The sequence below is a fragment of the Vipera ursinii genome, assembly GCF_947247035.1.
Source record: "Vipera ursinii genome assembly, chromosome: 1".
Lineage (NCBI taxonomy): Eukaryota > Metazoa > Chordata > Lepidosauria > Squamata > Viperidae > Vipera > Vipera ursinii.
The window spans coordinates 309,420,142-309,708,499 of record NC_139512.1 but is presented as its reverse complement, the minus strand read 5'-3'; the positions used below and the strand labels follow the sequence as shown (position 1 = coordinate 309,708,499).

The window sequence follows — 288,358 nt, the reverse complement described above, 5'->3', positions numbered from 1 at the left end:
ATCTTTTTTTATATACCCTCTTTAAAAGATTTCAGTATTAATTTCTCTTTTGGCTCAGGTACCATACACATCTATCCTGGCTGAGATTATACATACACTATCATTTCTTTATTCATGCCTAAGATAAGTTCTATAGGTGAGTATGGACAAAAAGTGGTAAAACACTAGCAAAATCCTACTTCATAAATAATTAAAAGTTCCAGTTCAAATTTTTAATCAAATCAAATGCAAGTTAATCTGGCAAAAAGTCTTTTGTGTTGTAATTGCAAATCATAATTATTATGCTGCTACTGAATGTTTTTATGAATTATGAAGTCCTTAACTTCAAACAATACTATATTAGTGCTTATTTCCATTGAGTATAATATTGAGTGTAAATAGACATGTTCCATCATTTTTTATTCTTTCTTTATATGATCATTTATAGTAGACCGAGAGGTATTTAATACAGTTTCTTTTTCTGCATTGAGTTAATGTGACAGATTAATTGAAAAGGAAGTAGTTGTAGGATTATTGGTCCAGCTGCCCAATATGTATATTTCCACCTTTCCCAAAGTCATGTCATTCAGAAAGGTTGGGATTACAATAATAATTTGTAGAATAGCCTGTAGTTTGTCAGACCAACCTGTTCTGCTGGAAATTCTAAGTTATATTGTTATCTGGTCTGGAGGCCACCAATCAGGGCTGGGTTATTTCAACTGGAAATAGCTCATCCAAAACCCAAAGAGGCATTTGTTATTCTTGATACTACAGATTTACAAATGGTTGAAAAATAAAGTATTTTTGACATGCAAAACATGATTATTGAGTAATAGACTGCTGCTAAAAGAATGACACTAATACTTCATATTAATCATGAGGCCATTTCCTAGTCCCAATTTGTAAAGTCTTGGAAATGAGGAATTTCAACTTGTGTACACCTCCTAATCTTTACAAAGTAACTTCAGAAATGCTGAAGATTTTCTTCTTTGGTTGAGAGTCAAAGTAGATCATAGGTAAAGTAGCCTGTGAACTTGCAGCTATATGTGGACCAAAAGTCTTTTCATGGCCCCTGGAACACATGTGGATGAACAATGAAAAAGAAGAGGCGGCTTGCTAGTGCTCTTAGATAAAAAGCTAGCAATGTTTATGTAAATCCTAAAAAGTAAAGACCTCCTTCTCATGAGGACAATATGGAAAACCTCATGAGTGCACCATGACCTGACTCCCTGTGTGTCATTGCCCCACTCTCTCCATTCCATATCATTATACAGTCTGCTGTGATCTTGAGGCACCCATGGGTGGTAGGCAAATGGTATGTCTGACTGCTGGATTGATTTTTACCTGTGTTGCAAGTGCCATCTTAACTTCAAGTTATCCCCTCCCTGCAGGTACAATGGTGATCTAGACTACCTCCCAATATTAAGTAGTACCAAAAGACATTTAGTCCCTGGCTAGCTGAACTTTGATATCCCAATTACATAATGATATGACATTATCTTTTGAACATGGATTTTAATCTATCAATCTATGTCTCTCTGTCTATCTATCTCTATATTATCTATATATCCATCTATATTATCTATATATCCATCTATATATCCATCTATATTATCTATCATCATCTATCTATCTAACCTTTATGTCACTCTTGATTCACAGCAACTGTCTGAAAAAGCCACTCACTTTCCTGTCAAGATTATGGTAGTGGTTTCCTATTGCCTGCTTCCTAGGGCTGAGAGAAACAGAGATTGGCCCAAAATCACCCAACTAGCTTTGTACCTAAGATGGAATTAGAATGAATGGTCTCCCACTTTCTAGCCTGTTGCATTAACCACTATACCAAACTGGCTTTCATGCCCCAAATTACAGGATTGTCTTTCAAGAAAAACACAAATACAAAAAAGTAAAATAGGTGCCACTCTCTCCTATAGACAGGCTCTGTTAGATACTGAATTCGTTGCTTCAGTGACGAGACTAGGCGAGTGAGTTTAGCAAAGATCATTGTTTATTGCTTGCAGGATCTGAACTGAGAAACAGGGCTGCGAATGTAGCAATTTATACCCTGGCCTCTAGGCGGTGGCCAATAGGTTTAAAGCAACCAATTGCCGCCCTAGAGGCAGCCAATGGCGGCGCTAGAGACGGGTTGTCTGAGGAGCTGGCAGCAATTAGCCAGCTTCCCTGCTTAAGCAACCTTCCAGAGATTAACCCACGTGGCATTCCCTTAACAAAACAAAGCCCAATACATTACAAGCTCCATTATAAGTTCACTAAGTGAAAGTGAACAGTTGAGATGCCATTTTTGAAGTTTCTATTTCAAAAACAGAAGACAAAGATGCAAATAGAAATAGAAAGACCTCCCAAGCAAAGAGATGTATCCCTCCCTTTTACATCAGAGAGAGGGCCATAATATTCAACACTGGCAGCCCAGTGGGTCAAGGTGACAGAAAAGGGCAGCAGTGGTCTCCATGTCCATGTCCTGGAGGGGAGAGAAGATTTCTAGCATTCCCTGCCAGATTCCCACAAGGAAACTAAATGGGAAAGCCGGCAGGAAGTTAGAAAGCCAGGTATCTCCCAAGTAATGCCTCTGCAGTCAATTTTTCTTCTTCCTAATCAGAGAACTCTGCATTTATCTGTATTAGATTTCAGTTTGTAATTTTCACTCTTATTTTATACATCAGAATTTTTTGTGTATTTAGTGTGTAGGTTTTTCTAATAAATATGTCATCTGCATTTCTGAGGAGCATTTTCCTCTAAAGTTACAAATATTTATCTCTTCATCCCATACCCCATATCTTATTTATAAATAAAGCCATAAAATATCATATTTTCAGTCCTAACGTCAGCAGAAAGTCTGTAAAGTGTAGCCAGGGGTAACAAAGTATCTTGTAATCTTGACCAAATAAACCAAGTTTACATTTCTTCTTTTTATTTTTAATAATTGTTTATTCTTTACATATTCAAATATTGTCACAGGATTTCTCTTCATTTCTTCTTTGTCTCATCACAAAGAGTATTTCAAGACTTTTCTAAAAAGCCTGTTTTATAAATGCAATAGAAAAAAAATAATCCAGGTCACTTTCTTGGTTTTTCATTTTATTTCACCTTTGATATCATTTTGGATAAAATTTGTTCTACATCTAACATTTCTTCAGTAACATCTTTTGGACATAATCTATAGAAACAGAAATCATTACTGACCTTATTTATATAGTGGCTATTTTAAGATTCCATTCTTCAATGTTTTGACGATCCCTTTCAATATTTTCATTCTTATAATGTTTTGCAACATTATGCAGGCCTGTAAATCTTTCTTTTACCTAAAAACTTTAGTCTCCTCTAGAATCCAGTTTTGAAGTCATGAAATTGCTTATTTTTGTTTTGTCTTGTAAAAAAAACACAGAATCTATTTCCCACAACAAGATGTTTTCTCTTTATAATTAATTCCAAAATTTTATTGCAAAAGTATTGATATTCCAATTTTATCTGGATACTTAGTCCATTTATAATTTCCTAAGATCAAAATCTTATTTAGCTTTTTTGCTTTTTATTTTATATTCTTTAAACTATTAATCTTGTGGTTAAAATTTTATTTAATTCAGGCTTGAAGCAGTCTTACGCAGCAAGTTCAAATTTATTATTCTGAAGGACTCCAATAACTTGGAAGTAGTTAATGAGCATTTTCAGAAATGATTAGAAAGTGAGGCTTGGAAACTTAATGTTGTTTAAAAATCTCCACCACAGTTGAAAACAAGATATTCAATCCCAACATCTCCCAGTGTTCAACCTGTGGCAACTGCTTATAGTCTCCTCACAAGAAAGCACAGGTGAATAATTTTCTGTCCTCTCCTTATCCAGTTCCAAAGAACTGGTTTGCTCATGGTTCCCTGGTCTTCACCCAGTCATCAGTTCTGCCATTGCAGAGCCATCTTCAGTTCACCATACCTCCCCAAAAAGCTGATAGTTCACTTCAGTTTGATAAAGAACTGTTGATGAGCTATCTATGAGTATTGTTGCATACACATAATAGATTCACCAAATTATTCCTGCATAACAAATTGGCTATTCCACATGTCCAGGAATACATTCTGAAATCCAGAAAGATTATACTGAAGATGTCCTAAAGATGTTACCCATTAAAAAAAAGTGGGGGAGAAGAAAAATGTTTCCTATGAACGTATTTACATAAGAAGAATATTTAATGGCAGAATTGCACACGTTCTTATTCAGTGTGTTACCAAGAAAATCCATTCATGGACAATTCTTACACCCACTTTGATGAGATAGGCTAAACTGAAGATAGTTTCACATAGTCCCCAAGTTCTTAGAATAGTTCCTGTACTCTGCTATAAATGTCCTCGGTGCCACCAATATTTTTCATGAACCAACCAGTATTTCCTCACCTAACAAGTACCAGGGTGCAATGTTTCAAATTTCCTTCCAGAAAGATGCTTCGGGAGCAAGGAGTTGAACTGAAGTAGAAATGCTTCTTAACTGGAAAGTTATCCATGTATCTAACCTGGAAAAGTTTCCCGCATTCATTTCTTCAGCTGAAACTTCATCTTCAGCTCAGTTGCAAAAGGACAAAAGAAAAAGAATGATTAGTGTCACAGGTTGGCCCCTGAGACAAATTTCACTAGTGTACTTTATAACATTAACTTGTCTAGATTTTGTCCAAACCTCAACTCACTAACTTATACTGGTTAATTTAAAGGTGTATTATTTTATACTTAAGGTACTGATATCCAAACAAAACAGATACTTTCTGAAACCTTGGTATTTTCAAGGCTATACTGTACCTTTCTCTGAGAAAAATTATCACTTTCCCTTTTGAATATAGACTTGAATGCTTCTTCCATACACGGAAGCAGTGTAAAACAGCTTCTGATTTAGCACTTTTCTTATGCACTCAACATTCACAAAGTTCAAAATTTTGTCTCTTCTTGTACTTTGCATCATTTTCAAATGACTTTTTCTACAGCTTCTTGACAGCCCTACATCCCCTGATTCCTGGTGTGCTTCCATAGATAGTGGCAGCTCCCTTTCACTCAGTCTCAGATGCCACATACGTGTTTGAATTTAGCAGTGGTATGCTTATGAAGTCAGAGGACAGTATTCTTTTATTAACTTCTGATAATATTTCCTTTGTCTCCCATGCTCTTTTCTTCAGTAAAATAAAAAAAAACACCTGGGATAAGATAACAGCAATTAGAATTCATTTTCTTTTCATTTAACTTGATACCCTATATAATGTTTACCCCTCCCTGTTTAGTCTTTCTAAGTAGCTTGAGATTAGAAGGGCTACAGTGACCTATGACACATCTACAGAATACCCAGGAGAAATTCTTGGTGTTAACCTTCAATAACGGATGGATTATATTACAAATAATAAGATGGCTAAATATAGGCACAGCCTATGAATTAAACATGGCCCCAACTTTGCATGATGCTAATTTATTCTGGCACATTTTGATCATTGTGATGCAGCTGTGTCCTTCCCACTATTTTTTTTAATTGTCCAGTAGCCATCCTTTATAATCTAGTTGTTGCTTTCCACACATTCTACTCCTTTGCAACATGTATGAGCCATTCATTTCATAGGGTTATCCATCCATTTCAACCACTAAAAATAATAAGGAAGGTTAGAAACTGTTCACAATTATGGTAGTTGATTATGGTGGTCATCCAAGATGAGACAAGGCTGCACTCTTAACAGTCCAGTTGGTGGACTATATCTAAACAGCAAGAACATAGAGAATTCCTCTCTGATTGACTACAGAAGTGACACAAAACTCCAGCCCTGGAGTCTGCTGTGAGTTGTAACATAAAATATGATAAATATTTCATCAGCTCATGGTCCATCTGATTCTGGTGGACTTGGAGTCTGTTGAAGCTATTCAGATTCAGAGTGGCTCTCCAGAAGTCAGGAATGGATGAGAAAAGCCATTCCTAGTCTTTTTACTGCAAACCATTTTAACTGGGAAAGTCAAGAAGTGATGCTGGAAGTCTCACACCTTACCCTAAGCTATGGTCACTTCCCATAAATTGTACATATTTATTGATAGAACAGGTGAATTGCTTTAAAAAATACAATAAAGGAAACATGGCAACAAACCCATCAGCTTCACTATTGCCAGTGTTTCATTTGTATCAAAAGACCATCAGTGTGTTAGATTTTCCGTAGTTTTTTTTTAAACTAACTAAAATAGTTGAAGATAGTATAAAGCACTATCCCATGACAGTTATTTTATGAGACATCTTTTCAAGATTCCAAATTTATCCAAAGCCCTCAAAACTATCGATTCAGGATAGAAATCTAATATTCAATTAAACTAACCAAGCAAAACAAAGTTGTATTAAATGACATTCTCCTCTGGGCATGGCAGCTAATTTGCTTTTTTATTGTGTGTCAACTTTTGCTCTGTTTTGTTGCTGTTGAAGATATTGGTCTACTGGGTTACATAAGACAAACATCTATTCTAGGATTATAGAATAGTATTGCTAACATACTGCCTCAACCATAATATCCTGCTGATCCAGATTACATCCCAAATCAACAAACCTCAAGGCTTTACTTGATTTCACACATTCGTAACACTGGTGAATAGTGATATTTGACATGGAGGAGTGCATTATCACAGTTCTCAGGCAAAATGTTTATCAATTTAATTTGTTTTAAATTAATTTCATTTAAATTAAATTAATTTATCTTTTACATGCTGCTCCAATCAAAAAGTCTGGCAATTGACACTTAGAAAAACCCAACCAAGTCCATTAAAATCATAGTAAAATTAAGCTCTGAAATAACTGGCAGAGAAAAAGCAGCTCCAACATTGTCCTTGTTTTCCAGATGCTTGGTGAAAGCATTGTCTTACTGAATACACAAATAATTAAAACATTGGGAAAGGAAAGGCTTTCCATAGGCTTGGAGCAGGGATAGGCAACCTTGGCTCTTTTATGACTCATGAACTTCAACTCCCAGAATTCCTGAGCCAGCTATGCTTCAGAAAAACTCAGCTATGCTGGCTCAGGAATTCTGGGAGTTGAAGTCCATGAGTCATAAAAAGCCAAGGTTGCCTACTCCTGGCTTGGAGCAACCACTGACGAGACTTTTTTACAAAAACTAGTCTCCTTCTCAGCACATGACGAGAGTCTTCAGTATAGGATGGGCAGATTCTATATGGGGGAGATGATTCCATAGATAACTGGGACTAAGCTGCCGGTATAAAGAACTTCATACCTAATAACCAGCATCTTGAATTACAGCTCAATGAAGCTCCTACAATAGTTGTTATTCTGCTGTAATGGGTCTTATCTCTCTACTTTTAGCAGGCAACTGTGTTTTCCATTAGCTGTAATTTCACAGCTGTCTTGAAGGGAAGCCCCTTAACATGATAAAGCCATGAATTACAGATACCAGAGTCTTCTGTTCCAGAAAAATAAATAGCAAGTGCTGTACCAGCAAAAGCTGGGGAAATGTCTATGCTTTCTACCCACTGATCTAGCAGGATCCAGGAGAACCTTCAGAGTATGCAACTGTTCAGACTAAGCAACCTACAGAGAAATGCAAGTTCGTCTAGAGCCTGAGTTGAACTAACATGGAAACAAAAGGCTTTTGAATAAACAACAATTCTCTCTTGGTGAAATTCAACGTGTGTTTGTTTCTTCCCGTGCAGTCTAACACACAACTAGTCATGACCAGGATTTATATGCATTTCCCGCTCAGTCCAGAGTAGAAACATACAATTGGGTATCATCAGCAAATAGATGATATTGTGCTCTGAACCAATTCATAACTTCTCACAGCAATTTCACATAGAATTTTTTGGATAAATGTGGGATTTTTCTGAGTACTTGGGCACCCCACAATAAAGTGGGCTCAATCTCTCCTTTCCATCACCACCTGCTTGAAACCACTACAGAACAGTGACCCTGACCTCTAATATCATAGGCAAGTTAGAAGGATATTATGGTCAATAGTATTGTGGGAAGTCAGCCCCCCAGAGAAGGAAATATTAAAAAGGCAGAATATTATATTTCCTCAAAAGATCTTAAAAAGTTTTTCGTAATAGCCCCATGTCTCCCTCCCCCAAACAAAAAACAGCTCTATAGAAATGCAGATATCATAATCCTTTCAGAAAGACTGGCACCAGAAAGCTTAGAGCTGATGGGATTAGAAAGACAAAGATCCCTAGAACTAACAACCCCTCACTCAAAAAAAAATCCAACACAGGACATAGCCGTCAGCCACAGCCACAGTCACAGCCACAGCCCCGGGGAAGCAGGATATGACCTTTAGGACATAATAGGATTAACCCAACACCATCAGAATACCAGAAAGGCACACTGAACTTCAGATCAAAGTTTATGCCACAGGAACAACTCCAAACACAAAAGCCCAAGAAGGTATTAAAACCCACCACTCCCTGCTCCATGTGTTCAATTTTCCCAGAGCCACTCTTCTGTCTGGTTTTACTCTTCAATATACAGCCTTCTTTCTAAAGCAGTCTCCATTTTGTTTATTCCCAGCTTGGACTGCACCCTAATGAAGATTTTACTTTCAACAGTATCAATGTCACTGAGAAATCCAGCAGAATCAAAGCAACCATACTCCTTGCATCCAGGTTTTGTCTCAGATCATCCAAAATATGATCAAAACAATTTCTCTCTCATGCCTCAGTATGAACTTAGAATGGAAGGGATTAAATAATCCATCTCCTCCAAGTTCCTTTGTAGTTATTTCCCTACTAGGTACTGTACAAGAGAGATTGGGTTAGATGTAATCCAAAATAGCTAGGTTGAGGTATAGACTATGGAGGTTTCTTTTAGTGAGGGTAGCATCACCCTCTTTCTCAAAGAGGTATTCATCCCTTCTTAAGTCCCCAGAAATTTCCCCAGCTTGTACCTGGACTAAATTTCCATCAAACTATAAAATAGAACATCTGGTCACCATTGAGCTTTCCAGGAGTATTTCCACCAGCTCCCTTTCCTAGTCTTGTAGTCACAGCTGCTGGACACTAAAATCTGGTTGAACCCTCCCTCCTTCAGCTAAATCTCAGAATTATATGCAGTTGTTTTGATTTTCCATAATTAAATCATGAGGAGAAAAGTCTTAGTACATGTTATGTACTGGGCTTTTGGTACCTCACCACGTGCGTTGCTGGAGAACTAACGGTTCTCCAGCAACCCAGACAGGACGTTTCCAGTCCTGCAATTGGTCAACTTTGGGCGACAAACATGGGTTCAATCCGATTGGTTGCTACCAGAGGGTCTGGCTATATATTGTGGCAGGGTGCCCCCAAGTCCTCAGTACAGTTCCAGCTTTAATAAAAGAATGAGTTTCTCTGTACTCAGCTGTGTGTCTTCATTCCTGCTCATCAGAGCCCACAACGTAACAGTACACATGGATCTGACATTGATAAAAGCAGCCTGAAGCCAATGCTCTGAAGAATCTAGAATTTAGGATCACGGGAAAAGACCACCCTCTCATGCCAAGAGGAGATCTTTTTCTCTTTCCAAAGAACTACCAGAGTCCTATTGGCAGGAAAGCTATCAGAAGGCACCATAGAGCTACTAATCTTTAGAGAATTAGAAGTCTTAGTCCAAACCTAGACAGATACAGTTTAAGGTACTTAAAAGCTAATTGTTGAGTGGTCAAGTGACCATACATGGTTGAAATGTTAGCTCCTTCCCCACCCCCATCTGCTAAGATTTCTTTTTTACAAGAGAAGTTTGCCATTTAAAAAAAAAGGAGAAATGTTAACCTGCTGCCTAATGGGAGCACTACATTGTTCTTTTAAAATCTACAGTCAAGCTGCATCCATTTTATATTTATTTAGTCAAACTGATGATTTTCTACCAACTTTCCCATTTTATTAAAAATAAAACAGGGAAACCTAAAATTTATGAAAGCATGACTGCCATCAATTTATATTTTTAGTGGATAGAGGAAATAATCAGAGATTACTTGTTCAAGTCATTAATTGTGTATTTAATGGTTAAGGAAAATTACAGAGACTACTTTTCTAAGTAGCTCCAATGTCCTTAAAAAAATCTTTAACTCGAGAAAACTTTTCTGACCTCTGGAGGGAATGCTTGCTTCTAGCTAAATGTAGAAAGAGATTTCCTTCTTTCTCTGTTGTGTTAAGAATCTTTTCTTCCTATAAAGGAGGCACCACCAGTGGTTTGTAACTGTCATGAAAGCCTGAGAACTGTTTGAGGTTAAGCTACTCAGCAATTCAACTTTTACTACAGAAACTTTGAAATTCAAAAAAATGGAAAAAAATAATGTAAGTTTTTGAAGGACATGTGTTGCTGTAGGTGATCCTCTTAATTAAAAGTGATTGCCTGCTAGGAAATCATGCTTTTAAAAGTGTCATGAATTTATTAGAACCCTGAAGGTATCTTTGTATGCACAGGACATTACATGCCGTTTATGCAATTTTTTGTTTCAGATCTGTTTAAAGCCTCACCAACACTCCCTGAATAGGAACGGCACTGCTGGCATTTGTATGTATTTTCCCTAATTGAATTATGTGAAAATACATACTAATGAAGCTTTAACCAGTGATATTTTCAGAGAAGAATGTACAACTAATTTCTTTTAAATTAGATGAACATTTCTCCTGCCCCTTACCTCTTTAGTAGGGAATTAACATGTTTGATAGACAGATTTCTGCTGAATATAGGTATAATGAATTAAAATGCACAAACACACATGCAAACACTCATACTAATGTGTGTGTCTATTTAGAAAACAAACCATATTCTACTAGGCAATAGGGACCATGTGTGTTTATTTAGATCTAAGGACCATATAAATAAATGGAATTTACTTTTAAATAAGTATAGGGGGGATTATATAATATTATGCACATTTAATAAAAAATGATGCTGAGGCCCTAGAAAGAGTGCAGAGAAGAGCAAGAAAAATGATAAGGGATCTGGAGGCTAAATCCTATGAAGGACAGATAAAGGAACTAGTTATGCTTAGCTTTATGAAGAGAAGACTGGTCTGAGACATGATAGTCATCTTCCAATACTTGAAGGAATGCCACAAAGAAGAGAGCATTGATTTATTCAGCATAGACCTGAGAGTAGGACAAAAAGTAATGGGTGGAAGCTGATCAGAGGGAGATTAACCTCGATATTAGGAGGAATTTCCTGACAGTGAGAACTATTTGGAACAACTTGCCTCCCAATGTTGTGGGTGTTCAATTTCTGGAAGTTTTCAAGAAAAGATTGGGCAAACATTTGACCAAAATGATATGAGAACCCCCTGAGGCAAGAGGATGGACTAGAAAAACAAGGTTGCTTCCAGGCTATGGTCCCCTATTTAAATAAATGGACTAGATGGCTGCATGTATTATGTGTTTATGTAGTTGCTGTGGTTGAAAATATATTGTCCCTTTAAGGAAACTGTTGGGATGGGTGGAAAAAAAATGCCACAACCCTACAGATACTTTGATTCAAACATGATGCAAACAGATTTACACAGATTCAGTGTCTTTAGAATAATGATTGAGTTCAATCATTATTGTAAAGATAATGAATCTGTGTAAATCTGGTTGTAGATTTTTATGGTTATTGTTTTAAAATACGAAGTAAAATAGAGCTGTTCTTAACTTTGTATCAAATTCAAATAACCCAGTAAATGTGAATTATCTGATACTGGAAGAATGTTGGGACCTATTGGGTCTAGAGGGGGAAATGCCCCTTCGAGCCCCCAGCTGATTGGATTAGGAGCAGGCTGGGTTGAAGCCAGTTGGATAGGAATTAAATGAAATTGTTGAGATCTGTAACATTTCTTGAACTCAGGACCAGCCATTGTGAAAAAAAATAGGGCTACCAAAAAGAGTTACTAATAATATTTTGGTTCTATGTATTGTGCAAATCCAGAAAATGGCTTAGTGAACTAACTAATTAACCCAGGTTAAGCATGTTTCCAGGTCACAATTAGGATAGTCAAAGCACAATTGGCAATCTAATTCACTGTAAGGCAACACTCTTGAGCTGTTTAGAATTGCATGTAACAGCATGGATGTAATTTCCTGATTTTTCTGAGTAAAAAGTTGAAAAGCAAATTTCATGCAGATTCTTGGAAGAGAAACTGAAGAACTACCCATTAAATTAAGCCCTATTTCTTTTTGCATGTAATTAAAAAGTAGAAATATAAAACTACACCATGCAGATATTTCACCATGAGATTATACTTGACTGGGAATTTGAAAAAGAACATAAATTTCTTTAGAAGAGGAGGAGAAAGAAAAACAGCAGAAGCTTGGACTCAAACATGCTGAAATAAAGACACATTAAGGTCTTCATGCTGGGAACATACTGAATTCGAAATCCTTCTAGGCCAAAAATCCACTTGTTATACATTAGCACAACAAGATTAGCCTCTAAATTCAGATATAAAGATAAATAGATGGGTTCGCCTTTTAAAATTCCAGCTGATGGATACAGGATAAACCTTTCTGCTTTTCTATTTTAATGCTTGGTGCTTATGTTGTAAGAGCAGTCTGATATATGAAGGAGATGACCAAAGAGTAGTTTCTTGCCCTATAAACATTATCCACGGAAATACAGAATCAGTTTGTACAGACCTAAAAGATAGCTTGAGTCAACAGTGCTTTTGCTATTGATTTAATTTGACTTTTGGCCAAATCCATATCCAAACAGCCGTTTCAGGATTAGATGGCAGTAGGAAAATACAGACATGGACAATGCTATAGCAAAACTGATAGTGCAAGAATGTTGACATACCTGTGATCTCACAATCAACCACAAGTGGTTCAGACGTGGAAACTGTCAGATATGTGAAAATGGGGCTTAAAGGCAGTAAAATTATTCTGGTAGGTTTCTAACTATTCTATGATCCTATCTTTGAGCCATCAGAATCCACTAGGCTTGTCCTTAAGCCACCAGGTAGTGGACCTTATTCATGATGACAAGGTTACCGCAAGGAGGTTGAGGGGTTGGTGAACTGGTGTAAGGAAAACAGCCTAGTTTTAAATACCGGAAAAGACAAAGAGATCATTGTCGATTTCAGAAAAGGCAGGCACAGCCACACTTCTCTGTTCATTAATGATTCACCTGTGGAGATGGTTACCTGCATCAAATTCCTGGGTGTGCAGCTAATGAGTAGGCTGGCTTGGTCGCTCCACGTGAGAAACTGGTGAAGCGGGCACAGCAGCGCCTGCATTTTCTGTGTCGCATGAGAAAAGCACATCTTCCTTCCCCTGTCCTGACCACTTTCTACAGGGGAACGATCGAGAGCATCCTGTCATACAGCATCACAGTCTGGTTTGGAAGCATCACTGCTTCACACAGGAAGGAGGTGCAGAGGTGGTGAGGATGGCCAAAAAGATCATTGGCAGTTCCCTTCCTCCCCTCCAGGACATAGCACACAAGTGATGCTTGAGCAGGGTCCGTAAGATTATCTGGTCAACTACTCATCCTCTTCACAACCTGTTTTCCTTGTTACCTTCTGGGAGGTGGCTTCATGGTATCCATAGCAGCACATCCAGATTCAGCCATAGTTTCATTCCATACAGCATTAACCTTATGAACTCTCAAGCTTCCTCCTTCCATTATATATTCAAGATGCACAGTATTTAATATTTATTTGTTATGTATATGTAAGAGTGTGGGTCTATACATATGTGTATATAGTATGGTTTAGGTGAGTGTCATGTATGTGTTCCACTTTGAGAGTGGGCAACTAAATTTCATTTTTGATGTGTGCCATTGTGCCCACAGTGAAAAAATGGCAATAAAGGTTATCTTATCTATGGTCCTATCTTTGAGCCATCAGAATCCACTAGGCTTCTCCTTAAGCCACCAGGTTTCTAGCTCTGATCCCCATAGTTCTCTGAGCCTTGGTTGACTCCACATCTCTTGGTTTCAGTCTGCCATGTCTCTTGTCCTGGTCCAGCTTTAGGACATGCGCATTCCCCAACAGACATAATTCATCAAAGCTGTAACAAGACTCTCCCTGTCTTATTTCATTGGTCCTTCCACCATCATTTTCAATTCCATAGTGTCCTAAGGAATGCTACACTGGTGGTTTGAGACATTGTGAAGATTTTAAAATGGGCAATAGTTTCCATAGCCTGTTATCCACAGCCTGGGATATATGACAGTTCATGGTAATGTGGGAAAGACTTTGGGAGATTGAACAAAGAGAGGCTGCCTAGGGAATGGTCAGATAAAAGATAGCATAGCCCATGGCCTGATAGTGGATGATGTAAAACACACACACACACACACACACACACACACCATAATGTGATACCAAATGTTATGTCATTCAGTTATTATCATGGTTAAGAAGGGATGCCTATAATCAATATGAAAATGATGGTTAATTTAATGTGTGTGAAATCACAGGAGTTGTAAAAAAGACATTTAGCAGTTGTCTATTAATTATAACACAATAACCACAACCACTGGAAAGCAGGAGGTAGAAGTTCTCTAAAAATTGCACACATGTATACGTTTTCAAACACACACACACACACACACACACACACAGAGCCAAAAATCTGTACTCAGGTCTCTTATATCCAAGTCCAGCTGACAAGAGTTCTCAAGGTACATTTGAAAAATGAGGACTTTTCTTTTCAGTACTTTTGTGTTGCTTTTCTCCTGGGGGCATGTTTTTGAGGCCAAGTAGGGGGAGAAATGACCACAGTTTTATTGTACAGTTTTTCCTGTCATTTGGGCTAGAAGGGAAAACCTGACAAATCTCTTTTCAATTTTACCCGTTAAAAAAAAAACAGAAATAGCAAATAATTGCCCTTCCACAACTGAAACTGTTAAACAAAACACAAACAAGGAAGGTCCAGTCATTCATGGAAGGCAGTCCAACAGCTCTATGCAAAATGGCTATCAAAGGCAGAGACCAATTGGAACAAAACCATTCATATAGGATGGGATGAAGCCTAGCAGATGGAAGAGCTGACCGCCCTATTTTTCCCCTAAAGCACTAATTTTCATCTGGATCCAGAAAACCTGGGTGGAGATCACTGAAGATGATGTCATCCCTTCCAATTCTCCTGAAACATAGGCAGGCTTTCCTTGTCCTAGAGCAGTGACGGCAAACCTTTTAGAGACTGAGTGCCCAAACTGCAACCCCAAACCCACTTATGTATCGTCGGGTGCCGGGTGGGTGTGGCCAATTGGGTGGGCATGGCCCATTGGGTGGGTGTGGCTGCGGTGGTAATGGCAGAGTGTGTGGGACTAAAAAGTTCAATCAATCAATTCCAACTTTGCGAGATCTTTTTTTTTCCAGCGAAAAGTTGAAATTGATTGATTGATTAACCTTTTTTTTCCCCACATGGCAGCGAGGCCTAAAGCGGAAAGGTTTTTATAAAACCCAGCTTAATGGCTAGGACTGGGGCGAGGGCTCATGTGCTCACAGAGAGGGTTCTGCATGCCACCTGTGGCACGCGTGCCATAGGTTCGCCACCACGGTCCTAGAGCAAGCAGGAAATGCAAATCAGCCTGAAGTGCTGGAATTATTAAGGTTCCCCGCACGCACATGAGTGCTAGTCATTCCGACTCTAGGGGGCGGTGCTCATCTCCGTTTCAAAGCCGAAGAGCCAGCGCTTGTCCGAGGACGTCTCCATGGTCATGTGGCCGGCATGACTAGATGCCAAAGGCACACGGAACGCTGTTACCTTCCCACCGTAGTGGTCCCTATTTTTCTACTTGCATTTTTACGTGCTTTCGAACTGCTAGGTTGGCAGAAGCTGGGACGAGTAACAGGCGCTCACTCTGCTACGTGGCACTCGGGATTCGACCCGCCAAACTGCTGACCTTCCGATCGACAAGTTCAGCGTCCTAACCCACTGAGCCACCGCGTCCCTTCTGGAATTATTAAGCAAGTATCAATTCTCAACAAAGCTAGAAGAGCCCAAAGGATAATAAGTACCCAGCACAAACACAACATTAAAGCAAACCTTGAAATCAAAACAAAGATTCACGTCCAGCTAAAAGGAAGTTAATTGAGATTATTTAACCTCTTTATGTTTCAGTTCGTTTCCTTTGTTGTAGTGTTTGCACCTCAACTCGCTACTATCTTGAAGCTTTCAAGGAGAGTTAAAGCCACCTGAACAATAGGATTCCTGGCACTATTACTTGCTCAGATGTTCTCAAGTGTTTTGTCTGGTCTACAGTATCAAAAGCCATGACCATCTTTTGAGAAGCAGGCAATGTCTCCTAGCTTGTATTATGAGGTGACGGTAATTTTATTTTGTTTTTCAGTATCAGTATTGAAAAGTGGTAAGAAAAAAAAGATGGAAAGGAAGAAAGTGTAGCATACACATTACATATTAAAGGCTGACAGGTTTATTCATGAAGTATTTTAAAAAATTGCAGGAACTTATTTGTGGAAAGCACAAAATAAATTGTGGAATTTATCCTGACCTTGACAGTTTGATAGGGCTTTTTATTATTTTGGTGGAAAACAGAAACAGTAATTAGTTACCAGAGAGCCAGTGTAGTGGTTAAGTCATCAGGTTAGAAACTAAAAAAGTTGTGTTAAGATTTTTATTTTATTTATTTATTTTAATTCCATTTATATCCCGCCCTTCTCCGAAGACTCAGGGTGGCTTACAAGCTTAGCAGTAGTCTTCATTCTATGTATATGCCTGCTTATTAGGGCTTTCACACACACCCCAAGCGGCATTATTACAAAGTCAGCTTAATTGCCCCCAACAATCTGGGTCCTCATTTTACCTACCTCGGAAGGATGGAAGGCTGAGTCAACCTTGAGCCTGGTGGGATGCGAACCTGCACTAATTGCAGTCAGCTGGTGTTACTTAAGGAGGCATTAGCCCACTGCTCCACCAAGGCTCTGATTTCAAGCCTTGCCTTGGGCACAAAGCCAACTAGGTGACCATGGGCCAGTCAATTTCTCCCAGCCCTAGGAAGGAAGCAATGGCAAACCAGTTCCAAAGATGATGCCAAGGAAACTACAGTTCAGGCAGTTGCAGGAGTCCACACTGATGTGAAGGCACACAATTAAAAATAATAATAATTAGTATTTCATCTTTCACGCAATAAGTGAATTAAGCAGCAGTTCCTCCTATTTTCCACCACTACAAATCTGGGAGATAGATTATGCTGAAAGAGTCATACATGAAATCCCATAACTGAATTACCTTGATCTCCCCAGTCCTAGTCCAATATCTTAATCATTGCACCATTCTGGTATAAAATTATTTGTGTATATGGACAGCCTACAATATATATTTAATTGTCCATGTGGAATTGGTTCAGAAAAAAAAGTTTATGGTCTTCATGACCACCTTCTGAGGAATTATTAACCCTAAACTTAACTCTAACCTTAAATCTATCCTAACCCAGATTTAGTCCATTGTACTAAAAGAATTTAACTGAAATTTCTGGATAAAATATGTGACTTCTTATTTTCTGCATCTCTCTTAAGCTAGATTTAAAATGCTGAGTGAGATTCTCTTTGGAGATGGTCCCATTTAAGAATTTTTCCTATGTTTGTGTCAGAAATGATCACTAACTGGAATGCTTATATGATATAAACGCACACATTCCTCTTCCGTCCTCACTACCACCATTACCACTCTCACAATCTCATTAGCATTTCTATTGTATTTCTTGTATGCATTAGTAGTTTTGTTCTACAGTTCAAAGGATCCTTTGTCCCAAAGGTGCTTTTCAACAGGTAACAGGAGACTCTTGGTTTTTTTCTTTGAAAATGTTTGCCTTCCCATCCAAGAAGGTTCTTCAGTTCTGACTGAATGATGAAAAGTAGAAGGATTTCTATTCCTCACCATTCAGTCAGAACTGAAGAAGCTTTCTGGATGAGAAATGAAATGTTTTCAAAGAAAACCCCAAGAAAGTCCAGTTGCCTTTTGAAAAGCACCTTCGGGACAACCATGAACCTGGATGATTGAGAATCTCCATAGACACAGAATCCTTTCTTTTCTTTCCTGAAACAAAGTTGGGGAGGGTGAAAGGAGGAGCATCAAGTGCAACCCAAATCATTCAAGTTTGGAGAAGACAAAAATGTTATTAGTAACATTTATCTTAATGGGAGCAATAGTGGACCTTACCCCTTTGCTGTTTCTCTGTCTCTTGCAAGCACTGCTAATAAAAGCAGAAAATTCCCTTTTTTCCAAATTAATATTTAGAGAACGAAGAGACTTCATAGCAGAAATGTATTCCAAAGGGTTAATTAATTGGGTTAAATTAAAAAAAATAGTCCAACATTTGAAAACATTTGTTCATTCATTTATTTATGCAGTGCTTTAAAAATGTCAGCAAAGGTCTAGTGGCCAACGCTCAGACCTCTGTGCACTATGTCCGGAAGAGCCATAATGGAAACCATGAGTATGTATCTAATTGCAAATAAGACTCTGCTGATCTTAATGAAAGCTGGCACAGAGCTAAACATGATTGTGGCCTCAGTGCTGCTATCACTAAAATGGCAGCTGAGTTTCTCTTCTTCTCCCATGCAGCATGCAGTTACATAAATGCATAGCCTGCTGTTGTTGTGCTGAGCACTTCTCTGCCATTTCACAACCAACAGCTAAAAGTGTGCAGTACTGAAGGAACAGAAATAAATCTCTGTCTTATTGATGTCGGATAATTTGCTTCAGTACTATAACAAGGTGCCAAAAATAGTTAAAATAGTTCCCATGTTTTTAAGGTAAGCTTTTCCCCCTTAGAGTCCAGTTAGGCTTTTCAAGTAAAAGTAACAAAAAAATACCAAGTATGTTGACTGTTATGTACTGAGCTTTTGGGGGTGTGCTGCTGGAGAACTAACGATTCTCCAGCAACCCAGACAGGACGTCTCCAGTCCTGGCAGCAGTTAACTTGGCGGAAATAATGGGTTCAATCTGATTGGTTGTTAATAGTATGTTGGGCTATATATATTGTGCAACATTACCCCAAAGCCCCAGTACAGGTTCAGTTACAATAAAGCTATGATTCTTCTGTACTCATCTGCCTGGCGTCTTTCCTGCTCTTCAGAACCCCCAACGCAACAGTGGTGACAAAGGTGGGATCCTGCTTCACCTTAAAGAACTGAACTCACGAGGGGCCGGCTTTACGTGCTGGTGGAAAGAGGCATCTTTCCCCCCCCCCTCTTCCTCGGCTGGCTAGCAAACTACGCTAGTGGCCATTTGCTCAGAATTACCCATCTGAGCTTAAGGAGCAGGATCAGAAATGCAGGAAATTAGTCAAGATGCCAAAGATTGGCAAATTAAGGGAGTTTGACATTTGCCACCCAGAAGAATCGCGTCGTACCTTTCTCAAGTCGAGAATTACTTAAGGGCAAATCAGATCGCTGAAGATGGGCTCAAAGCTGCGACGCTGCTATGCGTCTGTGGGCCAGCAACGTTTGACCTCGCAGAAAACCTGTTTCCCCCACGCCAATTGAAGCAGTATCATTTGCCGACCTCAAACAAAAACTTAATGGACATTTTAAGCCAAAAATGTCAGAAATGGCGTGGAGATTCAAGTTTGACTAGATGGTGCAATGTCCAGGAGAATCGGTGTCAGAATAACCCTCCAACAGAGACTATTCGCCAGACCCAATTTAACATTCTTGGAGGCACAAGATGAAATAATGGCCGACGAAGCAGCCGGAGGAGCCGTGCAAGTAGTGCAAACCTCCAAACCTCTCAAGGTCGAAGAAACCGTTCACCACGAGGTCACTATTTGGCAGCGAACCAGCAGTGGAAGAAGAGACAGAGATAGACAAGCTACAGAAACAGCCGGGCACACAAGAACGCGGAAATCAACAAAAAGAGAACACTTACAAGGCAGTTCTCTTCCCTAGATGTATGGGGTGCGGAGGCAACCATTCCCACGCAAACTGCAGATTCTGTATGGCCACGTGCAGGGCCTGTGGTAGGACCAGACACATCGCGGTTAAATGCCGAGCTCGCCAGAGAGATGGACAACCCAAGCATCAGTCAGGGAAACCGACAAGGAGAGGTACAGGGGCCCAGGGTCCAACCAGTGTGGGTTTTTTCAAAAGCCAGAGAAGTATTTGCCACACAGGGGCTCGTCGTCCCCTTAAATCTAAACTTAAGCTCTCAATTGAACTGCAAGGCATTCCATGCAAAATGGAATTGGACTCCGGTTCAGCAGTCTCACTCATTTCACATGAGACATTCAAATATGTCTGCAAACGCAGCAATCACTGGGTTAAATTGAAGCCCTCAAGCATTATCTTAACCGACTTTCAGAATGCCCAAGTTAAAATTAAGGGGGAGGCCACCCTATCAGTAAAATTTAAAGGGTTTTCGGGGCACCTGGATGTCGTAGTAGTAGAGGGTCAAAGAACAAGTCTTATAGGACTTGATTGGTTTGAGGCTTTAGGAATTCAGATAACAGGCATCAACGGAATGCAGAGTACTGACCTCAGAGCTGTCTGTGAAGAATACGCAGATGTGTTCGATTCTAAATTAGGAACTTATACCGGCCCACCTATTTCGTTTAAATTAATGTAATACCGATCAGAGTCAAACCGCGCAGAGTTCCTTTTGCATTAAAACATAAAATTGATTCAGAAATTAATAAATTAGTAGAACAAGGGGTATTACAGCCTGTTGAAGGGGGAGAGTGGGAGACCCCTATTGTCACCCCACTTAAACCAAACGGAGAGGTTCGCATTTGCACGGACTACAAATATACCCTAAACAAAGCTTTAAACCAGCATGCCTACCCAGTTCCGATAGTCAGCCATATTCTAGCCTCTTTGCAAGGGGGCACCATTTTTGCCAAGCTCGATTTAGCGCAGGCGTATCAACAACTGCCAGTAGACGAGGCCACAGCAGTGGCTCAAACAATAGTGACACATAGAGGAGCTTTCAAAGTCAAACAGTTGCAGTTTGGTGTAAGCGTAGCACCAGGGATATTCCAAGGGATCATGGAACGCACCCTCAAGGGCATTCAAGGTGTTTGCCCATATTTTGATGATGTTCTCATTGCTGGAGAATCTGCAGAAGTATTAGCAAATAGGCTCAGGGCTGTCTTACAAAGACTTCATGATGCGGGCCTTAAACTGAAAAAAAAATGTAGTATTGGGGTCTCATCAATGGAGTTTTTGGGGTTTCGTATCAATGCCAGTGGAATCCACCCCGCAGAATCAAAAGTAAAGGCCATCAAAATGGCTCCTAGTCCCAAAAGCAAAGCAGAATTACAAGCATTTTTGGGTTTACTGAACTTTTATCACACATTTCTACCTAATAAGGCAACTATAACAGAGCCCCTCCACAGGCTACTCGATAAGAAAGCTGTATGGGAATGGACTAGTGTACATGAAAAGAGTTTTCAAGACCTTAAGGCCCTCTTATCAGAAAAATCCACAGTCACTCATTACATAGAGTCTAAACCTGTATGTCTTGCATGTGATGCATCTCCTTATGGGGTGGGGGCAGTTTTAAGCCACATAGAAAAGAATGGGGAACAAGTTCCCATAGCATTCTATTCCAGAACTTTATCTGCTACTGAATGCAATTATGCACAAATTGATAAAGAAGCCTTAGCCATAGTGGCTGGGGTCAAATAATTTCATGATTATTTATATGGAAGAAATTTCACTGTGTACACTGATCACAAACCCCTTTTAGGATTATTCACAACAGATAAACAAACCCCCCACATATTATCCCCAAGGATGCTCAGGTAGTCTATATTTCTGTCTGCTTATACATTCAAGTTAATTCACAAACCTGGAAAGGAAATGGGCTGTGCAAGTTAATTCACAAACCTGGAAAGGAAATGGGCTGTGCAGATGGCCTCAGTAGACTAGCACTGCCATTTATAGATCCTGATCCAGTTCCTGCTGCAAGAATATTATCCATACAAGATTTGCCTGAATTCCCCCTCCATGCTGGGGACATTGCTGCTGAAATGGCCACAGATGGAATTCTAAGCAGAGTATTGTCATGGGTATTCACAGGATGGTTAGAGAAAACTCCAGGCCCTGAATTCCAAAGTTACTTTGTTAGAAGGCATGAATTTTCTGCACATAAAGGATGTTTGCTTTGGGGAACAGAGTCATTATTCCCTCAATATTAAGAGATAGAGTATTACAGTCCTTGCATGAGGGACACCCAGGCATAGTATGCATGAAAGCATTAGCTAGAAGCTACCTTTGGTGTCCAGGCTTAGATAAGGCTGTTGAGGAGCAAGTACACGGGTGCTATATCTGCCAAAGTCAAGGCCCGAAATGCCCCAGGCACCTGTCCATAGATGGGAGGAGACTCATACTCCCTGGTCCAGGGTTCATATTGACTATGCTGGGCTTTTTCAAGGACAGCTCTTCTTGGTAGTAGTGGATAGCCACTCAAAATGGCTGGAAGTAATTCCGGTTCCCAATATGATGACTGCTAGGACCATCCAGGTGTTGAGAAAACTCTTTGCTACACATGGGCTACCTGATGTCGTGGTTTCAGATAATGGGGCTCAATTTACTGCTGCTGAGTTTCAGGCTTTCCTCAAAGCGAATCTAATCAGGCATGCCACATCTGCTCCCTTCCACCCATCATTGAACGGGCAAGCTGAACGAATGGTGAGGACAACCAAGGATGCACTCAAGCGCATCATCACAGGTGACTGATATCATAGACTGGCAGACTTTTTACTCTGCCAACACTCTACACCCTGCACAGCCACAGGTAACAGTCCGGCCTCTCCATTCTTCCTCCAGACTCTGGGTCCTTGGTTTCCAAATGAGATGCAAAAGTAGCTCTCATCAGAAAAGAGGACTTTGGACCACTGAGCAACAGACTAGGTCTGTTTTTCTTTAGCCCAGGTAAGATGCTTCTGACGTTTGTTGTTCAGGAGTGGCTTGACAAGAGGAATACGACATTTGAAGCCCATGCCCAGGATCTGTCTGTGTGTGGTGGCTCTTGATGCACTGACTCCAGCCTCAGTCCACTCCTTGTGAAAGTCCCCAACACTTTTGAATGGCCTTTTCCTGACAATCCTCTCCAGGTTGCGGTCATCCCTGCTGCTTGTGCACCTTTTTCTTCCACACTTTTCCCTTCCACATAACTTTCTATTAATGTGCTTTGATACAGCACTTTGGGAACATCCAACTTCTTTTGCAATTACCTTTTGAGGCTTTCCCTCCTTATGGAGGGTGTCAATGATGGTTTTCTGCACAACTGTCAGGTCAGCAGTCTTCCCCATGATTGTGATTCCTATTGAACCAGACTGAGAGATCTTTTAAAGGCTCAGGAACCCTTTGCAGGTGTTATGGCTTAATTAGCTGATTAGAGTGGGTCACTTTGAGCCTAGAATATTGCACCTTTTCACAATATTCTAATTTTCTGAGATTGTGGATTTAGGGTTTTCATGAGCTGTACGCCATAATCATCACAATTATGACAAATCATGGCTTGAACTATCTTGCTTTGCATGTAATGAGTCTATCTCATATATTACTTTCCCCTTTTAAGTTGCATTACTGAAATAAATGAACTTTTGCACGATATTCTAATTTTTTGAGTTTCACCTGTAAATTAGACTTCCTCAATATGGAGGTGGAAGTTGAAGTCTCAGAACATCTATAAGTATCACTGTTGGACATATGATGGAAATCAGAAAACTGCACTACCTTTCGTTAGAATTATTATAAGTAGAGAAGATGATTGTACAGCACACCACATTCAATTGTTGGAAGATTCAATATTGCCCCACATCACCTCCGTTTCAAGACTATGTCAGACTGTAAATTGGTGGAGTTGCCAAGCTTCTGAAGAATTAATTGCTTTTAAAAAAAATGTCTTCAGCAATTTCTTTTAAGGGGGGATGGCATGCCTCTACAATCCACATGGTGAGAACATTGTGATAATCAAAGTTGTTCTAAATCAGGGGTGTCAAACTCAATTTCATTGAGGGCCGCATCAGCATTGCGGTTGCCCTCAGGGGGCCAGGTGGTCATGGCCAGGGTGGGCGTGGCCTACTGGGTGGGCGTGGCTAGAGTGCATATGGCCTACTGGGTGGGCGTGGCCAGCTCTACATCGTTCGCATCAAGGGTGCCTATGGGGGCCTGGGCAGAAGTGGGACAGATCTGAGGGTCTCTGGCAGAAGGAGGGTCTCTGGGCCAGGGCCAAGGCAGTGGGGGCCATTCCCCCACTGTTTCCAGGATGGCTTCGCGGGCCACATGAAACCACTTCACGGGCCGGATCCGGCCCCCGGGCCTTGTGTTTGACATGTCTGTTCTAAATGAACCCTGATTTTTTTTATACCCTGTATAACATTCAGTAGAAAATGTGTGCCCAACTTCAGAAAATCTAAAGTGAAGAAGGATTGCAGCTTCACAACTGTTGCTGAAAACACAAGCAACCTGAATGTATATAAAATTCACTTGGACGTGGCCTGGGATTCTTAAAATCAAGCTTTTGGAACACCTATTAAAGGCTACTCTAATAATGCAGTAAGTAGCCAGTAGATGTCAGTACGTGATAATGAAAAACATAATACATGAAACTTAGCCAAAATAAGTTTCATATTCAGTTGTGCCCAGCTGTTACCCATAATATTTTGTCATGTTTGCTCAGAGAGTCCTCAAAATGCTCCTTTCCTATATGGAATCAATGTTAAAATTTCATCCACGGGAAAAGCACATGCTGACAAAAGCACAAGATTAGCTGGTAAACTCACTGGGTTTTCAGAAAAAAATTGCCAGAAGTATGAATGACTTCATCCTGTCCTTCCTGGTTTCTCACACATACAAAAATTGGTTCTAATTAAAAACTGTTTTTAAGAAAGACATTGCAGTTGAAGTACCTGAATATATTGTGTTCCAGAGGCATCCTGGAATGCCCCTTTCTGAAACATGACTTCAAAAGTGGTTCAGCAGGTATAATGTCTGTGACAGAATAGGTAATGCAAATACGGGATTTCAGGTCTTTCTAAACTGCAGGTCCTGTTAATAATCCTGGTTTGGGTTGTTGCTGTTGTTGCACATACTCTGCCCTGTTTTAAGAATTAAATATCCTGTCTGATACTTTATTAAGTCTGACTTAATAAAGTACCATTCCATCTCCCACTGTCTTACCCAGTTTCTTTTCTCATTTTCCTACTTCCTACCAAAATCCCTGATTCTTTAATGGCTCCTTCCCTAAGTTAGACACACTTATTATCTGAATTTAATTGTTGGATTCCTTCCTGATGCACATCATCACTGGAGGATAGGAAATGTTATTCTAGATCAGGACCCATTGAAAATGCAATGTAAGATCATCTGTCCTTCCTACCTGCTAATAGCAAAAATTGAGTGCAGGCCCTTACACAGGAAGTTAGTATCAACACTCAGGGAAATTTAATAGTTTCAAAAATATCGAACAACTTTAGGGGTTAAAAACAGCTAAGCAAATAGAAATACCATTTGATTTAACAAAGACTGAACACACTGTAGATTTAACAGTTACAAGATTTTAACCAATGCCAGAATCTGCAATTTTTTCACTGGTTCAAATCCTAACATTCTATAAAATAGGTTTACTAAAACCTGCATTGTTTGTATATGTGTTAGGCTACAACAACTGTCATTCCTGAACACTAGGGCAATGTGCTAGAATGATGAGGGTAATAACTTAACACATCTGAAGAGAATCAGATTTGAGAAGAGATGAATAGGAGAGAAAAAGTCATTTCTATAATCTGAGTAACATATGAGGAACCTATCCATTAAAAAAAACTAGTTTATTTTCACTTTGAGCATCTTGATAAACTAATGAAAGGAGCATGCATGAAATGAGACTGCAATAAAAGACACTGTATTCAACTAGAGTAGTCAGTTTAAAAATATCAGCAAATCTGACCTTTACTGGACTTCTCAGATCTTTTACAATATATTGTCAAATGAATTATAGAATAAAATAACCCTGAGTTCCCAGTCAAAACACAAGTGGCTAGGCTCAAATTATACTTTTGACATATTATGTGAAGAACAGCTTCCTTGAAAAGTCAATTATTCTGAGAAAACTAAAAGGAAAAACAAGAGGATGACCAGCAGCAAGAGGGGTAGATTTAATTAGAGTAGTATTGGAGGCACCTATTGGATAATTGAAGGACCAGATTAAGGTCAGACTATTCTGGAGGAAAATTATCTACAGTGTGTGGTTCCTAAGAGTCAACAACGACTATGGCACAAAATCAATCAATCAATTAATCAATCAATCTTAATAATTCCCCTGTTCTGACTTGTATGTTCCCCCAAATTCCATTTTGGAAACTGAACTCGTGATAAACATGTGGAAAAGAGTCTTGACTTATACTAGCAGTCCTGAATGAAATATTGACAGCAAAGCTTTGAGCCATCTGCGTCTGCCGTTATATTGTCCTCGGTGAGCTTTCAGCTAAGCAGAGCACATTTTGTGGCAGGGAGCCCATAGCTGAACTTTCAAAGCAACCTCTGTACAGAAGCATCCTGGAGGAAAGCAGGTCAATGAGCACAAAAGAACAAGCATCTGTGTCATTTCAGTCCACTGGAAAGATGTTGACATTATTCACTTGGACCCAGAGGAAATACTGTAATTGTGACCGATTTCCAATACAGAAGATGAACTAAGTGTTGCATTATGGATTCAAACTACTGTGAATGAGAAAGTGCAGGGAGGGAGAGGAGAGATTGATTAAAAGAGAAGAAGAAGAAATTGGGAGATAGCAAATATATTTCTGGAAGGGGGGGAGAATAATGCAATTGGAGTGTGCATGTGGGGGGCAATGCAGCCAATCACTAAAATCATAGGTGACGCCCAGTGACCTCTTTTGAACATTGAATTTATAGAGACAAATAATATTTTCCAAATAATAGTTTCTCTTTAGTTTGGAAAGGGACGCAGTGGCTCAGTGGGTTAGGACGCTGAGCTTGTCGATCAGAAGGTCGGCAGTTTGGCGGGTCGAATCTCGAGTGCCGCGTAACAGAGTGAGCGCCTGTTACTCATCCCAGCTTCTGCCAACCTAGCAGTTCGAAAGCACATAAAAATGCAAGTAGAAAAATAGGGACCACAACGGTGGGAAGGTAACAGTGTTCCGTGCACCTTTGGCGTGTAGTCATGCTGGCCACATGACTACGGAGACGTCCTTGGACAAGCGCTGGCTCTTCGGCTTTGAAACGGAGATGAGCACCGGCCCCTAGAGTCGGAAACAACTAGCATGCATGTGCAGGGGAAACTTTACCTTTACCTTTTTTAGTTTGGAAATATTGAAAAGAATTACACAGGAAAAGTGCTGAATAATATGAGGGAAATAAAGGAGAGTGAAACCACAAAGGAAGCAGTGAAAAGGTTTCCTCAACTGGGTATCCTCCGGAGATGCTGGAACTGCAGCTCCTAGAATCCCATCCATGGTCTTTCCAGAGCAGTTGAAGGGCATCAGACTGAGATGCCTAATAGCAAGTAAACAACAATGAGTAAACAAGAGCCTTGGTGGAGCAGTGGGCTAATGCCTCCTTAAGTAACACCAGCTGCCTGCAATTAGTGCAGGTTCGCATCCCACCAGGCTCAAGGTTGACTCAACCTTCCATCCTTCCGAGGTAGGTAGAATGAGGACCCAGATTGTTGGGGGCAATTAAGCTGACTTTGTAATAATGCCACTTGGGGTGTGTGTGAAAGCCCTAATAAGAAGGCATATACATAGAAGGAAGGCTACTGCTAAGCTTGTAAGCCGCCCTGAGTCTTCGGAGAAGGGCGGGATATAAATGGAATTAAAATTTAAAAAAATAAACATTCAAAATTGGATGGAAATCATTCCTGAGAGGCCTCTTTTCATTTACCCTTCTTGGCCTACCTCCACAATGTAAACTTTTCCAACAGCCTACAGACATATACCAGCAGATTAGGTTTTAAAAGGTTTATTTTATAATCCTTTGGGTTTGATTTAAATGTACATTCCCTGAAGCTTTTTTTTTAATTGAAACGCTAATTTCTATTTTAATATTCTGAATCATTTATTTTTATAAGCCTTTCATGGAAAGATAGGAAGCATATGTTAAAAGTTCAGTGGGGTTTAGTTACTTTAATGCTGTCCCACTACATCAACATCTAGCTGCTTCTTTGTACCGTGGTTTTTAGCCCACTTCACAACTATCTGGAAGATGCTAAGTTAGGGAAAGCTGTGCTAGAAATCTGCGTTTGTCTACCTTGTTGCTCCACTACATTAGTTTTGTGCATAATGTTTACAGTTTGAAAGGTTCTGAGTTCAAAAATCCATTTTTTTATATTCTAAAGTCAGAACAAAATACCTGTCTCAAGCTCAGAATTATACGTTATGTACTTGTCACAACTTTAGAAATAAAAAATAAAGACATTCTCTCCATACTGTTTTGAGTGTTCCAATATGCAATGATTGGTTTGTTGTTGTTGTTTCTAGGTTAGGTCCAAGCCAAGGAAATACATTATTCAGTATAACAAAAAACACAGTTATCCGATGGGATGAAAAAGTGTTAGTTTAAAATATATTAAGAGATGTGAACCATTTCAGACAAAGCAAACAATGACTTCCTACCTGGCAGATCCAGGCAGTTCTCAAAGTATGATCACAATTGAGCCCAAAATTTATGCTGTTAAGTGAGAAATTTGTTAAGAGAGTTTTGCCCCATTTTATGACTTTTCTCACCACATTTGTTAACCAAATCATTGCCGTTCTTAACTTAGTGACAAGATTGTTAAGTGAATCTGGCTTCCCCATTGACTTTGCTTGCCAGAAGGTCACAAAAGGGGATCACATGATTCCAGGACAGCACAACCGTCATAAATGTGAGTCAGTTGTCGAGTTTCCAAATGTAAATCACGTGACCATGGGGATGCTGCAACGGTCATAAGTGTGAAAAATAAGTCACCGTTTTCAATGCTGTTGTAACCTTGAATGGTCACTAAGTGAACAGTTGTAACTTGGGAACTACCTGTACTGTATTTAAATGTTTTGCCACTCAGGCATTGGAATTCAAGGGTTGCATTACAGCACAATGTGGTTGTTTTGTGAGTTCTTTTATTGAGCTTGGTTTGTATGTGTGTCAGGCAGAATGCCAAATGTAAAACAATGCATTGAGCAATGTCTGGCATTGCAGATATCTGTATTCCAAAATGTTAGGTATTGTTGTGCAGAGGTCTCCTTGTGCTACCAAGGAGTTGCACAGACAAGGAAGGGTATTGAGAGCAGTAAAAAATCACAGTAACCACAAGTTGTGAAAATAGAAAGTAGCTTACTTTAAGGTGGTGTAAGAACAAAAATGTACAGTCAAAAATAATCAGTCCAGGTCATACACAATGGCAACAGTCCAAGGAGTAATACAAAATACAAAGTCTTCTTACCAGTCCAGAGGTCAAAAACACAGTTATGCAGATACAGAGCAAAAAAGCAATAATAGAGCGATCAGCAAATTCAGATATTCAGAGAGATCTAGTGAGAGAGAGAATCTACGTTTCTAGCTCCCTCTTATGGCCATGAGCAACCTCACACGCCCATGGATCAATTACCTTCTTAAAGTTACAACATCATCATGGCTTATATATTTCCAACCCAATATGTAGGCTATAATCATATGCCTAACACAAAAAATTACTATTGAATTTTCAAACTGCAAATGCAAAACTTAAGTTGTGTTGTTTTCTGACCTAAGCCACCAGAGAAGTGTCTTTGTTGTTACTATGTCCATTTGGTTTAAATGAATCAATTGCTGTGACTTGCTTCTTTGCTGGACTTCTGTAGCTGTTAGGGCAAATTAGGTTACTTTTGTTTGCTATGAGAATGTTTCAAAAAATAATTAAAACTCTTCGCTCACTTCATCTGATGGCTGGGTTTAGATATAATTCTGGATGGGCTACGATCCTACCTACTTTTGCAGCACTGACATGAATCCGAAGGAACTAAGGGTTTTGTATTAATTTCCCCTGTGCCATTTAAGAAAAGTTCAGATAGTTTTATGGATGTTTTATTCTGAGTTCAGAGCAAAACATGACGATGACACGTACACAGCGGCATCATTGCACCAAGGCCCTGACTGATGTACTTACACCAGACATTGTCACACAAATACATCAGCAAGGCCTTTGAGTGATTACATTATCACACACATCATAATTTGGCTTCTTCTCATTTTCTCTGTAGACTCCTCCATTCTAGGGTACCCTATTGGTTGTTAATACTGTATGTTTGTGAACTGGTTATGACAATACCTTACACAGTCCAGCTGAATTTGGTTTTGCTAACCCTAGGATAAATCTGAAGAAAATATTTTCTTCTAATAGTTATTTTCCAGATGACCCAACTGTCTATTTTCCCACCACGTTTAATAAACATCTCCAGCGGCTCTTACCAGCACATCCCTATGTCACATGCCTTCTTCTTCTCAAAGCAGGAAATGACCTCTGTTCCTCAGCAGGAATCTGTTCACACCATTCTGCTTCCCTTTCCACGGGGAGACCCAGCAGAGTTATAAGAATTCCATTTAAGTGAAGAAAGCGGCTCTTTTTTAATTCCTGTCCCCCCCCCCCTTCATCACAGATAGATGTGACTTTTTCTTGTTCTAGTTAGAGGCTATATAGTAATTTTAAGATTTTTTTTCTTAAGGTAGTCAAAATATCTTTGAAAGTATCTTGCTCCTCAGATAGTTATCACCTCCTCTGAAAAGAGACAATTTGCACTGTCAGGTCTATTAGAAAGCATACTAGAAATCTTTTAATATACTCAATCCAAACAGATCTTGAAATGTGGGAAAGGGGAAAAAAGAGACTGTCTAGATCGGGGTAGGCAACCTCGGCTCTTTTATGACTCATGGACTTCAACGCCCAGAATTCCTGAGTCAGCTGGCTCAGGAATTCTGGGAGTTGAAGTCCATGAGTCATAAAAGAGCCGAGGTTGCCTACCCCTGGTCTAGATCTTCTCTTTTACTGTTTAGGATATAAGAACATAAAAATCTAAGGTATGCAGCTAACTTTGCAGAGATTCATTTCCCTTAAGGAATGGCTCCTGGGGTGGGAGGTATCAAAAGACTGTCAGGACTATCAAATCCCTAGAATTCAGGAGATTTGACCTATAATCTTTGCAAGAAAAGGCGCTCATGCTTTCTGTTTTCCATCATTGCCACCAGCTAGATGACCAAGCAGTTCTGCAGCATATTGAGAAGGAATAGGAAAGACATTTAGTGTGCTAGACTCCAAAATGCCACGTGCAGCCTATTTATGAGTTCCAAGTAAGAGGAAGTCCTGGGCAAAATAGGCTAAAGTTGCATCCCCTTCATTTACATTTGTTTATTTCTTTGTATTGGGGCAGTTATTGCAAGATAACTGCAATCTGATGCAGTTTCTCATTATTATTATCATTGCTCATTTATCTGGACAGGCTCAGTTGGACAAGCAGAGGTATGGAAATAGACCACATCCAGTGAGTACTGGGTCCCTGATGGACCTTGCTTAATGGTGTCAATTTCTGATAACACATTGTAACAGCTGGAATGACTTTTCTTCCTATTGATGAAAGCTAGGGTCCATCAATATAATGTATGGTTTGAGTGTAAATAATGCAGGGGTTCAAAAGTAATACTTTTACAATGGTTCTCGTTTTTACTTCTATAATATCTAGAAGTTCAAAAGATATCCATCATGATTTATTATTTGTTTTAAAAAATCAAGGCACTTGCATCTCTCCTTTGTGATGCAAAAATGTTACTCAGGGTTTCCTCCTTTCTCCAGGATCAATTCCAGTCATATCCTATCCTACTTTGCTGTGTTGGCTGCTGCAGAGGTCATTACTCTCTTCTCTCCTATTTAACAACTACATGAATTCTCTGGGGTGCACATTCATTGCCATAGGGTGAGATATTATCAATATGCTGATGATACCCAACTGTACATCTCAGCTCCTGCAAATTCAGCAATGCTGTCGACATCCTATCCCAGTGTCTGGAGGCTGTGGGGATCTGGATGGGCTTCAGCTGGCAAAACTGAGTGAGTTTGGGATTTGGAGGGGGGTGGGTTTCCTCTGGCTCTAGGACTATACTATCTCTGGTGCTAGAGGGGTTTGCACTGCCCCAGATAAACCCCATATGCAATCTGGGAATCCTCATGAACTCACAACTCCTGCTTTAAAAGCAGGTGACATTTGTGGTTAGAAGGATCTTTACCCAACTTCATAATATTTGCCAGTTGCACCTGCTCCTAGATCAAGGGGCCCTCCTCATGGTCACTCATGCGCTGGTCACCTCCTGTTTGGACTATGTAAGTAAAATGTTTTACATGAGGCTGCCTTTAAAGTGTAACTCAAAATTTCAGCTGGTTCAAAATGGAGTAATCCAAGCAGTTAATGTGTGTTAACTGATACAGCTCTGCTGCAAGAGCTGCACTGTTACGAGTTATTTCAGAGTCTAATTGAAGGAGCCTACATGGCATGGGGTGGGTTTATTTGAAGGACCACCTCTCCCCAATTTCATCTGCCTCACTGGATCTAAAAGAATGGGGATGTTATGGGTTTCATCATCTAGGAAGTTACATCTGGAGGATCCCAAGTGGCAGACCATCTCTGCTGGGGCACCGATGTCTGGGGAATCTTCCCTGCCCCCCCAGATGTGGTTGGCTTCATAATTTCTGAAGATCCCTGAAGACCTGGTAATTCCAGAAGGTTTAGGGATTCGAGGTAATGGGTGAAGAGTGTAGTGATTCTCTTAATATTAATATTCCTTCATCTATCATTCTTATTTTAGGTATGTGTATAAAAGTTTATAAATGTTTTTAATTATTGTTAACTATAATGGTTTTATATATTTATTGTTTTAATTTTGGTGCATGCCACCCAGAGCCACTTGCTTATGAGTTGGGCAGCTATATAAATTAGATAAATAAATAGTTAAAACAAAACAATAAATGCCTGCTAAAAGATGATTTGCAATGAGGTAAAAGGGGTCAGCTGCACTTTGTAGGATGTAGCATTCCATAATCTAGGTATTGCCACTCTCTCCCTGATCCCAATTAAATGTGCTTCCACCCAGATTTCATGCAACGTTTAAATCAAAATAAGGTAACTATTAGAAGACAAGAGACAGCTCTCTAGTGCACAGCAACAAATTCTGGAAAAGCAAAGGAAATATATGATGGGGTAGAAAATGACATATGCCAAAGCTGGATATGGATAGGCTAGCCAGCTGGAGTTCATGGGTTCTAAACAAGAGATCAACAGTATGACTCCAACGGACAAAATGATCTCTCTTGCATAACAGGGAAGTTCATCCTCTTCCTGTCCTTAAAGGAGTTTATTTTTCTTCTGAAGTTTGAGTTTCCATGTGAAAAGTGTGTTTGCTTAATTCATTTGGCTGGATAAAGAATGAAGAATCATTATCTCATGATCAAGAGGAAGAGAAACACTCTTGCCGTACTGATATTATCTGAAAGTGTTATTGTTTCTGCCTCAAATAATGGGATTCTGGTAGGACAGCTATAAATCTTCAATGCTTACCATTGCCTTATATTATGATAAAGGTCCTTATTGCTGCCGGTGTCATGCATTTTTCATTTGCCTGGCCAACCAACATACTTCAAGTGAAACAGGCAGAACTCCAGTTGATCTTCTCCCTTCCTTTAACAGAATTTAGGCTTTGAGCTGTGAGATTACTCATACCATAGGAAATACTGTTGATTGAAAGCCATAGTCATTATTTGGTTCAAGAATCATTTCCCTTTTCAGCAAAGGGAAAGGTGTTGAGTGCACTCTAGCTGGAAGGCTAGCTCACACAAAGAAGTCTCTTGTGCTGTTGAAATAAGCAGAAAAAAATATCGCAGTAAAATTGGAATTAAGTTCTTATTTATTTGCTTCACCCAATATTGAATTTTTGTGTTCTTTTGAAGACCTCCTAAACTGCTTTAAAAAGACTATTGTCCTCAACAGCATCATGCCACCTCACAGTGAAAGTTGTAAATTAATTTTCACCTACTGTGCTGGATTCATTCTTCGCCTTACCTCCTTCAAGCAATGTTCTTTATTGCTGTTTTTTTATTTGTTTGTTTGTTTGTTTGTTTGGATTTTTTTTATTTGCAATGGGAGTTTCTCCTCCAAGGCACCTCAGTGCATTTTGTTTCAACAAGGGAGACAAACTTCATTAGTTCCCTGACTATGAAAGATTCTTCCCACAGAGATTTGACAGCTGTCTACATTATCATTTTTTTTCAGCATCTGTTCAACATCTTTTTATTTAATCAGGCACTTCATGATTATACACGACTGCGATAGTTTGATATTTCTGTTGTTTCAGAATGTGAAGCTTTGGTTCCATTGTTGCTTTTTAAAAATTGTGATAAATAATGCTGTATGCTAACATCAAGACCCTTGTATATATTTTTTGTCCTATTAAATCTCTAAAAACAGCTCCAACCTCTCAGTGATTTTGGTTGCAAAGAATCTTAAGTAGTTTCCAGGTTATCTGCCCCCCTCCCCCCACAAAAAGCCACTTTTAAATTATTATTTATATTTCGTTGCCACCACTGGAAACATTCTTTGAAATGCAGATCCTAGCTTTGGAAAGTTAATTTTCCAAAGGCTTCCCCATGGAGAGTAACAGGGTGGAGTAGAGAACAGGATGATATTAATTGCATCCTGTATCCTTTTAAGTCAATATCTTTTCCCCTGCCAAATATTTTTATCACATCACATGGCACTTTCCAGTTTCCCTTAATTTATAACCGTGCTGTATACAATTGCATCTTGGTATTTAGGAAATCTTTTTAAACCATCTCAAATGTTTGAGAGGCTTTTTTTTATTTCACAAAAGTTGGGATCTCAAACTGTCAGAAGGTTGATGGTTGCACAAAAAGATGTCTCTATTGCCAAAAGTCATTGACTAGAACAGGCAGTAGTCAAGTTCTGCAGCAGACAAGCAAGGACTACTTGGCACAGTGATAGCTACTGTGATTTATAAAGCCTGATGATTTATCTGTAGACTGAAACAAACTCACAGATTACTTGTTCAAACTGAGAAATCAATCTTGGAACAGTTCCTCCATAAATCCAGTTAGGGGCCTGTTGATTCCTAAGCTAAATAAGTCTGCTCATGTTCCTGTTTCCTTACCATTCCAGACCCCATATACTGTATCTCTCTCCGTGTGCAATCAAATTCTTTTTTCTATGTCATCTCCTAACAACCACCACTCACAAAAACAACATAAGCAATTTTCTCTCACTATTTCACCCATAAGCCCACAGCTGCATTCCCCCCCCTTTTCTTCTTATGATCCATCACATGCTTAAAAATCAGACTCCAGACAAGCAACTAGGCCAGAATTCCACCCTTAGAAACTCCTTAGAGCTTCAAGCTATAAGGCCCAGCCTGGCAGCAGACAATATGAGGAGCCTGCTCCAATTGAGACCTACTCATTGCTGCTAATACCTTTTTCAGCTTCTGGCTGAATTCAGATGCTACTTATTGAAATTCTTCTCCTCCCATCTTAGTGAAATCCAGTTCAGCTGCTGTCAAATCTGCCAACAGTTGCAGCAATACTACTGTGATAAAATAGGTCCAATTCTCCTCCAATCTTACATTCCTGGGGAAGGACAGAACTCATTAAATAATTATCAACTGTGACAAGAAAGTAGCCAGCCAAACACTTGCTGCTAATCTAGCCATGACAGCAGGACTATACCTTTCAAAACGGTAATTAGCTAGATGAACGACAACATAAGTAGCAGACAATGACATGGAAAGGACTGTCCCTAAAGAACAGATTCATTATACATAGGGTTTAGGGTTTGCATGACTTATGAATGGCTTTTTGCATTAAACAATGGCACTCCATCTTTTTCTTTTGTTGTTCTCCCTGCTGTAAGGCAAAGGAAAAGAGGAAGGGTATGTATTATGTACCTAAAGGTGAGGCTGAACATCAGAAGAAGTAATTCTGCTTTGGCACAGGTATGATGAGAGAAGGAGCCATTATCTATCATTGGAGCCTGTGCCCCATCATTCAAAGCACTTGATTATTAACCTCCCCCCTCCCCATGAATGATTACAGCAACTAAAGGGGCAAATCAAATATTACATCAATACTTATGTGAACAATACGTACCAACAAATACCTATGTTAACTGGCAAAGAAACTGCTGAAATCCCAGCTGAAATATCACCTTAATGACTCACATGGTGTTTTGCTTTCATCTTGCAGGAAATTAATATCAATATAATAGGATTCATTCTGCCCAACCGAGATGTCTTCAAGGACATGGTTAAAAAAAAAAGGTCGGGAAGGCAGCTGTTACAGAGCACTCAACCAATAGAAATGAGATGGGTCTCTACAAGGGCAAAAGCTTTTTCTGCACTAGCATCCACTTTGTGAGAGTCAGTTTGCAGCAGTGGTTAAAACATCAGGATAGAAAGTGAGTGACAGTGAGTTCTAGTCCTGCCTTAGGATGAAGCCGGCTGGGTGAGCTTGAGCCCAATATTCTCTCCCAGTTTTAGGAAGAAGGCAATGGCAAAATACTTCCAAAAATGTCGCCAAAAAACCCCTGCAGGGACTAATCCGGGAAGCTACCAGGAACCATAATTTTGAAGGTACAAAAAATAAATCTTCAGAGGTTCCATTGGAATCCACGTCAGTATCATTTCAACATCAGGTGAAGACTATTTTCCCAGGTTTTTTAATTGGCTTTTCACTATATTTTAACTTACATTGTTTTAGGTTTTGAATGAACACCATAGGTTTGACACATGACACCCTAGTGTAGTGTCAGCTTCCAGAATTCTCCTGCCAGCAATCCACACATCATAAAGTGGCCAAGTTTGAAAAATGCTGCCCTAGTGTGCATGATTTTATTTGATTTCATTGTAAATGTTTTCACTCAGATTATATTTTGTACATGTGTATTTTATTGTAAAGTGTTCATGGTGGTTTGTCTACTGAATGGTATAAATAAATAGATATAAAGTAAATCAACGCACCTGAAAAGGGGCAATGCTTCAGCCATGCAGTTGAGGCCATCAGCCTGATTTTGCCCCCTTCCCCTGAGCAAAGTCTTACTCTCCAGACATGTTTTCATGACTTCAAATGGGAATCTGACAAATTGTAAAACCTGACATGTAGTGTTACTCTATATATCATAACAGAATTTCTCCTGGGATGGTCTCCAGAAAACATCTTTATTAAAGAAATAAATTAATTAAAGAAAGTAAACATAAAAAAGAAGGAAATGTAAAATCAGAAGAAAATTCGATTTCCATAGGGAAATTGTTGGCCTGGAGGATGAGCTCCCTCCCCACCCCTTTTTATTATGTTGTTAGAAATTCTGATACTGTACTTCAGTACAGTGTTATTTATATAATATTAATCAAAGATTATTTACATCCTATTATTTAAATAATTTAGAGCAGCAGCCCCCGACCTTTTGGGCACCAGGGATCAATTCTGTGGAGAGAGGTTTTTCCACAGACAGAGGGGGTGTAGTTTTGTGTCCTGCCTGCAGCCCGCAGATGGGATTTCACTTGTTTGCATGGCCCAATTTCTGGCATAGTGTGAACCGGTGCCGGTCCATGAACCAAGCATTGGGGATCCCTGATTTAGAGTGTCAAAAATAGCAAAAGTATTCTATCAATAGAGGATTTAATGTACGGTATTCCTTTTTACTTATTCTTGATCAACACATGCTCACATGTTGAAGCCCTATGCTCTCTCTTGGTAAGCTTTTAGTTCCAAAATGGTGTTAATCCACCTTAAATTGTCCAATTTTTGTATTTTATGAAGTATTGTATTCCTGAGCTGTTATTTAGCAACACCAGCACCTAGTGACAACATGATCTGGGATGAGAATAGGAAAGATGTACATTTTCATGAGTGCTTTGAATCTCTATTATGAAAGTCTAAATAATCTGTGATTCAAAAAAAACACCCCACCAACCCTTCATCTGTGAAAAAGAAGCCAACTTCATTATTTATTTGTAAACATAAGGTATATATGTCACCTGTTCCCACAATTTTAAGTGCTTACAATATACCCAATAAAACATCTATAAATACTCATAAAACTACCCAGACTTTTCTTTCTTATCAAAAATTGTTAAGTCAGATTGTTGTGTGGCAGGGCCTGTCTGTTTGGATTCCTACATCTCAGAAAAGTTTAACTTGTTCATTTTCTGTTACTTTGTGGTCCCTTTATTTCTTGCTTGCAGGCAAATGGAATTTCTTGCAGAAATGATTATGTTTTGTCACATAGTCATCCAAATTGGATATGGCATTTTTATTCACCTATCAAGTCCTTCCCAAGGACCTGGGAAAGGCAGATGTTTGTATTTGATGGTGTTAAAGATATGGTTACAGGATGTAAGCTGTTCCTAGTAGGCTGCCTTTTGCAATTGATGTTAATTTTGTCAATGGCAATGATGTTCGTGTGGAGTGTTTTGGTGCCTACTACTATTGGTGCTACTTTTGCTTTCTTTTGCCCCATAGTTCTATTTCTATTTGCAATTCTTTCTACTTTTGTGATTTTCTCAGTGCTTTTTCTTCTATTCTGCTGTCTCCACTGCCATATTTACTGTACAGACTTTTTTGTCTTACTTATTAACAATTGTTAAGCCTGGGGTATTATGTGGCAGGTGCTTGTCTGTTTGAATTTTTGTTTACAATACCATCAGAGTCCCTTTATTGGGGGGGAAGGATGGTTTTAAAATTTGATAGATATACAGTTAGAAAATTGCTTCATAATTCCCACAGTTTGAATAACGAAATATGGACATTTAAATGCTCCAAGGAAGGCCTCTTCCCCACCCCCACTTCAACCTGTTCATGAAATAAAAATTAAATGGTGAATTTAAATATTTGTCTAACTGGAAGCAGATGTAGAATTAATGTGAAGTGTTTTAGCACATCCAAAACCAGATGAATTAGCTAGTAAGAATGCCAAAAGTTTATACCCAGTTTTTCACATGTTCTAGTTATTTATTACATGATTATTGCAAATTAATATTTGGTAAAGGGATACAGATCTCCAAATGCATGCATAAAGAACATGTATTACAAAACAGCCAGCATTCCTGTTGGCACATGGGTCATGCCATCCTTGCAAATTGTGGGTTTGTGGCTGCACTGCTCTGTTTCCAAAATTGCTTCTTAGTTGCCAGACTGCTGAAGTGCCTCCGGCTTCAGCCACATCCTTTGTTTACTTGCCCATTTAAATTCTTACACTACCACCACCACCACCACCCCATGGCAGATGATTCCATTATTTCTGCCTTATATTGGTCTAGCCTCCCTCCCACCACACTTTTCATTAACCTAAGCAGCAAAAGCCAGGAGTAAACTGAAGCAGCTGGTTGCAGATGCCCACTGTCGGACTGTGCAACAGCTGTTTTGCAGAAGGGCCACACTGAAAACTGCCTACTGCAGATCTCCTATTATTCTAAGTGTCAACCCAACAGAGAAGAGGAGTCTGGAGCAAATCATTCATTTTTACCTATGCAATCATTGGGTTAGGTAGGTAAGAGGAAAGGGATAGAGAAGGAAAAATAATTCAAATTGTATCTAATCTGTCTTCTTGGATGTTATGCCTGTACCAAATCAGGCTTTGCAGGTACATTTTTGGCACTGGATCACATTATTATCTATTTGTGCACCAGCATTCATTGGCTCTCTTTTACTGTTCTGTCTGAAAATGATTTCTGGATTTTCAGTAGAAATTAATATCCACTGGTTAGTTATTTTTGGCAACACATTGTTTGACAGTGTTTAATAGAAATGGCAAACAAGGGAACCAGATTCCAGTCTGTGAATATTTACACTCAAATAACTTCATTTAGATGAGGGTAATTTGAGAGTAAAAGCCACCAGGCTCAGAGCATCATTGTCATTTTTTTACACGCTTTTGTAAAGCTCTCTTTTTTCATCCCTGAAGAATTTCATTCATGATACTGACATCTCATTATGTTTCAAATTATCTAATAAACTATTAAACAAAACTTAAAAGTCATGAATAGCCAATGAAGCCTAATCTTAAAACAATAAATAAATTCAGTGGATTGCATCCAGATTTACCTGTGTTTCCCAAAAACTCATTGAGGCTTATATTCCTGACTAACCTGTCCCATTTATTACAGTGGTCTAAGCAAGACTAAAGGTAAAGGGACGCGGTGGCTCAGTGGGTTAGGACGCTGAGCTTGTTGATCAAAAGGTCAGCAGTTTGGCGGGTCGAATCCCGAGTGCCGTGTAACAGAGTGAGCGCCTGTTACTCGTCCCAGCTTCTGCCAATCTAGCAGTTCGAAAGCACGTAAAAATGCAAGTAGAAAAATAGGGACCACTACGGTGGGAAGGTAACAGCATTCCATGTGCCTTTGGCATCTAGTCATGCCGGCCACATGACCACGGAGACGTCCTCGGACAAGCGCTTGCTCTTCGGCTTTGAAATGGAGATGAGCACCGGCCCCTAGAGTTGGAAAACGACTAGCACGCATGTGCAGGGGAACCTTTACCTTTACCTTTAAGCAAGACTACATTTGCATTTAACACGGCATGTTTTAGAAAGACCACATTAATGCAAAGGCCTTTTTCTATGCAGTCATTTCCAATCAGCAATTAAATCTTCACAGATTTTCTTCAAAGTTAGCTTTCCTGTAATCTGTATGGGGAGAATACTCAATACAGAAAGTTAAAATAAAAGGATGTTTGCTTCAGTATTTCTTTCCATCACTTACATTTCAGGCCACGTAGTGTGGAGATTCCATTAAAATGATGAAGTCGTGGCCTTTTTCTCTGGACTCATTCAGTGACTAAGGAACTGTTTAGTCTTCTTTGAATCCTCAAGGGCTCAAACAGGCTATTATCACCTACAAATGAACAAGATAGCTCACTAATTTTAAATCCAAAATACTTTCATAGGAGGTTCTCTGCGGTATAATTGAAAATTAGACAATGGGCCTATAATATTATGAAGAGTCAAGGATAAAAATGCTAGCACAGTTGTGGATTATCAACCAGCAAATAATCCAAGACATTGAATTAAATAGCAGGGATGTTAAGAGGGATAAGATACTTTCCTATTTTTTGCTCATATTATTGTACAAATTTTATACTCTAAACATCACAGCTAGACACATATCCTAACCTAATCCAATTTCAGTTCGCCGTTCAACAGTGATTACTGTTATCGCAACTCCACCTAAGCCAGGGGAGAACTGTCTGCAACTAGAGGCCAAGTTAACATACCTTGGGGCACCAAAAGTCATAAAAATGGGGCAAAATAATACATACAGTAAGGCTGAGAATTTTCCATTTTTTTATAAGAATCTCCTTCCTTCCTTCCTTCCTTCCTTCCTTCCTTCCTTCCTTCCTTCCTTCCTTCCTTCCTTCCTTCCTTCTTTCCTTCTTCTCTGAATAACGAAGTAAGAATAAAACAACTATCAAATTTAAAATACTAGGAATTCAGTATAACTACACAGAACTAACAAGAACGTCATGTTTGTGTTAACTACATCATCTTGATGGATGCAGGAGACAAATCTTCTCTCTTGCATCCTCTGCTCTGTGGCTCCATCAGGGATCTCCTTTCTCTTTTTATAAGGCTCTCAAAACTGGCTGTTCTCTCAGGTATTGAGGCTGTGAATTTTGATGATTGGCTGGTTGGTTTATTACTGTTTTTATGATAACATGAGTCTTTTTTTAACCCTGAACTTTTGATAGGTGGCTTATGGGTTGCTCAATGTTATTGCTGTTTAGTTTTAACTTCTTGTACAACATCCAGAGTCATTACCGTGAGATGGGCAGCCACAGAAATTTTATCTGTGTATACTGTATAGGTACACGTGCGTGTGTGCATGTATAAATAAATATCTTTTGCAGACTATGCTGGATTAATCCCTTAAATTTCCAAAAGAAGCAGGAGGAGGAGGAAACAACTGAGTAGAAATACTATGTTGGGCTGAGGGCTTAGTCTAACACGAGGCAATCAAAGATATTGCCAGAATACTCTTTAATTGTGTGGCAACCCCAGCTTGTTTAAAACAACGGAATGGTTATCCCAGCCTTGCTTTGAGCAGGGTTCATTTGGATAGGCAGAACTACAGACCCCGTAATCCCAAGATGACTCAACCAAGAGTCTCAGCTGCACTGATGGGCACTTTTCTGTTGAAATAATACTTTGGGGGGAAAAATAAGATTCTATAGTGGCACATAAACATATCTAAGCCCATATGGAGCATCCTACAACCGGGGAAGCCTGGGGCCCTTGCCCCAGTTTGCCATTAGTCATCTTCAAGGCAGGGAAATTTGGAAACTAAACTACTGTAAGGCTGCTGAGCTTTGCTCAGGATGACACTGATAAAGATTCAAGCCAATGTCTTTCAAATGTTATTGTGATTCACCTTCCCCTCCTTCCTTCCCCTGCTTCAGTCATCTTGCTGGCTCTGAGTTTTTTTTACTTTGTCTCGAACCTCAGCTGTCTTCAGTTAATCGCAGATGACTGCTATTGTCTTTCTCTTTTATCCGCTTCGCTGTGTCTCATTTTCCTAAAGTACCTGGCACCCATTTTTCCATAACATTGTTCCTTTGTTTCAGGAAAAGCATAATTTCAGGAGACAGCAGAAACATAGTTCAGAAGGCCAGGAGGTGACATCCTCTCTCACCTGATCTTTATTCATATCTGGTTTTAATTGCATTCTTTTTTATTTTCCATTTCTCAAGCACCTTGCAACTCCCTTCCTCCCTGACAGGAAGATGCATTTTGTTTCTCATAAAATTGCTTTCCTATGGCATTTCTATTCTTCAGAAATGTAAGGCCCTCTTGGCCTCTGGTGGCTCTGTCCTGCGCATTGAACTGTTGGCCTTCGTGTAGCTTATTCCTGTTACAACTTGATGTTATTCTCTTTCCTCAGCTGCACTCCCTTGCACCATAAGGGACTTTTAAAATGTTCTGTGGCCATTGAGTTCAGAATGAATGTTCATAGGTATAGGTTTAACACCACCGCTATGTTTTTCCATCTTTTCTCACAGCTAAACTGATGCCTCTTTAGCCAAGCAAATTTTCTCCAGTTCACTCAAAATGCAAATTGGCACTGTTGAACATTATACATTCTCCAACATTCCAGATATTATATTATTATAATATACTATAATATAATTACAATCCTATCCTATCCAATCCTATCCTATCCTATCCTACACTACACTATTACTGCACTATACATCAATCACATATCTGTATCGTCCATCTCCCTCAAAGAGGCACCTTTCTATAAAAGGTTTTTAAAAAAGTTAAAAAATTAAGAGGAGCCAAGAGATTAAAATTACTTAAAAGGTGAAGGAAGAGCTTGCAGGGGACTAACCAGCCCAATGGTTGCATGTGTCCCTGGGCTCCCCATGAGAGGCTACAGTGCCATGTTTTGACTCCTTTTAAGAAGGCCAGAAGAGTGTGTGTGTGTGGGGGGGGGGTGTTGTCTGACCTCCAAGAGAAGAATATTCCATAGGGCGGAGGCAATAACAGATGAGGGCCTCTTTCTAGACCTTGCCAGTCATAATTCTTAGCTGATAGGGTCTGCAATATACTTTTCCTGCCTGATTGGGTGGGACAGACCAATGTAATGAGATAAGGATGGCTCTGTAGGTAGCCTGACCCCATGACATGTAGGGCTTCCCCATTGACTTTGCTTGTCAGAAAGTCTCAGAAGAGGATCACATGATCCTGGGACACTGCAACCATATAAATATGAATCAGTTGACAAGCATCCAAATTTTGATCAGGGGATCATGAGGATGTTGCAATGGTTGTGTGAAAAATGGTCATAAGTCCCTTTTTTCAATGCTGTTGTAACTTCGAATGGTCACCAAGTGAACTGTAAGTCAAGAGCTACCTCTAATCTAAACAGGAGATACCAAGGGCATGAGTGACTGAGCAAAGAGCCTCCCAATTCAGGAAAGGGCATAACTGGCAGACACAAAGCAAAGCTGAGAAAAGGCCTTCTTACCCATGCCTGCCACCTGCTCTTCAAGCAGGAGCCGTGAGTACAGGAGGACTCTCAGGTTGCACCCTGGGTCTGTCTGGGGTAATGCAACTCCATCCAAGACCAAAAATGATGAACACATGGATACAGAGAGGCCCATCCACAGCCACTCCATCTTACCAGGATCTCATCCAGGCTCCCACAGCCTCCATTCCAGGCACTATGAGAGAATGTCCACTGCTTCACTCACTTCATCTGGGACAGAGATGTATAACTGGGTATCATCACTGTATTTTTAATAGTGACAGTATATATAATTGGGACTCTAAGGAAAAAGATGATGTGCACTCCATGTCCAGTGGGAGGTGCTGGGATTCTAAGGACACTACCATGTGAGACTTGATACCGTGTTTACCCAAAAATAAGACTCGGTGTTATATTTATTTATTTATTTGCCTCCAAAAGAGGCACCCGGTCTTATTTTCAGGGGATATATTTCCCATGGTCTCACCTTGGGGGGGCAGCACTGACAGCCCCACCCAGCTGGCCCACTTTTTCTGCAGCTGTTTGCTGCTAACACTTGCACACACGCATCACCCCTGGCCTCCATTTCACCATCAGAGGCCTTCAGGAAAGGCAGCTGAGAACCGAGCTCTGGATTGACATGCACGGCACCCTCCGAGGGTGCTGCAAGTGGCAGTGAGCAGCCATGAAGAAGTAGGCTGGCAAGGCAGGTGTCGGGGCATGGGAGGCCTGGCTGCAACATTAAGTGGGTGTGCGGCACGTGGGGTAGCTCCGCCCACCCCACCCCCACCCTAGCTTGATTTGTAGGAGTGCAGCTCGCCCCAAAACTATGTTATTTTGGGGTTAGGGCTTATATTAGGCCCTCCCCCCAAAATCAAGCTAGGGCTTATTTTGGGGGTAGGTCTTATTTTCAGGGAAACACAGTAGTATAGTACTGGAAGCCAGTTGGGTGCAGTGGTTAAGGCAACAAGAATCCATACTGCCTTAGGCACAAAATCAACTGGATAATTTATTTATTTATTTATTTGTTTGTTTGTTTGTTTTTATAAACCGCCCTTCTCCCGAGGGACTCGGGGCGGTGTACAGAGTAGGTAGGCAAACATAATGAAACAGTACTGAAAAACAATAATCAAAACAAACTGGGACCCCAATTAGAGCTATCAGGCCAGGCCGGACTGCTGGAATAGGTAAGTCTTTAAGTCGCGCCGGAAGGTGCGGAGGTCGTGGGCCATCCGGATTTTTAATCTTTGAGCAGTCTCTTTCTCTCATCCTTGGGATGAAGAGAATGGCATCCCACTTCTGAAAAACCTTGCCAAGAAAAAGATTGAACAGTAGGGGGGGAAAGGTATTAGTACTACCTACCGCTGAGCCTGTGGAACTCCATGTGTTCCTCAGTGTTGCTTTTCATGAATATAATAAGAACACATTTCTTAAGCTTCAGATACTCCTGTTAATTTCTGCACTGAGAAAGCAATAGGAAGTTCAAACTTTCGTCCAGCATTAATTTTCTAGCTATCCTTTACTAATCTTTGCCTCTCACACATCATCCCATATGTATTATGGAGAAAATTCTGTGGACTATCTTATTTTACTGTTAAATATAAGGGTTTTATATAATAGATGTAAAATTCTATTAATACACTGAAGTGCTTTTTTGTTTGTTTTTGTGCCTTCAAGTCAGGTTTTTGACCCTTGGTGATGCTTGGAATTCTAATCCCATCTTAGGTATGAAAGCAGACCAGGTGAGTCATTCTCTCTCAGTTCAAGTCACTTCACACAGTTGTTGTTGTTGTTGTTGGGAAAATAGGAAAATGAAGGGCATTAGATATATTCACTGCCTTGAGATATATTCCTATAGATATATTCCTATAGATATATAGATATATTCATAGATATATAGAGATATATTCACTGCCTAAACATAATAAAATGGGATAAAAAAATCTAACAGAAAATAAATATTTGGTCTTTAATGGAGTTCCACAGTAACTAAAATGGCAGAGGAAGTTATGGGAAAACCTGATGAATTTCAAGTGGAGTTGAGTGTGGTTGGAATTATCTTTAAATTCCATGAATACATAGGGCAATAGTGCAATAAAAACTGGAAACACTCACAAATTACCCCTCTCTATAAAAAAATTGTCATCTTCTCCGCCTTCCTTGTCCCAAATATAGCATTATGGATAGGGAATTTATGAGTTCTATTTAAAGTTAAATTGTTGAGAGACTGAGCAAGAGAATCAGTGAATGTTATACACATGTATGAGAGCCAGAACAAATTTTCTAGAAGAAAGTAACAAATTAACTTTGGCATTCTCTCAGATATCTCCTCTAATGCCAGTGTCTACATTGTATCCTCCATTTTATATGTCTTTATTTTAGCTAAGAACATATGGAGGACAGCGGCATCAGCTTTCTATTATGTGAAATTCGATGGAAAAGATGGAAGAATTTGTGAGGTCAAGAAGAGAAGTCTTTTTAACCACCAATTCTTTAGACAAAGGAAACTAAGCTTTTATGGTTTTTATTTATGTAGTATACAGAGCCACAATGTTGCTGAAGTCAAATAACTCAAAAGATGAACAAAACAAATGGTGACTTAACAGCTGCCCCCTTTGGAAGACAACCCCGTAAAGTGCTGAATACCTCTGGTGTGGTTGTTTTCAATAATCAACAGCTTATTTTTCTAATGGGGCTGTCCTTGACAGAGACAAAGAGCTGTGTGTAAGGAATGACATATTAACCGTGACCTACTCATTAGTATCCATTCAAATCTTTTCTAACAACTGTATGTACAGCTAAGCAAATCTCCTTGGAGTATTGCACAATTCAATTCTATATTCAACTCTTTTCTTTTTTCTTTTTAAATGAAGATATCCTTTCACTATATAGAAATGTATAATACAGGTATAATGAGCGCACCTTTCTTCCTTCCATGACATGCATGGCATTCTACTTCAAAACATTCTATTGCAATAACTCTTAGATTTTATTGTGCAGAGCTTAGAATCAAGAAAGAATACTTTCCTTTTAGCACACAACCAAAGAACATGATGCAGTCTACCAAACAAATATTGTTATTGATTTCCTATGCCAAGGATACGATCCAAAGCAAAGCAAGCACTATGAGACTTCACTGATTGCAGTGTACAGTTAAGATGGCATTTAAGTCAATGATTGTAATTTAGAATACTGGTGGGTTCAACCTAGAGATCCAGCTAGCAACATAATACTTCCAATTATTTAAAGAAATTAAGTAATTATTCAGTAGTTAATAGCTCCTCAATTATTAATTCCTTAAAGCTAAAAACCAAAAATATTGGATCAAAGGTAAGCAAGCATGCAAGGGGTCATAGAAAAATGGCTTTAATTCAGAAATCCTTTTGCCTAGTTGGGGTTATTTTCCTTAAATCGTTTTTGTCTATGAGATAAATGTGCCCTAATATACACATGGAACATTCAAATCTATTCAGTTGTAAGATGAACCCTGAGAGTCTACAATACTAGACTTCTGAAATTCATCTGGACATATGTATTAGGTCGAATCTTATGTCACAGCTGAGTTGCCAGTTGAGTTGTAAAGATGTGGAGATTTATTCCATATGCTTTTATTTACTTAATCTCAGATAGGGCTGGTAGGGCAAAATGGATTTAATACAGCACGACAATTGAGAGGCTGCTGTTTCTTATAAAAGGCTATTATGAACTTCTAGCCATCTATGTGCTGAATGTCATTTTCACACTTAACATCTTCCCCTGCCTTTTCTTATCATTGTTTTCCTAATCTGTTATTGAAGCCACATCTGGGTTGCTGTCATTCCTTGTCTATGCAGATTTCCTGGAAGACTGATAGATTTAAAATGTATTCAGAAGTGCCGACACACTAAAAAAGATCTTGCAAGCTTTATTTACAGCTTACTTATGGCACTAAATTATATATCTGTGTTTCTATCTCATATCTGTGTTTCTATGTCTCAGATACACAAATGTATTTATTTCAAAAACCAAACAATTACTGCATATGAACTTACACATTACTGTAAAAACCAGGATCAGGGCTGAGGCCAACCAACATGTTGCTTTTTAGAAACACATTTAGCAGTCTGACAAGCAGCACTGTTTTTACAATTCTGTATGAAAAAGTTATTTAATCATTTAAATTGTTTTGCTGCTCAATTGTTTACAATGATACTAACCTTGAATCAAGTTTTGATGTAAAATGACTGTCAGAATCCATTTATATCACATTCATAAATGTATGTTTAAAACATTATTCCCCCCACCATGGATTCTGCCATGTCCTGAGGAAGGAGGAGCACATGTGGATTCAGCCTGCCTTAGGTTATTTCAAAGACCAAGGGAAACCTTTTGAACTGGGGGAACAAAGGGGAGGGTTAGGGAAGAAGACATCTGGCCTGTGTCTCCATTTGAATCTGTAAAGGAAGAAGGCAATAACCATAAAGATTCAAAGTTCCCTTTTTCCCACGAAAGGGATGACACGAAGTAAAATGATGGGGGGCTGACCAAATGGGGTTGAAGGAAGTGGGGTTGAACCAGGAACTCTTTATAAAGTTTCAATCTGTAAAACAATACCAAGTCTTGTCTTGTATTTCCACAACCAAGCATGTCCTAGTAAAAATTCCTTTTGGACTAGAACTGACTCCAAGAGTTTTTGTTTTCCTAAGACGTGGATTGGGGTGGGTCCTGACAATGAGCCTATGTGCACATCCATCCTGTGCACTAGTCGGCACTTAGTGGACTGAGAGGCTCTGCTCACAGTCACTCTGCCTTTGGAGATTCTCAGTCATCCCGGTCCTGATTGGATGGCATTTAGCTATGCACTTTGGGATGAACACCCTTCGAATAGTGAGGGAGTATGAATGGATTTCCAGAAAACATTGCAGACTGCAGGAACCATTTGTGCTTCAGTTTGAGATGCAGACAACACAGACTCATCCCCAACAGCCTGCCCCTGTCTTCAACAGTGAAGAGAAAACAGGGCAGAAAACATTCTTCAGCCAAGAAGGCTCCACACACATTTTCACTACTCAGGTGACCCTGAGAAAACAGGTAAACTTCCAAATGGTCTCAATGACTCTCTAAAAGAATGCAAATGACCAGTTGCCTGCAAGGGATGTAAATCAGACTTCTTCAAACTCGGCCCTTTTATGACTCATGGACTTCAATTCCCAGAATTTCTCAGCCAGGCACACATGATGCAAATCCTTCCATTCCCCACCATTCAGTCAGAGCTGAAGAAGCTTCTTGGATAAGAAGTGAAACATCTTCAAAGAAAATCAAGAAAGTCCAGTTGCCTCCTGAAAAAGCACTTTTGGGACTCAGTCTCTCTTGACTTAGTCACCACTTGATTAGACTATTGTAATGTGTTCTATTTGAAACTGCCCTTGAAGAGCATCCAGAACCTGCAACTGGTCCAGAATGCAGTAGTGCATGAAGTTCTGGATACATGCTTATGTAATACCAGTTTTGTGAGGTGCACCAGCTCCCATTAGGCTTCCAAGTGCAATTCAAAATGCTGATTGTCATCTCTAAAGCCCTACATAGAACAGGTGCAGATTACTTACAAGACTGATGTCTGTAATGATGTTCATTAAATAATATTCAGAAAGGTGGGCGTACTTTCATTAAACATTATCAGTTGTTGGACCCAAGAGGTATAATTCTGCAGTAATGCCCTATGGAACAGCCACCCGCCAAATGATTCAGATGGTCCCAACCCTATTAGCCTTCCATAAGATTTGGAAAACCTGGCAATTTCCCCAGATATTGGGGGTCAGGATTTCAATCCAGTCCAGTATGTATGCTTTACAATGTATTATGGACAAGGTTTGCTTGGAGCCTCAATCAGATTGTGTTGTGTTGAGGTCATTTTATTCTACTCCATTTTATGATTTTCATGTATGTATTTTTTATTTTATTGTGATACTTTTATCAATTTATGTTGTAAGAAATTTTGGAATGGCACTGCTGGATAGCAAGATGGTTACACATTAAATGATCACATAAACAGAATGTAAAACAATTAAAAGGAATATAATTGTTGAGGTTTTTTGTTATATTCATAGCAAAGCAACTCTGTTCATCTGTTGCATTCCCCATTTTTTAAAATCAATTTCTGCCTGTTAATTGTAGCCATGGCTAACTCATCAAACTAATGCCTTGGGAAATCTGACACGAGTAATATCATTAGTAGTATTTAAGTTGATTTAATAACATTAATGAAAATGGTAAACATTACCAGAAAAGTAAATGATCCACTATATTCTGGTGTGAATGAAGTGTTAGATTATTCTACTGTTCTACTAATGCAGCTTGACAAATCTAATTGGCTTCAGAGAAGCATTACTGAGTGAGATGACAAGGAAGGAGGGAGAATGTTATAGTATTCCATAGTCGAGAGATCTATGCTAGGCAGGAAGTTGCATTTATTCAGTAAAATGATGGCTAGTCCTAGTTTAAGCAGGGATCAGCTATTTCCTGCATTCACACATAATTTTCAAAAATATTTTTGAACACAATATAGGTTGGATCCATATATTTATATCCATATTATTGTGTTTTCAACTATGATTAAGCCACAAATATTCATTCATTCATTTTAGCCTGCCACAATTACTCTACTGAGAATGTGGTTACAATCAGTTATTTGTAATAAAACATTTACAGTATTAACAATATCAGTCAATAAAATGATCTCAGGTTATAATCACAAAATTGCATCAAAAATGTAAGTTCAAACAAGAACAGAGAAAACAAGAAAATAATTAAATTATTGCACTTAAGTACCAAATTCTGATATGAAAACTGAAGAAATATACACATGCAAATATAATCATGCTGAAGATCCACTGGAGTCTTATGTTGATTACTCTTCATCAATGCCACTGATTTTAATTCTCCTAAAACTGATTTCTGTGTTCTTGGGAACAAACGTGTATGAGCAATCTCATTTATGTCTGAGATTACATTAAACTACAATTTGCTATTATCATGGTTTCTTGACTAAATCAAATGTCAAATTAAATGCTTGATACAAGGTGTTAACTAGTCTCAAATTATTTACTTCTATTCCAGTACTTCATTTAAGAAGTACAATGCCTTCTTAAATGAACAGTGCAAAGAAATAGAAGAAAACAATAGAATAGGGAGGACTAGATTAGATTAGATTAGATTTATTAGATTTATATACCGCCCTTTCCCGAAGGACTCAGGGTGGTTTACAGGGCATTTTAAAATTACACCAATACAAATACAAAAGTTAAAAGACAATTAAAAAAGATTAAATTATCCCTAAGAATAAAACCCCAGTTAAAATTCTCAGCCTGGGCCAGAGAGCTCAAAGAGCCAAGTCTTCAGGTCCCGGCGGAATGAACGCAGGTCAGGGGCAGTCCTGAGCTCCACGGGTAGCTGGTTCCAGAGGGCAGGCACACCCACAGAGAAGGCCCTCCCCCTGGGTGTTATCTGTCGGCAATCTTTTACCGGCGGCACCCTGAGAAGACCCTCCCTGTGCGAGCGCACTGGACGAAGGGAACTTGATGCTGGCAGCAGGTGTTCTCTCAAATATCCCGGACCCAAGCCATTTAGGGCTTTATAGGTAATCACCAGCACCTTGAATCTCACCTAGAGGGCAACCGGAAGCCAATGCAGCTTACGGAGTAGAAGTGTTACATGGGAGTATCGGGAAACCCCCATCACAACTCGTGCGGCCACATTCTGCACCAGTTGAAGCCTCCGAGTGGTCCTCAAGGGCAGCCCCATGTAGAGAGCGTTGCAGGAGTCTAAACGGGAGGTCACGAGCGCATGAGTGACTGTGCATAGGGCATCTCGGTCCAAGTAGGGTCGCAACTGGCGCACCAGGAGAACCTGGGCAAAAGCCCCCCTGGTCACGGCTCCTATATGATCTTCAAAATTGAACCATGAGTCCAGGAGGACACCCAAGTTGCGAGCCCTATCAATGGGGGGTAACACCTCACCCCCCCATCGTTAAAGGTGGAATAGTTTGGTTAGCCCGAGATGCCGATATGCACAGCCACTCAGTCTTGGCAGGGTTGAGACGAAGCCTGTTTCTCCCCATCCAGACCTGGACTGCCTCCAGGCAATGGGACATCACGGCAAGGGCATCGCTGGGTTGGTTCAGGGTGGAGAAAAAAAGTTGGGTATCATCAGCGTACTGATGATACCCCACCCCGAAACCACGAATGACCTCGCCCAGCAGCTTCAAATAGATGTTGAACAGGAGGGGCGAGAGAACCGACCCCTGAGGAACTCCACAAACGAGAGGCCTCGGGGTGGATCTCTGCCCTCCCGTCAACACCGACTGCGAGCAGCCCAGGAGATAGGAGGAGAACCACCGTAAAACGGTGCCTCCCACTCCCATCCCCCTGAGACGCCACAGTAGGATACCATGGTCGATGGTATCGAAAGCTGCTGAGAGATCTAATAGGACTAGGACAGAGGAGCAACCTCTGTCCCGAGCCCACCAGAGATCATTCACCAGCACGACCAATGCTGTCTCCGTGCTGTGCCCGGGCCTGAAACTAGAGATCTCTTCAAGAAAATTGGAGAGATGAAGGGAACGTTTCATGCAAAAATGGGCATGATAAAGGACCAAAATAGCAGGGACCTAATAGAGGCAGAAGAGATTAAGAAGAGGTGGCAAAATTACACTATACAAGAATGAGCTTAACATCCCTGATAATCACAATGAGGTGGTCACTGACCTCGAGCCAGACATCCTAGAATGTGAAGTGAAGTGGGCCTTAGAAAAGCTGAGCAACAACAAAGATAGTGGAGGTGACAGTATTCCAGCTGAGCTATTCAAAATCTTAAAAGATGATGCAGTAAAAGTGCTACACTCAATTTGCCAGCAAATTTGGAAAACTCAACAGTGGCCACAGGATTGGAAAAGATCAGTTTACATTCCAATTCCAAAGAAAGGCAGTGCCAAAGAATGTTCAAACTATCACACTATTGCACTCATTTCTCATGTTAGTAAAGTTATGCTTAAAATCCTACAAGCTAGACTCCAGCAGTATGTGGATCGAGAACTACCAGAAGTACAGGTAGGATTTCAAAGAGGCAGAGGAAATAGAGATCAAATTGCCAACATACACTGGATCATGGAGAAAGCTAGGGAGTTCCAGAAAAACATCTACTTCTGCTTCATTGATTATGCTAAAGCCTTTGATTGTGTGGTTCACAACAAACTGTGGCAAGTTCTTAAAGAGATGGGAGTACCAGACCATCTTATTTGTCTCTTGAGAAACCTATATGCGTGTCAAGAAGCAACAGTGAGAACTGGACATGGAACCCACTGATTGGTTCAAAATTGGGAAAGGAGTCCGGCAAGGCTCTATACTGTTACCCTCCCCTTTTAACTTATATGCAGAGCACATCATGAGAAAGGCAGGGCTAGATGAATCAAAAGTTGGAATTAAGATTGCCGGGAGAAATATCAACAACCTAAGATATGCAGATGATACCACTCTAATGGCAGAAAGTGAAGAGGAACTAAAGAGCCTCTTGTTGCAAGTGAAGAAGGAGAGTGCAAAATTGGGTTGAAACTAAACATTAAGAAAACCAAGATCATGGCATCCGGCCCTCTCAATTCCTGGCAAATAGATGGGGAAGAAATGGAGGTAGTGACAGATTTTATTTTCTTGGACTCCAAGATCACCGCAGACGGGGACTGCAGCCAAGAAATTAAAAGACGCTTGCTCCTGGGGAGGAAAGCCATGGCAAACCTAGACAGCACACTAAATAGCAGAGACATCACCCTGCCAACAAAAGTGCGTATAATCAAGGCTATGGTCTTCCCAGTTGCAATGTATGGCAGTGAAAGCTGGACCATAAGAAATGCTGAGCGCCAAAGAATTAAAGCCTTTGAACTATGGTGCTGGAGAAGACTCCTGCGAGTCCCTTGGACTGCAAGGCGATCAAACCAGTCAGTCCTAGAGGAGATCAATCCTGACTGCTCTTTAGAAGGCCAGATCCTGAAGCTAAAACTCAAATACTTTGGCCACCTAATGAGAAGGAAGGACTCACTGGAGAAGAGCCTAATGCTGGGAAAGATTGAGGGCAATAGAAGAAGGGGATGACAGAGAATGAGGTGGCTGGATGGAGTCACTGAAGCAGTAGGCCTGAGCCTATGGACTCCAGAAGATAGTAGAGGACAGGAGGATCATTGTCCATGGGGTCGCAATGGGTCGGACACAACTTTGCAACTAACAACAACAATTCCAGTACTATGCATACCTACTTAAAAGTAAGCCATACAATGTTCATTGAGTTTATTCCCAGTTTAGTCTGTATAGATTACAGCTTCAATTTAATAAGTATGTGATTTGGTGGGGGTGAGTTTTATCACTGAAACAGTATCTTTTTTCCTGCTTTTATGAATGGGTAATAATAAAAATAATAATGAATCATGCCCTTCATCCACGCAGTGACACTGACAGACTCTATCTACCAAGGCAAATAGGTGGATGTGGAATGCTGCAAGTACATCAGATGGTTGAAGAAGAAAAAATGGCTTTGGAAGAATATCTGAAGGACAATGATGAAAATGCACTGAAATTAGTATATCAGGAAGGCTTACTAACTACTAGAGAGACCAAACTGGCCTACAAGAAAGACCAAATGAAGAACAGAATAGAGGCATGGGAAGACAAAGCACTACATGGCCAGTACATTAAAAAAAAATAGCTGGGAAAGCAGATAATAACCTGGCAATGGCTAAGAGCAGGAAAGTTGAAGAAAGAGACCGAGGGACTAATTCTGGCTGCACAAGACCAAGCCTTAAGGACAAATGCATACAAAGTCAAAATTGAGAAGACAGCAACAGACAGTTAGTGCCGCCTATGCAAAGAAGCTGAAGAAACAGTGGACCACCTGGTAAGCTGCTGCAAGAAGATCACAGACTGACTACAAGCAGCGGCATGACAAATAGCAACAATGGTGCATTGGAAGATCTGCAAGAAATATCATTTGACTGTAAGCAAGAACTGGTGGGATCATAAAATAAAGTCATAGAAAATGATAAAGTTAAACTGCTCTGGGACTTTAGAATTCAAACAGACAAGCACCTGCAACATAACACCCCGGACTTAACAACTGTCGATAAGAAAGACAAAAAAGTCTGGATAGTGGACATGGCAGTGCCTGGAGACAGCAGAATAGACGAGAAAGAACTGGAGAAGATAACAAAATACAAAGACCTACAAATAGAAATAGAAAGACTTTGGCAAAGGCAAGCAAGGGTAGTACCAATAGTAATAGTACCACTGGCATTGACAATTCACCATTAGTCAATTGCAAAAGGTGGCCTTACTAGGAACTGCTTCCATCCTGCGACGATATCTATAATACCATCAAACATCCACATCTGCCTATCCCAAGTCCTTGGTAAGGACTCAATAGGTAGACAAAAATGCCAAAACCAGTCTGAACATCTGGGTGACTGTGTGATGATGATTAATAATAATACTAATAATGCTAATAATACTAATACTAATAATACTAATACTAATAATACTAATCAGGGCTTTTTTTCTCATAGAACGCTCCGAACGGAGTTCCGGCACCTTTTTTGGATGGAACCTTGTAGGGTAGGCAAGCTGGGTTGTATGACATGTGTGAGTTCTGGCACCTTTTTTCTTTTACAAAAAAAAGCACTGATACTAATAATAATAGATCATCACACTTCCAGTGTTGGAGCATTCACATTCACAGCTCAGCTATTGTGCATGATTTAATAAATCGCCGGAAAGCAAAGAAGGCGCTCGGGAGACGGCAGCAACCCCGTCTGGGGCTCCTGCAATTGCGCCGCTTAAACTTTGCTTCCAAGGGGGGGGGGGGTTGGCTATGCCCGATTTCAGCGGCACCCATTGCCTCTAGGACCCAGCGGTCTCCGGCGCACTTTTTTCAGGGAGCCGGCGAGCCGCCGCCGTTCATGCCCATGTATGTGCCGCGGTGGCTGACTCGCTGGAGCCGGGCGCTGAGGGCGCGGGCGCTCCATTAAAATAGCCCCGCGACGCGCCATCATCCCGGAGCCGCGTTGCTTGAAGGCAGCAGCGGCGCCGCTGGAGTCACGCGCGCCGCAGCCCCTTCCCAGATGGAGGGGCTGGAGAAGTTCCAGAGCCCCGGGAAGGGCCGGGGCCTGCGGGCGCTCCGCCGCTTCGTCATTGGGGAGCTGCTCTTCTCTTGCCCGGCCTTCACTTGCGTGCTGACCGTCAACGAGAGGGGCAACCATTGCGAATGCTGCTTTGCCAGGTACCAGGCAGAGGGAGTCGGGCTGCCGGCCGCCCTGAGAGTTAGGACAGCGTTTCCCAACCTTAGGAACTTGAAGATGCGTGGACTTCAACTCCCAGAATTCCCCAGCCAGCTACGCTGGCTGGGGAATTCTGGGAGTTGAAGTCCACGCATCTTCAAGTTCCTAAGGTTGGGAAACGCTGAGTTAGGAGACGAGGTCGAGCGAGTGCTTCGGCCGCCCCCCTGGGTCCCACCATGATGCGAGGGTCCCTCGCTTCCGGGTGGCTCCCGAGAGATGTGAGCCGGAGGGGAGCTCGAAAGGCCTTCGTGGAACTTGCGCCTCTCGTGCTTTAATAGATATATATATATATATATATTATATATCTCCTCCTCCTCCTCCTCCCTAAACCCGGATGTTGGCTGTGGGCTGTGGCTAAGTGCAGCCGCTTCCTCCTTCTTCACCTTGTGTGCTTAATGCAGTTGTCAGATAGACAGCAGCTCAACAAGTGCCGGCCCTGCTTTGAGGGCAATCGCGTAGGGTGTGTTTGTGTGTGTGTGTGTGTGTGTGTGTGTGTGTGTGTGTGTGTTTCCTGGTCTGCGAGGGAGGCACAGGTGTTCTGAACAGATTCAGTCTCACCTTGTGCTGTTGTTTCTATTGTCCTGCAGCTGAATTGTGGCCCTAAAATGGGACCTGGGATGTAATTTCATTCACTGCCTGTTTATTGCATTCTTCCTTCAGCCCATGCCATGAAAAGCACTCCGCATTGTCAAATGAAACACCTACGCGGGTTTGGAATAGTTTGAGTTGATTTTGGTGCCTGAAGTTGGTGTCAATTTTTAGAAACTGCATAAATAGACCTTCTCTAGGATGATCTATCCCCAGCTGGGTCCTTTGGGAATTTTTCTGCTTTATCATCAACACTGTTAATGTGGTCCAAGCACTTTGCTGTCAGTCTTTTTTTTTAAAAAAAAAAACAACTTTCCCCATATTATAACACATTGCATAATATGTCCAAAATATAAATTAAGTCTGGTCATTTAGGCCGTGGGTTCAGAACTCTGCACTGCATTCATTCTGTTTCATTTGTTTGAGGACTGACCACAAAGGGTCTCGGCAATCTTCTCCTACACCAAAGTTCAGAAGCTTCAATATTATTAATGTCCTTCAAAGTTCATGCAGTGTTATAGGGGAAAAAATGTTGCGTGCATGTTTCTGATCTTTGTATAAACATGTTACAATATCAGTATATCTTTTCCAGGCCTTCAAAGCTACTTACTTACTGCTAGGCTTGGTGCATTTCTTTCTGCTTCCTTTACTATTAATCTGATAGACAGAATCTGTCTACCACTTCTATATCTTCATTGTCAACTCTAAGATTTATAAGTCCCATTTTTTTCATTGTGTTCCTTGACATTCATTAGCTGAGCTTGTAGACCAGGGGTGTCAAACTCACAACGTCACGTGACATGTTGTGACTTTTTTGCCATTGCCGGCAATGGGGTGGGCGCGGTTTTGCTATGATGCATACGGCCTGCGGGCCGGCAGTTTGACACCCCTGTTGCAGATCATTTCCATTTTTAGATAATAAAATAATATTTTAAATTGGCTCATCGGCATCTACAATCTCTTTTGTGTTTACTTCAGTCCCTGACAATGTCCAATTATAGAAAATAGTATATTTCCATTTATAAAGCCTGCATGTATTTGATAAGTTGGACACAATATTTGAGGACACAATGACTCTTCATAATTCATAGATGGTAACTAAATCTTATTTCAGTGTAATTAAAATGAAACTGGCCTACGCTGTATTTTAGAAGAGCAGACAACAGTGTCATTTGCTTATGATGGCATGATGGGTGGGAGTTGCAAGGAACAATCTCTATGTGGAGATATTTTCAGTAAGATAAACTATTGGGGGCTTGATCTGAAGATGTCTAATTCCATTGACTGGGTTCCCAAGCAAGTCCTATTCTTTTTCATGTTTAATTCTCCTTTGAATGGCCTTGCTTGGATTTCACCAATCCTTTGGATCCACCAAGACCCCTACAGAACTTTTTAAATCAGAACAATTTCTAATGCAATCCTGGATGTGTAATTACTGAGAAGCAAGTCTCATCCTGATAGGAGGCCTACAAACTTGCGAGTATGTATTTATGTATTGCGGTATATGTGCTGATTTGTTTGTGGAAGAAATGGAAAAATTAAAATGAACATAAATAAAATAAAAAGATGGGATATCTTTTATATTTTCCTGTCATCTTATTTTCCCAATTATTTGCATAGCCTCACTATTAATAAAAGTGGGGATGCATCATCTCTACATGATGGATTATATATATTAGGGCCTAATATAAAGTTAATAATATAATTAACTGAAAATAATATAAACTATTTTAAAAGTTTAAGAGTACAGAGAAGAGCAACAAAGATGATTAGGGGACTGGAGGCTAAAACTTATAAGGAACGGTTGCTGGAATTGGGTATGTCTAGTTTAATGAAGAGAAGGGCGAGGGGGGGGACATGATAACAGAGTTCTAATATCTCAGAGGCTGCCACAAGCTATTCTCCAAAGCACTTGAAGGCAGGACAAGAAGCAACGGATGGAAACTAATCAAGGAGAGAAGCAACCTAGAACTAAGGAGAAACTTCCTGACAGTTAGAACAATTAACCAGTGGAACAACCTGCCTCCAGAAGCAGTGAATGCTCCAACACTGAAAGTTTTTATGAAGAGACTGGACAGCAATTTGTCTGAAATGGTACAGGCTTTCCTGCCTGAGCAGGGGGTTGGACTAGATGACCTCCAAGGTCCCTTCCAACTTTTTATTTTTATTATTATTATTATTATTATTATTATTATTATTATTATTATTATTATTATTATTATTATTGAATTAACCAATAAAAATAGAAAGCAATAAAATAAAATTATATAATTTTCTCTAGTTGCCTCTGCCTGCCCAGAATGGGTCCAACTCTGAATTTTATCAATTTAAAAATGACACCTTGAGAGATCCAGGAAATGTACTTGGTTGAAATTCCTAACCCCTTAAATGATCTCCCTTCAGAGATTTGTGTGTTCTTTGCCTTATTTTATTCAAGAAATTATTGAAGACCTGGTTGTTGTCCTAGGCCTTGGAGACAGGGTGACTATGAGCCCTTTTTTGTTTATATTTTGCTTTGCTTTATTTTGTTTAGGGTCAGTTTTTCTATTTTGCCGGTCTAGTCTGTTGTATTCTTTTTACATAATGGTTTTTTTAGTTGTAAGCCAGAATCAATTGGAAGTCAATTGGCCGAGAAATAAATAAAAAAATCAAATAAAATAGTGATTAAAATGAGCTAACATGTAAAATAAAAAAAAATGATCCACACAATATTAAAATATGATTATCCTTTAATATATACTGTTTTTAGTTCAGATTGTTTTAGGGAACTTAAACTTTCAATAAACCTTTATATTCATTTGAGCAGCCTGAACTACTAACCATCAGAGCAACGTGGCGGTAGATAAGAATCAATGGAATTCAAGGTGGTCTGGACTTAGATCTCTTGTGGGAGTGAAGGGACTCAAGACTGATGACATGTTTGACCCCCTCCCTCCGGCTCAGCCTGATTAATTCCTACAGAACTATTGAGCAATGCATTATTCTGTACTATGGTTAAATAAATAAGTTGTTATACTTAATGGGGTAGGAAGTTTTATTGTGATAAAAAGCTTGTAACATTTGTAGCTTAATAGATGGACTAAACAGGAACATAAAGCCAAAATGAAGAAGCCTTGTGTGAAAAACTAAGTACACCCTTACTGCTTCCATACTTATAAAGAGGCTAGGTAGCAGCCAGGTACTGCTAATCAAGGGTCCTGGATCAATTGGTCAACAGCAAGCGTGACCATAAAAGCCGAACTTTTAGGAGTTTGCTGGTCTCTAGCATTGAGGTGTGTGTTAATACAACGCCAAAGATTAAAGACATCAAGGATGGTAGAGAAGCATTTGTTGCTGCCCATCAATCTGGGGAAAGTTATAAGACTATTTCCAAGCAATTTAAACTCCATCATTCTACAGTGAAGAATATTATACACAAGTGGAAAACATTCAAAACAATAGCCAATTTTCCCAGGAGTGGACATCTCAGAAAATTCACCCCAAGGCCAGACTGTGCAATGATCAGAGAAATTGCAAAAAAATCCAAGAGTTACATCTTAGACTGTACATACCTTAAATGCTAAAGTTCATGACAGTACAATTATAAAAAGACTGAACAAGTATGGTTTGTTTGGAAGGGCTGCCCAGAGAAAGCCTCTTCTCTCTAAAAAGAACATGGTAGAACAGCTTAGGATTTGCAAAGTTGCTTTGACTTTGCTGGATCTCATGGCTTCCCATATTTCCTGTGCATCATTTAAGTCCAAAGAATCACCATGGGAACAGAGCTAACAGCACCTGATATCATAGAGGAAAAACATAATATTTGGCAATGTTATGCTTAGGTGATAAAGCAATTTTCAAAAAGTAACTAGAAGAGCAGAGGTAGATACAATTTGGGGGCTGGTGACCTGCTTAAAAATTCAAAAGCCCATGGGGGCTTTTACAAAATGGATCTAACAAAAATGTCAAGTAGGAGTGAATGTAATAACATCAAGAGACATATCCACAGGCAGAGTGGTGCCCATGGGCCGAAAACTGCCCACCCTGGTCTAGAGAATAAAGCTCATATTGGCAACTTTTGATAATAATGATAATTGTTATACGTAACCATGAGGCTGCCCTTGTCCTTATAGGGGTTACTCGTTTTTTTGCATGCTGCAATACTAAAGGCTATTATTGTAAAGAAAGCATGACCATTTTATACTTACCTCTATTTAGGAAAGAAGGATTGTCCCGGTGTGGAAAATGCAAGCAGGCTTTTTACTGCAATGTAGAATGCCAGGTGAGTATCCCAATAAATCTGGATTTTTTTTCCTTAATGCTGTGTTTCTGAATGTCTCTATTTCAGTTAATAATTGCCATATACTGTAGTTTGGAGAGGGAAACAGGGATTGAAGAGTTCAGTGTAGCACTAAGAAAGGCTGCAAAGAAATTCCCCCTTGCTGACTGGGGGATTCTGGGAGTTGAAGTCCACCCAAGTTAAAAGTTGCCAAGGTTGAGAAACACTGCCATAACGAGTCACTGAGGATCAGCTGTGCTGGATCATAGGACTGCTGAGCCATTAGATTAGTTGACTGCTACATGGCCCTAATTGCTTCAAAAGCTTCTGCCTACTTTTAGGGAACCAGATGGTTTAACATTATTTCACTAAGCCGATGAGGAAGCTTGTGCCTATCTGAGCAATCGGAAATAAAGACTAGATTTAGCTTGGGGAGGGGGGTGAGTGGGTGGGGAGAATCTGTTTGCAAATGTACTTCATTGCTGCTAATAATAATAGCGTGTGTTTACAAACCAACTGTGCCTGGTAGTAGTTATATACTAGTACTATTCCATAGACAAAGAAGTACTATTAGGCTAATTTTGAATATTTATTACCACTTTGAAAACTTTTGTGCACAAAAGAGAGGGGTTTTTTTAAGCTTAAGTTAGAAGTGTTTTTCAGTTTAGAGCATTCCTATATAATTGTTGTATGTGGATTTCCACTGCCACATTGAAGATTTCTGTTTGTATTCTAGATTTAAACTACCGGTAGTCAGTATGGAATTAATTTACATTGCTAAGAGGTTATATATCAGGAAAGTGAAGTCTAAGAAATAATATGAAAATAGAATTGAATCAAGCAAAATTAAATTATGATGGATGGTTTACCCTAGAAAGATTGCTATATAGATTGATATTTTTGTAAAATCTTCGTTATTGATATGCTGCTTCATTGCTACTTTTTATAAATGAATTGGAATCCATGTATCTTTTCTCTTCTTAGGCTAGCAAAGAATGAGAAACAGAAGCAAACTTCACTTTTCTTCGTTTTGAGCTAGAATAGTTTGGTGTACAGAAGCAAAAGTGACAGTAGATAGAAAGTAAAGGATAGAAGGATAGAAAGTAAAATGATAAACATAATAAATTATTAGCCTATAGAGAAATTAAACCAGTGGGGAAGCTAAAATATATTAAAATTTAAAGATACTGGGGACAGGTGTGATTGTGATTGAATATATAATTTGTTTATTGTCTGAAATTAGACCTTATGGAGTTTAGGAGACAGTATCATGACAAAAGTTGTTGTTGTTGTTAGTTGTGAAGTCATGTCTGACCCATCGCGACCCTATGGACAATGTTCCTCCAGGCCTTCCTGTCCTCTACCATCTTCTGAGCCCATTTAAGCTCATGCCTACCTCATTCTCTGTCGTCCCCTTCTTCTCTTGCCCTCAATCTTTCCCAGCATTAGGCTCTTCTCCAGTGAGTCCTTCCTTCTCATTAGGTGGCCAAAGTATTTGAGTTTTAGCTTCAGGATCTGGCCTTCTAAAGAGCAGTCAGGGTTGATCTCCTCTAGGACTGACCGGTTTGATCACCTTGCAGTCCAAGGAACTCGCAGGAGTCTTCTCCAGCACCATAGTTCAAAGGCTTCAATTCTTTCATGACAAAAGACTCACCATCAAAATAGCCTTACCTATGGTTATCCCATTCCCAGACAACAATTTCAGTCATCTTTTACCACTTTCTTTTTCTACCACTTTCTTTTTCTACCTTCCATTTTTTCCACCACCTAATGAAGACCAATACCATTCTTTCTTCTCAATAGATGGTTTGCAAAAGGCTTTTAAAATTAGGCCAAGGCCATCCCTTTCTCTCCTTTTTCTGATAGATTCTTTCTGAGTCTATCTAGAACTGACTCTAAACTGAACTATTCAGAACTGACAAAAACTGAGAAGAATTTCTTGTCCTTATTAGAATTGCTGTTTGCACTCTGAATTTTTTTGTTGCTGTTGTTTAAACACCAAAATTGAGGTAATGCTTTTGGAATACGTTCTGTTTTTCAGTAGTCCAGATAAGCTGACTTACTTTTGTATATCTGTATGCTTCTTATTTATTTTATTGTCTGGAAGGTTTCTGTGTATTAGTTTACTGAAACTGTCATATACTGCAAATGCCAAGCAGTGCAGCTGTAAAAATACCTCAGAAAAAGTAATTCTGCGCTCATTGATGAATGTGCAACAGATTTGTACGGACTGAAGTATATTTAGGAATTGGGAGGATTAAATCTGTTTTGACTATCCATATTTTTCCTGTGCTTAGGAGTAGCAATATGATTTTATCATGAATTGCACGAAGGGCCACGAAAGAGTCACAGGCATATTTTTTCTTGCTAGCTTCATAATAAGGGGAGATGAATATAGTTTTACAATGGCTTACTTGGATTTGTGTAACAGCAGTGTTTGGAAATGAAATAAAATTTTAGATTTGAAATCCTCTGAAATAACAGTTAATTCAAGTTCTTTCTTAAATTTGAGATTTCCTTCTTTCAATTGGACTTACAGTAAAAGTAATTTAAGTCCAATCCACTTCATAAACCCTGAAGGGCCATGCCTTCTGGTTTGTTTGAACACCACAGATTAATTCCACTCCCAGCTTTAATGCTTTGTACAGAACACTCTCTGACAGCATCCCCACCATGTGGTGTTATTGCGGCCTGATCCTTTTTAGTGCTACTGCCAGCTCACCAAGATCAAAGGCAGAAGTAAATTAAGTAGTTCTGGGGAATCTGCTGTTCTGGTGAAATTCCTTTTTCCTGAAGGAAAACCCATCTGAAGCCACCACTATCCTGGTCAAACTAAGACTCTTTATAAGTGTGATAATTTCTTTAAAACAAACAAACAAAAAATCACACATTTTTTGAGGTTGAGCATGCAGAAAATACTTCTTTTCCCTATTTTGGGCGGTGTCTCTTTCTGTTGTTTGTATAAATACATGGCTTTATTCCTAATTTCATTTTGAGGTTGGTGGTGTTCAGATGCTTCAATGTATGTAGAGTTCTTGTTCTGAATAGTCATACATTGTGGTTCCTTTTGAGCGACTGTTGGTTTGTTTATCTTCCCATCCATGTTTTACGGGTGTGTGGGAGGAGATGGGGGAAAGGGAAAAAGTATGTATCTTCTGTTCCCCCTATAACTTCTCAATAGATTGCTTTTTGTATATGTATTATTACTTGGATTTCTCATAATTACTCAGCTTGTAATTATTCTGAATAAATTAAGTACCTCTGAGGAATCTGGCTGAATCTTCAATAGTAATGTGGATGATTAATTACCTTGCTTCTGGTGTAGCACTCTGGCTGTCACCACAAAGCAAGCCGGTAAACCATCTTCCAAGATTCTTCCACCAGGATTTTTGGACACTTAAAAGTGAAGCAGATTAACATTTATATGACTCTTTAAGGTGCAATCATATAATAATTTCATAATGGCCTTCCTCCAGATATAATGGACGTTGCATGGCTTTATTTACTGTATCTTGATTGTCTATATTCTGAGCTCAGAATATAGATAAAGGTACAATATGAATAAGAGCTATATATGGTTTTAAGAAAGATTAGTTTATAAGGTTATGGCTTGGAGTTAGTTAATTTATGTTTAATGGTTATGAGCACAGTGAATAATTATGAAGCAAAACATTGTGCTTTCCTTGTATCTGAGTCTTGGTGGAAACAGAGCTGACATCTATTAAAAAAGCACCATGCGTATTTTTTCCCCTATTTTTAGGATTAGCATCCTTTTTATCTCCCAGTTATAGAAATAGATGAAATTGAGCCTGGGAGTTCGATCTTGTCAAACCTTGTGATGATATGATGTCACTAGTCTTGTCCCTTGCAATTCAGAGGAAAGGGCCCGCAGATTAAATCTGTTTGCAACTGCATTTCTAATTTATACAGCTATCTTAAAGTCATATTTTCATCTTGTTCAGAGGATGCTGTTGATTGGTCTTCACTTGTGTGTCGAGAGGATAATTCTAGGTCATTGCAAGACCTTCTTGCTCCACGGATGGTAACTAACACCTCAGGCTGTATGCATGGCTTTTAAGCTACGGACTACATTGCATCACTAGAAGATAAAAAAATATGTTTAAAAGTGTCTCTTTCACCATTATTTTAATTTGAAGCTATCAATTAAATTTAACATTAACTATGATGTGCATAGTTCTTGGATTGTCTTTTCTTTTTGAATCTTGCTAGCAGACTTGAGTACTTGTTCAAGTAAAAAAGAAATGTTACCTTTTGGCATGGCAATTTTTATGGCTTAGCTGGTTTCACAATGATGTTGATTGTAATTCTGGGGAATCTGCTGTTCTGCTGAAATTCCTTTTTCCTGAAGGAAAAGCCACCTGACTGTATATAATTTAAGATAGCTAGTCTTTCCAAAATAGCCAGTATCCCAATCAAGTCCAGATGATTTGCCAAATCTTGTAAGTTATATACTTATAACCTTATAAGTAATATGTTTCAAGTCAAAGAATTTTAGATCTACCGTACTTCTCCCTGTTACGTTTCCACTTCAGAAACTGATTAACAGTACTGAAAATAATTCTTGTTTTTGTTCCATTAGTCAGGCAAGGAAGGTATGTTGCAGACCCTGTCAGTTAAAGAACCCTGACTGGGGTCCAGAAAGAGAGTCTACTCTGCCACTGTCCCCACCCTTTGGAATCTTCTCCCCCAGAGGTGAGGCAGGCCTCCACTCTGCTGGCCTTCTGAAAAGGAGTCATAACATGGCTCTGCAGTCTTGCATGGAGAGCCCAAGGGAAGCTGGCTAGTCAGTGCACTGAAAGCCCTCCCTTCACCTTTTAATTAAATTGAACAGTGTTTAATCATTCTTGCCTCCATCTAAATCTTTTAACTTTTATATACTTTTATGTTTCAGCATTTTATTGTACACTGCCCAGAGTCCCTCTCTGAGGGAGAGGGGTGGTTCAAAAAAGTGAAAAATAAATAAACTCTAAAGTGCATTTCGGCTATGTGCATTGTTATTTCTCCCATGTTCACTCTATTTGACCTCAATGAGTAAAGAGCAACCATCTCTCTTGGGTTCAACTTTAGCCTGGCTCTCTCCATCCAGGCCCTTGCTGCCTTCACTCACCGCTTCCAACGTTGACTGTATCACCAATGTGACCTAGACTGGTGATGTTCACAATGAGAGGTTTTTTAAAATATCTCCCCTACTTCTTATACATTATTTATTTTAGCTTTTGGTGACTTTTCTTTTGGTCTTGATGCCTCTGAGTAATCTAAAATGCATAGGAGACTTTGAACGGAGATATCAACATAGCCACATTTTAGTTTTGGAGAACTTGATTTTGTGTTTGTGTGTGTGTGTGTGTGTGTGTGTGTGTGTGAGAGAGAGAGAGAGAGAGAGAGAGAGAGAGAGAGAATAACATCCCATAAAGTTCTGTTCAGTACATCCTTAGCAGATGGGAGTTATTCTGAAATTCAGGTCTCCCCTTCCATTTTTAAAAGGCAGATGTCCTTTCCAGAAGTTTTCTGATTGTAATCCTTAAATCAGAGAGAAATATTGGCTGCCCTATTTTTGCCCCCCCCTCTTGAATCTGGAGTATCATTACAGCATTAGAGAGTTGGCTAGAACAATGCTGTCTGCTATCAATCAAATGGCTTAGAGGAATGGTGGAAAAGAATGTTAAATGTGATCCTGCTGTGATCACTAAAAAGATCTCTGTCAGAATGCTTCCGTGCCAGATATTATGCAGACACTGCTCCCATATTCCTGCAATGTTCTTGCCTTTTATCTTGTTTTGCACAATTCATCTGTATCTTGTCCCTTTAACCACCTTACTAGTTCATATAACTCAGTTGGATTCAGCCTGAGGAAAAAATTTAATTAACTATGCTTAAAGAATAAAGGGGTCAGAAAGGGATGTTGGAAGGACATATTGGCATTGTCAATTTTGCATCTGTCTTAACTGTGCATTTTCTACGCCTAGGTGTGCTAGTAAAATGAGGCTCCTGATTAATTGTGTGAATATTATTTTCTACCTCATAAAAATCAGCAACTCCTCAACAGTGTCTTCTCTCACATGTATAAGCACACATACACACATATTCAGCAGATTCGAATAGGGTTTTTTAGCTTTAATCTCTGATGATTACTTCTTTGGCAAAGATAAGTGGAGATCACTGGGAAATAGTTTCTGGAGAATAGGATTTTAAGAGATCATCCAAGATTTGCTTTAGTTCTTTGTTGTGTAATTTGTAGCTAACACATGCATTTCATAGAACCAGCAATGGTGATCATAACTCGGTTTCTATTCGTGGTAATGGAACAAGTAGGTTAATTTGGTCAATGATATTACCCACTAACTTAGATCTGTTCTTTCAATTATCTTACTGAACACAGACTCTATGTTCTTTTAATTATTACAAATCTTATCAATACATATGAATTTTATGTCAGAAAAGAGGATATCTTTACCTTTAAGTTTCATTTTTTCCCCCAGTGCTCTTTTCATTGTGAGGAAAACAAATTTCATGCATTTTCAAATTGTGTGTTTAATTCTCTAGAAACAGGATTGGCCATTGCACAAATTGGAGTGTTCTGCCATGTGCGTATTTGGACAGAATTGGAATCCCTCTGAGACAGTCAGACTCACAGCAAGGATTCTTGCCAAACAGGTGAGCTAGTCTGAAATATTTGTTTTGCCTTGCTTTGTCTAAATGGATAGGAAAGAAGAAAATAACTCTGTCAGTAACAGATCTCTGCAAAATTTATTTCCTAAGTTCTTGCTTATAACTGTTGATAGTTCTTTGCTGAACCTCTGAATAATACATTACTTAAGAATATTTTAAAATGTTGCATCTTGAAACAGTCTCTGTCTTTCCTATCTGCCAAGTTGCCTCCTATTGCCCTCCCTCTTACAGGATTCCATAAAACATCAGTCTGGGTTTGAGAGTACTTGCTTTAGTCATGAAGTTGAAATTTTGAGCCTGCTGTGGTTTCTCTACAAAAGTAGTTGCTTGGGATCTGGGCTGTTTTTTGCATCACTTAAAAGACATAAGTTATTGAGGAACATGTTCCCCAAGGTAAAGATAACTGTTTTCACTAGGAAAATAGAGGTCTTTGAAATGACCTTTGTGACAACCTGACGTTGCCAGCTGAGACATCATAGCTTGGTTTTAAAACAGAACATAGAGAAGATTTGAGAAAATAGAATAAAAGGTAGATGTGAAGCACAGTCTGATTAGATCACTAAAAATAATGGTCTTGCAAGTGAAAGGGTTTAAATTCTAGAAGAACTGCTTTATACTTGGAAAGAGAAGCAAAAGGAGAGGAAAAAAAACCAGAAACCTTTATACTATTTGCTAGATGATTTTCACTGCTACATTGGTCATATTTTATATAACTTGAAGATTTTCCTTTTCTTTACAGTTCAGACATATAGAAAAACCTGCTGAGTACTATACTTCCATTAATGGGTCACATCCTATATCAGAGTGGCTTAACAAAGATGAAACCATTGGAATATTCTGTATCTAGAGTAGACCCAATGACACAACGGGGTCTAAATTAGCTAATGCATTCTTAATTTGTTTTAGGATTAATGGATGTGTTCCCATGGGGTGACCCAGTTTGGCTTTAACCCACTGAAATTTGCTCAAAAGTGAACAGTTCAGAAAAGCTCAATTCCGTGTAAAAAAAAGTATTATATTAAAATATGCCTTCTTCCTTGGTTTTCGAGATAACTGCATGAATGGGCATATCTTAGTCTATTTTACCAAGCAAGGATAGCAGCTTAGTAGAAGAGAGGTAAAAGGGAGCCCAGAGAATAGGAATACCCCATCGGCATCAAAATACTTGGACAGTCCTTCCTATATACCGGTAAGTCTTGGATTGCTGAGAAGCATGACTCAGCATTTGTTCACAGAGAAAATTGGCTGGCTTGCACATTTCTAAGGGACTATATTGTATGCTACTGCACTTCTCCAGTGTGCCCATCTTTGCCATTGAAAGAAAAATTAAACTCTGTAGACCATGGCCTTTGAAGAAAATCTATATATCTGACAATTGCTTATCTCACAAGAAAAATCCAGGTACAGTATAGAGAAAAAATGCTGAAGGCCTGCAGGCAGGGTTGTCTGACTGATTCTCTTCTCCTCTGCTCCTTTCTTTTCTCTTTCTCCTTTCCCCTTTTTCAAATTAAAGCACAATCTACTGGTGATCCACAAGCAAAATTAGATGTTTAATGATGAAAAGTCATTGGAATAAATCTGGGCTTTTATAGCTTGCAGGGAATGGGAGGGGGCCCTACACGGAATATGAAAACTAAATATGCAAACTAAAGTCTCCAAATCTCAGCTGTTGGGCCACCTGCAAACTCACATTTAATGGCCAAGATTACAAAAGAGTGGCCTTAGGCCAATGTTGGAGTGTTGCTTTTGAACTCTGTCAACATCGAGATTATTCACTTTCCTCAAAGCAAAGTCTGCCTTCTGACTGCTTGCTACACACACACACACACACACACACACACACACACACACAGAGCCGCAAATTTGCAACTAAAACAAGGGAGAGTTTTTGAATCTACTCCTTCTATATATGTGTGTGCAAATTCCAGCATGAGCTTTGTGTCTCTTATTGGCTTATATCCTGTAGGAGGTCATGGCAAGTAAACCTGTTCATCCCCTCCTCTGCAGTCTTTACTGGGCAAGATGATTGTTACAAGTGACAATTGCAAATAGACAAAGAAATATTTTGAACTTTTTTCTCAACAAGTCATTTTCTCTCCCTCCTTTTTTGCACCATTACCAGAAAACACACCTGGAAAGGACTGAATCAGAGAAACTCCTTTCTATAAAAGAATTTGAATCCCGTAAGTAGAAATAAAGGAAACAGTATGTTGATTTTCAAAAGGCTTTTCAGAAAAAAAGACCACTATATATATATATATATATATATTGCCTGGAAAGGGGTATTATGAGAAAATTGTGAGACATTTGAAGTATTGGCAGAAGTATCTTCTGAATATGCAGCAGATGAATATGAATTGCTGCCTATTTTTATATCATTCCCCCCCCTTTCCACTTGGTGGGATCCACAACAAACTCTAAAAATCCAAAATGTACACATGAAAGATGGCAGAAGTTTTAGCTTTTGTGTGACTGGGTCCCCTATTGTCCCCTTTGAGGATGGCTGTGCACTCAGCCTCCCCTTCCACTTAGCAAGATCTCCTGATCCTCGGAGCATATGAAAGCATCTCTGTGGGCTGATGGGAGGATGTAAAAAAGGAAAGTCATTTTCTCCTGACCCTCATCTACAGTTGGATATCTGGATCTGGTCCAATAGTTGAAGTAATCAACAGTCAGAACTATATTGTTGATCTCTTTGATTTTGGCATAGCATTAAATATAAAAACATCCATTTTGCATTGTTAACCATGATTTAGAGTGAGGCCAAACTCTTTAAACAAACTGTACTTAAAAGTATGACTTGCTGGGATGGTTTGAACAGAGCCTATGAAGAGCAGAGTGGCAGAGTAAACCCCTACCCTGTCCCTCTCAGATGATTCTACCAGATGTTATAACTTTGGGAAAGATAATTAAAATTCCAGCTTATCAATTATGTCATTTCTACTTGTCAAAGAAAATTCCTGGCTGAGGGTAACTTTTGTGGACATTACTGTTGTGAAATTTTAAAACAGCTAGTTTTGTTATCACAAGGCATAGAATTGCATATGGTACAGTGTTTTGATAGTGTCTCTGAGGCTAATTGTAAGGTCCACTGGTATTTGTTGTGTATTATTGCCATTCAGATCCGACATGTGTTTTGTGATTTTCACTTTCTGAATGTCCCTAAAGAAAACTAAGGAAATAACTGCAATGAACTCTTTTTCTGTATGTTTGGCGGTAGTGTTGTTGGAGAAAAATCAGTAAAGGAATTTCTGATTGTATTTTTCCTACAGCATTTACGGCTTTTATTTTCCTCTGTCTTCTCACTTGGCCTTGCAAAGACAAGATGAGGTTTGTTTTCCAGATGTTTTTCAGATGTCACACAATTTATTATAGGCTTGTAAAGCCAGGTCAAATATGCATGGACCTGTTCAGTAACATACCATTGCCAAGATCATGAAACAAAGAAAATAGGGTACATTTATTGTCAAGCAACAAGAACCTAGAACTTAACACACTGTGCTGTAATTGTCAAATACAAACTCCCCCAGCTTTCCACTAGTTCTAATATTCTGACCAATTTCTTCTTGAACCCTTATGAGTGTGATTCAAGGTGCTGGTGACGACCTGCAAAGTCCTTTATGGCACAGGACTGGGTTATTTGAGGAGTAACCCCCCAATTACATCTACCCATCCCATTAGGTCCAACAGAAGGGGAACGCTTTGTGGTCTGTCATCTGAGACCCCAGAAAGAGTAGAACAGATCAGGTAGAACAAATCAAATGGAGAGATGTGTCTGTGCCACCAGGCTTGGGGATTTGGCTGTGCAGCAGTGCCTGTACAGTGGTTGTGTTGAGTATAGATTAATTTTTTTAGACCTTGGTTACGGATTCTGTTACTAAGTCTTTTAGATGGTTTTGTGGGCTTTTTATATGTTTTAAGATTACACTTCATTCTATTGTAGTTTTTAATTGTAAGCCACCCAAAGTCAAGGATTTAAAATGGGTAGCTACATAAGTTGAAATAATAAATAAGAAAGCACTAACACAGAGTTGAAACTATAACATACTTACTAATTAATGGCTGCTATAAAAACTCTGGCAATGCTCAGAAGCCTGTGTTAAAGCACTTACTAGTATTCAGATTGCATCTTCCATGGTATGTATGTATGTATATCTGAGAGAGAGAGAAAACACCCCCCTCCACATTGCCCTATGGCAGAGATAGAAATAAAGAAAGCTGGAAGAGTTGGCTCAGGATTTGGGTAGAGCAGGGCTTCTCAACCTTTTCACCCCTTGTACCACTTTTAGGATATGGCAACATCTGAGTACCAGCAGTCACCTAGCAAGCTGTCAAAAACTTGATGACCAAAAAAAGAAAAGGAAAAAAGTGATGAAGTACAGGTAGTCCTCGACTTACAACAGTTCGCTTAGTGACTGTTCAAAGTTACAATGGCACTGAAAAAAGTGCCCCCCAAGCCACAGCTGAGCAAGACACCTGCCTGCCCGCCCGGCGGTACTCTTCCTCCTTTCTGAGGTTTTCATTGTTGTGAGCATTTCTGTTGAGGATTGGCAGTGGGGGTGGGGTGGGGGGTGTTTGGTTTTGATTCCCCCCCCTCTGCTGGGTGGTTGCAGCAGGTTTGGGTCACTTCACATGACCCTGGGACACTGTGACCATCATAAATATGAATCAGTTGCCAAGCATCTGAATGTAAATCACAAGACCCTGGAGATGCTGCAACATTCCAGCTGATTGGTGCTTCTTCTGGGCTCAGCAAAAGCACCAGGATCGGCACTGAGCTCCAGCTGTATCCTGGCGCTGATCCTGGTGCTTCCGCTGAGCCCTGACAGCCCTGCAGCTCCAGCCGTCTCTCGCTCAGGCTTGTGCGGTGCTGCCACCAGTTCAGCTCATTCCCCTCCCCTGCTACCACTTTTCTAGGATGGTTGCGTACCACCTGCCAGGTGCCAATGTACCACAAGTGGTACCCATACCACTGGTTGAAAAGCCCTGGGGTAGAGGAATCAGTTGATAAACTATTGCCCGATCTGCAGAATTAAAAGTCCCACTCAGGGGTTCAAGGGAAGAAGCTCCTTGAAGAGTGAGAGTTATGAATTCAGCTCAGATACGTTTGAGGGACAGTTAGACCTTAGTTGAAGCACTTTCACTTTCAATTTGTGTTAAATAAAAGTATCCCTGTGGAAAAAAGGGCACAATGCAAATACTTTAAATGTTTCTCAAGCATATTATAACATAAGCTTGGCTTAACAAAGAATTGTTCAAAATGTAATATTTTTACTTCTAGCTTTACTCATTTAGACATTTAGAACTACTTTAATAGATGTATTCTCAGATGGCACCTTTCAAGATGCTTTCTTCTATAATTTCATTTTGAAAAAAACAGCAACAGGTTATTAGGCATATAATTGAAGACATTTTTGGCATGTGTCTTTCAATCACATTCAAGTCTAGAATTTTAAAATCTGAGCAATGTTAAAATCTGTTTTCCTTTTGAATTCTCTTGCCTTTGGTGAAACGTGATTATTCACATCACTGGTATCAATTTAAAACAAAGAGAATTAATTTTATTACAGGATTAGCACATTTTTGGTTGTTATTTTTTTCCATTATTGAAGGTTGAGGAACAGTTTGGTTAAGTCACCAGGTTAGAGATTGTGAGTTCTAGTTCCATCTTAGGGGCAAAGCAAGTTGGGTGACTTTAGGCCAATCACTCTCTCTCAGCCCAAGGAATAAATGCAGTGCTTAAACCATTTATGAAATCTTGCTAAGAAAACTTGTCTAGGCATTCACTAGAACAGACATGTCAAACACAAGGCCCGGGGGCCGGATCCGGCCCGTGAAGTGGTTTCATGTGGCCTGCGAAGCCACCCTGGAAACAGTGAGGGAATGGCCCCCACTGCCTTGGCCCTGGCCCAGAGACCATCCTTCTGCCAGAGACCCTCAGATCTGTCCCACTCCTGCCCAGGCCCCCATAGGCACCCTTGATGCCAATGATGTAGAGCTGGCCATGCCCACCCAGTAGGCCATACGCACTCTAGCCATGCCCACCCAGTAGGCCACGCCCACCCTGGCCACACCCACCTGGCCCCCTGAGGGCAACCGCAATGCTGATGCGGCCCTCAATGAAATTGAGTTTGACACCCCTGCACTAGAAGTTAAGACTGATTCAAGGGTACGCAAGCGCACGCACGCATGCGCGCGCGCGCGCACACACACACACACACACACACACAGAGAGAGAACATCCTGGTTATTACACTTTTGCTGATACTTCTCATGTTCACAAATCCGGGACAAGGGAAAGATTGGAGTAACATTGTCTATTGCAGTAAAAGAACAGTACATGTTCTTTCCATAGAAACACAATATCCTGAGCTTGAGTTTACTGTTGAGAACAAGTGATCATTATGGTGTAAAAAATGTCCTTTCCTTCATAGATCTTGATAAGCTTGACAATGAAAAGAAGGAGCTGATTCAAAACGATATCTCTGCTCTTCACCACTTTTATTCAAAGCACATAGAATACCCTGACAATGAAGCTCTGGTGGTACTTTTTGGACAGGTAAGGTGGTTAAAGATAAAAGCAGGTTATGGACATCCTGTGACTTATGGTGCAGGAAATATAATTGCATAGGTACAAAACTGTGTTGACATTTCTGCAATTGTTTCTTGGCTCTCCTTCGGCGTGGACTGTGACTGCACTAATTTTTCAACACTGCAAAGATACTTTTTTTACTTCCTCATGTATTACATATATAAAAAAACATTTGGGTATATTAAATTTCAAATTCCTTCTTTTGGAAACATATCAAAACCATATCAGATTCACATATCATGTTTCAAGGAATTCTGCTAGGGAATTTTGGGATAAAATACAACATGCTTAAATGACATCAAGTGAGGTGTTGCTTTAAAACTGAATTTCTTTCCCCAAACACATAAAATATACTTTTTTATTTGTTAAGCATTTTAAACTTTCATGTTTTTCTGGACTGTTATCATTCCAGGTTCTTTTTTTTATATTTAAATGTTATGAATGAATGAATCAGATTTTTTAAAAAAAATTCTTCCCACCTTCCATCTTTTATGGTATTTGTGTGGTTTGGTCTGGCCCAGCTAGGCTATGCAGTTCTAATTTTTCAGACAAAATTAGATTAGAAACAAACTTTGCATAAGCTCCCTTATGTAATCCTGGTAGTTCAACAGCAAGGCTTAATTAAGAATAAGCAGTGTTATAATCAGATTAATCAGCATGGTACAGATGAATGCGATCAACTATCATGCAAAGCTAAGTAAGCCAGTGGATTTTTTATTTCTAAGATCTGAGTGTTTCTGTCTTCCCCTTCTCTCAGGTTAACTGCAATGGCTTCACAATTGAAGATGAAGAACTTTCACACTTGGGATCAGCAATATTTCCCGAGTAAGCTTTTGAGAAATAATACTGTATTCTTTTTTCCAATTTATTAATGCCATTTTCAATAATGAATGTTGAAAAAAAAATCTCTAGTTTACAGAGTTGAGCCACTAGTTCATATTTCAACTTGTACTTCAGAAACCATTTTCTTCTTTTATTCGTTTATAATATAAAATACAAAAATACAAAAGAAAATAGTGGGAAAATAAGGGAGGAAGAAGGGAATGGAAAAGTGTAGGGAAAAGGGAAAAAAGAAAGAAAAGGCTTTGGCTTCCGACTCTCTTTGGTGCAGTAGAATAAGATAATAGCATCAAACCTCAACTTTTTAGTTTTACATAGTAGTGTAAACTGGTCGTTTCTATAACATCAAACCTATCTAACAAACCCAAAATCAAAGCTTCATTTTTTCCACCTCAAGCACAAAGTCCAAAAGTGGTTTCCAAGTAGAAACAAAAGTAATTGTTTTTTTTAATCAAAGCAGTCAATTTAGCCATCTCTGTTAACTCCCATCAACTTTTGCATCCATTGTGGGAATCAAAGTGTCCTTCCATTTTTTTACCATTCTCAACCACTCCATGTTCAACCCAAGCAGCTGATTTTCCAAGTAGCATCTCTGCTTCTGGATTAGGAATAGCTGCTGAACAGAAGACCTTGCATTAGGTTAGGTTAGACAAAATAAAGTAACTTATTTATCTAACTTAGTATTGTCTACTTCCACTGGCAATAACTCCTCCAGAGACCTTCACTTGAGAGAGATGCAGATTGCACCCCCACATCAGGCTGGAAAATTAGCACATTTGAAATACTGGACAGAATTCTCCAAATACTTTGGATCAAATGGTTTGGGTGACACTCATCAGTTGGGAATGAGAGGGACTCAGAGAGACTCTGAGCTCCAAAAACTTGATATAAACCATAATAGATTCAATGGTCTCATAATGGTATATTACAGACTTTTATGGTAGTAGTCTACCTACCTAGACAGAAAGCTGTGATGTAAAGACATAATGTTTGATTTCTTTGGACCTCTGAGAACCTAGCTTTTAAACTTGCGAATAGATGCAAAAGAAGCATCAAACACTTTAAAGGCAAAACATAAATTTTGCATGCACAGGTCAAGGTCTCTAGCCTCTAGTTAAAATCCTCACCATTATTAAGGCTTTTAGATGTTAGATTCATGAGACCCGTTGTAAATTAAGATGGGTGATTTTGCCTTACGCTATGACTGTTGAAAGCTTTTTAATATTTATATGGTTGGGAGATAATTGAGTTGATACATAGGGAATGTGTATATGAATCCCATAGAAAATCAAGATGCTGAAATGTCAAAAAGAAACAGAGAAATAAAAGTTCCAGTTGGCCAACTGACCCATGGAGAAAATGGAATGAGCTTCCTCTTTTATTTGCTTAGCTTTTATAGTGGTGATCAAGGCACCCAGATGACTGATCCTGGTCCTTGACATTTTTGCAGTAGCCATTAAGTGAATCATGCAGTTGTTAAGCGAATGGCACAGTCATTAAGTGAACCCATTATTCTGAATGGGTGTTTTTTGCCGAAAACCAGCCAAATCAATAAAAACCATAGCAAATCATGGTTGTCTGACCACAGGATTCTGTAAGCCGGTTGCCAAGTGCCCAAATGTGGTCATATGACTGCTTGTTTCTCAATTTTTAGCAATTTGGAGCAGGACATAGACCACGAGGGAGACTACAAATTAATGACTTGGCAAAAGGAATCTTGAAGGAGATCATGTACACCAATGTGGCGTTGATGTTCATGTCTTGAAATATTAAAATCAACATTATCCTTTGGGAGTTGGAATATGGAACATGTGGTTCAACTATGATTGATTCTGTTATGGCTTATACTGATATTTAGCTACAGAACGTGTTGCCATAAAATAATAATTTCTGTAATATATTATCTGGGTATGGCTTATGACCACAATTGAGCCCAGAATTTCTGTTGTTAAGTGGAACATTTGTTAAGTGGGTTTTGCCCCATTTTACAACCTTTCTTGCCACAATTAAGTGAATCACTGCGGTTGTTAAGTTAGTAACACGGTTGTTAAGTGAAATTGGCTTCCCCATTGACTTTGCTTGTCAGAAGGTCGCAAAAGGGGATCGCATGACCCCGGGACACAGCAACGGTCATAAGTATGAACCAGTTGCCAAGCACCTGAATTTTGATCGCATGACCATGGGGGATGCTTCAAAGGTCGTAACTGAAAAATGGTCATAAGTCGCTTTTTTCAGTGTCGTATTTTGAATGGTCACTCCTTGTATAGAAAAGTTTCCAAATTTGCCACCCAACCAAAACCAGGCATAGTGAAATTACTTTAGTATAGTGGCTTCAGTGAGAAAGTTAACACACACTGAACTCTGTTTCTTTAAAGTAACTTGTGATTTTTAATTCATTTAACTTTATTGTATATAAACTTCATTTTCTAAAATAATCACTGGTGGCAACATATTCTAACAATTAAGCAAATTGTTACCTCCGCTTTACATTGTGCTAACCTTTTCCAGGGTTAGAAATATATCTCACATCTTTCCATAAATTGGAGTATTGCTTGTTTCTTTAAAAAAAATAATCTGTTTTTTTCAGTGTGGCACTTATGAACCACAGTTGTTGCCCCAATGTGATTGTCACCTATAAAGGGACCGTGGCTGAAGTCAGAGCAGTTCAAGAGATTGAAGCAGGAGATGAGGTGACTGAATATATGTAATATTTATGTGCTTATATGAAATGTAACAGCGTTCCGTGCGCCTTTGGTGTCTAGTCATGCCAGCCACATGACCACGGAGACGTCCTCGGACAAGCGCTGGCTCTTCGGCTTTGAAACGGAGATGAGCACCGGCCCCTAGAGTCGGAAACAACTGGCACGCACGTGTGGGGGAACCTTTACTTTTATCTATGGAATGTATAACAAATACATTGCACAGGGAAAGACCAAATGTTTTGTTTAGCTGAAATAAGTTGTATCAAGTTTATGGTATCTCATTCGCTTAATCTGGTTTTTAGTTTTAAAATACAGCTGGAATGTATTGACTCTAAATTTTGAAAAGCAGAATACAGAAAAGAGAATAACAGCTGGAAGGGACTTTGGAGGTCTTCTAATCCAATCCCTTGCTTAAGCAGGAGACCCTATACCATTTCAGACAAGTGGTTGTCCAATCTTGATAAGGTAGAAAAATGTGGGTTAGATAGCATCACCACCAGATGGATTCGTAGCTGGCTGACAGGCCGTACTCAGTGTGTGGTCCTCAATGGAACCGCATCTACATGGAAGGAAGTGTGTAGTGGGGTGCCCCAGGGCTCTGTTCTGGGCCCAGTGCTCTTCAACATCTTCATCAACGATTTGGATGAGGGGATAGATGGGGAACTCATCAAATTTGCAGACGACACCAAGCTGGCAGGAATAGCCAATACTCCAGAAGATAGGCTTAAGATACAGAAGGATCTGGACAGACTCGAACACTGGGCACTATCTAACAAAATGAAATTCAATGGTGAAAAAAGTAAGGTTCTACATTTAGGCAGGAAAAATCAAATGCACAGGTATAGTATAGGTGGTACCTTGCTCAATAGTAGTAACTGTGAGAGGGATCTCGGAGTCCTAGTAGACAATCACTTCAATATGAGCCAGCAGTGTGCTGCAGCTGCCAAAAAAGCCAGCACAGTGCTGGGCTGCATTAACAGAGGGACAGAATCAAGATCAAGTGAAGTACTAATATCACTTTACAATGCTTTGGTAAGGCCACACCTGGAATACTGCATCCAGTTTTGGTCACCATGATGTAAAAAAGATGTCGAGACTCTAGAAAGGGTACAGAGAAGAGCAACAAAGATGATTAGGGGGCTGGAGGCTAAAACATATAGGGAACGGTTGCTGGAATTGGGTATGTGTAGTTTAACGAAGAGAAGAGTGAGGGGTGACATGATAGCAGTGTTCCAATATCTCAGGGGCTGCCACAAAGAAGAGGGAGTCAAGCTATTCTCCAAAGCACCTGAAAGCAGGACAAGAAGCAACGGATGGAAACTAGTCAAGGAGAGAAGCAACCTAGAACTAAGGAGAAACTTCCTGACAGTTAGAACAATTAACCAGTGGAACAACCTGCCTCCAGAGGTGGTGAATGCTCCAACACTGGAGGTTTTTAAGAAGAGACTGGACAGCCATTTGCCTGAAATGGTATAAGGTTTCCTGCCTGAGCAGGGGGTTGGACTAGATGACCTCCAAGGTCCCTTCCAACTACTACTACTTCTTCTTCTTCTTCTTCTTCTTCTTCTTCTTCTTCTTCTTCTTCTTCTTCTTCTTCTTCTTCTTCTTCTTCTTCTTCTTCTTCTTCTTCTTCTTCTAATTCTTCTTCTTCTTCTTCTTCTTCTTATTATTATTATTATTATTATTATTATTATTATTATTATTATTATCTCTTCTTTTTTCTTTTTGTAATATATTTTACTGATTTTTTTAAAAAAACATAAATCACTTAATAATTGGTGAACAGTGTGTTGTCTAGGTTACATTTGTAAAACAATCATTAACAATTGATTTCTATAATCCATTATCCATAATCCTCTTTTGCAAACATTGAGTTAATACAATTCTTATTGTTTTGATAGATAAAAGTTAAATATATATTTTTCCCAATATTCCTAAAATAATAATCACATCAATATAATATTTCTTTTCCATCTAATCATTGTGGTTGCCTTATCATAGATCCTGTTACAGTCCTTATTTTAGTTTGTTTCTCCCACCAAATTTAGATATTCTTACTAGTTAAGATTTTGTCAAAAATTAATTACATTAAAAAATTTAACTCTATTTTTCCATGTGAACCATCTCACACTTTTACATTTCTTAAGGAATAGATAAAACAATGAAAAAAATAAAAGAGAGCAAGAGTAAAGAAACATAAAAAATAACATACTACTTAAAATATATATCCCTCCTAAGCTAATATATATTTATTTCCTAAATTTCTTATTCTTTTTAACCATAATTAAAAATATGTTTAATCTTTAAACATTCCATTTAATACATCTAGTCATCTAGTCTTTTAACTCTTATTCAAAACATTTTTTGTATCCATTATAATTTTCTTAAATTATAATTTTCTTAAATTCAATCACATTTAAGTATCTAAAACATTTCCTTTATTTCAACTTTTTTATATTATATCAAGAAAGAGAACAAAAAAGGGAAAAAAGGATATTATATTATTTAGGGAATTCATCCCTCTTAGAATGACATATATATTTCAAAACTTTTCTATTTCTTTAATCATATTCAAACAAATGTTTCTTTTTTAAGTATTCTCTCTGGTAAGTCCCATCGTCTATTTTCTTGGTTTCCACTTTAGTCTTTTTCCTTTGCCCAGTACCTTTCTTAATCAATGTATTTTGCTGAATCAAAAAGTTTTTTTGTACCGTATTTTCCGGCGTATAAGACGAGTGGGCATATAAGACGACCCCCTACATTTCCTGTTACATTATAGGGTTTGGGCTATACTCGCCGTATAAGACTACCCCTCTTCCAACGCACACCAAATAAAAATTAAAAAACATCAGATTTGATTTTAATATGGTAATTTTAATTCAAATGCTTATGACATACAGGTGCTTAGTAGGAAAACTGTCACTTATAAACATAAGGCTGTTTGTCATCAAACATGTAAACATAAAACAGTGCAAGTGGATTAAACAATAACAACAACAATAATAATAATAATAATAATAATAATAATAATAATAATAAGAAGAAGAAGAAGAAGAAGAAGAAGAAGAAGAAGAAGAAGTAGTAGTTGGAGGGGACCTTGGAGGTCATCTAGTCCAACCCCCTGCTAAGGCAGGAAACCCTATACCATTTTAGACAAATGGCTGTCCAGTCTCTTCTTAAAAACTTCCAGTGTTGGAGCATTCACCACTTCTGGAGGCAGGTTGTTCCACTGGTTAATTGTTCTAACTGTCAGGAAGTTTCTCCTTAGTTCTAGGTTGCTTCTCTCCTTGATTAGTTTCCATCCATTACTTCTTGTCCTGCTTTCAGGTGCTTTGGAGAATAGCTTGACTCCCTCTTCTTTGTGGCAGCCCCTGATTCCAGCAACCATTCCCTATTTTCCTAATTCACTTTTTCACTTTTCCTGATTCACTCTAAAGCTTTCCCTGCGCAGAGCCTTAAGTAACACAAGCTGCCTGCAATTAGTGCAGGTTCGCATCCCACCAGGCTCAAGGTTAACTCAGCTTTCCATCCTTCCAAGGTAGGTAAAATGAGGACCCAGATTGTTGGGGGCAATAAGCTGACTTTGTAATAATGCTGTTTGGGGGGGGGGTGAAAGCCCTAATAAACAGGCATATACACAGAATGAAGGCTATTGCTAAGCACATTGATTTGTGCTTTAAATTGTAAGCCACCCTGAGTCTTCGGAGAAGGGCAGGATATGTTGTTGTTGTTAGTTGCAAAGTCATGTCCGACCCATCGCGACCCTATGGACAATGTTCCTCCAGGCTTTCCTGTCCTCTACCATCTTCTGGAGTCCATTTAAGCTCACGCCTACTGCTTCAGTAGGTAACTTCAGTAACTCCATCCAGCCACCTCATTCTCTGTCGTCCCCTTCTTCTATTGCCCTCAATCTTTCCCAGCATTAGACTCTTCTCCAGTGAGTCCTTCCTCCTCATTAGGTGGCCAAAGTATTTGAGTTTTAGCTTCAGGATCTGGCCTTCTAAAGATCCACTCCAGGTTTTCCAGCCAGCCCGCCCAGTTCCTGAGTCAAATGTGTCCTTAGAGCTAAGCCGCTGCTCTGGCTGCTGCCTTCCCCACCTGCCTTTCAACTTGGGATATACTACAGCTGCTCTTCAACTTTAGAAGAAAAGACACCCAGACCCCAGCCTGTAAAAAATCACAGACTGCAGCTTCTTCTCCAATTGGTCCCGCTTTCCCTGCACAGACTAAATGGGAGATCCGCTCCAGGTTTTCCAGCCAGCCCTGTCCCTAAATTTTCAGCACCCGGCATATAAGACGACCCCTGACTTTTGAAAAGATTTTCATGGGTTAAAAAGTAGTCTTATACGCCGGAAACTACGGTATGTTCGTAAATGTTGCTGTAGATATAAAAAGTAAATCAGGTGAAGTGTCTTTGTATGGGTCTTCTGCCTTTCCATGTTTGTCGAAAATCTTTTTCTTTTTCTTTCTCTCTCTCCGCTTCTCTTATTATTTCCTTTCTCCCTGATATTCCCGTCATCTCTACAGTCCATTTTATCTGATCTGTTTTCTTGTCCTCAGATTTATTTGTAGTCTTAAGGGATAAGTTGTTTTGTCCAATTCTTGTGAATTTTTTTCCACTAGGATTAAATCATATTTCCTTGTTAAAGTTCCATCTTTAAGTCTCGATTCTCAATTCTATATCCATTTATCTGTTTTATCTGCTCCTTCTCTGTGTTGTTTTCTGGGAATTTTTTTGTTGTACAGTTAATTTAGAAATAGATTGATTTATATTTTCAAAGTTATTTTGGATTTCTTTGTGGTTTAAAGTCATTGTTGTTTGAATTAGTGGCAGTATACTATATATCTCCTCCTGTGAAATATTTATGTTTTATTGTTATGTTCTTTCTACATGATGATGGCCAAGAATTTGAGTTTTTCTCTTCCTTTCTTTTCTCTGTAAATAGCTTTAGAGTCCCAATTAAATAGATATTTGTAATCCAAATATTTCAAAAAAGATTTTTTTCTAAAATTTATAATTCTCTCTTTGTATACAGCCCAGATTATTGTCTTTTTTTGTCACAGCTGTTCTTTGTTGTTAAAACTTTGAAGGTCACAAACAGATTAGCTTTTCCCAGGTTTTGCCAAGTCTTATATTAAAGTCATAGCTGTCATAGTCTTCATCCACCACTAGGTGTCAGCAACTATTTGTTTTTCAATTTCCAAAATAAACAATTATCTTTAAAGTGAGAGTCTTAAGCACTCAAACAATTTTAGATTTATCCAGATTTAAGTTTTAAATTTCAGGTTTTATATTTATTTCATTTCCATATATTTTGATCCTCCATAAAAAGATTAATTCGCCGCTTCTGTTAGTATAAGGGTGGGGCAAAAATCCCCTTCCTTCCCTTTTGGAGGTATTTTGCTTCTTGGGGATCTTTCCCAGGAATTTAAATGGAGAATAGAAAAGAGAAGATTGAATTCCTCACCCAGTTTCAAGCATGCTGTTCACAGTTGTGCTGGTTAGTGCTTTTGGACCAGTTGCTACTAGCTTGGGCTGGTCAATGCAATATGGCTAGCCTTTCTCCTGTCAGGTTAGAAGGCTTTCCCCAAGTCGAACAAAACAGCCGCCACCATTACACTGCAGCACCCTTCTTTCTTCATCGTCTCTCCGGGGCGACTTAGACCCATTTAGGGTCCACAGGCAGAGCAAAATTAGCCGTGGGGGGTGCGGAAAATCCACAAACCCGTGACCGGTCGCTACTGCACAAAACCAGAAGTCCCCCAATCTCTTCTTAAAAATCTCCAGTGATGGAGCATCCACAACTTCTGGAGGCAGGTTGTTCCACTGATTAATTTTTCTCATTGACAGGAAATATCTCTTTGGTTCTAGGTTGGATCTTTCCTTAATAAGTTTGCTTTGGAGAATAGATTAAACCTCCTCCTCTGTGACCACCCTTCAAATATTAGAAGACTGCTATCATGCCATTTCTAGTCCTTCTCATTTTTAGACTAGTCATACCCAGTTCCTACAACCAGCCTCAAGCTTCTGAATCATCTTTGTTGCTCTACTCTGCACTCTTTCTAGAGTCTCACATCTTTTTTGTATCGTGACCAAAACTGGACACAATATTCCAAGTATGATCCTAGCAGTGCAGTATATTGTGGTATTAATAGTTCACATGATCTTGATTCTATCCCTCTGTTGTTGCAACCTAGAACTGCAATGGCTTTTCTGGAAGCTACAGCAGACTGCTGGCTCATACTTAGGTGGCTAGGACTCCTAGATCCTTTCAAAGTTACTACTGTTGAGCCAGGTACCACCTATTCTACATCTGTGCATTTGGTTTTTCTTGCCTAAGTGTAAAATGGTACTTTTCTTGCCACTGAATTACATTTTGTTGGATATGGCCCAGTGTTCTGGATCTTGAGCCTATCTTCTAAAGCAGGGGTGTCAAACTCAATTTCATTGAGGGCCGCATCAGCATTGCGGGTTGCCCTTGGGGGGCCAGGTGGGTGTGGTCTGGGTGGGCATGGCCTACTGGGTGGGTGTGGCTAAAGTGCATATGGCCAGGTGGGTATAGCCAGGGTGGGCGCGGCGTACTGGGTGGGCATGGCTGGAGTGTATGGCCTACTGGGTGGGCACGGCCAGCTCTACATCATTCACGACAAGGGCGCCTATGGGGGCCTTGGCAGGAGTGGGACAGATCTGAGGGTCTCTGGCAGAAGGAGATGGGACCGGGGCAAGTGTCAAGGCATGGTCCACTGGAGGAGCCTCACTGTTCCTCTCAGGCCATGCAGGGAGAGGGGGCTGGATGGTGGCATGGAGGTCAAATGCCCAGCCCAGCCCTCAAGGCTGCTGCTGTGCTTGTTCTCCTTAGCCAGGTTGCTCATGATGGGTACAAGAGCAAAGTTAAGAGGGAGGCCCACTCCCTCTCCATGTGAGGAGACCCGGCTTTGTATCCAAAGCTTCCTTAGCAATAGGATGGGAGACCCCCCCCCCAGGATATGCCAGGAGGAGGGGGCAAGAGGATGGTAAAAGGGCAGCAGGGAAGGACTAAGGCAGGACTTCCCTCAGACCCTCCCTCTCCTTCCTTCCTCCTTTCCTTCCTTCCTCCCTCCCTACCTTCCTTCTTTCCTTAGAGTGGTAGGAAAATATTTGAGATGAGGGAGGGAGAAAAACAGGCAAGAAACGCAGCTGGGGAAGTGTCATCCTTTGTGAGGAATGAAGAAATGCACCATCGCCTGGAAGTGGCCAGCACATGGCCCTCGCCTACTTCACATATCCGGCTTGTGGGCTCTGCAGGAGGGGATGCCATGAGCAGCATGAGAGTCGATGTTACCTGCACAATGCTGCCGAGCCCCCAGCCTGCCTGGTTTTGGCAGGCAATGGGGCGCTCTCCTCACGGTGCTGAGAGGCTGAGCCAGGTGGCATGAATCTGAAGAGAAGCGCAATGCTGCCCAGCCCCTGGCCTGCCCGAAGTAGGCATGGCCATGTGCTGGCCACTTCCAGGCAATGGTCCATTTCTTCAATCCTTACAAAGGGTGATACCTCCCCAGCGCATGCTCAGGGGGTGGGGCCGACACGGCAGGGGTTGGTCCCTCACTGTTTCCAGACAGCCTTGTGGAGTTAAGACTGAATGCATTTCAGCATAGATGGCCACCACGAAATTGTACATTGGCTCCCTCCGGCCTGGGCTGGGGCCAAGGCAGCGGGGGCTTTTCCCTCACTGTTTCCAGGATGGCTTCGTGGCCCACATGAAACCACTTTGAGGGCCCAATCTGGCCCCCGGCCCTTGTGTTTGACATGTCTGTTCTAAAGTGTTGTCTATTCCCCCCAGCTTGGTGTCATCTGTAAATTTGATGAGTTCCTCTTTTATCCCCTTATCTAAATTGTTTATGCTGGAGAGTACTGGGCCTAAGACAGAACCCTGGGGTACCCTACTGCTTGCTTCCCTCCATGTAGATGTAGTTCCATCTTTATCTTTAGGGGATTTGATTGACTGTGGTTCTTTTCAGTGTGCTGCCTGGTAATGCTAGTTCTTTTCTCCCACTTCTCTCCCTGAATCTTAAAAAAAACAACCCGTCATGTACTTTTTCTCCCCAATCTTCAATATGACTGGATAGCAACTGCTAAGATTGGGACATTTTGGCCAAGTGTGATTTAACCAAAAGAAGACATTGTGGGGTTGCTGGATTCATTAGCAAAGAATATGTGATTAAGTGCGCATACAGTTGATTTCCAGCACTCTAAGATGCTTGCAGAATTTTATTGCTGCAAAACGTGTACTGTGTGCTAATTCAAGCACCCATGTGTATATAATGAGAAAAATAACAGGGTAAATAGACAAATAGGCACTTTCTCATAGTGAAGAACAAGTACTTTAGGAATGCAACTTCTCACTTCCTGCATATTCATCCTCATCTGAGTTTGCCATGGCAATGGTGCTCGAACCTCTTTACTGCATTCCCAACAACTATGGGTTATTCAGGAAAACCCTGATCTCTTTGGATGCCTGCCTTATATCTGTTTTGGAGACAAATGGGCTGTTGAGGAAAAGTTTTAACCGGTCAAATGGAGAAAATGTTAATTGAACTTCTGGAAATGATTCTTAAGTAGAGTTAAACTCTAACTCATTAATCTTTGGTGGTATGGCCTATGCCTCCATCTTCTGGTTCAATGTGACTATTGCATGAGAACCATGTCAAAAATAATCCCCACTGTGTGTGGGGAAGGGGAGTGGGTATGTTTAAATTGGCTTTCATATTTTGTGCCTGGAAAAAACAATTGAGATGCACTCGCTGTAGAATAAAAACAAGCAACTGTTAACTAGCACCACTGCCTTAGGCATACTGTGAGAAAGTGAAGGACACAAAGAAGAGAAGGCAGAACAAACAATTTGCATCTGTGGTGGAGCAGTTAGATACTTGGCTTTCCTTCTTGGTTTTATCACATTTTATTTTAAGTGAGAGATTCATAATGGGACTAAGACCATTTTAATTTTGTTTTTCTTATATGTGAATGTACTTTTATTATGAATCTTTCAGAAAAAAAATATAGGTACATTATAACTGACTATGATAATAGAAATAAGTATAAGATCTTGACATCCTATTTTATATATGGATGGTACTGGGGGAAAAAAGGAGTCGGTATTGTAGGCTAAATTAAGATGTGCAACTTTCAGCCTTTATTAGTTTGGCTATATTTGCCCACAAATGGCTTTTGGTGGCCATTTGATTTGGTCCTATACTGCAGTGCCCCAAAGTACATTCTACCAATGCTATTTATTTAAGCAATCAAGTTGGGATTGCTTAGGTTAGCATTCATTCCTGGGATTTGTTTGTTTATTTATATTTATTAGATTTTTATTCAACCTTTATTATTTTAAAAGTAACTCAAGGCAGCTAACATACCTAACATTCATTTCTTCTCCTCTTTTCCCCACAACAATCCTGTGAGGTGGGTTGGGCTGAGAAAGAGTGACTGGCCCAAAGTCAGCCAGCCAGCTTTCATGCCTAGAACTCACAGTCTCTTGGTTTTTAGGCCAGCATCTTAACCACTGTACTAAACTGGACAGTCATTGGCATAAAGCTTACTATGTCTTGTAGTTTTTAAAAAATAATTGTCATTGGAATTTCATATGCATGGCATGTACAGTTTATTTCCAGGTCTAGCATAAGATGGACTATATTAAAATCTGTGTGCTGTTAGAAAATTATCATTTTTCTTTCCCAGATTTTTACCAGTTACATTGACTTGTTGTATCCAACAGAAGATAGGAATGATCGATTAAGAGATTCCTATTTTTTTACCTGTGATTGCAGGGAATGTTTTACAAAAGAAAAGGTAAACCAGTTTAACCATTTAATTACATGCTTTATTATTTAGATTGGTAGACTTACTCGGATCACAACACTATTCTTATAATTTAAGCATTTTTATAGTACCTGCAGTACTTGGTACCCCCAAAACAGACTTGGGAGCTAAGGAGAGATTGAAACCCAGGCTAAGTTTCCATTTCATATTTTCGGCCTGCTTTCCTTTCTATTTGTAGCTTAACTACAGCACTTATTTCTATTACTATGCAATGATCTTTTCCAAAAGCATTCCATAATTCAGATCAGATAGGTGAAACTGTCAGAAGCCAAAGGTACAAGGGTCATAGATCCCTCACCCCAACCATGTCAGGATTTATGAATTAAACTAGAAGCTGCTGTCTTACTTTCTCAGAAATGTTTGCCTTATAGATGGAACTGTAGCCTTCCAATCAAGTCAGATCTCATTTTGAAATTGAATATTAAAGTTGTATTTAATTTTAATTTGCTTGTCAGTCTTCTGTAATTCTAGGGCCTTGCAGATCTCATCATGATCACAGTAACTAGCCCATGGCTTTGAGTTTGATAGAAATTAGCCAATACATCCAGAAGGAACCAGGTTTTAAGATGCCTTAAGCATTTTGATCAGTTTTAGTTACTGCCAGTTTGCCTGTGGATCTGCTTTTTGTTTCTGGAATAGCCTTTGTAACTCTCTTATAAATCTTCCCTCAGGACAAAGATAAACTGGAAATCCGTAAACTGACTGAGTCTCTGTCTGCGGAGGCTGTGCGAGATATGATCAGATATGCCAGAAATGTGATTGAGGAATTCAGGAGGGCCAAACATTACAAATATATCCTTTGGTGTTATCTTTCTTGTGTCCATTTCTGCAAAGCTGAAATTTCAGTTCAATTTAGCAGTCTCATTTGTTGAGGCATATCCAAAAATGATTTTCCACAAACATAGGTTACAGCTCTCAAATAGTAACTTTTAAGAATTTTATTTGAACTGCATTGTTAAGCCATCCTAATTCATGGTTTCTGGACTAATGTACAAATTAAAAAACAGTTGTCATTCTTTGAATGTTGTAGTATACTTCCCAGCTCAAATTGTATATATATATTTTTTAAAAATAATGTATACATGCATGCCTTTTGGAACCATAATTTGAACATTTACAGTTGCAAGAAAAAGTATCCTTTTGGGATTACGTGGAGTTTTGCATGAATTGGCCATAAAATGCGCTCTAAACGTCATGTAAGTCACAACAATAGAAAAACACAGTCTGCTTAAAATAATACTACACAAACATTAGCTTTGGCCACCATTTATGGCCAATTCATGCAAAACTCCATGTAATCCCAAAGGGTTCACATACTTTTTCTTGCAACTGTAAGATAATATATGAGGTGTATTATAAATAGGCTTCGTGAAAATGTTCATTAACGTTCATATATGCTAAAAAAGATTTGGTATGGAAACAGGATGGGACAGTCATATGACATAAAACTGAGGTGGATTGGAAATAGGGTGATGTTTCCATCTGTCCTTATTGAAGACATCCTCCATCACCCTGGAATGAAAACAAATATTTGGTATCATCAAAATCCTATTGTCAATCTACTATCAATGTCACATTGTTTTGTGTAGATTTTAAACAACATGCAAAGATAAGCTGAAACTGTGCAGCAACTCAAAGGCCAAATGTCATAAGAATGAAACCATCATCACCATAATTCCCCTAGTCTAGGCCTTTAGAGAAGATCCTAGCTAATAGGCTACATATTTAAAATTAATATCTCTTTAAATTCTACTCTATAAGAACAAAAAGCAAGAAAGCGTAGAGCATAAATCCTTGTGTTTCAGCTGAGACAGTAATGATGGGCCATAATATTCAGAAACCTAACCTGGGAAATATAGTTTTTATTTGTTATGTACCTTAACTCTTGGCTTACCCCCAGGTGAACTGCAGGAGATTTGTGAGCTCAGTCTGGACAAGATGGGTTCCATATTTGCAGAGAGTAATGTTTACATGTTGCATATGATGTATCAGGCCATGGGAGTTTGTCTGTACATACAAGACTGGGAGGGTGCTTTGCGCTATGGGCAGAAGATTATTAAGCCATATAGGTACCTGACTTTTCCTCTTGTAATTTGTTTAATATAGTTATAATATTTGTAAAGAAATACACCTAACTAAACACACCATTGGTTTTCATTTTAATGAGTAAAGAAGCACATATCATTTATAAACACTTTGGTGTTCATGTGCTAATATAAAAATACCTAACACAATTACCCAAAACAACATAAGTCTGTTAATGGTGAGACAGACAGTTGTTTTGAGACAACAACTTTTAACTACATTACACTGATATTTGATTAAAGATATATAACAGAAACAAATAAATTTCTCTGGAAGATTAGATGAAAAGTTCTAGAGAAAGCTCTAGTAAGGTGGGAAGAGAACTATGGATGCTGACTATGTAAACAAACCCAGTGTGACTGAAATTTTATAAAGCATCTTATCCCTAGGGGCCATCAAGTGGTAGGCTCTATGATTTAAAAAAACCAAAAACCCTTCTCTCAGATCTCTGGCCTGTTCTATCATTAGAGATCTCACATGAAATTAAGAACATTCATGGATCTATTTTGATGTTACAAAATATGAAGCAGATTTTGCCCAGAAAACAGAATGCTAGGATAACTATGCGTTTAAGCACCATATAAGTAATCAGTTTGGGAGATTTCCCTATCCTTCATGAGGAGGACAATAACTCACTCATACAGATGTTTTACATGGCAAAATGGTCACAGGTTCATTTGTCAGCTTTTCTAGTTACAGCTGGAAACATCGTTGAAGGAACTGAATTGTTGCTATACTCTCTGCCCTGTCTTCATAGAAGGCAGCTTTCTTTGATCCTATGTTCCCAACATTTTTCTCCCCAGTATGCCTGTCCTCTTGCTCCCCTCCAGCAATGCTACTGTAACTGGTTAGCCTTCTGTTTTACTCATGGCAATTAGGAATTGACAAAGTTCAGCAGAGTTTTAGGAGAAGAGGAAGGCAGGTTCTTATGGCAGCCTTCTGGCCTATAAGAGGTACTTTGGTAGGCTTCCCGAGGCATTTGGTTTGGAAAAAGATTGCACTGGCTTGGATTTTAAAGAGCCACTGAGGTATGGGCACTTCTGTATGACACAGATAGGCAGTCCGATTGCCTCCAGGTGCTTTGGAATACAGCTATCATAGTCTGCAGCCATCATGAACAAAAGGAAAGGGTTGTGGGAGTCCCTGTCCAAAATCTAGAGGACCAGCTCACTTTCTACGTGGGAAGAACCAGTATTCCTTTGAAATGGCAGATTTTTACAAGACTGGTGGCTTCTTTATACTTAGGTATTTTAGTTTTAAGGCTATAAACAAGATTGTTCTAAAAAGGCTACATTTTATAGCCTATTGACAGAAAGCATCACCGCCAGCCTTGTAAACCTCAGAATTGTATATATGGGTGCACGAGCCAGGAATCAGTAGGTTCCTTGATAAATTATTATCTTAGAGCATAATTTTTCCTGTAGCTGGGAATATAGCTCTTTCCCTTTTAATCAGATGCCAATGTGAAGTCATAGATCAGCTGGCGGGGAGTGGTGATAGGAAAAGCACAACAGCACACTCTTCCCCTGAGGCCAAAATCAGATTTATCACCCCTGATCCTTGCCTAGCTTTTATGGGCTTGGAGCCTAATTTCCTAAGCTAGTTTAGGCTGGCTAAAAAACCACTAAGGGTCTGGTGTACTAATACTTTCTCTTTTGGATTGCCTCCCCCCTGAATGGCAATCTAAATGAATGTAATATATACATATATATATCTTGATCTGTTGAGCATCAGTTGATCAAAGTTCCTTTCATGAAAATACTGTGAAACATCCACTGTCTCTAAAGCAAATGTTTGTCCTCATGGTCAAGTTAAGGCAGGGCCGTGATAGATACCTCTTGGATATCTAAGAAATTCTCTTTTATAAGCAAATGTGTGTTTATATTTTGCAGTAAGCACTATCCTTCTTACTCCCTCAATGTGGCATCCATGTGGCTAAAATTGGGAAGACTTTACATGGGCTTGGAATACAGACCAGCTGGTGTTAAGGCTCTCAAAAAGGTATACTTACTGTCTGCAGAATATTGGTGTCAGTTTAATTTGAACCTTCATGTGGTCACATAGAAATGTTTTGCTTAGGAATAGCTGTTTATTCCAAAGGCCTTTGTATTATAATGTTCTTCATTCTGAATTCCTACTAGCAGTTAGCCTCCTTGATCTTAATGGGATTTACTCCCTTTTACATATATATAGAATCATGCATTCAACTTTGCCTGCCACTGAAAGAGTAAAATAAAAGGTGTCCCTCAATTCAAAATAATTATTTTTAAAACAAATGATTCTAAAGATTGTCCAAGTATATTTCTCATGGTTGCTCCAAATCTTCAGTTCAGGTAGTAGAAAGAAAGAGCTGAGTTTAATTCATGCATATGGGTTTTCCAATAAGATCCCTCACTGAAAAGTTGTTCTGAGTTTTCATATTTTTGTGTATAGTCAGGAGCTGTTCAAAAACTGAATGTTCTTGGCTGTGGTCACAGGACATATGGCACCAAGCAGATTGCATTTCAGTAGATAGTTTGAATGTTAATGCATATGGTAGTCAAAATATTTTTTTTCTGTGGCTTCACAAAAACCCATGTGTTGGGGGGGTGTATGTGTAAGCAATAGACGTAGAGACACAGATTTTGCTTCCTTTTTCTCATTTTGGGGACTCATTTTGCTTCCGTAGGACAATTGCTAGGGATGCCTTCTCCAGGCAGGAATGATAGAAGCTCCCTAGAGATTAGAGCAAAGATGAAAAGAAATCTGAAGTTCTTGGTATTCTAGGCTTAACGGGAGCAACTACTACAGAAAGCAGTTTTAATTTGCCCTGTAAACCACCCTGAGTCCTTCGGGAAAAGGGCGGTATATAAATCGAAACAAATAAAATAAATAAATAAAATAAATATAAATTATACATCAGTCTTAATTCAAGAGGACAGTTCAGCTAAAATACCGTATTTTTCCGTGTATAAGACGCACCCTTCTATAAGACGCTCTGGCATGCGAGTTCCAAGTTATAGCAAACAAAGTCAGCGCTGGGAGCAACCGCCTCCCAGTGCTCTAAATACCTGTATCCTGGCCGGCCCCACCGCCACCTAACCAGCATCCAGCATGATGAGAATGCATAGTCAGTTCACAGCAGCAGCCTTCCAACCCTGGTAAACAAACCGGCATGAGCACCGGTATGACAGCACGGCAAAGGAAGCAAAGACAGGTTTCAAACTCCCCACCGTTTCTCCACACCGAACAGCTGAGCTGGTAAATCTGAAAGTTTGGCTGCCCACAATTATTGAGTAGGACGGCCTTGCAGCTGCGTTCCACAGGGTCCCTGGCCAGCATACAGGTACGAGGGAGGGAAAGGCCTGTTGCTGCCATCCATGCTGCTGGTCCCTTCTGCTGCCTCCGGACCCCGCCATCCGACGATCTTGCCCCCTCCCCACAGGGGCTTGACACCTGCACCAGGCGGCATGTGAAGAACCCACACAGGCATGCCTTGGGCTGTGGAGGTTACCATTATTTTTTCATGTATAAGATGCTACACTTGTATAAGACGCTCCTGATTTTTGAACAAGGTGTTTGCTGGAAAAAATAGCGTCTTATACATGGAAAAATATGGTAAGTTGCTGATTCATGTAGGATGGAGAATGTTTATTCCCTGATTCTTGGTACTTTGTGTAATTTTACCTAAACTGATTCAAGGCCGATCTTGTTAATTTGCTTTAGAATTAACTTGAAATTTCACCTTCATCAATTTCTTTGTATCTTCTGCCACTAGCTAATTCTGTGATCACTGCATATAAGATAGCGATTTTAAATAGCACATATATTAATTCAGTACCTTGGGAAAGGGGCTTTGTGACAAATTGTCAATTGTATCCTATTCTTGTTGTATCCGAATAATTTGTATTATTAATTATATCTAGTGATGAGGAATCACCTCCAAAATATTTTTTTAAATCTTGTATATCTGATTCTAGTTGGTTATGCTTTTCCAGTTGAAAGTATCTTCAGGAATGCATTTGTAATATAAATGTCATTATTATAATTATTCAAATGTATATGCCACCCAACTCTCAGTGACTTGAGGCAGGCTAGCAATCATTAAAAACATTTACAAACAAAGAAATAATAACAACAGCAAAAGAATAAAGATGACAGAAATAACAAACCCAGATGGAAACAAAGAAAAAGAAAAAAAGGTTGCTTCTATCACACTTGCCAAAGGCCTGTGCAAGAAGCCACATATTGAGAAAAACGGGGGTGATTTGAATTATCAGGGAGAATCTCATTCCAGAGGGCAAAGCACTGCTATAGTGAAAATAAGTTCTAGGGTCACAATAGATACCATTGTTCAATCAAAGGAAATCCAGAGTGCGCCAATCCTGCCAGATTGGTTGATATTACAGGAGACAACTAGGCCCTACGCCATTTAAGGCTTTATAGGTACCAACCAGCACCTTGAATTGCACCTGGAAGCAAACTGGGAACCAGTGCAGGTTGTGAGGCTGAGTCTTTATATGGCCATACCAAGGCAGTCCTATCACCGCCTGCACTGCTGCCTTCTGGACCAGTTGAAGCTTCTAGATGTTGCTCAAGGGCAGCCGTAGATGGTAGTCTATATATATAATGACTTCAGTTTAATCCTATTCACTTTTGATGGGCCTGTTAACTGAACACAACAACTTGAATTATCAAGGTGAATTTTTAATTCCTTTTAGGTATGTTTATTGCCTTGAATTATTTTAAAAAATAAAACAGAAAATGAATAAATGAATAAAAATAAAATAAAGTATTACCTTAAATCTTTGGTAAAATATTTTAACTGAGTGATTAATTCATTCTAGGAAAAAACACTGAGAAACTTGCCATAATTTATAAGTACAAGTACTTTCCTCCTAATTGTGACACAATTGATTGCAAGAGATTACTTATATGGTTACTTAGGTTACAGAGAGAGTATCAACTACTCTTCTTGAGTATCCAAACTCCATCTTGAAACAGCCCTAGGCAAAAGTCCTCTTCTGTTAAGTTTGGAACAGAAAAGCAGATATAATGTCATTTAACTTTTTGCTTTTCTGTGCCTTTCAAAAGAGCTCAGAGATCTCTTAGGATCAAAAGTACTGTGTATAGAATACGGTTTGATACGTACAATCAAATGGGATGTTTTCAATGGGGTACATTTAAGAGGACAAAAACCAGTCAGAGGTTTCTGACTCTTTGGAATCCCTGATGAGCATATTTCATAAACCAAGGCTGTCTGAATCAATTGTATTTTTCCCCCTTTTGCAGGCAATCGCTATCATGGAGATAGCTCATGGGAAAGATCATCCATACGTTATAGAGATCAAAAAGGAATTAGAGGCCCACTGAGTCTTTGAATCTATGTAATCCTTCAACCTTTCTTTAAAAGCCTTGCTATGGAAACTTCAGGAGTGCTTTGAAAATTGACGCGGAATGAAAGCTTTTCTGTAAAATAATTGGAATGACAAACATGTGGTTCATTTGGGCCTTGCCTCTTCCATTCTCTGAGGTCTATGTGAAATATTTTGAGCCTTGATAAATTAATTCTGAATGCCTTTTCCTCCCTAAGAAAATGCCATGGTTTCACACAGCTAACGCCTTTGATTGATCATGTGCAAAAATGACCAGTTCTTTTCTCAGCTGATTTTAATGTATTGTATCTTATGCAAAACAACTAATTAAATTTGGACAACACTGCTTGACCCGATTCTCTTGTTTGTCTCGTTATTATGATTTAGGTTTATAACAAACATTCTAGGTACTATTTTTGTAACTTTTAAATATAATTACGCACCTTGCATCTCAAAAATTAAAGTACAATATTAGGTTTACAATTTGATTGTTGATGTTGCATATATTTTATCTCTAATTATATTCTTATTATGCTTACCCCAGTTTGTGCTAATAATACATTTAGGGATTGTGAATATTTCATATATTTTCTAAGCATTGTGAATGGCTATATAACTTAACATGCCTGGTTTCATGTGGAAAAAATGGAGGGTTGTCAATTATATATTCGTCTTCCTTAATAGGTAGTAGATTTTTTTTCCATCTGGAAATACTTTTACTGTATTTGTGGTTTTTGAAAAAGCATTAACTGATACCAGTGCTTTTTTTGTAAAAGAAAAAGGTGCCGGAACTCACACATGTCATACAACCCACCTTGCCTACCCTACAAGGTTCCATCCAAAAAAGGTGCCGGAACTCCATTCTGAGCATTCTATGAGAAAAAAAGCCCTGACTGATACTCATCTACATGCATTTTAAGAAGCATACATTTGCCAAGTGCCTTCTTCTCATTTGGCCATAAAGATACCAAATAGAATTCAATGCAGCTTGTTTATATATAAGTTAAACCTTAAGAAATATTCTTTTCTACTATGAATAGCAGTATTCAGTGTTTTGACACTGCATGGGAAAGCTACACATGATGGAGTTTATTCAGCCTAATTTTGCTTCTTCCAATTAAAGGCAATGCCTTCTCTTAAAACTTCAAATATAAAGCTGATTGGTCAAACCCTAAAAGAGCATTCGGAGTAATTCTATGGTATATGTTTAATTGGAAACAAACTTGAATGATTCAGACATAGGTTTGTCCTCCAAGCTTGCTGCTTGGCTCCTGAATGTTTCATTACCAACTAGGTAACATCTTCAGCAAAGCTTTTGGGTGAAATGTCTTGTTTGTTTATATACGAGGTCCTGGGTGGTCCTAGGTGGTCTTGTGACTGGTTAAATCACAAGACTCTTTGAATTACAAGACTGATTCTGGTTTTGTGACTTCTGACTGATTGCTGTGAGGCACAAAATTCTACTGGTGAGGGGATGCTCAGTTCTGTTGGTTGTTGGTTTGAATGGTCCGCTTCCTTATTGGTTCATAAGTTGCTTCTAACTGTCGTCCTGTCTGCCTGAAATGGAACTGGTTATAATTTTTGCAACTGATTCTGTATATTATGTTGGTGCTGTCCTCCTTCTGTGTCTTTGTAGCCCACTGAAGATGTTACTTAGTTTGGGAATGAAACATCCAGGAGCCAAGCAACAAGCTTGGAAGACAAACCTCTGCCTAAATCTACAGCCCAAACTACAAATATTCTGTACAGCTGCAGGATCCAGTCTGGACCAAAAATTTTATCTTCCAAGCTTTCAGACTTGTGCTGGAACCCATCTTCAGGGAACTTCTCTCTAGCAGAATGTGTGTTGTTCTATGTGTGATATTTATAGTGCCTGTTGTATGCGGCTTTTTAGATGTTAATTGGAGTGTGTTGATGGCTGGTTTTAAGTTGTTGGCTGTCATTTCTTTGTGTTTCCCAGCCCTCACCTTCTAAGTACTTGATAGGGTGATAGTAAATCAGCATTCCTGTTGACTGATTTGGGACCTGTTTCCTGGGCTTCAGTCACTTCCCTGGCTGTTTTTGTGTTTGCCCAGCCAACAATCTTAGTAACTGCAAAATTGAATGTGTGTCCTTCATTGCAGTGTGAGGCTACCAGTGAGTTCGGATCTCATCTGTCCTATATAGTCATAGGGGCAATCCATGCAGGGAATTCATTGGCAGTATCTCCCACCTCCAAGAGATCTTTACAATGCATAATTTGTCCTTGTTTGGCAGCCTCTGGGCAGTGTGTGATGCCCACTTGCAAATCTCAGAAGCTGCATTCTATAGCAACTGAAATGTTTTTGATGTATGGCAGGGTGTGCCATGTGGTTGGTCTGGTACCTTGTTTCTTCCTTTCTCTCCCCACTATGTTGCGCACACTTCTTGTGACAAATGATTGTGGGTACCCATTCTGCTTAAATTGTTCACTTGCGTACCTGCTCTCCAGCTGTTTGGCTTGCTGGGTACTACAGTGGGTTCTCACCCTGCGATATAGTGTTCTGATGAATCTTTTTGTGTGACAGTGGATGGTTGCTGTTGAAATTCAGAATGCGTGGAGTGTTGGTGGCCTTGTGATAAACTGTGGTTTCTAGGTTTCCATCTTTTTGTCTGTTGACATCTAAAAATGGTAATTGCCTAGCTTTTTCTTCCTCCATTGTGAACTATATGTCAGGGAAGATGGAATTCAGTATGGTATGAAAGTCTTTAAGTGCATTTCTCTTTATGATGACAAATGTGTAGCAGCACCAGAATTTAGGTGTGTAGTTCTGAAATGCATGGTATTCTAGTTCATGCAAAACTGTTTCTGTAATGACTCCTGATATTGGGGAACCCATGGGTGTCCATTTTATTTGTTCGTACATTCTCTAGTCTCCAAACTTGAATGAATTGAAATTTCCAGACAGATGGGCCATTTCTTCATACTTGATGCTTTCTTATAGCACTACTTTAAACAAATGCCGATTGTTGGGTAATGTTATGTTTCAACAACAGATGCAAAGCATTTCTCAAACCTCATTGCAAGTGGATGAACAGCATTGAAACTAAAACTGCAAGAAAATTAACATTCTAGTCTCAAATTGAAGTTTCTCTGCTGATTGTCTAGTGTTACACAGTGGCTTGCTTGAGTGACAAAAATTATCATGAGCCCTTAATTGACCCTGACTGACCTTCAGAAGATTAATCAGGGTAAGACCCAGATTATTCTTACATGGGAGATTACCAGGAAGTCCCAAGAATGGAAATCACACTAGGAAGTCTGGGGAAAAATATTTTGGAACACTTTGCATTATCTAAAGGAAAAAATTTCTGTGCTGTTGCTACAAACCTGCATGTCAGTAACAAGAAGTCAAGCCTGACTCAAGGACTTCTGTATCTTTTAAATAATGGATTAGCACTTCAGAGGACATATTCGATATTATTTCTACATGTCCAAAAGTGCCTAAATAATTTGGAACATTTTCCTTTTTAAACAATTGTGATACCGGATGAGTGGAGAGTATTTAGTGCCAATGGTATGCTAGTATTTTCGATGAATCAAAGTTGAAAGCCCTCCTATCTTCCTGAATCTGAAACAAGATAATTCTTGTCACTTTTAATTCTTCTCTTTCTCTCTTGAAAGCTATGCATCTTCCCACTCTACCAGCAGCATCTGAAGATACCTGTATAGTTATTCTATGGTGTCATTTCCATAGTGCCTTCCCCCACTTATTTGGAAAATTCTAACTTACTCCCTCACCATTTTTTAACTCTTAAAATGATTAGAAACAGCCTACTAATTCACCTTTGAATATTGTATATGAATCAATATGCCTTTTCATTTTGTAATTTGTGTATGCTTGTATATATGTTAAAAATAAAGTATCTTCTTGGACTATGCTATTCTTTGAGGTAGTTATTACTTTGCTGAAACTCAATAATTTTTTAAATGTCTTTGTAGGAAGTCAGCGCCCCCCACCCCCAGAGAATGAAATATTTTCATTAAAATATTAAAAAGCAGGATAGAATATTTCCCCTAAAGAACAAATGGAGAAAAATCTTAATAAAGACAGAAACAGCCCTAGTCTTCCTGCCTCAAGTAGAGGCTAATCTTTAGAAATTGAGGTTTTGTAATCCATTCACAAAGATGGGCCACCTATTCCTAAGCAAAACGCCTTCAGGTACAGCCCCCACAGAATACTGGAGTTGATGGGATTAAAAATTTATATCCCCCCACCCAATTCTAAGGACAGGACATGAGCTTAAGACATGATTTCCTCACCTCCATTAGAATAGCAAAAGACACAAGGTTCACTACATTGCACACCTCCCTGGAGCCTCTCAATCACAACCCTATAAAGATCCATCCACTCACTCAGCCATTTTGTCTGCTGTCCCAGAACTATATGCTGTTGTTGGTTCTGCTCATCATTAAACCTTTCCTAAGCAGCCAGCCTTCATTTTATTTCTAGCATCTTAGCCTCCATTGTATTTCCAGCATCTTATTCCCAGCTTGGAACTGAACCTGATTTTTCTTTCAACAAATTGTCTTTGTGAATGGATTACACAATCTCCATTTCTAAAGACGGGCTGTTTCCACCTTTGTTAAGATTCTTCTCCATTTCTTCTTTAGGGGAAATATTCTGTATAGGTAGGTAGGTAGGTGGGTAGGTATAGAGATAGATAGATAGATAGATAGATAGATAGATAGATAGATAGATATGATATAGATGAATTTTCTTGATGAGCTATCAGTACAGAATTGTGCCATATAGAAGCTACAAAATAGTCACATCCAATGTTTTAAAGTTGATACACTGATTATTAGAAAGTTGGAAAAAGTTTTATTGCATAATACGGCTAAGCATAATCTTTTACAAAACAAAGCTTGAATCAAAATTTTCTTAATATTTACAAAAGGCAGTGTAAGATGTAAAAAACATATTGCAATTATATGTTGAAGAAAAATTATAAAAACCAAAGGAAAGCAGAGAAAGTGCAAAATACTGTCAAAGGTCGATTGCTTTTATACAAAAGAAACCAGTAAGCATAAGCTTATGTACTGATACAAATATAAAATGGCATGCATAGGTTTTTTTTAAGGCTTTCAATGGTGTTAATTTCTGGAACACAAACCAGGTATATTTGGTATAATTTAAGGACATCGATATAGAGCCTGTTTGTGAATACCCACTTAAGATACTAAGTTGATACTGTAGGTGAGTAGGCTATTAATTATTGTTACTTTGCATCTTCTAGTGTTACTAATGCCTTTTAGAACTGAATAGCAGCGCACACACAAGATTACAGAAAAACAATGTCAGTGATGAACTCATTTCTAGACCCTATGCTGACAATGAAATCTATTGTTGGAATGGAAGTTTACATTCCATTCTAATTGTTTCCAAAAGAAACTATTATAGAATGGCATTCAAGGCAGCTTGCAAAAGTTCTGTGGCAGGCTTATTTAAACAAAAACAAAAAAAAATCAAGACAAAGACAAGTTATTTGAATTATATGGATAAAGAGAACATGCATTTTTTTTAAAAGGTAACAGTCAAACAATTGACTTTGTAGAGCTATCTTTAGTGCACAGGGCTTTTTTCAATTGCTGCACGATTGCCCAGTGTTCAGCAGCTCTCTGCCATCTTATTATGAAGCAGTGGTCAAGGAGACATGCCACCTATCAGGAATAAAGCTTCTAGGAAGGAGGGCCATGTTATCTTTTAGCAGTTATTTATTTATTTATTTATTATTTATTAATTCGGTTTATATACCGCCCTACTCCCGAAGGACTCAGGGCAGTTTGCAAGGCAAAATTTAAAAACAATACAATATAAAATTAAAATAAAATTAAATTAAGTCTAGCCCCCCAAAAATAAACATTAAAACCCCTCAGTCCAGACCAGATAGCTCAAAGAGCCAGGTTTTTAGGTCCCGGCGAAATGAACGAAGGTCGGGGGCAGTCCAGAGTTCCGTTGGCAGTTGATTCCATAGGGCAGGCGTGCCCACAGAGAACGCCCTCCCCCTGTGGATCGCCCGTCGGCAATCCTTGACTGGCGGTACCCTGAGGAGGCCCTCCCTGTGGGAGCGCACAGGACGATGGGAAATTGACGCTGGCAGCAGGTGCTCCCTCAGATAATCCGGGCCCATGCCATTTAGGGCTTTATAGGTCATCACCAGCACCTTGAATACTTCTCAACATTTTTTAGAGGTTCTTTTGAAAGGGTCTTTTTTTTAAAAGTCGCTCATACAATTTACACTTTCCCAAATGTGAAATTTATGCCAATTTTTTGCTACGGTGCTCAGAAGGGGGAGGGGGGGAGAAGAATAAAATAAGGGGTTACTGGCAACCCTTGAGCTGTAAGTTGCCCATCTTTGTCCTGTGATGTGAAGCCTAAAGCTGAAACTCAATGTGGTTTATTAACTCTTAAGATGTAAATCCATAAAGTGAATTATGTTTCAAATACTTAAGTGATGATACATCCAAGTATGGCTAAAGTGCTAGACCAGATTTACAATTTCAATTTTGGGGGATGACTTCAAATATGCCAATGACTATGGGGTAATTGTTTACAAATCTATATAAGCTTGACAGAACTTTCTACATTAAATTAACTTGTAGATGAACTCTTTCCTAGCTGAAATTATGCTTTGGATTACAGGAAACAAACTGGGAAGTGTAAATATAGTATAGATTTAAAAGCAGATTAACTGCTCAATTTGATGCCATGTATTCAATCATTGTTAACTGGACTTACAGTTATGGAGGAATCTCAGTCTTCAAGGTAACAGGAAATTCTAAGTGGATTTTTAGTTAATGATTTCTGGTATTAAGAATTGAACTGTTGTAGGAAAGGCTTTATGGGTATAGGCAGTATTTAAGTTAGATAAGGAAAAAATATGAATGTAGAAATTTGCCATCAATAACTAGCCTTCAAAATCCAGAAAGGATACAAGAAATTTTATCTACAACGTAAAAGCTAATAGCATGGTTTTATATGTATAACCCTCATGAGTGATCTTAGAAGGCGTGTTATCTTCAATTCCTCTCATCTTAGTTTTGGATTTAGAAGTTAGTAAAGCCCTTTTGGTTGCAACTTTGGGCAGTAATGCTCATGGTACAAGCGATCTGTGACAAGGCAACGGGTGTTCATGGGAAGAATTTTATCTTTTGATCAAGAGATCTGCAAAGATAATTCTAAACGTACTAAATCATTGCAATATAAAATTAAGATAGCCATTTGGTGTAGTAGGTAAGACATCAGGCTTACAACTGGGTGACATTAAGTTCTAGTCACACTCTCTCAGCCCTAGGAAGCAGGCAACAGCAAAACCCTTCTGTAAATGTTGCTAAGAAAATGGCAGGGATTTGTCCAGATCTCCAGGAGTAAAAAAAAAAAAAAACCTACTTGAAAAGAAGGAGGGGGAAAAAAAGCAATGAGGTATCTTGAAATACATTTCCAATTTTATACATCAAAAAAGTTCATGTTAGCAAATAAAAATGTATAAGTAACAAATGACTGCATGGTTTATTTATTGTTTGTTAGTTTAAGGAATCCCCTAGTATAAATTGAAAAGAGCAAGCTACTTCTATCCTGGAGCTGTGAAGTTTTGGCACCTCAATAGAAAATGCTCCTTCTCAGGAAATTCTCCACAGTATGACGTTTGGTAGACTTTTCAGAAATAAGGGTTTTAAACATGAGTAGGCAATGCAGCAGGCAGGCTTACTAGAGATACAGTAAAGAAATATTTGGCATGATGGGAGTAATATTAGGGACTCACTGAAATCTTGCAAGATGTAATTAATTCAGCATAAGATCTTACTAATCTGACACTAGTTCTCATTAACTACTCAAAAGACCCTCCTGAGGTCTCATAAGAATTTGACCATTATTTACTGGTTATCTGTTCCACTGTGTAGCATTATGTAGCAAAATGCAGGTATGCAAAAGGATACCAAACTTGAATTAAAACTTCAGAGCAATTCCTATAAAGAAAAGACATTCTAAACTGGTCCAGATCATTTATAATTATCTGGAAAACAAGTAGGCTTCAATGTCATTATTATAAAATCTGCATTATACAGTATACACTTCATAACTCAAGTTTCCTATCTGTAAGAATTCTGCCATGTGTAGAATATGTTATAATAATTTTAGCATGCATGATTTAAAAAGTGAATCATGCTAGGCTAGGGTGAAACTATCTAAGGAATAGCACTATCAAAACAATTGCTTTCATTGTATGCATGCTTTCATGGGCCATAAGATCCTTCTGTTATGTAGTTGGGGAAAAAGACTATGAAGTGTACGTTGTCAGATATTGTCATTCTGCACAACAATAATTTGCTTGCGATGATACGTCAACATTGCCTACAGATTTTCTATAATTCCGTAGTTAATTATTGTTTATATTAACCCACAAGAGGGACATTATAATTTTTCTGAAATTAACTAAATTTAAACCAAGAAATTTGGTTTAAGAGGCTAACGTGAAAGTTAATTTTATCTCAGAACTGGGGTGAATATTAAATTTATGTAAACTCTAGGAAAGGGAATATAAAATCATACTTCAACCTGATGTTCACTAATATATTTGAGCAGAAGTGTCTTAATCTAAAGCCCACAATTCATCTCTCTATACTATCCAGTACAGGAACTGGGACTATAGCATCGTCTCCTGAAGCATTATGATATTCTGAGATTAATGACAGTTGTTTTGTTTTTTTTTAACTATCCTTGAATAAATTCCTAAGTTCTTTCTTGAAACTTTCTTGAAATCATTAAGGTCATTAATACAATCAGTAACAGAGGGGTTCAATCAAGATCATATGAAGAACTAATACCACTCTAGTAAGACACCTGGAATGCTGCAACCAATTTTGGTCTCCACACTATATAAAAAAGATGTCGAGACTCTAGAAAAAGTGCACAGAAGAGCAACAAAGATGATTAGGGGACTGGAGGCTAAAACTTATGAAGAACGGTTACAGGAACTGGGCATGGCTAGTCTAGTGAAGAGAAAGACCAGGGGAGACATGATAGCACCTGAAGGCCATACAAGGAATGGAAACAGATCAAGGAGAGATTCAATCTGGAAATAAGGAGAAATTTTCTGGCAGTGAGAACAATCAACCAATGGAACAGACTGCCTTCAGATGTTGGTGCTTCATCATTGGAGGCTTTCAAGAAGAGACTGGACTGCCGTCTGTCAGAAATGGTGTAGGGACTCCTGCTTGGGGAGAGGGCTGGACTAGATGACCTACAAGGTAGCTTCCAACTCTGTTATTCTATTCAAATTTCCGTTAAGTTTTGTTTTTACAGCATGACAATTAACACTGGATTCTTCAAATATTAACAAAAAAAGCTTTTGATGCTGTTGTTACTGCTGCTGAGGGTCATTAAAATTTGACCAAGACTTTTTAAAATTAAGCTTATTTATTTATTTATTGGGTTTATATACCGCCCTACTCCCGAAGGACTCAGGGCGGTTTACAGGACAGAATTTAAAAACAATACAATATAAAATTAAAATAAAATTAAGTATAGCCCCAAAAAGTCAAAATCACAATTTAAAATCATTAAAACCCCTCAGTCCAGGCCAGATAGCTCAAAAAGCCAGGTTTTTAGGTCCTGGCGAAATGAACGAAGGTCGGGGGCAGTCCGAAGTTCCGTTGGCAGTTGATTCCATAGGGCAGGCGTGCCTACAGAGAACACCCTCCCCCCGGGGATCACCCGCCGGCAATCCTTGACCGGCGGTACCCTGAGGAGGCCCTCCCTGTGGGAGCGCATAGGACGATGGGAAATTGACACTGGCAGTAGGTGCTCCCTCAGATAATCCGGGCCCATGCCATTTAGGGCTTTATAGGTCATCACCAGCACCTTGAATCTCACCCGGAGGGCAACATTAATTATTAAGGTCAACGTTAATCAAACTAAAATAATATCTGCTTTAATAATCTTAAAAGTGTTCTTTTAAGTTTTTTTTAACACCGTCCTTACAGTCATAGTATGAAAATGGTTCCTTATCATATTAGTACTAGTGGCTTGGTCTTGGGCATTGGTGTTTAACTGCAGAAAGTTCTCCCTTGTAATTATATGTGCAAGATAGGTATACCCTGTGAGAAAAAGCCTTGGCAATGTCATCAAAAATTGCTTTTTTTAGTATCCATTATGTCTGTTTATTAAATAACTTCTTTTGGTTTGCATACTTCTAGGACAGCCAAGACTATACTGATCACATCCTAAATCTCAGAGCAATCAGACCTTGGAGAGGATTATTTTCTCTTTCTAACTCCGTACCTGTCAGGCCAAATAAAGCAATGGGACTTGACAGCTCTGGTTTCAAACTTAATTCATCATTAGGAAATTATTCAAAAAAACCCTATAATGAGATAACTAATTTAATACAATTTGCTTCAAGGTTTATTCCTTGGCCAGCTTCCCAGATACAAAGCGTCTCTGTTCAATTATCACGCAGATGCCACTAAAAGACTTTAAATGGTTTCAGTTAATTTAACAAGAGATATGTTGGCATTGGCAAAGATATGTTGGACTGGAAACTGCACACTAAAGAAATAAGAGTCTCTAAAGGAGCAGAAGATGTTCTCTATATATTCTTTTCCCACACTGAAGGTAGCTTGAATTCTGTCTTTTTCTTAGCAAGACTGGGGGGGAAGTACAATTGATCAGTGATTTAGATTTAACATGTGAAGACAGGGAAATACGTTAGGCCTATCCATATATACTCAGAAGTAAATCCTTCTGAGATCAATGAGGCTTGCTCCCAGGAACATATAGACAAGTCTGCAGGCTTAATCCCTACAAGTAACCTTGCAGATTTTTTTAAAAAATAAAAGTATATATCATACTATGTAAAACATAGTACAAGTAGTCCTCGGCTTACAGCCATTTGTCAGGGGCAAGAAATTAGGAGTCAAGGTGGTTCAAATGACTGCAGGTTTATTGCATGCTAATACTCTCTACAAGAATCTGAACTACTAACGGTCAAATCAAATTGGCAGTAGATAAGAGTCAACGGAATTCAAGGAGGACTGGACTCAGATCTCTTGTGGCTGCAAAGGAAACTCCCTCTTCCCCCAGTCTGCTCATCTCCTACAATTCATTTAGTGACCATTTCAAATTACAAGGGCACTGAAAAGAATGGCTTATGACAAGTTTTTCACACTTACAACTACTGTAGCCACCCCACTGTCATGTGATCAAAATCTGGGCACTTGGCAACTGGGAGTTATTTATGATGGTTGCACTGTTCTGGGGTCATGTGATCACCGTTTGTAACTTTCCCAGCCGGCTCCCAACAAGCAATGGGGGAAGCCAGATTCACTTAATAACTGCATGATTCCCTTAACAACTGCAATGACTCACTAAGCAAATGTGGCCAAAAAAAAAGTTTAAGATGAGGTGCAACTCACTTAATAACTACTTTGGAAATGTTGGGCCCAACTGTGGTTGTAAATCAAGGATTACCTGTATAATATAGATAAAATGCAGGTGTCAAACATTATTTTAAGAGATATTTTCCCCATCTAATATACAATGGGAATGCCTTTTCTATTCAGCAAACTGCCTGCCATGTCACTCTGGATGTTTATCTAAAAGAAGGCATGCTGTAGAAAGTGTGACTGGCGCTGTGATATTTTGTTTATGTATATTCAATTTTAATCTATAGTTTATTCACAAAAATAACTTCATATCTTTTTTAAAAAATTCCTATTATTCTTACATGTGGGATTGGTTAAAAATCTTGAATCTGGCTTGGTTCCACAGGGTCTATAACCCGTCCTACGCATATCAGCTTTAACACTCTTGCCTAATTTAGAAATTTGGGGGGGGGGGAAGAGAGAGAGAATCAAAAGTATTTTTTTAAAGCAACACAGGATTATTTATAAAAGCAATATTAAAACTGGCTATGATAGTCAGATGGATGTTTTGATGGGCAAATCATATTGTTCTGTGGGAAGGGAAATAATTTGAATCAGGACCTTGGAGAGCGAGAGCAAATCAGAGTGGACATGGCTAAGAAAAATGGGCCAATGATTATGTACCATCAAGTCACTGTCAATTCCTAGCGATGACATAGATTTTGTCCATGACAATCTGTTCCTAACCTGATTTTTCAGGGGCAATAAACCAACAGTCTAATCCAACCAAGTTATTATATTATACGGAGATGATTAAAAATTATTTGTGAATCCAAGGGATGGATTGCAGACACACAACAAAACCTGCAGACACTTAGGACACAAACGCTACGGGGGGTTTAGAGCCTGAAGACACTTAGGGCACATACCCAAAACATTAGAATATTCTCTTTGGCAAACAATACTAAATCAGTAACAGTTGGCATTTCCTATTCATTTAAATGGATGTTTTCAAAACACTTTGAACTGTCATGTCCTTATACCTGCTGTCCTAGGCTACAGGTAGTAATTGACTTGTTAGAATTAACCTCAAACTGTATATGCATGTTACTTAGTAAGATTTATAAAAAGAGCTACACAACCCTTCCCCATATATACTGCTCCTTTAGAAGGAGAGAGACTAGAAAGGAAGTCACAGAAAGGGTGACTCTACAACTTTCAGCATGCACCAACAGAATATTCCCACCAAAATATGGCCACCAATAGAAAAAGATCTTCAGATTTACTCTGTATGGTTCAAAGAATAGACTGACTTGAAAAACACCCCTGAACTATTTCACATCATGTGCAGGGCAATTTCCAGACTCAAGATACAGCATCAACTGTAGGTCTTAGGATTGATTAGATCTCACTCGGACCCTTAAAAAGCCTTTTAGAATAGATCTTATTCCAATATTTCAGCTATTTTATAGCTTTAAATATTGCTACTACCCATCACAAGGTACTATGATCATACTTGCTTTGTACTGAACCTTGGGATCTTGAGTTTATTGGAAATCCCACTGCTATTCTGTAAGGCACTGCATGTATCATAAAGGGCAAAAATGTGTTCCTTTTCAATAATATTATAGACATATATCTTTTAAATTTGAACAAAAGTCAAAAATAATTTTTAAGTTGGTTTTTTATCTATGTGCACAACCCTGAAAACAGATTGCTAAATACTCTTTTCACAAAAATAAAATAGAATACAATAAAATAGCAAAGCTGCCTTGCATGTCATATAGAAATGCAATGGTCAAGAGAACATCTCCAGATAGGATTACTTCCTGTCCTAAAGACAGATTACAATGAGGAGATGTGTCAAATGTGGTTCTATCATTTTAAGATCACCTCATGTTCCACCAATTAAGAAAGTTCACACATCATTAAAAAAAATAAATTATGTCATATAAAATCATCTGCAAGAAGAACAAAGTGTCCTTATCATTGAGGCAATTTTGATTAGGTGTCACAAAATACTGCAAAGCAAGAAGCTTTGCAGAAGGGTGATTCTCAGCCAAACCAAAAAGGCTGTCTAAATAACTGAATGAAAAGATGCCGTGTCTCTTTTGAAGATGTTAAATGAGCCTGGAATTTTGTAGAAATAAGATGAGGACTTGGTAGACAAATTTATACTGTGCGATAGTTTGGATCATGAACATTCTCTGTTCCCTCAGATGTTGAAGCATCACCGGAACGTCTACTTTCTGCAAAGAGGAAGAGAAAATTCATAGCAATATTCTCATTGTAGAGCTAAACAAAATAATGTAGAATTCATGCAATTGTTGCATTTGCTTTCTTCAAATCACTCTTTTTAAATCACTCCATTGCTGTATTAGTTAATGGCTTTCTTTCTTTTTTCTGGGAATCATAACAGTAGGATAAATATAAATACAGAAGAACAACTAAGTCCAGGTTTGCATGCCAACTTGGTAAGTATCAACCTAAATTAAACTGGACAACATTCTTCTCCTTCCCTGTGGATTAGAGATCCATTTAGTTTCATTTCTCTTGTGCTCTAAATTGTATCAGACACATAACATGTTTCTTTATTCATGGGAAGAGTTTTCATGTGAAAAAAACCCAAGGAGAGTGAATTGTTGATATGGGATTATTAGCAAATATTTGTTCTAGAGCAGACCTGTCAAACCTGCGACGTCACGTGATATCACGCGACGTATCAGAGCTTTCCCCCCCATTTTTCCCCAATAGGGTAGGCGCGTTTTCCTCATGAAGCATTTGGCCCACGGGCCAGCAGTTTGACACCCCTGTTCTAGAAGATTGTTATCTGTGTCATAGCAAGAAAAGAAGTGGTTCAACTCATATTCTGCAACTAGTATAATTCCAATAATTAACTATCCTCAGAATGGCCACTCTGATTTTTTAAAATGTGTCAGTTAAGTCCAAAAAGACATCTAAAGACAATTTATTAAAATGATGCTTAATAAGATATATTTAGAACTCAAGGCCTTGTTACCACTAGTGAGGCAAATATAGGGAAAAGACTGCAAAAGCTAAGAGGTGGGTTCTATACAGCACACTAGAAATGGATACATAAAGATGCTTTAGAATATTTTATCTACTGTTTTACTTTAAGAAACATTGTGTGAGCACTGGAACATAAACATCCTATGAAAAAAACAAGCGTGTCTCAAAACAAAAGTGATTACTTAGCGATGGACATATGACTCACAGGCTATCAAAACTAAGACGAGAACGAGGAAAACAGAGATTTTGAATGGGGGAAAAAATAGGGGAAGTCATAAATATGATAGTAAATAAAACTGGCCACGTTGAAAGAAGCACTTCTCATTCTAAACAATCACCCAGTAACCTGACAGTGGAGAACTATACAAAATGACTCTACAGTCTCACTTTAGGTCAGTACTGATCCCAGTAGATCTCTCCAACTATTATCAGGCATTCATTTATTAATTTAAATATTTGCTCAATGGTTCAATTCATATTTGCCCATTGTTGTCAACACAAAATAACCAAGCTGGCTTCAGTGTGGTCCTGCCACTGTAAATCTTTCAGACATTTTAGCATGTTCTTCAATCTATCATTTACCATTCCAAACAGCCCTTCCTTTTCAAGGTAATTATTATATTTGACTGGATGTTTACAGCCTTTAGAGCACGCTCAAAAAATTAGTATTGCTCTATAAATTTATTTCAAATTTAAATGTAAAATAGGTTTAACTATTTTCATCACCAAACTGTTTCATCATGTAGATGTATACATGTCCAGATAGGGAAAATCTGACAGTATTTTTAAATCAAGACTGATTTTATTATGTTTCATTGTTTTGGTTTATAGGTCTTATTGTTTAGATCCCATTCTAAAACCTCTAGGTATATACTGGGTTTCAAACCAATCAGCTGAACTTGTTTCTAATTATGTCTACCATAAATAACTTTTGGTAGATGAGCAGAACAAAACTATTTTTGTAGAATGAATGAATGCAGCAGTATATACAATGACTATTATGTTATTAACAGGGCCACTCATATAACAGCATCACCAAGTTTAGAAAATCAAAGAGCACCTCTAGCATGATCAAAACACAAATCTAAACTTCAACATCCATATTTTTTTTTCTTGATAGAACTTTCATTGGCAGAAGCAGGATAGCACCATTTCTTTACTCTCTGCAGCCCCCCTTAGCCATCCTTAATATTTGCTTTGGAAGTTTAAAAAAACATTGAGAGGCATAACTGGGGGTTACAGATAGAAGTCTTACTATGAGGAAGGAAGTTTTCTTGTGCAAAATTTGTTCTTTATGAGGAACAGTTCTTAACCGGTTTCAATATTTGTATTTTTGCATTCATTTGTCACTGATGTTGTTTTGTTTCCCTGATGGTATTTCCTTAGTTAATTTATTCCAATAAAGAACAAATTTCAAAATTTGTTATTGTACCTGAATTTGACAGTATTTTACAACAGAGATATGGGGTAGTTGTCTTCAAATAGGACAGTTGAAGGACTGTCTTATTGAAGACATAGTAAACTTGTTTGGTGTTCTCCAGAAGGCAAGAAACAGTGAGCTGAATGGATAATGCAGATTTTAATTGGTCATCAGAAAAATATCCTAATGATAAGAGCTGTTCAACAATGAAACTTTATTAGTGGACTCCTGTAATGAAAAAAGGGCTGGAATAGCTGATTTCAAGATTCACTCCCATCCTAACTTTCAATGATTCTTGTAGATAGCTGTTTTTTCCCAGTGCAATTCCCATCACCTAGAGATTTCAAACAAGTACAGATAAGGATCTCAGTTTTCTTCTTCTCAACTTTGTTAACTTTCATACCTTACCAAAGAATGCTGTGGTGTGGAATTTGATCAACAGCAGCCAAAATTGCTTTGCTAAGCTAGTTAGAACATAGTTCAATCTAAGCAAGAAAAAATGCAGGCTAGTTTGGACTCGCAGGGTTTAACCCAACTCTTAATAGCTGAGTGTTTGACTTTCAGTCTTAATTTTTGTTATTTGCTGCAAAAACTAATCTATGACAATATTCTTGTTTTCTAAGTCAAACTTCAAAACCACTTAAGAGGATAGTGAGAAATATTGGACAGTGTGTTTTCAAAACTCTTTTTTTAAACTTGGAAATAGGCAAGTGGGGGATGGGACATGCAAAATTATTCATGGAGAGAAGGAGATTTGTCTCTTTTTGTCATTGTACTACAAGCTGGGATTTGGAGACTCCACCATGAAATTGCTGAACTAGAACTAATTAAGAAGTTTCCCTCCATTTAGATTTGAGTGGAGACATTTGTTTTCTGTTCCACTACAGATGTTAATTAGCATACTTTACTGGGATGGCTGGATTATTACCAATGACTGTTGTTCTGAACGGTCAATTTACTTATCTTGAGCTTTGCAAAGATCTCCTCTCCCCCCCCCCTTTTTTGCATTCCACTGGCATTAGGCTTCATTTCTTTTTCATGACTTTGTGTGTTTGCAGACGCATAGGCCAGTGTGTATAACTATCTTGATACTTTGATGGCTGACTGAGGCTCCTGCCACAATAAGAAATGTATTCTGATTATACTATCTGCTTACAAAATCCACATTTGTTAAGTTTTTAAGGACCCACAAGATTATGGCTTTTGTGGCACAGTGTAATATGATGACCCCTTTAGTATTGATGGATCTTTCCCTGCATACATTTCTACTTCATCCTGCAGTGGCACTCACTGGATTGCACCTCTTCTTAGGAAGAAATAAGTAACTTCGGGGAAAACCCTTTTGCTTACCTCATTGTGTTCCAAGCAGCCAATCATAAGTTCTGTCAAAATAACCACACCTGTCCTCCCTACTCCAGCACTACAGTGCACAACAATTGGAGGGTTGCTATTATTACTGCTGTCCAGAATGCTGTTGGTGTGACGGCGCACCGACTGGATCTCTTCCAAATAGGCTGCAAGGTAGGAATATAAACAAAAATTACATTTCCCAAATCTATTGCAGTTTTACATAAATGGCAAATAAGTTGAGGAGAGCGAGTTTCCTTTTAAATTATGATGTTTTATAGTTCTTAGGAAACTCTAATTATTTGGCCTCTAGACAGCAAACTGCACTGAATTCAAAGTGCCAGCAGGGTGTCAATTACTACTTGGGACTTTAAATTAATCAGCTGTTTAAAAAAATACCCACACACACTCTACCACCCTTTGCAAATCCCAAGGTCCCTGAAGCAGATGACTGTAGACATTACTTACAGAAATTCCTGCGATTAGCAGGCTGGGATCAGAACAACAGCAACTTTCCCCTGAAACATGCCTGCTGGAGCACTATCTAATGCGAAGGGGCCATCCATCTGGCCCTTTCCTTTTACCTTGCAAATTGTATCTGAATTTCAAGTATTTCGGCCCTACTCTTGGCTTCCAAGTATTGGGCCTAGTGAAAAGTCTAAATAGCAAAACAAGCAAACATCAGGTTTGCCTTTAGCTGCACAATACTTGCTAAAGACAGACTCTTTGACAACAACGAGCTGTGATGTTAAACGAGGCACAAGACTGCTGTAGTTCTACTGAGGCATTCAACTTTAATAGCTACTGAACGCAGAAGGGGAAGAAAGTTAGGGTGTTATGTCCTTCATGTAATTGTTTCAGCTACTTTACAGAGTTTTTGAGCCAAACTTCTCTAGTGGGGAGCCTTCTGTGTCCAAAGAGGTTCTTAGAATGTTATAGTGTATTCATAAACATGAAGTATTTTACAGCAGTCTGATCATCAACCCATCAAGTGCCACTGTATGCAATCCCTGGCAACTGTTCTCAGGAGAACAATTTCATAATAACTCTGCACATTATGCAGTCAGTGTGGAATTTTTTGCTACAGATTCTCTGAGAACCTAACAACTTCTGTGTATGGCCAGCACTTCTGAGCAAGATAAGTTCTTTAAAGAGACATTATCAATTCAACTATGTATTCTATATACTGAAATGTAGGAACTCAGTCCCTCTCTTTGGGAGAATCAGATTAGAAAACCAACTGCTGATCCTTATCATGTGTTTTTCCTCTAATCCTGAAGTTCATCTAATACAATATTTTTCAGACTTGACAACTTGAAGATGTACGAACTTCAACAAGCAGAAATAGAGTTGCATACTGGCTGGGAATTTTGGGAGTTGAAAACCAGGCATTTTATAGTTACTAAAACACTGACCTAAGAGAAGCCAAGCAAAACCTTGAGAAATTGTGAATAAGCACGTAAGAACATTATTTAGGTACTCTATGGTGATGAAATGAATTCTGTTAGGTCATTGCAGGGGTGTCAAACTCGCAATGTCATGCAACATGCCGTGACGTATTGTGAGTTTTTTTCCATTGCCGGCAATGGGGTGGCCGTGGTTTTGCCATGACGCATCTGGCCCGCAGGCTGGCAGTTTGACACCCCAGGTTATTGCATTTACTTTTGTAACATAATAGGATTCACTTCGTCAAGAAAATGCAATGATCATCTATTTGTTATCTTTCCTCATAAAATATTTCTTAACAATCCTCTTTTGCTCTCCCGTCTCCCCTCTCCTTGCCCCTAGTGCCAATAAACACAGTTGCCATTACATGTAGGAAAACTTACAAAGGAAGTCTTGCTCTCCTGGACAAGCATGATCTGGCCAGTTGGTGTACTGTAAATGCCACACAGTCTTCTCCTGTCCTAACAATAGGTGCTTGACCTTCAGGCCTGTTGTAGCATAGCAACCAGAAACAGTCCGGAATTTGGTGGTCACTTTGAATTTTCCATAAGTGGCTGAGTTATGTTTTGAGCCAAGTTTTGGCCAGTAACGATGGCTTTTGGTTCTTCCTCTTTCCTACACCGCCCCCAAATGGAAACAGAAGCAAAATTAGCAACCATCACTGAAATGAAAGAATAGATCAAGTACTACATTGGCATGATATAAGTGCTACGATGTCAGAATAACATTAAAATCATCTGGGACAGTTCACTGGAAAGTGATGGGTTATTATTTCCTTTTAGCTTACAGCCTTGTTATGCAAGTAACATGAGCTATGGAGAAAACTCCATCTGCTGTTCAGACTTCTTTGGAGAAAGGATAGGATAAATAAATGAGTTAAACAGCCATTCAATCCTGTGTATATCACTATTATTTTTATCTCACCACTGACTAACCTATAATATTTTTAAATTGGCATGAAGAGTTACAAGTTTTACCTTGATTGAATATAATTACTAAAATACAAATCTTGTTTTTATATTTGGCATGATCTCTGAGAAGACATTCAGGTTGAAATAAGAACTGAATAAATAGAAATTGAATGAATGAATGAATGAATGAATGAATGAATGAATGATCCTAACCTGACAACTAATTTGGCAGCATCCAAGATCTATAAAACACATGTGCCACTCTATGTGGAGTATGAAGAAGCAAGATAGAAAAAGTATTGATGCTTTTGAATGTCAGGAATTGGAAAAGAGACTGCTGCTAATATTATAGATAGCTGAGATAACATATGAATAACTGAACAATCATCTCACAGATCTGACTCAAGGCATAAATGAACAGACTCAAATTATCCTACTTCCAACACATTACGCTAAGACTATCTCTCTAGAAAAGGCTCTAATACTGAAAAAGGGAAAGGTGGGAGGAAAGAGAAGAGGAGAACAACCTGGATGGACTCAGAAACAACGGCATTAGGTGCACCATTGGAAAACCTGGAAGACCAATGAGGATGGAGAAGCTCAATGTATGTAGTTGCTGAGCGTTAGCACTGACTTAACAGCACATAATCAGTCAGAGGTGACTAGGGTTCCATGGAACACTGTGCAAGTAACAGAGTGGGCTGGGAGAGGCGGGACAGATTTCAGCCAATCCATTATCACTACAATTAGTCCTCCCTTTCCAGGGTTCAATTTGCATTAGTATTAGAAGCCGAAAGTCACAGAATTGCAGTAGGCTGGAAGAGAGGGAACAGATTATAGATGCAGATATGAACTTTTAGACAAGGGACATAATGTTTTATGTTTTAACTGTTTGTGTTTTAGAATAATTGTATATGTCTTTAAATTTTTGATGGAGAGTTGCCCAGAGTTGGCTAAAAGATGCATGGCTATATAAATGTTTTAAACAAACAAACAAACAATTATATGAACACTTATGCACATGCATACACAAACAGTGTTTCTATGCTGCCATTGGAGAAGAGGAGCCTCTCTGCAAATATTACAGAAATGCAAATTAGTATAACAATTTCCAGAACAGTAATCATTACAAGTTTGTTCCAACTGCCAATAGAGTTTACATCAAAGAAAGATTACAGTAAAAAACAACTCTTAAAAAAATCCAACAAAAATCTAAATAAGATAGCTTTATAGGGTAAATCAAGAACTCTAGGTCAAGTGCACTTTATGTCATGAGCATACAAGATGTTCAGAGTCTGAAAAGTCAACAATGCAAACTGATCTCCTGTCTGTGTGTCAGCCCATGCACCTACTGCCATTCAGGAGGCTGTGAGAAATATTTAGAGAGTTTTGCAGGAGTAACCCAGGAAATTAAGAAACAGGTATAAGGATACTCAACAGAATGATTCAAATTCTCCTGGATTGCTCCATATTCCTAAGATTGCACTTCTGTATATTACATATGCACACACACACACACACACACACACACACACACACACACACACACACAAATCACAGTTCAGGTCATAAGATTGCCCTGTTCTTCTGTGGCTGCTTAGGAAGCAACTTTTTCCATGGCCCAATTATTCTGTAACGGTGTATTTAATGGACTCTTGCTCCCCCTTCTGAACAGCTGATAGCTGTAAATGTTTAAAATAAGAATGATGGAGAAGAGAACAGCTGACCCTCTATGCCTGTAAAATCCATGCATCTGAACTGGATTCAGACTGCTGGTTGCTGGTGCGTGCCAGTTTTGCAATGCAACATAAAGTTTGGGGATTAGCTGTTTTGCTTGGCGTAGAACAGCAGACTTCCCCCCCCCCAACTTGATACTTTTATACAGGAACAACAGCTTCTGGTCTCCTTGCAGCTGATAAGGATTCCAGTAGGCAAAGGTGGCCTTGGATGTGCGGAGAATGTGTTCTTTTCAAATAAGAGCGGCTTTGTATTCTCAGAATTTGCTGGAATTCTGTTTGCTTTGTTTGGCATGCTACAACCTACTAATGGAGCTAGAATGTTACAAACAAGGTTGTAATGGTTGAGTCATCCCAGGCAGAAGTTCAAAGGATTTAAAACAAAACAAAACTGAAAAGTAAAGGGCCAGCAAAGACAAGCACGTTATTTAAGAAAGACTTTCCTACAGCACAAAAATCACACATGCATAACCATTCAGGCACCCCTCCCTCAAGGGTATTTGCAAGATAAAACCCGGGCCTGCCGCAGAACAGTTCCTGCTATAACAGAGGACAAGCTGATCAAAAGAGAGAGAACAAATCCACAGAGGATGATATGTTTCAAGATTTGGGGAAAAAAATGGAAAAGGAATTACATTTGTGGCATAGAGCCTAGTTATTTGAGAGATCACCTGTTATGGGGTTGTTTTTGTCTGTCCCATGAAACTGAAAAGAATCTTCTCTTTTTCTAAGTTTAATTTGTATTTAGTTTTTAGCATTTATTAAGAACTAAAATTTACACACACACACACACACACACACACATATAGGGATGCGGTGGCTCCGTGGGTTAGGACGCTGAGCTTGTCAATCAGAAGGTCGGCAGTTTGGCGTGCCGCATAACAGAGTGAGTGCCTGTTACTCGTCCCAGCTTCTGCCAACCTAGCAGTTTGAAAGCACGTAAAAATGCAAGTAGAAAAATAGGGACCACTGCGGTGGGAAGGTAACAGCGTTCCATGCGCCTTCGGCGTCTAGTCATGCCGGCCACATGACCACGGAGATGTCCTCGGACAAGCACTGGCTCTTCAGCTTTGAAACGGAGATGAGCACTGGCCCCTTGAGTCAGAAACGACTAGCACGCATGTGCGGGGGAACCTTTACCTTTATATATATACAGGTGAAACTCGAAAAATTAGAATATCGTGCAAAAGTTCATTTATTTCAGTAATGCAACTTAAAAGGGGAAACTAATATATGAGATAGACTCATTACATGCAAAGCAAGATAGTTCAAGCCGTGATTTGTCATAATTGTGATGATTATGGCGTACAGCTCATGACAACCCCAAATCCACAATCTCAGAAAATTAGAATATTACATGCAATCAATAAAACAAGGAGTGTACATAGAACAATATCGGAACTCTGAAAAGTATAAGCATGCATATGAACTCAATACTTGGTTTGGGCCACTTTTGCAGCAATTACTGCTTCAATGCGGCATGGCATGGAAGCAATCAGCCTGTGGCACTGCTGAGGTGTTATGGAAGACCAGGATGCTTCAATAGCGGCCTTCAGCTCTTCTGCATTGTTCGGTCTCATGTCTCTCATCTTTCTCTTGGCAATGCCCCATAGATTCTCTATGGCAGGGGTCTTCAAGCTTGGCCCTTTTATGACTTGTGGACTTCAACTCCCAGAATCCATCAGCCAGACATGCTGGGTGAGGAATTCTGGGGGTTGAAGTCCACAAGTCATAAAAGGGCCAAGTTTGAAGACCCCTGCTCTATGGGGTTCAGGTCAGGTGAGTTTGCTGGCCAATCAAGCACAGTAATCCCATGGTCATTGAACCAGGTTTTGGTGCTTTTGGCAGTGTGGGCAGGTGCCAAGTCCTGCTGGAAAATGAAGTCAGCATCCCCATAAAGCTCGTCTGCGGAAGGAAGCATGAAGTGCTCCAAAATCTCCTGGTAGACGGCTGCGTTGACCCTGGACTTAATGAAGCACAGTGGACCAACACCAGCAGATGACATGGCTCCCCAAATCAACACAGACTGTGGAAACTTCACACTGGACTTCAAGCATCTTGCAGTGTGTGCTTCTCCATTCTTCCTCCAGACTCTGGGTCCTTGGGTTCCAAATGAGATCAAAAGTTACTCTCATCAGAAAAGAGGACTTTGGACCACTGAGCAACAGACCAGGTCTGTTTTTCTTTAGCCCAGGTAAGACGCTTCTGACGTTGTTTGTTGTTCGGGAGCGGCTCGACAAGAGGAATACGACATTTGAAGCCCATGCCCCGGATCTGTCTGTGTGTGGTGGCTCTTGATGCACTGACTCCAGCCTTAGTCCACTCCTTGTGAAAGTCCCCAACACTTTTGAATGGCCTTTTCCTGACAATCCTCTCCAGGCTGCAGTCATCCCTGCTGCTTGTGCACCTTTTTCTTCCACAATTTTCCCTTCCACATAACTTTCTATTAATGTCCTTTGATACAGCACTTTGGGAACATCCTACTTCTTTTGCAATTACCTTTTGAGACTTTCCCTCCTTATGGAGGGTATCAATGATGGTTTTCTGCACAACTGTCAGGTCAGCAGTCTTCCCCATGATTGTGATTCCTACTGAACCAGACTGAGAGACCATTTAAAGACTCAGGAACCCTTTGCAGGTGTTATGGCTTAATTAGCTGGTTAGAGTAGGTCACTTGGAGCCTGGAATATTGCACGTTTTCACAATATTCTAATTTTCTGAGATTGTGGATTTGGGGTTTTCATGAGCTGTAAGCCATAATCATCACAATTATGACAAATCACAGCTTGAACTATCTTGCTTGGCATGTAATGAGTCTATCTCATATATTAGTTTCCCCTTTTAAGTTGCATTACTGAAATAAATGAACTTTTGCACGATATTCTAATTTTTCGAGTTTCACCTCTGTGTGTGTGTATGTATGTATGTATGTATGTATGTATTCATAGATTTTCACGGGTACAGGTATGTAGGTCTTGGCGTATTCGGGTCTTTTCCCATGTAAGATTGATAGTGTCTTGGCGACGTTTCGACGAGGTCCCACTCATCATCTTCAGGCTGGAAGCCGAAGACACCAGCCTGAAGATGACGAGTGGGACCTTGTCGAAACGTCGCCAAGACACTATCAATCTTACACGGGAAAAGACCCAAATACGCCATATATGGAACTTAGAAATTTTTCTTCCGGGTTATCTGCTGGGATGGCTCCCAGCCTGATGCTGTTCAGGAAGCTATTAAAGATTGAGCTCTGGTTGAAAGATGACCTTAGTTAATAGTTTTGGTTTGGGGCGGGGGGTGGTGGTTTGGTTTTATGCAGTTTCTGGATTGCTCATGTTTTGTTTTTGTCCTTTGTCCTTTTTTTCTTTTTTAATTATAAACTGCCCAAAGTCAATATATAGTAAATACAAATTTCTTCTTGTATTTTCTAACTTGGTTGTCAAAACTTGTGTGTGTGTGTGTGTGTGTGCGTGTGTGTGTTAAAATTAATGTGGCCACTGGCCAGTTCAAGTTATCAGTAAGCCACTTGGTTTCTTATGCAACCCCCCCATCAGTCTATACTAGCCTAGCTAATTGCAAGGCTGTGTAATTGTTTTATTATTTTATATCCCCCTGTCTCCAGAAGCAAACAGTACATAATATTGGAATCTTTATTTTATTCTCATCACCATACCAAGAAGTAGATGGAACCAAGAAAAACTGAATTTGTAAATTGCCTACCCCTGATTTGATAGGATTTATTACTGCCATAAACGGACCCAGTTTTTGTGTTATGTTTAGAGAACTAACTGCTCTTCTTTTTTCCTCTCTCTTTCTCTTCCCTGTTCCAAATTTGATTTTTTACTATTTTATGTCATCAGATATTCTATATAATGAGAATACCCGGCAAGATATAAATTGATCCTACTCAGCCCCAGTGTTACTAGGATGCTTTTGAAATCTCTGTTGGGTAATAGTTAGTGCTGGCTTAGAAATAACATGTCCTGGGTTCATTTCCATATTTAGCCATGTTTCTCAATAGGTTATCGTTTCATACTGTTGATACCTTGACTGCTATTTGTTTAATGATTATGGTTACTCTCCAGTATGTATTTAAAATTCTCTTCCGTCACATTCGAAATGACACTTTTGTAACTCCTTGGGAGATCAATGGATAGAGCAGGGGTGTCAAACTCAATTTCATTGAGGGCTGCATCAGCATTGCGGTTGCCCTTAGGGGGCCGGGTGGGTATGGCTCGGGTGAGCGTGGCCTACTGGGTGGGTGTGACTAGAGTGTGTATGGCCTACTGGGTGGGCATGGCCAGCTCTACATCATTCGCATCAAGGTTGCCTATGGGCAGGAGTGGGACAGATCTGAGGGTCTCTGGCAGAAGGAGGGTCTCTGGGCCAGGGCCAAGGCAATGGGGGCCGTTCCCTCACTGTTTCCAGGATGGCTTCGCGGGCCACATGAAACCACTTCCTGGGCCGGATCCGGCCTCCGGGCCTTGTGTTTGACATGTCTGGGATAGAGGAAGGAGAACATGCCTAAGGCTTTTATGGATCTCACAGTTCACCTTTTCTGGAAGAGAAAATTTCCTAACTCGTTTTCTTGGCTTCATGAGAGGAAGTGAGAGGAACATGTGAGCCTGGGAAATGGCCAGAGCTTTTAACACTTCACTTAACCAGGGCTCAGCTTGATTTCAAATGCAGCTAGTCTATCTCCTTTGAAAAACTTTTTCCTGGCTGGGAAGCTTCTGTTTGTGTTTCACTGCAGATGTTTCCTGTCCTCTTACATACCTCTTCTGCTGTCACCATGGCTATCACATTGACTCCTTCCTCCCACACCATTTGCCAGAAATCGTGGCATGTTTGTGGCAACGGTCCTTGTGTAGCTATATAGTGCCATTCTTCTCCACCTACTGTCACCTAGGAGAGAGAGAGAGAGAGAGAGAGAGATTACTTTCATAACTGCACAACTCTCCTGTGGGTGCTTATAACATGCTGAGCTGATCTACCCATCTTTGCTCTTCTTAAGGCCGGACACCAAATCAAGTTTAGGTTTCTATCCAGTGCTTTTTTGTAAAAGAAAAAGGTGCCGGAACTCACACGTGTCATACAACCCGCCTTGCCTACCCTACAAGGTTCCATCCAAAAAAGGTGCCGGAACTCCGTTCTGAGCGTTCTATGAGGAAAAAAAGCCTTGTTTCTATCTATTAGTTCAAAATAGAAGTTCAATATATTAACAATATTCAAGTAATTGGACTGTTCTTAGCCTAGCTTTGATGGAAACAGCACATTTGAAAACAAACAAAATACAACTAGGCCAAGAAGAAAAGTGTCAGTCTAGAAATGAGGCCACTTCTTGTTTCTGGTTTTCCTATGAAATATTGTCTCCTTGTCATCCCTCCCCATTCTAATATATTTCTGCATAAATTTTCTGATAAAAAATTGGTCTGTTTACGTCACCTATAGTCACCATTCTACAACTCTTATTCTGTATCTATAAATGCATCTGTATGAAGTTTCCAGCAGCCTACGTCCCATCTGATAATGTACGTTTATTTCGCAGAGATGAAAAATTCAGCACTTGTATGTCTCAGTCAATTTTTTAAAAAGGAGAGCTCAGAGATGGTATGTTGATGGTAGTTAAAAAAAGTAAGCATGTTGATAACTGAGATTAGTTAAAACATATGGATAGAATGTTTGTAATTTCAGCAACTTGGACAAAGTATAAAAAAGGCAGACAACCCAACCCAGACTGGCAGAGGAGTGGGATAATTCTTATCAGAATATTAAGGGAGTTCAGCTTTGGTTAGAATTCAAAGGCCCATTTTCAACTTCCCAGAACAAGGCTGGAATAAAACTCCACAAATCGTCAAGAGTGGAAGAATGGCCCGGTACATGGAAGAATAATATTATCCTGACTGCACCATATTAGATATTGGTAACTGGGAGAAAATCAATTGCTGTGTGAATGAGGCAGAAAAAAAAACCTGCAGATGGAGTTTCACCTTCTGACTAAAAGAACATCTGCTTGGCTTTTGCCTCAGCCACTTGGAGTGCAGGAAAAAAATGTACTGGCAACACACAGAGTTGTATATGACTACAGATCAGCACATGCCCCGACATGTGCTACAGAACAATGTGTTTATGTCCAATACTGATATACCAGATGAAATATGAGGTTTTAAAACTGACTAGGGAGAATTTTTCTTGGCCCTTGCCACCTGATGGGGTGAAATTATGCCTTCCCAAACAATTTCTCCTCCCATAGATAGATGAAAAATGTTCCATTCAGTAATCAGTCATCCAAGCTAAGGCAGATTGTGCCAAAAGTACCCAATATCTTCTAGCCACCAGGTCTTTTGGCAGAAATCTGATAGGATTCTGATTTAGAAGGCTTTTAACTCAACAGGGGGTTTTAGTATTGCAAATTATGACCGAACAGCTCTTGGAACTCAAGAGAAATGTCTTGCAGGAAGTGTAGTTAGTGCTAAAAATTATTTGGACCAAAATGAAAAATTATCATTACAAATAGATGTAATTCATTTTTTCAAAAAAGCAATAAACTGTTAGATAGAAATATGGAATGGTTTTCTTCTAAACTCTTTTATTGTAGAAATGATTTTCAGTGTCACTATCGGTTGCATCATAAGACCAAGAGATTTGCTTTGAAAACGCTGCCCTAGCCATCTTCTTAGGTTTCATGCAGGGTTGTTTTGAAAATACAGTAGGGTAAGAAAAGCCAAAGGGACGCGGTGGCTCAGTGGGTTAGGACGCTGAGCTTGTCGATCAGAAGGTCGGCAGTTTGGCGGGTCGAATCCCGCGTAGCAAAGCGAGCGCCTGTTACTTGTCCCAGCTTCTGCCAACCTAGCAGTTCGAAAGCACGTAAAAATGCAAGTAGAAAAATAGGGACCACTACGGTGGGAAGGTAACAGCGTTCCGTGCGCCTTTGGCGTCTAGTCATGCCGGCCACATGACCACGGAGACGTCCTCAGACAAGCGCTGGCTCTTCGGCTTTGAAACGGAGATGAGCACCGGCCCCTAGAATTGGAAATGACTAGCATGCATGTGTGGGGGAACCTTTACCTTTTTTAAGAAAAGCCATAAACATTGCCTTAAACCAGCTTCTTTTGCGTATATTCAGCAGATTCAGATTGTAGAATAAAACCAAGAATAAAGCCAAGTCAGGCTCAAAGGATGATCTGGACTGTAATCTAAGATCAACTAAAGATGCCAGTTATTTCATCTATCCATGGATTTCTATATACAGGTGCACTGGCAGCTCACATAAAACTTGTTAAAACAATTATAAAATGATAAAATTGAGATCAAATAAAAACATGAAAATACTTAAAAGCTGACTTTGCAAAAGTAATAAATAAGGCCTTTTAATAGCAGAAATGAAAACAACAGAAATAAAATCAAAGAACTGCCATCAGAGTTTGAAGAAATAAAAAAGTTCTTTGTCTGGCAACAACAACAAAAAACCAGAATAGGTTGCAGAAGAGAAACTCTGGGAAGGGGCCATCATGGAGTCAATCAACTAGGAAGCAATCCCCACTAAAGCTCAAATTTTTAAGAGCACAAGGCAGAAACCTTCAAAAAGACGAAATCTATAGAATCCATTTTAGGCCTATTCCAAATAAAGAAATGGATTTACATTATAGAAAGCCTCCTTGTACTAGTGTGCTCCTAGATATTTAATGAAATATAATCCAGGTAACATCACTGATTCTCGAATTTTCCCTTTCACAGGCTCATTCACAGCCCTGAAGCAATCACTGTCTTCCCCAACATAAATTAGGGATATACCTAAATCATTTGTCTGTTTTGCTCAAAAATGTTTTGCTGATTTTAATTGGACAATCTTGAGTATCTAGGAGTGAGGCCCAAATGAAGGCAAGTGATTACTCCTCAAAGTAATTCAACTTCAAGAGCCTTGGTGGAGCAGTGGGCTAATGCCTCCTTAAGTAACACCAGCTGCCTGCAATTAGTGCAGGTTCGCATCCCACCAGGCTCAAGGTTGACTCAGCCTTCCATCCTTCCGAGGTAGGTAAAATGAGGACCCAGATTGTTGGGGGCAATAAGCTGACTTTGTAATAATGCCGCTTGGGGGAGGGCGAAAGCCCTAATAAGCAGGCATATACATAGAATGAAGGCTACTGCTAAGCACATTGATTTGTGCTTAGATTGTAAGCCGCCCTGAGTTTTCGGAGAAGGGCGGGATATAAATGGGATTAAAAAAAAACAAAAAACACCTTCTATTAGCCACAATTCTTTCCCCCATCATTACCTTTATGTGTGATGCATTGATGTAGCCTGTATTGTTTTCTTTGGTGGGTACCAGCTCCACTCGGTTCTCTTCATATGGAATGACTTCTCTGACACGATTGCGCTCAATGTTCTCAGGGAGAATGGCAGTGGTGAAAATTCCGTCTGCCTTCTTCTTTGGAATCTGCTCATATTCAGTGAAGACCATCCCCTCTTCCAGTTTCCTCCTCAAGGTTTTGCACTACCATTTTCCAAAAGAGCGTGTTTGTTTAGAAGGCTGTTCCAACTCGTTCCAATTTGCTCTTCCTTACTTTAATTCATCCTCATACAGTTGTTTGAGGATATATTAGTAAAGGTAAAGAGCTCCTTATGCTACTGCTAGCAATTTAAAGGTAAGGAAGAATAAAAGTGTCCTATTGTTTAGAGACAAACAAAACTGCTCATGGACTAATTCATGGGCAAGACTTACATGACCTAGCATAGGTCCCAGTATTTTTTCACATGTTTCCCATGTGATCCCATACATATCATCCCAATTTTACAGTTAACAAAACGATAGTATAGTATTGCCCAATCATTTTTAAATAAAACCTTTTAAGAATGACCATTGCTGACAACCTCCCCCTCTCCCCCCCAAAAGAAAAAAAATCTGCTTTGTTTTGCAAGTCCTATTCTTACCCGCTCATCCATTGGCACCTTGGCTCCCTCATCTTGGCTATCCTCAGGCACTGGAACTCGAGCAACTGAGAGTCCATTGAGTGCTGCCAACATCAAGGGCCTCTTCTGGGCTTCCAGGCCTGCCATCTTCTGTTTCTCTAGATACTTTTGGCAAGAAAAGGCATGCTTTCATCTCAGGATGATTAGAAACAATGCCAGCAGAATGTTGGAATGTCGTTTTAATCTCCCACAAAATCTACACCACCAACTGAGGAGTGCAGATGATCGTCATTAGCAGAACAAACCCAAATGCATCTCCTCAACTTTCTATTATTTCCTTGGGGGAAGGAGATAATATTCTGACATGAATGCAGAATTTTAATTTCAAAGAAACTGTCTCACAATACAGACGACTTGTCATAAAAGGCAGTCCTTTCTCTCTTTCATACTCTCCGCCAAATGTAAATGTAGGCCACAGAATGAGCAACACAAACTAGCCAAGCAAACTACATATATATATACATACATATATATATATACACCCAGATTGCTAATATACTTTAAATGAGGTTGTCATACTGAAATTAAAACAATGAGCTCCATTATGTATAAACTGAATAAAAATACATCTCTCCTCCCCCATCCATCCCGATCCCACCAAAAAGATAAACTGGAAAGGGTTCATAACAGGTAAGCATTATATTTTTATTTTTTTTATTTATTTTAATTCCATTTATATCCCACCCTTCTCCGAAGACTCAGGGTGGCTTAAAAGCTTAGCAGTAGCCTTCATTCTATGTATATGCCTGCTTATTAGGGCTTTCACACACACCCCCAAGCGGCATTATTACAAAATCAGCTTAATTGCCCCCAAAAATCTGGGTCCTCATTTTACCTATCTCAGAAGGATGGAAGGCTGAGTCAACCTTGAGCCTGGTGGGATGCGAACCTGCACTAATTGCAGGCAGCTGGTGTTACTTAAGGAGGCATTAGCCCACTGCTCCACCAAGGCTCTTGTTTATTATATAATTGTGCAAAGCTGTGAAATGTAAAAAAGGAACGCTTTCTCTTTTAACCTCTATGGCCCATTTCTGTTAGATTCAAAAACTACATGTGCCATCAACTCGCCATTTGTGATGTCATCTCTCAGAATTCATGAAAACTCCTGCAACTTTTTCAATTGCTCCCAACTAACAAAAGAAAGGGCATTCTTCATGGGGGTAAGGGGGTATCATAAAATGTCAGCCATCTTCTCTTCTTTCAGCTTGGTAATAATGTACCTTTCAAATATATTATTCATAGGTTATATGTCGCCTGAAAGAATTCTCAAATATTTTTGGGGGTTTAACTAGTCACTTTACACAGTATTAAAATGAAAATCGTCTTACAAGTCTGTAATAAATAGCTGCATTTCAGATCTAAGTAGTCTGGCTTGATATTGAAAACTTCAAGGGAAACTGTTCTTCTGATTTCCCCCACCCCTCCCTCCCCAGCCTAACCACTTCATAAACCTTTCTGGGGAGTTTCCAGATCTTCAAAAGACAACAAACATATGCCTAGTTACCACTGGGTGACCTGAAAACAACAAAAGCCAAGGACTGATGAACTAGGGAGGGGTTGGGTAAAAAAAGTACCCTGGCTTGAAAATCAAATTAATGTTCTGTCAACTTGAGCAGCCTGAGTAATCTAGATGTTGGATTTCTTGATCACTTTGGAAATATGAGAAATATCAGCAGTTCTATATTTCTGTTCTTATCAATGAGTCTGCTTTCAGGTAAAGATTTATTCATAACAGCACAGATTAAAACTAAGAAACTAACTGTAACAATGACAAGCAACTTGAATAGCTTTCAAAATGGAGGCAGATAGCTTATCAATGGCCACTAGCTATGACAACTATTCACTATTTCAACGATCAGAACAAGATATCCCTGGATATCAGCTGCTGGAGAATAAAAGCAAGATGGTGCGGTTCACCCATGTCCTGCTTGTAGACGTCCTCATGACATCTGGATGAGTACCACAGCAAAAGAATGTTGGCCTGGACATGTTTTTAATGTGATCCAGCAGGTCTCTTACTGTCTTCTTACCAGTTCAGACGTCACATCTGCTTATGCATATGCCCTTAATTTAAACTACGGTAGCTTTGAAAGAGGTTTCTTTTTAGTGACATAGCAGATATTTCTTTTCAAATGTAACTTATGGTTATTGTTCAGAGATACCCCTAAAGTACATGAAAATACACTTACCCTCATTTCCCTTTCTATGATACTGTCCTCAATGGAGAACATTTCAGACACAGGCCTCTCCTTCACCGGCTCTTTCTTGACCCGTTCCTTGACACTTGTGAGGTCTGGCTCAGAGATGGAGGGACCAAGGGAAGATCCATTCATCATGCTCTGATCAGTCCGAGATGCGCTAATTGTCCTGGCTGGTCCTGGCCTCATCACCTTGGCTCGAGACACAGCCAGCGGAACATTATTCATCTGGTCATTCCGCAGAGCTCCATTGCTAACACTTTTCCTGGGACCAGGATACTCTGGAGGAGGTTTGTTAGGTATTCGAGCCAAGGCAGCTTGCAACTGGGCGCTGTACTCCACGTTTTCGTGTAGGGCCGCCATGGAAGGCACAGATTCTGATGCTTCTTCCTCATCTTCACTTTCACTGCTGTGGATCAGCATTGTAGCATCTGAGAAGGTCTTTTTGTGATGGTAATGAGGGAGCTGTTGAACCTCATGCCCTCTTTGCACTACTTCCTCTGGCTGCATCTCATTGCGTAGGGTATTTCTGCGTGGCAAGGGAGCATTTAGGCTTTTTAAAGCCATAGCTTCCATTCCACGCACCATATTACTTATCACTTCCAAACTGTGGCGTTTGTTGATGGCTGCATGATGTTTGGCTGCCATAAGAGGTTCACTAACTTCCTGTAGTGACTGATGGACAACAGGAGCACTATCTTCTTGAAAAGTCTTCACTGAAAGCTGCACTTTCCGAGGCACCAGGTCAGGATTACTGCCAGTGACATACTTGTGGCGGTGACTTGCTAGGTCAGGTGTACTGGTAGCAGGACGTGGACGTGGATAGGGTGGTGGTGGCCTGAAAAGGTAATTCTTCAGTATGTGTGCAGGGCCACATCTTTGATTGTTGGGGAGCTGCATATTGGCCAGCTCTGGAGTGCTAACTGTATGGGAAATGGCACTAGCTGTCGGTTTTGCCTGCAAAGCATTCATGGGATTCACTTGCTCAGGAGAAGTCACATGTTTTTTATAAGTGCCTTGAGGCCCATATGCAATGGTATAAGAAGGTCTCTCTTGAATTTCTGGTTGACTGTATACAAGGTCTGTGGGTTGGCTGTAAACATGAGTATTCCCAATGTTGAGGTTCCTCAAAGACTGGCTTTGGCTATCGGTGTGAATCACTCCTCTCTTCATTTGCCTCATTACAGTGTCATAATCCGGAGTGGGCCTATATGAAGGTACAATTATTGCACTATGTCTATGGCTTGGTATGTAATCTGCTCTCATAATGTCACTTCCAGGGATACTTAGGTTGGAGGACACTGGAGAAGCTTGAATGAAGTTCTGTGAATGGTTGAGAGAGTTCATACTTTGGGCACTGCACACACTGCCGTTTGGGACACTGCCATTCAAATAGCTGAAGTCCATTGCACATCTGTCCAAGCTAGTCTGAGATCTATAGTAAAACATGTCTTCATTTCCATGAATAATGCTATCTGTATGTAGGAAAAGTAGAAAATGAAAAGAAAATACAACAAACAAGCTAAATAGAAAAAGTGATGTAAAAACAGTATTAAGGCTACATCTCAATTTCAGCAATAGAAGCCCCACCTGCATAAACAAAGTCTCATCACTGATGCCTGTGGAAAAAAGAAATCCAGTGCAGTTTTGGAGTTCATCACATTTAAGAATAGCAATGCCAACAAGCACAGAAACTCAGGATCACTGTCTTTTTGAATTGAATAAATACTGTTATTGTCACTACTCAATAACGTTCTTGTCAGTGCAAAATTCTAATATTCACAACATGGGAAAGCTTTGTATGTCCATCCATCCACCATCCATCCAAAAACTGTTTCTTTTTCCTCTTTTTAAGAAGAAGTTTAGTCGCAAAAGCATTTTGTACTCTCATCTGAGTGCAAGCAAGGCTCTTGATTAAAGGTTCCAATCATAGTGACCATATATTGTTGGCTACAGTCTTATTCAGAAGTAGGAAATCCAAAAAAGGGAGAAATGATAGGATTTGTGTATTAGCCATCAGTTACCTTCATCAACATGTTGATGGGAGTAAGCTTAAAAGAATAATGGTAATTATGTTCAACTAAGAATAGTTATAATTTTATTTTAGATCTTCTCTATTCACTGAAGGAAATTAGGTGGGGGGAGGGGAGACTGGCAAGGACTTGTTCTGAGAAGACCAAATATGAATGATAAGACTTCTCTATGGTAGTTTCCAAATTCTGGAATTCTTGACCACCAGATGTCTATAAGCTCCTTTGAAGTTTTTAGATCTTCAGAGACTATTTCTAGCTAAGTTTTATTGGTGTCCAACTTGAAGAAATAATTTATTGCTTTTTATAATTTTGATTTATTTCAACTGCTGATTTTATAATTTCAAGTGTTATGTTTGTCCAGTCTTTTATATAAAAACTGTAAAATAAATAAATAAAGGCTCCAATTTTCCCTTGGACCTTCTAAGGGGACATACAGATGCAAATATAAGCAGATACTTTTTCTAAACTGTAGCAAAAATAAAGCAACCATCTATTTCCAAACTTTAAGATAGAATCAGAGCTATTTTATTATTTCCATCAGCCTGTTACTGTTTCAAGACATACCTTTTATATCTCTGCAATTTTAGAAATGGCATTCCTAAATAATTCTTATTTACTTACTTACTTACTTATTTACTTACTTACTTCACTTTCTCTGCCATTCAGTTCAAGTATTAGCTAGATCACCAGTTACCTTCCGTGAGAAAGGGAGATATGACTAAGAACTATGGCTGTAAATCAGAAAGGCTCCATTTCAATCTGGCAACTATTATCAACTATGTATCTGGCCAGTGGGCCAAATACAAACACGGAGATTGCTGAGTCTAGATCTTTGGACTTGGAAAGGCAAAACCAGAATGCAAACCTATTTCAAAAAGAGGATGCATATACTGAACAAAGATTAAAGTCATTTAACTCTGCTCTGTCTTCAACCAATTGCAGGAATGTGGACTCCTCAAATATTATTAAATTAAATTAAATTAAATTAAATTAAATATTGACTAAGTTATACAAACCTCATGCAAAAAAAAGCATATCCTCCTCATATTGCAAAAAAGTTTGATATTGTAAATTCCTTTTTAAAAAGTCAGCACTATATCTGTTGTTATTATTCCCATTCCCATCACTAACCTTGGGAATTGTGAGTTTCAGTGTAGTGTTCTCCACATTGGACATGCACAGGAGGCATAATAAATGGGTGCTGCCTTGGCTAGAAAGTGAAGTAAAATAAAACATACACATTGGACATTTATTTATAGCAACTCTGTCTACAAATCTGTTTATTATAATCAACTGTTTGTAGTTGGAGAAGCTCCAGAGTGATCCATGTCTCTTGAGCTCTGCACTTATGGCAAGATATTTACCAAAGATGATCTACTCCATGTGGGCCGCCGTCTGATAGGGGGAGGAGAATTTGATTGTCTGTAGGGAAAATATGGAAATGATTCTTAATCACTGTAATTCTGTAAAATGCAGAACATGTACTGTAATGCAAGTGGTATGAAAAGTCTGTTACATAACGGCTGTAATGGTCTGTTTTGAAATGGATATGAAAATATATAAGCTAAAGAAATAGGGAGTATTATTTATAAAGGCGTTAACATTTACTATCACACATGAGAACAAATTTATTTTAACCGGAAAATGCAAAGAATAAATTCAACAGAACCAAACCAAATAATCAGAGTTAATTTGATATTGTTTAGGCCAATGTTCCTCCAATTAGAGCTCTCCAGACGCATTTAACCACAATTTCTGTCACCTCCATTATTGAGGTGATGAGCATTATAGTTCTAGGATGTGAAGGGCACCAGGTTGGAGAAGGCCAGTTTTGGAAAAGGAATTTTAAAAAAGATAATAGTAAGAGCATACCAAATCACCCAACACGATAAAGGCACTCACAGGCTAAGAGAGAAACAAGCAGGTGGATGGAATTTCATGTTAAAATAGGAAGAAGCATGGAAATGGGAGACAGAACAAAGAGGCACAAAATTTAAAAAAAAATCACAACACACAGTAGAAATAAAGTGCTTACGTGTAGAAAGGAAAGGTGGAATTCCTCATCTTACACTTTCTTATCTGCTAAATGACGTGATGTGCAGTTAGAATATACCCACTCATACCCCGCCTCCATGATAATTACAAAGAGCGAACTCGAAAGATAAAAGATATGGAAAACTTCGCAGCTAGAAATCATAGATCTTGGGAACTAATGCTATCAACCCAACCAACATACTCTTAGACTAAATTCTGAAGAGACTCTGACCACTTTCCAGACAAGACTCCAAAGGTAGTTAACAGCAGAAGTAGAATATTCAAAAAGTAAAAAAAAAAAGTTTTCAAGCAACATGACATCAACATCAATAAAACAAATATATTAACATCTCACATGAAAAAAACAATTCTTCCAACTTCACAAATACTCTCTAGACCAGGGGCGTCAAATTGCCTGGCCATGGGCCGGTGGCATCATATAGAGGCTGCGCCCACCCCAGCTCCAGCAATGAAAAAAAAAAGTTGCGGTACGTTGTGACATGTCACGTGACGCGGCAAGTTTGACACCCGTGACCTAGACCATCACGTTTCCACCCAAATGAAGAAAATTCTGAATGCTTAAGAAAATTCCAAATGCTAAAAAATTCACATGTAGAAATAAAAGCCCTAGTCTTCATACAGCTCCATGTAGCGGTATGTTGGATGGCAGGGACACCTAAAATAAAATGAATGGGAGAACAGAGGGGCCAAAAATGGTGTTGATACAGCTGCAGTTCCTCTTTTTTTTTTCCTTTTGCTCTTCCCCCAGTCATGAGGACCCAGATTGTTGGGGGCAATAAGCTGACTTTGTAATAATGCCGCTTGGGGGAGCCCGAAAGCCCTAATAAGCAGGCATATACATAGAATGAAGGCTATTGCTAAGCACATTGGTTTGTGCTTAAAATTGTAAGCCGCCCTGAGTCTTCGGAGAAGGGTGGGATATAAATGGGATTTTTAAAAAAAAAATCATGCAAAATCTCCTCCCGCTCTGTCTGTGGTGATTCAAATCCGGATCAAGTCATCACACATTTTATATTACTTTTTATTAAAGATGCACCAAGAGAAAACTCCAAGAGTTTTGAACCACTACAAAGATGGGCAAGATTTTAGCCAAAAAACTCAAAAACTTGCTTTTGGAGTATAGATATACAGTTGCAAGAAAAAGTATGTGAGCCCTTTAGGATTATGTGGTTTTGCATGAATTGGCCATAAAATGCGCTCTAAACGTCATGTAAGTCACAACAATAGAAAAACACAGTCTGCTTAAAATAATGCTACACAAACATTAGCTGTTGTCATGTTTTAATTGAACATAAGATGGAAACATTCACAGTGCAGGGTGGAAAAAGTATGTGAACCCCTAGCCTAATGACTTCTCCAAGAGCTAATTGGAGCCAGGAGTGAGCCAACCTTGACTCCAACCAGTGTGATGATATTGGATGTGTTGCTGAAAGCTGTCCTGCCCTTTAAAAACACACACCTGTTTTGGGTTTACTGGTCTCAAGAAGCACTGTCTGATGTGAACCATGCCTCGCAGAAAAGAGCTCTCAGAAGACCTACGATCAAGAATTGTTGACTTGTGGACTTCCGGTGGCGACGCGGCGCCGAAGACAGCCGCTTCCGGGCTGTCCGCTCCACAGCTGTGTTTATTCCATCTAAAACAGCGCCGATCAGCTGTTTAGGTGGATTTGAAGCCCCCTCCTCGGGAGGAGGGGGTGAGGCCCCAGGTAGGGGTTGAGCTCTCCGGGGCCGCCTGAGCTGAAAGTTTGGGCGGCTGAAGGATTGAGCCCCCCCGAAGCCTGGGTTAGCTCCGAGCTGCGCAGCGTCTCTGCTCCGTGATTTTTGGAGCAGAGCCAGGCGTTAGCAACCACCCCTGCCAGAAGGAAAGACTCTTGAATATCAAGGTGCAGGCAGAGCGGTACAGGAGGTCAAGGTGAAGTGGACTTTTATTTTTACTCTCCAGCTCAATGGATTTTATAGCTTTAAAGTGAAAGTACGCAACAAGTGAAAGTGGGGAAAGATGGCGGCTAAAACTTCTAAAGTTCTTCAGAGTGCGGGAACTTCCCCGGTGCAACAGACTTTGTTACAAGCTTTGCTTCCTCCTGCACCTCCTCTGGCATTGACGCTTAAGGATTTACAAGATGCCTTTGCAAAGCAATCGCAAGTAATGTCAGATATGATGGATGATAAGATGGAAAAGCTGGAGGCAAAGCTGGAGGAGAAATTGGAGGAGAAGATGGAAGAGAAGTTTAGTGCAATGAGGGTAGACATTTTGTCTACAATTGAAAGCGTGGCTGAATGTGTGCAACGTTTGGATGAAAAAGTGGAGGATCTTAGTCAAATGAACTCTATATTAGAAGTAAAGGTACTAGAGAATGAAAATATAAGGGACAAAATGGACGGAGAATTGAGCCTTGTCCAGTACCATCAGATGCAGTATGCTATTAGAATCAGGGGCTTAAAAGAGAATCCTAAAGAAGACTTAAAGCAGCTGATCTCTGAGGCTTTGGAAGCAGTACTGGGCCAGGCAGCATCTGAAATAGAGGGAAGTATGGATAAAATCTTTCGTGTAAATTCATGGATTGCAAGGCAGAGGAAGTTTTAATTTAATAATAATATTTGTATACTGCCCTTCTCCCTGAGGACTCAGGGCGGTTCACAGGGCAGAATAAAATACTAAATACAAACGTTAAAAAGAGATTAAATAGTTGCCCATATTAAAACAGTTAAAATAGAATTCTAAAACACCAAGTTAAAAACTAAACCACCAAAAATAAAAAACCCCACCAATCCCCATCAGGCTAGGCCGGCTTGTACAAACAGAAAGGTCTTGAGATCGTGACGAAAGGAGCGAAGATCGGGCGCCATCCGGAGCTCTACCGGTAGCTGGTTCCACAGCTCCGGAGCGCCCACAGAGAAGGATCTCCCCCTGGGGGCCACCAATCGACATTCTCTGATCGGTGGCACCCTGAGGAGGCCCTCTCTGTAGGAACGCACAGGGCGCAGGGAGCTTGATGCCGGCAGCAGATGTTCCCTAAGGTACTCCGGCCCCATGCCATGGAGGGCTTTGAACACCGTTACCAGTACCTTGAATCTCACCCGGAAGACAACCGGCAACCAATGCAGCTCACGGAGCAGCGGTGTAACGTGGGAGTATCGGGAGACTCCCAACACAACTCTCGCGGCTGCATTCTGTACCAGTTGGAGCTTCCGGGTGGTCCTCAAGGGCAGCCCCATGTAGAGAGCGTTGCAGTAGTCCAGACGAGAGGACACGAGCGCATGAGTGACCGTGCACAAATCATCCCGGCTAAGATAGGGCCGCAACTGGCGCACCAGGCGAACCTGGGCGAAGGCCCCCCTAGTCACAGCTCCTACATGGTCTTCCAAGGTGAGCCGTGAATCTAGGAGTTACCTAGAGATGTGGTGGTCTATTTTACAAAGAGAGCAACTTGCTATTTATTAGGTTTTAAATATGTATTTTAGTATGTGGGCATTTATTTAATTTAGTTTTAACTTTGGTAATTTGTATTTTTATTCTTGCCCTGTTCACCGCCCTGAGTCGCGCGGGAGAAGGGCGGTATAGAAATATTATTAAATAAATAAATAAATAAAATAAATACCTCTATGGACATGGTTTGGGATGCTAGCAAGGCCTACATGAGAGGGGTGTTGATATATATGAATAATAAATACAGACGTACCTTGGAAGTTAGAAGGAAAGAACTGGAGAATGAAATTAGGGAAAAAGAAAAGGCCCTAATTTTGAACCCATTGGACGTGAAGATTAAGGAGGTTATTAACCTATTAAGAGGACAATTTGATAAGTTGATGGCTGATCAAGTGGCAACCAATTTACGGTTTGCTAGGCATAATACTTTTTGCAATGCTAATAAGCCAGGTAGATGGTTAGCTTACAGGTTAAGGAAAAAGCAAAGGGCTTCTAATATAGATAAAATTGAATATAAGGGAAAGGTTGTGTTTCAACAGGATCTTATTAAGGAAGCCTTTGTGGATTTTTACTCTAAATTATACGCTAAGGAGAAGATTAATGAAAAAGACATTGATGTATATTTGAAGAATGCTAGCATCCCGGTTCTTACGCAAGCACAAAAGGAGGAGATTAATCAATTGATAACAGAAGAAGAAATTCTTATAGCAATTAAGGAACTGAAGGTGAATAAAGCGCCAGGTACGGATGGTCTGACTGCGGCTTAGTACAAAAATTTACAATTGGAGCTGATAAAGCCGTTAAAGGAATTGTTTCAGACAATTCAGAGAGGGGGAAAGGTGCCTCCGTCTTGGAGAACTGCTTTTATTTCTTTGATTCCGAAGGAAGATCAAGATGCTACTCAAGTAAAAAAACTATAGACCGATATCACTTTTAAATACAGATTACAAGATATTTGCCAAGGTGTTAGCTAACAGATTGATGAGGGTTCTGCAACAGGTGATTCATGGGGATCAAACCGGGTTTATTAGTGGTAGACAAATGAAAAATAATGTGAGGCATATAGTTGATGTGGTGGAGTTTTTGGAAAGGAACAACCAGATCCCTGCGGCGCTAATTTTTTTAGATGCTGAAAAAGCTTTTGATCAATTGGATTGGCAATTTCTGATGAAAGTTTTAGATAAAATGAATTTTGGGGATAAATTTTTACAACCAATTAGGGCATTATATCAAAAACAAACTGCCCGAATAATAGTTAACAATAGCCTGACTGAAGTATGCAATATTGAGAAGGGCACAAGACAAGGGTGTCCCTTATCACCTTTATTATTTTAACATTGGAGATATTATTGGTAAAAATATGGAATTCGGAAAGAATTAAGGGTATACAAATTAGAGATCAGGATTATAGACTGAGAGCGTTTGCAGACGATCTGGTTGTTACGGTGACCCAGCCAGAAAACTCTGTTGTGGACCTGATGGAGATAATAATGCAATATGGGAAGGTTTCTGGATTTAAAGTTAATGCACAAAAAACTAAAATTTTGGCCAAAAATATGACAGTATCGCAAAAGGCCCTTTTAGAAGGATTAACTGGATTTGAGATTGTTAAAAGGGTCAAATATTTGGGGGTGTTTTTGTCACCCTCTAATACAAAGTTATATAAAAATAACTATGAAAAGTTATGGGGAAAAATTCAAAAAGAATTGGAGAGTTGGGAAAAACTGCAATTGTCTTTGTTGGGAAGAATTGCAGCAGTGAAAATGAATGTCCTGCCTAAATTTTTATTTTTATTTCAAATGATACTGGTCCTTAAAAAAGATTCTAATTTGGAAGAATGGCAACGGGGTATCAATAAATTTGTTTGGGCAGGGAAAAGGCCACGAGTTAAACTTAAGATTATGCAGCATACTCGTGAAAGAGGTGGTCTTAAAATGCCTAATCTTAAATTATATTATGAAGCTGCTGCATTATCAGGAATAAGTGACTGGATTAGTTTGACACAAGAGAGATTATTAAATCTTGAGGGCCATGACTTGTTATTTGGCTGGCATGCATATTTGTTGTATGATAAGAAGGTAGATAATGTGTTTAAAGTGCATATTTTAAGACAGGCATTGTTGAGAGTTTGGAAAAAGTATAGACATAAGTTAGATTACAAGATGCCGTTGTGGGCAATTCCAAAACACGCAATAGAAAACATAAATGTTGGCTTCAAACATGATGTGACTACGTATAAGGAGATTTTAAGCTTGGAAAGAAATGTCTGGTGTTTGAAGCCGTACAACCTCTTGCGAGATGAGAAGATTGTTCAAACTTGGTTTCAATATACTCAGTTACGGGCCAGGTGGAAAGAAAATCAGAAAATTGGTTTTGCAATGACTGATGAAAATTTGATAAAGCAAATTAGAAATCAGGGTCCAGCACATATCAAACGGATATATCTTGCATTGATAGAAATTGACTCAGAAACAGAACTTGTTAAAGATTGTATGATAAAATGGGCCCAGAATATTCAAGAAGTTATTACAATGGACACGTGGGAAAAGATCTGGGTGAGGAACGTAAAATTTACACAAGCCCAAAACTTAAGAGAGAACTTTTATAAAATGTTTTATAGATGGCATTTAGATCCTAAAAAGCTTGCAAGTATGTATCCGAACTATCAGCCAAAATGTTGGAGGTGTGGTGGCGAAGATGCAACATATTTTCATATATGGTGGACCTGCAAAAATGTTAAGGCTTTTTGGATAAAAATTTGGTGGAATATGCAGAAGATCTTCAAGCAAAGGATAAAGTTTTGTCCGCAATTGTTTTTGTTGGGTATAATTACAGATGCTACGGTTGTGGACACTAAGTTGATTACGGCAGCAAGACTCTTTTTTTTTTTTTTTTTTTATAAATTTTTTATTAAATTTATTATTTAAAAACATTGGACACAGTACCAGCGAGCTGACAAACCTTTTTGTCTACAATGTTTAAATATATATATATATACATGTATATATGTACATCAAAAATACACTTAAATACACTTAGATTACAAATCGGTGAAATACCACAATATTTAAAACAGTGAGCTAGTCTGTAAAACCTAATAGAGACCTTTCTTTTTATCCATCCAAAGATACAATTTGTTCCAAATTCTATAATAGTCTGATTGATCTTTATTCTTTAATTCCAAAGTTAATCTGTCCATTTCAGCGCAATCCCAAATTTTCCTAATAACCTCTTTTTGTCCTGGGATCTCATTCTTTTTCCATTTTTGCGCAAATGATATTCTAGCTGCTGTGATAATATGGATCGTTAAGTATAGCACATCTTTAGGATATTTCTCTTTCGTGATTCCCAACAAGAAAAGTTCTGGACTAAACTCCAGATCTTGTTTCAATATTTCTTTCAGCCAAATCCAAATCATTCTCCAAAATTTTTGTGTTTTACTGCAAGACCACCACGTGTGGAAGTATGTGCCTATCTCTTCAGAACACTTCCAACATTTGGGAGATACTGTTGTGTACATTTTTGCTAAGCGGGCTGGGGGAAGATGCCATCGGTAAAACATTTTAAATAAATTTTCTTTATACGATGAGGCCAGTGTTATCCTTTTATTCCTATCCCAAATTGTTTGCCAAGTATCTAGGTCGATGTTATGTCCTAAATTGTTAGCCCAGATCAACATGGGGTCTTTCACTTGCTCTTCAAACAGCTTATATCCCAAAAGTAATTTATAAAAATTCCTTATTTGTTTAGAGTCCGGTCCCAATAATATTTTGTCCAATGCTGTTTCAGAGGTGTATATCCCCCATTCATTTTTATCCTTCCTAAATCTCGATTGGATTTGTAAGTAGGCCCACCAATCGAGTTTTATACCTTGTAATTCTAGTTCATTCCTAAGTTTCAATTCCCCCTCCTCATTCAGAATATCCTTGTATGAGATTATGTTACCCAAATCAAACAGATTTGGGTAAACTATCGCTTCAAGGGTGGATAGCCAGACCGGTATTTTGGTGTAATTGTGAGATCTAATTTTTTTCCAAATATTGAGTAGCGCTTGCCTGATCCGGTGTCTTTGAAAATGCGAGAAAAGACCTTGTTTCTCCGTCCATAGGAAAGCATGCCAGCCATATTGCAAATCGTGACCCTCTAAAGTTAATAGTCTTCTATTTCTCAAGATTACCCATTCTCTAATCCAGCTCAGGGCCGCGGCGTGGTAATATAATTCCCAGTCTGGCAATCCAAAACCCCCATTTTCCTTCGTGTCTTGTAAATATTTCAATTTAATTCTTGGTTTTTTCCCCTGCCAAATAAAATTTAGTGATAATTTATCCAAATTTCGAAAAAATTTAGAGTCGAGTTGAATTGGGATATTCTGAAACAGAAACAGGATTTTAGGCAGAATATTCATCTTAATGACAGCGATTCTTCCCAATAATGAGAGTTTTAGGTTTCCCCATCTTTCCAGGTCACCTTTTATTTGATTCACTACACTATCATAATTATCCTTTTTGAGTGAAGTGCATCTAGCCGTAATGTTAATCCCTAAATATTTTATTTTCTTGACTATTTCTATATCCGTGATTTCGGCCAGATTACCTTTTTGTTTATTGGTCATATTTTTAACAATCATCTTGGTCTTATTTCTATTTATTCGCAGTCCGGCAACCTCACCATATTTAGATAATTCTTCCAATAGCTTTGGTCCCGTCTGACATGGATCCTCCATAATAAAAACTAGATCGTCCGCGAAAGCTTGCAATTTAAAGGTTTCCTTTTTAATGGTTAATCCTTTTATCTTTGGGTCGTTTCTTATAGTTCTCGTTAATACTTCAAGAGTCAATATAAACAGCAACGGTGATAAGGGGCAGCCTTGCCGTGTTCCCTTTTGAATTTGAAACTTGCTAGATGCTTCCCCATTAATAATTATTTTTGCTTCCTGATTGTCATAAATTGCCCTAATTATATTTATAAATTTTTCACCCATATTCATAAAGCTAAGCTGTTGGCACAAAAAAGACCATTTAACATTGTCAAATGCCTTTTGGGCGTCTAAGAAAAGTAATGCCATCTGTTGTTCGCTATGTAATTCATAGTACTCCAATGTATCTAATATTATTCTAATGTTGTGCTTAGTGTGTCTCTTAGCGAGAAAACCATTTTGATCTGCGTGTATGAAATCATTCAGAAATCGTTTCAATCGTTCCGCTATAATTGATGTAAATATCTTGTAGTCCGAGTTAAGAAGTGATATGGGTCTGTAATTTTGGATTAATGTATGGTCTGTGTTATCTTTCGGAATAAGGGTTATGTTTGCCTCTAGCCAAGATTTAGGCGTCCTTGCGCCTTCTAATACTGCGTTAAATACCTCCACTAGGGGTTGAGCTAGGATATTTTGTAATTCTTTATAAATCTCTGATGGAAGACCGTCGGGTCCCGATGCTTTATTATTCTTTTGTGCATTAATAGCTTTTATCACCTCAGATAGTCGAATTTCCTCGTTTAACATATTTCTGGTATCTTCTGTGACCTTAGGTAGTTTGGCTCTTTGAAAATATTCCTCCATTTTCTCCACACTTGCCTGGCTATCTTCTTTATATAAACGTTCATAAAATTCCTGGGCTATAATTTTTTTTTTTTCCTCCTGGTGGAATATTCTCCCTTCCTCATCTCGTAGTTCGTGAATCCAGTTTTTCCCCTTTTGTTTTCCCAATTTGTATGCGAGCCACCGGCCCGGTTTATTTGCATTTTCAAAAAAATTTTGTTTCGTGTTTCTCAATTGTTGTGCCAATTTCTCTTTGTCTAGAATGTTAAGTTTGTGTTTAATCAGATCCATAGATTGCTTGATATTCTCTTTTTGTGGATCTTGTTGGAGTGTAACTTCTAAGCTCTTATATTCCTCTTCTAATCTTTCCCGTTGTTGTCTTTTCCCCTTATTTTTATATACCATATATGCCCTCGCTACCCCTCTCATCACAGCCTTAGCTGTATCCCAATTGTTTTGTACTGAGGTGTCTATAGCTTTATTTTCCTTAAAGAAAAAACTTAGTTCTCTCTCCATCTTAGATTTGAATTCATCTTCTTTTAAAATTGCTCTTTGAAGCGTCCATCTGGATATTTTTTTGGAACCTTTCCAGATAAGTTTAATAGGATTGTGATCTGCCCAAGTACCTGTCGCTATATGTACCTCATCTATTTCTGAACTAATTTCTTTCGTCATCCACACCATGTCTATTCTAGACCATGAGTTATGTCGGTTGGAGTAATATGTATATTGTCTAGCCTTACGATTTTTTTCCCTCCAGACATCTTGGATATTTAGTTCCTCAGCCAAGTTAAGAAAAGATCTCGGTAGAGTTCTTCTCTTCTTTTTCCTAAGCGTCTTTCCCATATAATCCAAATTTATATCTAGGATAGCATTAAAATCTCCTATTAAACAAATCTCCTCATAATCAATGCTACATATCTTATTGTGAAGTGTTTTGAAAAATTGTTCTTGGTTATGGTTTGGGGCATATATCTCTACCATCATGACCTTCCTGTGATTTATTATAACCTCGACTATCAGTATTCTACCCTCTTTATCGTTATAAATTAGTTTTGCAGTCAATTTTGGGTTTACATATAGTGCCACTCCTCTCTTTTTCTTGTGTCGGTCTAAGGAAACGAATAGGTTCCCTATTTTTGGTTGTACTAACAAATATTTTTGTTGTTCCTTTATATGGACTTCTTGTATTGCCACGATATCCAATTGTTGGTGAATAAGCCTATTAAAAAATTTCCGCCTTTTCACTGGCGAATTCAATCCATTAATATTCACAGACATAATACTACACTCACCTCCCTTCATCTTACTTATTTCTGGTTTTTGTGGATCTCGTGATTCGGGGCTCTCTCTCTTCCTTGTCTCTAGTTCCATGTTTCTCTGTTAACTCACCGGATTTGTTCCTTCTATCCTCTGTAGCTAAGATCTTCCCATCCATTGCCACACGTATTGTATCTCTTTCTCTTACCTCCCTTCCATCTTGATCTTCTAAATCTACTTCCTCTTGGCTATGGAAGTGGCGTTTGTAAAAATCTTCTGCCTTCTCTATCGTGTCCAGTCTATGCCTTCTATCCTGCCACGTAACAAGAATACCCTCTGGAGTTAGCCATCTAAAGTTTACATTTTCTCTTATTAGTTTGGATGTTAAGAATTGATAGCCGCGTCTCAGATCCCTCATCCTTTTAGGTATCTGTTTAAGGATGGTGATTGGTTGGCCCCGAAATTCTAATGGTTCCTCTCTAGATCTATGCAGAAGCTCATCCCGAATTGATTTTTTAACTAACCTTACATGTACTTCTTTTGGGAGGTTGTGCCTTCTCGCATAATTAGTTTGGACCCTGTATGTTTCATCAATTTCCGCCAGCATTTCCTCCTTCCCTACACCGAGTGCCTTTGCCATCAGTTCTGCCATCATGACCAACAGATCTTCCCCTCTTTTTTCTTGAACGTTCTGGAAGCGTAGATAATGAGCAGCCTTTTCTGCTTCCAGAAAAATGACTGTTGTTTCTAATTCCTTATTAGCCTGAAGGAGTGTTTCATTTAAATCATCTACTCTCTTTTCCTCTTTTTCCATTCTAGCTTCCATATCTTGAAGTCTTTGTTCATTTTTGACTAATTGCTGTTGAATCCCTTCAAATTTATCATCTATCGCTTGGATTTTCCCCTTTAATTCACCAGTGTCGTTTCTTATTTGGCCTATTTCTCTCTTCATCTCCTCGTGGTTTTTGGCCATTGCCTCGTGTAGGTTTTGCAAAAGGGCATGTAAATCTTTAAAGGAATTCGAGTTAGATCTTTCCCTTTGCAGCATATCCTCTATAGATTTCTGATTGGAGGGACTTGAGGACATCCCCTGTCCCTGTGCTGCTGCCTTTTTGCCAGCGCAAGGCTTAGTTGCTCCCGAGATACTTGTCATGTTTCCCCAATTTTAACAGCGTTTTATCAATGTATAATACCCTGAGTCTTATATAAACCTTTTAACTCTATGACAAAAGATATATAAAACAGTTACCACCAGATACTTATTACCAACTAAGCAATTTATATAATAAAATTCTATAGTATGAATATAATCAAAGTCACGTTCTTCTTCTTTTTCCCCCCCCCCCCGTTTCCGGCGCAGAAATTGGCACCTTTTCCGTCTTCCTCTGCTGTCAAAGACCAGTAGGTGTCCCACTAAACAAACCTCCAGTTACTAAATTGCTATATCAAATGGCCGCCCGTGACAAGTAGAGTAGAATTTCAAAAGTTTCAAAAGTTCACAAATTCAAAATTTACCAGGATAGACCAGACTAGACCAAGCTGATCGCTTTCCACGCCCGACAATCCAGAGTTCAGTCTCTAAGGCTCCAAAGCTCAGACTTTGACTTGTTGTAGCTTTTCTCCAGCTAGAATACAGTCATATAGTCTTCGGCTTTCTTTCCCTTGCTGTTTTTGCCAAACGCCTCCCTCAAGACTTCTATCGCCGCTTATTCCCTCTCCGTGAGGCTCCCACTTCGAACCAGTACCTCTTTCACAAGCGCTTCCTATTTAATATTCGGATACACTCTCCGTCAGCTCCGCTCTACCGTTGTCCCGCTGCTTACGTGCTAGCTCCGTCCCTCTGTCAGATCTTCATGTCGGCCATTACTGGCCTCCTTCTCCCCGGTTCGCTCGCATCAGACTTTCTCCGGATCTTCAACACGAACTGCCGCTCATGAAGGTTCTCCGGGCTGCCTGCAACTTCGGATGTCCCTACAGGACCTCCTGAAGCTCCGAAAAGCCCCCGCGAACACTGGGTGAGAGGTTGTGCGAGGAGAGAGCTCCGTTCACACAGCCGCCCGCTCTGACAGTTGGCTCCGCCCCCGGCAGCAAGACTCTTAATAGGTCAATATTGGAAGAAGGAGGAACTGCCGACTATAGAAGAATGGACTCTAAAGGTTTCTGACCTGGCGGAAATGGCAAAGATTTCGGCTTATTTGAAAGATCATTCGCAAGAATGTTATATTATGGAGTGGAAAAAATGGATTGATTATATCCAGAACAAATATGGGACTAAAAAGTTTCATTTAGCATTTGAATAAGTTTTCCTTTCTTTTTTCTTTTTTTTCTTTTTATATGTAATATTAATATTGCTTGTAGTTATCTTATATGAGCTATAGAGCGATAGAATTAATAGTTTATTGTTGTTAGCATATGGATGTTTATGATTGTTCTTTGTTTTTATACCTTGTACTTAGCTCTGGGAAGTCGGGGGGGGAGAGGGGGAAATGGGGGGAGGGACAGGGAGGGTTAGGTAGGGGTGGGGGGAGGGGGGATTGTTAAAGATAAAATGTACTGTAAAACTTTTCAATAAAAAAAAAAGAATTGTTGACTTGCATGAAGCTGGAAAGGGTTACAAAAGTATCTCCAAAAGCCTTGATGTTCATGTGTCCACGGTAAGACAGACTGTCTACAAATGGAGAAAGTTTAGCACTGTTGCTACTCTCCCTAGGCGTGGTCGTCCTGTAAAAATGACTGCAAGAGCACAGCGCATAATGCTTAATGAGGTAAAGAAGAATCCTAGAGTGTCAGCTAAAGACCTACAGAAATCTCTGGCACATGCTAACATTTTTGTTGACACATCTACAATAAGGAAAACATTAAACAAGAATGGAGTACATGGGAGGACACCTCGGAGGAAGCCATTGCTGTCCAAAAAAAATATTGCAGCACGTTTGAAGTTTGCAAAAGAGCACCTGGATGTTCCACAGCACTACTGGCAAAATATACTGTGGACAGATGAAATCAAAATTGAGTTGTTTGGGAAAAACACACACCACTATGTGTGGAGAAAAAAAGGCACAGCACACCAACATCAAAACCTCATCCCCACTGTAAAACATGGCGGAGGGAGCATCATGGTTTGGGGCTGCTTTGCTGCCTCAGGGCCTGGACGGATTGTTGTCATTGATGGGACATTTCGCAGGAAAATGTACGACCATCTGTTTGCCAACTGAAGCTCCGCAGAGGATGGGTGATGCAACAGGACAATGACCCAAAGCATACAAGTAATTCAACAAAACAATGGCTTCAACAGAACAGAATACGCCTTCTGGAGTGGCCCAGTCAGAGTCCTGACCTCAACCCGACTGAAATGTTGTGGCATGACCTTAAGAGAGCGATTCACACCAGACATCCCAAGAATATTGCTACACTGAAACAGTTTTGTGCAGAGGAGTGGTCCAAAATTACTCCAGATCGTTGTGCAGGTCTGATCTGCAACTACAGGAAACTTTTTTTTAAAAATCCCATTTATATCCCACCCTTCTCCGAAGACTCAGGGCGGCTTACAATCTAAGCACAAATCAATGTTGAGGTTATTGCTGCCAAAGGAGGGTCAACCAGTTATTAAGTCCAAAGGTTCACATACTTTTTCCACCCTGCACTGTGAATGTTTCCATCTTATGTTCAATTAAAACATGACAACAGCTAATGTTTGTGTAGTATTATTTTAAGCAGACTGTGTTTTTCTATTGTTGTGACTTACATGACGTTTAGAGCACATTTTATGGCCAATTCATGCAAAACTCCACGTAATCCCAAAGGGTTCACATACTTGTTGATGACCTATGACCTGCCCCCCCTCCCTCTTCTGTCTGTGAATTACTGACATACAGTAACTGGCATTACTCTCATTCAGGCATTAGGTCTTTTCTTTCACGGGGGCAACTTTTTATGGAAATGAGGTCACTCTGTTGTTCTTTGTAACTGAAACTCATTAAGTCATCCTCCCTTATCTTCCAGAGCTTAAAGATATAGAAAAGCAAACACAAAACAAATGCAAACATTACTTCTTTCCCCTTACTCTACCACTCCCTATCTCATCTCTAAAAAACATTTGCCATTATGGTGGACTTGTAAAAAGGTTAAGGCTTTTTGGATAAAAATTTGGTGGAATATGCAGAAGATTTTTAAGCAAAAGATAAAGTTTTGTCCGCAACTTTTTTTGCTGGGAATAACTACAGATGCTACAGTTGTGGACACTAAGTTGACGCTGAATTTAATTACGGCAGCAAGACTCTTAATAGGCCAGTATTGGAAGAAGGAGGAACTGCCGACCATAGAAGAATGGACTTTAAAGGTTTCTGACCTGGCAGAGATGGCAAAGATATCGGCTTACTTGAAAGATCACTCGCAAGAACGCTATATTATGGAGTGGAGAAAATGGATTGAGTATATCCAGAACAAATATGGGACTAAAAAGTTTCATGTAGCATTTGAATGAGTCTTCCTTTCTTTTTTCCTTTCTTTTTCTTTTTTTTATATATTTTATATTAATAGTGTTTGTAGTTATCCTATATGAGCTAGAGAGTGATAGATTCTAGAGTTTATGGTTGTTAGCATACGGATGTTTATGATTGTTCTTTTTGTTTTTTATACCTTGTACTTAGCTCTGGGAAGTGGGGGGGGGAAGGGAGGGGGGAGGGGTAGGGAGGGAGGGATAGGGGAGGGGTAGGGGGGACTGTTAAAGACAAAATGTATGATAAAACTTTTCAATTAAAAAAAAAACATTTGCCACTGCAGGGGGAATGCTATTTCTCATGCTGTCTTTCTTCTACCATCTTTTTTTTCTTTCCTTCTGAAACTGGCTATAGGTGTTGTAATAAAAGGACAGTTGTTATACAACGCTCTCTGTCTGGCTGCTGCAATAAGAAGAAAAACAAAGGATGCAAAGCTACAAATGAAACATCCAATTTCACTTGTGTGCAATGTTTTGATGTGATTTAGGTTTCAGCTATAAACTTTTATACTTCCTCCTTTCTCTGACTTCTCGGGGAGAACCAAGTTCTAATTCATCCTCAGCCATGGAAGCTCACATGGGGACTTCAGGCCAGTCTCACTCTCTCAAAGCAAAAACTACTTTACAGGTTTACAGTTGTGAGGGCAGACAGGAGAAGGAAGCATTTAACCTGTATAGAAGACAAGGTATAAATCTAATAAATATTTCAATTAGCATGCCAATACTGTCATGTAGGAAACACATGGTTATGAAAGCTCCACAGATGATAGATAGTACTGTTAGGAAAGACATAGAAGTTCAATTTGTAAGCCAGGTTCTAAAGTTAACCGTGATTTTCTCTTAGCCATACTTTTAACTAATTAAACCCTAAAACACTATTTCTCAGTCCTAGTCATTTTAAAGATGTATGAACTTCAACTTCCAGAATTCTCCAGCCAGCACTGCCCTAAAGTATCATTTGTAGAATACTCTTGAAATGCACAAGCTGCTGGGGCATTATAACCAAAAAGGTACCTTATTTAAGGCACTTTAAGGCACAGGTTGACTTACAAAGCAATTCTAACAAGGGAATTAAGGCACCTCGTTACTTATCTTTGATGAGTTCCTCCATTCATTCAATCATTTAGATAAACAGTGATAGATCAGTGATTTCATAGTAGCTACCATAAATACATGAGTTTGGACACAGTATGCATTTCAAGAATCCTTCTTTAAAACATCTTATATGACATTAATCCACTTCCAAGTTTGTTGCAAAAACAATCCAAAAATAATAATAATAATAGAGCTTTCTATACCTCATTACTGCAATCTAGTGATTATCCAGATTTAGGAAGCCCTGATCAGACCTAATGAAACATCTGAATACAACAGAGTATTTAAATGGCCCCATAATTCAGATTTCACATTATTATACTGACACCACTAGTACAGGCTACTTGTATTCCTGAGAACAGAGTGACATAACTAACTACCTGCAAGAAAATGCAGCTTACAGTACCCACAGAAAAAGTGGTAGTTCAACATAGACCACAATCTGTATAAAGTGGCAGTAAGTTTTTCTTCTCTACTCGTTAATATGAAGGAAGACAGAGGACAGAATGCTTAAAACTAAGGAGAGATGAATATGCAGTATAGATAGGGATAGCTATAAAACAGAAAGCAACCAACATATAATATTCTTTGGCATGAACTGCCATAAAAGACAGCAACATACTAAAAAGCACTCCAAGTGGAACAGAAGGGCAAAGCAAGTTTCTGGAAACCAATTTTCTCATTCTGGTTTGTTTACCAATGTCAAGTTAGAAATTGAAAAGTCCTATGGGGCTTGCCAATAATTTATAAAGCCTTGTACAAATGTCTAAACTGAACTGTACATTTTAGACTACAGTTGGAAACACCTGAATTTCATGCCGTTTCTTCTCATCTGTTTCATTTAAAGCATTCTTTTGACAGTCTTTCAATGAAAGATTTCCAAGACATCTACAAAAAAGAATGTTTCCATTTTTTTGCATTTGTAGTGTACCCATGAAGAAAACACATTACGTCTAGAGTTATAATCTTTTGATTCTGCTGTATGGGTAATGAGCAGATGGAGAATAAATAATACAATGGCCTCAAACAGACAAACACATGACAAATACATAAATAACCTAATCCAAAACACAACTACTTGACATTTATTACAGCCAGCCAGAATTTCCCAAAGATATGTACTTACTCTGTGCAGATTTTGTTTTGTTTGTAAAACTTGTGTTTCGCAGCAAAGAGCCGTGAAATGTACTTGGCATTTTCAAGGTCATCCTTTTAAAACAGAAAAAATGGGAGGGAGAAAGAAGGAAAGAATAACACTAAATTTCACTGGGACAAACATAAAAAAGAGTTACGGTATATAACACTGACCATGTTCCTCTAAAATATTCAGTAGGGAGAATGCTTTGCAGAAAAATATATCCAAAAATCCCAAGTTACCATCAGTCAAGTTATTGTAGATCAGGGATACTAGTGCAATCTTGCCATAGCATCTGGCTCAAAGACTGGGCTAAAGAATAAATAAGGCTGCTGCATTATTAAACTTGAACAAGTCTTTGCCAGTTCTATGGCTGAGAAGTGGATGTAACTGGTTCAAAGTTTCCCAAAGGCAGAGCAGTATGAAAAATGCAGGAATATGTTTACCTAAACTAGGATATTTATACATTGGGGAGATCCGGTTGAATCAGCATGTAGCCATTGGACTGCTAAGTTTGGCCACTCCTGATCAGTTGATGGTCACTTCTCAATGGGAGACTGCTAACAGTCAGCTGGCACTGCCCTCTTCAGCCCTTATCTCCATTCATTTCCTGACAGCCAACTGACCAGCACAAAGCCCCACTTCCATCAGTAAACACATAACTAATTTTGGGTTGCAGTTTTAGTGCAAAATTCAGCTTAAAAGGCCTTTTGAAATAAAAGGGACGGGAATACATACAGAAATGCTACTATTATAACTTTGTACTTCAAAAAGTCATGAACTCCCAAGCTATTAAAGCCAAACACAAAGGGAGAGAATGCATATTTAACTGAGCGGTCCCCACATTTTTCAAACTTTATTTAAAAGAGTTCTGCTGGTGGCAATGGTTAGGATGCACTATTATAGGCAAACTCTGCCCAAAGCCTGGAGTTTGATTCTGACAGGCTTGAGATTGACTCAGTCCTCCATCCTTCCAAGGTCAGTAAAATGAGGACACAGATTGTTGGGGAAATAAGCAGCCATGGTAAACGGCACAGAGAATGCTGTAAAGCACTATGGGGTGGTATATAAATCTAAGTGCTATTGCTATTATTTGGTAGAGTTAGCCCAATGCCAATTTAGATCATTTGTATTACAGCCTCTCTCCAAAGGTAAATTGGCTCAACAAGACAGCATGATTTTTTCAATCTTGCTACACCTGGTTAGCATCCCTGGAAGAAGGCTCCTGCTCTCTATCATATAGAATACCTAGGTGATGTAAACATTCACCAGAATGAAGTGGAAATTCCCATTTGAGCAGCACGTCTCTCTCTCTCTGAAAAAGAACCAACAAGATGCTTTGCTTTGCTTCTATGGAGCCATCAGACTACTCAAGAAAAAGTTCTAAGAAAAGAAGCCACATTTTCTTGTCTTTAGCTATAGAAGCTTTATTGGGCTCAGGATATGTCACTTTTATTATTACTTATGATTCTGAGATTGATCTTTTATCATTTGCCTACCGTATGAAACAGCACAGTTTCTTCTTTGTTAACCAATTCTACAACAATGGAAGACTTGTTGTGTGTTATATTTCCAATATCATTCCACCTATAGAAAAACAACATGGCTTAAAGCAGGTAATGTCATTGCAAAAAAATGTCATTTGGGTATCCATTACACACACACACACGCACACACACACAGTGACATGAAATTTTGATCCTCCTCTCTCTCAATTTGCCTTGCTGGGTTTTTTGGGAAATATTTTTAATGCAAGGGCTATTACTTTCCAGAATTCCCATCCAGCACTGCCTAAAAGGATTGATTTGGGGGACACGAGTGACATAACTATTTAAGTAAATAAAGTTGACATAAGCTACACGTTCAGAATATTTGTTTTATAACAAGAAGAAATATTCATAAATCATTTAAGTCAAATTTCTCTTCATATAATTATAAATCCAGATAATTTTATTGCATGTACAGTGTAATCACAAATCCTGATCCTCTCAGAAGCAAAAATAAACAAATACAAATCTAGGTGTGTTTTAATGGTTCTTAGGCTTCTTGAAGGAAAAAAAAATAACTGAAGGACAAAGGAAACATTAATAAGATCTGATTTATTCATTTTTAAAGGTTTTTCTGTATATATCAATCATGACTAATAACCAACTAATGATAGCCAAAGAACACCAATACAATATAAGCAACAGCATTATGATAAGCAAAGCACTTGGTATTTTCATTGATTTCAGTGGATGAAATCTAAACCTTAATATATACAAATCCTGTTGGATCAAATAAATCGGTTATCAAGTCAAGTATGCAGCTTCCCCTGTGCATCTTGACAGCATTAAGCAGAGTATAAGAGCAATTAATCTTCCCTACATTGTTGCCCCTCTACTAAAACCAAAAGTTTCAAATGCATTTTGATCCACTTTTGGGCAAATCAAATGCAAAATTTCTTCCTCTTACTTTTACCTGTAGTTCCCTATGGATCTTCCCATTGGGTTCTTTAGAAAAATCCCCATGCAGAAAATTCCAAGATGCACGTCATTTCCTTGATTGTCCTGCACAGAAAGTTAAAGATACATTGAAGTAATTTTAGCCCAAATTCTAATCTCTGAAAATGTAAAGATTCCAATCTTTGATTAAAACTGCCACGCAGCTCCAGCTTTTTTTAATAGCAGTCACTTGTATCAGCTAATTTCTTGACTAGATTTATCATATAATGCTGATAAAACAGATCAGCGGGAAAAGTCCTGGCCTTACATGTCATGTTAAAAATAAAAGCTTCTAAGAAAAACTGCTGGAGGTACAGTGCATCAGAATAGGATTACAAGAGGTCCTCAATTTACAACCGTTTGTTTAGTGATTGTTCAAAGTTACAAAGGCGCACAAAAAAAGTGGTTTAAGGTCGGCCCTCACATTCATGACTGTTGCACATCCCCACAGTCACGTGATCAAAATTTGGGTACTTGGTAACCAGCATGTATTTACAATGGTGGCAGCCTCCTGGGATCATGTGATTGCCATCTGCAACCTTCCCAGTCAGCTTCCAATAAGCAAAGCCAATGGGGGAAGCTGGATTCCCTTAACAACTATGGAATTTACTTAACAACTGCAGTAATTCACTTAACAACCATAGCAAATGTTATAAAATTGGGCATGACCCACTTAACAACTTCCTCGCTATCAACAAACATTTCAGGTTCCCACTGTGCTTGTAAGTCAAAAACTACCTGCATAGGTGAAGCTTGAATGACCTCAAATCATTATATTTTTTTCCTCACAGCCCCAATTTATTTAATTAGCCCATACACCTATGTTTTGGCATCTCTCCCTTTGGTTTTGTGTAGCTCTGCAAAGGCATTACCATAGATGTCAGTTGCCAGATACAACTACTCCCAAAATGATAAAACGTACATCATGACTTCCCAATACAGGCTCCACTCTTCTGCCCTTATGGCATAACGTTATACAAAAGGGATGGAGCTGCTGTTGTGATAAAAAGTATTTATCACCAGCCTTCCTTTTCTGGATTCTTGTCGAAGATAACTCATGTGCATCAGAATAGGATTACAAGAAGTCCTCAATTTACAACCGTTTGTTTAGTGATCGTTCAAAAAGTCATTAACTTTGATGCAGACTGTCACAAGATCCAAACCACAGGAGCTAGCCAAACTGTTTATTTGCTTCCATCCCTCCAAGCTATTTTGAGAATTGTCCTGATTCTTTCTATCATCTGCAGCAGAAGCAGGGCTGATCTTGAGCTAGGATGAGCCTCAGGGTAGAAATGGAATTGCCCATAGCACATAAAGCAATGGCACGGTTCCATAGCCAACACTAGGAGGGGAAAATGTGTTTCCTAAAGCTACAAAAGGCAATAATCTGAATTATTCTGCATGCACGCAATAATTATTATTGCTACCGGGTAAAAATGTGTGAATTATCAAAGGAAAAAAATCATATTAAGAAGATGATTACAGGAAAAAAACTACAAAGGGAAGATACTGATTGATTTTTTTTTAAAAAAAAACCAGACAGGAATGTTAAATTTTATTGTACATACACACACACTTACACACACAAACACCCCAGATCTTTTATTCTGGGCAACTAAAAGAGGTTTTGGAATGTAATGGAGGGATTGAAGGTCAGTGCAGAGTTGTGCATTTTGAGATTCCAGGCACAAGGCCTCAATCTGTGGGTATCTGAAGCAAGAAGGAAAAGAGGGCAGGAGATTTCACATGTGCCATGAAGTCCTCACACAAATGATGTACCATGACCAGTCAATAAAAATCAAAAGAACAACAGGGGAAACAAACCTTGTAGAGGGTCTTTCTAATACAGATAGACCAGCTGACTAACTCAGAATAACACAGCATTATATGAAATGTGACAAAAAGCCAGCAAGAGCATTGTATTTGCTCAGTTCACAATTGCAGAAGAATGCAATGAAATTACTGCAACTGTAAATATTTTGAATATTCCTTTTCTTTTCTTTTTAAAAAGGGGCCAAAATAATGAGCTAAAACCAAGGCTGCAAACAGACGGGAAGACAAGTTTAAAATGCTGGTGGTTTTCGGTTTGTGAAGATTAGGATAGCCAAGTGCAACAGAGAATGGGATTATTGCTTTATTAACAGTAACACCTTGCCTAGAGAAGTTATAGGTGCTTCATTGCTGAAGGTTTTTAAGAAGAGACTGGACAGCCATTTGTCTGAAATTGTACATGGTCTCCTGCTTGAGCAGGGAGCTGGACTAGAAGACCTCAAGGTCCGTTCCAGCTATTCTGTTCTGTTCTTTTGCTCTGCTCTGCTTTGCTTGCTCTGTTCCAATTCTAATGTGGAAAGTACATGGCCAAATGAACTTCCCACTTTTCTTTAATGATTCAAGGTACAAAAGACTCCTCCCTTCTGGCATCTAGCCTTAAATGTGGAAAAAAAATTGAGACTTCCCTCATTTAGTCTAAAGAGGTACATTTTATTCTACACTCCACCATTTAACACTTCATAGTCTTGTGTGTGTAAACCAGACCTGACATGTGATCTGGAGTTCAGATTTGTAGATGGAACAGCTTATCCTTTGCTGTACAAAGAACATTTGCTAAAATGCCCCAACTTCATTTCAGTGGCATTGATATGCCTATTGCTGTAAGGGTCCTTAGCAATTTGGAAAATCCAGCGGACTCTTTTTGGTCTCTTTTGACTATTCATTCAGCGACAGTTCAAAATTACAATACTAACAAAATGGATTTACAAACCATGCATATAGTTACAGCCATTGCAGCACTCTGCTGGTCACAAATTTGATTTCTTGGCAGTGTGCTTATCCTTAAGATTGCAAGGGCGCTGCACGTCACCTCAACACCATCCTATGTTCCGCTTATCTGATATGCACACACCCTGTACAGTGGCAGTAGGCTGCAATGTCTGGCTTGAAGTAGAGGCCCAAAGCTTCAGGAGTCTCAGCCAACTGCCCTGCCCCAGCTTCTACAATACATCAACCCTAACACTACAACTGCCATTCAGAAATATGCCTGGCATTATTCTCCAAGGCACACAAGCTGGAGACCCGTGAGAACTGGCTCCAAGATACTTCAGGAAAAAAAGGCTGGTGTGACTGAGAGCTACCTTGGATAGACCACACAGGCCTCTTAACACAGGAGTCTCCAACCCTGGGCCGCGGCCTTGTACTGGGCCGCGGCTTGTTTGGAACCGGGCTGCACAAGCGGCAGGTGAGTACGCATGCACAGCTCCATTTGCGTGAATGGTGGGCACTCTCTCTTGGGCAGACAGCTCCATCACCGAAAGATGATTTTAATATGAATTTCCCTGATACCTTAATCACAATAATGTATCAATTCTCAGGGGCAACAGCTGAGACTGGCTGCAGCAGGATTGGTCCCAAACCTTTAATGCTAAACAGATAAAAAACTTTTTATCCCTTCTTTCAAATTAGCACCCCGCTCCTCCTCCTCATAGCAGCATAGCAGCATTACTTGAATGGCTAACACTTATCTATTTAGATGTTTGTTTGTTTTACTTTTTTACTTCACCAATATAATATAAGCACTAACTCCTTACCTTCACAGGAAAACTTTCCTGCCCAAATCCATCTAATCGTTCCACTTCCCTGATGTAAAGCAATTCTGCTTCTGCTGCAGAAAGGCTGCTACAAATAAAATTAACAGAAATATCATACCAGCTTATTAAAAAGGCCAACGATTTTAACATTCTCTTTGCTTGGATTTATTTTCTTAATCAGTTCACATGGCTTCTCATCTCACAAAGGTGACTGTGGACAGCTAACATTAAAAAAAAGCCCTCCCATAATATAAAAAAAACAGAATAAAAAACAGGCAATAGCTTCTGGGGACAATACAATAATTATCAAATTGCATTGGATAATTACAATATTCATGTATCTTCTGTCCATCAACTTATCCAAATATTGTAAATACACCCTAAATCTAAGCAAAATCAAAGGAAATATTATAATGGTGTAGATGCTATTAATCCAGTTTCTAGATGTCAGTGAGTTAACTTCTATAACTGATTAAGCTAAATGCGTATTTCAGTGTACTATCTGCCACTCATTTAGCAAATAGCTTTAGGCAGTCTACCACTTTACCCTAACACCCTATCAATAATACAAGGACAAAAACATGTACCTCCCTTATAATCAATAATTTGCATGAAAATTGACAAAATTCAGAAATACTCAGCAAAAACAGTGCCTTCATATCACAGCAAAATTAATGAACTTTGCCCCAAAGTGGCCAAATACCTTCGAGAAATCTTGCAAGAAGGGCATCAGAGCCCTTACTGTTTCTTCCCTTAATCTTTTGCAAGTTTCATTTAAGTAACATGACTGATATGGGAACAGACATTCTTTTCCTGAGACATGAAGTTCCATGCAACATAAATTATTGCCTAAATTAGAAAAATAGCTTATTGTAAGAAATAATCTGTTGGCTGAATAGTAATTTATATTAACAGCAATGTAATTAATATTAATAATTTGGGAACCAAACCTGTGATTTTTGTGTTCTTGGACTACCTTCTGAATCAATTCCTCAAAAATTGCTTCATTTTGAATCAAATCCTGCAAATTGATAACAAAGAATTGTGTTTATTATGAATAAAGGAATTTATTTATTTATTTATTTATTTATTTATTTATTTATTTATTTATTTATTTATTTATTTATTTATAATTGAATTTCTATACCGCCCTTCTCCCGAAGGACTCAGGGCGGTGTACAGGGCAGTAAAAGCTTTACATACAAAAGTTAAAATGAAATTATATTAATTAAGCCTTAACAATAAATAATTAAAAATACCCCAAACCCTTAAACCAGGCCGGCCTGTTCAAATAAATAGGTTTTCAGATCCCGGCGGAAAGAGCGAAGGTCGGGAACCATCCGGAGGTCAACCGGTAATTGATTCTAAAGGGCTGGCGCGCCCACAGAGAATGCTCTCCCCCTGGGGGCCGCAAGCTGACACTTTCTGGCCGACGGCACCCTGAGGAGCGCACAGGACGAAGGGAAGATGACGCCGGCAGCAGGTGATCCTGTAAGTAGTCCAGACCCATGCCATTTAGGGCTTTATAGGTAATCACCAGCACCTTGAATCTCACCCGGAGGGCAACTGGAAGCCAATGCAGCTCGTGGAGAAGAGGTGTTACATGGGAGTACTGGGAGACCCCCATCACAACTCGCGCGGCCGCATTCTGCACCAGCTGAAGCGTCCGAGTGGTCCTCAAGGGCAGCCCCATGTACAGAGCATTGCAGTAGTCTATATGAGAGGTCACGAGTGCATGAGTGACTGTACGCAAGGCATCCCGGTCCAGATAGGGTTGCAACTGGCGCACCAGGCGAACCTGGGCAGAAGCCCCCCGGTCACAGCTCCTACATGGTCTTCTAAACTGAGCTGTGAATCCAGGAGGACACCCAAGTTGCGAGCCCTATCTACGGGGGGTAACACCTCACCCCCATGGTTAAAGATGGAATAAACTGAATTTCCCGAGATGCCGAAACGTACAACCACTCGGTCTTGTCGGGATTGAGCCGAAGCCTGTTCCTCCCCATCCAGACCCAAACTGCCTCTAGGCAATGGGACATCACATCGAGGGAATCACTGGGGTGGTTTGGGGTGGAGATGAAAAGCGTACTGATGATACCCCACTCCAAAACCACGAATGATCTCACCCAGTGGCTTCATATAGAGGTTGAACATGAGAGGCCTCGAGGCCAACCTCTGCCCTCCTGTCAACACCGACTGCGAACGTCCCAGGAGGTAGGAGGAGAACCACTGGAGAACAGTGCCCCCCACTCCCAACCCCCTGAGGCGCCGCAGTAAGATACCATGGTCGATGGTATCGAAAGCCGCTGAGAGATCTAATAGGACTAGGACAGAGGAACAACCCCTGTCCCGAGCCCGCCAGAGATCATTCACCAGCGCGACCAATGCCGTCTCCGTGCTGTACCCGGGCCTAAAGCCCGATTGGTACGGGTCCAGATAATCCGCTTCCTCAAGGCATCAAGCATTTAATTTATTCAGACAATGTGCATGCCCCCTTAATCATACAGTAATTTTAAATGGTATTAAAATACCAAGAAAGTAAGAGTTACAAACAAAAAGAAACAGAATTGCTAAACAAAGTACAGGGTGCACAAAGGGGAGGTTAACAACAGATACTATTCCTCACAAAACTATGATATCATAATTTAGCAGCCCAAATGTCAGGACCATATTGATCTCCATAGCACTGCTACAGAAAAGGCATGTCACCTAATACCCACAAGGCAAAGTGCTTTACAACTGGTTCTGGCATGGCCAAATCTTCCAGAAACCCACCACAGCTCATAGTCAGCACAGCTCACAAAATAATGGTATTATGGAGTTGAAATGAGAAAGGTCAGTAACTGCTCATGTGGCTGCATTTTGATTGAACCAGGTGTAGTTTCCAAGTAATCTTCTCCCCATCCAGATTCATCGACTCCATGTACTAGGGAAAAATCTCCACAGCATCATTTATTCAGCTTAGAGTTGAGATTAAAAGTTGTGTATTTAATGCATATTGGCATTAACTTTGTTCCAGTAGATAATCTTACCCAGCTGCCTTTTGTGTATGTTGAACAGGAGTGGTTATTCAAATATGCCAAGTTTATGAAGATAAAAGTTTACAGTATCTTCATTTCTGTGATGGAACAAAGAGCTTCAGGTTTTAAGAAAACTTTACTACAATCACTTATTGATTTATATAGCTGTCTTTGATTTGCTCCCAAGAAACAAAACGATTCAAAGTTACATACTCTAACACAAAGATATATTAAATCAAATATTCTAATAAGTCAAGATCAATTTGGGAATGGTAGAAGAGTGAAGAAAATATTCAAATATTCTAAAAGTTAAGGGAAGAAAATTAAACAATTCAAACAGGCCTACAAACTGAGCAAGCAAATTGTATCACTGAAGTACAAGGGACAGAACTCTTCCTTGAACAAAATCCCGAAGGTAAATTCATCTTTCCTGATAAACATTTTAAGAATACCAACAGAAAATTCCACTGCACAAATAAGTAAGACACTTTAAATTTAGCTGTACATTTGAAAGCCAACTGACTCCAAATACCTACATACTATCTGTACCTCAAAACAAGCTTTAAAGCAGCGTTTTTCAAACTTGGCAACTTTAAAATGTATGACTTCAACGCCCATAATTCACCAACCAGAATGCTGGATGGGGAGTTCTGGGAGTTGAAATCATGCATTTTAAAGCTGCCAAGTTTGAAAAATACTGCCTTAAAGTGTGAAAATCAGTCAAAGGCAGAAGGAAATCAATGCAAAACCAGTCCTCTTAAACCATGCTGGTTGCAAGGCAAACCAACAACTGCTATCCCAAGGCAAAAAAGCACAAAAATTATAACAACTTATTAATTGTGAAAAATGACTAGAACTTTCAAGGTGGCAAAAAAGGAACATGAAAGATTAATTTCTTTTTTTACTTGCTGGCCATGTAGGACAGCTTAGCATTATGTGACCAAAGTATTGCAACCTATGTTATTTGGAAGGTATCATATCTATAATCCTTAATACCCCTAGTGCAGGCATGTCAAACTCGCAACATCACATGACATTGCACAACGTATTGGGACTTTTTCCCCATTGCCAGCAATAGGGTGGGCATGGTTTCGCCGTGATGCATCCGGCCCGCGGGCCAGCACTTTGATATGGTTCTTCACCAAGAACCATACCTTTAGCTTTAAACATGGTCTCCATGTGCCGTATGTAAAAATAGTGGGTACAATGAATGATAAAAATGAAATATACTTTTCCTTCCTTCCTTCCTTCTTTCCTTTTCCTTTCTTTTTCAGTAATTACTGTAAATGGAATGCCCCACAGGTGTGTATTTATACTTAAATCAAAACGCCTGGCTTCATGTTCACTGGGGCTTCCCCTTAATATTTGTTCCTGACACTGAAAAATGTAAAACAGTGAGAATGAAAAATGGCATTGTACGTGCCTGTACATAACTACACACCTGTGAGCTGTTCTGTGTACACAACTTTGTTCTTTTCACTGCTTAAGAAATGTTGTTTCACACATACTGAAGCAGTACAAGATAAAACAAAACAGAGGTGCAAAATACAATGCAAGCTACTGTAAATTCAATCCCACTGTGCCCACTCAACAAGTTTGCTAGTAATTAACTAAAATAGTCCTTATAGATATTTAATTTACTACAGTGGGCAGTTGTTGCTAAAGAACAAGGCTAGCTAAAGCTACTGCTTAGAGCAGACTGGATTAGCTACTTGATTAATTGTCAGCATGTAAAAACAGCATCATTTTAGCTTCAGAAGATACACAGAATGAGAGATTTATTTCAAATACTAGATACGATAGAGTGATTACATCCACTATCTATTTCAGAATATAGACACACATTAAAGACTAATATTCAGGTCTGGGAACCCTTCCATTGCATGACAAGCAAATCTCTCTCTCTTTTTAAACAGAATTACAACCATTCTACAAAGTATGCTCCATATTCTCCTATCTTCTCTGAAGGTGGACATAGACGTTTCAACAAATTATATAAGAAGAATCTTTTAAAAAGAATGTTTACCCACCCTTACTTTTCATTTCTTTACATCCTCTGTATGGGGAGTTCTACATTTCAAAAAAGGGCTGTTTATTATCATTGGTGTAAATGATTGACTTGAAATTACTGAAAGTTGCTAAAAGGCAGATAACTTTGTAGGCCTGGGCATGGGAAGTATTTTTGTATTGTTTACTGTATTGTATACTGAAATATAGTGCATATCCATACAGATGTACATTGTAATTTCTATTCTTTTTTTTAATGCAGGTCTTATGTACAGTAACTCATTTTCTCTCTGTCTTGATCGCTAAATACACATTATTGCTTATAGCAAAGTATACAGCTATGCATTTTTTTCTTTTGAAATTATTTATATGGAAATAGGAATGATTTTGGCAAAGAGAAAGCAGTACTCAAAGCTAAGAGGATTGCATTTTCATTTCCAGCCATGCATGATCTTGGAAACACTCTGTGCTTCCACTGCTACAAACAACAACAGAAAAGTCCCTGTTGCCATAATGATTGCTTGTTAAAAAAAAAAGAACATCCACAGACATGCAGGGAGATTTTCAAATAAGGGGATAATTATATATAATGGATTAGATTTCAAATTAATTAAAGTTTTCCACCCTTTAATTGTCATTCATTTAAGAAAGAAAATTGTTCCAGTAGTACCTCATGTTAGCTGAGAAGTCTTGAGAACAGCAAACTTAACATTCCTGATTTGACACAAATCCAGGAAGCTATTAAACATGCCTACTACATATGCCTACTACAAAAGCTTTGTCAAATAGGCAGGCTCAGAGACAACCAAGTAACCTGAATAATTGTGGATTATAATCTGAATCTCCCCAATATTAATCCAGCATCTTAACCACTATATCACATTAACTCTCAGTTTATAACCCAGCTTTCTTCCAGGGCCTCAGGTAAACATTCATAATTCCTCCTTCTCCTTCCAGTGGTTATTAACCAACAACTTGACACAGATAAGGCTGGTTTTCAACAACTTCATCACTGGACTACACTGGCTCCTCTAACGTGAAAACTCAAGATTCCTTCATTTGCACCACATTTAATTTTAATATGATTTCTAAACTCTGTTATCGGTAGCAATAATTTTAATTTGCTACTTTTAAAACTTTTTAAAAATGCTTTATATTAGCATCACTTTTTCCAAAAGAGATTAAAGTACCTATATAAAGTAAATATCACGTAATTTTTGGTGGAGGCATTACTAAAACCATATTATGAAATTAGGACCACCAGAAGGATAAATGCTTATGGAACCATCCTTGAAAATTAAAAGGGATGACTTTGAACTAGAATTCTTATCATTTCCACCCACTTTTGACCCATTTGACTTAAGTATCTAAGAAAAAAAACATGTTTGTGATCTCCCTCTTTCAAGCGATAAAGTAGGGGAGGACCATCACAGTCATGGCTTCTCTGCGTGGGTGTTTCAGAAATTTGATCTGCCCCCGTTTTTTTATAGTTTATTAAAAAGTGCAATTACCTGGACAGCCTTGGAGGCATTAGTTAAGCCATCCAAATGAGTAATGGTGAGAATTTTTTTTTAAAAAATCCATTTTTACTGTGGATACTTGATTGTATTTTTAATCCATACATGAGAATTGCCAATTTACCATTAAAGAATCATCGCTTTTGACTGCAGTGGAATACAAATTCAATAAACAAATATATGAAGAGGGGATGGTGGGAAGATGGGAAGTTAACTCACCATAGGAAACAAAACATACTGCCGGAGATCATGAGATTCAAAATGAGGGTAGTCTCCAAAGCCAACTGGATGGGAAAAAGAAAGAAAGAGGAATTGAGAAACAAAATTGCTTCAGCTTTTACCACATATGAAACTCTTTCCTGAAAGGTTCTTCAATGGTTTAACCTGGAAGAAGCAGGGTTATTCAATATTTAGTTGGAAATCCTTGATTATGAGGGCACAAAAATTTTTGTCTCACCTAAAAAGTACAGATATGGGGCTTGTATTCATTTTTTTTTTCTTGAAGGGGATTTAGATCTTTCAAATGGAGGGGTGGGACAAAAATTCATACTCAAATTCCTTCCTTTCCCTGTTTTATATATTAACAGTGCTGGATTATTCTTCCGTAAGTAGAAAAGAACTGTTTGAATCCAGTTGTAATCCCATAATAACAGAAATAATTTCCACTGTATACTTGAGGAAGGATACATGTTTACATTTGAATGTTTCCAATGGTTCCAGAGACGTTTTTGGTGAAAAATGGGTTAAAAATAAAGGTTTGGCTATGTTAGTGGAAGTCTTCCCATTGACCAGGGGTAGGCAACCTCGGCTCTTTTATGACTCATGGACTTCAACTCCCAGAATTCCTGAGCCAGCTGGCTCAGGAATTCTGGGAATTGAAGTCCATGAGTCATAAAAGAGCCGAGGTTGCCTACCCCTGCCATTGACCAATGGATTTCACCCTATATTTCACTTGCATTCAACATAGAATGACATTCCTGTCAAAGATTTCTTGCTTTGTGTAAGTTTCAGAATTGGAGAAAAAGAGTGAAAATACTTCTTAAAGTACTGATTCTTAAAAATATTCTTTCACAATATTTTTATGAAAGGTTCTCCATTTATCTCTTTTTAAACAGTTTCATACTTAAGAGAAAGGGGCAAAATGCCCAGGAGCTTTCTTTTCATTTTATTTGAGTAAAGTCTGCCAAAAAGATTTTCAATACTGGAAATTCCCCTTATGAATTATTCCAAACAAAATATTCCTGTAAGACCCATAAGGGAAAGTTGACATTATTATTGCATGGTATTTTGTTTTGTTTCACATCATAAATATACATTTTTATAACCTATAAATATAAACTTGTTGAATACACTCAGGTGATATGTATACAAACAATAAAAATGATAGAGTACTAAAGAAAAGCTTTTAGGAATTCTCTATGTATTAGTCAAGAACAACAGCTTAAAATTTAAAATGTGAGTATATGAATTTATGAATGCTCATATCATTCTGATAATAAAGACTTATTTCATTTCAATCCATAATCAAGGTTTTACAAATATGACTTGAGAAAAAACATGACTCATTTAATTGATACATGGAACAATGATTTCATCTGTGATAAAGCTGTAGCTAATTTTAAAGATACAAGCATCCTCTCCTACTTTATACTAAACATTCATTTATGACTTTGAAAAAATAACCCACAATGTTTAAAGGCAATGAATTAGTTTAAATTCTGGTTAGTGAGAAGAAACCAGAAGCAGGCAAAAGGCAAAAAAAAAACCTGCCTTTTTCTTAATTTATTCCCCTTAACCATAGTTAAAACAATCTATAGCTTTCCAAGTTGATTTCTGGGTAACTTTAATTAGTCTTCCTCTAGTGTTTTAAAAGGGACACGGTGGCTCAGTGGGTTGGGACGCTGAACTTGTCGATCAGAAGGTTGGCAGTTTAGCAGGTCGAATCCGGAGTGCCGCGTAGCAGAGTGAGCGCCTGTTACTCGTCCCAGCTTTTGCCCACCTAGCAGTTTGAAAGCACGTAAAAATGCAAGTAGAAAAATAGGGACCACTCCGGTGGGAAGGTAACAGCGTTCCATGCGCCTTTGGCGTCTAGTCATGCCGGCCACATGACCACGGAGATGTCCTAGGACAAACGCTGGCTCTTCGGCTTTTAAACGGAGATGAGCACCGGCCCCTAGAGTCGGAAACGACTAGCACGCATGTGCGGGGGAACCTTTACCTTTACCTTTAGTGTGCTAAAATGGTGAAGGGAGTTTGCAAGCCTGAGCTTTATAAACGTGGTAGGAAACTTGGTATGTTTGTAAAATTCATTGCTTAAACACATTTGCAGGAATCCATTGACTACATGCAAAATGTATGAAAAATGGTAGAAGACAAAAGACAGCATAGCTAAAGTGATACATGACTTGTCTTCTTTTTAACTCACCTTCTAATGCTGCAGTAGAGGAAAAAGACATGAACCATGAATTCAAGCCCCATCCTATTTATTTCTAAACCTGATTCACTATCCTTTTTCTAGCGCAGTTCACTAATAAATTTGGATGAGTATCAGACTTATGGCATTAGTACAAAAATAATTATTTGCCTGCTATGTTAGGATATTACAAACTAAAATACATCTTAATTATGATCTTCATTCTCAGTTTCTTGCAAAAATCCTAAAAATTTCCACTTCAGTAAAAAGAGAAAATGGGTCATTCAAATGAATGACTCATTTATTTCAGGAATTATTGCCACTTAATGCCACTAATATTTCCAAAATATACAGTATTAAGCTTTTAAGAATGCAGATCAGTGTCAATATTTTCCCTAAGGGGTTGCCATCTCCAGTTTAACAGGAATGTACTGCTACAGTTAAATAAATAAATAAGATGGGGAAAGAATGGGCAGACGCTGCGCTCCTGTACCTTGAGCTGCCAATGTTGCTTGAACGCCCAGTGCCGCTAGCCTTATCCCTTGTTCAAATGAAGATCGCAATCGTCCATCAATAACATCTTTTTTTACTTGAAGATAGTACTGGTACCTGCGAACAAGGGACAGAACAGAATGAAACCGAGAGTACCTGAACATATTTTTTTTCTCAATGAATTTTAACCATTGATAGTGCTGTTCTGCTCTGTATAAGTAAAAGGAATATTGAAGGTGATACTTATGGCTAAACCACGTAGGCATTATATTTTGTATAAGTAGGCAAGGATGACTATTTCACCCTGACCAAAAAATTATTTTTAATGGCATATCTACACGGCAGTATTGAAAGGGTTTGAACAATAACATCTCTTAACTTCGGAGAACGTGTACCCTGATATGATCTACATAAGTCTTCTCTCTACTGAGGTCACTTTCAGACAGTACCATCGGAAACTAAGGGCAAAACTGGGCATTTTGATACCAAATGAACTGAGAAGCATCTGTTAAACATCAAAGGATTTTCTTGGGTGAGCAACGTATTATCTACAAAGAGGTTAGGAAGATTGACTTGCTTATGTGTTTGATTATAATTGAAACAAAAAGAATCTGCCTTTACAATACTGTTTATGCATTTTGCAATTTCTGTTAATATCGTAAAGTGATCCTGTGATCTTCTATGACTGAGATGCTTCTTTGCATATGCAAAAACCAAAGGAAAGGTCTATAAAAAGTAAATTCTACATGCATAAAGTACACTAATCAATTTTAATTTCTAACCAAAAGTATTACTTTTCATAAATGTCCTTTCCCTATCACCTTCAAACTTAACAATCTCTTGAATTACTTAGAAGAAACTTCCTTAAAATTAATGGGATTTGTTTTTGAGTTGACATAAATAGCTTTACACCACTCATCAGTAACTCAATTGGAGCAATTAAAGTATTTCACTTTTTAAAGAAGTGTTGCCAATTAATCAGGTAACTTTTAAAATAACCCACTTTTTAAAAGTTAAGTTTTTATTTAGTTTTTTTTTACTAGTCACAGCCACTTTCTAGAGTGCAATTACTTGCAAATCATATAAAGGGTCAGTTTTTGAAAAAGCATACTCTCCAATTAATTTTATTTGATTCAATTTAGATACTGCCCAAATCCAATTAATTCTGGACAGTTTACAAATAAAAACACAAAAATACAAACCAAACCCAATATGGCTCTGGACATAATAATAATAGTAATAAAAACAGAAATTGCTTCCTAAGAATTTTACTCTGCCAAATATTTTTAATACTGCAGTTTAGGTACTATATTGCATTAGAAAAACATACTATTGAGATACCAACCAAATTAGCCTGTGTGTGTGTGTGTTTGTGTATGTGTGTATTTTGCCACAACAAAAGCACAATCCCACAAACCCCTGCCCTGCATATTTATATGACTAAGGTAGACATAACAAGATAAAACACAAAGATGTCTTGCAATGATAACTGGAATATTTGACCATATTTTTGAGCGAGTAATTTTATTATTATAAGATTAACATAACTTGGTATCTAGAAACTCGATTGAAAAACAGCTTTGATCTCCTTGTTATAAAATCCAAAATCATCCTACACGATCTGTGAAACAGAAGCAGGCAAGCATCGGCCACTAGACAGCACTAACGCTCCAACAAGCTTTGCTTCTCCAGGTTGTAACAGTCATGGCATTATCATGAAGAAACACTTCAAATCATCACCATTCACTGAAAGAGAAATCCTGAGTGCTTTCACAAAATGAGAATTTCCCAGATATTTTGAAGGCTTTTGAAGAGTATCCAAATGATAGTGCCCCAAAAGAAAATCACTGAGCAGCATCTACACAAGCCCTTGTGGTTCTGGGATGGAAAAATGAGGCTGGGTTTAAAAATTGTTAAGTTACAGATTGTTTTACTGTGGTTTATTGAACACCATTTTGTGTACTAGGCAAAACCACAGAATCTGGCTTAAGAACTGAACTGGCTGAATGTACAAATTGGTTATGAGTTTTCAGGGTCACGACATCCTGATGAAATAAAGGAGAAAAAAAAAGAACCAATTCAAGGCAAAGCTTTGCAGCCGGCAGGAATTTGAACCCACGTCCAGAACTCTATCTTCTCTACTACACAAGTTTCATGGAGCTTCCTTGATTTGTGTTACTTTTTTTTTTGCTATACATGGTTTTATTATCAATAATACGAACACAGATTGCCAATCTCATTTCATGGTAAGTATATAAGAGTGGAAGACAAGTCCAAACAAAGGCATAATTACAAGATGGCTATTTTCCTTCAGCAGAAAACACGAGTCATAAACTTATGCATTATCAGATGCATATCACTGTATTTACAGTCAAATGACAGGATTGTAATAGAGAGGCAGAAGAAGGCAAACCATTTATCTAAGGTAATTTGGTGCCTCAAGGCTGACCAGCCAGGATCAGAACTCCAGTGAGATTTTTTTTCACTCCTACTTGGATGGTCTTTGATTTACAACCAATGTTGGAAGCATTGTCAAGCAATGCAGTCTTTATGTGCATTGCACTCAATTTTATGACCTTTTTTGCAACAATCATTAAAGCAAATCATTAAGTGAATCCAGCCTCCCATCTTGGCTTGTTGGAAGCCCCCCCCAACCCGGAAGGTTACAAATGGCGATTGCGTGACCCTGCTATAGTCAAGTCCCAAGAATGACAAGTGGAGTTATTCTGAACAGTTTCTTTATTGCTGTTTGCTTATGGACAGAAATCTCACAAGCCATTATCTGCATAACTGTACAGTAAATGTACTCCATGAACTGCTAGGGAGGGGTCCATCTTTGTTCTCTTCCTGCATACCAGGCATTGCAAAGCTCTGCTGTCTCTTTGCCCTCTGGAAGAGCCCCTTCCTCCCACAACTACATTCCATCACAAGAATACTGCAACTGGTGCAAATATATGCAAATTGCCAAGCACACCCCCCAAAAAAAAAATCTGATTGTGTGACAGCAGGGATGGCCTACAGTTTTAAATGTGAGGACCAGTCGTAAATCACTTTTTTCAATGCCACCCCAACCAGTTGTTAAACAACGGTTATAGGTCAAGGCTATCTGGGTTTGTTTTCTGGCAAAATAAGCCTGGCAAGAAATGAATGGGTTTGTTACTTACCAGCACAATCCCCATGTAAAGCCAAGCAAAGAAACCATAGAGGCGTGTGACAGATTGGTATGAATCTCAACACAAAACGTAACCCAGAAGTAAAGCAGAGAGATTTCTGCATGCAAAAGATTATTTGAGACAAAAAAACAACCCTCCACTTCACAATTTTAAAAAAAATCAATTAAAACACCCACACACATAAACACAATAACATTTTCTGAGTTAGAATTCAAGCAGAAACTAATCTCAGGGTTTCAATTGTCATCATCTTACTGGGCTTTCTTTGTGAGAAAAGCATATGGACCGATTGGCAGAATTCATTCTAATCTTCTGTTTAAATTGCAAGCAGACCCAAAGAGGTAGAAAAGAGCAGAAAAAGTTTGCTAGGAACCACAATTATATAGTTCTGCATTTCTCAACCGGGACAAACTTCAATTCTCAGAATTCTTAAACCTGCTAAGTTGAGAAACATGATACAGAACACCAGATTTGGGATCGCCTCCACTGAATTCACTGATGTTACTTCTGAGATGAAATAGGTACCAGCCTTCACCACATTAGCAAGGACTACTGGTAATTAAGCAGTATGGGTAGTCCTTAACTTACAACCATAATGGAGCCTGCTCATTATAGTTGTAAGTGGTGATGGTCGTAAAGTGGGTTACCCACAAGACTGACCCAATTGTACACTTTTAGTGGCAGTCATTAAGCAAATGTCATGGTCATAAAGCAACTGCCTTGGTCATTCAGCATGAACCATAACCATGTTCGTTAAGCAAATCAATTGTTTACTATGGGCTGGTTTTATCAAAAACCAGAAATCAATGGGTAATCTGGTGGGAGTATAAGCCTCCCCCATCCATGCACTATCTGGAAGTCAATATCACTCACCAGGAAGGAAGGAAGGAAGGAAGGAAGGAAGGAAGGAAGGAAGGAAGGAAGGAAGGAAGGAAGGAAGGAAGGAAGGAAGGAAGGAAGGAAGGAAGGAAGGAAGGAAGGAAGGAAGGAAGGAGTCACCCGCATGACCGACCCAAGTCTACACTTTTATTGGCAGTCATTAAGCAAATGTTATGGTCGTAAAGTAGCCACCTTGGTCATAATTCCAGAAGATCATTTGTTTTGAGATCCAGATTGTTCAGCTTCTTACTGGCACTCCATGCCACACAGGCTGCCTTCACGCAATCCTCTGAACCACTTAGTAGCTGACCTTGTTTTTGCCCACAACTTGAGCAAGCCTAGTTTACATGGTTACATTTTGGTTCTATCTGTTTTGTGAACCAAGATGATTAGGTTATTCAGTATATTATGCTTTCCTTAAGCATAGGCAAGCATGTCATGCAAAGCTGCCCTCATCAGTATCATCCCTCCTTAAATAGATGGATTTTGCCAAGTTAAGTTATAATGTTTTGGTTCCGAATAAAAATCTTGACTGCCCAACCAGGTTATTATTCATCTCTTGTGCCTCTCTTGCACTGAACTGCCCCTACTCCCAAGAGCTTCATCCTGTTCTCCACTTGCTTTGACTATGAGACCCTAGAATTCTATGGGGTGGCATATGTTATTGCTATTGCTAATTCACCATGAAGGGTTATTCTAATAGAGAAAAACTGGAGGAACCAATGCTATACAACATAGCAAAAAAAAAATGCTTTGTAAAGCTTCTTCAAGGCTTAAGGGTTCCATGCTGCCTCTTAAATCTCAAAAACTAAAAAAAAATGCCAAAAAATATCAGGTCAGCCTACTCAAGGGCTGAATTTAAGTTGCTCCTCAAAAGAGTCCTAGTGCCCCCCTTTTTCAGGAGCCCTTGAGACGGAGGCACAAGGGACAGAACGTTATTCTGAGGCTATTTGCCCTAAATCTACATCCTCTAGCTAATAAAATTAAGAGTTTCTTTTTTTAAAAAAAGTATTCATTCCCATTGGTAACAATGTGAATTGTACCTCCTCTGGAATAGATTAAAAAAACACAAAATAAAAGAGGCATAAGACAACACGTATAATTTTGAAAAGCATATAGTTTAGCCGCTAAAAAGAAAGATGAGTTTCAATCCAGTCCTTCCTTTTGTCCTCAGATGCTTGAATTAATTAGTGCAAATTACAAGGGAGTCCATGAACAATTTAGAGGCACATAAAGCTCCCTTTTTGAACTGCTTGTAAAACCCAAATACCAGAGAAATACTCAGCATAATACCAGGAATGTCTATTTTTAAATAACATTTCACACCACAATTACTCTACTACTATTGATGAGAATTACATTACTAAATATTTCTGGAATGGTCTCATTTCACCCTTACTTCTGTCCTGTTTTTCAAATGCATTGTGAAAGAAACCTCAATTAAAAATGAAATTGGGGGCAAGGTGACAGCATAAAAAACCACAAAGGCTCTCAGGAAATTAATCCTAAAACCCAGTTAAAGAGGGAAAAGGTTTTTCAGGGAGGACCCAGTTGGAATGACATAAGAGAAAAGAAAAAAAAATGTGTAAGAAGCTGGTCGCATCTCATATAAATGAACAACGGGGCAGATTAACAGTTTGTTCCAGACTAAACGTGTACTCAGATTAGGATTCTCTTTTCTCATGCTATTCAAATTATCGCCAGTCTGCTTTTGCCTTTTATTTAGGTCATGTTTGCATGATATGCAAAATGTTCATATCAATGTACAGACATATATTTAATGTACAGATATTAAAACATCCACTGCACATATGTATTCTATCTCACTCATAGCATAAACTATGCTACACATTGTTGTTTTTTTAGGACTTTATATTTTATTGCTGCTACTTCAACCATTCATCTCTTCATCTGCTGATTTGTTTGCTTATGTTGGTTTTTGCTTTTGCTGTATTTTATAGCTGTTATCTCTCCCCTACTGTAATGATATGTGAGAAAGACCTTGGGAGCTGGGGCAAAGAGATGCTGCCTAGGGAAAAGTCAGACACAGGATAGTCTGCTGCTGGATGGAGGGTGCAGCAAGAGGCTCAGAACTGACTCCCCCGCCCATTTCTCAGGCAGTAAAGGAGATGCCAGGAGATATGCACTTTCAGAGTTGCAACGTTCTATTACTGTAGCGATAGCACTTAAGACTTATATACCGCTCCACTATGCTTTACAGCAGGACTTTTCAACCAGTCATATGGGTACCACCTGTGGTACATTGGCACCTGGCAGGTGGTACGCGACCATCCTAAAAAAGTGGTAGCGGGGGAGGGGAATGAGCTGAACCGATGGCAGCACCGCATAAGCCTGAGTGAGAGACGGCTGGAGCTGCAGGGCTGTCAGGGCGCAGTGGAAGCACCAGGATCAGCTCCAGGTTCAAGCTGGAGCTCGGCGCTGATCCCAGTGCTTCTGCTGAGCCCAGAAGAAGCGCCGATCAGCTGGAGTGTTGCAGCATCTCCAGGGTCTTGCGATTTACATTCAGATGCTTGGAAACTGATTCATATTTATGATGGTCACAGTGTCCCAGGGTCATGTGAAGTGACCAAAACCTGCTGCAACCACCCAGCAGATGGGGGGAATAAAAACCAAATACCCCCCACCCTCACTCCTCAACAGAAATGCTCACAACAATGAAAACCTCGGTCAGAAGGAAGAATGCCGGCAAGCGGGCAGGCAGGTGTCTTGCTCGGCTGTGGCTTGGGGGGCACTTTTTTCAGTGCCATTGTAACTTTGAACAGTCACTAAGCGAACTGTTGTAAGTCGAGGACTACCTTTACTTCATCACTTTTTTCCTTTTTTTTTTGGGGTCATCAAATTTTTGACACCTTGCTAGGCGACTGGTAGTACTCAGATGTTGCCATATCCTAACAGTGGGTGAAAGGTTGAAAAGCCCTGCTTTACAACACTCTCTGAGCAGTTTACAAATGTCAGCATATTGCCCCCAACAACCTGGCTCCTCATTTTACTGACCTCAGAAGGATGGAAGGCTGAGTCAACCTTGAGCCAGTCAGAACTGAACTGCTGGCTGTGGGCAGAATTAGCCTGCAATACTGCATTCTAATCTCCATGGCTCAACTGAGTACACCATTATAGAATGTAATTGTATAATTAAAGAGAATTAGTTCATCAGGTCCTGTTTCCTGTCTGCTCTACCTGGTAAGGTTGGTATGCACATTGTAAGTCTGGAAATACAAATCTCCTGCTATATCTTTATAGCCTGAAAAATTAGGGAATGTCTCTTCTGAGCTTCTTCCTTCAACTTTTACCCAGCTGGAAGCTATGCTGTCTCTTATCTGACCATTGCCTAGGCAGCATCTCTTTGCCTTGTCTCCCAAGGTCTTTCTTACATACCATTACCTACAGTTTGAGATTTTGTAAGGACAAATTAATTTCAAAAATGTGAGTGTGTCTATTTATTTGTTAGATTTATAAGGTAAAGGTAAAGGTTCCCCTGCACATGCGTGCTAGTTGTTTCCGACTCTAGGGACCGGTGCTCATCTCCGTTTCAAAGCCGAAGAGCCAGCGTTTGGTGTACTCATGCCATAAGTCGGATACTCATCCAAATTTATTAGTGAACTGCGCTAGAAAAAGGATAGTGAATCAGGTTTAGAAATAAATAGGATGGGGCTTGAATTCATGATTCATGTCTTTTTCCTCTACTGCAGCATTAGAAGGTGAGTTAAAAAGAAGACAAGTCATGTATCACTTTAGCTATGCTGTCTTTTGTCTTCTACCATTTTTCATACATTTTGCATGTAGTCAATGGATTCCTGCAAATGTGTTTAAGCAATGAATTTTACAAACATACCAAGTTTCCTACCACGTTTATAAAGCTCAGGCTTGCAAACTCCCTTCACCATTTTAGCACACTAAAGGTAAAGGTAAAGGTTCCCCCGCACATGCGTGCTAGTCGTTTCCAACTCTAGGGGCCGGTGCTCATCTCCATTTAAAAGCCGAAGAACCAGCGTTTGTCCTAGGACATCTCCATGGTCATGTGGCCGGCATGACTAGATGCCAAAGGTGCACGGAACGCTGTTACTTTCCCACCGTAGTGGTCCCTATTTTTCTACTTGCATTTTTACGTTCTGTCGAACTGCTAGGTGGGCAGAAGCTGGAACGAGTAACAGGCGCTCACTCTGTTACGCGGCACTCGGGATTCGACCCGCCAAACTGCCGACCATCTGATTGAGAAGCTCAGCGTCCTAACCCACTGAGCCACCGCGTCCCTTGTTAGATTTACAATCTACCTTTAATCAAGAGCTCAGAGTGGCATATATATTTTTCCCTCTTAGGTGTCTCTACACCAACCCTGTGATGTAGGTTGGGCTGAGAGTGAGTGAGTTGCCCAAGGCTGTCCATGGCTGAGGGTGGACCTGATTCCAATCCATATCCAACATTTTCACCACTATATCACATTAATTAAATTAATTATTTATTTCAATTTTAAGGCTGCCTGACTATATGGGCAGCTTTGTTGTTGTTGTTGTTGTTGTTAGCTGCGAAGTCGTGTCCGACCCATCGCGACCCTATGGACAACATTCCTCCAGGCCTTCCTGTCCTCTACCATCTTCTGGAGTCCATTTAAGCTCACGCCTACTGCTTCAGTGACTCCATCCAGCCACCTCATTCTCTGTCGTCCCCTTCTTCTATTGCCCTCAATCTTTCCCAGCATTAGGCTCTTCTCCAGTGAGTCCTTCCTTCTCATTAGGTGGCCAAAGTATTTGAGTTTTAGCTTCAGGATCTGGCCTTCTAAAGAGCAGTCAGGATTGATCTCCTCTAGGACTGACCGGTTTGATCGCCTTGCAGTCCAAGGGACTCGCAGGAGTCTTCTCCAGCACCATAGTTCAAAGGCCTCAATTCTTTGGCGCTCAGCCTTTCTTATGGTCCAACTTTCACTGCCATACATTGCAACTGGGAAGACCATAGCCTTGACTATACGCACTTTTGTTGACAGGGTGATGTCTCTGCTTTTTAGTGTGCTGTCTAGATTTGCCATGGCTTTCCTTCCGAGGAGCAAGCGTCTTTTAATTTCTTGGCTACAGTCCCCATCTGCAGTGATCTTGGAGCCCAGGAAAATAAAATCTGTCACTACCTCCATTTCTTCCCCATCTATTTGCCAGGAACTGAGAGGGCCAGATGCCATGATCTTGGTTTTCTTAATGTTAAGTTTCAACCCAAGTTTTGCACTCTCCTGCTTCACCCGCAACAAGAGGCTCTTTAGTTCTTCTTCACTTTCTGCCATTAGAGTGGTATCATCTGCGTATCTTAGGTTGTTGATATTTCTTCCGGCAATCTTAATTCCAACTTTTGAATCATCTAGCCCTGCCTTTCTCATGATGTGCTCTGCATATAAGTTAAATAGGCAGGGCGAAAGTATACAGCCTTGCCGGACACCTTTCCCAATTTTGAACCAATCAGTGGTTCCATGTCCAGTTCTCACTGTTGCTTCTTGACCCGCATATAAGTTTTTCAAGAGACAAATAAGATGGTCTGGTACTCCCATCTCTTTAAGAACTTGCCACAGTTTGTTATGATCCACACAATCAAAGGCTTTAGCATAGTCAATGAAGCAGAAGTAGATGTTTTTCTGGAACTCCCTAGCTTTCTCCATGATCCAGCGTATGTTGGCAATTTGATCTCTAGTTCCTCTGCCTCTTCGAAATCCTGCCTGTACTTCTGGTAGTTCTCGATCCACATACTGCTGAAGTCTAGCTTGTAGGATTTTAAGCATGACTTTACTAGCATGAGAAATGAGTGCAATGGTGCGATAGTTTGAACATTCTTTGGCACTGCCCTTCTTTGGAATTGGGATGTAAACTGATCTTTTCCAATCCTGTGGCCACTGTTGAGTTTTCCAAATTTGCTGGCAGATTGAGTGTAGCACTTTTACTGCACTGTCTTTTAAGATTTTGAACAGCTCAGCTGGAATACTGTCGCCTCCACTAGCTTTGTTGTTGCTCAGCTTTTCTAAGGCCCACTTCACTTCACATTCTAGGATGTCTGGCTCGAGGTCAGTGACCACCTCATTGTGATTATCTGGGACGTTAAGCTCATTCTTGTATAGTTCTTCTGTGTAATTTTGCCACCTCTTCTTAATCTCTTCTGCCTCTGTTAGGTCCCTGCCATTTTGGTCCTTTATCATGCCCATTTTTGCATTAAACGTTCCCTTCATCTCTCCAATTTTCTTGAAAAGATCTCTGGTCCTCCCTATTCTATTGTTTTCTTCTATTTCTTTACACTGTTCATTTAAGAAGGCATTCTTATCTCTTCTAGCTATTCTCTGGAATTCTGCATTCAATTGGGCATATCTATGTTTTTCTCCCTTGCCTTTCGCTTCCCTCCTTTCCTCAGCTATTTGCAAAGCTTCCTCAGACAGCCATTTTGCTTTCTTGCATTTCTTTTTCTTTGGGATGGTTTTGGTTGCTACCTGTTGTACAATGTCGCGAACCTCTGTCCATAGTTCTTCAGGCACTCTGTCTATCAGATCTAATTCCTTAAATCTATTTGTCACCTCTACTGTATATTCAACAGGGATATGATTTAATTCATACCTGAGTGGCCTAGTGCTTTTCCCTACTTTCTTCAGTTTAAGCCTAAACTTTGCAAGGAGAAGCTCATGGTCTGAGCCACAGTCAGCTCCTGGTCTTGTTTTTACTGACTGTATGGAGCTTCTCCATCTTTGGCTGCAGAGCATATAGTCAATCTGATTTCTGTGTTGACCGTCTGGTGATGTCCATGTGTAGAGCCGTCTCTTGGGTTGTTGGAAAAGAGTGTTTGCTATGACCATCGTATTCTCTTGACAAAATTCTATCAGCCTGTGCCCTGCTTCATTTTGTACTCCAAGGCCAAACTTGCCTGTTATTCCGCTTATCTTTTGGCTTCCTACTTTAGCATTCCAATCCCCCATGATGATAAGGACATCATTTTTGGGTGTTCGTTCTATAAGGTGCTGTAGGGCTTCATAGAACCGGTCAATTTCATCCTCTTCAGCACTGGTGGTTGGGGCATAGACTTGGACTACTGTGATATTGAATGGTTTGCCTTGGATTCGAACTGAGATCATTCTGTCATTTTGAGGATTGTATCCTAGTATTGTTTTTCCTACTCTTTTATTGACTATGAAGGCTACTCCATTTCTTCTGAGGGATTCTTGTCCGCAGTAGTATACCTGATGGTCATCTGAATTAAATTCACCCATTCCTGTCCATTTTAGTTCGCTGATACCTAAGATGTCGATGTTCAGTCTTGTCATCTCTTGTTTGACCACGTCCAGCTTTCCTTGATTCATGGATCTTACATTCCAGGTTCCTATGGAGAAAAAATCTTTACAGCATCGGACTTTCCTTTCACCACCAGACACATCCACAGCTGAGCGTCCTTTCGGCTTTGGCCCAGTCGCTTCATTCTTTCTGGCGCTACTAGTACTAGCCCTCTGCTCTTCCCCAGTAGCATATTGGACACCTTCCGACCTGAGGGGCTCATCTTCCAGCATCATATCGTTTTGCCTTTTGGTACTGTCCATAGGGTTTTCATGGCAAAGATACTGGAGTGGGTTGCCATTTCCTTCTCCAGTGGATCACGTTTTGTCAGAACTCTCGGCTATGACCTGTCCGTCTTGGGTGGCCCTGCACGGCATAGCTCATAGCTTCATTGAATTACGCAAGCCCCTTCGCCACGACAAGGCAGTAATCCATGAAGGGGATATGGGCAGCTTACAATTTAAAAATAATCAAAAAGAAAAGGGATACATCAAAGACAAGGGAATACAATGAAAAAATCCTGAAGGAGCTCAGCCACTATCCTAGTGCTAAGGCTTGTGAGAACCACTTTTGTAACAGATTTTTTTTAAAAAAAAAAACAACACGATTTAAGGTGCAAAAAGTATGATCTCCAGGGGGACATCATTCCAGAGGATGGGAGCCACCAAGAAAGCACACTTCCTGGGCCCTGCACAGTGAAGTTGCTGAATGGATAGTGTGTTCACTCTAGCTGACCTCATCAGATGGGCCCAAACACACAGAGACAGGTGTCTCCACAAGTAGCCAGGCCCTGTGCCATGAAGGGCTCTATAGGTGATAAGCAGCACCCTGAGTCACATCCAGAAGCCCAATGAACCATTGCAATTCACAAAACAGGAGGGACATCTATGTGACTCCTGACACGCCCATCACTACCTCTACCACTACATTCTGGATCAGCTGTAGCTTTTGAGTGTATTTAAGGGCAGCCTCACATTCAGCCTTAACTACAGTACTACAATGCTAGTTTCAATCTCAAATATGTTCCTACAATCATACAAAGTATAATCATTCTTCGAGAGTGGTTGGGATGTCACATAAAGTAACAATATCAAGAACAAGTCAGAATCCCGGTGCTCCTGTGTTATCTTCCTATCCCCCAGGAAAATGAAGCAATCCATGAACGTTCTCTTCATAAAACAAAATCTGATGCTCTCTTCTTCTAATAGGCCAAAATAATATGTCAGAGTGTGAGCTTTATTTATGATTCTGGGTTGTTAGGGAAGAAACCACTCATTTTGTTCTGATAGAAGTCTATACAAAACAGGTCAGAGGATCTGGTTACTTTAAGGAAATACAAAGTGGAATCCAATTAAAGCATCTGGCTTTTAAAAATCTCCAACATGTCCTTGTTACCAAGAAGAATTTGTTCTTCACCTTCAACTGGAAAGGAGTTTTGAAGAATTATGGTTCACTTAACAGAAGATGAATATCATGCTGACACTTTTAGGCTGGTGACAGGTCAGTTTACGCACAATCAAGTTAGATGTAACTGCTATTACATGAGTCGAAGTACTTATTATCCTCCAGCTTGGCAGTAGTAGATTAAGGGGCAGAATCTCTCACATGATTTGAAACTTAGCTCACCATAATACAGTTTAATTGTTTCACCAACACCAACTGAGTCATATGAAAATATGCCTCTGCTTGCCCAGAAAGGGGCAATTATTACAGTACAGGAGAAAAGGAGAGTGAATTACATATGGAAGCAATGGGAATTAACAGTTTGAAGATTTCTCTAATATTCAGCCAGGTTAACCGTTAAGCTGGATCCTGCACATCATGCTAAATGCATCTCATGGGTTAGGTAGAACAAAACGCAAGATAGTCCAAAAGAACAGATGTCTTTAAAATGGTTTATCTCTATAAAAGGTTGACACTATCCGTGCTGAGCTTTGGACTCTTATTTAGTAGAAATAAAGAAGCATATTATGCTTCTCCATTTTAAATGGTATGTCCAAAGATCCTTTTTAGCAGAGGGAGTCATAGCATTTTTCCTATTAATTCCATCATTGCCTCCTTTATTTTTATTTTTTTATATTTTCACCAAGAAAGTTTCTGTAAATCAAGGTTTAGCACTATGAGAACAGGATGTTGAGGGGTGTAGTCTTGCCTTACTCTCTTCATTCCATCCCTTGACAGCTTTCTCTCCAGTTACAGGCAAGTTGTAGAAAGATATTTCATCCTAAGGTGCAAATTATGTTTTTTCACTTTCTCTTAAAAGCAGAAACAATCCTAGTTTGCTAGGTAAGCATGAACAGTAGTACTGATAGTTCAAAGGAAACATCAAACAAAGAAGACCTGGAATCCCCATACATACTTGGAGAAGAAACATGAAAGGGAATTGAAACCTGAAAGGTAGAGGTTCATTCTCAATCCTGCAAAAAGGCTACTTTCACATTCTGATTAAGACAACATCACAATATTCTGTGTTGTAGGAAACTGCAGGGATACTTGATCAACTGTCCTAAGCTTTTTTTTTAAGGAAAAAGAAAGCAGAACAACATTTCCCACTTGATGATAGTATTAAAATTGTTTCTAAGCATGCTTACTCGAAAAAAAATTTCACTGTGTTCATGTTCTAGAGCTTTATATGGATGCCCTTTAGCAAATGTTGGTCAACACTCAAAAGGGGGTTTCATAAAACTGACATCTTTGTGCCAGCAGCCCAGTTCAAGTATGTGTTTATAGCTCATTATAGCACCAACCTGTACAGAAATACCACAGGTCTGGGCAAGTGAACGGAATTCTTTTGTGGCTTGCAGATCAACAGGCTGTTAACTAAATCCCATTTTTCAAGTCACCTGCATTACAGCATTGTTTTCAAATTAGGAAATGGAAGATCATATTTAAGTTCGGAGTTGTATTGATTGGATTGGTAGAAATCAGTTATATAGGGCAAAATAAGTCTTGTGCAATTAATAATAAATTGATCACCAGATAAAACAGCAATTTTTGAAATGTTTGGGAAAGTCTATGAAAGAGGAATGAGATATAAGGAAACTATAGCACATTTTTAATATTTAGACTTCTTTGCAATTTAAACATAGGATGATTGCTTCTAGAACTCTTGGGATCTACTCTAATTCCTTGGCAAAGATCAAGGGTATAAACAGAGTACACAATTCCATAAGACTGTAAGTCGGTACATAGATGTTACAACTTATGAGGCTTCCACTTTTATAGATCACAGATAACATGGAATTATCTGTCATGGAATGAAACTGAGATTTCATATAAATGGCAAAGCACTGGAAGTTTGGGGAAATTGATATATAAAAGTGAAATACAAATAATTTGATTCAATCTAACAAGTTATTTGTCAAATATTGTCCAACAGTGAGGATTGAGATTTGCTTCCAATGAGATTGCAAATAAGATATAGGGCCTGACAAAACGTATTACTGTGATGATTTTTTTTTTGCTTTAAGTATCAATCTTTTCCAATGTAACTTGCTTATGACTATGTCATTCCTTCTTGTTTAGAATATAGTTCTGTGTAGTTATATAGTTAAAAGGTAAAAACAGCTTTTTCTTTTCCATTGTAAATCCAACAAATTGGAGAGTTTCAATAAGCAGCCAGCAGAAGAAAATCTTTCTTGGTTTCCCCACTAAAACTTTTTCTGATCATTCCCAGTTATTCACATTTAATGCAGAAGGGAGGTAAATACTATGCCACAAAAGCAGGAAGCAGTCAGTCAGTCAGTCAGTCATTCTCTCTGTCTATCTATCCATCCACCTCAACCAAAATGGAATACGATTTAGCTGGCAATAAAGGTTTAACAACCTTTATTGCAACAAATTTGATCTTCAATGCAAAATAAAGCAAGCAGAGAACACCATTGTTTCAGGTTATCTTCCTAAAGCAGGGTGTCAAACTCCCGGCCCACGGTCCAGTTGCATCATGCAGAGGCCACGCCCACCCCACTTCCGGCAATGCAAAAAAAGTCATGATACGTTGCGACACATCACGTGACGGACGTTTGACACCCGTGACCTAAAGCTTTGGCCAATTATTTGACTATTGATGAATTATCACATAAACAAATCTGAAAAAGTAGAAGGTTCCAGGTTTGACGGATTTGAGCCTGGCTCCCACTTTCAGTAGACCTGCAAGTTGAGAGCTTAGGAGAAGTAGACACGGACATAATTTGGGTAAGCAGAGGAAAAGCCAGACCTTACACCAGGGGTGTCAAACTCACAACGTCACATGACGTGTCGTGACTTTTTTTCCATTGCTGGCAATGGGGTGGGCACGGTTTCACTATGATGCATCAGGCCCACAGGCCAGCAGTTTGACACCCCTGCCTTACACCATCTAGCCATCGGCATCCTGGGAACATAACCTTCTAGCATAGGAGGACGTACTTTCAAATCTTATGCATATTTACAAAGAAGTAAATATGTAAAATTACAGCTTTCAAGGAAGAAACACTAAATCAGTGTTTTTCCAAACTTGGCAACTTCAATTTCTAGAATTCTGAGATTGCCTCTAAGGCTTACCTTTATTTTACACAAGACTGCTGTATCACTAGTTTTAAATTCTATTAGAAACTATGAATATTTCATAAATCTCCTTAAGCTGTAATTTTCAGAGTTTGTTACTTTACAAATTCACTTTATTCTCTAAACATCTTAAGTCGGACAGAAAATTTACCTTTTACTTGATTTATAACAGGAAAATAAAACCTTAATGTTAAATTTTGGGTGCATTTTGGAGCGGCGTATGAGAGCAAATCTTAAAAAGAGCAAAGCATAAAAAGTTAAGTTTACCTTTGAACAAGTTGAGACTTAAAACTAACATACAAACATATGCATACACTTTAATCAATCAATAGTATAAAGCAGCCATCCAAAGGAATTCATTCAGATGATAAGCACTGATTTCATTTAGGAGGTTTCTGAAACCAAATGGTAAAAACTATTGATTAAGTCATAAAGAGACTACACTGATTTAATTACTTGCATGTATGTATTTATACTAATTTGACTGCTGTCTACTTGCCAGAATGTGATAAATGAACTAAAGAAAAGCCAAACTGCATCCATTCAGTCCAAAACTTTTACTTTAAAGTTAGCCAAACAGAAAATGGAAAACAGAGAAGAAACAGAATTGGAAATGTCCTTTTGGCAACATATGGTAGAAGCCAGAATAAGCAACTAAAAGTGTAGTCTGTGATTATTAGACTGCTGGGTTAGGACAGGGGAGTTACAAGTTCAAGTCTTTACTTTGCCACGGAGCTTACTGGGTGATCCTGGGACTGTCAATGTCTCTCAGAATCTACTAATCTATTTTACAAGTATGTAGTTGTGGCAGCAAACTGTAAGATGGAGTATTATGCAAATCTTTAAGAAGAATATATATTTCATGAATGAAGAGATAAAATCTTAGAATACAGTAGAAAAAAAAATCTTCCAATCCCTGGTCTTCTCACTCGCTACTGCATCTTTATGCAGGCCCTCTAAATGGAAAGCACTGCAATTTAGATGACAAACTCTTGGCAATTTCTGTAAACTCTTTTAAGGATCTAAACTGAGTCCTTGGTCTACCTAAATAGATCACTGAATAGTTCATGGAAGGAATATGTTTAAAGGATCTCCTGCTTGACCTGAATCTTGCTTGAGCAACACAGATTTTGGAAAATTTGGTATGTACCTACAGTCTTAATATCCTTTCATCCTTCTTACCTATTATCTTCCCACCATATCCATTGTGATTTAGTCCATAGCTTCTGGCTGCTTCCATAGATTTTTATTTATTTATTTTATTATATTTATATACCGCCCTTTCCCGAAGGACTCAGGGCGGTTTACAGGGTGATTAAAACAAAAAATACAAAAGTTAAAAACAGTTAAAAAAATTATATCCATCCCTGAACAAATAAAACCCCAGTTAAAATTAAAATTAAAATTCTCAGCCTGTGCCAAAGAGCTCGAAGAGCCAGGTCTTCAGGTCCCGGCAGAATGAACGGAGGTCGGGGGCAGTCCTAAGCTCCACTGGCAGCTGGTTCCAAAGGGCGGGTGCACCCACTGAGAAGGCCCTATCCCTGGGTGTTGTCCGCCGGCAATCTCTTACCGGCAGTACCCTGAGAAGACCCTCCCTGTGGAAGCGTACTGGACGAAGGGAGCTTGATGCCGGCAGCAGGTGTTCCCTCAGATAACCCGGACCCAAGCCATTTAGGGCTTTATAGGTCATCACCAGCACCTTGAATCTCACCTGGAGGGCAACCGGGAGCCAATGCAGCTCGCGGAGTAGAGGTGTTATATGGGAGTATCGGGAAACCCCGATCACAACTCGCGCGGCCGCATTCTGCACCAGCTGAATCCTCCGAGTGGTCCTCAAGGGCAGCCCCATGTAGAGAGCGTTGCAGTAGTCTAAACGGGAGGTCACGAGCGCATGAGTGACTGTGCGTAGGGCATCTCGGTCCAGATAGGGTCGCAACTGGTGCACCAGGCGAACCTGGGCAAAAGCCCCCCTGGTCACAGCTCCTATATGGTCTTCAAAATTGAGTCGTGAATCCAGGAGGACGCCCAAGTTACGAGCCCTATCAACCGGGGGTAACACCTCACCCCCCCATTGTTAGAGGTGGAATGGTCTGGTTAGCCCGAGATGCCGATATGCACAGCCACTCAGTCTTGGCAGGATTGAGACAAAGCCTGTTTCTCCCCATCCAGACCTGGACCGCCTCCAGGCAACGGGACATCACAGCGAGGGCATCGCTGGGTTGGTTCGGGGTGGAAAGAAAAAGTTGGGTATCATCAGCGTACTGATGATACCCCACCCCAAAACCACGAATGATCTCACCCAGCGGCTTCATATAGATGTTGAAGAGGAGGAGCAAGAGAACCGACCCCTGAGGAACTCCACAAACAAGAGGCCTCGGGGCGGATCTCTGCCCTCCCGTCAACACCGACTGCGAACGGCCCAGGAGATAGGAGAACCACCGTAAAAACGGTGCCTCCCACTCCCAACCCCCTGAGACGCCGCAGTAGGATACCATGGTCGATGGTATCAAAAGCCGCTGAGAGATCTAATAGGACCAGGACAGAGGAACAACCCCTGTCCCGAGCCCGCCAGAGATCATTCACCAGCGCGACCAATGCCGTCTCCGTGCTGTACCCGGGCCTAAAGCCCGATTGGTACGGGTCCAGATAATCAGTTTCCTCCAGGAACAGAGGAAGCTGATGCGCCACCACACTCTCAACAACCTTCGCCAAAAAGTGATGGTTGGAGACTGGACAATAGTTATTTAAAACAGCCGGGTCCAGGACAGGCTTTTTGAGGAGGGGTCTCACCACCGCCTCCTTCAAGGCGGCAAGAAAGACACCCTCCTTCAAAGAAGCAGTTATTACTGCCTGGAACCAGCCTCCTGTCTCCTCCCGGGCCGCATAAACCAGCCAGGAGGGGCACGGATCCAACAAACAGGTGGTGGTGCTCATACTCCCCATGATCCTGTCTACATCTTCAGGGGAAACAGGATTGAACTCAGTCCAGATAACATGCTCAAGACCGTCCGATTCCTCCACGTCAGACTCTGCCCAGTCAGAGTCCAGACCGGCCCGGATCTGAGCGATTTTGTCCACCAGATGATGACTAAACTCCTCGGCTCGTCCCTGCAAGGGATCCTCCCTCACCTCCTACCTGTGAAACTTTAGTGTCCAAGAGTCGCCATTTCAACCATTTCTATATGTCTTGCTCTCATCCCACCCCCAATCCCAGACTCCCACTTAACTTCCTTCATCTGCCAAGTAAGGATATTGGCCAAGTCCAATAACCTGAGACTTTTTTCTCCAAAACCATGAGGTCTTTCTGTCAAACATCATTTGTCTTCTTCTGCTTCTTCTATGTGACATTTTCACATGAAACCAGAGAATATGCAACTGTTGATCAGGACTTTGAACTCAATGCCTGCACACCTCTCATTTTCTGAACCTATAGGGTCCCCCTCCCATTTTAGTATGCTTTGAAATTCACGCAGTTTAGGTTGCACATCTGATATATAGGAATGATATAAATCAAATCCCACAAAGCTATGAATGGTATATGTAATTGTAAAATGCATTATAAATACAGTGAATATAATGAAGTTAGGCTGTCTTATGTATCTAGTGACTTGAACAATTCACAAGAAAATCAAAACTCCAAGATAAACATATATTAAATATTATAAATTCTCTATAGATACACATGGTGCAGAAAAAGAATCCCCTGGCTTTTGTAGATGTACAACTGAAAGGTTTCCAATATCCTGCCTATATCTCTGCAACATTCATTATAAAGACATTTTCCTCAATGTCTGACAACCTAATAAAGAATTAATGGCATTTTAAAGTTTCTGGCATAAATAACTCTTTTTTCAATAATCAACAATGAGAACAAGCTTTCCATTCACTGGAGGAAGTCAGAAGGGAGAAAAAGTTACAATCCTCAGCAATTTATTTTATGAACATAGAATTGTGGCCTTGAAGGCGTTGTCACTCTGAAGGTCACGAGATAAAACTCTTAACTCTGCAAAAGAATTCAAAATAATGAAAAGAACCTAAAAGCATAGAATTAACTCCAACACATGAACAGCACTCTCCAAAACACCACCCACTACAAATAAACCACCTGCTCTATACAGATTGCAAAAATCTTTCAAACGTCCCCTTGACACTGTATTATATATAGTCCCTTTCTAAAAGTAAAGCAGCCATGCCATTTATATTTCACATTGCTCCAAGGCTACCTTAACATTTGAGTGGCACTTCCACTATTTGAAGTTTTCTGCACATGTGCTGTACCAAAATCTCTTCAATCTATAGAAAAAGCTGGTTGAAGTTGGAAGATATTATGAAGCACCTCTCTGTGGTACGTAATGCTATCTTTTTACCCCAGTAAGGTGCACATCCCCTTCATGCTATTAGTACCTCGCCAAAGTGAAAAAGCAACCACTCATAAGTCTACTGCAAGATAGGAGACTGCCATGTCTCAGCCTGATCAAGCTTCACATATTCATTCTATGGTGCCATTCTCATTTCTGGGACTCCCAAATGACATCTTCTTCCTTCACTTTCAGCCTTGGCTGCAAGGCTTGACTGGTGATAGCTGACTTTGTCATGTTACATCAAATATTTCTACTGAGCAAACTTCTAGGAACCAGATAGAGGATATTTCACATCTAGACCCCCTCATCTATAAGTGTTCTGAATTCTAATATTCAAGGCTTTTTTTCTCATAGAACGCCCAGAATGGAGTTCCAGCACCTTTTTGGGATGGAACCTTGTAGGGTAGGCAAAGTGGGTTGTATGACATGTGTGAGTTCCGGCACCTTTTTCTTTTACAAAAAAAGCACTGCTAATATTTATCCCCTGATCACAGTTCAGAACAGAGACATCTGGACTATTCTATATTATTCTTATACCATATTACAGCTTGGACCTTCTATATTATTCTTATACCATATTACAGCTTAGGGATCCCCATAGGCTTCTCATTTGAATCACAGCCCAGTTTAAACTAGTGGTGCTTGTGTTTAGAGCCCTCTGGTCACAACCTTGCTGGTATCTGCCAGTTCTTATTTCTCCGTACAATCTTATTTGCTCTTACATTCTTTTGAGTAGGACTCCATGATATATTATCCAGGATTTAAAAAAGACCCTGGAATCAGCTATGCCGCCCACCTTCGCTTGAATTTTGTGAAAGTATAGTGGCCTTTACAAGGAATTGAAATACCTCATTTTGATAAGTTAGTTTTGGTTAGTAGAGAGGCTAGTTATACCAGCTTACCCTCATTAATTTTGACAAGTCCTATATTCATACCCATTTTATTTTATTTTAATTATGGATGTAAACCTGCTTGGTTGTATTGCAGGGTGATGCTTCTTAAACATGCACACTTGCTGTGTTTAGCTTGTTTTCGTTTTAATAATTGCCTGTTAATCTCTGAACTAATTTTCTTGGATGAAATTTTGTAACCGCTGTGCTTTTTTTTTTTACTTGTACTGATCATTGGTAAATATTCATATTTCAGCAATATTATAAATAAATAATAGTACAGGTAGTCCTCGACATATGACCACAATTGACCCCAAAATTTCTGTTGCTAAGTGACACATTTGTTAAGTGAATTTTTCCCCTTTTTAACACCTTTCTTGCTACAGTTATTATTTATTTATTTATTTATTTATTTATTCGTTTTATATACCGCCCTTCTCCCGGAGGACTCAGGGCGGTGTACAGAGCAAAGTAAGTATACAATAAACCAACAATAAAACAAATAAAACCCCAGATCTACAAATAAAACCCTAAATCTATCAGGCCAGGCCGGCTTGCTGGAATAGATAGGTTTTTAAATCTCGCCGAAAGGTGTGAAGGTCGGGGGCCATCCGGATTTCAGCTGGTAAGCGGTTCCAGAGGATTGGCGCACCCACCGAGAATGCTCTCCCCCTGGGGGTCACCAGCCGGCATTCTCTGACCGGTGGCACCCTGAGGAGGCCCTCTCTGTGGGAGCGCACAGGACGGAGGGGTGTTGAATTAAGTGAATTATTGCAGTTGTTAAGTTAGTAACACGATTGTTAAGTGAATCTGGCTTCCGCATTGACTTTGCTTGTCAGAAGGTTGCAAAAGGGGATCACATGACCCCAGGAAACCGCAACCATCATAAATATGAACCAGTTGTCAAGCATACAAATTTTGATCACATGACCATGGGGATGCTGCCACAGTGATAAATGTACAAATTGGTCATAAGTCACTTCAATGCCATTGCAACTTCAAATAGTCCCTAAATGAACTGTTGTATGTTGAGGATTACCTGCAGTAATGTCTTTTCCATATTGCCCATATCAGTATGCATGTTGTATTACACAAATTTGGTTGTTAGTAAGAATATCCTACTGTTCTCTTGGCATGTTTCACAATGCAATTAAGATCCTTTTCTACTGACAAGTTTAATGTAACATGAGCCCTACTTTCCTGTTCTGAAAAATACAGAAGCATTCATTGTTCTCTGACAAAAATAGAAAATTTATGAGCAAGTCTGAAAAGAAAAACACTTGGAACAGCCATCATAATTTAACACCACTGATAGTTGCTATCACAAAGGCAGACTTTAAAAGTAGGCTACCTAATTTAATCAGATATTCATTTAAAAATAATTGTTAGAATCACAGAGTAAGAAGGGCGCTTTAGATGTTAGACATGGGGAAAAACCTCAATTTATTTGGACCACAAAGGGTAAGGGGTGAGAATGATGATGTTTCTTCTCTTCCAATCCTCTCCATTTTCCCTGCAGAGTTGCCTTGAGGGGATCATTCTCTAGACCAGAGGTGTCAAACTCGCAACGTCACGTGACGTGTTGTGACGTATCGTGACTTTTTTGCCATTGCCAGCAATGGGGTGGGTGCGATTTCGCTATGATGCATCTGGCCCATGGGCCGGCAGTTTCACACCCCTGCTCTAGACATCTGCTTGACTTTACTTACAGAAGAGTAAAACCAAGAAAAGTTTTTCATTGAAAAAACTGCTGCTGCAAATCGTACTCCCTGAGTAAGGTGTGTGTGTGTGTGTGTGTGTGCGCGTGCACACGCACACACGGGCATGAGGGGGGAAGGAAGGAAGGAAGGAAGGGTATCACTTAGCATGAAGGAGATTTTATTGTAAGATATCAGATAGTCATAGTCATAGGTCCAATTCCACAGTCAACACACTTTCTCCTGTGGTCCTATACATAGCACGGAAGAAGTCAACAAACTAGTTCAGACGCAAAACATTGAACAAAAAACATCTAGAACTCCACTTGACCCCAGTGTACTATAGTGGTTAAGATGTCAAACTAAGAAGTAGGGAGACCTCAGTTCAAATCTACCCTCATGCATGGACACTCAGGGAGATTTGGGGCCAACTATCTCGGCCTAAGCTCCCTCCCAGAGCTGTTGTTATGAGGAACATTAGGAAGAGAAAGAGATAGAGAGAAAGAGAATATTATGGACATATCTTTGGGCTCCTGAGGAAAACATGGATTACACACATGGTAAATAAGTAATAAAAAAGGAAAAAGAAAAAGAGAAAAGAAAAGGGCCATCTCCTTCATCCACAGAATTTTGAATGCATTTCTTTTAAAAGCCATAACAACCATAATTTCTCACTGCAACTCTTTGAAACCATGTAAAAGGTATAAAAACCAAGCAAAATGTCTGAGGAAACTATAAGTGTCTTTTTTCCTTGCAGGAAAAGGGGGTTGGGGGAATGTGGCTGTTTTTCTTTTTTGATTTATATTCTGTTACCACAGCAAAACAGATCTCATCCTGCCTCACTTTTGAGGAAAGTTAGAATCACAGGATGAGAACCGGCTGCTGATAGGTAAACAAAGACAAAACATGGAGCACATTACAAATTCCTCATTTTATGTCCAGGGAGGAAATGATAACTCTGGAAAAATCAATCCTGATTAGAGACATGAACAATGAGGTTGGCAAGGAAAATGCAGATAAAATGGAATCACAAGACAGATGAGTGAAATGTACAATTTAGAGTCACATCAAAATACTAAGAGATTAACAACTTCCAGATTGACAATTATAATTCAGTGAAACCCTCTTTTTCAGACTTTCTGAATTTTTGCATATCTGTAAATATTATCAAAATGAAACAAAGGTTATCAGAGCTTACTCTAAACCTCTACAGATATAGAAAGTGAATTTGACGGAACAAATAATACCAAACATTTATCTTTGTTACATTAATTATGTAATGTGTCAATGTGAAAAAACATTGTGTGTCCTTAGAGTCTGTAACTGACTGTACCACCTTTGGCTGCAGTAATTGCAAATGATGCTTCCTTCTAATTAGTGATCAAGTTTCTCACATTGCTATGTAAGAACCTTAGTGTACTCCTCCATGACAAATTGATTTCCCTCAGCAATATTTGGGTTTTTCTAGTAGAAATGATAGCAACCCCCCAAATAGGATGATGACCTTGTACAGTGGTTTCATGTAAATAAAATGAAGGAGGGGAGGCAGAACAGAACCCTTAAGCATCCTATCTAAAACAATCAACTGGCCCCAGAGAAAGGAGGAGAACCATTGTAAAACAGGGCTCCCAATCCCCAACCCACACAACTGGCTAGCCACATTTGATGATATAGAACAGGCATGTCAAACTCGTGACATCATCTGATGTCGCACGACATATCATGACTTTTTCCCCATTGCTGGCAATGGGGAGGGCGCAGTTTTGTTGTGATGTATCCGGCCCGCGGACCGGCAGTTTAAACATGCCTGATAAAGAAAGTGAATAAAAGATTAAGGAACAGAAGAATGGATGCCCCCAATACCTTCCCAGCTCTGCCACACGTCATCTAAAACTATAACTAGAGTTGTCTCAGTACTAAATCCCAGTCTGAAACCTGACTGAAATGGGTCTAGGACCAGGTAATACATTTCCTGCAGGGTTCTCCTCAGCTGCTCATAGACCACTTTCTCAACAACCTTCCCAAAAAGTGAAGGTAGGATACTAGTCAATAGTTACTGAAGACTGTTGGGTTGGAAGATGGACTCTTGACGAGGGGGTGCACTATTGTCTCTTTCAAGACGCTGCCAACACAGTATGGACCCAACTGTGGGTCACCTCCTCGGCCACTTTCATAACCCAGGAAGGACCCAAATTCAGAAACAAGTGGCTGAACTGAAAGCACAGTATATAAGTCTAAGTGCTATTGCTACTATCTTCCGAATTTCATTTTTCCCCAGTGCTCTTTTGTGGTGAAATCATACCAAGATGAGAGAGGCCATTCCTGGATAGTATTCTGGAGTCTTTGGGACTTCTTAGATAATTTTAGAAAACATTTTTGGACTGTCAGCAACACAACAGCCCTTCTTAGGAAGATTCACTATTTTTTCAAATCATCTCCTTTCCAAGACTTTGTCTCTAACTTTGGATTGGTGCAGTCCCAGAGCTTTTGAAATAGTTCTCCCAGACTCATGGGCATTAATTATTATATTTACAAGCTTTACATTTTTTAAAGTAAGCCTTGATCTACTTCTATAATTGATGTGGCAAGAACTACTGTGTGACAAACGCAGGCAGAAATTTACATAAGGTGGGAGTGCCCCAAATCAACTTTTGTTGTTTAATGAAGTGTTGATATAATTGGCTTTTCTGCTCTTTTAATTGAATCGGCTGAAGCAAGAAAACTAATTTCTTTTTCATACTACTATATCATGCATTGGATGACTTTGTTTAAAACATAAGAAACAGTAGCGTTATTTATTAACTGCCTATTAATAAGACTTAAATGAAGCTCTTTTGCAAAGATATAAAAAATTTCAGAATATCCAAAAATTTTACTACTTCTCAGACCTGTACAGTACACCATATTTTTTCAAGCAAAATTCTGAAAATTCAAAAATATTACTTAGAATATTTTACAATGATTATTACTGCTGTTTTTTTTCTCTCTCAAATGTTGAAGTTTCTACCTATTATAATAGATGTCAATGTTTCCCCCCCACCCCCAATCCCTCTCTCTGATAAAATCCTGGGACCAGTGCAAAAGCAGTACCAAAACCAATAATCAATTACTACAAAACGGGCTAACAGCAGGATCCAATGCTTTTTTAAAAAAGAAATTCTTAATTGCCAATAGACTACAAAGGCAATGGAAATAAATTTCTATGCCTTGGGGCCTGGCATTTCATATATGGGACACTGCACAGAGACATCTCAGCTTTATGCCTGCCTGACTAGCTTTATTAGGTCAGGGATGCGAATCGACCTCAAATAATTATCAGACCACATGGGAAATAACATGGAGGAGAAAAGGGTCTTTTCAGATGCAAAGCCTTTTAAACGAAGATTCAGAACTACACTTTGAAGTGATCATCAGAAGAAGTAAGTTTTAATATGTAAAAAAATGAAATTCAGTTTTAATATGACAACAATGCCTAGTTCATGCCAGCAATCAAAATATTGCATTTTATATCAGTTGCCTTTCAGGATAGCTTCCTATAAACCACATGAAGACCCTCCAACCAGATAACTAGAGAACGAATGACTGGAACACTGGGGGCACCTCGCAATTTCTCCATTTCTTAAAAGTCTAGCAGTAATGCTACCTCATGTTAGACAACCACAATTTTAAGAGTGAAACTTCATCTAACAGAGGTGGCACATCTGAAGCCAAGTCATCTCACCCATCTACTCGAGGCATTTTCATCTTGTCAGGATTACCTTTCACTGTCCTTTGCTCTATGCAGTCTGTCATAGCTGTCAGTGAGCAATGTGATAAGGCTGTGCATGCTTCAAAACTAATTTCAGGCACAACCTTAAAAAGATTATTTTCATATTTGCACAGAAGACTAAAAAAAGGCTAGATGTTTTAATGATAGCAGAGTTGCTAAGCTTGTGCTAGGTCCAAAGCACCTCCTCAGAATCTATGAAATGTCCACAGCCTTGTAGTTTAATATTTTTATTCGTTTTCCAAAATTAGATGAAAACAAGAGATCAAGCTGGATAGCATTAGCATCGTCTGCAATCCAAATCTACCAATGACTTCACCCAACACTTTCACCCAGAAGATAAAATGACTATCCTGTTCCTAATGAAGATGTTTTCAGACAAAGCCTTCCTAAATTATTTAGGATTGCAATGAGTTATCAGTATAGTTGATATTGCACCAGTATATCCAACTGGACCTCAAAAAGGCACTACCAACATCTCATCACAAGATTCTGGAGAACCTTTATGAAGTATTAGGGCACATGAGACTTTGCAAAAAAAAAAGTCTATTCTATTATGTTCCGGACCAGAATAGATATAATGACTCCTGAGTCATATTTGAATCCTGTGTAAAATTGCAAGTAACAACAATAAGCCAAGTCCTGTCTCCCACTACAAGACACAGTTTCAATTAGAAGGGTTCCACCAGAAGTTGCCTTAAATGCAACAATGACATACAAGTAACAGCACTCTTACTATTCTAGCAAGAGTGGGCACATATGATGCAATACCTCGCCAAAGCACAGTGGCTGGCATGCTACAACACAAATCTGAGATAATAGTAAGAACTTGCAAGGACAAGTTTCCTGGCAGGGAAAACAGAATCAGGCAGTTGCTTCCTTGCCAGAGACAGGATGTGAGCTTGTCACTACTACTGCGTGCCTTAACGCTGCTATCACTGTAGAAGCCAGGGATAAGGAAGCTGCTACTGTATTCTCAGGGTTTCTGTGCAATTGTAATGTTCAGTGGTGATTCCACTGAAGAAAATAAGATTTCTACAGTACGAAGAGAACAGAAAATACATGGAATAATTCATTTCCAAAATTATTCATTTAGAGATCTTATAAAGATAGGGAAGGAGGAACTGTGTTGTGTGTCCTACTGAAAAGGCAGAATAAGCAAGGCATTTATAGGCAAATATAAGCAGAACCCAAGCAAATATTCCCCCTTAACTCTTAAAGTTGTTCCGTTCATTTATATTCATAAATATAAAGGCATTCACCTGCATGGCTTACACGTGGACTTTCTTAATTATACAATTCAAATTCTTTATACTGATTCGAAGGAAATAAAAACCTTATTTATAAATAGCATATCGTTCAATCCTGTGTGTCTGTTTAGGATGGCATACAATAGTATAAGATCAATGTGGATCACCATAATTTCTACCAGATAGAAACATGGAGTCTTCAGTCACAGTAGAATACCACAGTAGGATCTGTACTACCATGTACTATGAAGCTGGTATAACTAGCCTCTCTACTAACCAAAACTAACTTATCAAAATGAGGTATTTCAATTCCTTGTAAAGGCCACTATACTTTCACAAAATTCAAGCGAAGGTGGGCGGCGTAGCTGATTCCAGGATCTTTTTTAAATCCTGGATAATATATCATGGAGTCCTACTCAAAAGAATGTAAGAGCAAATAAGATTGCAACACAAATAAGATTGCAACACAACAATGATTTTCAAACCTGAGTTTGAAGAGAATCTGCAGATCGAGATTAGGCAGGAACCTAATTAAGATATTAAGTAGACCTATTAAGTGCTAACTTATGTTTTAAAAGTTACCAAGAAAAGGGAAAATCTGCAACAGGCAAGAGAGGAAATACACTATTAAGGCAAAATTTCTGAATTGCAAATCATGATTTCTAAGAGACATCTCAACGAGAAAATATTTGTGGCGGCGGAAGAAAAGTGAAGAATCTTTGCAACGGATACCTTGTGACTTCATGCTGCAGGAGGGCAACGCTGGGCACGTAAAACATGACCCCAAAGAAAAGCAAAGATTCGCTGGCAAACTTGTCCAGCTGCTTTTTCAAAGGTTTCTCCAGTTCCACCCATCGCACTTGCTGGCTCTTGTTGTGAAACCAAAGGCCAAAATAGTGTGTCTAGAGAGAGAAAAAAAGTTTAAAAACAAACAAAAAAGTTATTATTTGGTCACATTTACAAACAATAAAAGTTTCTCTCTCTTTTTTTTTTCCTTTTCCCTTATATTTCCACCCGAACATGCTTTCTAACTGTTACTATGCAAATTGGAGAATGAATTCACAGGTCTTTCTGGACCTGTGATGGTGTTCCATAGGCCATTTGACCTTTGCAAGGGATTCAGTACATCTGGGATCTTAAAATAAGCTCTTGAAAGTTACTTTATTTATTTTATTTATTTATTCAATCTCTATAGCAGACATGTCACAAGGCCCGGGGGCCAGATCCGGCCCGTGAAGTGGTTTCATGCGGCCCGCGAAGCCATCCTGGAAACAGTGAGGGAACGGCCCCCACTGCCTTGGCCCTGGCCCAGAGACCCTCCTCCTGCCAGAGACCCTCAGATCTGTCCCACTCCTGCCCAGGCCCCCATAGGCCATGCCCACCCAGTAGGCCACGCCCACCCTGGTCCTACCCACTCAGCCCCTTGAGGGCAACCGCAATGCTGATGCGGCCCTCAGTGAAATTGAGTTTGACACCCCTGCTCTATAGCAGCCCATCTCAAGCAAGTGACTCTGGCCTGTGAACAACTATAAAACAAATTAAAAACATTTACAATACAATACACACTAAATATATATGTAGCAGCAAGGAAAAATGTCATTATAGATGTGAATATAGGAATTATTGTAATTATAGGAATTATATAGGAATTATGGAAGTGATGCAGCTGAAATCTCCTAACCCAGAAGTCACCCCAAATATCTTTTAATCAGGGCCAAGATGATCATGTAATCCCTTTGGAGGTGGGTACCCACAACCTACCTGCCTCACTTAGGACAGGAAACCTTTTCCTGGTAGCTGGAGGCTGGGCAACATGCAAGACCATGAGGACAAAGACAATTTGACAAGGAAAACATTTTGAAATACTTCATCATCCAAGCATCCCAAAGGTTTATTTTAAGATATTCAAACCATAGTTTTGTATATTTAAATAAACATTTATGTAAACACTTCAGCTCCTAAATAGCCATTTAAATGTCAATCTTCAGCAGTAAAATACAGAATGACTAGCTTCAATCCTTGGCATTGCCAATTAAAACGTTCAGGCAACAAATAATCGGGGAGACCTGTAGCTGTAATCTTGGACAGCCATTACCAGTCATTGGGCTCATAAACAGGTTAACAATATTTCTCAGCTCCACTCTCCCTCCCTTAATTACTGAAATCTTCCAATGGTATATGACTATTCTGATTTGGGAGAAATACTTTTATTTTGAAGAACCACTAGCTCTTAGGAAGGAATTCAGAGGTATTCCAGTGTCTGAAGGTCCTGTTTATTTTTTATTTATTTTATCTATATCCTACCTTTCTTATTTTTACAAATAACATATCCAACTTGTGCCTCCCTTCTCCTATCTTCATGTTACCTGTTTTCATATTGCCACTCTCTGATTTAATCTGGAACAACAATCATGTTTAAAAAGAGGTTAAAGAAAAACAGGATTTTGAGGACCCTCAAAAATGATTAAAATTTCAATTCCTTGGCTGAAAAGGTCTCACTTTAGGATTTAAAGAAAAATTCATTATAAAATAATTGGTGGAACTCATAATTTTTGCTAGATATAAAATATAACAGAAATCTGATATAATCTAAATATTCTTAGACCTTTTTAATTTAAATCTTCTGGAGTTGCATTTCCTTCTCAGCATCAAATGGCACAGATGTCAGTAAAAATATGGTTCCAAAATTGTTTGTGGGAAAAAGTGAAAACAAGCACAGCAATAAATGTTATTACATCTATCAACCAAAATCCAAGCTTCCTGTATCAGCTGTGATAAAAGGCTGCCAATTATCCAAAATGACATGTGGTTAAAACTTAGATCAGTTGGAAGAAAACTAGAGCTGTAGAGTAATTCAGAACAGCTTTTAAACAGCAGCAGGTTTTGATAGCATTTTTAAAAAATGTACTACAATGCAGTAACACAAAAAACCTCAGAAGAGATTCCAGAAGCAAATTAACAAAAACAAAATGTATCATCTGAAGCTTGTCCACCATTCCAAGAAAAAATGAATGACTATAAATTCTTGGTGCCTGGCAAGCAATTGTGGCTGTAAAGAAAGCTGCTCCTTGTGTACCTTCAAACATTTTTGTGATGACTACACCAAGTTGTGGAGGATTTGGCCTGGAATGGAATGCAGGAATGGCGCGTAGTTCATTCTGTATCTTTAACCCATATCTTTAACCTATATCTTAACTGGGGAACTGAATAATAGGTCACAACTAAAAGAACATAGAGATAAAATGAGTTCCAGGGCCTGCATGCCAGCTATTTTATCATGCTTTCAGTTATCATTCCTAGCTTATTATATATAATTCTGATTATTCCTTTCGCCTTGCTCATTTTTAAAAAAACAAAAACCAGAATTATACACAGCAACAATGTTGACCAAATATTAACTGGATTAGCAATAAGTCCATGACTTGAACTTAAATGATGTCAAAGCCCTACCCTTCCAAAAGCAGTACATGCAGCAATCAAACGTCCGTCTACACTGCCTACAAGAATATACAAAGTGAAAGACAGAAAGAAAAGGCCCTCGTTGTCTTTATTTTTCCCATAATGTTTATTTCCATTATCTTCTTAATGAAAAAAAATTAAATAACTGAAGTCTCATTCATTATACTGTGGCATCATCTGTAAAGAGAACAGGGCCTCATACAGGGTTATTGTTCAGCAAAGAAGAAAATTCTTTAGTATCACAGTACTGCTGACGGTGTACAGCCTCCAAACCAACTTATTAGAAACATGTCATGGTTAAAACACAAGATCAAAACATTCTCCAGTATTCTTAGTGTCAGGACCCACCCCAATTCACGTCTTAGGAAAACAAAAACTCTTGGAGACAGTTCTAGTCCAAAAGGAATTTTTACTAGGACATGTTTGGTTGTGGAAATACAAGATGGGACCTGGTATTGTTTTACAGATTGAGACTTTACAAGGAGTTCCCAGTTCAATCCCCCCTTCTCTCAACCCCATTTGGTCAGCCCCCCATCATTTACTTCGTGTCATCCCTTTCGTGGGAAAAAGGAAACTTCAAATCTTTACGGTTATTGCCTTCTTCCTTTACAGATTCAAATGGAGACACAGGCCAGATGCCTCCTTCCCTAACCCTCCCCTTTGTTCCCCCAGTTCAAAAGGTTTCCCTTGGTCTTTGAAATAACCTAAGGCAGGCTGAATCCACATTCGCTCCTCCTTACTCGGGAGATGGCAAAATCCAGGAGGGGGAGGATAATGTTTTAAACATACATTTATGAATGTGATATAAATGGATTCTGACACTTAGCTGTTTCATACCACTGAAACCTTTTGGCCCAACTCTGTGGAAAAGCTGGCTTGAGGCGGGAAAGGCATTTGCTGGTGTCTACAACAATTGCCGCTGCATGATTTTGTTTTCTCAATGTGTACATGAACATCCACATTTTGGAGTGAGATGAATTTGTAGCCTGTATGCTGCTCTTTCTCTTTGTCATTAAGTGGGTGAGACTGAACAATGGACCTCTGCTTGGACTCAATCGTGAGCTGGATTAGGGGCAATAAAATGAACGTGGATTCTCAAGAGGCAAGCTGCAAGGCTGATCATCCTTTGTCCAGCAATCTTGTGTTTCATTTATTATGGGTGTAGATGAACATACATTCAAATAGTAGGATTTTAACTTGAAGACACTCCTAAATGTAGCCTGGGCACTAGAATCTCAGGCAATCTCAGTGCCCCAAAGTTATTTTTAAAGTAAGTTTTCATTCATTCACCCTTTGTAACTGTTCCTAGCCATGAAATCAATTTCTCATACCTGTCTAGTAGTACTAATACATGGCTATTGGAGGTCAAAACATTGAACAGAATCACTATAGAATTAACTGGTAGAAGCAGCCTTATTCATGTCAATTCTGTACTTCATGGATTGCGTATGTTCTAATTCATGTTAGAACTATAAGCCTTAAATAATTAGGATTCAGAAATTTGAAGGTGTCTCTCTCCCCACACCAAAGCATCTTTTGGTATTAGAAGAACTACTCTATCAAAAGATGAAGGGAGGTATTTTGGCAGCCTTATTCATGTCAATTCTGTACTTCATGGATTGCGTATGTTCTAATTCATGTTAGAACTATAAGCCTTAAATAATTAGGATTCAGAAATTTGAAGGTGTCTCTCTCCCCACACCAAAGCATCTTTTGGTATTAGAAGAACTACTCTATCAAAAGATGAAGGGAGGTATTTTGGCAGTAGCAGTCTCTTTGATAAATGCACTACCTCCCCTAAGAAGATACACTCAGCACCTATATAATCATTTATCTGGCAGCAATTTTAGCCATTTTCATTTTCCTAAGCATTTTCATTTGAAAAATAAATTAGCATTTACTACTTATACCAGAAGCATTATACTGTTGTGATATTTTAGTATTTTACAATAACTGATTATTTGCTCCTCATTGCTTTGGAAAGTTGGATGCAGGTGTTAGAAAATATTAAGAATGCATATCTACAATGTATAGAATGTAGTCCATGTCTGCTGGAAAAAAAGAATTAGTATACGTACAAGTTTTATAGATAACATTGACTTAAAACTGGTCATTTTATGATAGCTCTAGGTTACCACAGCCACCAAACAGGTCCTTTATAAAGTCCATAAAGCACCCTCGGCCATTATAAATAGTCGTCACAGACACAAACACACATGTTGCAGCATCTGTGATCATGTGACTGTGATTCACAAAACTTTTGTTGGTTTCAGCAAAAATCCTCTTTCAAATGAATGCTTTCCCTTAACAACCACACTATTCACTTAATGACCACTGTGAAAAAGACTAAAAAAATTACTTCAGGTCACGTGGTGCCTCAGCTTATGCCCATAAGGACCAGTTTTCTAGTCCCAATTATAATTATAAAACAAGGACTACCAATAAGATATACCGTATATACTTGAGTATAAGCCGAATTTTCCAGCCCACTTTTTGGGCTGAAAAATTCCACTTCGGCTTATACTCCAGTCAACAAAAAAAACTTACCGAGGACTTGTGCGCGGCCGAGGCTTTGGTGCTTCCGGGATCGCCCGCACCTCTCCCAAGCCACCGCCGTCCGAGACCTGCCGAAGTTTGGGGAGGTTTGGGGAGGTGCGCGCGCACCTCCCCAAACTCCGCGCCTTGCCTGCCTGCTTCTTTCCGCAGCGGAAAGAAGCAGGCAGGCAGGGCGCGGAGGAACGGAGACTTGCCGACGTTTGGGGAGGTTTGGGCGCCTCCCCAAACCTCGGCAGGTCTCCGTTCCTCCGCGCAGACCTGCCGACGTTTGGGGAGGTTTGGGCGCCTCCCCAAACCTCCCCAAACCTCGGCAGGTCTCCGTTCCTCCTGCCGACGTTTGGGGAGGTTTGGGCGCCTCCCCAAACCTCCCCAAACCTCGGCAGGTCTCCGTTCCTCCTGCCGACCTTTGGGGAGGTTTGGGCGCCTCCCCAAACCTCCCCAAACCTCGGCAGGTCTCCGTTCCTCCTGCCGACCTTTGGAGGTTTGGGCGCCTCCCCAAACCTCGGCAGGTCTCCGTTCCTCCGCGCAGACCTTTGGGGAGGTTTGGGCGCCTCCCCAAACCTCCCCAAACCTCGGCAGGTCTCCGTTCCTCCTGCCGACCTTTGGGGAGGTTTGGGCGCCTCCCCAAACCTCCCCAAACCTCGGCAGGTCTCCGTTCCTCCTGCCGACCTTTGGAGGTTTGGGCGCCTCCCCAAACCTCGGCAGGTCTCCGTTCCTCCGCGCAGACCTGCCGACGTTTGGGAAGGTTTGGGCGCCTCCCCAAACCTCCCCAGGTCTCCGTTCCTGTTTGGGGAGGTTTGGGCGCCTCCCCAAACCTCCCCAAACCTCGGCAGGTCTCCGTTCCTGTTTGGGGAGGTTTGGGCGCCTCCCCAAACCTCCCCAAACCTCGGCAGGTCTCCGTTCCTCCGCGCAGACCTGCCGACCTTTGGGGAGGTTTGGGCGCCTCCCCAAACGTCCCCAAACCTCGGCAGGTCTCCGTTCCTGTTTGGGGAGGTTTGGGCGCCTCCCCAAACCTCCCCAAACCTCGGCAGGTCTCCGTTCCTGTTTGGGGAGGTTTGGGCGCCTCCCCAAACCTCCCCAAACCTCGGCAGGTCTCCGTTCCTCCGCGCAGACCTGCCGACCTTTGGGGAGGTTTGGGCGCCTCCCCAAACGTCCCCAAACCTCGGCAGGTCTCCCTTCCTGTTTGGGGAGGTTTGGGCGCCTCCCCAAACGTCCCCAAACCTCGGCAGGTCTCCGTTCCTGTTTGGGGAGGTTTGGGCGCCTCCCCAAACGTCCCCAAACCTCGGCAGGTCTCCGTTCCTCCGCGTAGACCTGCCGACCTTTGGGGAGGTTTGGGCGCCTCCCCAAACGTCCCCAAACCTCGGCAGGTCTCCGTTCCTGTTTGGGGAGGTTTGGGCGCCTCCCCAAACCTCCCCAAACCTCGGCAGGTCTCCGTTCCTGTTTGGGGAGCTTTGGGCGCCTCCCCAAACCTCCCCAAACCTCGGCAGGTCTCCGTTCCTCCGCGCAGACCTGCCGACCTTTGGGGAGGTTTGGGCGCCTCCCCAAACCTCCCCAAACCTCGGCAGGTCTCCGTTCCTGTTTGGGGAGGTTTGGGCGCCTCCCCAAACCTCCCCAAACCTCGGCAGGTCTCCGTTCCTCCGCGCAGACCTGCCGACCTTTGGGGAGGTTTGGGCGCCTCCCCAAACGTCCCCAAACCTCGGCAGGTCTCCGTTCCTGTTTGGGGAGGTTTGGGCGCCTCCCCAAACGTCCCCAAACCTCGGCAGGTCTCCGTTCCTCCGCGCAGACCTGCCGACCTTTGGGGAGGTTTGGGCGCCTCCCCAAACGTCCCCAAACCTCGGCAGGTCTCCGTTCCTGTTTGGGGAGGTTTGGGCGCCTCCCCAAACCTCGGCAGGTCTCCGTTCCTGTTTGGGGAGGTTTGGGCGCCTCCCCAAACCTCCCCAAACCTCGGCAGGTCTCCGTTCCTCCGCGCAGACCTGCCGACCTTTGGGGAGGTTTGGGCGCCTCCCCAAACGTCCCCAAACCTCGGCAGGTCTCCGTTCCTGTTTGGGGAGGTTTGGGCGCCTCCCCAAACGTCCCCAAACCTCGGCAGGTCTCCGTTCCTCCGCGCAGACCTGCCGACCTTTGGGGAGGTTTGGGCGCCTCCCCAAACGTCCCCAAACCTCGGCAGGTCTCCGTTCCTCCGCGCAGACCTGCCGACCTTTGGGGAGGTTTGGGCGCCTCCCCAAACGTCCCCAAACCTCGGCAGGTCTCCGTTCCTGTTTGGGGAGGTTTGGGCGCCTCCCCAAACCTCCCCAAACCTCGGCAGGTCTCCGTTCCTCCGTGCAGACCTGCCGACCTTTGGGGAGGTTTGGGCGCCTCCCCAAACGTCCCCAAACCTCGGCAGGTCTCCGTTCCTGTTTGGGGAGGTTTGGGCGCCTCCCCAAACCTCCCCAAACCTCAGCAGGTCTCCGTTCCTCCGCGCAGACCTGCCGACGTTTGGGGAGGTTTGGGCGCCTCCCCAAACCTCCCCAAACCTCGGCAGGTCTCCGTTCCTGTTTGGGGAGGTTTGGGCGCCTCCCCAAACCTCCCCAAACCTCGGCAGGTCTCCGTTCCTCCGCGCAGACCTGCCGACCTTTGGGGAGGTTTGGGCGCCTCCCCAAACCTCCCCAAACCTCGGCAGGTCTCCGTTCTTCCTGCCGACCTTTGGGGAGGTTTGGGCGCCTCCCCAAACCTCCCCAAACCTCGGCAGGTCTGCGCGGAGGAACGGAGACCTGCCGAGGTTTGGGGACGTTTGGGGAGGCGCCCAAACCTCCCCAAAGGTCGGCAGGAGGAACGGAGACCTGCCGAGGTTTGGGGACGTTTGGGGAGGCGCCCAAACCTCCCCAAAGGTCGGCAGGTCTGCGCGGAGGAACGGAGACCTGCCGAGGTTTGGGGAGGCGCCCAAACCTCCCCAAAGGTCGGCAGGAGGAACGGAGACCTGCCGAGGTTTGGGGAGGTTTGGGGAGGCGCCCAAACCTCCCCAAAGGTCGGCAGGAGGAACGGAGACCTGCCGAGGTTTGGGGAGGCGCCCAAACCTCCCCAAAGGTCGGCAGGAGGAACGGAGACCTGCCGAGGTTTGGGGACGTTTGGGGAGGCGCCCAAACCTCCCCAAAGGTCGGCAGGTCTGTGCGGAGGAACGGAGACCTGCAGAGGTTTGGGGAGGTTTGGGGAGGCGCCCAAACCTCCCCAAAGGTCGGCAGGAGGAACGGAGACCTGCCGAGGTTTGGGGAGGTTTGGGGAGGCGCCCAAACCTCCCCAAAGGTCGGCAGGAGGAACGGAGACCTGCCGAGGTTTGGGGAGGTTTGGGGAGGCGCCCAAACCTCCCCAAAGGTCGGCAGGAGGAACGGAGACCTGCCGAGGTTTGGGGAGGTTTGGGGAGGCGCCCAAACCTCCCCAAAGGTCGGCAGGAGGAACGGAGACCTGCCGAGGTTTGGGGAGGTTTGGGGAGGCACCCAAACCTCCCCAAAGTTCGGCAGGTCTGCGCGGAGGAACGGAGACCTGCAGAGGTTTGGGGAGGTTTGGGGAGGCGCCCAAACCTCCCCAAAGGTCGGCAGGAGGAACGGAGACCTGCCGAGGTTTGGGGAGGCGCCCAAACCTCCCCAAAGGTCGGCAGGTCTGCGCGGAGGAACGGAGACCTGCCGAGGTTTGGGGAGGTTTGGGGAGGCGCCCAAACCTCCCCAAAGGTCGGCAGGAGGAACGGAGACCTGCCGAGGTTTGGGGAGGTTTGGGGAGGCGCCCAAACCTCCCCAAAGGTCGGCAGGAGGAACGGAGACCTGCCGAGGTTTGGGGAGGTTTGGGGAGGCGCCCAAACCTCCCCAAAGGTCGGCAGGTCTGCGCGGAGGAACGGAGACCTGCAGAGGTTTGGGGAGGTTTGGGGAGGCGCCCAAACCTCCCCAAAGATCGGCAGGAGGAACGGAGACCTGCCGAGGTTTGGGGAGGTTTGGGGAGGCGCCCAAACCTCCCCAAAGGTCGGCAGGAGGAACGGAGACCTGCCGAGGTTTGGGGAGGCGCCCAAACCTCGCCAAAGGTCGGCAGGTCTGCGCGGAGGAACGGAGACCTGCCGAGGTTTGGGGAGGTTTGGGGAGGCGCCCAAACCTCCCCAAAGGTCGGCAGGAGGAACGGAGACCTGCCGAGGTTTGGGGAGGTTTGGGGAGGCGCCCAAACCTCCCCAAAGGTCGGCAGGAGGAACGGAGACCTGCCGACGAGCCGCGGCCACACAGGGTATTCCTGTGTATTCAGGCTTGCAAAATGGCGGATCGAGCCTCTGCTGGCGGCAGAGGCTTGCAGAACGGCGGATCGGCTTATACTCGAGTCAATAACTTTTTCCAGTTTTGGGGGGTGAAATTGGGGGTCTCGGCTTATACTCGAGTCGGCTTATACTCAAGTATATACGGTACTTTATGTTTTCATTTTAGATAATGACTGAAAAAATTGCTTACTCTCTTGGGGTATAATTTACACTATTCCCCAGAGAGCACCAAATTTCATTCATATAAACATTTGCACCCAATAGAAAGCTTCCAGGCTAACTGAGAAATCCTTTAAAGCAAGTGCAGACCATGTCTGTTCTGTTCTGTTCTGTCTTGTCCTGTCCTGTCCTGTCAAAGGCACTTTTGCAACTTCTATGGAACTCCAGAAGGATAAAGCACACTTTGAGGTAGGGTTGCCCCCTATTGATGCTATTGGAACAAGCTCTTGCTTAAAATAAACAGCTGACGGCTGCAGGGGTGGGTTGAAAGTACTGACATAATGACATTACCAGAGAGCAGAACTATGGTTTTCATACTGTTGTTTCTCCTTTTATGTTTATTTTTGAAATAAAGTCACTCGCAATATTCATGTACCCTTTTTAAAAACTAGGTGGGCAATTATACCACTGTTATTCATCAGTTTGTCACTAAATTTCAAATGCTGATTTACAGGTCTGTGGCTGAAGAGGCACCATTCTTCCCTTAAGAGCAGGGGTGTCAAACTGCCAGCCCACAGGCTGGATGCGTCATGGTGAAACCGCACTCACCCCACTGCCGGCAATGGGAAAAAAGTCACGACACGTAGCGACACATCACGTGACGTTACGAGTTTGACACCCCTGCTTAAGGGGAAACAGTTATTGTGCTTTAGATTCTTGTGGCAATAAAATCTGACTTGTAATAGCATTGAATTGAGAATCATGTTGAAACTTCAGTATATTTCAGGGAGAAACATACACTAGAGTGGACTGCATACTGCTAGAATCAGCTTTACATCTCATGGATTGTTTAATGAAAGAGAAGAAAAATGGAGTTTAAGACAATTCTTCCAGCAAAGCTGATATATATATTTCATATGTACAGCCACCCCCATTTATAAAAGTGGTCTGATGTCATGTGCGAATGTGGTTGTATTGTTATCCACTCCAAGTGTAAAGCAGTCTTTTGCTTATAGTAAAAAAAAAGAAAAGAAAAGATGTTCCCTTTCATATTAGAGTTTCATCCTGACAGGAAATAACACTGAATCACAATCCAAACTGTATGTAATAGACTGCCCTCATGTTTGGGTAAGCAAGAAACATTTGCCAAAGTTCCATTCGGTGATAAGATCGGACCGATTCCAAGAATAACATGATTCTAATGAACAGATTCCAAATAACAAACTGCCTGAGCTAAAAATATACCGAGCAGCAAGTTACAGATGGTCTTCTCCTGGGTTATCCTCACCTCTGGTAATTCCAACCTCTGAGCCACAGCCTCCAAGCATTCTTGCCCAGTGCTCTCCACAGACAAGGTGCACTCAATCACGCTGTTGTCCAACAGTCGAATCCGGGTCATGAAACAGTTCTTGCTCCGGACATTATAGCGTCGAGTCCTTCGCAATTTCAGCCCAAAAGGCATGTCTGCTTGGCTAAAGCAACTATCCCTCTCCTTCTCACACCTTGGATCTTCTTAGTAAGGAAGGTTTGAATGCTGTTCCTCTATTTCCAGCAATTCTCCTCCAGGTTTGCAAAAGGTTGCCCATGCCAAAGGTGGATACTCCAGCAATATCCTGAAAAACAGCAATGCAATGTGTGGTTAATTGTCATGGAGTAGGCTGGGAAAGGATTTTTCCCTTGGGGCAGTAACAGCTGTTGGCTTTCAAATATACTTCAGACCATTGGCCAAACCCACAAATTTTCTTTGAAGAAACACTGTATGGGTACATGTTCTCTTTGAACTCCCTGTCTACTACTAATTATTTCCTTCTTCAGTTCTGGACTAGAGAAAAGAAGCATACCACTAAGGCAGAAGGACAGAAATTGGAAACAGGATTAGAAAGACTACCAGACTATCTGTATCAATGGCGATTTGCAAACAGAATTCCATTTTGGGGATGCAAATATTTTCGTAACCTGGCTCAATGCTCCGTGGCCTTTTGGGAGGTTAACTCAAGTTAATACACTGTAAATAGATAACATGATACCAAAAGTATCCTTAACCATAATTAGCCCAGGTGCACATCTATAATAACTTTAAATTATTATTAATGCTGATAAAAGCAGGAATTAACTATAAAGCGTTGTTCAGGAGGTCTCCTTGGGAACATTTAGTTGTGGAAAGTCAAACAGTTTTATCAAACAGAAATTATGATAATTAAAATAATTTAGAGTTATAACACAATCATTAAGAGTAGGATGAGGCTGAAATCAATTAAAATGGTATGTGGATGTAAGGGAATGAGTTTTTATAGATACTTTATAGATTTGTTTTTTATTCTGATTATTTGGGCTGGTTGATGTTTTGATTGTTTTGTGAGCTGTCCAAGGTTGTTGTTACAATATGTGTGGCTATGTTAAGTCTTTTTAAATCAATCCATCAATCAAATAACACAGGGTTAGCACAGTTCAGCCCCAAGCAATCTCATTTGCTATTGAAATAAATGTTGCTATGTAGGCAAATCATGGGGAAATCAAGAAGGAGCTGCTCTTGTAAGTTTCCTAATCCAAATAATACCTTCAAAGTAGTTTCACTGGTGGAAAACAAAAGCCTGGTAAATTATTTTTTAAAAAATCTGCACCCTCAAAAACTAAACAAAATTAAAGACAATTGTAAGACCAGTAAGTTATGATTCTAATCCAACATGTTTTTACATTAGTATAAGACCTTCTTCTGAGGAATACATTTAGGTTTCCAATAGTAGTAGGCATTCTAGTTCCTCCAGTTGGACTATACTGTTGTCAAAGGTTCTGGTATTTTTAAAGCCCTAGGATCAGACCAGTAGCTAAGAAAATAAGAAAAAACACATTTTCCCTCTTTTATTATTAACAAATGAATATTAGTTATTCATTCTTTTCTCAGTTTGAACCCTACAGACATTCAACTACTGTAGATATCTGAACACGTTTTCAGTTCCTTCTCCCTTCTGTTTGCCCCTTTGTCTTGTTCCCCTAATGTCAAAGTCCTGATATCAGGAACGAAAAGCTACTGATCTATAGAATGATTTTTTTACACACAAAAAACAAGCAATTGGATAGAATCCTAGTGACAACTAGCCAATCAAGCAACAAGGTTAGGGAATTCTTGGATTTAATCCATACAACTAAAGCCATCAGCTTGGAGAAGACTACAGGAAAAAAACCCAATCCATTCTGTAATAACACAAGAGCTATGAAATGAAAAAGTAGGAAGAACTACCCGTCAAAGTAGTTTCACGGATGGAAAACAAAAGCCTGGTTATTTTTTTTAAAAAAATCTGCACCCTCAAAAACTAAACAAAATTAAAGACAATTGTAAGACCAGTAAGTTATGGTTCTAATCCAACACGTTTTTACCCCACATTACTATAAAACCTTCTTCTGAGGAAACACATTTAGGTTTCCAATGGTAGGCATTCTCGTCTCTCCAGTTGGACTATACTGTTGTCAAAGGTTCCAATATTTTTTAAAGCCCTAACATCAGACCAGTAGCTAAGAAAATAAGAAAAACACATTTTTTTCTCTTTTGTTATCAAAACGGTTGTTTTTCCAATTTATAGGAAAGAAATGAGTGTTCTACATTTTCCCCACAGTTGGGAGCTACAGCAGAGAGGAACCTAATTTTATTAGATGGAGACATCCAACTGATAGAAAATGGAGTCTCACGAACATTCATGTGGAGGCCTAAAGGGACATGCGCTCAGATTAGCTTGAATGAGACTATGTCTCTTTTTGTGATCAAGTCTCAAGTTCTACATGGACGACCGTCCAAATATTCAATATTAGAAATTTAGCTCCTCTAGAGATCTCCACCTGATTATGTGAAATGGAAGGACAGAACCATGAGCACTGCCCATTCTTTTCTCAGTTTGAACCCTACAGACATTCAACTACTGTAAATATCTGAACACGTTTTCTGTTCCTTCTCCCTTCTGCTTGCCCCTTTGTCTTGTTCCCCTCATGTCAAAGTCCTGATATCAGGAAAGAAAAGCTACAGATCTATAGAATGATTTTTTTTACATACAAAAAACAAACAATTGGATAGAATCGTAGTAACAACTAGCCAATCAAGCAACAAGGTTAGGGAATTCTTGGATTTAATCCATACAACTAAAGGCATCAGTTTGAAGAAGGCTACAGTAAAAAAAAAATCCATTCTGTAGAGCTAGAAATGAAAAAGTAGGAAGAATGGAAGGAAACTAGACATGGGTAGGATTGGGTCACATCTAAGTTTTGCTTTTGCAAATTGAACATCAAAACTACTTGGCAATGTTATTTTCCTTATTGTTTTACTTAAATAGATTTCCTTTCATCAGAACAGGCACTCCCTTAGACTCATTTCATTCAGAATAGTGCGCTATGAATAAAAATATATATTCTTTTATATTTCATGGCTTGCTGAAACAAGAAGACAATTGGACAAAAAAACTTGCATATAAAAATTATGGGGACAAATTATGGATCAATGTTATTCAGGTATAATTTAAGGGGCTAGTTATGATCCATAAAAGCCTTACACGACATATACCCTAGTTATTTGAAGGACTTCTTATCTCTTGTGGTATCAGCCAAGCCATTATGATCTAACAGGGTTGGTAAATTCCTGTTTCCTTCAATCCAATAGTGTCATTATCAGATTGCAGAAGCATGTCTCCTCTGTCATGGTAGATGACCTCAGGGATAATAAAGTTACCATTAAGAACTGGGTGGCCCCCATCCTGATAAAGCCCTGGCTCTTTTCCCAGGCTTTAAGCAAAGAAGTTGGGAGTCCCTTGAAAGATATATGTTAGTTGCTGATGGCCAGATTTGCCATATTGTTGTTTTTTGATTAGGATTGTATGTTGTTATTTGTTTTTATTCCAGGAGCCACACAGATGTGGTGTCCAAATCAAATCATCATCAATAATGGACCATTAAATGAGGGCCACGATTTGTTGTTTGGCTGGCATGCATATTTGTTGTATGACAAGAAGGTAGACAATGTGTTTAGAGTGCATATTTTAAGACAGGCATTGTTGAGAGTTTGGAAGAAGTATAGACATAAGCTAGATTGCAAGATACCATTGTGGGCAATTCCAAAACACGCAATAGAAAATATACATGCTGGTTTCAAACATGATGTGACTACGTACAAGGAGATCCTAAGCTTGGAAAGAAATGTTTGGTGTTTGAAATCATATAGCCTCTTGCGAGAAGAGAAGGTTGTTCAAAATTGGTTTCAATATACTCAGTTACGGGCCAGGTGGAAAGAAGACCAGAAAAACAGTTTTACAATGACTGATGAAAATTTGATAAAGCAAATCAGAAATCAGGGACCAGCACATATTAAACAGATATATCTTGCGTTGATAGAGATTGATTCAGAAACAGAACTTGTTAAGGATTGTATGATAAAATGGGCCCAAAACATCCAGGATGTTATTACAATGGACACGTGGGAAAAGATTTGGGTGAGGAATGTAAAATTTACACAAGCTCAAAATCTAAGAGAGAATTTTTACAAAATGTTTTATAGATGGCATTTAGATCCTAAAAAGCTTGCAAGTATGTATCCGAATTATCAGCCTAAATGTTGGAGGTGCGGTGATGAAGACGCAACATATTTTCATATATGGTGGACTTGTAAAAAGGTTAAGGCTTTTTGGATAAAAGTCTGGTGGAACATGCAGAAGATTTTTAAACAGAGGATAAAGTTTTGTCCGCAACTTTTTTTGTTGGGAATAATTACAGATGCTACAGTTGTGGACACTAAGTTGATGTTGAATTTAATTACGGCAGCAAGACTTTTGATAGGTCAGTACTGGAAGAAAGAGGAACTGCCGACCATAGAAGAGTGGACTTTAAAGGTTTCCGACCTGGCTGAGATGGCAAAGATTTCGGCCTATTTGAAAGATCACTCGCAAGAACGCTATATTATGGAATGGAGAAAATGGATTGAGTTTATCCAGAACAAGTATAGGGTTAAGAAGTTTCATGTAGCATTTGAATAAGTCTTCTTTCTTTTTTTCTTTTTCTATTTTAGTTTTTCTATATATATTTAATATTACTAAGGTTTGTTTTATCCTATATAAGCTAGAGAGTGATGGATTTTAGAGTTTATGGTTGTTAGTATATGGTTGTTTATGATTGTTTTTTATATATATATACCTTGTATTTAGCTCTGGGAAGTCGGGGGGGGGAGGGGGGGAGGGGGGAGAGGTAGGGGGGGAGGGAGAAGGGAGGGGGGATTTTTAAAGAAAAAATTGTATGTTAAAACTTTTCAATAAAAATAAATAAATAAATAATGGACCATTAAATCATTAGGTGCTCTTGCCACTCTAGTATGGCCATTTCCTAGGCAGCATCTCTTCCCCTAACCACCCAAGGTCATCCACAGATTTCATTATAAATTTGAAGCACAATTTGGGGGGACGTGAATATGGAATCAGAACTAGGATGTTAAAAGTTTCACTACTGTCATGCCTAGTCCCTAGAGTCCAAAGCAATTTGCTGAGTATTGAGATGCTTTCTTGAATGCCATTTGGGCAAAAAGACAAAAATTAAACAGTACGAATAAACTGAAATAAATTAGGATTTTTCTATACATTATTATTATTTTGCATTCACATGCATAAACGTAACATAAAGCATAACAAGTTTTTTTTAAAAAAAAACAAGAAACAAACAGAATACGGTTCTCTTTCAAATAGCTTTGTTCAAAAGCTTCAAACATCTGTTCACAATGAAGGAGAATATTAAAAATGGCATGAGAAAAATAATTAAAAGCTGTGTTTATAAGAATGAAAATCTTTGTTGCAGAATCCAATGCATGTTTTCTCTTTTATCATGTCCCATTACATGAATGTGAACAGCCACTCCCTAACTGTAGAGTCTTTGCCATAGCACTATTTGGTTTTCCAGAAATGAGACTACAGCATCACAGATGGGTAGATTTCACATTGTTGGTTAAGCCACAGATCATTCTATCCCTTTTATGTACGCTGCATGTCCTGCATATTCAACAGAGAAATTTAACAGGAAGGGGTTGTTCTAATCTCTTGACAGCCGCTGCCTTTCTAGTCTACAAAATATTTTACTAGTCTGATTTTTACTCATGTGAGGAACTGCCCAAAATTGGGATGGAATGCTCTGTCTGTTGATCATGAAACTTTTTTTCTAGTTAGTAAATAATATGCTGCTATGAATTTTTAGAAGCAAATTTTCAAGGAACCTTGCCTGAATGATTCTGTTCCTAGTTTCAGGTATAGCAAAACTCCAACATTTCAAAACTCTAGCATGCTCAGAAGCCAAGATCATAACTCAGTTTAATTCTTTGAATTCTCTACAATCCTGGCTGCACTGTTTCTCCAAACATGTGTCATAGCATTTGTAAAAATATACCCCAGTTAATGTTGGTGACTTGGTATGTTCTTTGACTGATTATTGGAACAAATATTTCTGATTGACCTAATCATCCATCACATATTGTACCTATCTGGAAAAGGCAAAGTAGATTTCTCTGTGGACAGAGGGCTGAAGTCAGAGGACAAAATTTAAAATGACACAATAAAATAACATCATTTAAACATTACATCTCAGCTGGCACTTCTTCAACATAATCATAATCATAATAATAAAGTTGAAAGGGACCTTAGAGGTCATCTAGTCCAACCCCCTGCTCAGGCAGGAAAGCCTATACCATTTCAGATAAATGGCTGTCCAGTCTCTTCTTAAAAATTTCCAGTGTTGGAGCAATTCACAGCTTCTGGAGGCAGGTTGTTCCACTGGTTAATTGTTCTAACTGTCCGGAAATTTCTCCTTAGTTCTAGGTTGCTTCTCTCCTTGATTAGCTTCCATCCATTGCTTCTTGTCCTGCCTTCGGGCACTTTGGAGAATAGTTTGACTCCCGCTTCTTTGCGGCAGCCCCTGAGATATTGGAACACTGTTATCATGTCACCCCTAGTCCTTCTCTTCATTAAACTAGACATACCCAATTCCAGCAGCCGTTCCTTATATGTTTTAGCCTCCAGACCTCTAATCATCTGTTGATCTTCTCTGTACTCTTTCCAGAGTCTCAACATCATTTTTACATCGTGTTGACTAAAACTGGATGCAGTATTCCAAGTGTGGCCTTACCAAGGCATTGTAAAGTGGTATTAATACTTCACGTGATCTTGATTCTATCCCTCTGTTAATGCAGCCTAGCACTGTGTTGGCTTTTTTGTCAGCTGCAGCACACTGCTGGCTCATATATATATATTTTTAATCCCATTTATATCCCGCCCTTCTCCGAAGACTCAGGGCGGCTTACAAGCTTAGCAGTAGCCTTCATTCTATGTATATGCCTGCTTATTTAAGTGATTGTCCACTAGGACTCCAAGATCCCTCTCACAGATACTACTATTGAGCAAGGTACCCCCTATACTATACCTGTACATTTGTTTTTTCTTGTCTAAAAGTAGAACCTTACTTTTTTCACCATTGAATTTCATTTCGTTAGATAGCGCCCAGTGTTCAAGTCTGTCCAGATCCTCCTGTATCTTAAGACTGTCTTCTGGAGTATTGGCTATTCCTGCCAGTTTGGTGTTATCTGCAAATTTGATGAGTTCCATCTATCCCTCGTCCAAATAGTTGATGAAGATGTTGAAGAGCACTGGGCCCAGAATAGAGCCCTGGGGCACCCCACTACACATTTCCCTCCATGTAGATGCAGTTCCATTGAGGACCACACGGTGAGTACAGCCAGTCAGCCAGCTACAAATCCATCTGGTGGTGATGCTGTCTAACCCACATTTTTCTATCTTATCAAGTAGTAGTTTCTGATCTACTTTATCAAGTGCCTTACTGAAGTCCAAGTAAATTGTATCCACAGCATTCCTCTGATCCACTAATTTTGTCACTTGGTCGAAGAATGCAATAAGATTTGTCTGGCATGATCTGTTTTTGACAAACCCATGTTGGCTTTTAGTAATGATTTTGTTTGCATCTAGGTGCTCACTGGTTTGTTGTTTGATTATCTTTTCCAGAATCTTCCCAGGTATTGAGGTCAAGCTGATAGGACTGTAGTTTCCTGGATCTATTTTTTTCCCTTTTTTGAAGATGGGAACTACATCAGCTCTTTTCCATTCCCATAGTAGTTCCCAAGTGCTCCAGGATCTTTGAAAGATATATTTCAGTGGTTCTGAGATCACATCTGCCAGTTCCTTGAGAACCTTGGGGTGTAATCCATCCGGTCTTGGTGATTTGAACTCATCTAGGCTGGACAGGTATTCAGTTACCATTTTCTTGCCTATCATAACTTGTGTTTCTATTCTGTTTTTTATGGCACTATTTTTGATAGGTTGGTCTGTTTTTTCCCCTTTGTGTAAAGACATGCAAAAAACGAGTTAAATAGTTCTGCTTTCTCCCTTTTGCTTGTCACCTTCTTGCCACTTTCACCCACTAATGGACCAATCATTTCCTTTACTTTTTTTGTTTTTTACATGTTGAAGCTTTTTTGTTATTTTTTGACTTTGGTCGCAAGCCTTAGTTCATTTTGAGCCTTAGCTTTCCTCACTTCGTCTTTGCAGGCTCGGGCTATTTGCTGGTATTCTGACTTAGTTATGTGCCCCTCTTTCCACTTTCTATACTTGTCCTATTTATCTTTCAATTTATCAGAGAGTTCTTTATGCAGCCATGCTGGTTTCTTTTGAGAGCTGTTATTTTTCCTCTTTTTTGGTATTGTGCTAGACTGGGCTTTTATTAACTCACTTTTCAAAATTTCCCAAGCTTCTTGAATTGTTTTCCCCTTGAGGATTCTCATCCATGGAATCCTTCCAAAGCTCTCTCTAAGTTTATTGAAATTAGCTCTTTTAAAGTCCAAGACTCTAGTTTGACTGTATTCTATTGCTTGTGCTTCCATAATGATGAATTCCAATACTGCATGATCACTTCCTCCCAAGGTTCCTGTGGCTTCAACACCTTCTATCATTTCATCTCTGTTAGTGAAAATTACATCCAAAATGGCTAATCCCCTAGTTCCCTTCTCTACTTTTTGGGTGACAAAGTTGTCTGCTAGGTTTGTCAGGAATCTGTTTGATCTTCCACATGGTGCAATTTGTCTCCCAGTTGATGTCAGGGTAGTTAAAGTCCCCCATTACTATTGTGATGTGCTTCCTACATACCTTGGTTAGCTGACTAACATACCTTGGTTAGCTGACTAACCAAGTTGTTGTGACTAAACCAGTTGTTCACTCTTGATCTAGACTCTGAACTAACCAGAGCTATGATGTATTAAGGAAGTTAGTTGATTAGTTCATAACTGAGACCAGACACTTTTAAATTTTATCAGAGAAGGAGAAGGAAGACTAGAGCCTGAGACAATGTAGTGCATGCAGAAAAAGACCACTAGGACTTGTAGCAATAAACTTCAGCAACAAACTGCTAAATTTTAGGTCTCTAGTTTCTTTCAATAAATTTGTGATTTAGCCTAAGAAATGGTGATTGTCCCAATTACAACTTCACTTGTATTCTAATCACCATCTAATCACCATATCACAATGCATCTCAGTAAAGTTAATATGATTCCCTGCAGCAGGATTGTAGTTTTCATTAGGACCTTTGAATGTCCTGTTTCCATTGTTCAGGTATAGGTACAAGGAAGACCTAAGAGTATGCTCTGATAACTATTATCAACTTCCTTATGTGTAAATTAAAAGTCAGCTTTACATTAAATGCCTCTTTCTCTTATAGTTGAAGATATCACTAACAGCTTCTGGAATTCTTCCAGCATTCCATATATTATAGAACTGCAGCACACCTATCACAGCTATGCAATTCTGGGCTGGGCATGGATAAGGGGATAATTAGCCCAACTTGCTTGATGAGGTACAAGCCTGCACTTTTAGAAGAGGACATTAAAGAATGCCAAATACCAAAGACAGGTTTCATCTGGAAAGATTTACCTATTTACCTACTACAATATCTACTACTGCTCTGAGTACAAAAACACGTTTTGAAAAGGAAGCCAACGTTTTCTACAAACTAGTTAGAAACAAGAAAACTATTTTAGTTTTGTCAGTTAATTAAAATGTATTTCCCACATAGGGGTTTCATGTTAATTAGAAATGGAAGATTTTCAATTTCTTTTTCCTTTTATTTCTTTAAATCAATTAGTTCATTTAACATATGAACAAAGATTTCCTATGCTTTTCTATAAATGAATACAGTCAACACATCATATGCAGAGTTTTAACAAGTCCCCCCCATTGAAAAATTGAAATGATTATATACTTCTTTGCTATTCTGTAGCTTCCCTCTGCAGGGTTTCTTAGCTGAGAAATATATCATAGTGTTTTCAAATTATGTATTTTGACATGTGCATGCATTTCAAGTTTAACAATTCATTGAATATCTACAATTATATTTTGCTCTAAAGCAGGGGTGTGAAACTGCCAGCCTGTGGGCTGGTTTGTCGGCAATGCAAAAAGAGTCACGATATGTCGCGACACATCATGTGACGTGGCCAGTTTGACACCCTTGCTCTAAAGAGTTCTCAATCTGAACAATTGTCATGCCATGTCACCTTATTAAATTGGCATCAAAACTGAGATTTTAGCTTACTATTATTATTAGCTTACTATTCTGGTAAGCTAATATTGCATATACAGCAGCTGAAGACCTATTTTGAAATATAATGGCAGCTAGAAGAAAATCAGTAAATCAAATGATACTTTCTATAGAAAATTTTGAAATTATTGAATTTTCAGATTGAAAAAAATTAATGATCATGAATTAAAGAGATTCTAAGCTACCTTCATTCACCTGTCAACTAGGAAAATAGTGTTCTAAATTCTACCTGTAGAATCAGTCACTTCACAACAGTTTGAAAAAAAGTGACCTATGACCTATCCTGAAGTTATGACCACCGTCCCGTAGTCATGTGATTGTGATTCAGATGCTTGGCAACTGGCATTCATTTACAACCGTGGCAGCATCCCATGGCCACATGATCATGATCTGTGACCTTCCCAGTTGGTTTCTTTGTGTCAAATAATTTAGTTACATTTTACACAGCATACACATAAAACAATATAAACTAATGGCTTCCAGTTTGCGCACGCGGCGCTTTCGGACATACAGGAAGAGCTCTCTCCCTGCCGTCCGATCCTTCTTCATTGGAGGACCCTGAAAAGGGTCGAAAGTCACCCTAGTGGGGTGACCACCGCAAGGAGGCCCTCCCTGTGATTGCAGAAGGGCGGCAGCCCTCCGCTTGAATCTGGAGCAGCTCCTTTGGCCCAAAGAAGAGATTGGCCATCAAGATGGCCAATCATTAAGCCGTTCCCTGCCAAAAGCCAAAAGCACCACCTAGCACAACGAAGTAATCTGGAGGACCTGGGTGAGACCTTACCTTTCTTATCCCTCTATTTGCCTTCCTGTGGGACTTTTCCAAAAATTTCCCCCCCCCTTTTTTTTTTTTTTAAAAAAAACGGCATTTGTATACTTGGGGAATAACATTTTAAGCCTTAAAGCATTGAAGAAAAAAACTGATTAAGCAAAGAAATTAAGCAATCTTCTTTTTACTTATTAAAAAGCTCCTATTTTTGGTGGGGATCTACTACCCTATTTTCTGTTTAAGATGTGAATTAAGGGAAAAAGAATGGACTAATTATACAAAAGCTTTATATTAATTTGGGGGGGGGAAAGAACTTTACAACTTATTCTACATGCTATTGATGACATCTTGTGGCTAAACATGGAATAGCAAGTAAACCTTTTGCCTACTGTGAGAGCTGACTGAAGAACAGAGCTGTCCTTGACACTATCTTTAAACATAAGTGTGGGAACACCTGGCACTGAAAACAACTTTTAGGAACATTGGAGGTGGAAAATTATTGACTCCTATTAAAATAGCCTCCATGGAAGACTTAGCTGTAAACACCAACAAAATGGATGACTATATCCCACCACTTAATTACAAACTGATATTGGACACAATTTTGGCAATAACTGAGCAAATTAAAGCCAAACTGCATGATAAACCTGACAACTCAAAGCCACCAAATCAAACTTTGACTTTAAATGATGAACTGACAACCCAAAAACAAACAGAAGTGGAAACTAACATCAAAATAGGAGACTTCAAAGAGCAACAAATGCAGCCTACAGAGAACCTTGAAGTCCAAACTCTAACTCCAACTACAAAACTTACAACTCAAAAAACAACAATACCTGATGAAAGGAACATTAAGAGCAAAGATATCAAAGGCCTTCAAATACAGTACATTGAGGATGCAGCTAATCAAACGATAACATCAGCTACTATTTTCTACCTAAACCAGGTGGAAATGGATGAAGAAAAAGACCAGACTGAATTAATGACAATTATATTACATCAAACATTAAAAACTGAGCTATTAAAGCAATATTTCAATGACTATAAAGGGGACACCTGCTTTACAAAACTGTCTTTTGGATGGTCTTCCTTGGATTCAAATAAGAAGTGGAGGAAGAAAGGGAGACACATTTAGAATTTAAAGGCACTAAGATGGAAGCCTGATTGGCACAAAAGGAAGGCGAGAGTTAGATGTAAAAAATTAGACTTGTCTCTTTTTTGGGATTTGTAAGGTCAGAGCTTTAAAAATCTCTTTTGATGGACTAAGGGAAATCTTTACAAAAAATAAAATATAAAATATAAACTGATTTTATATTTAGGTTTTAGAACTTTAAAGGAAAACAAAATTAAGCTTCTAGAAGATACTTTTGAACTATACCATAGAATCTAGAATTTTATAACAAAAGATAGTATTTTAATAATTGTTGAACTGTTAAGACAAAAAATATATTTCTATTGGTGATTTGTTAAGATGAAAACTAGACTTTAATGGTAAAACATAAGAATGTTTTGTAATGAACAATGTAAGTTTTGTAGACAAGAAAATTATTCTTTATTGAAATAGGGAATTGTGGGTTACCCAAAAATTAAGCTTTCTTTTGTATATTATAGGCTACTCTAGAATATGCTATTGCAATTAGGTAAAATTTAAAAACAGGATATTGATATGTATTAGTGAAAATATATTTAAAAAATTGTTAATTGACTAGGTCACAACTAGAAATGTATTAACTTGATTATTTTGACTATGTGATAACTAAGGGAATCAGAGAGGGAATCCTTGTTGATGCAACCTGAACTATTTACAAACAACTTTTTGTTATTTTGACTACCCAATGCCTCATAAATACATGTATATGTAAATATTAAAAAATCAATAAAACTTGTATAAAAAACAATATAAACTAACAATCAAGAGAAATGATAAAGAATAAAAAAGAGAATAGGGCTAGAAATATGAAAATGTATAAAGAAAAAGAAAGGAGAACACAAATATAATTTCTGACTTTTTCTTACAAACTTATAAAGGACATTTACATTCAACTCTTAGTTTAAGATTGTAATATGTCCCTTTTCCTCTCTAAAGAAAAGGGGAAATAAAAATTAAGAAAAAAACCTTTCCCCCTTTTTAAATTTTAACAATCATCAATTCCATTTGTCAAAATTTGATTTTTCTCCATTTCCTACAAAAAGTTTCAGTCGGTTTCTGACAAGCAAAAACAAAAGAAGCTGGATTTGCTTAATGACTATGGTGATTCACTTAACAAGCATAGCATAAAGGGTGATAAACTGGGTGTGATCACATGATGCATCATTTAATGACCGTGCCGCTTAACAACAAATTACCCAGTACTGATTGTGGTCGTAAGTCAACCTAACAGAGCTACCTGCATTACCTCTCTAATACTCCCTTAGTATGTTTCAATGGGCTCTAAACCTGATTTTTGCAAAATTCTTTTTCCTAAAAGATGCTTTTCCTCTCACCTGTTTTACCTGCCTCACAAGGCTGTTGTAGGTAAAATAAATGGGACAAGGTTACATTGTACCTTAAGCTCTGGGGGGGGGAAGGCAGGATCTTTATTAAATCCTTCTTTTATAAATCCCTTAGCTCTTGAACCCTTAGTACTACTTGAAAGCAGGGGACTAAATTACAGCCTTTTTCACCAGGGTGGAAACTGGTGATATCCAAGTGTGGTATTTCCTGGAAAGCTTCCTCACCACAAGGCTACTTTGAAGAACTTTGTATAACTTTTATTCTATTATTATCTATATGTCACATCCTGAATATTAAATTATCTCTTTTTTACTCTTTCGGCAATCGAGAGGTCAAGAATAAATATGTCTGATATGTAGTTCAACATCCCCAGTTTTGAGGGAGGATCATCCTTGTTTCATTTAACTTTCTCTGCAAGGGAGAAGTTAAACCCACATTTTTTTAGTTCTTTTATTTGGGAAGGAATTAATAAGTGCTCTTTTCATTTTTATTTTCCTTGCTAAGATCTACCATATGTTGTGTTTTATTGGTAATATGTAAGTAGAAAGAGTTCTAGATATTTTAGAGCCAAATATAGGGATTAAAAAAGGCATACGCAGCCATCAAGTGGTTTTAATTTGAGGGCCGAAAAAAAGAAAGACGTTTAGAAATAAAAGCTGCCTCGTTTAAATTATATCTTTACTGAAAAAATAGGGAAATGGATACACACACAAATATTGTGTGTGTGTGTGTGTGTGTGTGTGTGTGTGTGTGTGTGTGTGTGATCTCTACTGTAAATAATTCCTAAAAGCTTTGTAATACAAATTCAGGCAAGACTGTTTATAGTACTGGATTACTATTATTTCAATTCCAGTACACAGATGACAACAAAAAGGATCTTTCATTTTATGTTCCTTTTGATTGTTTCCTCAAAAGGTGTACTTTTTTTGTTAAAAGAGTAAATTAGTTGACAGTTTTCCCAGCCTGGGTTAGGTCTTTGATATGCAAAGCAGTACAGAACTGAGTCCAAGTAACAAATATGGGTACAATTAATGCTCAATATATGGCTATTCATTTTACAGTCATTCAAAGTTACCAGGGCCTTGCATAAAGTGATTTATGACCATGTAATTTGCTTAATATTTATTTATTTATTTATTATGGGACTTATATGCCGCCCTATCTCCCAGATGACTCAGGGCGGCTAACAACAATAAAAACCAACAGTACAAAAGTTAAAAAAAATTAAATAACAGCCCCAAATATTAATTATACAGTTAAAATTAAGACTTTTAAAAACCCATCATCAATCCAGGTCAGCCTGATGGAAAAAGAACGTCTTGAGGTCGCGGCGAAAGGACCGGAGGTCCGGGGCCATCCGAAGCTCAAGGGGGAGTTGATTCCAAAGGGCTGGCGCTCCCACAGAGAAGGCCCTCCATGTGTGTTGTAAAAATGGTTGTAAAACAAGGTCCATGTGATTACTAACTTAACACATTGCTTAGCAACTAAAATTTTAGTCCCAATTGTGGTCGTAAATTGAGGACTACCTGTCATTCTCTGGCATCCTTCAGAACAGGGAAAAGATAATTTAAAAAAATAGATATTATGATTGGTTGTGCAGTCAACCTGATGTTTAGGCTGGATTTGGAATGCTTAACCACCTAGAGAATCCTTCCCAAGGACCCTCAGTTGTAAGCCATTGGCAGGTTCTATTTTTACCCAATTTCCTTTTGATCTTTTGTAGAAATTATCCATGCAATGCTTTTCTTTGCAGGCATTTTATTCCTGCTTTTATTACATTATTGCAATGTTCATGTTTTGTTTTTTGAACATTCAGTAATTTTGAATGTTTAACTTGCATCAATGCTTGTTCTTGGCTATGTTTTACATAATCAGCCAATTCATGCTTTTCTTGGTTGACAGCTAGTTTGACTTGAAGTAAATCGCTACCCCCATTTCTGCAGGGCAGGTATAATCTATCAATATCACTATGTGGATGTAATGCATAGTAAATACTCACTAGCTTTTAAAATTTTTGATCCAAACTACCATATTCCCTTTGTGTCCAGTTATGCCAATCCAATCAATAAATTGTATAACATATATGGTACAGGTATTGATGGTTTTGATGGTGTTTCCACCGTACAATTTGTCTTTAGCACTTTTCTCTCTCTTTATATATATATTCTTTAATAATCACGTTTTTAACTTGTCCATGCTTGATTTTGTCTATCTGTAAAATACCCAGCTATGTGTAGGCCTCACCTTGTTAGCTTTTGATAATTAGGCCATTTGGCATTTTAATTTGATTACTGTATAGAATTTTACCCCAGTTTATTGTTTCTGTAGCACATTTCTCTAGACCATGGGTAGCCAACATGGCTGGCTCAAGAATTCTGGGAGTTGAAGTCCATGAGCCATAAAAGAGCCAAGGTTGCCTACCCCTGCTCTAGACCACATTCCATTGGTATATTTGTGCTAAAATTCATAGCATATTTGTCAATGACTGGACTTTGATTTCTGATTTTATTATAATTTTATCCCATTTTTTTCATATTTGTTCAACTCAAGATGGCAAATATACTTAATACTTCTTCCTTCTATTTTCCCTACAGCAACCACCCTGTGAGTTTGGTTGGGCTAAGAAAGCGTGACTAGCCCAAGGTCACTCAGTCTTTAAGCTTTCATGTTTAAAGGAAACCTAAAACTCACAGTCTCCTGGTTTCTAAATTAGCATCTTGACTACTACTACAGTACACCATAGTTTTTGTGGATCCAATCTAAAACAAATAAATAGTGCAGACATCAATGTCATTACCATTATTATTATTTCCAATGTAAAAATAAAGATATTTATGAAGACCACTTTCCTAATCCAGTCACTGACAAATACTGTATGATTTTTTAGCACAAATATAGCAATGGAATGGCCTAGAACAGGGGTGTCAAACTCAATTTCATTGAGGGCCGCATCAGCATTGCAGTTGCCCTCAGGGGGCCGGGTGGGTATGGCCAGGGTGGGCGTGGCCTACTGGGTGGGCGTGGCTAGAGTGTGTATGGCCTACTGGGTGGGCGTGGCCAGCTCTACATCGTTCGCATCAAGGGTGCCTATGGGGGCCTGGGCAGGAGTGGGACAGATCTGAGGGTCTCTGGCAGAAGGAGTGTCTCTGGGCCAGGGCCAAGGCAGTGGGGGCCATTCCCTCACTGTTTCCAGGATGGCTTCAAGGGCCACATGAAACCACTTCGCGGGCTGGATCTGGCCCCCGGGCCTTGTGTTTGACATGTCTGGCCTAGAAAAATGTGCGACAGTAGCAATAAATTGGGGTAAAATCACAAACAGTAATCAAATTAATTGTGGTATATTAATTGTGGTACTTAGCAGATATACCTATGAATTCTAGGAGATGGATGAATAGATGCCTGGATAAATAGATGCATGATATAAAAGTTCTTGTGGTTATTAATGTCAAAAAAACTATAAAAGTTTTTAACAAAATTTCAACCAATGGGCAGAAAGGAAGATATTTTAGAATACTATAATGAATAACATAAGGTAATATTTTGACTTCAGAAAAGCCAGTACCTAACAATCATCCCAAATTGGAATCATATTCTCTACAGCAGAGATGACCAAATGTTTAAAATTTAGAGAACACAGATTTCTGACACTAAATTTACAAGAAATCACTTATTTGTCTTGGATCCCAGAAATGGCAAGCACTATGAAACTTTCCACTTTTGCACAGGGAAAGGCTCTAAAATTCTGATAGGAAAAAAATCCCTTGTATGGAATTAACATTTTCTTAATTAGGATAAGAGGTTTCAGGCAATCCAACCATCCTGACAACTAACGGATTATAGAAATATTATATTGTCCAATTGCTGTCTTTGATGAACAATGAAGGAGATGATCTTCCCTTCTGTTACTCTCAAACTAAGAATATATCCTTTCCAGAGCCATACTGAAACCTGTTTTCTCAGAGTTCAGAAAATTTCTAAAACTGTTTCCCAAGGCTTTTAATCTGTATTACTTAAGGGTACTCTTTTTGTGGTTTAGTACTCTGGTTTGTTTGTTTTTGAGTTTGTTAACCATCCTGAGAATTGAGTGCTGTAGAAAGGTGGAGTACAAAACAAATACATACCAACAAAGGAATAGTGTATATTTTGGTTACCAAAAAGAGTATTTTCCCTTAATGTTGCCCAAACTATTATTATTTATTAAATTAGTTTGCTACCTGTCTCTCAACAACTCTGAACAATCAAATAAAAACTTTAAAAACAAGAAATAGATACTGTGAAATTGGTTCTCCAGTTTCCCTTAATATGCTTATTGCTATTTTTGTTTTTGATAGCTGTATGTGGTTTCTGATACTAAGTCAATTGTCTTCTGCCTGCTTCCTCTCATTTAGAAAAAAACCAAGAACACTTAAAACATACTTCATTCCATTAAGACTTCATAATGAGGAAAATCCATCAAAGACAGACATCAGAACAATGCTAAGGGCATATCATATTTGAGGCACCCCAACTGAAATGCTCTCTTATTACCAGAATTAAAGGAACACAATAATTGGCCAGGTATCATGGAAATATTTTAACGTCACATAAATCTCCTTTTCAAACAGAATAACAGAGTTGGAAGGGACCTTGGAGATCTAGTCCAGGGGTCTTCAAACTTGGCCCTTTTATGACTTGCGGACTTCTACTGTTCTAGTCCAACCCCATGCTCAGGCAGGAAACCCTATACCATTTCAAACAAATGGGGGTCCAATCTCTTCTTAAAAATCACCCACAACTCCTTCCTTGACAAGAACTCAGAATGTCATGGTTTTATGAACTTTACTATACACTGCCCCAGGGAACTCATTGATGGACTGGAATCATTGCAAGCATATGCACGAGAGTACCCCTTTCTTCTGCCATGCATCTGAGAAGCAGAGGATGTCATACTCACTGACAAAAATTCAATAGTAGTTCGCAGATACGGGGTGGAGGTCCAAAGTTTCCTGAACACAGAATGGAGATTGGAGAGTTTTAAGCAAGCAATGAATGTTCTGGTTTGCATGATCAGGCATTAACTTGCTTTTCTGCATACTTGGAATGTAAGGGATCTGAATGTTAAAACAAGGAACACTTCCTGACCTGGTATTTGTTAAGGTTGCTTTGAGTCTGTAGATGCTCCAGGTTCTTATAATAATTTCTAACTTCTACAGGATAACTCATACCTCCAGGAAATGGCTCCAGGTCTTAAAGGGCTCTTTAATGGATGAAGCCTCTTGATAAAGACATCAGCCTCACTTGGCTTACAACAGCTGTTGGAAAGGCTGCTTTGAAATCCCACTTGAAAGGAACATCTTTTTGAGAAATCAAGTCAGTGAAGTGGCCACACTTGCAACGTTAAGAATATTTATGGTAAAAGTCAGCGAACACCATAAAATGCTTCACTTTTTTAATAAAAACAAAAGGAATGCAGAAGTTCCCATACTATAATGGATTATACTTTAGATCAGGGGTCCCCAACCCACAGTCCATGGACTGGCCCCGGCCCACTGCATGCCAGAAACTGGGCTGCACAAACAAGTGAAGCACCATCCATGGAATGCAGGCAGCACATGAAACCACGCCCCCTGCAATCCGCAGAAAATCCTCTCTCCATGGAACCAGTCCCTGGTGCCCAAAAGGTTGGGGGCCGCTGCTTTAGATTTCCAACTGAAATCTTTCAGAGGAAATATGGAATACAGTAGTAAAAAAACCCCTAATATAAGAACATAAAAGGGGGAAATCTTTAATGTAACACACAAACTATTATCATTAAAACACTAAAGAACCACTTGAACATCTGGAGGAGAGGATCTCAAACTAAATAAGCAAGTTATGTAAATAACCAATCAATCACAGCAGATACAATTTATTCATTTCTGAGAGATTGAAAAATTATCTGTCAATCCACAAGGCTTTAAGGTATACTCAAACTTCCCATTATGACAACCAAAACTTGTTAAATAAATATGTCTCTAATGAATGAAGGTAAATATATGTGTCCCAGGACAATGTCCAATCGAATCCAATCCAATCCATTTGGATTCTCATATTTTTCTAGCAAGGAAGTTAGATTGGTGTTAGATTGTTATAGCACAATTGCCATTGTTAAGAGTCTTGGCCCCTGTTGGGAGAGGCATCATCTGTGGTATTAGTGGTGCTATATACTTCTGAACTGCAGGCTGGTCTGGCTAATTCAGAAACTGAGATATCTGGCTTTCTGGGTAACCAATTCATTCTGGTACTGGAACAAGGTGTTAGCTATTGGATCAATAATCAGCTGAGCCTCCAGAGAATTGGTAGTGATTGCATAAATCTTTAATCTGTAGACAATATTTTTATTTTATTTATTTATTTTAATTCCATTTATATCCCGCCCTTCTCCGAAGACTCAGGGCGGCTTACAAGCTTAGCAGTATGTCTTTTCCAGTTGTGGTAGGAAAAATGAGATGGCAATCAAACTATCAGAGCTCAACAGTATGTTGAATGTCCCAGACATTCAATTCAACACGGTGTGACTAAGCTGTTAAGACACAAGCTTTGCCTAAGTCTCAGTCACAGCACAGCATTAGATAAAGCTTTTACTGTATACTAGAATAAAGCTACTAAAACAACTGATTTCCCTCTGTCAACATGAAACTGCAATCTCTTCTTACACCCACCGTAGCTTAATTCTGGCATCCCCCTTTCCTGCTCTTTCCATGGTTTAATGCAGAGGTCGCCAACCTTTTGAGCACCAGGGACTGGTTCCGTGGAGAAAGGTTTTTCCACAGACCGGAGAATCCATGGTTTTGTGTGCTGCCTGCATCTCACGGATTGGGCTTCGCTTGTGTGGCCTGGTTGCTGGCATGCCGTGGCACGATACCAGTCCACAGACCAGAGATTTGGGACCCCTGGTTTAATGGATTCTTTGCTTTGCTTATTAACCTTGAAACAAAGCAATTGTTGGCATCTCCAACAAAGGAACTCCAGCCCTAGATCTGCTTAGTTCAGCCCTCCATTTTTATAAAATAGACAGAACTGTGGGTTTTTTTTGAGAGTTTATTTGAGCCTGAAAGGACAAAACTGATGTTAAAATGCTGTTGGGAATTCAGTGAAGGTGGTTATTAGTTTTGCTTCAAAAACAGGGAAAGGTGGAGAGTTTCCTGAAGGAGAAAGAGAAGCTTAATCCTAGGGGGAAAGAAAATGACTAACTTAGCCAAGATCATAGAAGATATTATCTGTAAGATAGCAAAGATCAAAACAGACAAGTCAATGTATTTTTTCTTAGTGATAACGTATGCCTGTGATGCTGGACATAAAGAAAAGCAAGAGACAGAAGAGAGATGCCTTTTGAATTATGGATTTGGAGACTGTTACTAAGAGTTCCACAGACTGCAAGCAGAACCAATCAATCAGTCCGGGATGAAATAAAGACTGACTGCTCCCTTAACGTGATGATTAGCAGGATGATTTACCGAAAGGCTGTCACAAAACTACTAGTATCTCTTTTTTACTTTATTTTTTAAATACAGGGTCTCCTCCCCCCTCCTTTTATTCTGTCTGCCTTTCAGGACTGGGCTTCCTCTTAACTCCCTTCTCTTTCTCTTTTTCATGCTCCCTAAGTTCTCCATCTGATCGCTCTCCTAAAATAACAGTTTATTCACTTTCAACCACTACAACAATCTAATATTTCATCATAGCATATATATGAGTAAAGAAACTCAAACTCAGTTAAGACTCCAGTTAGAGTAGACATATGCACACTGAGCCATGAAATTCAAACAATCAGTTGGAAACTTAACCCCTTGCTATTAAGAAACCTGGGGATTCTCTAACACACAAAACATAGTCTTGCGGAGAAGTTTGGAATGGATTTGAGTTTGAAGGCTCAGATGGCTTAAACCAGGGGTCTTCAAACTTGGCCCTTTTATGACTTGTGGACTTCAACTCCCAGAATTTCTCAGCCAGGCACACTGGCTGAGGAATTCTGGGAGTTGAAGTCCACAAGTCATAAAAGGGCCAAGTTTGAAGACCCCTGGCTTAAACCATATAGACACAACTATTTCATCTTCCAAAAAATCTGATCCCTCCAAAAAAATGAAGGGTCAAAAAAACCATTAGGTTGCATCGAATCTAATGACATCATTACCTCATGCCACCAGATCCTGAGAACCTAAACAAATTAACACACAGTTCACACGGCACAACAATTTGGCTGCAAAGCCAACTTCAATACGGCAATATTATTATTATTTAATTCATGCACTCCCTTTTCCTGTATTAATCCAGAATTATATATTCATAATACAAAGCCAGATGATGCTAGGAACATAATGAGCAGATGTTCATTACTGTACCTGAGCGGCCAGTATTCAAAAATTCCCAGAATAGTAAATTTCATACATATGCTCTATGTATTAATAGTGAACGCATTCTCTGAATTCCCATGCATTTGTACCAAAATGGGACTATCCATGCTCAACATGTCCCAGTAATTGTCATCTGATATTACACTGATAATATAGTAATCACTACTCAAATTCAATGGATATAAAATGCTTACTAGCTTTTGGATTGTATATGCAACATATTCATAGCCAGTCTTTAGTGTGTAGACTATATATAACCAGTGAACAGGACTACTTTCAGTGTATAGCCACTAAATAGGCCTATGTCCTCTTCTATGAATGAGTGATGTTCTTGTGAATATTCTTTGTCAAACACCTAATGATGATAATAATGCTATATGGTTACTTGAATATCATCTAAATCTGAAGAGCATTAAGGAGAATGTACATATACATACATAAGGAACTTAATGTAGGCACCATGGGAAATAGTTGTTTTTTTATGTTGCTGATCAAGAAAAATTGCCAAAGGCTAGGTCAAGCTAACAGTAAAACCTGACCTGCTGCTTTCACAAGTCTTTCTTGGCCAGCTGCTTTGGGTATTAATACTTGAAAAGGAAGTTGAATGGGCTGACCTTGATTGGACCTCTTTACAGTGATGAAGTAGTGCCATTATAAACTTCTTTTTCCAAAGGACACTTGATTGATAAACTATGGTCAGTATCCTCATTCCTTAACATTTCCTCTTGGTACAGCAATGGCCACATCTGTCTCCACAGATGTGAATTTATGAAAATGGGACATATGGGCTTAGGCTGGCATTGATCTGGTCACAAGAAATGCTTCTGGCAGGGGAACAGGAATATGAACTGTGTACAGCCTGCCCCTCTTAAGCCACCATTGGTTGGCACTAGGGCACGGTTGGTAATGAGTAGTCTACTTTCTCGGTGGGCCTTGATCCAATCTAACAGATGGCCAGCCAGGAAGATATGCCAAAGAGCCAGAATGTGCATCTAATTTGATAATTAAGAACTATATTCCCCTCCAGACACAATGAAATGGAAGGCCACACATCACTTCTGGCTTATACTTGGGCAGAACCTCTAGTTCAAAACCAAAGGAAGTTTCAAAAGTACATGGAAAAAAACTAAGCATTTCATTGGCCACTGAGGAAAAATTACAAGATTACTGAACTTCAAGAAAATGTGCCAGGGCAGAGAACATTAAAATAAAAAAAAAAATACAAACTAATTTCCCATATGCAGTATGAGTAGGTCTTTCCTAGAACAGTACTATGTCCTTCCTGAATTATCCTGGATAAAAATACAGGCAGTAAACAAAACTTTTTACAGGCACTGAAATTAATGTTTCTTGTTCATGCTGCTCATTTATAGATAGCAAGAAAGCTTCAGGGAAAAATGTGTACCAGACTTGTGGTTTTTAAAAGTGAATAAAAACATAGATTTGGCTTTGATAAATGGCCACACTGATTATTTAAGTGCAATGGTTTAGTTAGAGATTGATCCAAATCTCATACACTCTACCTTTGAGCCATGGGGGTGGTACAATATTCCCTCCTAGAGTCATGATATTATAAAACCAGAAGTTTTAGGTATATACAGGTGAAACTCAAAAAATTAGAATATCGTGCAAAAGTTCATTTATTTCAGTAATGCAACTTAAAAAGGGAAACTAATATATGAGATAGACTCATTACATGCAAAGCAAGATAGTTCAAGCCGTGATTTGTCAAAATTGTGATGATTATGGCTTACAGCTCATGAAAACCCCAAATCCACAATCTCAGAAAATTAGAATATTGTGAAAAGGTGCAATATTCCAGGCTCCAAGTGACCTACTTTAATCAGCTAATTAAGCCATAACACCTGCAAAGGGTTCCTGAGCCTTTAAATGGTCTCTCAGTCTGGTTCAATAGGAATCACAATCATGGGGAAGACTGCTGACCTGATAGTTGTGCAGAAAACCATTGACACCCTCCATAAGGAGGGAAAGTCTCAAAAGGTAATTGCAAAAGAAGTAGGATGTTCCCAAAGTGCTGTATCAAAGCACATTAATAGAAAGTTATGTGGAAGGGAAAAGTGTGGAAGAAAAAGGTGCACAAGCAGCAGGGATGATCGCAGCCTGGAGAGGATTGTCAGGAAAAGGCCATTCAAAAGTGTTGGGGACTTTCACAAGGAGTGGACTGAGGCTGGAGTCAGTGCATCAAGAGCCACCACACACAGACGGATCCTGGACATGGGCTTCAAATGTCGTATTCCTCTTGTCGAGCCGCTCCCGAACAACAAACAACATCAGAAGCGTCTTACCTGGGCTAAAGAAAAACAGACCTGGTCTGTTGCTCAGTGGTCCAAAGTCCTCTTTTCTGATGAGAGCAACTTTTGCATCTCATTTGGAACCCAAGGACCCAGAGTCTGGAGGAAGAATGGAGAGGCACACACTGCAAGATGCTTGAAGTCCAGTGTGAAGTTTCCACAGTCTGTGTTGAATTGGGGAGCCATGAAATCTGCTGGTGTTGGTCCACTGTGCTTCATTATGTCCAGGGTCAACGCAGCCATCTACCAGGAGATTTTGGAGCACTTCATGCTTCCTTCCGCAGACGAGTTTTATGGGGATGCTGACTTCATTTTCCAGCAGGACTTGGCACCTGCCCACACTGCCAAAAGCACCAAAACCTGGTTCAATGACCGTGGGATTACTGTGCTTGATTGGCCAGCAAACTCGCCTGACCTGAACCCCATAGAGAATCTATGGGGCATTGCCAAGAAAAAGATGAGAGACATGAGACCGAACAATGCAGAAGAGCTGAAGGCCGCTATTGAAGCATCCTGGTCTTCCATAACACCTCAGCAGTGCCACAGGCTGATAGCTTCCATGTCACGCCGCACTGAGGCAGTAATTGCTGGAAAAGGGGCCCAAACCAAGTACTGAGTACATATGCATGCTTATACTTTTCAGAGGTCTGATATTGTTCTATGTACACTCGTTTTATTGATTGCATGTAATATTCTAATTTTCTGAGATTGTGGATTTGGGGTTTTCATGAGCTGTAAGCCATAATCATCACAATTATGACAAATCACGGCTTGAACTATCTTGCTTTGCATGTAATGAGTCTATCTCATATATTAGTTTCCCCTTTTAAGTTGCATTACTGAAATAAATGAACTTTTGCACAGATATTCTAATTTTTCGAGTTTCACCTGTACATAAAAAGATGTACTTTGACAGAAAAACAAATTATATATTATAATATAAATATAGCAACAAGGTATAGATTATTTCCACAGGTTTCACCAAAAAAAGCTGAAACCAAAAAGTGCTGAACATCCATTGTCCAGACACTAACTCTCCAGACCCAATAAATGAAATGCACACCTCACCCTTGAGATTTTCAAATGTAAACATGAGAATAAATCCCATGAATGCCTTTGAACATTCAATTAGGTTGTTTTCCTGAAATAGGTCTTTTGTCTGTAAAATTGGCTTTCTCTGATAGCTTGCCAGCTCTGGATGATCTTGTGGGCACAACATAAGGGTTTCTTTTGTTGAAAAAGAAAATGTTCAGAGGACTACAATCAAGGTAAGTGTGCCCAAGTGTGCAACAGACATTGGCAGGGATTCACCAAGTTGTCCATTAGAAAATAAGATGATCTGTTTATTTGTCAATTAGTTCTTTTGGCGAGATAATTTACAAATCAGAAAACAACTTAAGAAAGAAGTGAAGCATTTTTCCCTCTTATCTCATTTTGGGGGCTTTTAAAAAACCATGTTCACACAAACAGAAAATCAAAAGAACCATTTCAAAACCAAGTTCCTCCAACTAACTACAAATTCTATTCATACAAATGCAGAGTTTAAATTTTGCCCTACTCTGAGAAATTATCTCATATAATTATCTCACTCTTCTATCCAAAAACTGAAATGAAACAACTGCCACTCACTATAACTCTCCATATCTTTCTGTCTTGCATAGCTTCCATCTACTAATATTTCTTTGAAATTATTTGGGTTCTCCATCACCAACATGACATTGTTTGCATACAGAAATATATATTTATGTCTCCAATCAATACACTTTTAACAGTACATGCATTCTTTGTATTGTACATGTATCTAAACAACTATGGGGATATTCAACTTATGCCCTTTATGTTATGGTTTCTCTAAACCAAAAAATGTGCACTTCTGAATTTTAAAAATAAAATCAAATATTTAAATGATGCTAGAGAGAGGTTCAGTAACATATTCCAGGACTGAATGCCTCATTCTTTCAAACTTTCAGCCCAAATTCTTACTAAGAACGTGTTCTGTGAAAGCTCACAAAATTTCAACCATATATGTTAGCAGCAAATTGCTCAGCCTTGACCTTCAGTAATCATGCTTCATATCGTGATTTGACAAATTTGTGGAGATACGACAGTTAATCACTTCTAGCTGTGATAACTATCTGTTACTCTGGGAATAGAAGGCAATACACCTCTAAATATTAATCACTTATACAGAATAGTAAGAAAAAATATATTTATATACTGGTTTTAAGTTTTTCAGAGCCATCTGATTGATCACCATACAAAACAGAAAATTGCTCACCATGATCAAATGTTAATGCTGTTTTGAAAAACTGAGCACTTTTCTGCATGTATCATGTAATGAATATACTGTGCAAGATAAAAAATACAGAAAACATATACTTATATACTCTTATCATATATATGTGTGTGTGTGTGTGTTCCTTTATAGACTTCATTTTTATTAAAACATTTAAAAATAAACAGGAAACTGAAATAAATATATCATGTTGCTTTGTAAAGCCACAAATATCTACAATTTTAACCCTTATGTGACTTATATCTTGTGTACACCAATGTAGCTTGTTTCTGTCTCAGGATCATACATAAACTCAGGCACAGTAAAAGTCACTACAGATTACTATTTTATAGGAACCAACATGGTTTATTTAAAAAATAGTGTTTATAAAAAAATCATAGTTAACAAATATTGGCTCAGTACAGCATATGAACTGAAATATATGAAATACAGCATATCTTCATTAACAATATGGAGCTGCTATAATATAATCATATCATAAATAGGTGGAAATAACAAGATGATTGATGCAAACTGACTCTAAAATATATAGCTTTTCTTATTACATTCCAAAAGGCTTGTAGGAAGCAAGAGAAAAGAATAAAATCTTGTTGCATTACTGCAAATTTACTAGCAGAAATCCAGATTTTTACTTCCTTTTGATTTCAGTGAGACATCCAGACCCTTGATAGCTTACTCAAGTACCGTATGTATTTTTAAAGGCAGTAAAAGAAAATGAAGCAGTTTTCAGAAATTAAACAATTGAAGAATCAGCTTAAGAATTACACAACACCAAGCAACATTCAAAAAAGATGTGGTTAAAACCATTTTTCATAAGTCTCCTGAAGGAAGAAAATAGGTCTTGGAATTGCAGAGGACTTTGTCAGGCACCAATCCCTATACTTGAAATCTCACATGAGAGAAACTGAAATGTCCAGTTTTGCAGTAAAAATTTGGAGAGCTAATGCTAGCTGTCAAGAGACTTCAACACTCAAAGAACACCAAGTGACACTGCTAGTTGCTCACACTCTTGAATCAGAATGTGAAAATCCAAAATTACTATTTATAAGCCTGGCAGAAAAAAAATCCTACATATTCACAATAATAGAGGTCAACATTAATGGCCAAAGAAACAAAGCAGCCTCAACTGCCTCCACCCCTTGTTACAGTAATTACCAGTTGGCTAAAAACCTGAGATCATTTCTGATGTAAAAGACAACCCATCTTCCCAAACAAAGCATGGGTAAGCTTTGAATTCTTGACCATGTTGTCAGAAATATATTTACAGGAAGATATTAATCAACATCAAACGCTGTGGTTCAACACTGTTAGCATGGAGCACAACACTTTGTTTTTGGTATCAAATTATTAATCATACTTGCTCTACTACAACTGAAGTATGTGTAAAACAATATTTTGAACAGCCTTAGGAAATAAAGAATAAAAGAAGAAGCCGAGTAACTGAATCCAGGGAAAAATAAAAGCCAAAAGATTAATTAGAAAGGTGACCATTATTACTGTATTCTTTCAGGAGTTCAGGGAAAGTTGATTATGTCTCTGTGTTTACATTTGCAAGTACAGCAGTCATGCTTTAACGATAAAAAATTCTTAGCAATGTTGTTCGCATTCTCTGCTAAGGGTGCTCCAATTGTACAACCATCATCATAAAAGATCAGAAATATATAGTTATAAATGCATCCAATTGCTGAAGTCATATTTTAATATTCATATACTGTATTTGATTACTTTGTCTCTGAGCACTTAAATGTCCCCAAACAATTGAAACAAATATCAAGTATAATGCCGGGTGAAGGTCTCAGGAGTCCTAATTAATGGCAGAATTTCAATGGAATAAATACTGAAGATTCAATATTCCAAGTGGCTTCAACAACTCTCAGACAGCTAACAACTGACCTTCAGAGTGCCAACGTCCAGATGACTGCAAAGAATATAAATCCTTCCGTTTGGCACCAATCAGTCAAGAACTGAAGAGGTTTTTAAGGAAAAAAAACCAATAAAGTCCAAATGCCGTTTGAACAGCACCTTTGAAACACTAAAGATTCAGTGTATTTCATAATCTATTATCTCTTTGTATATGAAATGAGTACAGGTATGAACATTTACCTTACAATAAAAATGATCAAGCACTGATGAATTTAATTGCAATAGATACAGCAGATAATAGAGACACCACAATTAGTTTTATTTTAACCAGACTTGATAGTTAGGGCAGCTTCCCTAATCTACTTTGGGAATATTGACTAGGAGTTTTGGAGTCTGGAAAATTGTAATCGAAACACGTTTTAGAAGTTTCAGCTTAGAAAGAGCTATATTGGGATAATATAGTTTAGGCTTAATAACCACAATCACTAAAAGGCTTGGGCAAATTCTTTCTCTGCAATTACATGCATGCATCTGCATAAAAAACGAAGGGTTACTTGATAAGAGCTAATCTAAAATACCAAAAAGAATGCTAAGTATTTTCTCTTGTTGCAAAACACACAGACCCAAGCAGAGAATAAAAAATGATTGCTGCTGACCTTGCTTTCTTGTGGGAGACATGGGGATCATCACAGGTTAGAGCCCACCACTCAACAGATAAGCTGGCATTCCTTAGAGGAGACTAAGCGAAATGAAAACAAAATGCCTTTCATAGTTTTACAAATACCTGTATCCCCTCCCAGTTGGATACTGCAGTAAATCCTTAACTTCTTGTATGAACAACTCTGTAATAGTTACAAAAAAGAAGCATTATAAAGCATTAACAACATTCTATCCATGCCAAGGTCAGGGCATATGTTATTTCTTTTTCCAGATATAAAAATACTTCCCCAAAAATATCCAAAATTAGATGTGGCTTTGGGGCTACATTTATAGCTTTTATCAATCCAATATTTGGATATCAAAGCTTCTGTAAGCTATTCTCCAAATTTGTTGGGCAACATCTATTTTTGCCAATAAGCATGAGTGTGATTGGAAGGGGATGATGGAGTCTATTTTGCAACAGAGAATTGAACAGGAATTATCTGAATCCAATGCAATTAAAGTCTCCGGAGAAAATCTACAGTATTACACTGTGTATATAATTTGCTTTAAAAACTAACATTAATTGCCTAGTATCCAGTAGTCTCTGTTGAAATAAAAGGGGAAGCATAGGCCCATGAAAATTATGGGCATGTTCCAAAATGTACAAACAGTCTTGAATCTAGTACAATTTTGCTTCTTATGGTTTTAAATCCCAGTAGTTTCAAATGCCAAGAGTGTGGCTTTGGGTTAGTAATAATTGCTAACAAGCATCAGTATTACCTCTTAGCAAAAAGAGGCACTACAAAAATGTTGAAAAAATTACATTCAAATCTTTTCCAAACAGTTGCTGCTGCTGAACTAATACAGTTCCAACAGACAAAAATGATGGCTACACCATCTGTAAAATAATGGTGGTTAAACAAAACTAACTTCTCACCCTTAAAAAAACAAAAAACAAAACCAGTAGCAAAGGGTAAGCTTCAGTTTCATTGATTTATTTTGTTGCCATACATCCTTTCCAAACTAAATTAATTTTGTAACACATATGTTTAATTTTCTTTTAACTTTTGTATTTTTGTATTTTTTATATATCTGCCCTGTTCACCGCCCTGAGTCCTTCGGGAGAAGGGCGGTATATAAATAAAATTATTATTATTATTATTATTATTATTATTATTATTATTATTATTATTATTATTATTATTATTATTATTATTATTCTGCATTTATTGTAGAATAAATTTATTCTATAATACCCATATTCTACAAACACCCATAGGTACGTCACAATTTAAAAGATGCAACAGTAAATATTTTAAAGCGGCAGACAAGAGAAACAAAATCCAAACAATACTCAGCCAAAACTTCTAACACATGTTCATGCCTCACAAACCTGTTTTCCCTGCTTGCTACCCTCCTAACATATGCTACCTGAGGGTCTTCAGATATATTAGTCCCAAGACTTTTAGCTCTTTACTATCTACCAACAAATATAGCATAGTAAATACTTTTTCTTGGACTGGAATCTGAAAAAAGTGGTATGTTTCCAGTCTAGAAGTGAACTACTTTTCAAAGTTAATTAATTCTCCTATCTTTCACAAAAAAACTTCCATCACATTCAGTACCTCACTTTCTAATAGTTTTTAGTATTAACATTTTATCAATATTTTATATTTCAATAAAGTATCACGCTTTTTAATTTCACATAAAAAGCACTGCATTTTTGCTGTAAAGATCCACAAAACTGAGACAATGCTCCCTTATATAAAGTGAAATCACTCTCAAGTCTCAGACAACCATGACCTGGATTACTGAGAATCTCTATAGGCATCTCAAATCTCAGGTCCTGCCTGGTAAAGGCACCCAGGTTCTCTTGGCAGCAGGATAAAAATGCTTCTAGCCAACAGTCATGAATTCCTAAGGAGTTCCTTCTGCTAAATATCTGCACATATTTTGTTTGCTTGTTTGTTTGATTTCTATAGCCACCCATCTGACTAAATGACTCTATTGGATGACTTCAACCCAACTAGTATGTTGGCTGCAAATTATAGGAGTTTTCATTTAAAATATCTAAAGGTCATCAAATGGAGTCAGCATGGTCTTATGATAATTCGTAAGACCAGTTTAATAGATAAAAATTATTAATAAAAACACTGCACGAACATTAAATGTTACTTTGAAGATGGAGTCTTACAAATATTGCAAAACAACTGACCCTACTTGTCCCAAAGTGCTTTTTCAAAAGGCAACTGGACTTTCTTGGTTTTCTTTGAAGACGTTTTGCTTCTCATCCAAGAAGCTTCTTTAGCTTTTTAGATGAGAAGCGAAACATCTTCAATGAAAACCATGAAAAGTCTAGTTGCCTCTTGAAAAAGTACCTTTGGGACAACCATGACCTGGATGACTGAGAATTTCCATAGTCAACTGATCCTACTTGGAAGAGACATTGCCTCACAGAATAGAGAACAAAAGCTTCCCCTAAGTACATATGGAATATGTGACCCCAAATCTTAGAGCTATCCTTTTGTTCTCACATATAACTAGCTAAATTAGAATTCAGTGTGATATGTAAATTGGGTTACTCTGTCAAACTCACAACATCATGTGACATGTTGCGACTTATCGTGACCTTTTTCCCATTGCCTGCAATGAGGTGGGTGCGGTTTCGGCATGACACATCCGGCTCATGGGCCAGCAGTTTGACACCTCTGGTATATAATATCTAGAATTTCATCATGAAAGAAATGCAAATGAGATACGTGCAATTTGATGTTAACATGGGGTAGAACATCAATATACACAAAAGATTGCTATGTATATAAATGCATAGTAATGAGTAATAAATTAACATGGGTGTCCAAACATCTTCAAGATGCCAAGATTGAGAAACACCCTGCTACAGAATTTCTGGAGCTGTGTCTGTGTGTCAGTAAAGGGCTTTGAAAAGAAGTGCAGCTTTACCACCTGCAATGAGATTAATTATACAAATAATCAAGTTTACAGAAACAGGTAAAGGAGAATTCATGACCCCACAAAACCTTTCGATGGCTCAGCGGCTTTTTCTGTTGAGTTAATGGACACTGAAAAAGTATGATGTCGCAAAATAACAAGCAAGAACTTGCTGTTTCTGCAATTTTGTGATAGCAGGCATTTTTTTCCCTTCTAATATTTGGCACCTGGGGCAGAAGATGCATGCGGTTTTTCAGATTTCAAATGCTCAGAACAGACAGGTCAAGAAGCAGGAAACTAAGTCACAGAAAATTTTGCTAATTACATTTTTTTTAAAAAAAGTGCCCTTAATTACAAAACCTTTCACCCATCACCTCTACCTAAAATTAAACATTCGTTTTATAACACTTCCATACTTTCCCTTAAAGCAATCCTGCTTTGACTCAAAATTTATCCAAAGTTATTGGTGAATTAATTATCATAACATGGCAGCTAGCTCTGCATAACAAATGTGAACTGCCCTAAATAAGTAGCATATTTATTATATAATTTGCTCAGGCAAATAAGCATATGTTAGAACCTTGGTCATGAAGTGAAATGGATAACCTCAGAGAAACCTATACATGAAATTATTACTTAGTTACTAGAGGAGTGGATGGAAGGCAATCCTTCACTTTTCTGCGCATATTCCAAAAAGGATAGCAGAGAGGGAAAAACAAGAGATTTGGTTCAACTTTTACTTTTATAATAAGATACCACAATGAACGTATCAGGAACAACTACAGGTAGTCCCTCATTTAGCTATGACAATTGGAACTGCCAGTCTGGTTGTTAAAAAAATGGTCACTACACAAAACCAGCTTATGATCTCACTTCAGCTTTCCTTTGCTGGTGGTAAATGTGAGGATTGGTTATAAAGTTACTCTTTTATCACCAGCATAACTACAAATAGTCATTAAATGTAGAAGAGGAGGCAGAACCTGGGGGTGGAGTCAAGGGAGAACTCAACCTAGAATTGTTACATGTTCACAAACACTCCCAAGTCCAGCCCTTGAATTTTGTTAACTCTTATCTAGCGCTAATTTAGTGCTGACCATTAGTTGACCAGATTCTTGTGTATAGGCTTGAGAAATAAATCTTCTGAACTGGAACTTAGGCTGATCCTAATTTTTCACACCTGGCACCAAATGAAGCAGTTGCTAAACAAGGATTTCCTGTATGCAATCAGGTAAAGCAATCAATGTCAAATACGTACACATACCAATACATCATACGTACATTAATTTATCTTTATTCCACCTTTTTATTTGATCAGACTTTGTGGCATCCAACAAGAACACTGATGGAAGCTTTAAAGTTATAACATATTGTCCTAGATCTTGTGATCTTTTAGCAGTCAACAATTCTTATCTTATCTTTTACCTTCCAAAGGGTATACAATTAAATGTCCAAGATTACACAGTAGTCCTCAACTTGGCACCCTTCAATTCATAACACAACAGCTTTTGAAAAATCTGGGAGTTGAAATCTAAAAGACACCACAAGGTTCACAGTCACTATCTTAGATGGTCTTATACTACAAATAAAAGCTTCAAAGCTGCTATCCATTTCCTTCATGTACAGAACTATTTGTAAATGTGCTCAGCTGCAAAATCAAAGTCATTATTATAAAAATAGAATATGTTTTAGCTCTAAGCTAGGTCTGAGAAATAATACAGTCAGTCGATAGAACACTGAAGTAAATTGGGCTAATTTGATATACAGGTAGTCTTTGACTTCATTTAAAGACCATTCAAAGTTACTGAAAAAAGTGACTTATGACCATTTTTCATACTTATGATAATTGCAGCATCTCCATAGTCATGTGATTTACATTTGGATGCTTGACATCTGGTTCACATTTATGACGATTGCAGTGTCCCAGGGTCATGTGATCCCCTTTTGCAACCTTCTGATAAGCAAAGTTAATGGGGAAGGCAGATTCACTTTAACAACCGTGTTACTAACTTAACAACTGCAGTGATTTACTTAACAAATGTGGCAAGAAAAATCATAAAACGAGGCAAATCTCACTTAACAAATTTCTCACTTAGTAACATACATTTTGGGCTCAATTGTAGTCATAAGTCAAGGGCTATCTGTATGTAATTTTCCTTTTTTCCTAACCAACTTTTGTCATAAGGTCTTCAGAAGCAGAATTTTAAACAAAATGCCTATAACAAAACTGGAATATATAGGTGGATGTACAGCTCCAATATAGAGAACGCTGATGTATATTTTAAGCAGTTTGTTCCAAATTTTAATTTCCTGCAATTACACATTTTCTTTTGTCAGTTCAACAACAGATCAGATTTAATTCTCTGGGGCTCAAGACAGTGAGGTAATAAGTTCTGAAACAAATTTCAGAACATCTATTGCATTGCAGATGGTCATTACATGAAAAAAATTGACAATGTATTTAAGAACATATAGATTTGAGAAGTAATAGACTAGCACTCTCTTATTCTATTGTTTGAAGAACAAGGTAAGAAAATGGTCATTAATGTAAACGGGTCTAGAATAAATAAACTGGGTTTTAGTGGTCTCTGGAGTCAACTCCAGAAATGTAAGTTTCTGTCAAATAAGAGAGATACAATATCATGGGACACATTAACAATGTCTTCCAAATAACACTTAATTTTGAAGATGCCAGATTGTGTCAGATGTCACATTGGAGACAATTGCTAGCCAAGATTTATGTGAGCCAAGTATCTTTCACAATCCCATGAACCCACACAAAGCCCCTAAATCATGTTACAGTTTAACATAATACATAGACAAGTTAATTTAATCAACTCCACTCTGACAGCAGAAGCACAAATAAGACAGACGACGGCTTCTGTATATGTTAATTTAACAGTGATCCTGTGGCAAGATCTGATTTGCACTATCATCATCATCATCATTTACCCCACTTTTGACTGAAAGGAGGCCCTACCTTGTATGGTTCACTTCCATTCCATCTCTCCATTCCTTCCCAACCAAATTTCTTTTCTCAATAATTCATGTTTTGTATTATAATCATCAAGTACCATTATGCAGACAGAAATATTGGCAGAGAGCCAGCATGTCCTGTCTGCTATTTTGCCAATTCTGAATACTACTCTAACCAGGGGTACAACTGATTTGGACCTAACCGTATAAGAAAATTTATAGATGGGAAGCTCCACTCTTTGTTTGCAAAGGAGCATAAGCACTGGAATCAGAAACATTTTAGTAGTGGCACCATAAGATACCATCTTTTATTTGCATGTTTTTATATGGTTTCTTTGGTCCAAGCTCAGCTTTATGTATGAACCTAACCAATGCTTTTTTTGTAAAAGAAAAAGGTGCCAGAACTCACACATGTCACAGAACCTGCCTTGCCTACTCTACAAGGTTCCATCCAAAAAAGGCGCCGGAACTCCGTTCTGAGCGTTCTATGAGAAAAAAAGCCCTGAACCTAACTGTTCTCTTTTATACTACACATCAAGATATTATTAAAAAAAAACTGGCCTCTCAATGTGTGAAAACTCCATGTCAACAGTGTAGCTTGGTGTTTTTTCATCAAAGAACTGTAAATACAGTTGACCTACCCAACTGAATGGCCTAGTACAATCTATCCATATGTTTTGACACTTCTATTCCCATTCAAAATAATTACAGTTCTTATTTGGTTTTAGGCTGAAACATGATAAACTGCAACATTTTAACCATTATTAAACAAATATGCAAAAATCCTTCAGCTATAGAGGAAACTGAAATGACACAAAATAAGGCTATAAGAGTTATAGCAGAATTCGCAGTTTTAATAACACATTTATATGTCTGTAATTATTTCAGTAACAATCATTATCCAGATCTACCTTCCTAGTTTTAGCTAAAAGCAAAAAGGAAGGCCCATCTCAGTTCAAAAATTGGCAATGCAAGGAAATACATCTACAGACTATATATATAATCCAATAATGCAATGTATGTGGGATTATGCAGATCTGTCCACTATTTCAATAAACATTTTATTTATAAAAAATAAAATCAAAAACAGGTAAAGGAAAACGCCCATGCTCTGTCACTACAACCTCTGGGTGAGGGGGTAGAACTGAGCCTCAGGACACCTGACAGAATTGGTTACTCTGAAAAACCTGGTAAAAATACTGTCTCAATTTTACACCATATAATTTTTATTTCTAGGGTAGCATTAGAATACAACTTGGAGGCTACCATCTTAGAAGTGCCATTCTCACATCTTTTACACAGGGAGGAAACACTCCTATGAAGATTAAGATCTGCTCAAGTTAAATATATAAAAAAGAAATATTTGAATTTTTACTATTACTGTATTTATCCATCTGAATGTTCAAGGAAACTATTTAAACATCACGATACTTGAAATGCAGCATGAATCCATGCCTGATTGCTCAAAAGTCCCTAATATACTACTACCTTTTTGTATTTTAATATCCTGCAAATGTTTGGACTAAAGCTTCTATAATTCTCAGCCAACATGTCAGTGGCCATGTTGATTGGAAATTGTAAGTTATGTAGTCCAATACATCAGAATAGTCCCTTTTGGTCTGGAGAAGATGGATAGATTATATTCAGAACAAATATGGGACTAAAAAGTTTCATCTAGCTTATGAATGAATTATAGAATGATATTATTAATATTAGTATGTTTTATGGTATTTTTATTAGTTTTTATTATATTTTATTATTATTTTTATTATTATTGTTTAAGAATATGGATATTATTTTGTTTTTATGTTCTTATTATTATTATGTTTACTTTTATCTTGTTTGTGTTCATGTTAAAGGGAAGTTAAAGTGCGTTAGGAACTTGGTTACATATATAGTTGGTTAATGTTATTTAGATTTTGATTGTTAATTTTGTAACCCTGTATTCAGTTCTGGGAAGTGGGGGAGGGGGGTGGTTTGGGGGTGGGTTTGTATTGTAACTTTTATAAAACTTTTTAATAAAACAAAAAACAAAAAAACATCAGAATAGTCCCAGGCTGAAGAAGATAGGCTCTACTTTTTTAATCCTGTTGTGATTCAGGGTCAGCCTGTGGGTTCGGCAGCTGGGTTGGACGACTCAGAGGAGGAGGGGGGTGTTGAAGACCTTGCTGAGGGCGTTGAAGATCTTGCTGATGAGAGCCCTCAGCCAGGCCCCTCCCACTTGGTCACCACGGAGACCCAGCTGTGTGAGCCTGACAGCGTGGATGAAGATGACCCACAGCTGGCCCTGTTCAAGGACGCCGGATGCAGGAGGCAGTCAATTAGGAGTAAACAGAGGAAGGCAATGGGGCTCCTCGGAAGGAGGCAGAGAGAAGCCACGCCCTGAACTCTATATAAGGGGAATGTGTGGGGAGGGCTGGTTTGCTGAAGGCAACCGCTTGGATAGTTCCTGTTTCTTAAAGCTCCTGTTTCTTGGTTGTGTCTTGTTTGTTTTTGTAGCTATAAATTTGGCATGTGTAATTCCAGCCTCTTGCCTTCTTGTAAAAGGGGTTGTCCCTGCCTTTTCTGCAGGGCCGGTAGCAGGCTGGTACAGAACAAATCCAGCGATAGGTCAATTATAAGTAGAACTGTCACTCAGTAAAGCACATAGTTTGTCCATAGATGTTTCCTCAGCATTCCTAAAGATATAAAGCAACTCCAGTCTAATACCTGAAACCGCAGAGGATCACTGATTGCAGTTAAAAGAGTAGAAGGTAATTTATTTTATTTATTTTATATATTTTAATCCCATTTATATAGCGCCCTTTACCGAAGACTCAGGGCAGCTTACAATTTAAGCACAAACCAATGTGCTTAGCAATAGCCTTCATTCTATGTATATGCCTGCTTATTAGGGCTTTCGCTCCCCCCAAGCGGCATTATTACAAAGTCAGCTTAATTGCCTATATTTCCTATATTTCTGTTACCAGAACCTGAAAATTTCAGCATGACTTGGACCCACCTCTTAAAGACACTGTGGTTGGATAATATTACACGTAATTAGGTTAATTCATTTTAGGTATTAACAATTCGAAGGGACCTTTGAGGTCCTCTAATCCAACCTCTGCTCATGCTGGAAACCCTATACCATTCTGCACGAATGGCTGTCTAATCTCTTCTTAAAAATATCGAGTGATGGAACACCCACAACCTCTGGAGGAAAGCCATTTCACATTAATTGTAATCACTATCAGGAAATTTCTCCTTAGTTCTAAGGTTGGATCTCTCTCGTCCTACCCTCGGTACTTTGGAGAACAGGTCAACCTTCTCCTCTCTGTGGCAATATTGGAAGCCTGCTATCATGTCACCCATAGTCTTTTGTTAGATTAGACATACCCAATTCCTGCAATCTTTCAGTGATAGTTTTAGCCTCCAGTCCAATTATCTTTGTTGCTCTCCTCTGCACTCTTTCTAGAGTCTCAACATCATTTTTGCATTACAGTGGCCAAAATTGGATGAAATATTCCAATTAGACCTTACCAAGGCTGTGTAAAGCAGAACTAACACTTCATCTGATCTTCATACTATCCCCTCTGTTGATGCAGCCAAGGACTGCATTGGCTTTTTTGGTGGCTGCAGCACACTATTGGCTCATACTTAAGTGATTGTCCACCAGGGCTCCTAGATGTCTCTCACAGTTACTGCTCTTAAGGCAAGTAATACCTATTCTATACCTGTGTTTTTGGTTTTTCTTGCCTAATGTTACTTTTGTCACCACTGAACTGCATTTTTTTGGATAGGGCCCAGTATTCAAGTTTGTCAAGGTCCTTCTGGATCTTGGGCCAATCTTCTATAGTGCTGGCTGTTTCCCCCATCAGCTTGCAAATTCAATCAATCCCCTTTTATCCCCTCATCTACAGCAAATAGCAATAGCAGTAGCACTTAGACTTATATACCGCTTCACAGTGCTTTACAGAGGTCTCTAAGCGGTTTGCAGAATCAGCTTATTGCCCCAACAATCTGGGTCCTCATTTTACCAACACTGGAAGAAGGATGGAAGGCTCAGTCAACCTTGAGCCACTCAGAATTGAATTCCTGCAGTACTGCATTCTAACCACTGCACCACCATGACTCTTCCTAAATCATTTATGAAGATACTGAAGAGTACTAGGCAAAGACAGAACCTTGGGGTATCCCATTGCATGCTTTTATTTATATTTCAGTTCAGTTCAGTTCTATTGAGGTTGAGGACAGTTGGTCAGACAGTTACAAATCCATCTGAGGACAATGCTATCCCACATTTTTCTATCTTACTAAGACATAGGCTGTGGTCTACTTTGTCAAATGCATTACTGAAGTCCAAGTATACAATGGCCACAGCATTTTGCTAGTCTACTAATTTAGTCTGCTTGTCAAAGAATGCAATATGGCTTGTCCGGCATGATTAAATATTTTTCAGTGGTAATCATGATAACATATACGAAGCAGTACTCTAAATCTGTCATTCCTAATAATGCTGACTGTTAAGATTGTCAATAATTTTGCATGATTTACCAATATCCTTTCAGTTGTATCCAGAATGCTAGTATCTTCATGAACATATTTTTATGATTCTTTTTTTATACTGAAAAAAATGTCCAGATTTGGAAAATTAGAAAAGCTCTCGAAAATCCTTCTAGAAATGAGATGGCGGTGTACAAAATATACCGAGATAATCATTCACCTTACTGATAACTCTGTTAGCATGATGCAATGATGGACAGAACAGTGGGTTTTCTTACTCCAAATTGGTGTAACTACTTTGTTTCCTGGCCTTCACATAAGCTCAAGCACATTTGCTCCACAGCTTAAGATCTACAATACTGACATCAAATGATGTCACGTGATTCAACATGAAAAAGTTTTCTGATAACCTAAAACACACTGCTGATTCCACTGGAACTGATTCACATATTAGCTAGTCATTCAGTTAGTTGTACTGTACATTCAGCTGTACTGTACAGAGGAATCCATCAACATTTATGGATAGGCGAACAAGATGAATAACAAGACAGTAAAAATCCTTAGGTTCTTAATATCCAGCAGCAATGGAGAATTTTTTTTCTTTTCCAGATGTTGCCCACTGCCAACCTTCCTTACCACTGCTATGCTGGCTGATGGAAATTATACTTAGTAACATCTGGAGGGCTTCCCACACCTAGCACAGAGATGAAAACCGAAAAAAGCACATTTCCATGCTATTGCTCATGCAATACAAAAATGAAACCATGTTTTAGGAATTCTAAGTGACAATACAGTAATTGTACTCTCAAATAACTATATGCATAATTGTGGTATAGACTTCTGAAAGCAAGTGTGTGAAACTTTCATCTTTGGAAACAACAAAAACAACCTTTCACTAAGCACCTCTCCTAAGGCCAAATTTGCATGTGTGATAACTAAATGGAATTTGTATGGCTGCAGTATGGCTTTTTTAGAGTCTTAAACTCTTAGAAGCTTAAAACTTGTAAAATCCAATGCACAGAGGATCTACAAAGTTTTTTTTTTTAAAGCAGCTTTGAATTTTACAATGCACATTTCACTGGAATAAACACATCACGAGGGCAGAGAAAACATCAATGTAGGGCATGACTTTCCCCCTTCCCTTCATTCCTGCAGCACTTTCTCAGAAAACCTTCATACAAGAAACTTCAAAATCTTCACCTTATCATATTTAAATATCCACACTTCTTTTGCAGATGTTATAAATCGAAGGACTCATCCCCACCCCTCAGATCCTTCTGCCCAGGCTGGCTGGGGATAGTGAGAAGTCTAGTCCAAATCCAGGCAAAAGACATCAGACTGGAAAAGGCCAGGCTAAGATTTTGCCATGCAAGGAACAGTAACAGATGCTACCTTGTCACAGCATTTGCCCGAGATGGATGGCTAGCAGAGATTTGACTGCCGGGGAACAAAGGGCAAAAGATATACCCTTCCACAAATCAGTGGAGAGTGGGAGGGTGGCTGGCTGGCTGAAAGTTGAAGGACAGAAGTCACTCTGCACTGCTTGGGAAGTCAGTCTTGGAGCAGGAAAGTTAAACTGTATACTTTTTTTTATCAAAACCACAAATAGTAATCTAGGGAAATGAACAGGGATTTGGTCTAGTTAATTTATTTCCAAACTCACTTTATTTCCAACAGTCCCTCCTTCTGCATGCAAAGCTTACACCTTAAGCTCTAAAGTTATTCTTCAGAAAAGAGAAGACTCATGAAAGTCCCAGAAACTGCTCGTTAACTGACCTACATGAGTATAGTAGTAGTAGTAGTAGTAGTAGTAGTAGTAGTAATGATAATAATAAAAATAATATAATCAAGCATAGCCGCTAAAAGCACCCGAAGACAGGATTACAAACTGGAGACCCGCTTACAAAGGCAAGTATGTTCTCGCACGCTAGGCTCAGAAACTTTTCGCCCAGGCCCGCCACCCCCACTCCAAACTGTTGCATCTCCCGCTTACCTGTTCACATGTCTTGGGGGAATCAACCAAACGCGGCTCCTTTCCCCGAAGAAATCAGATCACGAGCCTCTTTTCTTTTCTCGCTCCCCCTCTCCCAGGGAGGGGGGGGAGGAAAAAAAAAGCAATTTGGGGGAGGAGGAAGGAAAAATCCCGAAGAAAATCTAGCCACGACGGATGGAGCAGGCGTCTGTCTTAACCACAAGAATCCAATCAGGAGGGGAAGAAAGTTTCAGGCGAGAGGTCCGGTTCGTTGCAAAAAGTTAATCGGGGGAGGGGAGGGGGCGGGCTGGGAGGAAGGAGAAGCGGGATACTGGTTGGGTGGGGGAGCGGCAAAAGCGGGGGGGGAGAGAGAGAGAGAGAGAGAGAGAGAGAGAGAGAGAGAAACGGCTCCGCCTTTGGTTCTCCCTCCTAAAGCACAGGGGCGCCAGAGAAAGTTTGGAGTTGGGTAAGGAAGCGCAAAATTCAGGAAGGAAGGCGGGGCGGCGGGCGAACCGGGAGCATTGGGGGTGGGGGGGCGGCGGAGGAGGGGAGCGATTACTGTCTCGCTACTAAAACGAGGGCCGGCTACTCCGCTGGGGCGAGCGTGCCTGCCCTGCTCCCTTTCTCTTCCAAGCGGGCGCTGCTCAGCGGAGACGGCGACGACGACCTCGGAGTCACAGCCTAGGAATGCGAAGAATGCGGGGCGGCCGCCGGCAGTGGAAGGCAGGAAACATCGGGGCTTGAGATCTCGCTTTCACACACACACCCCCCCTCTTCCTCTCTCTCTCTCTCTCTCTCTCTCTCTCTCTCTCTCGTGCTTTACACACACACGCACACACAAAAGCACAGAGAGTTCCCCTTCCCCCTTGTACAGGAATGAAAGCCCCCCCCCCTCCCGAAGGAAGCCCGGCCTCTTCACCGCACCGATCCGCTGAGGAGCTTCTTTCAAGCGGGAGACGGGGCAGCAGAGCAAGATAGCCGAAGAAGAGACTCCTCGGACGGCGCCGTCTTTTTTTCTTCCCCCTCCAGCTGCTGGCTCTTGAGCCCCAGCTCGCGGCTCTGCCTGGCGGCTATTGCGCCAAGCTCGCCGGGGTCGTTTTGAAATTTACACGTGTCGTTCTGGGGGGGGGGGGAGGGAGGGAAGGGGTACCCGACCTATTTCCCCCCCCCCTTCCGTCGAACGAGCCAAGGGAGGGAGGAGCGGCGAGAAAGGGACGTTTGGAGGGAGGGGGGGTTCTCTCGCCAAGGGGGGTGTAAGCCGAGGAACCCCGAAAAATCGGGTTTGAGTAGAAAAGGAGGAGCTTTGGCAAGGGAGGGAAGTGAGGTTGGAAAAGCAGGCCGGGCGAAGGAAAAGGAGCGGAGGCGGCTCTTCGGGAACTTTGGGAAGGGCGGAGTTTGAAGGAAGCCTTGCGAGCCCGGCGGCAGATCTGGACTTGGCGAGTTGCCCTCTTACCGCCCCGCTGGGAAGTAACGCTACAAACCGTTGTCCGAAGATCTGGGGCGCGTGTTTTGTAAGCTTTTGTAAGCCTGTGGTTCGAATTTCGGCTAGTTCTTTTGGGCAGCGTTTCCCAACCTTAGGAACTTGAAGATGCGTGGACTTCAACTCCCAGAATTCCCCAGCCAGCTATGCTGGCTGGGGAATTCTGGGAGTTGAAGTCCACGCATCTTCAAGTTCCTAAGGTTGGGAAACGCTGCTTTTTGGGAACTTGGACGTACACGTGGGCATCCGCGCGGTTCAAACCGTTAAGAGCTGCTGACGGTTTGGAAGGGAGATAACTAGCAAAATGGCTCGTAAAACGATTTCTTTCGAAGTTGCTTGAACTCTTTTTTTTTGTTTGTTTTAATGTAAGCTTTTTATTTTATTTTTCTCTACGTACGTGTGTGAATTTTTCAATCGGCGTGTGATCTGGGTTCAAAAAAACGCTAATACATAATCAAGTCCTACTCTTTGGTTCTCTCCTCCTAGCCATTTGTGGAGTAAATTCCAGCTTTGGTAATATTCTGTTTCTTCTTTTATCTTTCAGCCTCATAGTTAGTCTGTCCATCTCAGCGCATTCCAGTATTTTTTTTTAATTACTTCTTCTGATGGTATTCACTCTTCCAACATTGCACGTAGGTTATTCTTATTCTTGCTGCCGTTGTAATATGTAGAACCAAATATGAATTTTGCTTATTAATCTTTTCTGGTATTATACCTAATATAAAAAATTCAGGATTAAATATTACATGTTCTCCTAATATTTTTTCTAACCAAGCTTGTATTTTTTTTCAATAGGCCTTTACTATCACATGTCCACCAGATATGATAGTACTACCTGAATTATGTTTACATTTCCAACATCTATCTGATATATTTTTAAACATTTTTGCTAATCTTGCTGGTGGCAGGTGCCATCTATAAAACGTTTTATATAAATTTTCTTTATATGTAGTTGACATTGTCAGTTTATAATTTCTCTCCCATAATTTTTGCCATTTTTCTAATTCTATATTATAACCAAAGTTTTTTGTCCACCTTATCATTGTCTCTTTAGTTTGTTCACTTTCCAGCTACTGCTAAGCTTGTAAGCCGCCCTGAGTCTTCGGAGAAGGGCGGGATATAAATGTAATAAAAATAAAATAAATAAATAAATAAAATTAACAGCTTGAACTGTTAATAATTCCGTAATTGTCAGTTTCTGGAATAGGTTACTGCCAATTTTTTATGTTTTGTTTAATTTGATCGAAAACTGGGGTAAGTCTGATTTAAATAAAACAGTAAGAATTTAAGGTGTACTCCTGTTATCAATATCGGCAAAGCCGATTTTTATGAAAATGTGGTTTCCTCTCTTGCATCACCAAGCTTTTCCAGGTGTGAGATTTAAAAACCCAAATTTGATACTTACAACTCGAAGACAAGTCTGGTTAACAAAAAAACAAAGGTTTGTTGAAAAGAAAATTGAAAATAAAAAAAGAAAAGTGATTGCAAAAACGGCCTCTTAGACCCTTCCCAAATGGATTGAGTTCTAAGAGAGCAAAGAGCAATTTACAAGCTATACATATTTACACTCTTTCGTGATACATGCCACCCCTAAGAAGCTTAAGTCATTCTTTGAAGTTGTTTCACATCCCTAGAAGAGGTCATTCTGACCATTTCTGTAACTATCTTTACTTGTAATTTTCACTTTGGGCCAATGTTCCTGTCTCTTGGAAGCCTTTAGCAAGTCCTTGCTGATTATCATTTGTGAGTCACTTTGCCTGGGCAGGAAACAGATAACCTCACACATTGGTGTTACATTTTATACAATTTATAAAAGAATAGCCTTTATTGTTTCCTTCACAGGTGTTTCAAGAAAATGAAAAATGCAACAAGTTTGGATCATAAGACATACAGTAATGGATAGGATTCATTTGTATTTCCAGCAATGCAACCCTCCCCTCCCCCCATATTTCAATTTTGCCTTCCTGATAACGATTCCTTAGCTAAGGCAGCACAGGCCTGTATCTTAACAAATATTAGAAAGTGCCATTAGTAAACACCCCAACCAAACAATCCCTAAGACCACCCCTACCCACACAGCACCCCTTACTAGCACTGATGATGTTACCTAGTTAGGGTAATGAAACTTCTACAAGAATGCAAGCAAGCTCAGAGAGCACACACAGGACCCCTCATTTCAACCCTGAGCTACAAATATTCTAACGCTTACACACATAGGTTCTCTCTTTGGCATTATCAACTCTTGATATTGTTCGGTTCAAGTAAAAATGCTTGATTTTCAGTTTACAAGTAAATTCCATTCAAAGCACAAATGGTTATTTATTCAACGTCTATAGCCACCCATCTCAATCAATGACTGGGCTGCTTACAAGTCATAAGTTACAAATTTATGTGTACCACTTCCTGCTCTTGCCAACAAAAATATTCCTAAATTGTGGGCAATCCTTTCTAAAAACAAGTGGGAGAAGTTTTATTACATGAGTCTGAATTTGTATGCAACTAGGGGGAGCTGGATAAAGCAGCGGTGATTGTGGGATGATGTCTAAAAAGATTATCCAGATTTCACCATTGAAAAGAATCTTAATATTCCTAGTTTATTGAACTGCCTGCTATCAAGTTCTCCACTCTTCATTTAATTTAGGGCTGTACTGTAAGTTTGCTATATGTATTTACAATAATTATTCCAATTATTTAAAACCTAAGTCCGTGGTATTGGTTGTTAATGGTACATACCTGTATAATATACTCAAAACCCAAAAGAGCTGTGGATGCTGATACTGAATTCATGCATGCACTTACTTTGTTTGTATCTCCATTGAAGAGGTGCTAAAGCCAGTATAGAGTAGTGATTAAGACATACAATAAGCAGGGTGAATCAGATCCTAGCTCCCCTCAGCCATAATACAGTAGAAGCCTAATGGGTGATTTTGGACCATTCACTTTGCATATTCTGCATCTGGATTGTTGTGAGGAAAGTAGGAGAGGGACTATGCCACTTTGAACTCCTGAAAATGCAATACATAAATATAATATATCTTCTGGCTATACAGATTTATAGTAAGTCTATTTAGGACAATCATATTTAATTTTAGATGAGTACATTTGCAGCTTAGGCGGTCTGAAAAAGGAGTTGAAGGACAAAAGTTCAGCATCACAATGGAATCAAGGTTATAAATCACATGCAACTGAACTGCATAGAAAAAAGTTACCAAGCTAATAGTGGTAAGAGGAGTAAAATCAAGGACCACCCAGGGCTAGATTGTTCCTGGAAGACATGGAACCTATGCTAATCTTTGGATATTTATCATTCATGTCTTTACCTGCTCTGGTCAACAAAGGAAGTTTTGTAACTTTTAAGTTGCAAAAAGGTAACATTTTTTTCTTTAAAAAAATGTGGCAATACTGATGTTGATGGAGCAAGGCCAGGCCTTCCTTCATTTGTTTTGGAGTGTTAAAAAGTTTACCAGGTCTTTCAGGTTTACCTGGACTTTAACATATCACTTGCATTAAAAATAATGCTGTATTTTTTTTATTTCAACAATAAGAACTTGGTATAATTGTGGGATTAGCAGGGCAATTTCAGAGAAATGCAGGGGGGGGGGCTGCCTACACAGGACACAGATCACCTACAACTTTGACAAAATAGCCAATAAGCTAAATCCAGTTTAAATCCAAAAACCCTAAATCTGCAGTCTGGGATCCACAAGGACGGCTGAGAGAATTAACTGATCCCCAGTCATTATCCTTTAGTAAGTAGCCTATGGACTGTATCTTATGCCTCTTGAGTTCTATAGGTGATGCTAACAAGGACCATTGACCAGTCTTTTATGTTCATTGGATTATAGTAATAGGAAATAATAAGCCTGACTCACAGGATTATTCAAAATGAGTCCAGTGCACGTGGAAGGCTTTGAATATTTGAAAGCATTATCTATTATTACCTCCCCCAAAGATGATCATGTCTCCAAAATGGGTACTGTGCCTGGGATATACAGCATTTGCCTGGACACTGTCTAAGCGAAATTCTACTCCAAAATTGCTTTTGAATGTTGAGCACTTTCCTGTAAATACATAATACTAGAAGGAAGCACCTTTCAGTTCCTGGTAGGGAGAAACCTTCATGTTTAAACTGGCCCATAGTGCTTGCCTTTAGGATAGTCAGTTCTGGAAGCTGTCCAATGAACCTAAGAACTTATATACATTTAAAGCAATAGTTAACAAAGGAATTTACACTGCAAATCTGAATGCACATGGAATGGGCTGAAACGTTTGAAAAAGCTGCTAGAGTAACATCCATCTGATTATCTTATTTGCATACTGTGCACCATACTGCCCCAGGGCGCATTGCATGTCACACCTTGAGTTGGAAAGAAGACGGGAAAGACACATTCCAGAGATGGGCTGAAGCTCCTGCAAGTAGCTCAGATAAGACCTGGATGAGCAGGTCTGAGCATCTATGTAGTAATGCAATGATTTTTCAAAATGCAATGTTTTAGATGTGTGCACCCACATTCTTCTGGTTTGAAACAGTTGCAGAAAATAGATGACGTAAAAATCAAATATGTTAGACCAAGGCATATTAGTCTTCACAGTGCCCTAAAATTTTATTGTTTATATCAGTATATGGCATTTAAAAATATTTGTATATGGGTATATACATATATATGCATGCTCACACAAAATTATTTCATTAAGCCTACCTTTTTGCACATGTCTCTTAATCCTGGTAATCTAACGATAAAAAAATGATTGTTCATGTACCTTGGTTAGATTGTCATAACAGTGTGACTGAAAGACATTAGGATACCTGTTTTTATTTTTGTGTGAGGGGAACATGAGAAAGCAAGGAAGAGTCACAATCTTTAAAATTTCCTTGGCATCTTTCTGAGATGCCCACATTTTTTGTAAAACCATGGTATGCTTCTCTTTGCAAATTGTAGTCAGATAAATGTTACATATTTACATATTTATCTTGTTCCTGAGGCTAAGATAAGAAATCACTGTGTTGCAAAAGCTGACCCTAGGGGGGAAAAACTGGAAAGTTACAGATGCAGCCAAACCATGAAGACTTGTGGTAGACATTGAATAACATGAGGCATTACACTGCCTTTTGATAATTCTACTAAATTCAAAATAATAATAAATGATTTTTAATTGAAACTGAAAATTGAAAGAATAGTCTTATAATGCTTAATTCAAGAATAGATTTCCAGTTCTTTTTATTCATTAATCCCACAGGGGTGCAGAATGAAATGTTTAACGTAAGAAATTAAGAGCTCTTTCAGAAATGCACCATCTTATGAGGCAAACTGATTGGCATTCAAGATTCAAAAATACTTGAATCCTGGGAAGTAACACAGAACCCTTTTTCAGGCAAAGAGAAATCAGCCAGCCGGAAAGAGTCCTACTTTCTCATTCCGAAAATACACTAAAAACCTGCCTGTGATTTACAGCAATATTTCTTAATTTGTTGCCCTTAAAGTGTATTGTATTAATCATCTCTCACCTCTCACCCGGAGAGATGATGGGAACTCTAGTCTAACCCATCTGGGGCATGAGTTTGGAGAAACTGCTTCAACATATTTCAACCCAGGTCAAATACAACACATACGTTCTACGAAGTGCTATGATTTCTCTCTCTTGTTTGCCACTCCTTGATTACAAGAAAAGTAGGTGATTGACTTTGCTGCTGAATCTGCAAACCACGACAAATTGACAGGCCACTACTGAGGTTCAAGTAGCTCACTGAAAAGGCTTCCGATCTTGCTAGTTGTTGTTCATTGGAATTTTCTAAATACTTGAGAATAATCACAGCCTTTTCGAAATTAACCTGCTATTCTGCTGTGACAGATTTCAGCTCCCATACTTTCCAGTCATCTTGACTGAGAAATGTTAGGCTGGTAGAAAGCACCAGGTTTCCAAGCAGAATAATTCACATTGACCTTCTAGCCAGAATATTCTATAGGTATCTGAATGAGCCAGTTCTGTGCAGACATCAGTTCAGAGCCTGAAATACAATAATACACAAACACGTCAGATGAATATTACATACCCCACAAAATGGGGGGGGGGAAAGGAACCCTTCATACCAAGTCCACATCTCTACTTTTCTCTGTATATTGTTTTAAAATGCTTTCAGCGTTTACTGTTTGTCACAACAGCATTGGAAAGAAGGTGCTGCTGGTGGTGGTGGTTTTTAGCCTGAAATGCGACATCTCAAACTTTTACATAAGAGTTAACATGCTAGATTGCTTAGATATTGAATTATAACATCTATCCCTTTATGGCTTCATATTGTGATTTTATTATGGTTTTATCATAATTTAATATATGATGTCCTACATCGTATTGTCCGCATATCTTATATACATGCATTCATACATATTTGCTGATGCTTTATTTAAATTAAATTTGTGTATCAGTGATTGCATGACCTTTATATGTGCCATACACTAAATAAATAAATAAATAAAAACATACTAGGTTGATATTTAAGTTACAAATATACATACGATATTTGTATAATACCTACATGCCATCTCCACACAGTTTATATTCAACAGACAGAGTGCAATACACATACCGGTAACAAAAATAGTGCTATTAAGCAGGAGCAAGGAAAATCAAGCCAATGATGATTAAAAGTAGGGCATTTCTATTTAATAGCTACCTAACTGGGAAAGGACAGTTTCAATAAATACTTGTCTTAAAGACCTACCCAAAGGGACAAAGCAGAAAGAGAAGTGCAAGAAAGCTCTGCCTATTGTATACTGTATGCTAGATTAGCTCTGATGGAACATTAGGAAAACCCAGATAATAATCTAGATGGATGGAGGTGCACATGCCCCTTATCAATTGATGAAAACCTAGTTATTTAAATTAGTTATTAAAGATTATTTTAAAAAATATACAGGTTATACTTTACTATAATATACTTTCACAACCTAAAAAAAACAGATGCTGAATATTACAGCATATAGGAAGAACGTAGTGTATGTCAGTTCATTGTATCAATGCCTTCTAAAAGTCTGCTTTATATTTTGTGGACCTTACAATCATTAAGTCAAAAGTTTATTTGCCTAATGTGTCTGTGCATGCTAATCCTTACACTTGCCAGCTTTATCTCCCTTCACTCTTGTTTGGAAAAAGGAATTTGGATTATGCAATCCTGGAAAACAAACCTGTTGCCTTGATGCATGAGCTAACATGTTATAATACTTTATGGCTTGCAATTACTAAGGTAGATACTAAGCCAAATAGTTTTCTTGGAGGTTATCATCCATTCAGATAACATGTTGAAAAAGAAAATAGGATGAAATGCAGCTTCTCAAGTAGAAATATAGCATTTTTTATTTTTGTTTTTCAAATGTTCTATACATTTAATATTAACTTTGAATCAATATAATTTTCCTTATACTTCTGTTTGTGTGTGTGTCTATCTAGCCACCTCATCATCACTTATTATTCTTGCCACAGCAAGCCTGCAGAATCCAGTATTTCAATAATTTGTAGGAATTGTCATTTAAGAGCTTGAAAATAAAGCAGCCTAATTTTCAGCTATGATAAAAAGATTGAATTCATATGATCTGAAGCATGTTATGTTCCACTTAATAATTTGAATATGACTCCAGTATGGGCAAAAGGATCAGTTCTGAGCTAGTTTTCCTCCATATATGTTGTAACACAATGCCCATCACTACAAGCCATCCCAGCCCACAAGAAGGCTCCAGGTTGTGGAAGTTTGATCCCAGTGGTCTAAGGATTGTTTAATAATAATGTTCGTATGCTAAATTAAATTTGTTGTTGTTAGCTGCGAAGTCGTATCCGACCCATCGCGACCCTATGGACAACATTCCTCCAGGCCTTCCTGTCCTCTACCTAAATTAAATATTCAAAAATTAAAAAATCCAAAGCATGGAGCAATTATATAATTCAGTAATAGTAAATTGTTTCACTAAAAAGATTTCTTACATTCAGAAGTAAAGAATTAGCATTTTCTTCTAGTGGGTTTCAAATTTAAAGTATACTGTTTAAACTTATTAGCATTTTCAAGGGCTACAGAAGGATGGAGAGTTCATAGCTGTTGTTCACTCCACTGAACCCCTCTAGATCTTCAATTTAATTCAATTTTTGGAGGAACAAAAATACAGTAGAATACCACTGTATGGACAATCTCTTGACTATAAAGCAGTGTTTTTCAAACTTGGCAACATTAGGATGCATGGACTTCAATTCCCAAAGTTGCTATGATATAAAAAGATATTGAGACTCTTAACACTTCACATGAATTTGATTCTATCCCTGTTAATGCAGCCTAGGACTGTGTTGGCTTTTTTGGTAGCTGCAACACACTGTTGGCTCCTGTTTAAGTGATTGTCCACTAGGACTTCAGGATCCCTCTTGCAGTTACTACTATTGAGCCATGTACCACCTATTCGATACCTATACATTTGTTTTTTCTTGATTAAATGTAAGACCTTATTTTTCTCACCATTGAATTTCATAGGGCCCAGTGTTCAAGCCTGACAAGATCACTCTGTATCTTGAACCTATCTTCTGGAGTGTTGGCTATTCCTTATTCCTGCCAGCTTGAAGGCAACTGCAAATTTGAGGAGTTCCCTTTCTATCTAAATCACTGAAAAACACTGGGACTAAGACAGAGCCTTGGGATATCCCATTGTATGTAAAACTGAGTCTGTTTTACTGAATTATATATCCTTTTTTACCCACATTCCCACAAAGAGAGTCCATACTATCATCATGTCAGGATAGTATTAATTGAGCACACCTAAAGGAACTATTTTGATTAAATCATTGGAAGCTTTGGGCAAAATCTAAGGCGTCTTCATGATTCATTCTTTTAATGGCATATACGGCTGTGGCATATATCAGCAGCAATATTAATCACAGCTGTGGCTAACTAAATCTATTACTTATTTACAAAATATCTAACTTGCTTTTCACTTATAAACAATCCCAGAGTAGGCTTTAAAACTTAAGATTCTAGTTAAGTGGGGACGCTGGCTAAACTGTGACACGGTCAATATCAATGGATTGCTTAAACTTCATCAGTCAGGGCCCTTTCTAGTTATATTAGGCACATTAGGCAGCAATCTCTAATTTTGTTGATTTCAACTCCCAGAATTCTTTGCAAAGGCCAATTGGGAGTGAAAATCCACAAACCTAATGAACCTAAGTTGGTGATATTTGCTCTAAGAGGATTGAAACAGAAAAGCAATAGCACCTTTAATCATGTAACTGACATGATTTGATGTAACTATTTTAACTGTTTGGTTCTTTAATTCAATATTTTACCAGTTAAGAAGTTAGAATTCTTATTTACATTCACACATTGACCATAACATTGTTTTCTTGCTAACTTTACATTCTCAGTTTGTATTTGTTTGAAATACCTCTTTTACAATTAAATTTTGTATCTACTTTAACCCATCATAAAAGAGTCCTCAGTGTTTTAACTATTACAAGTGTAAATACAACAAACAGAGTATACCCACCTTACTGTGCAATTTTTTTTACAGTCTTTTGGTTCTTAAGATCATATTTATGTCAGGTCGAGGATCAGAGACCTGGAATTGGACAAATCGCCCTGGTCAACTTGCCCTGGCCATCTCACTATGGTTGATTCATCCCAGCCAATGGCCCCAGGCAGAGACCATATTTTCAGGGGTTTGCATATACACATATCTGTTTAAGCAATTATTGTTTTAAGATAACTATTTGTGCATTCTGTTATTTATGTTCACTGTTCACCGCCCTGAGTCCTTAGGGAGAAGGGCGGTATACAAATCAAATTATATATATATATATATATATATATATATATATATATATATATATATATATATATATATATATATATATATATATGTATATATATATATGTATATGTATATATATATATGTATATATATATGTATATATATATATATATATATGTATATGTATATATAAAACAGAGGGACACATTCAGCTTTCAGGATACAGATCTCCTTTTTTCTGCCATATATAACAATATGTACTGTACATGCAAGTAATTCTTAATACTGTAAATACAATTTTCTATTCCTTGGGAACACAGTAGTCAGTGAAATAAGTTTTAAGACAGAGATCACCTGCAGTACATTATAGGTAAATTTAATTATATCCGAGGAAAAGAAATGTATCATATGTAAAAATGAAATACAGCTTTTTATTTTTAAATAAAACTTTGAACTTTGATCATAAAGCAATATTAAGATTTTCCCTTGAAACAAGAGTACTAGCATATATTTAATTTATTAATTTCTAAGAAATATTAAAAATCAGACTCTGCTGATAAGCCTAATATAATAATAATCAAGATGGGCTATATAGAATGCCAAGGATTTAAAAATCCAAATACATTTGGTAAGTTTTTGCTTCCCCCACCTCCAAAAAAGGCACATGTAACAGTATGGATTTTCCTGTGTAAAAGGGGATCACCTAGTGGCAAGAATAGAAAAGATACTCTGAGATTTCAAAAATTCAGATGAAATTTATCACTCAGATAATCAGTTACAGAATAATCCAATATTTTTATAATTTGAACCACTAACTCCAAAATAACATACGTCTACTCAGAGTACCTAAGGACAATGTAAAAATTCAGATGAAATTTATCACTCAGATAATCAGTTACAGAATAATCCAATATTTTTATAATTTGAACCACCAACTCCAAAAAACATACATCTACTCAGAGTACCTAAGGACAATGTAATCATCTTGGTACCCAAGGAAGGAAAAGAAATACTTGCATTCTTTCCAGCAATAAAAGTGCAATAACAAATTCAATAACTCGGAATTTATATCCCTTTCATGATACTGAAAGGTTCTCATTGTATTAAAGTTTTGAGTGTTGGCAAATCTCACTCAGGTATTGTCTGCAGTGATTTATGAGCTTATTTATCTGCAGTAGCTTTATATCGCTAAGTTTGTAAATACTCTACCATTTATAGCCACATAAAAATTATAACGTGATAAAACAGCCCCCTACCCCACTTCAAGGACACAGTGGTGTCAGAGTGAGTATAACAAAAGTTCTCAGAAGCTTTATAGAAGACTTTTCACTACTCTCCAGGAAATTCAAAAGGCAAGTTGCCATCCAGATCTCCTGATAAGCAACAAATATCTTTGACTTATGTCCATTTGTTCAGTGATTATTCAAAGTTACTTCAGCCCTGGAAAAAAATTGACGTATGACCAGTCCTCAAAGATCCAGCCAAGGCAGCATCATACGATTACGATCCAGGCACTTCGGTGCTACAGGGAATTGTGATGCTACAGGGAATTGTGATCACTTGATCATCATTTGTGACCTTCCCTGCTGATTTCCATCAAGTAAAGTCAATGGGCAAGCCAGCAGGGAAGATTGCTAGTCACTCCAGTAAGACACTTCTGCGTGCAGCATCCCCATCAGCCCACAGCCTCCACCAACTCACATTCGGCTTGATTATATAGCATCAAGTTGTCAAATCTTAGCGGCTACTACACAGACCATTTCCAGGATGAATCCATTTACTTCCAGTTTAGGTTGCAAAAACGCAGGCCACCACTACATGGGAGCAGTGAGGATTTTCTGTAATTTCTATTACCGGTATCTAGTGGTCAATTGGATTTGGGCAGTTCAGATAAAGCAGCTCTAATTTATTTTTGTGGACTGCACAATGCTGGATTCCTCCCCCCCCCCTTCCTCTAAAATAAATACATTCTACGGTAATAATGTTGTCTCGTTGCTATGCAAGTCTTTCCGTGCTCAAAAGTCATCCGATCAGAGTTCAGTTGGGCTGCGGCGGGGCTTAACAACAACTCCCAAGTTTTCAAAGCTGCGTGCAGTAAAAGTCTGATAGAGAAAAAGTCGCAAGGCTACGACAGCGCCCCCAGCATCTCTTTTTGCCTTTAGCCAATCACCTCTCGCTTTTCGAATTCCTAGCCAATGAGATTTGAAAAAGCCATCCAGGTTGCGCTGTTCGGAGGATTCCTATTGGTTCAACCGAAGAACGCGAGGCAAGATTATTTTCAATTACTGACCAATCGTTCTCGGATGGCTTCGGCTTCCCGAGGACTCGAGGGAACAAGTGGCAAGTTTGAATGCGTAGCGGCGCTCGAGGAAAATAAAGTGAAAAATTGCTTGGAGCGTGGCTGGATTCTCCGTGGGAAAGGTGAGGAATGAACTGCGTTTAAGTTAGACTTGCTGTTTTCTCCGCACTGTCCAGAAAAGACTGCTGGGTGTGGATATTGATGTAAGGAACTAAAAATCTATAAAGGAGACAGAATATGTGCCAGTCATTAGAGATAAGCCAATTCTCCAAAGCACCTGAGAGCAGGACAAGAAGCAACGGGTGGAAACTAGTCAAGGAGAGAAGCAACCTAGAACTAAGGAGAAACTTCCTGACAGTTAGAACAATTAACCAGTGGAACAACCTGCCTCCAGAAACTGTGAATGCTCCAACACTGGAGGTTTTTAAGAAGAGACTGGACAGCCATTTGCCTGAAATGGTATAAGGTTTCCTGCCTGAGCAGGGGGTTGGACTAGATGACCTCCAAGGTCCCTTCCAACTTTATTATTATTATTATTATTATTATTATTATTATTATTATTATTATTATTTCAAGAAACAGGCCGGGCAGGGATTCCAGGAACTATATCAGGGGTGTTCAAACTTGGCTGAGGAATTCTGAGAGTTTGACGTCCACAAGTCATAAAAGGGCCAAATTTGAAGACCACCTGAACGATAGTGTGTTACAGTTAATACATTATTAAAAGTCCGCCCAATTTTCTTTCTGTCCCGTGTGATACTAAACAACAGCAAGGACTATTTTGAGGTGTTTTTTTTTCACAGTTTCCACTTTTTCAGGATCGAACTCTCTTTCTTCCAAATCATCCTGTCATTTTTGCCTTACTGTCTGGTTTGGAAGCGTTTACTGCTTCAGATGGGAAGGCGGCGCAGAGAGTGGTGAGGATGACAGAAAAGATTATTGGTAGTTCACTCCCTTCTCGCCAGGACATAGCACCTAAGCCAGCGTTTCCCAACCTTTAGGAACTTGAAGATGCGTGGACTTCAACTCCCAGAATTCCCCAGCCAGCTATGCTGGCTGGGGAATTCTGGGAGTTGAAGTCCACGCATCTTCAAGTTCCTAAAGGTTGGGAAACGCTGACCTAAGCGATGCTTGAGCAGGGTCCGCAGGATTGTCTGGGGCACTACACATCCTCTTTATGACCTGTTTTCCTTGTTATCTTCTGGGAGGAGGCTTCGTGGTATCCAAAGCAGAAAATCCATTTTGTTCCATATAGCATCAACCTTGTGAACTCTCAAGATTCCTCTTTCTGCTATGTATTCAAAATGGACAGTGATTTTCATTTTTAATGTGGGCCAGTGTGTTCACATAAAAAATGGCAATAAAGGTCATCCTATCCTATCCTATCCTATCTTATCCTATCCTATCTTATCTTATCTTATCTTATCTTATCTTATCATATCATCTGTTCCGTTCCATTCTTTCTCTAAATTCCTTTACACCAGGATAGTTTGTTACTCATGCAGACATGCAGATAGCTGTCAGGCTTCTGCAGTAATCCTAAAAGCTGGGAGATATTTAGGGATGTTAAGGTGGATCTTAAGTTACACAATCTAAAGTTAATTTGATGGGAGGCACAAGTCAAAGAAGCAGAGAAAAAGCATCAACCTAACACAGGGCCCCCACACACATATCTCTATCAGTCAGCAGGGCATAAGGGTGGAACCTAGTGTGGAGAAGTAGGCAAGACACATTCATTAGAAGAGGGTAGACAAAGTAATTGATAGATCTGAAAGTAAGAGCTAGAAATGTGTAGACAATCTTGGTAGAAGTTGGTGAAGGATTTTAGCAGCCAAGAAATATAGTCAGAATGGCAACGAAAGTAACATGTTCCTTATATTTGGAGCGCTACTCTGATTTTTAACTTGTGTGCACATTTGACTGTTGAATAAAAATGTATTGCTACTTCTTGCATTTTATTGGCAAGGTAAGATCTGAAAAAAATGGGTTTCAAAAAGGGCAACAAGCTTACGATCATTCTATTAGTGTATTATGTTGTGGGAAACATACCTAAGATTATCTGAGTAGAGAAAGACAGTTCTGAAAACTTGGAAGTTGATTTTTGCATTTTATTTAAGTGGCCATATAAATGTTCTTAATTAAAATAAATATTGCTATATATAGTCTACTTCTACAGGTATTGAGGCATTGTAGAAGTGCAATGCTTCCCCAAGTTAGATTTTCTTAGGAGGTCTCTGGAGGGTTATTGATGTTTTATAATATTACTATTTATAAATATGCAGGCAGAGCATAATCAACATTAAACAGTTCAGGGAAGCAGCTAACAAAACTCTTAGGAATACTATTTCCCTAAAAGAAAACTCTTTTCTTAAACTAATGCAAAATAATTGCAGAAATATAAAGAACTAATCCATAAAGCTGGGAAAGGAAATAGGACAATCACCAGAAGGCTTGGTTAACTATTTCTAACAAAAGAAGGAACTGGGGAAAAAAACCAACTGGAATTGCCTTCATGCAGATAACATTCCAATGATCCTGTCTTTTATGTAACACCAGCTGCCTGCAATTAGTGCAGGTTCGAGTCCCACCAGGCTCAAGGTTGACTCAGCCTTCCATCCTTCCCAGGTAGGTCAAATGAGGACCCAGATTGTTGGGGGCAATTAAGCTGACTTTGTAATAATGCCGCTTGGGGTGTGTGTGTGTGTGTGTGTGTGAAAGCCCTAATAAGCAGGCATATACATAGAATGAAGGCTACTGCTAAGCTTGTAAGCCGCCCTGAGTCTTCGGAGAAGGGCGGGATATAAATGGAATTAAAATAAATAAATAAATAAATAAAATGTAATACTGACTTTCCATTATACCTGGTCTTATAGGTAGCAGTATGGATTTTATATGTATCTTACTCAAATGGTATCTTACCATTTAGTTCAGTAAGACTAATTCCTATGTAAGCCGGAATTCCTATGTGGCTTGAAATACATTTACCTTTCATTTTTGTCATGTAAATATAATTTTAGGCACTGAAAAATAATTTCTTTCTCCGTTTTATAATGTCTATTCTGTATTAGGAGAGTGAAATCTGGTGACATGAGCTGGGTTGTGGAAGAGTGGAAAGAGGGTCTTTCCACCAGAGTCCTTCAGAAAATTCATGACCTTGAAAGTCAAGTTGAGAAATTTAAAAAGGAACGTCAGCAAAGGCAATTTCAGCTGGAATCTCTGGAGGCGGCTTTGGAAAAACAGAAGCAGAAGGTAGCATAATTACTATTTTTGAAAAAAATACCATCATCACATTTCTCATAACTCCTGCATTGTGTTGATTAAAAGCTTGCATATACTAAAAGCTGACAAGTTGTTGTTGATTTTTACAAGCTCTTTATTTTATAACTTGTTGTGAACTGAGAAAAAAAAAGGAGTGGTGACCAGTAATACCAAAAATGTTGCCTATTATTCTTGAAGATTAAATAAAAGGATAACATTTAATTGAGTATTCACAGGCCACAATCTGTTATTGTCTTCATGTAGGGAAACAACAGAACATAGTTACAAGTCCTTATAAATGGAACATGCATTCCAGTATTTTTATTTGAAAAAAACCCCTTCTATTGAAAGGAATTTATGTTTCTTTTACATTAAAAGGGATATTCCTTTCTGATCATGTTTTGTGTAGCTCCAGTTAAAGTCAGCTTGGTGTCCACAAAAATGAACACACAATATTTAAACTGGTCAAAGGCAACACTTGGTTCATAAGTCATATGGGTGGGACAAGGATGAAAACTTTTATTTGTTAAATTTACCTGGGTATAGTAATGGAAATGAATTCATGTGCATTAAAAATTACAAATTATAAGCAGCATTTGGAACACTTAAGGGCCAGAGCAAAAGGTTTATGGAGCTTTAACAATGTGGCTAAATATCTAGGAGCTGAAATAAGTATAACATAGTTTTTCTACATTCATCTGATTTTTAAAACCAAAATGCCTAAGAAGACTCTGAGACAGAATATGGAAGGGTAGTAAACCTGCTTAGATTAGCTTTCAGTATTGTTCATTTTTCATCCTATTGATTCTCCCTATGCTGTTTTATCTTAGTGGGGAAAAATATGCAGGGATTTTATGTGATGGGAAAGGCAGCTTGGTACCCAGAGGGATGTGAAGGAATGTCTCTCTTTTTCGAAGCTGTTAGGTCAATATTTTCTTTCTTTTTTTCCTTATTTTAATTTGCAGAAATAGAAATAGAGCTCTGTTTCATACCTGGTTTAGTTCTTGGGGACTTCAGCAGGCTGTTTTGTGCCCAAAGATGGTTACTTATGCCATGAAATAGGAAAATTAGATAGCTATCTATTCTCTGTAACCATGTGAATCACGTATTATTAAAAAAAAACCACCCTAAGGCTACTGTTACATTTCCATAAAACATAAGTGTACCAAAACTGGGCAGCTACTAGTTGGCAACAAAGAGATGTAGGCAACTCCAGGTCGCCAATAGTCGCATTGTTGCAGCTGAGATTGGTAGCCCTATGAAATAGGCTCTGAAAGTCAGACTATGCAGATACATGTTCATGGATTCTTTATTATTCTTTTATTAAGGTTGATAAGGAAAAAAATGAAGGTGCAACCTTGAAGAGAGAAAATCAAAACCTGATGGAACTTTGTGATAACTTAGAGAAAAACAGGCAGAAACTTTTTCATGAACTTCAGATGAAAGAATCACAAATTAACTTTCAAGAAGGACAACTCATTTCAAGCAAGAAACAGGTTGAAAGTCTAGAGCAAGACCTTAAAAGGTGAACATCTTTTTTTAAGCAAGGGAGTAAAATAGGAGGAGGTTGCACAGTTGTCTTGGCTGGTCAGCACCAAAACCATTGCCAATTGTGTCTTTAGCAGTAGTGAGAAAGGAAATTCCAAATCCAATCTTATTTTGTTAAAGGCACTTGGTTTTATTGGAACCGTATTCGTTTAGAAGAACAAAGCTACTCGTGCATCATAAAAAGTTAAAATACTTGGAAGCTTTTAACTTAGAACCTACATAAAAAAGGAACATTATAGCAGTGTTTAAAATTATACATGGTAAAAGGAAAGTGAAGAAAGACTTTTGTCTTTCTGATAATAACTGCTTCTAGACTGAATCAAGACAAAAGGAGACACTGAGTCCATCATTAATCTATTCAAATTGCCATAATAAGTTGGAATGATGTCCACCAATTTCCACTGCTTTAAGAAATGGTTGGATAAATTGATGAAGGGACAAAGCTATTAATGGATCCTGATTATGTTGGCTGTGTTTTCCTTCTAGTAGCAGTGACAATGTGCCTCTCAAGATCATTTTTAGGAAAAACCAAAGCTGGAGGGTGTTCTGTCCAACTTGTGGGCATTTCATAAGCATGTAGTTTACCATTTTGAATGGAATACTGATTAGATTGGCCTTTGTTCTGATGCAGAAAAGCTCTTCTGATGTTTTTTAGTTACTAATGAATTACATAAAACAATACCCTTTTTTCAGCTTTGTTTTATTTTTGTAAATAGGAACATTTTCCCTGGGAAATTATAGCCTGTCTAAAATTGGCACTGAAAAATTTGGGCCTAGCATCCCAAACTGAGCATTTTAATAGATAAAATAGTTTTAATAATTTGTATATATTTTTTTACATTTTCTTCCAGCAGACTAGGATAAAGTGGTCTGCATTTATATTATAATAAAATGAAGGAAGGCAGTATTAAGTTGCAAATCTGTATAATATTCTAAAATAATATTGACATTTTCAATGCTCCCATCAAGATTATCTTACCATTTTCTTGATTTTAAATACTTTCTGATTAAAAAGATTTATATTTTTATATTGTTTATATTCTATACAAATGTAGCAATATTCTTTCCTTGAAGCAATAGGAATGATTTCTGATAAACATAGGTAGAATTGCTCAGTAAGTTAAGTTGAAATTAATTTACACTGAATTCACTGGTACCAGTAATTTCCTAATGTGTTCCTTGAAATTCAATCAGGTTAAATTCAGTCTTAATTTTTTTGTTGCTATCCTAAATTTCTATCCCTTTCATTAAAAATAGATACAAATCTGAACTGGAAAGACAACCAAAGACCTTTGGCAGTGGTGATATATCTTTTGAAAACACCCCACAGAGAATCAACACTGGCTCTCCAACGGCAGTCTACAATGGTATAAGAAATATGTGTTGTTGTTGTTAGTTGCGAAGTCGTGTCCAACCCATCGCGACCCCATGGACAACGTTCCTCCAGGCCTTTTTGTCCTCTACCATCTTCTGGAGTCCATTTAGGCTCACGCTAACTGCTTCAGTGACTCCATCCAGCCATCTCATTCTCTGTCGTCCCCTTTTTCTCTTGCCCTCAACCTTTCCCAGCATTAGGCTCTTCTCCAGTGAGGCCTTCCTTCTCATTAGGTGGCCAAAGTATTTGAGTTTCAACTTCAGGATCTGACCTTCTAAAGAGCAGTCAGGGTTGATCTCCTCTAGGACCGACTGGTTTGATCACCTTGCAGTCCAAGGGACTCGCAGGAGTCTTCTCCAGCACCATAGTTCAAAGGCTTCAATTCTTTGGCGCTCAGCATTTCTTATGGTTCAACATTCACAGCCATACATTGCAACTGGGAAGACCATAGCCTTGACTATACAAACTTTTGTTGGCAGAGTGATGTCTCTGCTTTTTAATGTGCTGTCTAGATTTGCCATGGCTTTCCTCCCCAGAAGCAAGCGTCTTTTAATTTCATGGCTGCAGTCTCCATCTGCAGTAATCTTGGAGCCCAGGAAAATAAAATCTGTCACTACCTCCATTTCTTCCCCATCTATTTGCCAGGAATTGAGAGGGCCAGATGCCATGATCTTGGTTTTCTTAATGTTTAGTTTCAACCCAACTTTTGCACTCTCCTTCTTCACTCGCAACAAGAGGCTCTTTATTTCCTCTTCACTTTCTGCCATTAAAGTGGTATCATCTGCATATCTTAGGTTGTTGATATTTCTCCCGGCAATCTTAATTCCAACTTTTGATTCATCTAGCCGTGCCTTTCTCATGATGTGCTCTGCATATAAGTTAAACATGGAGGGTGACAGTATGCAGCCTTGCCGGACTTCTTTCCCAATTTTGAACCAATCAGTGGTTCTGTGTCCAGTTCTCACTGTTGCTTCTTGACCCGCATATAGGTTTCTCAGGAGACAAATAAGATGGTCTGGTACTCCCATCTCTTTAAGAACTTGGCCCAGTTTGTTGTGATCCACACAATCAAAGGCTTTAGCATAGTCAATGAAGCAGAAGTAGATGTTTTTCTAGAACTCCCTAGCTTTCTCCATGATCCAGCATATGTTGGCAATTTGATCTCTAGTTCCTCTGCCTCTTTGAAATCCTGCCTGTACTTCTGGTAGTTCTCAATCCACATACTGCTGGAGTATAGCTTGTAGGATTTTAAGCAAAACTGTACTAGCATATGAAATGAGTGCAATGGTGCGATAGTTTGAACATTCTTTGGCACTGCCTTTCTTTGGAATTGGAATGTAAACTGATCTTTTCCAATCCTGTGGCCACTGTTGACTTTTCCAAATTTGCTGGCAAATTGAGTGTAGCACTTTTATTGCACCATCTTTTAAGATTTTGACTAGCTCAGCTGGAATACTGTCTCCTCTACTAGCTTTGTTGTTGGGCTTTCCTAAGGCCCATTTCACTCCACATTCTAGGATGTCTGGCTCGAGGTCAGTGACCACCTCATCGTGGTTATAAGGAACATTAAGCTCGTCCTTGAATAATGTAATTGTGCCACCTCTTCTTAATCTCTTCTTCCTCTGTTAGGTCCCTGCCATTTTGGTCCTTTATCATGCCCATTTTTGCATGAAACGTTCCTTTCATCTCTCCAATTTTCTTGAAGAGAACTCTAGTCCTCCCTATTCTATTGTTTTCTTCTATTTCTTTGCACTGTTTATTTAAGAAGGCGTTCTTAACTCTTCTAGCTATTCTCTGGAATTCTGCATTGAATTGGGTGTATCTTTCTTTTTCTCCCTTGCCTTTTGCTTCCCTCCTTTCCTCAGCTATTTGCAAAGCTTCCTCAGACAGCCATTTTGCTTTCTTGCATTTCTTTTTCTTTGGGATGGTTTTAGTTGCTACTTCTTGTACAATGTTGTGAACCTCCGTCCATAGTTCTTCAGGCACTCTATATATTAGATCTAATTCATTAAATCTATTTGTCACCTCTACTGTATATTCATCAGGGATATGATTTAGTTCATACGTGAGTGGCCTAGTGCTTTTCCCGATTTTCTTCAGTTTAAGCCTAAATTTTGCAATGAGAAGCTCGTGGTCTGAGCCACAGTTAGTTCCTGGTCTTGTTTTTACTGACTGTATAGAGCAGGGGTGTCAAACTCAATTTCACTGAGGGCCACATCAGCATTGTGGTTGCCCTCAGGGGGCCGGGTGGGTGTGGCCAGGGTGGGCGTGGCCAGAGTGCATACGGCCTACTGGGTGGGCGTGGCCAGCTCTACATCGTTCGCATCAAGGGTGCCTATGGGGGCCTGGGCAGGAGTGGGACAGATCTGAGGGTCTCTGGCGGAAGGAGAGTCTCTGGGCCAGGGCGAAGGCAGTGGGGGTCGTTCCCTCACTGTTTCCAGGATGGGTTTGCGGGCCGCATGGATCCGGACCCCGGGCCTTGTGTTTGACATGTCTGGTATAGAGCTTCTCCATCTTTGGCTGCAGAGCACATAGTCAATCTGATTTCTGTGTTGACTGTCTGGTGATGTCCATATGTAGAGCTGTTTCTTGGGTTGTTGGAAAAGAGTGTTTGCTATCACCATCGAATTCTCTTGACAAAATTCTATAAGCCTGTACCCTGCTTCATTTTGTACTCCATGGCCAAACTTGCCTGTTATTCCGGTTATCTTTTGGCTTCCTACTTTAGCATTCCAATCCCCCATGATGATAAGGACATCATTTTTTGGTGTTAGTTCTATAAGGTGCTGTAGGGCTTCATAGAAGCGGTCAATTTCATTCTCTTTAGTACCGGTGGTTGGGGCATAGACTTGGACTACTGTGATATTGAATAGTTTGCCTTGAATTCGAACTGAGATCATTTTGTCATTTTGGGGATTGTATCCCCAAAACCCCATGGACAGTACCAAAAGGAAAAAAGAAATATGTGTATCTATGTACATTTCCCCCCTGAGGCTTTTGTGAATATAATTCTTTCTTTACTGAAAGCATCTCATTTCAATACCTTCATCTTTTTTACCATAAAAGATTTATTGTGATTTTTTTTCAACATTAATAGATTCAAAAATCAAAGACCTTCAAAGAAAATCTTGCAAAGAAATTGAAGAAAGAAAATACCTGGAGGCAGAACCAAAAAGCATGACATCTAAGGTAAGACTTTAAAACTCTGTGTGGTATCCATACATACTAGCTGATTTCAGATAAGAAAGGAATCATGTGATTAATAATTTTAAGGTCAAGATTAGAATTAGTAATTGAATAATAATGTACTTTTGCTTTGCTAGTGTTACTGATCAGTCATCGGAGACAGTATGTGGCCAATTATACACTGTTTTGTAATTTGTAATAACACAATTTTGAATTTATAAATTGGAAATTTATGAGAAGAATTTAATTGGCTAAATATCAATTTTTTCATGTATCAATTATATCCTTACCTAAACAGAAAGTAAATACAATTTGTAAAGGAAGGTTGATGATTTGTTTTTCATGCTGCAAAAATCAAAACATATCTTTTGTATATTAACTCCTCCAGTCTTCAAAGTCTGGGTGAAAATGTTGTCCCTGTTCTCTAAGGAGGATGGAATAGGATGATGATGATGATAATGATAATAATAATAATAATAATAATAATAATAATAATAATAATAATAATGATGATGATGATGATAATGTTGGAAGGTACCTTGGACGTCATCTAGTCCAAACCCCTACTCAGGCAGGAAACCCTGTACCATTTCAGGCAAATGGCTGTCCAGTCTCTTCTTAAAAACTTCCAGTGTTGGACCATTCACCGCTTCTGGAGGCAGGTTGTTCCACTGATCAATTGTTCTAACTGTCAGGAAGTTTCTCCTTAGTTCTAGGTTGCTTCTCTCCTTGACCAGCTTCCATCTGTTGCTTCTTATCTTGCCTTCAGGTGCTTTGGAGAATAGATTGATTCCCTCTTCTTTGTGGCAACCCCTGAGATATTGGAACATGTCACCCCTCGTCCTTCTCTTCATTAAACTAGACATAACTAATTCCAGCAACCGTTCCTTATATGTTTTAGCCTCCAGTTTCCTAATTATCTTTGTTGCTCTTCTCTGTACTCTTTCTAGAGTCTCAACATCTTTTTTACATCGGGTGACCAAAACTGGATGCAGTATTCCAACTGTGGCCTTACCAAGGCATTGTAAAGTGGTATTAACACTTCACGTGATCTTGATTCTATCCCTCTGTTCATGCAGCCTAGCACTGTGGCTTTTTTGGCAGCTGCAGCACACTGCTGGCTCATATTTAAGTGATTGTCCACTAGGACTCCGAGATTCCTCTCACAGTTACTACTATTGAGCAAGGTACCACCTATACTATACTTGTGCATTTGGTTTTTCTTGCCTAAATGTAGAACCTTACTTTTTTCATCACTGAATTTCATTTTGTTAGATAGCATCAAATGTTCAAGTCTGTCAAGATCCTTCTGTATCTTAAGCCTATCTTCTCTAGTGTAGACTATTCTTGTTGTCATCTGCAAATTTGATGCGTTCCCCATCTATTCCCTCATCCAAATCATTGATGAAGATACTGAAGAGCACTAGGCCCAGAACAGAGCCCTGGGGCACCCCACTACACACTTCCCTCCGTGTAGATGCAGTTCCATTGAGGACCACACTCTGAGTAAGGCTGGTCAGCCTGGTAGTTCCCCAGTGCTCCAGGATCTTTGAAAAATATGGTTCAGTGGTTCTGAGATCACATCTGCCAGTTCCTTGAGAACCTTGGGATGTAATCCATATGGTCCTGGTGATTTGAACTTGTCTAGGCTGGACAGGTGCTCATTTACCATTTTCTTGCCTATCTTAAGTTGCGTTTCTAATCTTTTTTTACGGTACTATTTTTGGTAGGTTGGACTGTTTGGAGGACTACAGATGTGTTTGAGTTCTTCATATATGAAAAACTAAAACCAAGTCTACCGTTTGTTGTTTTATTATCCTTTACTGAAGCGTCTTCTTTATTTAAACCATTTTCCCTCTTACTTTTAGAAGAAAATTAATGCCTTACATTCAGAAGGTAATATAACTCGCAGAGAAATTGCCCGGCACCAAGCTTCCTCATGTGTATTCTCATGGCAACAAGAGCAAACTCCCAGCCACCTTTTGTCCAGCCACCGAGAAACTCCTCATAGCAATGAGTCAACCAAGTCACAATTTTCTTTGGAATCTACAGTAACTCTTAGTCCTAATGTGATAAAATTAACCAAGAAAGATTTCATCAATTGCAGTGTCTCCAACAACAGCCAGGACTCTTCAACCATTGAGCAACTGAAAACTCAGAACCAAGGTATTTTTAAAAATATCATAAGCTACTTATTTTTCATATATTTGACAGTGCAGTCTTTTTGTGCAATAGACAGCTGCTTTGGCTAGTGGTTAAGGCACCTAGCTGGCTGAGTGACAAACTGGTTGGCAATTCCTGGCAATCGATGGATCAATAATTTTTTGATCCCAAAAAAGGGGACCCTGTATTTGTGGGAAGAAAATGCTAGAAAGAAAAAAAAAACATTTTTCTGCAATATCACCATAATATTATCCAATTGACCCTTTATTTTGCACACTCATACAACAGCAGAAGAGTGTATCTGATCCCTTGAATTCCATAGAGTGTGCAGGACTCAAGTACTGCACTTTTTGAAGGAAGCGTATGAGCGTTTAAAGTGGTAGAAAATAAAGCTTAAGAGCTGTAGGGACTGCCTAGACCTGTAATGCCGTCTTTCAAAATCACCTCTTCCAAACATCAGGCAATATTTTTTCCTCATTTTGAGTGGTGCTAAGGGGAAAAATGGGGGCCTTGATCCTGTGTCCTTTAATTCCCCAGCACTAAAAGAAAAGGAACCCCAAATGTTAGTATGCCACAACAGTAAAGTCCTAATATTACCCGTTGCTGCTCTTAAGCACAATGGAAAGATAAAATGTGGCTTCCAAGAATGAAATTGATCGTTTATGCCTAATTTGCTGCTAGAAGATAGAACATTTCAAGAAAATGTTATGATTTATACTGAGTATCAGAATAATGGTCTTGGTCTAGGGAAAAGGAAAGGTTTCAAGCCAGAATTTGTCATGGAAAATGTAATAACTGATGTATCATTTTTACGGAGATAATTTATACAGAGTTTTCCTTCAGAGGGGTTACACAGGTTTTTCTTGGCTGAGACTATATTTGGCTTTTGAATGGTATATTTGGAAGAACATGTCACTAACCAGTGGCACAAGCTAGGATGAAAACTAATTTTGTTTGCATTTTCATTTAATTAGAACTAAATATAGTTAATAGGATCACTTTCCAATTGTGGATTTAATGATTTCCCCTTTTTGATGTATTGTGATCAGATCATGACATAGTTTGATAAGAATATTAAGAGGTCTTCTATATTCTGAGGGCCTTAAATTGTGTACCACTGCTCAGAAACAGTATAGATCAGTGGTGGTGAACATATGGCATGCATGCCAGAGGCGGCACTTGGAGCCCTCACTGTGGGCACGCACGCTGCTGCCCCAGCCCCGCCTCCCCCTGTGGCCCCCTCCTCACCAGCAGCCCGGAGGAGAGTCATCCCTAGGTGCCCGCACGTAGAGCACAGCCAAGGACATGGCAGCCAGGCAGTGGGGACAAGACACCGCCCTTGCACCCCATCACATGCAGATACTGCTGCGGGGTACGGGCGGAGGGCGTGGCCACCATGATGCTGCTGGGCCGCCTGGGTGATCTGCTGCTGCGGGCCGTGGAGGTGGTGGGGCAGGGGGTGGAGTGGGCAGGGCAGGGTGGAGACGGAAGCAGTTTTGGGGAACTCGGTCTCTAAAAGGTTCGCCATCACTGGTATAGATCCTGCCCGTGAGGAAATCTAACATGTATCAAGGTATACTGACTTATATTTTATGTATATAATTTTTTATATGTAGAGTTAAGGTGCAGAATTCAGGAACTAGAAAATAAATTACAAATTCAGACACAAGACGTGAAAGTCAACGTAATGAAGCTTCAGGATACTCATCTGCAGGTGGAAAATATGCAAATGGAATTAACTGAAAAAGAGAAAACTCTGAACAAGGCTAGAAATGAAATAATTAAAATTAAAATACAACTGAATCAAACGACTGATCAGGTAATGTGCTTTTTAAAATCTTGAAATCTTAAAATTCAAAGAACTGTTGTATGCATGCAACTGTTGTATGCATGCAAGATCAACCTTGATTGAGTTTAATATAACGTGAACATTATTTGTCTGAATGAGCTGCGTCTCTTTGAGAGGATTTGCATAAACTGTACCCATAGAGTTTCCACAGCTTGGTTTTCTAACCCTAATTGCTTGGGGAGGAGACAGGACCATTTTTTAAACTGCACTTACACTTAATGATTGAAGATTGCTGTTTTGAATAATGCTTGCAAATCTCAGCTCTTTCTCAAGGTGTTCTTACATTGGCAGGAAAAGTAAACTTCAGTTTTTATTGTATTGGCTTCCTTGTTTTTCTTTTTCTGGTCATAAATACAGGTAATCCTCTACTTAAAATGTTTTAGTGACCATTAGAAATTACAACAGAACTGAAAAAAGTCACTTATGATCATTTTTCACCCTTATGACTGTTGCAGCATGTCCAGGGTCACATAATCAAAATTCAGACACTTGGCAACTGGCCCATATTTATGATGGTTTGCAGTGTTCCAGGGTCCTTCGGACAAGCCAAATTAATGGGGAAACTGGATTCAGTTGACAGCTGCAGTGATTCGTTTAACAATTATGACAAGAAAGGTTATAAAAATGGGGCAAAACTCACTTAAAAACTGTCTTGCTTAGCAGCATAAATTTTGGGCTCAATTGGGGTTGTAAGTCGAGAACCTGTATATATTCATTTTTTACTTCATTAGAGCCATGGTAGTGCAGTGGTTAGAATGCAGTATTGCAGGCTGCTTCTGCTGACTGCCTGCAATTCGATTCTCACTGGCTCTAGGTTGACTCAGCTTTCCATCCTTCCGAGGTCGGTAAAATGAGGACCCAGTGAACTTCCATTATGAATGGTAGATTAGATCCTAGTTCTCTGCATTAGCCATCACATCACTCTGGCTATTTTTTCTAAACTATCAGATGAGTACCAGAAACATTTGCCATCCATATTAACTTTACATTCTCTCTTTATAGCTTACGGCAAAAGAGAAAAAGTTCAGGGAGCTCTCAAACGAGCTAAACTGTCAGAAGCAAAATTTTGAAAGTGTGCAGTGTGCTTCACAACAGAAGATTAAGGACAAGGACCAAGAGGTGAGGTGCTGCATTATAGTTACATCTACCATTTGTTTAATAATGGTTCGAAATTATGATGACCTTGGAAAAGGTGACTCACAACCTGTATTCACACTTAAGATTGTTGCATACCGCTGTGGTTATGTGATCACAATTCAGGCACTTGGCAGCCAGGTCCCATTTACAACTGGCTGCAGCATCCTGTGGCTATGTGATTGCAATTTGTGGTCTTTTTTTGTTTGTTTGTCAATTTCCAGCAAAACCGTTCACTAGGGACGCTAGACTTCCTCAGCCACTGGTTGCAGCTTTGAGAGAGAAGACTTTGAAGGAAGCATGTGCATTCTTAATTGAAAAAAATATATTTGAATAGTTGACAGGGGAAACCTGAGAAATCTGATCTTTTGAGAATTTCTGGTTTAAAAGTTTCATGTTTATAAGAGAAAATGTTCCATGTTCATCTGCATCCTTCCCTTCCTCATGTCAGAGTTCTAGTCTTTGCATTTACATGAGTAGACAGAATTGTCCCAACAAAGAATGTAGTTTGAAAGCCAATGTGTCCATAGATCTACTATTGGTGCAGTTAGTATAACAGACTAACTAGCAATTTTATTGTATGTTCAGTTTTATGTCAGCCTCTGCCTATCACATGTAGAAAAGTTTCCAGATAGGTATTAGTGCAAAATGCTGGTGTTGGCTTTGCAAGTGGTCTCTAGCATTAGCAGGAATATTTACTCAGTTCCAGAAATTATACAGTCCTATGACCTTATCAGAGCTATGGTGGTACAGTATTGCAGGCTAATTCTGTTGACCGGCAGGGGTTTGATCCTCACCGGTTTAAGCTTGACTCAGCCTTCCATCCTTCCATAAAATGAGGACCCAGGTTCTTGGAAGTAATATGCTGACTCTATAAACTGCTTAGAGAAGGCTGTAAAGCACTGTGAAGCAGTATATAAGTCTAAGTGCTATCACTATTGCTACGTACATGCACATACAGCTTTTTCTGTTAGGCATCTTTTAGGCCCATTTATTATCTTTGCATTAGATATCACATGCAAAAAGGAATTCCTGTGCATGAGCACAATCCATATATTTGTTGACAGTGATCAACAATAGATGTTGGAAAATATCTATTTTATTTTTACTAGAATGTGATGTCAAACGTGCAGACATTTTTGGTGGATATCAGGGACAAGATGGATAGTTTAGTCTAGTACAGGGGTAGGCAAGATGGATACCGTAGTTTAGTCTAGTACAGGGGTAGCATAGCTGACTCAGGAATTCTGGGAGTTGAAGTCCATGAGTCATAAAAGAGCTGAGGTTGCCTACCCCTGGTCTAGTAGTTTAGATATTGCCTTAAATGTAATGAAAAATGTTTTTGGGTAGAAGAACTGTTTTTCATTTTCTTTCCTCTAGTACAGACATGTCAAACACAAGGCCCGGGGGCCGGATCCGGCCCACAAAGTGGTTTCATGTGGCCCACGAAGCCATCCTGGAAACAGTGAGGGAACGGCCCCCATTGCCTTGGCCCTGGCCCAGAGACCCTCCTTCTGCCAGAGACCCTCAGATCTGTCCCACTCCTGCCCAGGCCCCCATAGGCAACCTTAATGTGAATGATGTAGAGCTGGTCATGCCCACCCAGTAGGCCATACGCACTCTAGCCACACCCACCCAGTAGGCCACGCCCACCCTGGCCATACTCACCCGGCCCCCTAAGGGCAACTGTAATGCTGATGCGGCCCTCAATGAAATTGAGTTTGACACCCCTGCTCTAGTACTAGAATTGTTTCGCAATTTTTTTCCTTAATTGTGAACACTGAAATATGTTGAAACCTTGCTCAAATGACTGAAAGAAAAGGAAGCATTGTGCATATAAGATCTTACTAATTTGTAACAAGTATAACATCTTATGTAGGAACATATCCATGACTTCAGCAATAAAATATAGCTACAAATCAATTTTTAAAGAATCTAGAGTTGTCAGTTGTTTCAGGACAGAAATAGCTTTTGTTATGTGACTCTGGCTGTTCCATGATTTCCAAATTTTGAACCAGTAGTGAATCTGGGCTGACAAATGTATGAACCTCAGCCCCAAAATTCTCATTCTTGCAGTTTCTCTACCATCCATATTTTCAGATGTGATCCAGGTACAGTTACAGGTAGTCCTTGACTTACAACTGTTCATTTAACAACACCAGAATTATGATGACCTTGCAAAATGTAGCACCTCCATTACCACTGCAGTCCCTTGATTGGCAACTCTTTGTCATGGGCCCCTCAGAGGCTGGTTCTGATAAGGAAGAGAAAGAGTTGGAGCTGGGACCATCCGACAGGGAAGGCATGCCAGGGGCTGAGGACGATGCTGTCCTGGGCCCCTTAGGCATTAGGGGAGGTGGTCGACCAGATGGAGAGCTGCCTGCCTGCCTGCCCAGACCACAGGGGAGGATCAGCTAATACCAGCAGTGGTACTGATAGGCAGCCAATCTCCTGCCTGTTCCACTTGATCCAAGGGCAAGGAGAGTGGAGCGTAGGCAGGCCCAGAGAAGGGCTGCAAGGCTGCTCTGGAGGAGGTCGCCCCACCCCTCCTCCCAAGGAACACCTGGAGGGGAGTACCAGAAGAAGCCATGGGGAGTTAGTCTCTGCCAGGAATAATTGTTTGCTTTGGTTTACACTCCCCTTACTTTTACTCGTGCCTGTTGCTGTTTGCCTTATCTTGCTTTGAAGATTGCTCTTCGCATTTTGTTTTGGACCTCGCCCTTCTCTAGTGGCTACATTTGGCCTTTGCTTCAATGGGGCTTTGGAACGGCTTCTTTGTTTCTTGTACTGAGGACTGTGGTCTTGTGCCTGGATCCTGCCCGGTGGACTGGACTTGGAATCCTGGATCTTGCGCTGTGAGAGTGCTCCTACTCTGTGGACTTCCTTGGTACTATAGGGGCTGAGGGTGGCTGCCTTCAAGGTAGTGCGAGGTGGAGCCTTACCGGTTGTTGAAGGACCATTGGCTAGAACTTTGTTTAAGAAAAATAAAGAACTCTTTAGAGGCCTACCTTGCATTGACTGCCTGGGTCATAACACTATTTTGCATTTACAACCAGTTGCCAAGTGCCCCAAGATCATGTGATTGCCATTTGCAGTCTTCTCTGCCAACTTCCCAAGACACTCAATGGCAAGCTGTCAATGAAGGTTGCAAGCTACTGGCTGAAAGAGCTGCCTCCTGAGAGGAGTTGAATTCCTTCAGCAGGTTGCAGAAACAGAACTGAAATCCTGAAGCCAGCAAGGTCCAGCAAAGGCCACGCACAAGTATCTTTTTCCTCAGGGACTAAAAATCCTGTCTAGGTTTTAGCAAGGAAGATTTTCAACTCCTGATGGAGCCTTCCAGAATTTTTGTCATCCCCTTGAGGCACCCTGGAGTCTGTCCAGTTAAAACATGTGTATGATAACTTAACAGTCATAATCTGGAGTGCGAGGTTTGCACCTACTGAGTGAAGCTATCTTGTGGGCAGTGACATGATGTCTTGTTTAATGACTGTTTCGCTCAGTGATGAAGTTTCTGGTCCCAATTGTGCTTCTAAGTCAAGGACTACCTGTATAATATTTTGGACAACACAGACACTTGATGGTGAAATATTCATGTTTCTAGAAAGCTGGATTTTTTAAATATTTTTTTTAAATGGACTTTTTCTATGAGTTTCTGTTTTTAGCAAGAATATTTCTCTACTGTTTACTGCTCGATAAATTAAAGCTTTCCATCTTTTATTTTTAGATTCTCACAACAAAACAGCAGTTTGAAAAAAATGCCAAGGACTGTACACAGAAATTGAGTCAACTTGAACAGACTATACAAACAATGCAATTGAAGGAAAAAGAATTGAAAGAAAACTATGAGGTAAATTAAAATTGTAATAGTAACTATACACCAGGGCAGAGATGAAACAAGATGCAACATACAAGCACCAGTGTATTCTTAGATAGCAAGCTTCCTGTACTCCTGATGTTTTTAAAACAATTCTTGAGCATTATGACAAAACTTGTAGTAGAAATCAGATAAAATAAAGAAATTTAAGATAAAGGCTCCGTTTAAACAAAGTTTCCTACAAGGATAGCACAGGGCATCCTGGTATGGCTTAAAGGTGTTGACACGAATATATTGTAGAAAAGTTGATATTAATAAAGCTATCAGTCTGGAAGGGAAGGATAATGGAATGTCAAGGAATGATATGTATTTGAGAACTAAGCAATAAATATATTAGCAAAGTTTTTGATACTTTTTTGATCTCTGTATCTTATTCCTTTCATCAGTGTTGATAAACATGCCAATATTTTTGTTTGTTTTTGGTCTGAAAATTACAATGACTGTTCAAGCCCTACCAAAATGCAGTAGAACCTTTTGGGACATTCAACATTGTCTTTCAGATAGATTGACATTTCCTAGATCTCAATTGTTGAAGCCCACAGTTTCCAAAATGTGCACTATGACACCCCTAGAGCACTACGGCAAATTCACAGTGGCACTGCAAGATAGCTTAGATTGTTGTGACTTCCATTTGGGAAATTGTGTTTTGGGCAGTCTTTGGCCTAGGGCACCATGGAAGTATTATTGAAACACTAAGAATAATGGGAACCAAGAAAGTTAGGGAATTCTAGTTTAAGCTGATGGAAAATGATGCAATCTCATTGTAGTATAGTACATTTGTAGATACATCCAATGGCAAGAGTTTCAAAGAGCTGTCTATAACTCTATGCCCTCCATATATGTTAGATTACAAATCTTTGCTGCCTGGAGAAATAGGTGTTGTATTCTAGTACATCCGAATCACAGCAAATTGGAAAAGGTGGGTCCAGAGCAATTTGGATCAGTAGCCTTACAGAATCATATGCTTGCTGATGACACAGGCAAGATAAATGGGATAGTTTGAGGAGAGTATAGTGCCTTATTGCTTCTTGCATATAGTCCAGTGCTAAAGGACTTGTATCGATTTTTTAAAATCCTGAAAACTTAATTAGCCATATTTATATTCTGGAAGTATTTAATGGTAACTGTTACAAGTTGCAAATCCCAATACACATTCCACCTACCTAAACTCCTTGACTTTGATCATACAGTGGTTCTTCAGTACTTGTCATGAATTGATCTGGGAGGCTCGAGGAGTACTAAAAATGACGAGTGCCAAACAAGGCACGTGACTTACCACATGACCCTTTGTTTCAGCTGGCAAGAACTTCCTTTCTGTCCCTTTTCCTATGTTAGTGACCTTCCCAACATGACTAACTTCCTCTCTATCCTCTGTGGCTGTCCTCCTCTTTCTTTTGCAGCAACTTTTCCTGCATGGCCAACTTCCTGTCCATTCTTGGGTGGCCCTTCCCCTTTTCCTATCACAATACATCGAGTACCAAACAAACAACTAGTACCGGGACAACATTTTCATGTCAAAATGCATCAAGTACCAAATACTATGAGTTTTCAAGCAGTTGGGTACTGAGGTACCACTGTACTTTAAGGGAGTTTTTTAAAAAAAAATAGCTATCATGTCAAGAACTTGCTTACTCTCAAAACTGTTAAAGATCAAGAGGCAATGTATGAAGTGAAGTATATATGCAATATCCACAAGTATATTTTGTAAAGATAGAAAACTATGAAAAGGGAAGGTGGATGGTATAAGCTAATTTTAGCCATTTATCTCTGCCTCCCCCTCCCTCCCCCTTATCTCACTTCTTGATTTTATTTGGCTTCTTTGTTACTTTTCTACTGTCCATATAATATTGCTTACCCTAAGTGGAAGTAGCATAATGGATTTGTATGTCAAAAATTGTTCAAATATGCTTTGAAAGGTGGGCCTTTGGAGAGAACATTGGCACAATCCCTGATTTTCTAACTATTTTGTTTGTTAGAGAAAACCGAGGCAAAGATTGATCAACAGAATCACCAAGAAGTCCAGCCTTACTCTGAGGCTGATTTGCTTCAATAGCTGGAAATACAAACCTGCTTTGCCAGCAAATTTCCAGCTTATGCTGCCCATCCTGGTGGCCCCTTCCCCTACACTTGGCTTGGGTACCTTGGTGCCCATCTGCTGGTAGCAACTCAATGGATAATTGAGGGCTCGAGACCAACAAAGCTGTGCCAATGCCATCTGTTATCTTAGCAGCTCAGGAGTGGGTGGTGCACGAATGTATGTGCCATTTTCTTTTTGAAAGATTCTTTATTTTATTCCCAAGAGGATAGGGTTATAAAGAATAGACCGATGGGCTTTTTTAAAAAAAAATGCTTTGAAGTTGACAGCAAAGTGACCCCAAATCTTTCACATTCTCTGTTAGCAATAAAAAAGGATGCAAAAACAAACCAGCCAAAAAGTCATGCTTTCCAGCCTCTGTAATGTAAAAGATGCCTGGCATTTGATTTAGGAATTCTCAAGGTAACTGAGTATCAAAAGGCTGGCCTAATCTAAGCTATCCCTGATATCAAACCTTGTCTTAGATGCTGGTTCTACTCCAAGACCTTTGGCTGTAGTCTAATTTATCTTTTTCTTTTTAAGCTCTAAAAGAAATGCAGTTGGATTGTGACTCTCCGGTTTTTTGTGTTTTTTTTTTTACCCTGTGGAAACCAAACCATGGCACAATTTATAATAGGCTAGAGGTTTCCTTCGTTAACAGCTGCACTTGGCAGTTGCTCAGAGCGGACACTGGCTTTCAATGCAGATTGCCATGTGACAATAGACTGAAAGTATAGGACACTTGGCTTCTGGAATTTGACACCTGATAAAGGATAAAGATATTTGGGATGGGATTGCAGGTCGTTTCCTTTGCAGGAAAATCTTTCTCTTTTTTATTCATCAGTTACTACCTTTTCCAATTTCATAGGAAATGAAGAAGCAAAATAACTTTCTCAGCTGCCAGTCTGCTGAACAACTGCAAGAAATTTCTCAACTAAAAGAAGGACTCTGTAGCACTAAACTATCCCTACAGCAGAGTCAGCATTTTGCTGAAGACCTGAAAAGTAAGCCAGGGGGTTTCTGTTGTGCTTAGTAATAGACTTTATTTCAATGCAACATCCGGGTGTGGGATGTACACTTGGTAAAATCTCATTTGAATTTTATGGTGTGTCATTATGTGTTTTTTTTAAAAAGCAGAAATTGAATTTGCATTATGTCTCGCAATGAAAACCTTACCAGCTAGGCTGTGAATCCCACCAAAGCTGCAGGCCCAGATGGGGCGCTGGGGATAGTGGTTAAGAATTGTGTCGACCAATTAGCAGGGGTCCTGACAAGGATTTTTAACATCTCCTTGCAAACGGCATGTGTACCATCATGCTTGAAAGCAGCTACCATTGTCCCAGTCCCCAAGAAAACTGCAGTTGAGTGCCTGAATGACTACAGACCTGTTGCATTAACGTCTGTAGTCATGAAATGCTTCGAAAGACTGGTTCTCCAACATCTCAGGATATGCGTCCCACTGGATTTTGATAAACATCAGTTTGCCTATAGGGGGAACAGGTCGACAGATGATGCCATAGCTACAGCTTTACATTCTGTAGCAAGTCATCTTGAGAAACCAGGATGCTTTTTGTTGATTATAGCTCGGCTTTCAACACCATTTTGCCGAGCACTCTCATCGAGAAGCTGACTGACTTGAAATTTTCACCCTCTATCTGCTATTGGATTGAAGACTTTCTTAGGGACCGGTTACAAACAGTGAGAGTCGGGTCCACTTTGTCCACCCCCCTGAAGCTTTGCACCGGCTCGCCACAGCGTTGCGTGCTTAGCCCCTTCCTGTACTCTTTGTACACATATGGCTGTGTATCATCTGACCCATCTACTGCGATAATTAAGTTCGCAGATGATACTACCGTGGTGGGTCTTATTACAGGTGGGGATGACACAGCATGTCTCATATGGTGTTGTAACAACAACTTGCACCTGAACATCGGCAAGACGAAAGAGATGGTGCTAGACTTCCGGAGGAAAAAGGAGGAACCTGCCCCACTTTACATTGGGGAGGACTGTGTGGAGAGAGTTTCCTCCTTTAAATTTCTGGGAGTCTACCTCTGCGAAGATCTGACCTGGAAAGCTAATACAACCCAGGTGGCCAGAAAGGTCCAACAGAGACTTCACTTTCTCAGGGTCTTGTGGAAGAACAGGGTAGAACAATGGCTTATGACCCTCTTTTACCGGTCTACTGTAGACAGCATCCTCTCGTATGGTATTGTGGTTTGGTATGCTGGTCTGACAGCCACAGATAGAAAAGTATTACAGAGGGTGGTGAGCACACTACAAGACATTGTGGGCTGTCCCCTGACGCCACTGGATGAGATCGCCAGGGCTCACTGCCTTGGAAGAGTGAGGAAAATTCTCAGGGATGAGTCACACCCTGGACGGTATCTCTTTACTCTCCTACCATCGGGTAGGAGATATAGGAGTATAGCCAGCCGTACTAACAGGCTGAAGAACAGCTTTTATCCATGGGCTGTTAGGCTTTTGAATGGGAAATAATAATATAATATAATATAATATAATATAATATAATATAATATAATATAATATAATATAATATAATATAATATAATATAATATAATATCTTAATAATATAAACTTTATGCATAATTGACTTGCGAGACCGGTGCATTGTGCAATTAGCTCACAGGGTGTAATAAGATGGAGGGTTTGTGTCACTGTAAGTTGGGGTGGGGGCATGAAGGGAGGCTCAGCCAATCTCAATGTATACATGGTTGTATTTTGACAATAAAGGTTCAAAAAGCCAAGAGTTCACAGCTGATAGCAGATTTATGAAATAATTATTCTCCCTTCTTTAATTATGTATCAGTCATGTCATTTTGCCTTGCAGTTCCAAAACTTATCTAAAGAAAATTATTTGAATGCTTTCTTCTAGACAAAAAAAAATAGTTCTATCCACATTTCATAAATGTGTGATTGCTTATATAATTTGCATATGTCTGTATAACTGCTAGGCATAACATGATATTTTTAAAATTGTGTTATGAACTGCCAGATTCTACAAAAATGGCTCCCAGCAGGTTACAACTTAAAAACATTAAAACAATAAAAGCTGATAAAAACACAAACAAAAAGTAGTAAATGTAATGTTACCATTATTCCCCAAAGACCTAGAACAATGTTCACCTTTAATAATCTTCAATAGGCCAACAAAGTACCGATCTCATATCATGGGGACTGCAATAGAAAAAAAATACTTGGAGATGTTACCCCCTTCCCCCCCTTATTTCCCCTATAGAGGGGAATGTTAAAAGATGTTGATGGAAGGTCAAAGTGGATAAGAGAAGAGTACCCTCATAAAGAGAAAGCATCTTGTATATGTTGACATAAATTGCTTTGACCTGAGAATCTAGTTCATTATCATGGCTTCATTGTAAAGATAATGAATATTCAACAAATTGCTTACATGTTATACTTTTGATATTTCAAACATAAATGTGGAAAATCTGAAGACACTAAGCACTTGGTCCCTATTCTCCTGGGTAAATTTTAATAAGTATCAATCAACAGTTCAATGCTGTATTCAGATGAAGTCTGTAAACCTTTATTTTTCTACCTGTTTTTAGATGTAATGGCAATCTGTAGTCTAATATTTCCTGGGAGCATAAAGGTAGGAGTAGTTATCACAGGAGCACAGATTTTATTTGTGGAGTGTTAATACTTCATAGACAGAACTGGAGCCTGTGTTTTGTCAGTTTATATTTTAATCTTTGTATACTAAGCATTTCATATTTTACATCTTTTTAATGACTCTCATTGCAGATAAAAATTGCTCACTGAAAAAAGAATTCAAATTGCTTGAAGAAAAACTGAACAAGCAAGATAATTCTGTCAGTTTAGAAAAAACGAGCCTTGCTGTTTCTGATGTTGAACATGAGCATGATTCTCTCCAGCAAATTCTCAAGGACAAAGAAAATGTAATTCAAGAGCTCAATAAGAAACTGGAAAACACGGAAACTCTGCAGAAAACTGCTTTAGAATGTAAAGACCTTAAAAAAGAAATTATGATTCTTTCTCAGTGGAAAAAGAAAAGCAAGCAACTCTTGAATGAACTAGATTTAGAAAAAGAAGAATTAATGAGCAAAATACACAGTTTGGAAAGTGCTTTAAAAGCTGAGCAACTTAAACGTCAGGAGAAGGAAATTGCTCTCAAAGATGAACATGAACAATTTATTGAACAGCTGAACATTTTTGAGCAGGTGGTAAAAGATAAAACAACTGAACTAGAGATACAAAGAAAAGCCTATAGTGACCTCCAGCAAAGAACAGCAATGTCAGAGGAAAAACTACAGAAAGAAAGAGAAAATAATTCACTGAAATTATCTGAGTTCACTAGAGAAATGGACATCTTGCAGAAAAGGCTCGACTCTGAAGCAAATGAAGGATTAAAAAAGGAGAAATGTATTGTCTCACTTGAAGCATCCTTAGCTTCTTACGTGCAGTTAAATGCATTCCTTCAGAAACAGGTTGAAGAACTGGTCCAAACCAGAGATGAAATGGAAAAAAGATTGGCTGAAAGAGAACACCCAGAGCAACAGATCTTCATTCAGGAGATGGAGCAGCAGATCAGTGAATTACAAGAAACAGTTTTCCAAAAGGAAGGCCTGCTTTCCAAAGCATTAGCAGCTCTTGAGGGGGAAAAACAGAATCTACAAAAGTTGATCGAGGAATCAAATAGGCAACAAATAGAGATTCGGGATTTAAAAGAGAGCAGTGCGCCGCTTAAGGATTTGATCCAGCACCTAAAAGTCATGGGCTTAAAGGAAACAAATGTATCTACTGAAATATCCTCAGAACAAGGTGAAACTGAAGGACTTCCGAATGAAAATTCCATGTTTGAAAATACTGTCAATATTTTGGAAGAAAAAGTCTTAAACACGGAGCAAGAAATTTCCAAAAGTTTCAGAGAACGGAGGGAAAGCCTTTTGGAGCTGTCACGAGGAAAGCAAGAGGAGAGCTTGTTACTGCCAGAAGCTGATGAAGAAGTAGAAAGGAAAAGTACAAAGGAAGATTATTTAGGAAGTATAAGGAATCAGACTTGCCATTTGAAGGTGCAAAAAGCCATATCTAATACACAAGAGAAACAGCTTACAAACAAATGTGAGCAGTTGCAGACTAAGCCAATGTCCTTGGAGAAGAAAAAGAATACTTTGCTATGGCAACTTGAAAAAAATCACTCAGTATCTGAAGAAACTAATAGTTTAAGAGAAGAAGGAACAGGAGGAAATAATAGGCGCTCTTCTGTAAATACCTTGCTACAAACACTGATCTCAGAAATGAAAGTAAGTGAACATGCAGCACTTGACTTTGTTTTAAACGAACCAGCATCAGAACAGCTGAGGGTATTTGTAGAAGAAAGAGAGAATGAAGTTAAGAAGTATCAAGTGAAGCTTGAACTGCTTCAAATGGACCTTGAGGACAGAGAAATGTCTTTAGAAAATTATGCTGATCGGATAAAGGACTTGGAGATGACATTGAGAACTAGGGAGATAAAAATGGAAGAAAGTGAAATGGAAAAAGAGAAGTTGCTGCATAAATTACAAGCGCTTAAAGATTTGCAAAATTCAGCCTCAAAGATAACAGAGATCAGTGAAGATGACCAATCACCAATGTGTTTCAGTGCTGTTATCAAGGACAATTTTAACCTACAGAAAGATGCCAAGTGTTCATCAGTTCCTCATGATCTGATGCCCAGCCAAAATGATTATCTCCAATTAGTATCCACCCTACACATGACAATGAGCAAGCTAAATGAGTTGGAGAAAATGTGTGAACACCTGCAGAAAGAAGACTCAACATTAGCATCACAGCTGAAAGACTCACAGTTGGAATGCATCATAAACATAGATATTATTAGAAAAGAATTACTGGAAAAAATGGATAGGCTGAAAGTAGGGACCATTTCTGTTTCTGATAAATTAAGAGATAAGAGTAAAATGGAAGCACAATCTGATATGAAGGAAGTCCCCTTAATAACGCCAGAGGGCTATGTGCAATTTGATTACGAATATTTGAAATTAATTAACAAAGAAATCAAAACAGAGTTGAATGAAATCAAGGAAAAGATCTTTTCTTTGAAAAACGAATATGATATGTTATATATTCAAAACCTGAATGTGGCCTTTGAATTGTCAGAGTTGGAATCCTGCGATGAGTTGCTTAAAGATAAAACTATTGCATTGCCAATACTCGGCAAAGCCGACCTAGTTTCTTTTCCAGTACAGATGACGCAGAGCTCAGTCACAAAAGAATTAAAAGCATATGGAAAATTTTGTATGGAAACTCTGCGTGATAGTGAAGTCTTCCCCCATAAAAAACAAATGTTTATGGAGTCTGATTTGGACAATGGTGTGTCATCAAATGAAGTGGGACGACCACATCAGAACAGACAAATTGATCTGGAAGATACTTTTGAACAATTTAATATTGCTGATGAGTTATATAGCGAAGATGCCCGGGCCTTTCTCACTAAACCGATGGTTATCTCCAAACATTTTCAATGTGAATATTGTGAACACTCCTTTAAGATGCTGAAGGAATTATTTAGATCTCATAAGATTCTGGAAAGTAAGGAAATAGAGAAGATTCAAGAGCTGCTCCTTTCTGCGAAGAAGGAAGTAGATGGTCTACGAAAGCACAATATATCTGGCAATGACCACTGGCAACAAAAAGTTCATGAAGTGATCCTGCAAGTGGCTTCTGAACTTCCAGCTGAGAAGAAACTTTCTAAGCTATTCTCTCAGAAACAAGGAGAACTACAAAACCTTGATCCAATAATTTGTGCTGATGCTGGCCAAGTAAGTTTGCCTAATTTGACCGAATTTCTTTAGGTATATTCAAGGAACTGTCCCTGTCCTGACTTTCCTTCTTTTGTGGGGCAATAGGGGTTAGTTTGCTTGATGAATGAGAGGATGCTGGCCAAGAACTTAGAAAGCCTTAACGTAGGCCTTTCCCAAAACACAAACATGGAATTAATTACAACTTTGCTTTGAAGACAGACTTTTCAACAGCATTGAAAACTGATGCCTTGTGATCAGAAGTAGTTGAATATTTGTTTTTATATCTCAATTCTAAAATAATAGCTAACTTACTAATTTGAGTTTTCACCAATTAAATTAAATGTTTCTGAGATTCCAGCCATTTTTTTTAAAAAGCCATTTTTGTTACTCTTACTGTTCCAAGTTAATAAATATTAATTCTTATGGTGTAGGTTCATATAATCCTAGCAACACTTGTAGAACTGTAGATTGAAGAAAACTGCCACAATGCATAATTTTAATCCCAATTCTGGCTTTATAAAATTACACATATTTACTTGTGCTCACAAAGTGACCCTACTTTAGTAGTTAATGTGAGATACAGAGGATAGAACATACACTTTGGAAGCACATCCACAGTGCTTATTCGGAAGGAAAATCAAGATGCCTAAGCAGTTAATAGGAACAACAGTATTAGAACAGCAAATATTTTTTTCATGTCTTGGAACATGCTATTGGGATAACAATTCTGTTAAGGGAAAAACCCAACTCTTTTACTTTGTTGATTATGTTTTTCTACCAATTTAAATATTTAACTACGGTATATTCATTTCTACAGTCTTGTACTCTATCTTCATGAATTGAATTCAATAAAATGTAATATAAACATACAATAATTAAAAACAAAGCATTTGAACAAAATAAAATAATGACATGTTTGTAGAGATAGCACTAAAACCATTAAACCAAAACTTGAGAGAGATTAATAGCAGTGAAGAACATGGGAAGTACATGGAAAATGCCCATGTATGACAAACTAATTTCAATATCTCCCCTCTTCCTCCCCACCCCAAATTGCAACACAGACAAAGTAATCCTGCTAGAAAAAAGGTGATGCCACCAACACCGGGCCTGAGAAATTATTTCTCAGGGTAGGAAAAGGTTTTTCATTTCTGCTTTAATATGGTTCATTGCACAGCCAACCAGATGTTCAGACTGGATTTGATATTTTTATCAACCTATCAAGTCCTTCCCAGGGACCTTGCATAGGCAGATGTTGTCATTTGCCTATCTCGGGACCTTGTGAAAGACTTGATAGGTGGATAAAAGTGCCAAATCCAGTGTAAACATTTGGTTGTATGTATGACTGACCATATTAATAGCAGTTTATTAAATTTGTATGCCACCCAGCCCCCAACAACTTTGAGTGACTCACAACAATCAAAGAAAATAAAATGAAAGGTGTAAAAAAGTGACAAGAATAACAGATTGGATGGAATGAAGTTAGGGGTCTCACTTTCCATCTCCAAAGGTCTGGACAATGACTTCATGGTCCTTTGAAATAGGGGTGCTATTTAAAACTCAAAAGCTCATTCTAGAAGGCAGGCATTAATATGGAAAAGTCAACCTCCTGGTTTCCCAGGATAATCCCAGGCAGATGTTATGGAAGATAGACAATCCCTCTCAAATAACGGCCCTATACCATATTGGGCTTTATAAGTCATAACCAGCACCTTGAATCATACCTGGAAGCAAATTGGTAACCAGTGCATCTCACAAAGCTGGGGAGTCTCATGGAAATACCAAAGCATGCTCATCACTGATTGTTCTGCTGCAGGGTGAACTGTTATAGCTTCTGATCTTCAAGGACAGTCTCAATATAAAGGGTGTTGAAGTAGTCAGATCCCAAGTTGACTAGGGTATGAGTGACTGATGGGTAGATGATGAAGATATAGGGAAGACATTCCCAAGGTTGGCATAAGTTTAATAGTTTGTTAATTATCAACTAACTTTCATTTGATGAAAATATTTTTTTTATTCCCCTTTAGCCAATATCTGCTAATCAACCACCTAATGCCTTATGCTATTTGAAAATGAATAGCCTTCTTGGGGAAAGCCTTGAACTTAAAGCTGTAAATGATCAAGCAGTAAAAATCTATGAAGCAAACAAAAGACAAAAAAGTTCTGCAAATGTAGCAGATATAACATCTACAGAAAAATACCTCCCACATCTCAATAAAGCAAATGACCAATCCATACATTCTTCAAGAGCTCTGGAGTCATCCTTTTTTCCTTCGTATCTCAGCACACAT

The 288,358-nt window shown here is 39.3% G+C and overlaps 2 protein-coding genes across 2 annotated transcripts; one reads left to right on the top strand and one right to left on the bottom strand.

Moving 5' to 3' along the window:
- Window positions 1-55,864: 55,864 nt before the first annotated feature.
- SMYD2 (SET and MYND domain containing 2) lies at window positions 55,865-95,579 on the top strand. The gene is made up of 12 exons (XM_083348924.1): window positions 55,865-56,197; window positions 61,041-61,104; window positions 67,666-67,776; window positions 69,914-69,974; window positions 74,226-74,350; window positions 75,141-75,208; window positions 77,811-77,913; window positions 87,644-87,754; window positions 88,456-88,576; window positions 89,679-89,853; window positions 91,762-91,870; window positions 95,141-95,579. The coding sequence occupies exons 1-12, from the start codon at window positions 56,040-56,042 to the stop codon at window positions 95,219-95,221; spliced, it is 1,287 nt and encodes a 428-aa protein (XP_083205050.1). The 5' UTR covers window positions 55,865-56,039; the 3' UTR covers window positions 95,222-95,579.
- A 12,716-nt stretch (window positions 95,580-108,295) lies between these two features.
- Window positions 108,296-245,408, bottom strand: PTPN14 (protein tyrosine phosphatase non-receptor type 14). The gene is made up of 19 exons (XM_083348766.1): window positions 245,272-245,408; window positions 203,817-204,141; window positions 192,820-192,989; window positions 164,224-164,339; window positions 161,537-161,601; window positions 155,724-155,794; window positions 154,774-154,861; window positions 151,167-151,255; window positions 150,206-150,293; window positions 148,698-148,780; window positions 131,062-131,119; window positions 130,825-130,907; window positions 127,650-129,135; window positions 125,428-125,571; window positions 124,772-124,990; window positions 121,273-121,401; window positions 114,236-114,467; window positions 112,410-112,573; window positions 108,296-108,858 (listed from the first exon to the last, which is right to left on the bottom strand). The coding sequence occupies exons 2-19, from the start codon at window positions 203,988-203,990 to the stop codon at window positions 108,730-108,732; spliced, it is 3,588 nt and encodes a 1,195-aa protein (XP_083204892.1). The 5' UTR covers window positions 203,991-204,141; window positions 245,272-245,408; the 3' UTR covers window positions 108,296-108,729.
- Window positions 245,409-288,358: the final 42,950 nt, after the last annotated feature.

Coding starts and splice junctions, on each gene's coding strand:
- PTPN14 (XM_083348766.1), bottom strand. CDS start 203,990: ATGCCTTTTGGGCTGAAATTGCGAAGGACTCGACGCTATAATGTCCGG. Junction 154,862..155,723: donor CAAGAACACAAAAATCACAG/GTTTGGTTCCCA, acceptor TTTTATTTGTAG/CAGCCTTTCTGCAGCAGAAG. Junction 108,859..112,409: donor GCTGCTTGGAACACAATGAG/GTAAGCAAAAGG, acceptor TCCTCTTTGCAG/AAAGTAGACGTTCCGGTGAT.
- SMYD2 (XM_083348924.1), top strand. CDS start 56,040: ATGGAGGGGCTGGAGAAGTTCCAGAGCCCCGGGAAGGGCCGGGGCCTG. Junction 56,198..61,040: donor TGCGAATGCTGCTTTGCCAG/GTACCAGGCAGA, acceptor ACCTCTATTTAG/GAAAGAAGGATTGTCCCGGT. Junction 88,577..89,678: donor GAGGGCCAAACATTACAAAT/ATATCCTTTGGT, acceptor CTCTTGGCTTAC/CCCCAGGTGAACTGCAGGAG.